Genomic DNA, 288,358 nt, shown 5'->3' on the forward strand with positions numbered 1-288,358 from the left:
AAATTCTAGCCGGCTTGCCTCAACCGCGACCCGGCCTGACTTCGTGGTTCGTCCCGGTAAAGAAAAACATCCAAAAAAGAGACTAAGTCCGAACGTAAAAAGTTGACCGGGACCTCCCAGCCATCGTATCCGAGAAGGGCTCCATGGACGTCGGATCAAGATCCAGGTTTACCCCGGTCGAAGGATTTTCATCTCGAAAAAACGACTAAGTCCGAAGGTAAAAATCACCACCGAGGAAACCGACTTCGCGTATCCGGACAAGGGCTCCAGGAGGTCGGATTCAACTGGCAGGTTCGTCCCGGGGAAGAAAAACATCAAAAAAGAGACTAAGTCAGAAGGTAACTTTTTAACCGAGGCCTCACGCGACTTGTAGCCGAGCAGGGCTCCATCGCGGTCGGCCTGAAAGTTTGACTTTGCCCCGGTCCTGGTGCAACCAGATGACCCGATTGGCGCTTTTTGTTTCTAAGCGCTAGAAAATAATAATACTTTAAAAATTCATATCTCCGGTTCCCCTGAACCGATTTTAATCGTTTTTGTGTCATTTTAAAGATAAAAATATAAGCTATTTTTATAAATTGGTTTTGGATTTTTAAACTGTTTCCTGTGTTTTATTTAATTACTGTTTTGTGATATTTGAATGCTTTACACTTTGTCTCCTAAGTTAAGCCTTGACGCTCAATGCCAAGCTACCAAGGGTAGAGCTGGGATTAATTTACTGAGACCTAACTGTACCTATGTGGAGGTTAGTGGCTTTTTGCTAGGTGTAGGTACCTACCTGCCCTACCAATAACCCATTTTCCAACATAATTGGAAGCAGCAACGGGATCCTGTACTTGTGTTCAATATCACGTTACAGTTTTAGGTAAAACAAATTAAAAATCCTTTAAATTGTCCTAGTGCAAAAATTGTTTTTAATTTTTAATTTTAATTTTTTTTTTTAATTTGGATTAATTTCAATTATTGAATTTTTGTAATTTTTCTAAATTCTTGTTTCCAATTTTTGCAAAAAGTTTTTGTTGACACAAAACTAGGGAACCATGGAGCTTGATCTGGCTAGCCTACCCACACTGACAGTAGTCCAGCTTAGGGGGTTGTGTATTGAAAGAGGGTTGACTGCAACCACTGATCTCAGGAAGCAAATCCTGATCACATCCCTGACAGCATGGGCTGAGGCCCAAGAGGTAGAGTCAGAAGAAGCTCCAGAAGAGGGAGAAAGAAGGGAGGATGCAAGCTCTAACCACTCAGGGGAGGGAAGGCATCTGAGCCTAAGTGAGGATGAGGAAGAACGGTCCTCAGTAAATACAGTCACTAGGGGCAGATCCAAAGCTAGTGGTGGGAAGGGGGTCCTTTCAGGAGGAGAGAACCCATCCATCAGAGAAAGAGAGCTGGAGGCCCAGCTAGCATACATAGCTTTGGAAGCAGAGAAGCTGGCCCTAGAAAAGAAAAAGTGGGCATACAAAGAGAAAAGAGATGGAAGCAGCAATAAAGAAGCTGAGGTGTCCATGGGTGGGGAAGTTTGCCCCAGATTACCCAAGGGGGTAGTTCCTGCTTATGTAGAGGGGGATGACATAGATAAGTGGCTGGGGGCCTTTGAGAGGGCACTCCAAATGAGAAGGGTTAGGCCTCAATACTGGGGTTCCCTTTTGTGGGAGTTGGTCCCCAACTCAGGGAGGGATAGGCTTCTGACCTTAAGGGGGGAGGAGGCAGATTCATACCCTAGTATGAAGAGGTGCTTAGCCAAGAAGTTTGGTCTGACCCCAGAGCAATATAGAATGAAGTTCAGGGACACCCAGAAGGTCAGTACCCAGTCTTGGGTTGACTTTGTGGACTTTTCACTAAAGGCACTAGAGGGCTGGATTATTGGTAACAAAGTAGATACTTATGAGGGGTTATACAATCTGATCATGAGAGAGCACATCTTGACCAATTGTATCCAAGAAAGGTTACGCCAGCAACTAGTGGACTCTAAGCAGACCAGCCCTAGAGAGCTAGGGGAGGCAGCTGATGAGTGGTTGAGAACCAGGGTGGTTGTCAAGTCCCAGGGGGGAGACTCCAAGAAGGGGGGGACAGGTCCCCAAAAACCTAAGGAGGGAGGTGGTAAGCCCACCACAGAGACTCCCTCTGTACCCCAGAACCCTAAGAAGGAGGAGAGTAAATCCCACTCCCACTCTGACAAGCAGAGACAGGGAGACCCAGGGTTAAAAAAACTCTTGGACAGTAGGGCTTGCTTTGACTGTCAGCAGACAGGTCACTTCAGAGGAGATGCAGCCTGTCCAAGGAAGGTGGTTAGCACTGGGCTGTCCAGTGTAGCCATAGAGGAGGATTCCTCAGATGATGAAGTCCTCCTAGCATTGTGCTGGGAGACAGGACCAGATGGTAAGCTGGTGATCCCTGAGGGTGGGAGTAGGCACTTCCACCACATTCAAGTGAATGGGATCCCTACCACTGGCCTGAGAGACACCTGTGCCAGTCACACTATAGTGAGTGACCGGTTAGTGACCCCAGACATGTATGTCCCAGGAAAGACAAAGAAAGTCAGGATAGCCACAGGGGAGGTCACCTCCAAACCTGTAGCCATAGTGCCCCTAGAGAGGGAGGGTATCCTTGACTGGATTAGGGTGGTAGTCAGTGCTGACCTTCCCCTAGATTGTATCCTGGGCAATGACCTCCCAGAGGTGAGTCTGGTCACAGATGGGGTGGTCGCCCAGGGCGCCCCCCCAACCCAAAGTCCTGGGGAGTCAGTCCCTACAGTTAGGAGACAGGGGTACCCAAGAAAAGGAAAGAAGAAAAGGAAGGGTAGGCCACTCTTAAAGAGAGTTCCAGGGAGCCAAAGGCCTTCTGCCCCAGTAGGGGGGGAGCCCAGAGTTGGCACTGGTGAGGCCTCACCTGACCCCAAGGAAGTCCTGAGTAGTCAGGCAGCTGTCCAGATGCAAGGTGTTGCCCCTGCACTGACAGAAGGGAGAGTGGAAGAAGGGTGTCTGCCACAGGAAGTGGTAGCCCCCCACTCTAGACAGCAAGAGGGGTGTCAGGACCCCAAAATTGCCCCTAAAGCAGCTCAGCCACCTGTCAATGGAGAGCTTAGGGTGTGGTTCTGGGTACTGACAGCTGTCAGTAGCCTCTGCTGGGTGCTAGCCTTCCTGGCAGCACTGTACTTGGCCTGGGAGGCAGACCCCAGGGCCAATAGCAAAGTAGGCCCCCTGACCCTATTGGTCATGGTGGGGTTGCTCAAGTGTTGGGTGACCTCTTTGGGTAAGCTAGGTGTTGCCCTAGCAAAGTTAGGAGTAGGGGAGGTGGGCACCTCACTACCCAAGTTGGCAGAGAGAGAGGAGGAAGACCCCCCTAGAGGGAAGTTTCAGTTTGAGTTGGGTCCTTTTACTGTTGGGATGGCTTCACTACCCAGAGGGAGTGACCCTGACAGGAGGATGTAAGGCAGAGTAGGCCCTGCAAAGGGACAGCCAGTTTTCTTCACTGTCTTCCTCGCCTAACAAGCCAGGAAGACTCTCCCAGGGTTGGGCTGAGTCTCCTGGGCGTGTGGGCTGGGGGGGGGTTGTGTGAGAAAACAGGGCTGATTGCAGAGGCCCCATAACTTTTTGCCCCCATTTTCCACTTTTTGCTGGTGTTTTCCTGACTCTGATGGTGCCCTGGGTACTGCTAAACAGTCCCAGGGCCTGTGCTCTGTGTAAAATGGATATGCAAATTAGGCTAATTATAATTGGCTAAGTTAACCTACCTATAAGTCCCTAGTATATGGTAGGGCATGTAGGTTTAGGGACCACAGCATAGGTGGTGCACACCTAGGTGCACTGCTGAGGTGCCCAGTGTCATTTTAAAAGCAAGCCTGCCTTGCTGGCTGCTTTTAAATTAAAGTTATATGCAAATTCGACTTTGGAATTAAAGGTACTTCCAAAGTCTTAAACTACCTTATTTTTACATATAAGTCACCCCTAAGGTGTGCCCTATGTGCCCCTAGGGCTGGGTGCCATGTAACTATAAGCAGGGACTTTATAAAAATAGATTTATAAGCCCTGGTGAGGTAAAAACAGCCAAATTCGTTTTTCCCTCATTGAAGTAAATGGCCTTCATAGGCTAGAATGGGCAGACTTTATTTTAAATTTTAAAGTCTCCTTAAATGTTGCATACCAAGAATTTGGTATCAAATTAATTGTTGAAATAAATCCTACAACTTCCAGTTGTTGGATTTAATATAACTAGTTCAGGTAAAAAGTTTAGACTTTACCTAAAAAGTTGCCAATTTCAGCTCTGCATTGTTTTTGCTGCTGTGCTCTGATTGGCCAGCCTGCAGCAGCTTCTGCCAGGCTGCCTTGATGAGGTGTGAAGTGGCCTGACTTCACACAAAGGAATGTGCTTGGGGGAGAGAATCTCCCCTCAGCAGATGGTGAGGCAGGAAGGGGGAGGGCTGCCAAACTGGTCTTCAAAGGCAGAGAAGGACATTTGCAGCACCCAGCAACACCCCCACATCCTGCAACCCCAGACAATTAGGTGCCCCCTTGATTAGATTAGGAGAGGGCAGGAGAGGGGTGTGTTTATGATTTTTAGCCACACCAGTGGGTGGGCTCAGCCAGATGTAACCTCCAAAAATCAGATTCAGCCATGTTGGATTTTTAGAGACTGTTGCCTTTTGGGATGGATTTTTGCCACACTTCCCAGGAAGTGGTCATCACAGGGGGACGACCCTGTACCTGATTGGAGAACCAGGGCCCCCCTGCTTTTCACCCAGGAGCAAGAATAAAACTGGCAGACCTGCCCCCACACCTCAGATCCCCTCCAGAATTCAACAAGAAAGGAACTAAAGAAGAAGAAGGACTGCCCTGCTGGACCCCTGGCCTGCACCTGGAACCTGCACTCAGAAGGACTGCACCAGCTGCACACTTGGGCTTCACCACAAGAAGGACTTTGCCTGGCTTCAACTGGTTCAAGGAGGGACTCCCTGTTTGCTACAGGTGAAAAATTGCTATCCAGAGTCCCCTGCACCAACTCCTGAAAAAGTGACCAGCTGACCACTGTCCAGTGGCCAAAAAGGAGTTTGCGCCAGGTGTATTCTGGGAGTTGAAGTCCACACTTCCCAAGGACCATCACAGAACTTCTGGACCCTTGGGGTGAGCTGTGGACCCCAAAAGAACCTTGAAAGAACATCTGGGTGAAGCCCCAGAAGTTTGGAAAAGATTGGAGAATTTTTGAAAAAAAGCTCCATAAAGTGACCGACCCGACACGGAAATTCTAGCCGGCTTGCCTCAACCGCGACCCGGCCTGACTTCGTGGTTCGTCCCGGTAAAGAAAAACATCCAAAAAAGAGACTAAGTCCGAACGTAAAAAGTTGACCGGGACCTCCCAGCCATCGTATCCGAGAAGGGCTCCATGGACATCGGATCAAGATCCAGGTTTACCCCGGTCGAAGGATTTTCATCTAGAAAAAACGACTAAGTCCGAAGGTAAAAATCACCACCGAGGAAACCGACTTCGCGTATCCGGACAAGGGCTCCAGGAGGTCGGATTCAACTGGCAGGTTCGTCCCGGGGAAGAAAAACATCAAAAAAGAGACTAAGAGGGTCATTCTGACCCTGGCGGCCGGTGGCCGCCAGGGCCACCGACCACGGGAGCACCGCCAACAGGCTGGCGGTGCTCCAATGAGCATTCTGACCGCGGCGGTTCAGCCGCGGTCAGAAGCGGAAAGTCAGCGGTCTCCCGCTGACTTTCCGCTGCTCTTTGGAATCCTCCATGGCTGCGGAGCGCGCTCCGCAGCCATGAGGATTCCGACCCCCCCTACCGCCATCCAGTTCATGGCGGGAAAGCCGCCATGAACAGGATGGCGGTAGGGGGGGTCGCGGGGCCCCTGGGGGCCCCTGCCGTGCCCATGCCAATGGCATGGGCACGGCAGGGGCCCCCGTAAGAGGGCCCCGAAAAGTATTTCAGTGTCTGCCTTGCAGACACTGAAATACGCGACGGGTGCCACTGCACCCGTCGCACCTTCCCACTCCGCCGGCTCGATTACGAGCCGGCATCCTCGTGGGAAGGTCGTTTTCCCCTGGGCTGGCGGGCGGTTTTACTGGAACCGCCCGCCAGCCCAGGGGAAAACTCGTAATACCCGCCGCGGTCTTTTGACCGCGGCGCGGTAATTTGGAGGGCGGGATCCTGAGGCCCTAAGTCAGAAGGTAACTTTTTAACCGAGGCCTCCCGCGACTTGTAGCCGAGCAGGGCTCCATCGCGGTCGGCCTGAAAGTTTGACTTTGCCCCGGTCCTGGTGCAACCAGATGACCCGATTGGCGCTTTTTGTTTCTAAGCGCTAGAAAATAATAATACTTTAAAAATTCATATCTCCGGTTCCCCTGAACCGATTTTAATCGTTTTTGTGTCATTTTAAAGATAAAAATATAAGCTATTTTTATAAATTGGTTTTGGATTTTTAAACTGTTTCCTGTGTTTTATTTAATTACTGGTTTGTGATATTTGAATGCTTTACACTTTGTCTCCTAAGTTAAGCCTTGACGCTCAATGCCAAGCTACCAAGGGTAGAGCTGGGATTAATTTACTGAGACCTAACTGTACCTATGTGGAGGTTAGTGGCTTGTTGCTAGGTGTAGGTACCTACCTGCCCTACCAATAACCCATTTTCCAACAGGCCGGCAATCATTACCGGCCCATTATGACATTGGCGGTTTGGCATTTGTCAAACCGCCAATGTCCTGCACCGTCCGTCACGGCGGTAACCACCTCCAGGCTGGAGACAGCGGTCTCCAGCCCGGCGGCCATCACTAGACCACCGGCGGTACCAGGACCCCGCATACCGCCATGGATTTTGTGGGGTTTTGAACTGCCACGAAATCCATGGCTGTATGTACCATCAGTGCCAGGGAATTCGTTCCCTGGCAGTGATTGGGGTCTCCCCTCCACCTTCCCCCTCCGGAGTCCTCCCCCAACACCCACAACCCCCCTACCATCCCCCAAAGGTGGTAGGACCTCCTACCCATCCCCATGGAAACCCACACACATACCCCCACACCTCCCTACACACACGCACGCTCACAGCACACACATACATACACGTGCACATATATGCACACATGATCACATACATACATGTTATATTTCCCATACACACATTACACCCCTTCATGCATACATGCACTCACACAACCCCTCTACACACTCACACGCACACCCCCATGCACGCACACAACACACAACACATCCACCCCCCCTCCCCTAACGGACGATCACCTTACCTGTTACGGTGATCCTCCGGGAGGGAACGGGATCCATGGGGGCTGCTCCGCCGCCAGCACCCCATCACCAGTACACCGCCACATCGAATACTGGGTTGTATTACGGTGGGCAGTGTTCTGATGATGTGGCGGTGACGGTGGAGCAGCCTCCACTTCACCGCCGACCGCCAGTATGGTTGCTGGCGGCTCTCCATCCAAAAAAGGGCAGAGGGCTGCCAGCAGTCATAATATGGTTGGTGGTCTTCGGTCTGGCGGAACCTGGGTGGTCTTGTGAAAAGACCACCGAGGTTGAAATGAGGGTCTTTGTCCTGATCTATATCGGTGTGGATAACACTGTGCTGACCTTATGCTTAAAAACTTTGCTAGATAAACAGATATTTGAGGTGAGCAAATCTAGAGTGTCGCAGGTGTTGCAGAGTGCTCCCTACTGGAGCTGCTCACCACCTATACTTGGGAACTACCCAGAGTTCTTTGTTCTTTTTTGCATAAATTATGCCTCACTCTTACCATAAAAGCTTTGTTTTAATATATATATATATATGTTACCTGCTGGTGATAGTTATAGTTAGGAGCTAGGGCCTGATTACCAGTTTGGCGGTACGTGCACCACCATGGCAGAGGCAGCGGCCTGACTGCCATTGACTTCGCAGACGGACCATCATATTATGATGATGCCGGTCCCATAGAGCAAAGACCACCATGGTCACCCTGACCGTGGCGGTCCACCCACCATGTCCCAGCAAGCTGAAACAGAGAGTATAAAGGGAGCAAATCACCTGCAGGCTGCATTACATGTCCTGGGCTGCCATGGAGCTCATCACACACGTACAGTCGCTGCTGCTAATCGATAGAGCCCAAACTCCACAGCGCTGTGGATGCAACCGACGGTAAGGACACACACTTACCTGTGTCATTGAGCTCAACAACCGATGGTTGCTGTGTCATCCACATGATATAGGGCTCATGCTGAGGGAACCAAGTACGCATGTCATTGTGTCCACAGTCTGAGTCATTCACAAAGAATGACACATTCACAGCCATTAAACGCCCCCTTTGGGCAAGTCACTGACACTGCACCACCACACTCCACAAAAACACGTTTGCTCTTCTAAGTCACAGGGACAGTGAAGTGCACAGAACATTGTGTCACTCAACAGCAACACCACAGCAACATCACACATAATTCAAATGACACCCTCACATTGCACACATGCTATGGACTATCGTCAGTTGGAAGACACATATGTATGGATGTGTCATGAAAGACAGATACCCCTCCCATGAAACAGCCCTGCAATGGACCCACATATCACCCACATTGCAACACAATGGAAGGTTAATAGGATGCACAATAGTTTGTATGACAAATATCCAAAGCTCACAATACAAACAATACCTGCACAATAGGGTTGGGGGCATCAGGAACACTCAGGGAAGGATGCTGCCCATGGACACATTACACTTTGCACATGCCTCTAAACCAACATTTGCACAGTAACAGGCCCTTCCTGTATCTCAGGGACAAACAATAATAGAGCCAAATGACATGCCTATCTGCATAATGTGAAAGTGCAAGTCAAGTCAAGAAAGCACATACAACAGCAACAGAATGGCCGTACATCTAGATGAAATAGCTGCAAGGTACACACATCAAAATGGACACGTGCAAAGGAAGCTAGCACATTTGAACAACCGCCATGTGTAGACAAACACAATTTGAGCTTCCACACATGACACAAATGTACAATCCATATCAGGGGGGGCAAGTCTAACACTATACATGCTGACATTGGCCAATACAAGATGAAATACTTACCATACCAAACATAGCACAATGCAATGACACCCCATTTGGATTACCACCCACATATCCGTACAGTGAACATCAACCTTTGTCTTTGTTGATACCAGCACAGCCCACAAAGTCAGATATTGCAAATAACAGCAAATGGAGTAGCAATCAAGTGAAACACACACAACTATAGGAATACAAACCCAAGTTACTCAGGAACAACATAAAGGTAGAAAAGTAATTGCAGGACAATTGTGTACCCATCAAAACAACAACTTGGGTGTATTTAATCCAAATAATTTAGATCAAAGGCCATTGGCCAGTCCACATTAGTTCATGCACATTACTGTGCCCACACTTGACTCCAATCACTGCCAGGGAACCTCCACAGGTTAGGGCATCAAGTAGGCAGGCAGGCATCTCAAGAATCATCCTTGAGTCAGGTGGGGTGGGTTCAGACTTGGGATGGGTGGGTTTGGCTTTGGGAGGTCTTTTTCTTTGGTGGTGCAGGCTTCTTCTTTGGGGAGAGGTATGGGTGCTTGCAGGGGGGCAGGTGTGTCAGGGGAGGACTTGGATTTGGAATAGATGGGTTGGGAGGTGGGTGGGGGCCTCTTGGGTTTGGGGGGGGTTTAGTAACAGGGAAAATGGCAAGCTCAAAAAGAAAACTCTTTGGAAAAACAGGTAGGGTTATCAGAAGGGGTTTTGGATTTGGAGGTTGAGGGAATGGATATCTTGTGTGTGCGTGTGTGAGGTATGCTTGTGTTTGGGTAGTGTCTTGTGTGTGTGTGTGTGTGTGTGTGAGTGTGGGAATTTCCGTGTCTTGGGCTGGCAGGTGGAAGCGCTGGGTGATATGGGAGTGGGAGATGTGTGTTTGTGTCTGTTGGGGTGGTGTCTGTGGGTATGTGTGGATGGTGTGGATGTGTCTGTATGTATTGGAGTGGTGTCTGTGGGCAGGTGAAAGTGGTGGATGTGTCTGTGTGTGTTGGGGTGGTGTGTGTGGGTATGGCTGATGTTGTGGATGTCTCTTTTAAGTGTTGTGCTGGTGTCTGGGGGTATGGTGTCTGAGGTGTTTGGGTCTGTGGGGTGTGAGCTGTAGTCTGGATGTATGGTGGGTGTGGTGGATGTGTCACTGGCCATTGTGGTGGTGTCTGTGGGTATGCTGGTTGTAGTGTGTGGGTTGATGGGTGTAGTGGGGGTGTCTGTTGAAGTGGTGGCTGACGTGGTGTCTGTGGGTGAATGTTGAGTGCCTGCACTCCAGTGTGTCTTGTGGCGTTTGTGTCGATCTATGCTTCATGGGTGTGTTGAGGTGGATGCATGTGGATGTGTCAGTGTGAGTGGGACAGGTAGTGAAAAAGGGGATTTAGATTGGGAATAGAGAGGTGGAAGGGAGAGTAATGTGAGGGTTGACTGGCTGCCGTCACTGAGGAGGCCAGAGCCTGAAAAGATCTTTGTAGGTCAGACATGGACCTATGAAGGCCTTCCAGGAAAGCATTGGTCTGCTGAAGTTGGCTGGCCAGCCCTTGGATGACACTCACAATGGCACTCTTACCACAGAGAGCCTTCTCACTCAGGGCAGCAGGCGTAACCGGGGCTGGGGCTGAGATGCCTGTGGCAAAAGAGATGGAGACGCCACCCTCTTGGGTGAACGGGTAAGGCCAACTGGGTGGGGCGCAACAGGGAGGGTGGCGATAGAACTGGGGGTGGCAGACACGGATGGTACAGGAGCAGGTCCTGATGGGTCCGCCACCACTAGGGAGTGGCCTCTGGAGGTATAATCCGATGATGACAAGTTGAATCCTGTGTCCTCCGTGGCACTCCCCTCACCCCTCCGGGCCACTGTGTCCCTCTGTGTTAGTGGCGTCATGACTGAGGTACCATGGCCCGATGCTTCCTCATTTGGTTGTGCCATCTCCTTCTCTGGCCTGAGATGATGCAAATACAAAGAGAAAAAGGGTCAGCACATGTTCCTGAACAACAGCTGTGATTAGCAAACATTACCATGACTTCAAGTAGGTCCCAGCAACAAACTACATCAAAGTAGCTCCTACGTGTACCATATCATGTGCAAGCATGCCATCTGAACTGTCAACAATTGCCCACCGGAAAATCAGGATCCCAGACAACTCCAATTGCATGGCTCAAGTTGTGCAATCACAGTAACCATTAAACAAGTATGAGACTACATCACCTTTAATGAGTTACCTCTTGTCATACAATAATAGGCCAATGCCAAGTTCAATCCCACAGATCTCACACAAGGGCATGCAGACATCTATTTGCCACATACACAATATCTCAACAATAAGAAATGGCGCTCCAAAAACCTGACATATTGCTGACAGCAGTACAGTAGCCTGAAGAAGGAGACATGGAAATATTCATGTCACACTAGACAACAATGCACACTTCACCATGTGTAATTTGTCCTAATGGAGTCAAAGAGGTAGTACTAATGTTGATCAGACATGCTACACATTTGGCACAGAAATATGCACTGTCAACAAAATGTGCAAATTGTCAGGGAGATATGTTTCTAAAATCCACAACATAATGAATCAGCAAGCCCCAAGGAAATCACCACTTCTGCATGGCACCCCTTACAATGACATACTCTGATTGCATCAGTGGAAGCCATTAGTCTGTTGTATGTTGGAGAGGCCTAGAGATTTGCAAGTACTTTGTAGAAGGCCCTCAGCATGCTGCCCAATCGGAAGCTTCATCACTGTCTCAATTTTGGTTCTGCAATCCCAAATGTCTGTAGATGAATGGTTGTACCCAACCACATATAATTCCAACATAACTGAAAGTCACTCCATTATTCCTGCTAACAGTCAGGTAACAAACTTTCCCCATAACACATGTGCAGTGCACATTTCCACATGACGCCACATCAATGGCATGGAAATGCACACTGTGTGTAAAAACTCTAGTCCTACATATCATGTACCTCATTGCTACTGCATTTGTACCTGCCAAATGACATTCAATGGCAGGTGAGGGTATGTGTGAGCCAACAATCAATGGTGCACACGCCTGTCTGTGGCACCACATGAAATGCAACCCCATTGAATATGTCCAATTTCAAACACAGGTTGGCATGCACACATATGTGAGGGAATACAGAAATCATCCCATGAACACAGGTAGACCACGCATGAAGCAGCAGTGCACACATTTTGCCAAAAGAGAAAGGGACACATGCTAACACGTATGCACATTGAATTTTGGCAGTAGTGATGGCACATAAATCATTTCAATGGACAGTCCCCACTTACCAGGGGAAGGTTTTGATCTGTAGCTGCAGCCAAAGAACAATGGCCCATATTTATGAAAAGTTAGCGCTGCCTTAGCGTAATTTTTTTACGCTAAAGCATCGCTAACTTAACTCCATATTTATATTTTGCCGCTAGATCTATCTAGCGTCAAAATATATGAATTAGGGTCATTTTTAGGAAGCGCCAACCCACCTTGTGTCGAATAGCGACAATGATATGCGAGGTAGGCCTTCCCTTCCTAAAAATGACACTAGCCCCCCAGTGCCATATTTACCTCCCAACGCTAAAACGACATACACGTAGGAGGTGGACCTAAAAAATACTCTAAGGCTGATTAGGAACATTTCCTTAGTGAAAAACCATGGAGTCCACCATGGTGTCACTGTTTTGGGCACATAGATGCCCCACCCCCACCCCCAGCATCACCACCACCTACACCATAGGGACACTACAGGTGGAGGGAACCAATCCCAGTTAAGTTGACATGCTGAACTGTTGTGTGCCATGGAGTCCCCTTACATGGGGTCCCCTGGCTGGCACTGGTTCTGTTGGGGTTGTCCTGGGGACCCTGTGGTGGACATTGTGGTTTGGGTAATGTCTCCTGTCCATACTTGGACAGGTGCCATTGTTTGCCTTCTTGTGTAACCAAAAATGACTCTAGGCTGATTAGACTATCAGTAGATTTTATGCCGCTTATCTAATATCATTTCTGACCCACTAGCTTCATTCTTCCTAATGCCTAGGACGCTATGACACTAACCAATCCTTAGCGCCAATAAGCATCGTTTTTTTAAATATGGCTCACGGATAGCCCTAAGGAATGGTGCCAGCTCGCGTTAATATTTTTTAGCACAACTGTGCTAGCGCAGTTTTGCGTCATTTTTCTTAGATATGGGCCACTGTTTGCTTTGTCACATGTATGATGGCCACCTTCACATGAAAGACAGTGGTGGGGCACAAGCATTTGTCACACACTAAAGACAAGTGGCCCCTCGGGGGCAGATGCCAATTTACTCACTTGAGCAGACACATGGCTGAGGACAGTGATCCATCACTTCTTTTTCTTTGGCCTGTAACACTGAGGAGTCGTGTTCTGTAGTGTAGAATTTACACCCACTACAAGAACAAACATTACTTGATTGATCAACGTACACAGACATGTGTTGTCTCTGAGAGCAAATTGTTTGTTGATTGTATCCAGTTGTGTCCCCGGTCCCTGGGCTAATAGGCAAGGCACATCAGTATGCACCACATTACATATCTATACAAACAGCTACTCATCTAGTGTGTCACACATGACCCATCCCCATTTGTGAGGGGGAGATGTCAGAAGCTAACACATTAGCTTGACTATGTGACAGGCAGAAATATGCCCTGTACTCACCCCTTGTGGCTGCTGTGCTCCCCTCAAACACCCATCAAGGTCTACGTATGTCACCACCAGAATGGGGGTCATCTGGGGGGTCATAGTCTGAAGTGCGCCTCGCCCACTTTGGGAGGACAGCCTCAGCTGGACCTCCGTGATCTTTCAAGCCCATCGTCTCAGGTCTTCCCACCTCTTGCGACATTTGGTGCTCCTTCGGCTTTGGACACCCAGGGTCTGCACCTTCTGGGTGATGGCTCTCCAAATCTCCTTCTTCTGATGGACATTTACCTGTATGGATGCAAGAGACAAATCGAGTGATCACAACCACAAGTTTTTGCCCAAATGGTTGTGTCACACATTTCAGAAACACCCAGCCAAAAATGGTCACTTTTTCAACACACCACAAGTGTAAAGCACACATGCCAATAAGTACAGGGACATGACTACACACTTTTGTATTCACCTGCAGACTAACCCACTATCCTGCTCTTGGCCTACAATGACTAAGCAAGCCAACTGACATCAGGTACCTCATGCTCTGGTAATATGTACTGTGATGTGAGCCACAATGAAACACTGCACACCAATGTGGCTTCTGGAGGGTAAACTCCTTGGGCCTGACTGGACCAATACATCTACACTCTGCAAGATTGACTCACTGCATACATTCCCTACAGGCAACTACCATAGTACAGACTTCACCCTTACACTTGAGCGACAATGAAGGGGCTGGCAAGGTGGGTACGGAAAGTGTCTTCCCTGTGCATATGTGGACAAGTGGCCTGCCAAATGCAGACTCATGCAACTTCAGGGTGGGTTTCTGTGGTATGAACCTGTACCACAGAACACTCCTTTGGACATATGTGTCTAAACTACAGAGATGACATCCAACATATTAAGGTATGCATTGTAAACTTTCTGCTATGTAACCACGCTACTGAGTCACATGTCATGGCCTCCCGGAATATAAACACTGTCTGCACTGTGGGTCGGTCATTTGTGCAATAAGCTTGTACAGGACAAATATGACTTCTGTGAAGGTGACAACAGAGCTGTGGGAGTAAGGGACCTGTCATGAGTCAAAGACTCAGATTGACAGTGATGCAAAATGCACATATGGACTAGTTCTGGGATTTACCTCAGTACCTATTCCTAATCTAGTCAATGGACTGAGGTATTCAGCACAAGTGTTGCAACTAGAGCCTCATATTGGCCACATGACAGGATCACAGGTCTACAGAGAGTGGGCACAGTGCCACAGTTGCATAGCCACTCCCCCATAACCTGAACTATGCCTCATACTGGGAGATACATTTGGCAGGCCCTGGTCTCTGCAGGCTGAGCATACAGAGCCTAAATGACACTCACATTTCCATCACTTCCATGCATGACAGAACATCATGTGGCCATCAGCAATGTGGCTTGTGGCTTGTGTAGCAACCTGAACCAGGTTGAGCCATGATATGCCTTCCAGACAACAGTTTGGCAAGGTGAGATGTGGGGTAAAAGATATGTGGCACAATACACATTGCTTACAAGATCCTCAAATGACTCAAGCAAGATGCATACACAGCTCATGCTGTGATGCACATACATGTTGTCTAACAGTTACAACCATCATAACAAAGAAATGGAATTGGATGGCAGTAAAACCTCCTTGCCCAGTTATGTGCACCCCATACCAGAAGCATATAGAACCCCAACAAAATCACATAACAAAATGTGAGTGAACACAACATATAGTACCGGTCACCAAGACCTGCACTATGTACCTCCCATTGTTACCACACAGACTGCAACAGCAGACACACAAGCAGTCTAACTGGCACACAGTGGCACATTATAGCTTGTCAAGAGGGAAAGGATGGGGTTGAACGGAGTCAAATATGCCAATGAGGTACTTACCTGCTCCTCTGATGAGCCATAGAGCGGTCCATAAAAGGAAAGGACCTCACACACAAGCCTCTTCAGCTCCTCTTGTGTGATGTCAGGAGCCTTTTCACCTGCTGGTGCATGATTGCTCCCAGAGGTGGCACACAGCAGCTGAAGTGGTGGAGGTGTTGCTGGCAGCAGTGTCAGCAGTCAAGTGACTGATTTAGCACAATGTTGCATACACTTACGCCTCTTATGTGGTCATCACCGCTGGTGGACACAGCAATTGGGCCACAACTGCTACTGGTAATAACGTTAGCCTATGGCTCCGTCTACCGTGGTTGGAACCGCCTAGCCTGTGGATGACTTCTGCCAGCAGATGCGTGCGTTTCCTGATGTCCAGTGGAGTAGGTCGAGCATTCACCATTTTGGCGGCTTGAAATGCTCTACTTGGCCCTGTAAAATGCATCACAACAACAATATAACTTTATTAGCATCACAAACATCCTCAATCTGGTTTGTTGTGTAGGTCCGAATACATAACCACCAGTGTAGTGTGTTGCAGGGCACAGATGGCATATGACGGTGGTGCACGGTCCACCACCGCTGACGGTATTTTTGGAGTGAAAAGTACATTTCGAGGGGCAATTGTGTAGTAGATAGTTGAGTGTCACCCAAATCCATGTTGTGGACACATGTTGACAACCACGGGGGTCACATTTGATCCTTGTGTAGTTGCCAGCTGTGATGTGTACTGGGTGTCATTATTATCTAGTCAGAAATGCCTTGCCACATGGTATTGTTGGCATGCATCATGTATATTGTTGTGGACACAGTGACTAATGTTCCAAATCGTGCCTTTTCACACATAGGTACCTTGGGAGAGAGAGGATGCAACAACCTCCTGTCTGCCATCCATTGCCCGACCTTCAGGCCATGGAGGAACACCACGTCATCCAGTTGTACCGTCTGAATATGCAAAAAATAGTGAATTTATTCCGTCAGCTGGAGCAAGGTCTGATGCCAGCTAACAGTAATCTATACTACATACCACTCATTGTACAGGTCATGTCAGTATTGGATCCCTGGCCACAGGGTTCTTCCAACATACAATGGCCTATCTGGTAGTATGTCCCAATCTATTTTCAGTGTGATGTTGAAGGATTTCCTCTCAGCAATGTTGAAACACATTGACAGCTATATCAGGTCCCCCGATGTGAGGATTTAGCCAATGTGAAGGCTGACTTCTATGGTTTTGCCTGCCTCACACATGTGGTGGGGGACCTTGATGACACACATGTTGGCTTGGTGCCATCACAGGCCACTGAACAAGTCTATAGCAACAGAACAAAACTTACATTCCATCAACGTGCAAGCTTTGTGTTTGGCGGATCTCTACATCTCAAATGTGTGTGCCCGTAATCCAGAATCAGCACATGATTCCTTCATAATGCGGAACAGCACCATACCCCAGCTGATGTCACAACTGCAACCAGAGAGAGCCTGGCTGGGTGGTAAGTAACGTCTGTCCTGATTGTGTGTGAGCAATGTCAGGTGCTACAATCATGAAGTGAGTGATTCATTATTGCACTGAAGTCCCATTCCTTAACAGGAGAATTGTCATATCCAAACCAACCTTGGTTATTGATGCTGCTGATGTATCCAACTACGCCAGGAGAAGTCTGCTTCATTGAGGCCCATGGAAGAACAAGACTGGCAGTAGAGCAGGCTTTTGAGCTCCTGAAGGCCAGATTTTGCTGCCTGGACAGGACTGGTGGAGCCCTCCTCTACTCACCCGGGAAAGTGTGTCAGATCACTGTGGCATGCTGCATGCTCCAGAGCTTTGCCCTGCAGAGGAATATTCCATACATCTGAGAGGAGGAGGAGCCTGCAGTACCACTGGGTGAGAATCATGAAATGCCAACTGAAGATGGCAGTGGTGAAAAGAAAGGAGCTGACTTGCAAAAAGATCTCATCCACAGCTACTTCTCATGAGTGTATGTCATGTGATGGCATGACTGTGATTGTACAATGAACTGTAGTTGTGAGAATGTGTGGAGTTTAGTATTTTCCAAACAGCTAGGGAGCTGATACACTGCAAAAATCAGCCCAAGGCTGATTAATACGATAGCTTTTGACACTTCCCCACCTTGATGATATTGCTTTGTTTATGGCAGAATTATAGCAATGTGCTTTGTTTTCAAGATGCTTGCTATGTGACTTGTGCCATATGAATGGTTTGAAGCCTATACTCCTTGTTTTGTTTGTTGTACATTTACCTTCACTATGACATCTCCATGTGCACATTTCAGAGTTGTGACATTTGCAGGTATGTGATGCTCTTCTGACATACGAAGTGGACAGAAATTGTTGCAAGAGATGTAGGTTGCATAGTTTATGAGTATGAGACCTGTGCCAAGACAGATTGCACAGTGTTTGGATGGAAGTTCAGAAGTGCCCATTGGACTGGATTTGTGTTCTGTGGTGGGCCTGATGCATCATGTGTGTCATCATGTGGTCATAAAATATGTAGTCCTAGCTGATTACCAAGACATTTTGCATCCACATTGGCTAAACACTCTTTTTGAATGACCTGTATACACATGTAGATGTGTTTCAGCATTGTAGGCCACAGTACATGTGCCAAAACACTGACATATGTTTGTGTCATAACACCTGATGCATGAGCATTTAGATTATAAGGGCTCTGTGATCAGAAACTGTTGCATTGCCATCTGTCTGAATCTTGGATAGTGTGGTGTTGGATTACTTTGGTGTGGTATGTGATAAGGCTCAAACAGATGACATCAGCCACTTCAATGTTTGCCTATTCTACAGGACGTGTGACAAATCCCTTCCTTCCGTGGTCTGAAGTTCTGTACCTGTCAATATTTTCATTTACTCAGAATGAGACAATCATTTGAGTTTCCAATAGTTCAGACATATTGACAGCCTATGTGTTGAAGACTGTGATACATATTTCAGTTTGACCAGACACTTGCATGTATGTGTTTCTGTCGGATGGTTATAATCCTGAGCTGGAAACTGTGTAGATGCAACATATCCCATCTTGAACAAGTACCTTAGATCAACATTGTATGGTTCACATGGTCTGACATATCTACATGGCTTAATATGAAAGCAAAATCAGCAGACAATGAATCAGTGAATGGCGATTTTATTGCAAAGCTACGAATAACAGAACATATATGTGTCATGAATCAACCAAAATAAATATGTGAAGGGGTTGGTCATGGTGAATGAACTCATTGGAGTAGATGCCACACCATTAGAAGTCCAAAGTCCAGAGAACTCCTCCCATTGGAATAAGAATGTGGTTCAAAATCAGCCCACAGAGTGAATGTGTGACTCACAAAGGAAGACATTAAGGAGGAGGGTTATTGCTGGCACTGGTGAGTGTTGCAATCTGCACCTCCTGGATTCCTTGCTGGACGTCCCCGCTCGTGGGGATCAGCTGCTACAGAGACAGAGATGTCTGTGGCTGGTTCTTCCTCCAGCAAGGCTTCCCTTCCTGTGGCTGGCGCCAATGTTGATGGGCCTTCTGTTGATGAGCCGAAGGAAGGGGTAGACTGGTTTGGAAAAGCCGTGCTCAGGGTTTTATGTATGTCCCTCAACACCCCTGCTAGGGAGGCCATGTTGGAATTGTGGGCTTCTATCTGTTCACATATGTCCCTCTGTAGCTGCTTGATTTACCGGAGTACGGTCAACACCTGCACCATCACACCATAGGACTCCTAATAGACCCTCAAGACGTGGCTGATGGTGTCCTGCCCTAGAGCTACCCCAGTGATCTCACAACACTGGCCCACAGCATCCCACCCACGCACCCTACCCCTATGGGCCTGTGCTGCTGCCACAGGGTGCCCTCTCCAACTTGTTCCTGGACCCTCATTTTCCAAAGTGTTGCGCAGCACCTCATGATCCTGGACTGGGAGACATCAGATGGTGGACACTGTGCTAGGGACACAGGTTGTTGGGCAAATGGTTTCCTGTGATGTTGATGGAAGAGGGCTTGGAGGTGACGTTGTGGCGACAGTGAGACTCACCTGACCAGGTTGCCCAGATGGGCCAGAACTGCCCTCCATGTCCAGAAGTCCAGGAGTGTTGCCGTCACTGAGAGCTTTATCCAGGAATGTAGTGGTAGTATGTTCTGTGGCCTCCATGTGCCCAGCGGCAGCTCGACTTGTTGATGAAAAATGTACGTTGTTACTGGTTGAATTGTGACATCTACCTCCAAAGGTTTTGTGTTACAGTAAGCAGGGACCTTGGACAAAGTTAAGTTGTAGGTAATCCAATTGTGCCAAATAACCATGGTATAGGGTGTTTTGGCATGACACGTGTGAAGCATGCCAACCCAATTTGACTCAAGCAGCTGCTGAGATGTGCAGATCAGTTGCACTTTGGGAGATGGCCTAAAAATGACATTTTACCACCAGTGCAGGCAACTCAGTGGAAAGGCAAGATATTGCTCTGACCATGTGGAGGCTTAGTTGAGTGGGATGCAGGCAAACCCAGGACTGTGTGGTATATGTGACTAGAGTCATCATATACACAGTGTTGTGTTAATGTGTATGCTGTTGATACAAATATGTTGATGCATCTAGAGGTCTTGGGAATAATGGTTGTATACACTAGGTAAGGTGTCATTCCTAGTCTCAATAGTTCCATCTTGGGTTAGCACGTCAAGATGGAGCTAGGTAGACACGTCTCTAAGTTGACATGATCTGTATCTTGATCACTCCCGGGTGAGTACACTTCAATTGAGAGTTGACAGACAGGGGTATTTGGGCAAGTGAACACTGGCCTGGCGGTTGGAGTTACAGAAACAGGGCCTCCTGGGATTTGTGGTCATGTCACTCCCTCTACTTCACACGCTTGACAAATAGTATCCTCACAGGTGAGTAAACAGCATTTGAGAGTTAACAAGCAGGTGTCTTTGGGCAAGTGACCACTGGGTTGGTGTTTGGAGTTACATACACAAGGCCTCCTGAGAGTTGCAGTCATGTCACTCTCTACTACACACACTATATGCATGGTATCCTCCCAAGTGAGTACACTTCAACTGAGAGTTGAGGAACAGGAGTATTTGGACAAGTGAACACTGGACTGGTGCTTGGAGTTACAGACACAAGGCCTCCTAGGAGTTGCTGTTATGTCACTCCCTCTATTACACACACTATGCACATGGTATCCTCCCAGGTGAGTACACTTCAAATGAGAGTTGAGGAACAGGAGTATTTGAAAAAGTGAACACTAAGCTGGTGTTTGGAGTTAGTGAAACAGTGCCTCCTGGGAGTTGCAGTCATTTCACTTCCTCTGCTACACACACTATACACATGGTATCCTCCCAGATGAGAACACTTAAATTGAGAGATTACAAAAAGGGTATTTTGGCAAGTGACCACTGTGCTGGTGGTTGGAGTTGGAGAAACAGGGCCTCCTGGGAGTTGCAGTCAGGTAATTCTCTTTACTAAACACACTAGACACATTTTGGGCATTACATATCTGTATGCAGGCTGCATTTAGGTTTGGGCATATTTTTACATGTTGAGACATACCATGAGCCCTGGGATGATTTGTTGATACTGTAAGACTTACAGGCACCATTTGGACAGAAGGCATGTGATGGGCCTTGGTAGCTGTGATGTTGGGTCCAGCAATATATACTGACAGTGTTAACACTCAGATACTCTGGGTATTGAACATTGGTGAAGTACATGAACAAGACAGTGGCAAAAGCTGAGCTGTGAGCATGTAGAACATTACATTTGTGAGACAGTTTTTGTGTTGTGACTTACCAGACTCCACTCTCCCAGGTATTTCTGTCAAGCCCTCAGGATGCAGGATGGCCAAGACCTTCTCCTCCCAGGGAAAGAGTGTTAATGGGGCACTGGGAGGGCCGCAGACAGTCTTCTTGGCCTGCAACTGGTGCATGGAGACCAGGGAATGCACCTTGCCTCTGAGGTTGTTCCACCTCTTCCTGATGTCCTCTTTTGTGTGCAAGGTGGTGCCTACAGCATTCGCTCTGTCAACTATCCTGTCCCACATTTCTATTTTCCTACTGAGAGTAATGTGCTGGACTCGGGTTCCAAACAATTGTGGCTCTACTCTAATGATTCCATCCATTACTCTCAACTCATCCTCTGAAAAACATGGATTTTTGGACCGTGGCATGCCAGACCAATAAAGGGGGTGACAGTGACTAACTAAACAAGACAAGTGAATATTGGGAAAAAATGGACAATGTGTGTGAAGGGTGTAAAATGAGATGGTGGGGAAAAAGGGCTGCTTTATAATGAAAAATGGATGACAAGATGTGTAGACTGTCTTGCAGTGGAAATTCAAAGAATTGTGGTCTGTGGAAGGGTGTGTTTTATAGTGTGCTTTGCAGGTGTGCCCATTTGGTTAATGTGTGTAAGCTGTGTTGTTTTTTAATTCATCCAATGTGCACTTGTCTGTTACTTTGGTCGACAGAGACTGTGGCGTTCGCCTGCCATTGGCTGACTGCCGAGAGGAGACTGCCCGGTCAACTGTATGTTTGTGATAGGCTCGCTGGTTGTAATAGAATAGGTGGTTGTCCGTGGCACTGACGGCACTGAAGGGCTGCTGGCATGCTGCCTTTTTTGCTTGGCAGATGGCGGTCCTGCCTATATAACTTGTAATGCAGCAGTCTTGGGACTGCTGGGGTGATGGTATTTTTAGGACTAACACATGGCGGTCTGGCATTTCGACCGCAAAAAATCGTAATCAGGTCCCTAGGTTCCATAGAAAAGCATTTTATTTTTGCCAATAACTTTGGTGCTGCTTGACAAACCTTCAGGAAATTTTAAAAAGTTATACGTCAGTGGGTTCAGCTGCTGTCTTGCAAGGTTCGGGGTGATTCATCAAGTGGGAGCCGAGAAAAAGGGGTGTCCCAAAACAAATTTTCGTCATGCATTTTCCCACTGGGATTTTGAACATGACTACAAACTAAACTCTGAATGGAATTACACCAAGGGCCTGATTTATGAAAAGTTAGCACTGCCTTTGCGTTATTTTTTTACGCAAAAGTGGAGCAAACTTGCAAAATCTAATTATATTTTGTACGTTTACGCCACTTTTGCGACAAAAAAAATGACGCACAGGGGCGCTAACTTTTCATAAATCAGGCCCCAAATTTGTCAGAAAGTTAGCTTTTGGTCCAGAAAGCTGCTTTTTAGGTCAAGCATAGCGTATGACGTGTTGTATACTTTTAAGTAAACTTACAATATGGGTTTAAGCAAATTCAAGCGATTTCATTTGTTAGTTCCAGTGTCCCTCAAAAATCCTTGCTTGCTAGTGGTCAGTTCTGCTTCTTTGTCCTGCCTTTTTCACTTTGGGAGCAGCACCAATTACTCTTTAATTACGCTATGTCCTGTTTATCTCTTCTGTAGGGGACTTTTTTTCTTTAGAATTTGCCTGTTGGTCTTACACTGTGGGTGTGTATTCAGTCCCTCCTCCCCACCAGCTCCCTCTGCAAACAAAACCAAGGCTTTTCTAGTCCCCCTCCTTCATCTTAGCTCCTACCTTTGGCTTGGAATGGAGAGCTTTAATTTTCTTGTTGCCTCTGACACAGCCATCAAAAAACAGCTGCTGTGCTCGGATTGGAGCTGCTTCAAGGGTGTGCCCTGCTGATTAGTAACTGAAAGCACGATGTTTGTATGAGTATGAACCCATATGCCTGCATTTAAATACAGCAAAAATGCAACTTACAATTTACTTACGCAAACTAAATACATTGTGAAAAATGAGAAACAAGCAAAAAAAAATACAGAAAACACTGCAAGGGCAACTCTGGGCCCCACAAGACTATAACTGGCATTGCCTCTTTAAGGCATCCCTTGAAGCCGCCCTCGCTCTCGTGTTGTCCTTCCTGCCCTCCCTTCCGAAGTTGGACGCTTTGCATTGACCCTGTCCCCGTTACAGAGTAAGACTCTGTACGGAATGGAGCCGGCTCTATCATGGCCCCCCGAAAGTCTGGGGCCCTGGGGCAGCGCCCACTTTGCCTATGCCTTCTCTAGGGGTGCTGCATGGAATTCCCCTCCCCATCAAAGACGTTGTGTATTAATGGCCCGTTAGGCTCCACTTGTGAAAGGGGGCCTTCTCAAGGATGGGCCCTGAAGTCCGGGCTTTCATCTGAACCACCCAGAAAAGCTTTTCTTTCACAGGTTTAAATTGGAGCCTTTAAACGTGAGAAGAGACTGGTGAAAGTAGCCCAGGTCACAGGTTAGCAGTGTTCCCTCATCCAGGGTGACAGCCTCCTTTTTCTGGCTGTGTTATGTCCAAGGCTTTGGGGGCGGGGTGGGCAGTGCTAGTCAGCAGCCCCTCATTGCCCCAAACACATTGCAGAAAAACGTTTTGTCATGTTAATTTCACACATAAGATGAAATCACGTTCTGGGACCACACTGCGCACCGCGTCACGGCCCAGGTTATATGCACAAGTACCCTCTGAAGTTAAACAGAAGAGCTGTGCTCTGCTGTTCTTTAACTCTGTGTTTAAACAAGAGTTACAGCCTCCTGTGAAGTGACCGCATTCAAGGGATTGTCAAAGCTTGGCTGGATAGACTCTTTGTAAGGCATTAGGGGCGGGGTGTGCCGTGCTTTCCAGCAGCACTTTGATACTCCTAGACAGAAGCCACCTACTGACACCACAAAAGCGTTTTATCTCATAAATGTATCACTCAAAGTGAAATTATGCATCTTCGTACCAATGTTTATAATTAAAATCCAGAACAAGTATCTGCAAGTCTTTGTAGTGTCTGGCATCTAGCAGAGAGGCTTCCAGCAGATAAGCCTGCACTGGAAAAGCGTTCTGGAAACAGGGTAGGGATGTATCCCAAGGTCAGCCTACCAGACATCTAGGAGAAGGCCCCATGAAATACAGCTTATCGGAGTTAAAATTCTAAAGCAATCAGCATGATTGTGGCTCATCTCTCATGCCCTTCACTGAATGTTCAGTTTTCAGATTCGGAAAAGACGTGGATATCGCAAATTCACGCAAACCATCCACTCAGTTGTTAGGCAATATTTGCATTCATTTTTTAATGTATAAATTAGGAAATTAGGAGCCCATGTATGAAAAACGAATGACAATTTATATACATTTCAACAAATCGGCAAGGATTGTAGCGCCACACAAAGGAAGCGTTAGTTGGCACAAACTAAACTAACAAGATACCTGTAAGTAAGCCACAAGCAAGCTCTCATCCACACGAGGCTCCTGCGTGGCAGCTTTAGTCCACGTACAGCTAGCGCCCACAGTGAAGGGACCGCTCACACAGGAGAAAGGCTTTTCCTCATGTTTAATTAAGCGCACTAAATGAATTGACGTTTATCAGTGGCAATGTTTTTAGCTGAAACCGAAAACACAACCATGCGAGTCGTTTCGCAGTGTGTTTAAATTTAAAGTGAACGAGAACGTCCTGTCCCTAACTCAAAGCGGGTGCAGTTCACCTACCCATGCTTCTATTTTTCCTGCCCTGCAGCCTGTCGCCCGGGGCTCACCCTTGCGGGGCAGGAAAAGCAGTTTAGGATCATAGTAATATCTGAAATAACAGCAGCCTTCCTGCACGTCCCGCCGGCATTCGTTGCACAGCCACAGCTCTGCCTGCACCCTCACGGAACTGCAGCTCAATGCACCACCTTCTCGCAATCCCCGGGTGTCCCCTGCACATGCAGGAACTCACTGAAAACACCAGAGGCTCTGTGTGGATGAAGGGCACTCGCCCTGTATACCAGTAGACTGCAGAGTTGCAGTTCTACTGCCTTGACTGATGGAATCGTGGGCTCGGTCATGTGAAACTTCTACTATTCAGCTTATGTGGCAAGAAAAGTCCGGTTAGTTATGTGAAACTGTCTTACTTTCATTTTCAATTTGGGCTGAATATGAAATTTATGCGGGGGGCCTGCATAGCACCCTGCAGCCCCGGGGACCACTCCCTCCCTGGACCAATTTATTGCAATTAGGTGGGGGGGCAGCAGTCCCAGGGATTGCTACCTTCCCAGGGCTAAAATAACATGATGAAGGGGGTCCGTGGACCCTTACCTCCCCTAGGCTAAATTAAAGGTTGTAGGAGGGCCGCATGGCCCCCCTCATGGAGCCAATAATGGCCCTGAGGACCGCAACCCCCAGGGCCGGCTCCTGCTGCGTCCCTGTGTGCCCACCTCTGGGACATAGCTGTTTGCTAAGTGCTCTCGGACGCTGGAAGCAGATGTTTCATCTCTTTCCCTGCCCACACAGATGGCAGGAAAAGAGATTAAACTACAAAACTATTGCTCTTGCACAGAGGGAGCAGTTTGATTAGCAGCTCCCTGTGTGCAAAAGCAATGCCAACTCCCACAGGAGGGCCATGCGGTATTCAGGCTCCCCTGCAGCCCCATTGCACGCTGGGTGCCCTCTATTAAGTGAAGGCTGGGCCCCGGGGATGGGGTCCCTTGGGGCACATTCGTCCTTGGGAGTGGGGAGCATGGCCCTAAATCTCCAATTATTTTTGACTGGACCCCAGGGGATGGGGTCCCTGTGGCTGAAATTGGCCCGGGCAGAGGGGCCATGCAGCTCCCTTCCCTAATTAATGAAGGCCGGGCCCCTGGGGATGGGGTGCCCGTGGCTAAATTCGGCCCAGGGAGAGGGGGCTGCATGCCCCCCTCCTACATTTATTTATGGCTGGGCCCTGGAGGATGGAGTCCCCGGGGCTAAAATGTGGTAGGGGGTGGGACGTGTTGCCCCCTTCCCGTAGAGTCCATGGGTCTCCCCTTAAATTGCATCAAGTATTCAAATGTGCAAATCACCTGAAAGCTCCGCCTGCATGGCCCCGCACTGTCCACTTTAGTAATATGCAAAGGTCTTTCTAGCTTTTACACGGATGATGTAGAGCATGGGTACTCACAAACTTTTTCTCGGGGGCCAAAATTGCAGTATGGTTTGCGGCCGAGGGCCGCACTGAAGTGACAGCGGGGGGCGGGGCTTAGAGGGGGCGGGGCTTAGAGGGGGAACAACCACCCCACCCCCTTTTTCAAAACAATGCCCCTACCCCAGTAACACACACAGCGCGCACACATACAGCGCCATCTGCTCTCACCCCTACCCCAGTAACACACACAGCGCGCACACACACAGCGCCATCTGCTCTCACCCCTACCCCAGTAACACACACACACAGCGCAATCTGCACTCACGCCTACCCCAGTAACACACACTACATTAAAAACAAATAAATAAATAACCAAAGAGCCTTACCTGACTCAAAGCACTGTAAAGATGCCACAAATGTGGAACAGCAGGCAGGCAGGCGGGCAGCAGACGTGGAGCCGGTGACAGGAAGCAGACGACCAAAGCCCCATAAAAGTTAGCTGCAAGCGCTGACTTTTATGGGGCTTTGGCTTCCAGGATCGTCAGGGCAACGCCATAAACAATGGCCGCCGTATGTAAACATAGAGGAGGGCCGCGGGAGCATGCTCCCGCGGCCCTCTTCTATGTTTACATACTGCTGCCATTATGATGTGGCGTTTGGTGTGCGTCTCGCGGGCCGCCAAGCTAGGTCCGTGGGGCCGCTGGCGGCCCGCGGGCCGTACTTTGAGTACCGTTGATGTAGAGCTTACCAAGAGCCCCCCCAGTGTGTTTCCCTGCCGATTTTGGTGCCATGTTCTTGATGCCAAGGAATATGAGGACTTCTCCACAAAAAAAAGAAGCTCTTACGTCAGATAGATAAGAGGAAGGACCCTGGTGTGGTGGAGATTTAAATCTTTGTAGTCTTGTTGGCCTCTCTATAGCAGGAGTCATGTTATCACAGAATTCTGGAGAAAGACACAGGAGGAACAATCATATTGCTAAATGCACACAAGATTGCCTGGAGACATTTCCTCATGGACAATTCTGTAGCTCTACTGTAGAATACACACTGGACATTTACCTAACAAGGTAGCACTTACTAATTGACCAGTAGAAAGTACTTCAGTTGGGTAGACATTTTGTGCAAAATTGTGGACTCTTGTTGGATACAAAAGCAGGTGCGGTTCCTTTGTGGCCGAGTCACTCACGCAGCTACTGACACCCACACAGACATTCACAGACCCACTCAGACTCATGTACCCACTCACTGACCCACTCAGAGATTCTTGCACTCACTCACAGACCCACTCAGAAACGCATACACTCACAGACTCACGCAGACTTATGCACTCACTCACAGACCCACTCAAACTCATGCACTTGCTCACAGATGCACTCAGCGACTCATGTACCCACCCTTCAACCTACTCAGACACTCACACACCCACTCACAGACCCACTTAGATACTCATGCACCCACTCATAGACCAACTGAGAGACTCATGCACCCACTCACAGACCCACTCAAAGACTCACACCCAGAGAGTCCCTCTCACACCCAGGCACTCTCACACCCACATAGGTTACAGGGACGTTATAGTTAGGTTCTGAATTTACTTGTGCAAAACCTTAAAAATTCAGTAGTTATAGTTATTTCAAGTAACTATAACTCACACCCTCGCCATGCACTTCTAATTACCCCAGATATTACAGCACTCATGTCAACTTCTCTAACGTTATTAAATATATAAATAAAGCATTAGCAGTCAAATTAATGAACAAAAAACTGTGCATGACAGGGGTGTGAGATATAATTCCGGGTGCAAGTTCTAGTGGGGATAGTTATAGGGAGTTGGCCGCAGGTGCGAGTTATCTCTTACAGAGCATAACACTACTGCTCCCAATATTCAATTACTTATAAAGAAGGGGTCAGAGTGCTTTAAGTCAACGATGTTCTGATCCTCTTTTTTAAAATCTTCCCTTTTTTTAAATCATTTTTGTTTCTTTATATAGGTAACCATGTTGCTAATTCCTTTTGTTGTAGTTATGTGGTGTTAGGCATTCATTGTACTGTCCTGATGATGATCCTGATATTTCATGTGGATCGAAAAATCGTCGACTTAAAGCACTCTGATCCCTTCTTTGTATTTAATTGAAAACTGGGTGCTGTAGTGTTATGCTCTATAAGAGATTTGTGACTACATTGTGTTGACTCGCCACTTTTCTTTTGCCTGTATGTTATGAACCTGTACAAAGAAAGTGTCCACGTAAGGGTATCACCCTTACTGTTAATCTTTTGTATCAGTAAATTGATGGTTGATTTTTATATATAATTGATTGAATGTTTAATTGGTCAAATTGTTTCCCCCATTGCATTGGTTGATATCTTCCTTTTGCTTAAGGACCCTTCTTCCATAAAGCATAATATTACCCTTGGTCCCTAATCATCCTTGTATTTCCCTTGTCTTTTTAGGAAAGTGTGTCCATAATACAGCACTGAGGCAAAGGGTTTCTCTCATTTTCATGGGAGACACTCCCATGCAAATGAGGAAATTCCCTATTATAATAGCGCTGACACTGTATGTGTGCAAGTACTGTCTGTATTACAGAAGAGACCACACAAGTATTTGCAGCCCCTTCCGCGCTCAGGTGCAAAAAATGGGTGCACATGGTTGTTGTACCCCTAGGGCTCTTCATCTCATACGGCCATGTAAATCACAGTCTTGGTCTATTAATGTTGGACCATGTAGAGATGTCTACTGTCTGTGTAATTTGACCTTGTTTTCCCAATTTCTATAGTGTATACTCTAGCTCTAAGGCACTCATACACCTGGTTCATGCTATATGACACTTCAGAATAAATATATATACTTCCTCTTGATGTGAACAGCATAACCTTGTAGGATACATCGATACCTTACACTCCAACATTTTAGATCTCCAGTCAAAGAGATTGGGAGCACTTTTTGTGAGGGATTGGAAAATGCAACAAGAGACTGTTTAAAGGTGCAAATGTTCTTGAATATGTGACAAACAAAAGCAAAAATGCACATTATGAATTTTTAATGCAGTTGAGTAAACAATTAGATGCTTAGGAATAGAATTAAAGAAACATATGTCTTTGGCTGGAAGATCAGTGCAATCTTCAAATAAAGATAATACATGGAAGGAAATTTCCTTAAGAAGATATTTCGGGTTGTACTGGGCAATAAACATACATAGTCAACAAGGGCGTTAAACAGTCTGAACAGATTGTGGTGGCAATGGAAAATCCCACAACGTTTGGAAGGAAATAGCAAATCTGGAGGAGAATCCACTGGGTGGGATTCTGTTCATCAAAACGGCTGAAAATAAGTCATCCAATTTGCTTCAAATCAAACAGACAAAATGTCTAGGCTAAACAACAAAACAGTAAAATTTACACAACAATTGACTCAAAATACAGCCCCAGCACCTGAAGAATGTAAAACAAACTGCTTTGAGGCTAGGGTGAAGTAGCTTTGTGACAACAAAAGACAGACCTCTGCAAACTGTATAGCGTTTTCCTCCCCTCTCTCTCAGGGCCTCTAACTGTGTGACCTTTATGTGGCTTTCATATAGTATCATATGTTAAGAATTCCGATTTTGTCATTGTGCAGATGCGCATTGAGCACAGAAACATCTTTTTGGCTTTCGCTCTCCTGTTCAGGGATGAAGTGTCTTGTATTCTCGGCCGGCTGCACACTTCTCCACGTCAGTCTTCATGAGGTTTATCGTCTCCTGCAGGTGGTCCACTGCCTTCTTCACCTGAATCACCCACTGTAGGGTCTCGGGGTCATTTTTTGGAACGGGCTCAACTGGGGCCTGGATTTCCTCCTCCTCCTTTCCTTGGCCAGACTCTAAGGGGTGAAAGGGAACAAATAACAAGAATGAGGTACTGTGAACATGAGGCCAATCCATCTTCCCATATGTCGTGAAGTGAGAGGCTCACTAGTGCCCTGAAGCACAGGAACCGCTGGGCCCTGCAATGAGGACACTGAACACCATTTCCTGCCCCAAGAGAGGGACAGGAGTTTAGGCAGTAAAGAGGTAGAGTACAGGAAGGCATCATGGAGGCAGGCAGTTTCCTGCAGAAAGAGATACCACGTATCAGAGATCGAATTCTAAACAAACAGAAGTTTGGAACAAATTACTGGTCTTTCTTATTTTCTGATCCTTCAAAATCACACTTCCCTATATGAACTGTTTTTAATACTGACGTTTTTTACTGCAGTAAACCAATCCGCCTTGTTGATTACAGCCACTTCTATACTTTTCTGCCCTGTTTCTCTTAGAGAGGTCTCCATAAAGCATCCAGAGTCTGAGCGAAAGGAGGCATATGTCGAACTGACATTCAGGGCTGCAGACACCCACCATCTTTTAATCCGTGATGCCATCAGTGGGTTGGTCCCTTCTTGCTTCCGCAGATAGACACTTTTGCTACAAGCTCCTGGCATGGCTGCATTTTAGATTAAATGCAGTGAGGACTCCTAACCTAGAATGTTGAGGGTACTTTTGTTTGCTGCAGCTTGCAACGCTTAGGACTGCTTTGGACAATTTGCCTGAGAAACATTTGTGGTACCTAAATACTTTGAATTACTTTTTGTACTTTTCTAATACATAACACTTTGGGCCTCAATTACGAGGCCCCTGCGCGACAGGAGCATCACTTTTAGCAACACTTCGGTGGTGCTGTGCACTGCTACATATTTACAAGGCAGTGTTAAGCCATTATTTTGGCATAACGCCGTCTTGTAAATATGGGCCGCCCTACGCAGTTTTCTGAGGCAAAGGGGCATGCAATGGGTGTTGCAACATCCATTGCTTTTTGATGCTGCCCCAAATTTATGAGAAATCGTAAACCTGAGGCAATGCCTTCCCAGATGTGGCATTAGAGAGACGCAATGAGGAGACATACTTTTATTTCTCCTCTTTGCTCTATGAATGTGTGCTGCATTCTGCAGCCGACATAGGAGGAGCAAATCGCCATTAATGATTGTTTATATGTAGGAAGGTGTCCCTTCCTGCACATAAAAAATCACCCCCACAACGCAGACATCCTTGCAGCATGGCGCAAGAGTGCCTGCATTGGCACTAGGCAGGTGATTATGCGCCGGAGCAGGGGTAAACACAGGGATGCGCAGTATTCTTGAAAATACAGTGCATTCCTGCGTTTTGGAAATGACGCAGCTCGGCACAGCAATATTGCTTGCGGCACCGTGTTGTGCCATTTCCTAATAAATGAGGTCTTTGTAGTTTAAGAAAGTGCTACATATCTCCTCACTTGTTATAGTTGTGTCCCACTTCCGTCTGTTCACATCATGCTTCAGTGTATCCTCAGTTTCATACTTATTCCATTATTTTTTTTTTTGTGTGAACAAATCTACCTTTCTAACATTTTTTATTATTGAATTGCATTATGCTTATTATTGGTCTTTCGACAGATTTTGCATCAGCCACTCACCAGAAAATAATTAGCTTGGTGACATTAAGGGCCATATTTATACTTTTTACGCAAAACTGCGCTAACGCAGTTTTGCATCAAAAAAATTAGCGCCGGCTAACGCCATTCTGAAACGCCATGCGGGCGCCGTATTTAATCAATGACGTTAGCCGGCGTTAGCCACCGGCGCTGCCTGGTGTGCGTGGAAAAAAACGACGTACAGTGCCGGCGTAGGGGGATATGGGGCTTGGGCGTCAAGAAATGGGGCAAGTCAGGTTGAGGCAATTTTTTCGCCTCAACCCGATTTGCGCCATTTTTTTTCACTCCCAACCCCCATAGAAATGACTCCTGTCTTAGCAAAGACAGGAGTCATGCCCCCTTGCCCAATGGCCATGCCCAGGGGACTTCTGTCCCCTGGGCATGGTCATTGGGCATAGTGGCATGTAGGGGGGCACAAATCAGGCCCCCCTATGCCACAAAAAAAAAAAAAAAAACCACTTACCTGAACTTACCTTAATGTCCCTGGGATGGGTCCCTCCAGCCTTGGGTGTCCTCCTGGGGTGGGCAAGGGTGACAGGGGGTGTCCCTGGGGGCATGGGAGGGCGCCTCTGGGCTCCTTCAGAGCCCACAGGTCCCTTAACGTCTGCCTTTTGCAGGCGCTAAAAAACGGCACAAAAGCGGCCGTACGTCATTTTTTTTGACCCGCCCACTCCCGGGCGTGAATTTTGCCCGGGAGTATAAATCCGACGCACATGCCTCGGAGTCGATTTTTTAGACGTGAACGCCTACCTTGCATCTCATTAACGCAAAGTAAGTGTCCACGCTAAAAAATGACGCAAACTCCATGGACTTTGGCGCTAGACGCGTCTAACGCCAAAGTATAAATATGGAGTTAGTTTTGCGTCGAAATTGCGTACAAAAAAAACAACGCAATTCCGGCGCAAACGGAGTATAAATATGCCCCCTAAGATGTTTTATCTAGCCAGCACACGTGTGACCCTGACATTGGGTGTGAAATTGGTTGAAGAAGACTTTGTAATCCATTTTGTGTCTCAAGTGCGTGCAGAGAGAAGAACATGTCATTGTGATTGTGAGTGCCCTTCTATGGGTGTATGAGACAGATGAACCAGGTTTTAAGGATAATTCAGAGGAAGACTAATTCTCGTTTCCTAGAGAGCCGTAGATAAAAGTGGCACCAACACACCTTAGAATTTATAACCTGATATTTAATGGGTTCTTCACTGCAAGTCCAATGCGATTATGAAAGTAACACCGTAAACAAACATTTGGGGCCGTATTTATACTCTGGTTGCGCCGAATTTGCGTCGTTTTTTTCGACGCAAATTCGACGCTAAACTAACGCCAACTATCGCCATATTTATACTATGGCGTTAGACGCTTCGGGCGCCAAAGTGCCCGGAGTGTGCGTCATTTTTTAGCGTGAACCCCTTCCTTGCGTTAATGATATGCAAGGGAGGCGTTCCCGTCTTAAAAAATGACTCCCAGGCCTTTACGTGGTATTTATACTCCCGGGCAAAAATGACGCCCGGGAGTGGGCGTGGCCAAAAACGGCGCATTTGCGCCGCTTTTTAACGCCTGGGTCAGGCATGGCGTTAAGGGACAAGTGGGCTCAAAATGAGCCCAGAGTGCCCTCCCCTGCCCCCAGGGACCCCCCCTGCCACCCTTGCCCACCCCAGGAGGACACCCAAGGACGGAGGGACCCATCCCATGGACATTAAGGTAAGTTCAGGTAAGTTTTTTTTTTTTTTTTTTTTTGTGGCATAGGGGGGCCTGATTTGTGCCCCCCTACATGCCACTATGCCCAATGACCATGCCCAGGGGACAGAAGTCCCCTGGGCATGGCCATTGGGCAAGGGGGCATGACTCCTATCTTTACAATGATAGGAGTCATGTTGATGGGGGATGGGCGTCGTTAAAAAATGGCGCAAGTCGGGTTAAGACGATTTTTTCGACGCAACCTGACTTGCCCCATTTTAAGACGCCCATACGCCATTTTCCCCCTACGCCGGCGCTGTCTGGTGTACGTGTTTTTTTTCCACGCACACCAGGCAGCGCCGGTCTGGTAGCGCCGGCTAACGCCATTCAATAAATACGGCGCCCGCATGGCGCTTCAGAATGGCGTTAGACGGCGCTAAATTTTTTGACGCTAAACTGCGTTAGCGCAGTTTTGCGTCAAAAAGTATAAATATGGCCCTTGATGTGGTACTCATGTCAGCAATTGATTTTAGCCTCAGACCTGCAGGTCTTTGTACTTTACTTTTTTTAAATCGTCCTATACGGGTGTAACTATGGTAACATGTACTTACTTTACTTTAATTGCTTCCTCCTCATGCAGGTATGAGCAGGTTTTGATTTGCTAGAAAATAATGCTTTATTTAAGCATATTTCAGTTAGCATAACTAGACGGCACCAGGTTTCACTTAAAATTATTCATGATATGTGGCAGAAACATTTATGTTTATTTCAGGTGTATGAGCTTTCTGTGTGTATATCTCAGAAAATCAATGAAAATACAGCCTCAACCATGGTCTCTGTGTTGAACAAATGTATAATATTTGTTCCTTCGTCCAGAGGGAAGGATGCTCAGGACTGTTATAATTTTCAGAGCTGCTTAGCCGAGGTTTGTTGGTGGTTGGACAAGCTATTGTGTTCCTGTGTTTCATAAAGTATGATTTCATCTCCTTAACAGTGTACAGTTTTAACCAATGTGATGTAGTAGGAAGTAGGAGCTTCTGAGGGTGTCTTGCAAACTTCAAAATTGATTGGTGGTCATCAATGAAACATTTCTAATCTAACCATTCTACATAATGCTATGCTATGAATGTGTGTATCTTCTGTTCCTAAACATTAAAACATTATAAAAGAATGTGCTGTTTGGAGATGGGCCAGAAGACCTATGCCTTGAGACTTATTGCTCTGCCAAACCTTTACCCATAAAATGTGTTTGGACTTTTCTTTGGGGACATAACGTATGTCAATCTGTTTGCTAATTCACTTAATTTATTAACTAACTACTTTCGCTTTCTTAGAATATTTGATTAAATCCACAAGGTTATTAACTTTAGGACGTTGTCATGCAGGTTTCATTATGAGCTTTAGACTAAGTCTATGAGAGACTCAGATAGTCCCATTCCTCCCTAATGACCCTTTAATTTCTTAACAGTTAAGTTAATTAACAGTTTTGGTGACCCATACAGAAAATTGTATTATTAACCAATTAGGCTAATTTGTGGAAATGTTTGGTTGGGAAAGAGTTGGAGAATCCTGAAGATTTTTGAAGCATTGCCAGAGTATATGTAGATGTTGCCCAGAAGTTCATGAGTTTTGGTTGGGTCTTGCCAAGTGTGTTTTGGGACATGTGTTGTATTTTGCGTATTGTGTCATGTGCAGTATATGTTATATGGTCTGTTGATCACATGCATTATTAAAAATTGGTGATATTTAATTTGTTTTGACATGTATTCTGTGTGAAGATTTTGGAGAACTTGAGTTAGATAGAAGTGTCCGTGTAAGATTTAGAGGAAATGAGAACGTTTAAGAATAAATTTAGCTTTATGATTTTAAATTGTAATTGTAGATTCTAATATCGTCTTGAACATAGGATAGACATTCCTGAGGTTATATAACCTTCTGTAAGGTTATGTCACAAATTCCAATCTCAGATAAGATACAATATAAAAGGGCTGTCACCTGACCACTTTTCAGGAGAGGTCGTTCGTCCCAGATTATTGTGCAAGATACTGCCAGAGAAGATCTTAACTGCCAGAGATTCTGCCTCATCATGCTTTATACCGATACTGAGCCAAATCCGGGAGGATGTTGATGGGCACATGTACCAAATGAGGCACACTGTGCAAGAGCACCAAAGGCAAGCCCGTCTTTGGCCATTAGCATACCAGAAGCGGCTAGTGCCAGCCCTGCTGCCTGTAGTCCCCAGAAGGTAACTATGTAAACAAGATGGTAGAGATTTTCTCTGGAGTCCCACCCCTGGGAAGAAATGAGATGTTGTACTGCCTTTGGGCCCTGATCAATGGTTGCTCTTTGCAAAAACATGCAGACAACGTTTACGACCTTCTGAGCAAGGACACGCTTGACAAACCTGATTTACTATTTTTGACAGACACCTGGCTCTCAGAGTCCTCTAAACCCTCCATTGCGATGGCTATTACTAATTATTTTTAATTATATAAGAAGGATCGCCAGTCCGGTAGGGGTGGCAGAATAGCCATAATTCTCAGGGATTACTTAGACTGCCAGATGTTCCAGATTGAGAGCCTGGTTGGTGCAGAAGCAATTGGTGCCTGGTTCTCCTTGTCTTATCAGCATTCTGTGGTGTTAATTTACATACCTCCTGGGCCAGCTAGTCCATTTCTGATATTGCTAGAGACTGCAATAGCACATTTGGCACTGAAATATGCACAGTGTATACTTTTAGGGGACTTTAATCTCTGCATGGTTAAGGTGGAGCGTAATGAGGTAACAGAATCAAAGGAACTGATTACTTCCTTAGACCGCACTCAACATATATTTAGTCCTACCCACCAAGCAGGTCATGTGATTGACCAGGTATTTTCAAATATGCCTTTGCATACAGGAGACCCTGTACCTCAGGTTTGGTCAGATCATTTTCTGATCAGATTTTCCTGATCAGCCCCTATTAAAACACATCTCCCTTCATCGGGCCCTCTGTGTATTATGAGAGCATTTCATAAAATCCAGCCGGTGGAATTAATTCACACTTTGGAAGGTAGTTCCTCTTCTCTGGCTAGCCAGGTGGAGGCAGAAGTTTTGCTGTTAATTAAATGGATCCGAGACTCAACAGAGAAATTAGCACCGCCTCTCACTCACAGATCGAATAGAACAAAGCCTACCAGTCCCAGGTGCTCTGACAGTCTCAAGAAAGAGAATAAAAAGTGCTAAGTCTTAAAAAGAGAATGGAGAAAAAGCTGTGATCTGAAAGATAAAGATATAAACTGACACTCAAGAAATACAATGCCGAAATCAAAACTGCAAAACTAGAGCTTTTTGAGGTTAAAACTGCTGGAGCAGGGAATAAAACCATGGAACTTTTTCTAATAGTTAAAAATATTTTGGCGCAAGCAACCTGCACTAGATCCCTTCACCCCTTGATAGATTGGTATGAGCAGTTACCAACTGATTTTCAGGCTAATATTTTGACTATCCAGGCCAGTCTTTCCTCCGGCTCTAAGACGAATGAGGAGGTACTGGACATGATGCAGACAAACATGATCTATGGTTCTAATGCCTCGCTCTCTAATTTTGAGCCTTTTTTGATGGAAGGTTCTTTGACAGTCTAAAGGAATCTAAAATCTGGCTCTACATCGGACCTTTGCCCGCCTAACTTGTTTGAATTAGGGGCTCACATAGTTAACCCTTTAGTAAATAAGGTGCTTACATGCCACTTGTAACAGCTAGCGTACCAAGTTATTGGAAGCAGGCTAAAATTCTGAAGAATCCATCCGCAGATCCAGGGGTACAGTCTACTTATAGACCTATATACCTGCTCCCAGCATGCTCTGAGATTTTGAAGAAGCAAGTGAATCATCAGCTCTCCCTATATCTGGAATCCAATACCCTGCTCCATTCTAGTCAGTCAGGGTTCAGACCCCACTTTAGTACAGAAACAGTACTTATGGAGGTTAATGAAGGCACTTTAGATGTGGGGAAAAGGTAGTGCTGATTATGGTGGACCTATCAGCAGCCTTTGATATGGCCTTCCACTCCCGGATTGTCTGCAATCAATTGGAATAGTGAGTCAAGTCCTGAACTGACTTTCTTCCTGTTTGGAAGGAAGAAGTCAACAGGTATGGATTCCTCCCTTCTCCTCGTAGCCTTGTGAGTTGACAGTGGGAGTGCCCCAGGGCTCCGCTTTGAGGCCCACATTATTTAATGTATATCTCACTCCTCTTGCACAGTTAACAGGGTCTGTAGCTGCAAATATCATTTCTTATGCTGATGATACTCAGCTGATTCCTCAAGTTGCAAGGGAGAAGAGTTTCTAGGGAGTTTTAGTAAAACCTGCATGATGGCTGTCTTTCATTGAATGGCTATACTCCAGCTTAAATGTAATGCGGAAAAGACAGAGATCCTCTTTTTTGGCAATACTCCTTCAGATATTAGGCAGACTTTTTGGCCTGAAAATGCCCTGGCTCCAGGTCCTCAGGAAGGCATTGTTAAGAACTTAGGGGTCAAATTTGATGGCTGCCTGGTATGCAGTGTGTTGATTCTCACTAAGAAACTGTAGATATAAATTATGCTACTTCATCCTCTCCTAGAATAGCACATTGAAGTAGGTTTTAGAGAGTTGTTTTGGTATATGACTTTTAACTGAGGTAGAAATGTCCATTTTATTCTTGTTGTTCGTAACATGCATTTGTGCTGTTTTAATTATATTCTATGTGACTATTTTTGATGTGCTGAGCATCAGGATGAGACTTTTTCTTCCTGCAGTTTGTGTGTGTGTGTTATTATAGAAATTAAATTGGGTGTTTCAGATTACCATAGCGTCCTTGGATCTCTGCTTAGGTACTGTTAGTAATCCAAAAGCATTGATGTCACGTCGGCTATGTGCTGGGTGGATTTCTGCAGGGCTATAATAACCTTTCACATTCAATTATTTGTGCATTGAATTAAGTTCACTTGAAGCACCTGTGGGTGTGAAAACAAATCTTGTAGAGCTAAGCCAAAGTCTTAGTTTATGCAACAAGACAATCTTCTTATAATAAGGATCAAGTTTCAGTTAAAAAAATGAGTTGAATGAATCAAGAAAAAAGGAATATGATTCAAAGGCAGGTGAATCATTAAAAAGCGAGACAAAGGTTGTGAAAAATAATGCTTCCAAAAACATATTAGACTCAGAAGAATTTGTACGTGCAGATATTTATCAGCGTAAAATTCAACAAGCATTGGCAAAGCCAATAGGTTTCGCCTATGTAACATCTTTTAGCTTAGTTATTTTTTTATATTATATTTTTATTGCAGTCTAACAGGCCAGATTTGACCACATCATATTGTTTTTTATTTACTTTGAGCCATGTTCCACAGCAGCTCAACTGCTGTGCAACATGTGAAAAAAATTGACAAAGCTAATAGATTTTGCATGGGTGAAACCTATTGGTTTTGACAATGCTTTTAAGTTTTTATTTTGTTTGATTGCAAGAGATTTCGCAAACACAGAGAAAGCGATGTGCAGACTGTAAGGAAATGCCTCCTTGGCATGGTTACCCCCTGACTTTTTGCCTTTGCTGATGCTATGTTTTGAATTGAAAGTGTGCTGAGGCCTGCTAACCAGGCCCCAGCACCAGTGTTCTTTCCCTAACCTGTACTTTTGATTCCACAATTGGCACACCCTGGCACCCAGATAAGTCCCTTGTAACTGGTTCCTCTGGTACCAAGGGCCCTGATGCCAGGGAAGGTCTCTAAGGGCTGCAGCATGTATTATGCCACCCTAGAGACCCCTCACCCAGCACAGACACACTGCTTACCAGCTTGTGTGTGCTAGTGAGAACAAAATGAGTAAGTCGACATGGCACTCCCCTCAGGGTGCCATGCCAGCCTCTCACTGCCTATGCAGTATAGGTAAGACACCCCTCTAGCAGGCCTTACAGCCCTAAGGCAGGGTGCACTATACCATAGGTGAGGGTACCAGTGCATGAGCACTGTGCCCCTACAGTGTCTAAGCAAAACCTTAGACATTGTAAGTGCAGGGTAGCCATAAGAGTATATGGTCTGGGAGTCTGTTTTACACGAACTCCACAGCACCATAATGGCTACACTGAAAACTGGGAAGTTTAGTATCAAACTTCTCAGCACAATAAATGCACACTGATGCCAGTGTACATTTTATTGTAAAATACACCACAGAGGGCACCTTAGAGGTGCCCCCTGAAACTTAACCGACTATCTGTGTAGGCTGACTGGTTCCAGCAGCCTGCCACACTAGAGACATGTTGCTGGCCCCATGGGGAGAGTGCCTTTGTCACTCTGAGGCCAGTAACAAAGCCTGCACTGGGTGGAGATGCTAACACCTCCCCAAGGCAGGAGCTGTAACACCTGGCGGTGAGCCTCAAAGGCTCACCCCTTTGTCACAGCACCGCAGGACACTCCAGCTAGTGGAGTTGCCCACCCCCTCCGGCCCCGGCCCCCACTTTTGGCGGCAAGGCCGGAGAAAATAATGAGAATAACAAGGAGGAGTCACTGGCCAGTCAGGACAGCCCCTAAGGTGTCCTGAGCTGAGGTGACTCTAACTTTTAGAAATCCTCCATCTTGCAGATGGAGGATTCCCCCAATAGGATTAGGGATGTGACCCCCTCCCCTTGGGAGGAGGCACAAAGAGGGTGTACCCACCCTCAGGGCTAGTAGCCATTGGCTACTAACCCCCCAGACCTAAACACGCCCTTAAATTTAGTATTTAAGGGCTTCCCTGAACCTAAAGATTTAGATTCCTGCAACTACAAGAAGAAGGACTGCCTAGCTGAAAACCCCTGCAGAGGAAGACCAGAAGACAACAACTGCCTTGGCTCCAGAAACTCACCGGCCTGTCTCCTGCCTTCCAAAGAACTCTGCTCCAGCGACGCCTTCCAAAGGGACCAGCGACCTCTGAATCCTCTGAGGACTGCCCTGCTTCGACGACGACAAGAAACTCCCGAGGACAGCGGACCTGCTCCAAAAAGACTGCAACTTTATCCAAAGGAGCAGCTTTAAAGAACCCTGCAAACTCCCCGCAAGAAGCGTGAGACTTGCAACACTGCACCCGGCGACCCCGACTCGGCTGGTGGAGAACCAACACCTCAGGGAGGACCCCCGGACTACTCTACGACTGTGAGTACCAAAACCTGTCCCCCCTGAGCCCCCACAGCGCCGCCTGCAGAGGGAATCCCGAGGCTTCCCCTGACCGCGACTCTCTGAAACCTAAGTCCCGACGCCTGGAAAAGACCCTGCACCCGCAGCCCCCAGGACCTGAAGGACCGGACTTTCACTGCAGAAGTGACCCCCAGGAGTCCCTCTCCCTTGCCCAAGTGGAGGTTTCCCCGAGGAAGCCCCCCCTTGCCTGCCTGCAGCGCTGAAGAGATCCCTTGATCTCTCATTGACTTCCATTGCGAACCCGACGCTTGTTCTAACACTGCACCCGGCCGCCCCCGCGCCGCTGAGGGTGAAATTTCTGTGTGGGCTTGTGTCCCCCCCGGTGCCCTACAAAACCCCCCTGGTCTGCCCTCCGAAGACGCGGGTACTTACCTGCTGGCAGACTGGAACCGGGGCACCCCCTTCTCTCCATTGAAGCCTATGCGTTTTGGGCACCACTTTGAACTCTGCACCTGACCGGCCCTGAGCTGCTGGTGTGATAAGTTTGGGGTTGCTCTGAACCCCCAACGGTGGGCTACCTTGGACCAAGAACTGAACCCTGTAAGTGTCTTACTTACCTGGTAAAACTAACAAAAACTTACCTCCCCCAGGAACTGTGAAAATTGCACTGTGTCCACTTTTAAAATAGCTATTTGTGAATAACTTGAAAAGTATACATGCAAATGAAATGATTCAAAGTTCCTAATGTACTTACCTGCAATACCTTTCAAACAAGATATTACATGTTAAATTTGAACCTGTGGTTCTTAAAATAAACTAAGAAAATATATTTTTCTATAACAAAACCTATTGGCTGGATTTGTCTCTGAGTGTGTGTACCTCATTTATTGTCTATGTGTATGTACAACAAATGCTTAACACTACTCCTTGGATAAGCCTACTGCTCGACCACACTACCACAAAATAGAGCATTAGTATTATCTCTTTTTACCACTATTTTACCTCTAAGGGGAACCCTTGGACTCTGTGCATGCTATTCCTTACTTTGAAATAGCACATACAGAGCCAACTTCCTACATTGGTGGATCAGCGGTGGGGTACAAGACTTTGCATTTGCTGGACTACTCAGCCAATACCTGATCACACGACAAATTCCAAAATTGTCATTAGAAATTGATTTTTGCAATTTGAAAAGTTTTCTAAATTCTTAAAAGTCCTGCTAGGGCCTTGTGTTAGTCCCTGTTAGCATTTTCTTTTAGAGTTTAAAAGTTTGGTAAAAGTTTGAATTAGATTCTGGAACTAGTTTTAGTTTCTTAAAAAGTATTCCAACTTTTAGAAGCATAATGTCTAATACAGATGTGAATGTGGTGGAACTCGACACCACACCTTACCTCCATCTACAGATGAGAGAGCTAAGGTCACTCTGTAAACTAAAGAAAATAGCAATGGGCTCCAGACCTTCCAAACTACAGCTCCAGGAGCTGTTGGCAGAGTTTGAAAGAGCCAACCCCTCTGAGGATGGCAACACAGAGGATGATGATAGTGACTTGGAGGGTGATTCCCCCCCACCAGTCCTATCTAGGGAGAACAGGGCTTCTCAAGCCCTGACTCCACAAATAATAGTCAGAGATGCTGGTTCCCTCACAGGAGGGACCAACAACTCTGAAATCACTGAGGATAACTCCAGTGAAGAGGACATCCAGTTAGCCAGGATGGCCAAAAGATTGGCTTTGGAAAGACAGATCCTAGCCATAGAAAGGGAAAGACAAGAGATGGGCCTAGGACCCATCAATGGTGGCAGCAACATAACTAGGGTCAGAGATTCTCCTGACATGTTGAAAATCCCCAAAGGGATTGTAACTAAATATGAAGATGGTGATGACATCACCAAATGGTTCACAGCTTTTGAGAGGGCTTGTGAAACCAGAAAAGTGAACAAATCTCACTGGGGTGCTCTCCTTTGGGAAATGTTCACAGGAAAGTGTAGGGATAGACTCCTCACACTCTCTAAAAAAGATGCAGAATCTTATGACCTCATGAAGGGTACCCTGATTGAGGGCTTTGGATTCTCCACTGAGGAGTATAGGATTAGATTCAGGGGGGGTCAAAAATCCTCGAGCCAGACCTGGGTTGACTTTGTAGACTACTCAGTAAAAACACTAGATGGTTGGATTCAAGGAAATGGTGTAAATGATTATGATGGGCTGTACAATTTATTTGTGAAAGAACACCTATTAAGTAATTGTTTCAATGATAAACTGCATCAGCATCTGGTGGACCTAGGACCAATTTCTCCCCAAGAATTGGGAAAGAAGGCGGACCATTGGGTCAAGACTAGGGTGTCCAAAACTTCCACAGGGGGTGACCAAAAGAAAGGGGTCACAAAACCTCCCCAGGGGAAAGGTGGTGAGACAGCCAAAAATAAAAATAGTAAAGAGTCTTCTACAGGCCCCCAAAAACCTGCACAGGAGGGTGGGCAGAGAGCCTCTTCACAAAACAATCCTGGGTACAAGGGTAAAAACTTTGATCCCAAAAAGGCCTGGTGTCGAAACTGTAGTCAGTCTGGACACCAAACTGGAGACAAGGCCTGTCCCAAGAAAGATACCACTTCTAACTCCCATCCAGCTAAAACTGGAATGGCCACTCTCCAAGTGGGATCAACAGTGTGCCCAGAGCAAATCAGGTGTCACACTGAAGCTACATTAGTCTCTGAGGGTGGGGTGGATTTAGCCACACTGGCTGCCTGGCCCCCTAACATGCAAAAATACAGGCAGCAGCTCTTAATTAATGGGACAAGTGTAGAAGGCCTGAGGGATACAGGTGCCAGTGTCACTATGGTGACAGAGAAACTGGTTTCCCCTGGCCAATACCTGACTGGACAAACTTATCCAGTCACCAACGCTGACAATCAGACTAAAGTACATCCCATGGCTATGGTAACTTTAGAGTGGGGAGGGGTCAATGGCCTGAAACAGGTGGTGGTCTCCTCAAATATCCCAGTAGACTGTTTGCTTGGAAATGACCTGGAGTCCTCAGCATGGGCTGAGGTAGAACTGAAAACCCATGCAGCCATGCTGGGTATCCCTGAACTGGTGTGTGTCAAGACTAGGGCACAGTGCAAGGCACAGGGTGAAAAAGTAGAGCTGGAGTCTGGAAAAATGGCCCAGCCTACCAAGAGACAAGGAAAGTCAGCTGGGAAACCAGCTGCAACACAACACCAAAAAGAGAACCTCTCTTCTCAGGAAGAAGTTCTGCCCTCTGAGGGAACTGAGCCTATGGAGCTGGAACCTTATCAGGTTGAGCTCTTGGGCCCAGGGGGACCCTCAAGGGAAGAGTTGTGTAAGGGACAAGAAACCTGTCCCTCTCTTGAAGGCCTTAGGCAGCAAGCTGCTGAAGAGTCCAAAGGCAAGAAAAATGGAACACATAGGGTCTATTGGGAAGATGGACTCCTGTACACTGAGGCAAGAGATCCCAAACCTGGTGCCACTAGGAGAGTGGTAGTGCCTCAGGGTTTCAGAGAGTTTATTCTGACCTTAGCCCATGATATTCCCCTTGCTGGGCATTTGGGACAAACCAAGACGTGGGAGAGGTTAGTCAACCACTTCTACTGGCCCAATATGTCCCAGAAGGTTAAGGAGTTTTGCCTCTCCTGCCCCACCTGTCAAGCCAGTGGTAAGACAGGTGGGCATCCAAAGGCCCCCCTCATTCCACTTCCAGTGGTGGGGGTCCCCTTTGAAAGAGTGGGTGTGGACATAGTTGGTCCACTAGAACCTCCCACAGCCTCAGGAAATATGTACATCCTAGTAGTAGTGGATCATGCTACTAGGTATCCTGAAGCTATTCCCCTTAGGTCGACTACTGCCCCTGCAGTAGCCAAGGCCCTCATTGGTATCTTTACCAGAGTGGGTTTCCCTAAGGAGGTGGTTTCTGACAGAGGTACCAACTTCATGTCAGCTTACCTAAAACACATGTGGAATGAGTGTGGAGTGACTTATAAATTCACTACACCATATCATCCACAAACTAATGGCCTTGTTGAGAGATTCAACAAGACATTAAAGGGCATGATCATGGGGCTCCCAGAAAAACTCAAAAGGAGATGGGATGTCCTCCTGCCATGTCTGCTTTTCGCTTACAGAGAGGTGCCTCAGAAGGGAGTAGGATTCTCACCCTTTGAACTTCTGTTTGGCCACCCTGTAAGGGGACCACTTGCTCTTGTTAAAGAAGGCTGGGAGAGACCTCTTCATGAGCCTAAACAAGACATAGTGGACTATGTACTTGGCCTTCGCTCCAGGATGGCAGAGTACATGGAAAAGGCAAGTAAAAACCTTGAGGCCAGCCAACAACTCCAGAAGTTGTGGTATGACCAAAAGGCTGCACTGGTTGAATTTCAACCAGGGCAGAAAGTCTGGGTTCTGGAGCCTGTGGCTCCCAGGGCACTCCAGGACAAATGGAGTGGCCCTTACCCAGTACTAGAAAGGAAGAGTCAGGTCACCTACCTGGTGGACCTGGGCACAAGCAGGAGCCCCAAGAGGGTGATCCATGTGAACCGCCTTAAGCTCTTCCATGACAGGGCTGATGTAAATCTGTTGATGGTAACAGATGAGGACCAGGAAGCTGAGAGTGAACCTCTCCCTGATCTCCTCTCATCAGACCCTAAAGATGGCTCAGTAGATGGAGTGATCTACTCAGACACCCTCTCTAGCCAACAGCAGTCTGACTGCAGGAAGGTCCTGCAGCAGTTTGCTGAACTCTTTTCCCTAACCCCTGGTCAGACACACCTGTGTACCCATGATGTGGACACAGGAGACAGCATGCCTGTCAAAAACAAAATATTTAGACAGTCTGACCAAGTTAAGGAAAGCATCAAGGTGGAAGTCCACAAGATGCTGGAATTGGGAGTAATTGAGTACTCTGACAGCCCCTGGGCTAGCCCAGTGGTCTTAGTCCCCAAACCTCACACCAAAGAAGGAAAGAGAGAGATGAGGTTTTGTGTGGACTACAGAGGTCTCAACTCTGTCACCAAGACAGATGCTCATCCCATTCCTAGAGCTTATGAGCTAATAGACAAATTAGGGGCTGCCAACTTCTTAAGTACCTTTGACTTAACAGCAGGGTACTGGCAAATCAAAATGGCCCCTGGAGCAAAAGAAAAGACAGCATTCTCCACACCTGATGGGCATTATCAGTTCACTGTTATGCCCTTTGGTTTAAAGAATGCCCCTGCCACCTTCCAAAGGTTGGTGAATCAAGTTCTTGCTGGGCTGGAATCCTTTAGTGCAGCTTATCTTGATGATATTGCTGTCTTCAGCTCCACCTGGCAGGATCACCTGGTCCACCTGAAGAAGGTTTTGAAGGCTCTGCAATCTGCAGGCCTCTCTATCAAGGCATCCAAATGCCAGATAGGGCAGGGAACTGTGGTTTACTTGGGACACCTTGTAGGTGGAGGCCAAGTTCAGCCACTCCAGCCTAAGATCCAGACTATGCTGGACTGGGCAGCTCCAAAAACCCAGACTCAAGTCAGGGCATTCCTTGGCTTGACTGGGTACTACAGGAGGTTTGTGAAGGGATATGGATCCATTGTGACAGCCCTCACAGAACTCACCTCCAAGAAAATGCCCAAGAAAGTAAACTGGACTGTAGAATGCCAACAGGCCTTTGACACCCTGAAACAAGCTATGTGCACAGCACCAGTTCTAAAAGCTCCAGATTACTCCAAGCAGTTCATTGTGCAAACAGATGCCTCTGAACATGGGATAGGGGCTGTTTTGTCCCAAACAAATGATGATGGCCTTGACCAGCCTGTTGCTTTCATTAGCAGGAGGTTACTCCCCAGGGAGCAGCGTTGGAGTGCCATTGAGAGGGAGGCCTTTGCTGTGGTTTGGTCCCTGAAGAAGCTGAGACCCTACCTCTTTGGTACTCACTTCCTAGTTCAGACTGACCACAGACCTCTCAGATGGCTGATGCAAATGAAAGGTGAAAATCCAAAACTGTTGAGGTGGTCCATCTCCCTACAGGGAATGGACTTTGTAGTGGAACACAGACCTGGGACTGCCCATGCCAATGCAGATGGCCTTTCCAGGTTCTTCCACTTAGAAAATGAAGACTCTCTAGGGAAAGGTTAGTCTCATCCTCTTTCGTTTGGGGGGGGGGTTGTGTAAGGAAATGCCTCCTTGGCATGGTTACCCCCTGACTTTTTGCCTTTGCTGATGCTATGTTTTGAATTGAAAGTGTGCTGAGGCCTGCTAACCAGGCCCCAGCACCAGTGTTCTTTCCCTAACCTGTACTTTTGATTCCACAATTGGCACACCCTGGCACCCAGATAAGTCCCTTGTAACTGGTACCTCTGGTACCAAGGGCCCTGATGCCAGGGAAGGTCTCTAAAGGCTGCAGCATGTATTTTGCCACCCTAGAGACCCCTCACCCAGCACAGACACACTGCTTACCAGCTTGTGTGTGCTAGTGAGAACAAAATGAGTAAGTCGACATGGCACTCCCCTCAGGGTGCCATGCCAGCCTCTCACTGCCTATGCAGTATAGGTAAGACACCCCTCTAGCAGGCCTTACAGCCCTAAGGCAGGGTGCACTATACCATAGGTGAGGGTACCAGTGCATGAGCACTGTGCCCCTACAGTGTCTAAGCAAAACCTTAGACATTGTAAGTGCAGGGTAGCCATAAGAGTATATGGTCTGGGAGTCTGTTTTACACGAACTCCACAGCACCATAATGGCTACACTGAAAACTGGGAAGTTTAGTATCAAACTTCTCAGCACAAAAAATGCACACTGATGCCAGTGTACATTTTATTGTAAAATACACCACAGAGGGCACCTTAGAGGTGCCCCCTGAAACTTAACCGACTATCTGTGTAGGCTGACTGGTTCCAGCAGCCTGCCACACTAGAGACATGTTGCTGGCCCCATGGGGAGAGTGCCTTTGTCACTCTGAGGCCAGTAACAAAGCCTGCACTGGGTGGAGATGCTAACACCTCCCCCAGGCAGGAGCTGTAACACCTGGCGGTGAGCCTCAAAGGCTCACCCCTTTGTCACAGCACCGCAGGACACTCCAGCTAGTGGAGTTACCCACCCCCTCCGGCCCCGGCCCCCACTTTTGGCGGCAAGGCCGGAGAAAATAATGAGAATAACAAGGAGGAGTCACTGGCCAGTCAGGACAGCCCCTAAGGTGTCCTGAGCTGAGGTGACTAACTTTTAGAAATCCTCCATCTTGCAGATGGAGGATTCCCCCAATAGGATTAGGGATGTGACCCCCTCCCCTTGGGAGGAGGCACAAAGAGGGTGTACCCACCCTCAGGGCTAGTAGCCATTGGCTACTAACCCCCCAGACCTAAACACGCCCTTAAATTTAGTATTTAAGGGCTTCCCTGAACCTAAAGATTTAGATTCCTGCAACTACAAGAAGAAGGACTGCCTAGCTGAAAACCCCTGCAGAGGAAGACCAGAAGACAACAACTGCCTTGGCTCCAGAAACTCACCGGCCTGTCTCCTGCCTTCCAAAGAACTCTGCTCCAGCGACGCCTTCCAAAGGGACCAGCGACCTCTGAATCCTCTGAGGACTGCCCTGCTTCGACGACGACAAGAAACTCCCGAGGACAGCGGACCTGCTCCAAAAAGACTGCAACTTTATCCAAAGGAGCAGCTTTAAAGAACCCTGCAAACTCCCCGCAAGAAGCGTGAGACTTGCAACACTGCACCCGGCGACCCCGACTCGGCTGGTGGAGAACTAACACCTCAGGGAGGACCCCCGGACTACTCTACGACTGTGAGTACCAAAACCTGTCCCCCCTGAGCCCCCACAGCGCCGCCTGCAGAGGGAATCCCGAGGCTTCCCCTGATCGCGACTCTCTGAAACCTAGGTCCCGACGCCTGGAAAAGACCCCAGGACCTGAAGGACCGGACTTTCACTGCAGAAGTGACCCCCAGGAGTCCCTCTCCCTTGCCCAAGTGGAGGTTTCCCCGAGGAAGCCCCCCCTTGCCTGCCTGCAGCGCTGAAGAGATCCCTTGATCTCTCATTGACTTCCATTGCGAACCCGACGCTTGTTCTAACACTGCACCCGGCCGCCCCCGCGCCGCTGAGGGTGAAATTTCTGTGTGGGCTTGTGTCCCCCCCGGTGCCCTACAAAACCCCCCTGGTCTGCCCTCCGAAGACGCGGGTACTTACCTGCTGGCAGACTGGAACCGGGGCACCCCCTTCTCTCCATTGAAGCCTATAGGTTTTGGGCACCACTTTGAACTCTGCACCTGACCGGCCCTGAGCTGCTGGTGTGGTAACTTTGGGGTTGCTCTGAACCCCCAACGGTGGGCTACCTTGGACCAAGAACTGAACCCTGTAAGTGTCTTACTTACCTGGTAAAACTAACAAAAACTTACCTCCCCCAGGAACTGTGAAAATTGCACTGTGTCCACTTTTAAAATAGCTATTTGTGAATAACTTGAAAAGTATACATGCAATTGAAATGATTCAAAGTTCCTAATGTACTTACCTGCAATACCTTTCAAACAAGATATTACATGTTAAATTTGAACCTGTGGTTCTTAAAATAAACTAAGAAAAGATATTTTTCTATAACAAAACCTATTGGCTGGATTTGTCTCTGAGTGTGTGTACCTCATTTATTGTCTATGTGTATGTACAACAAATGCTTAACACTACTCCTTGGATAAGCCTACTGCTCGACCACACTACCACAAAATAGAGCATTAGTATTATCTCTTTTTACCACTATTTTACCTCTAAGGGGAACCCTTGGACTCTGTGCATGCTATTCCTTACTTTGAAATAGCACATACAGAGCCAACTTCCTACACAGACGAAACCCAAAATTGAATCTGGTGCCCATTGAAAGAGCTCCAAAGCCCTCGGGATGAGTTTGTGCTACATAAAGCTACAAGAAAATCAGATATTCATTTCATCCAGCTTCTTCCAACCTGAACAGCAAGCGCCTTTAAATATCGTTGTTTTCCTGCTGGAGTGCATGAGTTATCCGAGACACCAGAGTTTTCTTTCTACAATGATGGCATGCTAACCCCTCACAATATTAGCATGCAATAGTTAAAACTATTGGCTTTGTCAGTTCTCGCATTCCTAATGCTAGAGTGAGGCTGCTGTGATTTGCCATAACTATCTTTTTAGCCTCGAATGTTAACCCAGTGTCACAGAAATTAATGGTAATGTTAAGGGTGTGCGTGATCCCACCTTTTGGGACCCCTCAGATTCTTGCTGTTGTGCAAATGATATCTAATCGCCGTGACGATCCTCGTTGGTGTTAGAAAGACCAAGTCACGCCGCCATAGTGGGGGAGACCTCCTTAGGGGCCACGTGTTCAATTTACAGCTAGTATGGCATTTTACATTTACCAACATGTGAAGACATGCTTGCAGGAAAAACCTAGTAATTGCATTTTCACAGCCGGTTTTCAAACAGCAGCACGTTATCAGAACAAGGTTAACATGTTCCGTGTCAAAGCATAAGAAAGTGGCCATTTTTATAACAACCTTGATCAGAGGGGCAACGTGATGCTTTGAAGTGAAGAGATAGTAATTACCACTACATGACAGTTTGCGCAGCCATCAACCGATTTACATTTGCGAGTAACTCAAGACGGAGGTACGCAAATTGTGGAGCGCAAAAATGATTATGCAAAAGATTGGTGTTTGCACCATGAACAATGAGGCAACCCCTCCCTCCCGCCACCGGAACACATACAGACCCTATTCTTCAAACCAGGTACAGGTCTCGGTGGGACAACATCCTGCGATTGTGGGCAAATCACTCAATCTCTCCGTGTCTAAAAATTAATGCGTCCATGTGTAATGTAACTGGCTCCTCGTGTAAAGCGCTCTGACACCTTTGAATCAGGTTCGCGCTACATTAAAGTGCAAAAAATAAATAAATAATTAAGTGCAATAAATGTATTTGTTTATTTTTAGTGCTTAACACCTCTGGTTTTGTGAACCATCCACGCAATATGAAGTGCTTGTTCCGTATTGACAAAACAAAATCTCTACAACAGTTGCCTAGTACTTTAAAGCCTTACAGAGCATGCTCATGTAAAGCACTGCAAAACCTTCAGTTGAATTTCCATTACATATTGCGCCTAAAGCAAGCTCGAGCTTCCATCTAAAGTGCTTGTTATGTATTTATGATGAAAAGACTCAACAGCAGCTTGCACTCTCATATTTCAGTTTATATGGTATCACTAATCTTCCCTGATGATGTAAAGTGCTGCAATACCTTCGGTTGCGTTGGTGCTACGTAATGCACCTACTAAGAACACATGCTTTCATCAGCAGTGCCTCTTCTGTATTGAAGAAAAAATCGTGACGACGGTTGTCTGGTGCTGCATTATTTAACACAAACTGTCACAACAATTAAAGTAGATAAAATCATCCCTTTAACGCCCCAGGGAGCATGCTAGTGTAAAGGTGACAGCACAAACAATGGTCAGTGTCAACGGTAAAGCAGCACATGGATGTCGGAGAAGGATGTCCATGAAATTACATTTTTTTTAAAGTACCTCGAAGCGTGCGGCTAGGGGAAGGAAACTGACTGCCAGCCACTTATCGCCAACCGGAAAGAGTACTTCGTCCAAGCTCCAGGGAACAGCCAAAGTCGACTGAAAGAAGAGAGGAAGTGCAGCCTGATGACGTCAGAAGCTGCTGCTGACCAATAACAATTAAGAAAAGGAGAGTGATTGATGAAAACTACCAATGGTAAGTAACAGGAAGACTGTGGGTGGGCTGAAAGGTCCTTTCAAGATTTTTTTTTCAAATACAAAAGATTTCGCCACAGCGCAAGCGCTGTGCAGGCGAAACCTAAAAAGTGACTATTGATGAATTGATGTTTTTGAATTTGGAAGTAGGGAAATATGATTGTTGTGCATATGAAAAACTTCAAAGAATGGCTGAAAAACTGGGTGTGACTATGGCTAAAAAGATAATTTGCGAATCTTATAAAAATTACAAAAACAGAATCCTATTTACAAGAAGAAAATACTGTACAATGAAGAGCAAATGTCAGAGAAATTATAGATTTAACTAGAGAATGTGAAAAAACATAAAGATGACTGGACTGAAAAGCCACAGAAACTTAAAGTGAAAAAAGTTATGAGTGGTTCAGAATGTGAAGTTGTTAAAAGAGAATTTTCACTGAGAAAAATTCCAGGAGGAGCTTATGTACACGTCCCTTCGAGTTGGCAAGATCTTTGGGCTTCTACAAAGGGTTTTCCGAGACGTAGAAAGCAGCTGGAAAAGTGTACACAGCCAAGAACAGGATTGTGACAATTTTAAAGTGCTTTACGGAGATATGGATGCACGATTTTCAAATTTTCTGCTCAATGATTTCTTGAGAGAGTGTAAAAATAGTGTAAAGTAGCCAAAGGAAACCACGTATATGTGGTCTTAGTTACAAGCCCTCACCAACTATCATGCAGACATAAGCTCGAGTAACAGATTAATTGGTCAAAATGTATGTAATCAACATAAAATGCAGACTAGTCAGTTCATGAATATTATGGGAGATTAATGCACATTTACAGGGAATACAGAGAAATGGTGAATAATGAAAGGAAGGAGAGTTGCTATTTGTTTCAGCTTTTGTGTTGGGTTTGCATCTAGAACTGAATGTACGGATTCAACAGAGTGTGATAAGTTGGCTAGCAAAATTGCTGGATGAGACATACTATTGTAGTGATTATTGTGAGGTAAAAAAAAAACTACTAAAGAGAATTTGGTGAAAACGCAGACACTATTTTCCCAGAAAGGTCACCAGAGTGTATTTCAAGCTCATGGTGAGCAGATTTGGTGTCCCCAGGGAGGTGGAAAAATGGTTCTTAAGGTAGAGGTAGAGGTTTTAATGACAATGCCAACAATTGCTGAAATCTGGAGCTTGTCACATTTGTGGTATAAATAGCCATTCATGTAAAACAATTTGTAACTAAAACGCAAACACTGCCTTAAATCAAATGTTTTCAACAAAATGTGACTCCAGTGGCACAGAACGAAATGACACAGTCAAAGGTCCTAGTACTAGTGGCACCTATGCAAAACTCGCAGAATACAAGGCAGTTCAATGAAATTATGCCTTTAGGTCCAGTTTTACAAACCCAAATGCACAATAATGTCATTGTAATTCCACAAGATTTAAAATTTCAGCAAAATGTAGCTCAACCTCCAAAGAAAACAATCAGTAATTAGTGCCACTTTTCCACATTTTGCAGCTACACTCTGAGTTCTTTATGGACCGAGGTAGAGACAATAACAGAGCCTGAGGAGGGAGGAGAACTGTATGCCTGTTGCAGTCCTAGAGGTAGACCAGAATGGCCCATTTATAGAAGGAATGTGAATGGCCATCCTGTCTCATTTATGGTTGATACAGGTGAGAGAGCGTAGCTTATATAATCTATATTAACATGAACGTTATGAATTAATGTGTGATAATGGCGCTTAAAAACTGTAATAGTGATTCTGCTTAAACGTGCACATGAAATGTGACCACGGGGAGTGGCCGCCAATGTATATGTGGACTAATAATGATGACTAAAATGTTTATGTATTATTATATTGAATAAGTTTATACTAACTATTAATAATTGTATTATTGAATTGTGCTGAAATCCTTGTAGGCCTTAAGTTAGCATGAGCCGAAGCATAGCTGCTTGGCTCTCATATTAAATGTATTTTCCTATCTTGCAGAGTGCTGACTCACAAAAGGACACGACCTTTTATTTTTCTTCAAACTAGAAGACGAATGTAACCATGCTAGATCAGTTCCTATGGATTTTTTCATTGCCTGTAGGATGATATTAAAACAAAATGAAACAGTGTAGATTAATGTAATGTACAAGGTCATTCAAACCGGTGAAGACAATGAAGCTACTGACCAAAAGATGTGCAAAGAATTACAGAAAGATTAAATCATACCGGACGTGCCACCTCTGAAGACATCGAATAGGAGAACCAATCAAAGACTTGTAAAATAATAAAGGGTGAAAAGATGGGTGACCTAATGCGTTTTCTGATAGGTTAAAGATAGTAGGGTATAACAAATGTCCAATAGAATATTGGGGGAATGTACAACGAAAAAGTGAAAAAAACCCATGACACGGAGAGCCATTTAGAATTAGGTAGGGAATGCTATTGATTTTATCCAGAAACTTTGTCACTGTGTTTGGTGACTTGTTGGTTCGCTTAGAACCATCCTTAGATTTGGCCATTTTACACTTTGCCTCCTTATGAGGGAAGTGCCCCTTTTTGCCCGGAGCTGAGTTCTGACAGATGGCAATTTGACTGATGTCTTGAAGACGAAGACTGAACCTGTGCCCTGACCTAAACTTTGGAGGGTAACTATGACAATGAAACTGTAATTTGTCTGTTTGCTTTTCCTTTCTAGGTACCAACTGCTTACTTTGACAGAGACCATAGTTAGATGTTTTCCAAATTGGTGTTCAAAATCGTTTTGCATGAAGCCCAACATGCTAATGCTAATCAGCGGTTAGGACAGGTGTTCACTAAACTGATGCAAATAGACAAACAACCAAAACTATGCTTTGTTGAAGTGACGCGTTATTGACACTCTGCTAAATTGATCTATGTTCTCGCCGTGTTATGTTCTGATGTTTGTGATTTTCATATTAATGAAATCCTACCAAAGTTGCCATATCATGACTATGCTATTATGTTTCTTGGTTTTGAAATTGACGCATCTGCTTATAGAATTGTAATCAATAGGGAATAAAACTCATAAAATTCTACTAAACTGGTGTGGTTATTCATGACTGTAAGGTCATGGGAGCGTTTTGAAATTGATTAATGACTTTGACTAAAGTGAAATGTATTGTTGTGATAAATATTGATGACATTATTGACGTATTGATTGACATATTGATTAGTTATCTCGTCCTAAGGTGTCTCTCAACTGGGTCAAAAGATTCATTGGCCTAAAATGAGTCCTGATGTGTAGTAAATTATTATAAAGGGACGCGTTAACAGTTCTGGTAGCAGAGCGATGGTTAGGCCCTTTGGGGCCCTAGGACGGAGAATTATTGTTTAAATTGTTTTTCTGAGATAATGAAAATTGGGGGTATGATGTGTTTCTAAATTCACCATGACTTTCCTGGGATCTCGGAGCCTGCCTAAGTGTGTTGGGGATGTTCTCGGCGTTCTAGTATGTGTGGTGTAGGTTTTGCGCTTGCTCAGCTTATGCATTTTGCAGGTGATTTGTGAAGTTTGTGTGTATTTAGGTCAGGTAAATGTTTTTTTAGTAGCAGTGGGCTTACTCCACAGTATGAGAGTAGGGAAGTCGGCGTACTTCATATGAGTGTGGCGCTTTGTGCTCAAAATTATCCACGTGGTTGGTTGTTCATGTACGGACCCATCGTGGTCTAAGACTCCAGAGTATATCGACAAGTGTAGGAGACACTTGGATTTATGTTGAAATTTGTGCGGTTTAATTAGGTCAATCGGGCGTGGTTGAATGGTCGAATTTGAGTCAAATTGTATGTGTGAAACCTTCGATGGAGATTTGGCAAGTTCTAAAGTGCACTAGGACAAATCATTGACAAGTCGAGAGTAGGATTTGCGGGTCGAATTCTGCTTGCGTATGCGGGAACTGAGAAGGAGAGTGTAGCGGCCGAGGCTTCGAGTGAAATCTCTGTAAAGTTCTGAAGCGAATGTGTACCTTTCCTGCAGTAAACCGGAAAATTTGTGTTGTTGTTGTTGTTAAGGTGCTCGCATTAATTTTGCATTACTTTGGTGTGAATCCAGTGAGGGGCAGACGAGCCGCAAGAATTTGTCAGCTGCAGTGTGTGAGTGTGATGTCAGTGGTGCCGCGCTGAGATAGGTCAGTTGTCGAGAGGGGTCGCACACTGATTGGCTGCCGTCCGTGAAAGGTAATAGATTGAGAAAGGTGGGTGAAGAGTGTCCTGGGAATTAAAGTCACTTCTTGATTGAATACAAACAAAAGAAAAGACGCAAAGATGAACTTTGTCAAAGCTTTTAAGAGTGCTCTAAAAGGAGACACATTCATTATGGCGAGTGAATGGGAGCCTACACCGCCTGAGGGTACTCCAGCTTATATAGTTATGGAGGAAAAAGGGGTTGCGCCTTGTTTATGGATGAAACAGTGGCACACATTGACGGTAAAAGAGGGATGTTTGGTGTTTCCGGAACAGGGGACGTTCAATACGAGAGTTCTAGAGAATTTAAGGTGGATGTTAAGTGTACAAAAGCCACCTCCGAGGCCAGCTCAGTATGAGGCTTTAGCAATTTGGGATTTAATGGCTATTAAACAGAGACAAGAGAAGTTCCAAAGAAGAATGAAAAGGGCAGAAAAGACTCTAGCGGAAGCTAGGTGGGATAATGAGAGCAAAATGTGGGGATGGGGAATAGATGACGGACTATAATTGTTCCCAGCAATAACACAGGGAGATGAGACGCAGGGGAAGAAAGCCACATGTAAAACAGACAAGGACTCTAGTAAGCCTAAAGAGACTAAGAGATCTTGGTAAGAAGAAGATGATTCAGATAACAAAGAATTTCTAAATCAGTTATTGCATGATCGCCCGCACCCTTATGCGGTAAGCAACAATGTCCCGAGCACTAGTGCGGGTCCTGGGAACCAGACGCAGGAGAAGGGAGTTACTGATACAGCATAGACTAGTGATACAGGTTTGATACAGAATGGTGTCAGTGTACCCACTGCGCCAGACATGCAGATACAGTTGCAACCTCCACCGCAGATACAGAGAATCTGTCCAGACGTCCCAGTACTAGAGACTACTACAAATCTGATAGTGCCACCAGACCCGATATATACAAAATCGAGGTTAGTGCAGATTGAGCCAACTCCACAATTGCTGCCCCAGCCGCAGCCACAACTGATACCGGGGTATAATCCAGCAGCAGGACCTCCATTAATACCTGCCCCGGCTTCAGAGAATCAGACCTTTGGAGTCGCTGCTCCACGGGGTTTGGGTCCAGGTCAGACATCAGCTGCCATATCATTGCCAATTACTGTTGGTCCGCCGGTGCCATTGTATGCAGAAGGTAAGCCTGGTATATGTGATCAGGGGTTAATGACACAAGAGATAATAAGAGGAGGGTCCATAGGAACTCCCCAGTTAATGGCCCCAGGAGAGCAAGCGGTCGAAAGACCAAGGTCTTTACTAGACCTTAACCCGGCTGAAGCACCGTTGGAGGCAATGAGACAAGCAGGGCTAGGAGTGCTAACCCCACAGACAATAAGTATGAATGCTTCACAGTCGCCAATGATGCATGCAGGGAATATTTCACTGCAAGGTTTTACTTTACAACAGCTAAAGGAGTGGTTAGAGAAAACCTATGCTTCACAAAAGACTACAGTAGCTGCAGTGGAACCGGAAAGGTTGGGGAGAGATGAGTACTTGAACTTTGTGAGACTGGGTGTGGAGGCTGCTGAATTAGTGGAAGGAACAATGGGTGTAAATAGATTAGAGTCATACACAGAAGCAGAAGTGAGATATCTGTGCCCTAAAATCACTAAAGAAGTAGGTAAGGTACATCAGAAACTAGCAAACCCGGCAGACAAATACAATATTGATACTGAGAATACTAAACACTTGAAACGAAACTACAGGTTAGATTTTGATTCAAAAGACTTCGAACATATGAGGTCTGCCGGAATGAAAGTGCATCTAAAGGAAATATTGCAAAGTGCTCCGATCTGGGGAGCTTTAGAAAAGTGGGAAGGCAGATGGGCCAAGAAAAGAGATAAGGAGAAAAGTGACAGTCCGGGATCAAGTAAAGCTAAAGCTTCACCAGATACGGAATCAGTAAAAATGTTACCCATGACAGAAACAGCTGGTGGGTTCTAATCCATGTACTGTGGTCCAGGGGAGACATCCTATCTTTCACAAATGATTATCCCAGGTTGAGGGAGAAGCAGCTCGAGTGGTATCAGCAAACAGATAGGTTTGTGAAGCTTGCAAAGTTTCTCTGGGAAGGTTTGAATACCTTGTTCGAGATCATTGTTCCGCCCGACTTATGGCTTGAGTGCAAGAGAGGGGTAGACTGGCTGACACAGGAGCCGGCAAGGGATAAGGTGACTGGAGCGCCATCCGAGGAGGTGATGAAGTACTATCATAAAGTGATTGAGTTTTTGAAACAGAAAGTATCGCCAAATGTGTCTGACTGGCAGAAAATCGACTGGACCTCACAGGAGGTTAAGGAATCGATACATGCTTACTATGAGAGGTTGTTGAAGGCATTCAAACATTACAGTGGTACTGAGAGCATTGAACCGAAAGACATGAACCATCTTGTGTTCAGATTTGTTGAAGGGCTGAGACCAGAGGTTAGCCAGATGATTAAGAATCATTTGATCTGTTGGCAAGCGAAGCCGATTGATGAGGTGTTGCAGTACGCGAAATACTGTAGTGACGAGATTGAGTTAAAGCAGAGAAAACTGAAGGAGAAAGTGATGGTGATGCAGATAAGGGCAGCACAGGCAGGTATCCAGGGAAATGGAATTCAGCAGATGATACAGCAGCAGCCGCAAGGGAATGGCGTGTTTCAGGCACAACCGAGAGGTTGAGGTTTTGTGAATCAAGGTCCAGACTTGAACACTGTTGTAGTTCAAAATGACGTACAAGGGATGAAAAAGATGTCTCCGTGTCACGCATGCGGGGGCGTGGGACATTGGAAGCGGGAATGCCCAAATGTGGTGCAGGATGGTGTCGTTCAATAAATCACTAATGTTGGTACATTACAAAATGTGAGAGGTCCAAAATTGAGAAGTCAAAATCCGAACTTCCAAAAAATCATGGTTCAGATGCAAGGGCTACAGCCCATGCAGCAAATGCAAATGCCGCTTGTTCAACCAGCGCAAATGCAGCAGGTACAACAGCAGGTTCCCATGGTACCTAGACAGCAAATGCAATTACCATTAGCTCCAAAGGGACAGCAACAGGTGATGCTTCCTCAGCAGCTCACAGGTCAAGTGATGTGCCAAAATAATACCGTGCAGCAATTCCCATTGCGTGGTGAAGATGGAATGAATGAGGAATGGTTGGATGACAGTTCAGACAGTGAAGGGTGCAGGCTTGCAGCATCCCTAGAAGTAGATCAAAGGGGACCCTATGTAGAAGGAAAGGTAATGGGTCACAAGGTCTCATTCTTGGTTGATACCGGAGCTACATGCTCTGCAGTCAGAAGTACAGAGGTACCAAAACTGCCCCTTTCAGGACGTACGATAAGAGTGGTAGGAGTAGCAAACCAGTACTTGACAAATACGATTACAGATCCGGTGCAAGTTGAGATTGGGAACTTCTAGGGACTGTATAAGTTTGTAGTCTGTGATTCAAGTCCTGTGTCCCTACTGGGAAGAGACTTACTGTGCAAAACGAAATGCTCGATTACTTGTTCCAATGATGGAATTGAGGTGAAGACAAATAGTGATGATGAAGGGGATGATGGTCAGTTTTCAGAGTTAGAGACAGAAACCGCAAATGAAGATTACCCTTTGATAACATTATTCCCGATGCTTACAGTGACTGACTTGCCAGCCGAGTTACAGAGAACGGTGACGGAGAAAGTGTGGGATTAGACAGGAAAGGAAGTGGGACTGATAAAAGGAGTGGAACCAGTTAAAGTACCAGTAAAGCCAAATGCAATGTTTCCCCAGGTGCTGCAGTACAACATGGCACAAGATGTCCTTAATCAGGTGTCGCTAATAATTGCGGATTCCTGAAGGAGGTATTGAGCAGCCCATGTAATTCACCAATAATGGGTCTGAAAAAGCCTTGTGGGAAGGTTCGAATTGTGCAGGATTTGAGGAAAATAAATGAGATTGTGGTAAACTGCTGCCCCATAGTGCCAAACCCAGCAGTGATCATGTTTCAGGTTCCGTGTGATGCTGAATGGTTCACTGTTGTAGATTTGTCACAAGCTTTCTTCTCGGTGCCTCTTCATGAGGACAGCCAGTTTTTATTCAGTTTCAAATTCCTGGACAAGGTGTACAGTTGGTGCAGAATTCCTCAAGGGTTTTCTGAGTCACCGTCCATCTTCAATCAGATATTGAAAAAGGACTTAGAGTCCTTAGTACTGCCTTTCAGTTCGACTCTAGTACAGTACATTGACGACTTGCTGATTGCGTCCAGGACAAAAGATGACTGTAAATATGACACAATTGCCTTGCTGAATCATTTGGGGAAGAACGGACATAAGGTGTCGCCAAAGAAGCTGCAGTACTGTCAGAAAGAGGTGAAATACTTAGGACACTTGATTGAGAAAGGGTCCAGGAGAATATCATAGGAAAGGGTGACAACTATTTTGCAGATGAACCCCCCCGACAACAAAGAGGGATGTCAGGATGTTTTTGGGAATGGTGGGCTACTGTCGCCAGTGGATACCCAACTTCTCAATTATCTCTAAACCAATGATAAAGCTGACAGGCAAAGAGATTAAGGATGAACCATATACCATAAACCTATCCAAAGAAGAGCTTGAATCATTCATGGAATTGAGAGAGTGCATGTGCAGGGCACCAGCTTTGGGTATGCCTGATTACAGGAAACCTTTTTTACTGTTTTGTCATGAACGTGATGCTTGTTCTTTGTCTGTCTTGGCACAGGTCCATGGAGGTGCAAACCGCCCTGTAGCATATTTTTCAGCTACCTTGGACCCCGTCGCAGCAGGCTTACCGGGTTGTTTGCGCGCAGTTGCAGCAGTTGGTCAAAGCCTCACACAGTGTGAAGGCATAGTGATGGGACATCCCTTGACAGTAATGGTTCCACATTAAGTTGAAATTCTGTTGACTCTAACCAAAACCCAGCACATGACAAATGCCCGACTTACACGATATGAGACAATTATTTTGGGGTCGCCTAATGTCTCACTAAAGCGATGTACTGTATTAAATCCAGCAACTTTACTTCCTGTTGAAAGTATTGAGATCAATAATGAAGAGGAAGTGGAGCATGATTGTCGTGAGGTAACAGAACTATGTACCAAGCCCCGACCTGACATTCAAGATATGCATTTAAAGGAAAAAGACTGCATTATGTTTGTTGATGGATCCTGTTTGAGCGACTCAGTCGGAATGCTGAGAGCTGGTTATGCTGTGTGTACCATAGCTGGTATTATTGAGGCTTCTTGGTTTGAGAGAGTGTATTCCGCACAAGTGGCAGCATTAATTGCCCTTACTAAGGCATGCCATGCAGCTGAAAATCTGAGAGTCACTATCTATATTGACAGCAGATACAGATTTGGAATTGTACATGATTTTGGCCAGTTGTGGTCATAGAGAGGTTTCATGACCTCTTCTGGTTCTCCAGTGAAAAATGGCGAACACATAAAGGATTTGTTACATGTGATTCAGTTACCTCTTGAAATTGCCGTGGTGAAATGCAGTGCTCATGTTAAGTCACAAGACTTTGGCGGTCATTCTGACCCTGGCGGTCAAAGACCGCCAGGGCGGAGGACCGCGGGAGCACCGCCGACAGGCCGGCGGTGCTCCAATGGGGATTCCGACCGCGGCGGTAAAGCCGCGGTCGGACCGGCACCACTGGCGGGCTCCCGCCAGTGTACCGCCGCCCCATTGAATGCCGAGGGGATTCCGACCCCCCCTACCGCCATCCAGATCCCGGCGGTCCGACCGCCGGGATCCGGATGGCGGTAGGGGGGGTCGCGGGGCCCCTGGGGGCCCCTGCAGTGCCCATGCCACTGGCATGGGCATTGCAGGGGCCCCCGTAAGAGGGCCCCTAAATGTATTTCACTGTCTGCTGCGCAGACAGTGAAATACGCGACGGGTGCAACTGCACCCGTCGCACAGCTTCCACTCCGCCGGCTCGATTCCGAGCCGGCTTCATCGTGGAAGCCTCTTTCCCGCTGGGCTGGCGGGCGGCCTGAAGCCGACCGCCCGCCAGCCCAGCGGGAAAGTCAGAATTACCGCCGCGGTCTTTCGACCGCGGAACGGTAAGCTGACGGCGGGACTTTGGCGGGCGGCCTCCGCCGCCCGCCAAGGTCAGAATGAGGGCCTTTGTGTCTATGAGAAATGGGTATGCAGATCAAGTTGCAAGGTTTTGTGCATTGAACTGCATATTGTTCAAGGATCAGTGGGAATTGTAACCGCAAACTGAAAATGACACATGTTTGAACCTTGCATTAAGGGTGGTTGATACACTAGATGAGCTAAAAACACTACAGGGTCATGCTAGCAGAGAGGAGAAACTTTCCTGGCAGAGAATGCAACGTGTACAAAAAGCTGATGACTTATGGGTCTCAGAGGAGAGGAAACTGGTTTTGCCAAACAGTCTTTTGTCACAATTTGCAAGGCTTTATCATGGACAGGCACAACTTGGGAGGGATGCAATGATCAGGTCATTCAAGAATGACTGGTTTAACCCAAAATTCAGACAAGCCGCAGAGGTTACCTGCCACAGATGCATCATCTGTCAACAAATAAATGCCGGAAAAGGGACTGTGGTAACTTTGAGCCACATAGGGAGAGCTGGTGGTCCATTTAGCAAGATGCAAATGGATTTCATTGAGATGCCTGTTTGTGGAGGATTGAAATACGTGTTGGTGATTATGTGTGTTTTCAGCCACTGGATTGAAGCTTACCCCACACGTAGAAATGACAGTCTCACAGTTGCAAAGCTGCTGCTTAGGGAGCTAATACCCAGGTTCGGGTTTCCGGTCTCTATAGAGTCAGATAGGGGCAGACACTTCGACAATGAGGTGATTAAGCTCTTGTGTGCTGCTTTAGACATCGAACAGAAGCTGCATTGTAGCTACCGCCCTGAAGCATCAGGATTAGTGGAACAGATGAATGGTACCCTGAAGTCGAGAATGGCAAAAATGTGCGCAGCTACCAATATGAAATGGCCAGATGCATTGCCCTTAGTGCAGATGCCGATGAGGAACACCCCTGATAAGAAGACAGGACTATCACCCAATGAGATCCTTGTGGGTAGAGCTATGAGACTGCCCGCGGTACCTGCAAATGCTCTTGTGAATATCACGGATGATATGGTGTTGGATTACTGCAAAGGTTTGGCTGATGTGGTTCGCTCTTTTTCCCATCAGGTGGAGGCCAACACATTGCCACCGATCAGTGATCCAGGTCACAACCTGCAAGCCGGTGACTGGGTGGTTGTCAAGAAGCATGTAAGAAAGTTGTGTTTGGAACCGCGCTGGAAGGGGCCATATCAAGTAATACTGACAACAACCACTGCTGTGAAATGTGCAGGCGTTCCAAACTGGATACATGCCAGTCACACAAATAAGGTAACGTGTCCGACGGATGAGGAACTTGAAGTTTCCGACTCAGCAGTTCCAGAGAAGGAAGTCTCAGGGCCTGAAAATAGCCAAGGGGAAACTGAGACTTGAGAAAAGCTCGCTGAGAACAGCCTAGTCCCTCAAACAGTAAACAAGTTTGAGAGAGGTGACAATGTGCCTATCTCAGTAGAGGCAGTAGGAGAACTAAATCAAGGAGAGGTTCTCCCAGAAGTAGACAGATACGGGTTAGAGCTTGAACCTGTTACAGATCCAGAAGAAGAAGAAGGGGAAATAGTAGAGAGAGATCAAAGCACACCGGCGTCCCCTGAGCCAGATGCAGGTCTATCAAGAGAAAACACCATAGCACAAGAGGAGGGTGCTGTTCAGCGTCCTGAAAGGACAAACAGGAAGAAAACGCATAAGGGAGATAACTGTCCAGAGAAGCAGGCTGCGAAAGAAAAGATCGTACAAGGTGAAACAATAACAGAAGAAACTGATACATCCTGGATAGAGGATCTAAGTGAAGGAGAATTGCAAGGCGAACGCAGATTGAAAAGAAAAAGAACTGCAAATAGAAGGTACGCAGGTCCTGAATGGGCATATGCAACGACATCTGAATGGCAAAAGAATTCTTAGCATTCCGTTTTGATCGAGAAGTACCAGGCCAATACTACGGTAACTGAAATCAATCAAAGAAAGAGACTTTGTTAAAACTAAAAATTAAAATTGAAAGCTGAAAAGCTGAGAAAGCGACTTATAAACTACTGGATGTGACACTGATAACCTGAATTGACTTTGAAAACCCGATTATGACAAGCTGCTAACCTGATTTGACAAAAGGGGCCTGGAGTGAGTGGAACGCTGTAAATACACGCAGAGAGAGAGAGACTTTTGCATCAAGAAGAAAAGAAAAAAAAAGAGAGTTTTATATCGTCCTCAAGTTGATTGTTGTTCTGCTATCTGATTCTTTATAGACATGGCTTATAATAGAGGTAGTAGCAAAAGGGGTAAAGTATGTGGTTGGTTAAGTCTTATATTAGGTATTGTGTGTGCAATAATAATTGTGGGTGTGATTGTGGGAATGCCGTAGCTGGATAAGAAAGCAACTAACAATGCTTCAAAACCTGAGACTACAAAACTAACACCGTGGGAAAAGTTTGAGCAGGATACAAAACACTTGCATGAGGGAACTAGCTCAAAAGGGGAACTCTCCACTAATGTCTTCTATTGCCTGCTGAATGAGTCTGTTGAAACCATGGATACAAAAACTGTTATGTGTGCACAAAGATTCCTTCATCGGTGCAAGAAGGGGTCACCTACCATAGCTTGCCATTAACTTATGGGATAAGTTGTAGTTTGCTACTAACCAGATTCTATAATCAAGAGCATGTGCAATATTTTTATTCAAATTTAGATGTGGTGTTCTCTTTTGTGTCTGTGATTGAGTTTCTGAACAAATTAGCTAAGGAGGACAGTATAAAATTAGTTAGAGGTTTCTTTGAACCAACGCTTATATTTAGGACAGCTTATGCACACCGCAATAATCTGACTTGCTTATTGACACCTGTAGAGAAAAGCTTTTTAGATCACACTGATGATAGACGCAAAGCATTAAAGGAAAGAGTAGAAAAGGGGCTAGAGAAACACACATATGCAAATGATTATGCTTACACTGCAATAAAGAGGCAAGGCAAATTAGCTATGGATGCATTACTTGTAGGAAGGCTTTATATATATAGGCCAAAATCTGAACATTACACTTTATTTGTGGGAACGAGTGAATGCAGGCATGTGTTTTTGTTTCAGAGTAAAGGGACATTCATGTTAAATGGACAGGATCCAGCGATCCCTGGGATCTATTATATCTGTGGACTTAATGCTTATTACCGTCTCCCTAAGGGATGGTATGGGACATGTTATTTGGGAATAGTTTTCCCAAAGATTTACCAGATTGATGACTTAAAGCAGATACCTAAAACGTCTGAATTACAACATGCTAGACAAAAACGAGAGACAGCGGCTGTTGTCGTTGGTGACATATTTGGAGCCATAATTCCTTCAGTAGGGGTTATCTTAAACTCCATAAAGATTTAAAAGTTGTCTACTATTGTGGATAACATGTTGACAAATTTTACAAGGGCTATACTCCTGATGGATACTGAACTTTCTGCGGAAAGAGCTATGACTCTTCAAAATCGGCTTGCTTTAGACATTCTTTTAGCAAACAGCGGCGGAGTCTGCAAGATGCTCAACTAGCGTCATTGTTGCTCATATATACCTGATAATAGTAAAAAGATTAAGCTTACTAACCTAAGAAAGTGGGAAAAGGAATTGCCAGAGTAGGGAGCTGGTTTACCAATATTTGGAATGGGGTACTTGCAAAAATATTAGGGGGTCTATTAATTGTTCTGGCCTGTTTATTAGGTTTATGGGGAGCATGCAAAATTAATGATAACATTAAAAGAAATTAGACAAAGAGGAATAAGAAGAATGAGGAAAGTGAAAGGGAGAAAATGTTTAATGAAATTTGGGAGAGTTCACACAAAGGACAAGATGTTGAAATGCGCATTATGCGCAAGGTGAAAAATTAAAAGAAAGGTCAAAGGGGAAGGTTTGTGTGATGACGAATGTCATCAGAGGAGGGACTGAGAGAGCATAGCTTATATAATCTATATTATCATGAATGTTATGAATTAATGTGTGATAATGCCGCTTAAAAACTGTAATAGTAATTCTGCTTAAACGTGCACGTGAAATGTGACCACGGGGAGTGACCGCCAATGTAAACGAGGACTAATAATGATGACTAAAATGTTTATGTATTATCATATTGAATAAGTTTATACTAACTATTAATAATTGTATTATTGAATTGTGCTGAAATCCTTGTAGGCCTTAAGTTAGCATGAGCCGAAGCTTAGCTGCTTGGCTCTCATATTAAATGTATTTTCCTATCTTGCAGAATGCTGACTCACAAAAGGACACGACCTTTTATTTATCTTCAAACTAGAAGACGAATGTAACCATGCTAGATCCGTTCCCATGGATTTTTTCATTGCCTGTAGGATGATATTAAAACAAAATGAAACAGTGTAGATTAATGTAATGTACAAGGTCATTCAAACCGGTGAAGACAATGGAGCTACTGACCAAAAGATGTGCAAAGAATTACAAAAAGATGAAATCATACCGGACGTGCCACCTCTGAAGACATTGAGTAGGAGAACCAATCAAAGACTTGTAAAATAATATGGGGTGAAAAGAAGGGTGACCTAATGTGTTTTCTGATAGGTTAAAGATTGTGGGGTATAACAAATGTCCAATAGAATATTTGGGGAATGTACAATGAAAAAGGGATGAAAACCCATGACACGGAGAGCCATTTAGAATTAGGTAGGGAATGCTATTGATTTTATCCAGAAACTTTGTCACTGTGTTTGGTGACTTGTTGGTTCGCTTAGAACCATCCTTAGATTTGCCCATTTTACACTTTGCCTCCTTATGAGGGAAGTGCCCCTTTTTGCCCGGAGCTGAGTTCTGACAGATGGCAATTTGACTGATGTCCTGAAGACGAAGACTGAACCTGTGCCCTGACCTAAACTTTGGAGGGTAACTATGACAATTAAACTGTAATTTGTCTGTTTGCTTTTCCTTTCTAGGTACCAACTGCTTACTTTGACAGAGACCATAGTTAGATGTTTTCCAAATTGGTGTTCAAAATCGTTTTGCATGAAGCCCAACATGCTAATGCTAATCAGCGGTTAGCACAGGTGTTCACTAAACTGACGCAAATAGACAAACGACCGAAACTATGCTTTGTTGAAGTGACGCGTTATTAACACTGTGCATAATTGATCTATGTTCACGGCATGTTATGTTCTGATGTTTGTGATTTTCGCCTTAATGAAATCCTACCAAAGTTGCCATATCGTGACTATGCTATTATGTTTCTTGGTTTTGAGATTGACGCATCTGCTTATAGAATTGTAATCAATAGGGAATAAAACTCATAAAATTCTACTAAACTGGTGTGGTTATTCATGACTGTAAGGTCATGGGAGCGTTTTGAAATTGATTATTGACTTTGACTAAAGTGAAATGTATTGTGATAAATATTGATTACATTATTGACACATTGATTGACATATTGATTAGTTATCTCGTCCTAAGGTGTCTCTCAACTGGGTCAAAAGATTCATTGGCCTAAAACGAGTCCTGATGTGTAATAAATTATTATAAAAGGATGCGTTAACACAGGTGCTACAGGTTTCACAGCTAAACCAGGGGACGTTCCAAAGCTTCCAAAGCTACCCCCTCTGAAAAGGAAGTCCAAGTAGTAGGCATTTTAAATAAATGCCTAATTTATAAGTTGTCAGCAAATGTTTCTGTAAAGGCAGGCACAGCTATAAACAAGCATGAATTCATAATTAGTAAAACAACAGCAGTAAATCTATCAGATCATGATCTGTTACGTAAGTTGAGTTGTGTTATTTATTGCACATCGGATGGTGTTTGCATTCCAACAAATGAACATGATGTTGATTTCAAAATGAATTCAACAGTAAAAAAAAAATATGTTTCCACAGATGAGACTGTGCCTACAGATGTAAGACATACAGTGATAAGAGAAGTTTGGGAGTTTACAGGAAAAGTTTGGGCTGATTAAAAGTGCACAATGTGTGCAAATTATAGCAAATTCAGATGCAGTTTTTCAACACATTCTCCAGTATAGACTTGCTCGTGAAGTTAGGGAAGGGATTACACCTGTGACTGAAACAATGGTGTAGCAAGGCAGTTTAAAAAGAGGTTTTGGGGAGTCTATCTAACTCACATATAATGGGCTTGTGCACATTGAATGTGAAATAGAAGGTGGTTCTAGATTTCCAGAAGATAAATGTCACAGTAGATTCCTTTAGCCAATGATACTGAATCTAGCAGTAATTTTCATTTCTAATTCCAGTACATGCAGAATGGTTCACAGTGAGGGATTTGTTCTCAGCACTTTTCTCCATTCCTCTTCATGAGGATAGCCAGTATGTTTGTGTGTTTAAATTTCAGACTAGAGGTCTGGTTTGGGCTAAAATTCCACTAGAGTATACAGAAGGTCCTTCACTTTTATCCCAGATACTCCAAAAACATTTCAAATCTTTAACATTGCCTTGTGGCTCAGTGTTAGTGCAATATTTTGATGATTTGACGAGTGCAGCAAAAACAATAGAGGGCCTTAAGTGAGATACCATTGCAATATTGAATCAATTGGCTAAAGATTTCCCCACAAAGATGCAATATTTTTAAAAACAATCTATTATTTGGGACATCAGAATCAGAAGAGAATGAGTAAGGTGTCTAAGGGCCAGATGTAGGAAAGCATTTGCGAGTCGCAAACGGCAAAAATTGCCGTTTGCGACTCGCAAATCGCATTTTCCTATTCAGAAATGCATATTGCGAGTCGGGACCGACTCGCAAAATGCATTTCAGAATCGCAAATAGGAAGGGGTGTTCCCTTCCTATTTGCGATTTGGAGTGGTATGCAATACCATTTGCGACTGCATATGCGGTCGCAAATGGTGTCGCAGTTACCATCCACTTGAAGTGGATGGTAACCCACTCGCAAATTGGAAGGGGTCCCCATGGGACCCCTTCCCCTTTGTGAATGGACCCAAAACTATTTTTTCAGAAACTAAAGGTTTCGGTTTTTTCTTTTAAGTGCAGCTCATTTTCCTTTAAGGAAAACGGGCTACACTTAAAAAAAATAAAAACTGCTTTATTTAAAAGCAGTCACGAACATGGAGGTCTGCTGACTACAGCAGGCCTCCATGTTTGCGAGTGCCTATAGTCGGTATGAGGCCGCAATTTGCGAACCACCTCATTAATATTAGTGAGGTGGGTCTCTGCGACCCCATACCTACTCGCAGACGGTGTCTGAGACACCGTTCTGCATTGCAAATTGCAAGTCGCAATTTGCAATTTTCCTACATAAGGCCCTAAGTGCATTTCTGCAATTTTGAAAATGAGCCCACCAATAACACTGAGAAAAGTGAGAATATTTCGGTGAATGTTTGGAAACTGTTGCCAGTGGATATCAAACAATCCTTGATTGCGAAGCCCCTACAGAGAGCCATGCATGGTGACATCTCCGATCTGGTGTCTCGGGATGAAGAATGAGTACAAGACTTCCTGGAAGGAATTCCTCATTATGAATTTTTTTTTTTTATTTTGTCATGAAATACAAGGGTGTTTATGTTCTGTTTTAACACAACAGCACGGCAAAGCAAAGAGATCAACTGTATATTTTCTTGCCATATTAGATCTAGTTGCAGTAGCTCTGCCTGGATATATGACTAACATTTCTAGGCCATACTAAATTATAATGTGAAACAAGAGCCATGGGTTACACGCATATAGTCTTAGTACCTCATTAAGTGATGCTCTGTTACCTCAATCAGAACATGGCATTTAACCGCTAGCTGATTGTCTAAGTATGACCTAGTTATCCTGGCTACTGAAAATATTTCCATTAAAAGGTGTGAGATTTTGAATCCTGCTACACACTTCCCATTGCTGATAGCCGAAACTGATGAATAAATAAATGGGAATAAATGAGTTTGAGCATGACAGAATTGATGTAACAGAACTGTGCACTAAATGATGTCTAGATATTTAAGTTGTACCACTCAAGTTGGCTGACCTGATTTTATTTGTGGACAGATCATGTTTGAGGGATGTTTACGGTAGTTATAGAGCAGCACATTAAATCTGCACTTTAATATACATTGTGGAGCCATTGTACCTATGTAATATACCTTCAGCACAATTAGCTGAATTAGTTGCCATTATCAGAGCTTGCTTTATAACCAATGGCATGGATGTTAAAATCTATATTGAAAGTCAATATTATTTTGGAGTACTGCATAATTTTAGCCAATTGTGGTAATAATGAGGTTTCATGACTTCTGCAGGGACTTCAGTTCGCAATGCACCAGGTATTCTTGATTTATTAAATACATTGAAATTACCAAAGAAAATAGCTGTTGCCAAATGTGCTGCCCATTAACCTAGAACTGAGATGACTACATTGGGTAATAATTTCTCTGCTCAGTTTGCTAAATATTGCGCACTAAAGTTAGCAACATTGATAGAACAAACAAATGATAATTTGAAGAAAAAAATGTATAATGTAAATCATTTCCTTTTAATGTCCATTGATACAAAACAGAGACATGCAGAGACATGCAGAATGAAATTGTCAGTTGCAGAAAAGAAAAAGTGGGATGCAAGAAAGATAAAAATCAACCATGGAGATTTACTGATGGGTGGTATAGCTTGCCACATTCATTGCTACTGCAGATGGCATGAAAGTACTGGTTTAATCTTCACTTTCAAAATGTTGCGGAAACTTGTGCCAAAGATGCATACTGTATAATGTCAACATAACAACATAGGTAAAAAGACTGATGTGAAGATGTGTTATGTAGGGAAAACAACAGGTCCTTTCATAAGATTGCAGGTCAATTCTGTAGAGATACCATAATGGGTTGAAATACATATTAGTGATATGCATATTTTAAAAATCAATTGAGGCATATCCAACAAGAATATGTGGTGCACTGGCACCTGCCAAATTTCTAGTGAGGGAGTTGATCCTGAGATTGCCAATTTCAAATGAAATAGACAAAAGTACACATTTTAAGAATGAAATCGTGAAGATGTGCAATGCTTTGAACATTGAGTAAAAGTTTCATAGTAGTTGTCTTTCGGCAGCATCCCGTATAGTGGAGCATGTTAATGGCATCATGAAGTGAAAAGTAGCCAACTAGGGTGCTTCCACATCTCTGAAATGGCCAATGCTCTTCTGTTTGTTTTGCTTAGCATGAGAAGGACATAAAGTAAAAGAATTGGTATGAGTACCCATGAGATAATCGTGGGAAGGACCATGAGCATTCTTTATACACCATCAGCTGCTTCTGTAAATATTACAGATGAGTTTGTCTTAGACTACTATGAAGGTCTAGCTGATACAGTTTGCTCCATCACCTGGTGAAGCTTGCTGCATGTTCTGGAAATACTGGCATTTCTCATAACTTCAAACCTGGAGCCTGAGTTTTTGTGAAGAAGCATAAATAAGGTGTTCCTTGGAGCCACACCGGAGTGGACCACATCAGATGATAGTGGTGACAAACACAGCTGAGATGTATGGAGGTTTGGTGTTTGAAATCCACGTATCTCACACAAAAGGAGTGTATGCTGGCGATGAAGAAACAGTGACACAAAGCGGTGACTCACAAAGCAATACTCAAGTTCACTGAATGGACCCAGAGTGGTTAGAGCAAACAATTCAAGAAAAAGGAAAAAAGAACTCTGAAAATCCAAAGAGTGGCAATTGCAAATTATGCAAAACAAGTAATTGATGAAACTCGAGCAGATCAAGCAAATGAAAACAAGACTGATGTTTGATTCAAGCTGTTTGCCTGGGGGAGTGAGAGAAAGAAGCAGACCATTGCAAAAAGGACTAAACAAAAGAAGTGAAAAATCAACTGAAGGAGTAAAAAGAAGTGCTGACAAACGGAATGACAAACGGAATGAATTCTCATTTGAGAAGTCAACTATAGAGTAAGAGTACCAAACAAGATATACATAGATCCTGCATGGGCATATTTGACAAAAATTGGGCCTGACAAAATTGATGTGAGAGATTTAAAATGTTTGCATGAAGGGCCACTCCCCCCCTCCAAAACGACAAGTGAGCTATAAAATGTCAAGTGAACTATAAAGTGACTAATGCTGATTGACTTTCCAGCTGAAGAACTGAACTGTTGCTCTGAATATAGAAAGACTGTATATTCTTCTAATATTTGCTTTTGGTAGACTATCTTCAGACTACCCATGATTACCAAGATTACTTTCAGCTTAATGTTTGTACTTTGCCATTTTTACTTCAAAAACACATTTAATTTGAATTAAAACTATGAAAGACCTGAAGAAGATTTCTTAATGAAAAGAGAGCCTTAGTGCCTCATTATGAATGTGGAGTTCTGATGACTGCCACACTCAAGGTGACGGTTGGACTGCCACACTCCAGGTGGTCAGACCGCCACATTACAACCCTGGCCAGCGGACCCACCAAGAGACCGCCATCCCTGCCAGGAACATTGTTCACAACAGGCTGACAGCAGTCTGATTTTCACTCAGCCATGCTGGTGCTGAACTTAGCGTGACAGTGCTGATTACAACTCAGCTTTCCACCAGTCTTTCCAGGGCAGGGACCCCGCCATGGAAAGGAGGTGGAAAGCCAGTGCCGGAGGCCACAGTGGGGTCCCTGCACTGTCTATGCCCACATAATGGGCAGTGCATGGGCTCCCCTGCCCAGCACCATCACAGACAGTGCGCATTCCGATGGTGCTGTTGTGCTACGGTATTGGCTTTGGCTCCCTTAAAGGATCTTTAAAGGAGCCAATATTGTAGCACTGTTTCCGCCGGTCAGCCTGGTGGGAATGCGTAATACAATGTTCCCGCTGGTCAGCCCAGCAGGAACATTGTAATATGCCTGGGGGAACACAACCGGTATGAGGTGGCATCCTCGAGCCGACCGCCAGACTCATAATGAGGCCCTAAGTTTAGCTTTCTAAATACTTGTTATACATTTTATTCAACTGCACTGTGTTGGTGTATCTATATGCTTCTGCTTAGTATCTGTCAATCCTACGTAATAGCTCAATAGTTTGTAATGATGCTGATAATAAAAATGATAGTTTATACCATAAAGATAGTTATAGTGACGACCTTGGATAAGTTTACTTTACAGATTTACTAAGGAATTATAGAGACTTCATGAATTTGTCTGATTATTATGTCTGTCATGTTGCTACTTCTGTTTCTGAAGGTGTTACTTATGTGCAATTACTCTTGCGATATGTGGCCTCATTACGAGTTCGAAGGTCCCACCGCGGGACCACCAAACTCAATGGGAGGACGCCACCCCCATGGCGGTGACATCCCCACCGTGTGTATCAGAATGTTCCCACAAGGCAGACCGGTGGGAACATTGTAATACGCGTTCCTGCCAGTCAGTCCAGTGGGTACTGTGCTGCGATATAGGACTCGGGTTCCTTAAGGGACCCGAGTGCTATATAGTAGCACAGAGGGGGCCAATTAGCACACTGCCTGCAAAGCTATGCTTTCTGACAGTGCTGGGCAGGAGGGCCCCTGAACTATCCATGCCATGGATGTTGGCAGTGCAGGGGCACTCCTGTGGCCCCAAGCACTGGCTTTCCACCAGCTTGTTCATGGTGGGGTCCCTGCCATTAAAATGCTGGCTGAAAGTGGGGTTGTAATAAGCCAGGTGGCACTGAGTTCAGCACCACCATGGCTGATTACAAGCCTGACTGCTGTCACCCCCTCGGAATCTGTGATACTGATGGGGACTGCAGTCTTTAAGCAGGTCTGCCAGCCTAAGTCAGAAATGGGAGGTCAGACTGCCCGGAGTGCAGCGGTCCGACCATCAATGCAAGTGTAGCGGTCCTTGGACCACCACACTCGTAATAAGGCCCTTAGTCTTTCATGCTCAGTTTGAATTATCTAGAAGAAGAAAAGATGGGTTATGATTGCCTATAGACATTTTACATCCTTTGATGAGACTTGAAATGTCTGAATTCTTTAAGTCTCATTTAAAGTTGCATGGCACTAACCAGGGGTGGCTCCTTCGCAATGGCAAAGGAGCGTCGCCCCCCTCCCTAAGAGCCAGGAGCTGTAAAATAAAACAATATTTAATTATAGTTTTATTTTACAGCTGCAGGCTCAGCCAGCAGAAAATGCAGGGAGGGGTGGGCTGAGCCACGAGGGGGAGAGGGAAGGGGGAGGGGGAGGAGGAGAGAGTGCTCCTAAGTGTGTATGTGTGTTTGGCAGGCCGTCTTTGGCTGGCCAAACACACATGCACACTTAGGTTTCTCCAACAAGGCTGTGTTGAACAGCCAGGCTGGAGAAACTGCACAGACCCCAGGGTTGTGTCTGAGCAGCAGTCCAAGCCACTCACACCAATCCTGATGCTGCTTTCATGCAAGGTGTAGCATGAAATCAGCACCAGGATTGCTGAGGAGCCTGTGCTGGTGTCCCAGTGAATGCCACTGGGACACAAGAAGAGAAGAGGAGCGTGAGGCGGCTGGCAGCGTCCATGAAGGTACTTTTTTAAAAATATATTATTATGATTTTATCTCACCCCCTATCCCCTCCCGCCCTTTCAATTTTACGGCGGCCGTTACTGGTACTAACACCAAAAATCCTAACTTAAAGAGTGTTTGAAAACTGACTGATGTTGACCATATTAGAGAATATAACAGCGAGAGATAAATTAAAGAAAAGGTTGAAAACATCAGGAGAAATGAGATTTGTTTTGAGAAAAGAGACAGTAATAAGGAATTCACAAGTACATTATAGTCTTAAATTGTGGAAGGAGAAAGAAGTACGTATGTAATGAGAATGAAACAGAGAAAGTGTGACAAGTCATTTGTAATAGGGAATAGTGAACATACTAATAAGTATAGTTTAGGTAAGTTCTACATGTTAGGCAGTATAAATATTATGTTTAAAGGCATTTAGTACATTTAAAATAAGACTGCCTATTTTACACTTCCACAAGGTTGGCCAGGTTCTTGTTACTTAGCTTTTGTGTTTCCCTGGAGTTACCCAAGTGAATGGTTCAGTAAGTGAAATGCATCATGGAAGAGTGAAAAGAGAATGTGCAAGTCAACATGTTCTAGATGTGTTTGGTGTTTTGACTCATCTTATAGAAATAGCATTAAAATACAAAAAGGGCTACTTCTCGAGGCCGATTAGCAAATAACATAGCAGGTGCCTTAACTAAGATTAATGAAGAGATGTTTGTGATATTGTAGGAAAGTACCATCTTGCCTGGAATGTTACCCCCATATTTCACGGTATATATGTTTTTTTGGTCTATGTGTCACTGGGACCCTGCCAGGCAGGGCCCCAGTGCTCATAAGTATGTGCCCTGTATGTGTTCCCTGTGTGATGCCTAACTGTCTCACTGTGGCTCTGCTAACCAGAACCTCAGTGGTTTTGCTCTCTCTCAGCTTTCCAAATTTGTCACTAACAGGCTAGTGACTAAATTTATCAATTCACATTGGCATACTGGTACACCCCTATAATTCCCTAGTATATGGTACTGAGGTACCCAGGGTATTGGGGTTCCAGGAGATCCCTATGGGCTGCAGCATTTCTTTTGCCACCCATAGGGAGCTCGACAATTCTTACACAGGCCTGCCAGTGCAGCCTGAGTGAAATAATGTACACGTTATTTCACAGCCATTTACCACTGCACTTAAGTAACTTATAAGTCACCTATATGTCTAACCTTCACCTGGTGAAGGTTGGGTGCAAAGTTACTTAGTGTGTGGGCACCCTGGCACTAGTCAACGTGCCCCCACATCGTTCAGGGCAAAGTCCCCGGACTTTGTGAGTGCGGGGACACCATTACACGTGTGCACTATACATAGGTCACTACCTATGTATAGCGTCACAATGGTAACTCCGAACATGGCCATGTAACATGTCTAAGATCATGGAATTGTCCCCCCAATGCCACTCTGGCATTGGGGGGACAATTCCATGATCCCCCGGGTCTCTAGCACAGTACCCGGGTACTGCCAAACTGCCTTTCTGGGGTCTCCACTGCAGCTGCTGCTGCTGCCAACCCCTCAGACAGGTTTCTGCCCTCCTGGGGCATAGGCAGCACTGGCCCAGTAAGGCAGAACAAAGGATTTCCTCTGAGAGAGGGTGTTACACCCTCTCCCTTTGGAAATAGGTGTGAAGGCTGGGGAGGAGTAGCCTCCCCCAGCCCCTGGCAATGCTTTGATGGGCACAGATGGTGCCCATCTCTGCATAAGCCAGTCTACACCGGTTCAGGGATCCCCCAGCCCCGCTCTGGTGCGAAACTGGACAAAGGAAAGGGGAGTGACCACTCTCCTCCAGTGTGTCCCAGACCTCTGCTATCCTGGATTTAGAGGTGCTGGGGGCACACTGGACTGCTCTGAGTGGCCAGTGCCAGCAGGTGACGTCAGAGACTCCTTCTGATAGGCTCTTATCTGTCTTGGTAGCCAATCCTCCTTTGTTGGTAGCCAAACCACCTTTTCTGGCTACTTAGGGACTCTGCTTTGGGGGAATTCTTTAGATGACAAATGCAAGAGCTCACCAGAGTTCCTCTCCATCTCCCTCTTCACCTTCTACCAAAGGATCGACCGCTGACTGCTCAGGACGCCTGCAAAACTGCAACAAAGTAGAAAGACGACTACTAGCAACCTTATATTGCCTCATCCTGGCGGCTTTCTCAACTGTTTCCAGCTGGTGCATGCTCTGGGGGTAGCCTGCCTTCACCCTGTACCAGGAGCACTGAAGAAATCTCCTGTGGGTCAACGGAACTGCAACACTGGTACACTGGGTCCCCTCTCATCCTGACGAGCGTGGTCCCTGAAACTCAGCAACTCTGTCCAAGTGACTCCCACAGTCCAGTGACTCTTCAGTCCAAGTTTGGTGGAGGTAAGTCCTTGCCTCCCCACGCTAGACTGCACTGCTGGGTACCGCGTGATTTGCAGCTGCTCCGGCTCCTGTGCACTCTTCCAGGATTTCCTTCGAGCACAGCCAAACCTGGGTCCCCGCCACTCTATCCTGCAGTGCACAACCTTCTGAGTTGTCCTCCGGCGTCGTGGGACTCCCTTTTGTGACTTCGCGTGGACTCCGGTTCACTTTTCTTCCAAGTGCCTGTTCAGGTACTTTTGCGTGTGCCGCCTGCTTCTGTGAGGGCTCCCTGAGTTGCTGGGCACCCCCTCTGTCTTGTCCTCCAAGTGGCGACATCCTGGTCCCTCCTGGGCCACAGCAGCACCCAAAAACCTCTACCGTGACCCTTGCAGCTAGCAAGGCTTGTTTGCGGTCTTTCTGCGTGGGAACACCTCTGCAAGCTTCATCGCGACGTGGGACATCCATCTTCTAGAGAAGTCCCTAGCTCTCTTCTTTCTTGCAGAACACCAAGCTTCTTCCATCCAGTGGCAGCTTTCTTGCACCCTCAGCCGGCATTTCCTGGGCTCCTGCCCACTCTCGACACTGTCGCGACTATTGGACTTGGTCCCCTTGCCTTACAGGTACTCAGGTCCGGAAATCCACTGTTGTTGCATTGCTGGTGTTTGTTCTTTCTGCAGAATCCCTCTATCACGACTTCTGTGCTCTCTGGGGGTAGTAGGTGCACTTTTCACCTACCTTTCAGGGTCTTGGGGTGGGCCCTCACTGTTTTCTTACAGTCCAAGCGACCATCTACAAGCTCACATAGGTTTGGGGTACATTCGTGGTTCGCATTCCACTTTTGGAGTATATGGTTTGTGTTGCCCCTATACCTATGTGCTCCTATTGCAATCTATTGTAATTCTACACTGTTTGCATTACTTTTCTTGCTATTACTTACCTTTGGTTTGTGTACATATATCTTGTGTATATAACTTATCCTCATACTGAGGGTACTCACTGAGATACTTTTTGCATATTGACGCGCTGTTTCTGTGGGACCGGAGGAGGCGGGCAGCAGCTGTGAGCTGCCTCGGCAATCAGGGCAGGAGCCCTTTAAACTCAAGTTAGCGCTCCCGCTCCGCGGGACGCGCTGTTTCTGTGGGACCGGAGGAGGCGGGCAGCAGCTGTGAGCTGCCTCGGCAATCAGGGCAGGAGCCCTTTAAACTCAAGTTAGCGCTCCCGCTCCACGGGACGCGCTGTTTCTGTGGGACCGGAGGAGGCGGGCAGCAGCTGTGAGCTGCCTCGGCAATCAGGGCAGGAGCCCTTTAAACTCAAGTTAGCGCTCCCGCTCCGCGGGACGCGCTGTTTCTGTGGGACCGGAGGAGGCGGGCAGCAGCTGTGAGCTGCCTCGGCAATCAGGGCAGGAGCCCTTTAAACTCAAGTTAGCGCTCCCGCTCCACGGGACGCGCTGTTTCTGTGGGACCGGAGGAGGCGGGCAGCAGCTGTGAGCTGCCTCGGCAATCAGGGCAGGAGCCCTTTAAACTCAAGTTAGCGCTCCCGCTCCGCGGGACGCGCGCGGGCGGCGCCCGGGCGAAGCCCGGGCCAAGGGCGGGCCCGTCCTTGCCCGTCATTGCCAGGAAGAGGCAGGGCAGGGCCACACCTCTGACATCTACTTCAAATTGTGGTCTCAGATAACCACCTTGCATTTGACTGCCCGAAGGACAATCTCAAGCTTATTTTTACTGTGTAGGGGCAGCTTTCCCTCAAAGCTCCAGGCCTCCACTAAGCTAGTGGACAATTACCAATTCTAACCAGCTTTTTGCTCGCCCCGCTGTGTTCCTAGTTGAATCTCCCTTTAATCCACCATATATTTTCTTACTGAAATCCGTCTTTTGGTGGGTGGAACGAGGTGCAGGGGTTGGAGCCTACCATTTATTTCCCGCCCTGTGCTTGCCTGCACACGGAAAGTGGTTGGGCCAAACTATATATATATATATATATGCATTTGGGTCCTTGATTGCAGTTTTGTCCTTGAGATTTGCAAATAGCAGGGTTTGAGAAGTCTACCTAGCGTTTTGCTGGGGCAGAAGTCGGGTTCCAAAGGCCTAAGTACTACTATTAACCGGGAGCTTACTATAGGCCCCTGGTTTTAGTAAATATGGGCCGACGACGTGGGGGGGGGGGGGTCAGATGGGAAACAGCACTCTAACAAAACCCTAGACGGTTTTTTACAAAAGGCCGTTGGGGAACTTGAAAGAGAAATAGAATTAGTGCAACGACGTCTTGCTGCCCCTCCTTCTTCAACTATTAGTCTAGCCCATGATAGCCCAGTCCCACAGCCCCACCCGCAATTAGAGCCTCAGTCTGCACCGATTTTCCCTTTCCCTTCTCCGCCCAAAATTCCTCAAGAGACCCAAGATGTTACCCCAATTGTAACTGCCATTTGTGCAGCACCAATTTTGTTGGCCCAGTGTCCCTCAATAGAAGGTTCCCTTATTTTAACAGAATCTAATACTAAAGGGAAAAGGAAGCGAAGGGAACCTGTCCCCAAAAATAAACGATCTAGGATCTTGAGTCCCTCTAACTTGGCCCAACCTTCCATAGAGGATATGGCAGCAATTTCCTCACACAATACCAATAACTCCCATGCAAACTAATTTATTAAGGATCTCATAAGAGATGAGCTTTCAAAACTACTTCTTCCTATCTCCAACCGTCTCCAAATAATTGAGGACAAACTTGAAAGTCTTATGATTAGGCAACTACCAACAATCCCTCTACCTGTAGAAACTCAACCCAATCAGGATTCTATTATTGCCAGTAGACACACAGGCCAAATACCGAAAAATTTTCCTCCCATTTCTAATCACGACTGGCCCAGTCCTGCTAAAACTCCCAGTATCTTGACAAACAAACCTCATATGGCCCTAGCCCCCCTATCAAAAGGAACCGTCTCATGGAATAATCCTGCAACTAATCCGGGAGCCGGCATCCCTATTAAGGAACTTCCACATCCAGTATACCAGAAGAAGGATAAGAGCAGGGACTCCCGTGAACCAAAAGTGCTCCATTTGCCACCAGAATCATGCCCCTATGTCCTCATCATATCAAATGTTCCTGAACTCAAACCTCACTTTACCGAATCTTTTATCGATCTTAAAAATAAGGTTATCCACTGGTTGCATGCGAATGCGGGGTTCGCTTTTTCCATGTCATCTTCAATATTGATGGTGAGAAGGGTAGGGTGGGTGGCCCCCTAGTGAAGATCGGCTCAGGGGACTGCATTGTTATTAACCTTAATTCCCCCGATCTTGTCCAACGACTTTCTTCAAATGCCAATAGACCTTATCCTACAACTGGCAAAACTTCTCTTTGTAGGTTACAAGTGTTTTATCCACCTTTTATGTCGTCTTGGAGTACTCAATCGCCACCGTTACACGGGGCTGGTTCGGCTACTCACACACTGCCTACTCCTGTACTTGGTTCTAGACGCCCTCTATCCCCTTTCTCTGAGGCAGATTGACTAGGAGATGCCTTTCCGGACGTGGTATTGTCTAATTGTGAAGCTGAGACCATTTGCCCTAGTGCTCTTAACACCCTTAATCCTCCTGCCCCCCTTATTTTGGCAGATTTTGTTGCCCCGGGACCACCTAATAGTATAACATATCAAGCAACTGAGGAATGCATTTTTAATTTGTTAAATGCTCCCTATACCTTGGGGCTTACCCGTATGGTCAATTCACCAAATCCAAATGTTGTTGGGGTTACATCCAGCGAGGTTCTAAAAACACAGAGTGAGAAATCTATTGGTCCTAATCCACCCGAGGGAAGTATTATGGTCTTTAACAGTTCCCTCCCTAGTACGACATATTCCCAGAACAAAGTTGGGTCCTCATGCTCAGAGGATCTCGATAAGGTACTCAGCTGGAACATAGCTGGTCTGGAAAGCAAATTACAAAGCCCAGGCTGGGGTAACCTTATTGATGATCACTTGATCTGTCTCTTTCAAGAAACATGGGCATTAGAACCCAAATATAGACTCAGTTTCAAAAGCTATTGGGTTCCGGCCCGTAAGTCATCTTCTGGGAGACCTTCGGGAGGGTTGCTTGTGTGGCTAAATACTTCTCTCAGGTGCAAGATAGAAGAAATAGATACAGGTTGCCCGGACCTGCAAGCACTATCACTAATGATTTTTGAAGGAAAACCCCTCCTCTTAATATCTATAACAGGAATGTGAGCCCCCACTCCGAGTCTGACGTTCTATCGAATTTGGACTATCTTCTTAAAAGTAATCCCTCCTTTTTTGTCCTAATTGGAGGAGATTTCAACGTTACTTTTGAACCTAATCCTCTAGTCCAAGGAATTTGTAAAGAAGAGGATGCCCATTGGGGCATCCCCCAGCTAGTCTCCAACAAAAAACCAAGATTAAACAAAGCTGCGCGCTTATTGGCTGACATTGCACTAGCCCATGGCCTCCGAGCCTGTAATGGCCGCTCACACTCGGATGCTATTTTGCGACCCACTTTTAGGCGTGGAGTACATAGCAGTCGCATTGACTACATATTTCTTGATATTCGTCTTTGGCGTTACATGGTAGATATGAGGGTAGATGAGCAGTCCGTGAGTGACCACGACCCTCTGATTTTATCAACCAGAGGTCTTTTCCCTTCGTTCATAGCGCTTCACTTTAGGTCTAATGCTTCCCAATTGGCCCTAACTAATAATAGATGCAATCTCAAATGGGAATCTGTTATCTCCTCCCCTAATCACCTGGCATCTATTTACAGCTTGCTTGCAAATCAAATGGAGTGTATGATCCAGTTTAATGAGTCTGAGGTGGGCGACAGCCTTCTTACAGCCCACACTGATCTGTTTCAATCCTTAAAACAACTTTTCACAAAAGAGACTCTTAACAACTCCAATAAAAAGTACAATGCCCCTTGGTTCGATAAATCTTGCAGGAAAGCACAACTAGCTCTCCTGGATGCAATTAAAGAAGGCCATGCTGTGACGTTGAGAACAGCCAGGGGGACTTATAAGAAGGAATGTTTAAAGGCACGCAGAAGCTGGGAGGAGGCCAGATGGGTCACTATTCTGGATTCTGCCTTATCCAATAACACATCCAGGTTTTGGAAACTAATAGCCGATAACGACTGTGATTTCCCTGCTGCGCCTGGCTCCACAATTCTCTCAGCAACTTGGGTAGAGCATTTTGGGCAACTTTATGGAGGACCACCTGAAGTTTCTCAGTGGCCCCCCAATGATTCAATAAGCCAAGAGATCATTCCAATTTCATTTTCCCTATCCGAAACTAGAGCAGCAATAGACTCCCTGAAATGGGGGAAGGCACCTGGTCCAGACAAGATCCCAGGTGATCTATTTAAATCTAGACCTGACATATGGGCTCCTTACCTCAATTCTATCTGCAATGCAATTGCAGCGGGAGCACCAGTTCCATCTACTTGGAAAGGGGCTGAAATTGTACCGATCTTTAAAAAAGGAAATCCAAACACTCCGGCTAACTATCGACCAATCAGTCTCCTTGATAACTTCAAAAAAATTTATGCGAAACATCTTCTGTCCCATCTTGAGGAATGGATTATTGAGTCTGAAGCTCTCTCTGATTTACAAGCGGGTTTCAGACCCGCAGTGAGCACAGTTGACCAAGCCCTAAGATTTATGTCAATAAAATGGAAGAACGTAGACCTGGGGAGGGGGAATCTTTATGTGGTTTTCATAGATCTAAGAGCCTCATTTGACCTGATCCCCAGGAATCGGCTGTGGTCAACATTATCAAATATGGGAGTCCCTTTTGGCCTCCTGAAACTCATAGCTCAATTGCACCATAATACCTTTGCCCAAATCAGGTGTGGACAGGGGGGCGAGCTGACTGACCCCGTAGCTATTAAAAAAGGAGTTAGACAAGGTTGTGTTCTGGCACCTACTCTTTTTCTGCTCTACATTAATAACTGCATCCACTACCTAGAGAACTGCATAAATGATTCTCCGAAACTGGGTGAGAAAAAAATCCCTTGTCTGCTATATGCAGATGACACGATTCTACTATCAAAATCGCCAATGGGAATTCAACACCTGATCAACCAGTTCTGTGCTTACTGTAGCGACTATGGCCTAGATGTAAACATTAAGAAAACCAAACTTATGATATTCACTACCTCCAAAAAACGATTGCGTGTTAATATTGAGATGAATTCGATCCCATTGGAGAAAGTAGAAGAGCTTGATTATTTGGGCTTCAGATTATCTACATCAGGCAAATGGAAGGCAGCTATTGACAAAGGGGCTCTGATCATAAGCCAAAGAGGTGGGGCCCTAGTCCGTAGATCTAGAAAGGCTCCGAGCCCCCCTCTGAACATTCTTGCGGAGATTTATAATGTTCAAATTAGAGCAGCGGCCTTATATGGAGCGGAACTTTGGGGGTCCTATAAAAACCTGGACATTTTGCAAACCAAGGAAAATATTTTCCTTAGGCAGGTGTCCAGGCTGGGTATGGGTACATCAATGACCCCTCTAAGGCTTGACCTTGGTATAAATAGTATCAAAACCATAGCGGCCCTAAGACCCCTTTCCTATTGGATTCGCTTATGGAAATCTGCTGAACTTGAACCATATAGGCTGGCTATAAGAGAGTTGATAGCTGCCCCCAAGGCATTGGAGAAAATCCCTTGGCTGAAAGAGATGAAAATTGCCTGGGACAAATTGGGTCTTCCCCATTATTGGAAGTACCCGGATCAAATTCCTGACAAGGCTAGGAGATTTGTTACAAGCAGATATTGGGAGAAAGTTAACGAAGATTCTTTGCATCAAAAGGGGGTGGGCAGGCTAAGAATGGATTTTCTACAAATTAAGCACGAACCCTGGGCTGAGAATTTCCTGAACCTCCCTATCCCTCCGTATGCCCGTGCTCTATACCTGCAGTTAAGATATGGCACATTGCCTACCAATGGTTTCACGGCCCACTGGTCATCTAATATCATTTCAAATGATAGGTGTATTTTCTGCCAACACTGTAAAGAAACAACAGAGCACGTATTATTTTTCTGCCCTTTGTACAAGATACCCAGAAAGAGGTGGATTATTCCCCTTTGCAAAAATATGTCACTTCAGTACAGAGTGACTGCCACTAGAATCTGCACGCATGATTCCTCTCCTATGGTAGCTATTCCAGTCACCAAATATTTATCGGAGGCTTGGTACATCCGTCGCAAGTTCATTATACCCAAAGGCTCCTGAGTTACCTTTATATTAATGTTTAGAAGGATTTTAATCTGTTCTTTTTATCTTCTTTGTATTATTTTTAGCAGGAATCTCCATTAGGAATTTGTTGCCTTTTATATGTTTACCAGAGACTGCATTAGCTTATAGAGCTTTTCCTTATAGCTTTTTTTGTTGATCTTTGATTGGTATTCAGATATCGTTTCTTTTACTCAAATGGGAATTCTATTTTTGTTTTTTTGCCTTCTGGTTGTGTACACTGGCCTTCTAGACAAAAGCTTTATATTCTAGCTTTTATCTTTTTCTCTTTTTTACTATACCTATTTATGTTCTATTTATTGTATTTATATTTATGATTAATTGCTTTGCCCTGCTGTTTTTATTGTTATAATGCTCTGACGATTACTTGTCTTATATTGTCACCATGTTTTTATCACATTCTTTTTTTGTCATGTATGATTGTTGTTATTACCTCAAATGGTCTAGACTTTTAGACCGAATGAATTCAAATAAATTTGCATATTGTTTTAAAAACAAAGTACCTTTATTTTTAGTAACTCTGTGTATTGTGTTTTCTTATGATATTGTGCATATGACACCAGTGGTATAGTAGGAGCTTTACATGTCTCCTAGTTCAGCCTAAGCTGCTTTGCCATAGCTACCTTTTATCAGCATAAGCTGCTAGAAACACCTCTTCTACACTAATAAGGGATAACTGGACCTGGCACAAGGTGTAAGTACCTCTGGTACCCACTACAAGCCAGGCCAGCCTCCTACAGATATGATCTAAGGTTGTCCAAAATCATCTTGTTTTAGATATGCTTTTGGCTAATGAGGGTGGTGTCTGTCATGTGTTAGAGAGTCAGTTTCACATATATGCCAGATACTAGTGATAATATTAACAGATACATTAATAACATAACTAAAAATGTGAGGGAGATTTTCCCAGTGAGAGAATCTGGAGTATGGAAAAGATAGGTTCATGATTTGGTAAAACTGGTAAAAATATGCTAATGAAAATAATCATTGTTCTAATAGTAATAATCCTGGGTGTAATGAGAGTTGGCCTAATGTTCAAGCTCTAGATGCAGTTAGCATTAGAGGTTTTAGTTATATTTGCAGAGATAAAAAGAAGAAACCAACGAGAAGGATGAGTAAAGAAGATATCTTGATGAGATCAAAGCCAGGATGTATGATGACCTCAAAACTTTGAAGAAAAAAAAACTGACAAAACTAAGAATGGTTAAGTAAATGTTGTAGTACTGTAGGTTGATAATTGGCTATTCAGTCATATTCGTTATTTAGTTTTGCAAATAAAACCATAAAAGACAACAGCATAAACAAGCATTTGCAATGCAATCAGTCTCGAATTTGCGAGAGTTAGAGCTATTGGTGTTGTAAATGACAATGGGCCTCATTTTGACCTCTTGACAAGACCGCTGAGGTACTGCCGTGCTGAAGACCACCAGTGCAGGCGGTTTTCCGCACAGCGTATTATGACTGCTGGCAGCACTCCGCCCTTTTTCGGATGGAAAGCCGCCAGCAGCCATACTGGCGGTCGGCGGTGAAGTGGAGGCTGCTCCACCTACACCGCCACGTCATCAGAACAACGTCCCATGATTCGGTGTGGCGGTGTTCTGGTGACGAGGAGCTGGCGGTGGAGCAGCCCCCATGGATCCCGTTCCCTCCCGGAGGATCACCGGACAAGGTAAGGTGATCGTCCATTAGGGAGGGGGGTGGAGGGGCGGGGGTGTTGTGTGCGTGCATGGGGGTGTGCGTGTGAGTATGTAGACGGGGTGTGTGAGTGCATGTATGCAGGCAGGGGAGTGTTGTGTGTATGGAAAATGTCTGTGTGTATGTATGTGTGATTGTGTGCATGTATGTTGAGGTGTTGTGTGAGTGTGCATGTAGGGGTGTGTGTTTGTCAATCTAGGGGTGTAGGGAGGGGGTTCCTACCACCTTTGGGGGGGTAGGGGGGTAGTGGGCTTGGGGGGAGGACTCTGGGGAGGGGGAGGAGGGTGGGGAAGACCCCAATCAGTGCCAGGGAATGTATTCCCTGGCACTGATAGTGCCTACCGTCATGGATTGCGTGGCGGTACAGAACCCCACCAAATCCATGGCGGTATGCGGGGTTGTGATAGCACCGGCGGTGTAGTGACGGCCGCCGGACTGGAGATCGAAGTCTCCTGCCTAGTGGTCTTTACCTCCCTGGCGGTCGAAGTGGAGAAGTGCCGGATTTGCATGGCGGTCACCGCCATGCTTCTAATTCCAATGTTTTTACCGCCGGTCTGTTTACGGTATTACCGCCACTTCTCCACCGACCGCCAGGGTTGTAATGAGGGCCAATGTATTTTACCCATGTGTTTTGGTTTGGAGTGGGGTGGATGTATATGGTGTGGAAAGGAATTATGTGGGTTGGATTGGAATTGTTAGCTGTGGAATTGTGTGGTGTGTAGTGTATTTGTGTAGTGGAATTATGTAGTATGGTGAATAAATAGGGGTGAGAGCTGCACAGAATAGGTAAAAAGGAAGATAGAGAGGGGTAGGTAGTGTGTGCACAAAGTGGTAAATTAACTTCATACACAGATGCAGAGAGAGTGTGTGAAAAAGAGAGAGAGAAGGGGAGAGCAGGCCACAGATGCATAAAGAGGGAGTGCCTGTGTACGCAGAAGACACCCCAAGAAGAGGAGGTGAGCCTGGGTTTGAGGGACGGAGGCCTTGAAAAGGCACATGATTGAAACTGTCCTCGAAGACCTGAAGTCAACCACATGAGAGAGGTGGGAAGAGAGCGTGAGAGAGCAAGAGAGAGGGGTGAGAGAAAGTACAAGAGAGAGAAAGGGATAAGTGAGTGGGACACCAAGAGGTGGGGTGGAGGCAAGAGGTGGACCAGTGCACAGCATGAGGCGGTACAGGAGGGTAGCAAGTGTGAGCATGCAGTATGGAAAGGAAACAGGGAGTGTGAGGGAAGGATGAGATGGGACAGTGTGTGCGTGGGGGAGAGATGACAGGGTTGGTGGAAGTGCGAGGGAGAGATAAGTTGTATTGAAATTATTTGTGGTGGAATTGTGTGGCATGGAATTCTGTGGTGTGCGTTTGTGTAGTGGAAATATGTGGCATGGTGTTCTGTGGAATTTTGTGGCTAGTAATTAAATGGCATTAAGTGTTCTGGAATTATGCAGGGTGAGAGTGTGTTTTATGGAGTTAATTATGTGGAATAGTATTGTGTGTTGTGGGTTGGCATGTTGTGGAGTTGAATTATGTGGTGTGCTGTTAAGTTGTGTGGCGTGATGTGGAAATCTGTGGTGTGGATTGGAGGTATTTTGTGTGTTGTGGAATTGTTTTGTGTGTTTGAAATGTGTTCGCAAATGTGTTCGCAATGCAATGACACAAATAAGGAGGGTGCAATACACAACAAAATGCAACAGTAGCAATGAAGTCCAGAACATCTATGTCACTGAAGCTATTCTGATAGGGCTAGCGATAAAACAATCCCCTAGTAGAATGGTGAAAGAAAATCATGCAGACACATACGAGTACAAGTGTATAATGTTTTAATTGTAATGTACATAAGCCAAATGTGTGCACAGAAGTAACCCTTTATAACCCAAATAAATAACAATGAAGAAATTATCGAAACACATCCTAGAAATATAACATTGTGGACTAAGGACTAGCACTATTCACACCAGCCCCTCCTTGCAGTTCACAAGGATGCCCAATGTAATGAGCAATCACCTAAAAGACAAAAAAGTAAAAAAAGATCTTGTTTTTTCCGAAATGAGGATTTTGCTGGTTTCAGTATACAACACTGTTTTGTATCAGCAAATAGAAATCTTATCACTAACAATGTTAAGCATTTCAGCTCATGCAAGAAGTACAACTAGATAGCGTCAGCAACATTGCTGGTGCGAAACCTGCGAGCCTCATGCACGGAACCAAAACAAACTACTCACGCGCCACAACTTAAACACTCTCCTTTCCCAGCCCAACAAACTAAGAAATTCTGAATTGCCCTTCCAAGGGCAAAAAGTGCTTTGAGGCCTCAGTAGGGTTTTCAGTGTGCTGCTACATGCGCTACAATACAATAAAACATCAACTATAATAGTTGGTGAAGGCTTGCTGGGATTTGTAGTCTTACTGTACCTCAACTGTAGTGCCAATTGCAAGGGACTATACAATTAAAGCCTGTGAATGAAACATGGTATCCCAAGCCATGTAGCGCCATTAAAGTTGTACTGCCTACTCCCCCACCCCCTCCCGAGCACAGTTTCTGTTTACCTGCAGCTTGTCACAATGTTGCTCCAAAGATTCATTCCACACAGCTTCTACAGAGGTTTTTTACCAGTATAGTAACCTAAGAAGGGATTGATCTCAGCTGAATACAATGAGGTGATCGCAGGGCCAGAGGAAGAGAGCTCAGGAAATTTCTATTCTGGAATGCATTATGTTAATTACAGAGGAGTGAGATGTAAATGCCTGCCATTTTAACCACAACATAAAGCCAATTTAATAAAAATAATTTAGTGTCTCAGAAAGTGCCTTACTCCACCCACATCAATCATGGAATGAAAAGTTCAACGGTCTGGCTTTCAAACTCAGCGACCGGCTGATGGGCTCAATGTGGCACTGGTCAGTCTAAATCACTGGTGGAAGTACAGGAAAACCGAGCGTAACAAATGAGGCAGTACTTCCAGAAAGCCCACTTTTGGTGTCACACTATTAGAACAGTAATTAAACCAAGACAAGCATTTGCAATGCAATGGGTCTCGCATTTGTTTGATATAGAGCTATTAGTATTATAAAGTCCTAAGCTGACATTTCTTGCCACATAAATTGAAAATGAAAAGTAATACAGTTTTACATAAGCGAAGTGGCACGCCATGAGCATGAGCGTGAAGGAGCACACAAAAGGAAACAGAAGTTCGCTCGCAATTAAATGTGTCAGCTTTTATGCAATTATCCATGTAACTGGGTTGATGTCATGCAGAGCGCTCGACTACTGTGCAGCAAGATCGCGCTGCTTAGGAAATAAAAATAAAAAGTAGTCCAGAAATCATGCGGAAAAAATGAGGCCTTATATGTTTCAATAGTTTACCAGTGCTCTTGATGAAGGCTAAAAACCGGAAAAGGCATGCCTTTCACAAATGAAATCAAGCAAATTATAAAAGGCAAGCCCACAAACCAACCAAAGTGACGTGTGTGACATGGGCGTGGTTAAAATCCCACAGAGAGATTACACCAGGGTCCAGACGTTTGTGCGCTCGACCTTAAAAATACAATAGCCTTCCAGGCCCATGAAAGTGTGTGTTTGCCAGGCGGTAGTAAAGGTGGGCGGTGGGGAGACTTGACGAAAGGAGGAGCAGGGTGGAGAGCAGATCGAAGGACCCCCTTGATGAAAGGAAAATCTGGTGCATAAGAAGGCAGACTTGAAACATGTGCTGAAAAGGGAGCATAGGAGAGACACTGAGCACGTAATGAAAGAAGGAGATGAAGAAAAGATGCAATCTGTAATGAAACAAGACACGGGAGGAGAAGAGGGACAGAGCTGTAAGTGAAATAAAAGCATAGAGAGAAACGGAGGGAAAAAAGGGGAGAACTGGATCTTGTGATGAAAGGAGGAGCAGGTGGAAAACAGACAACACAGGGAGCCTAAAAAAAGACCAAAAGAGAAAGGATGACGTCAGCGAAGAAGCCTGTAATGAAAGGAGGAGCAGGGAAGAGGATAGACCCATGGACTCCCCTTGATGAAAATAAAAGCTGGTGGATGAGAGGGAAGGCTGGACCCATGTGCTGAAAGGGGAGATGTGAGAGACAGGAAGCACATGATGAAATAAGGAGAAGAAGAGTTCTAGGGAATCTGTAATGAAAGAAGATGCAGAGGAGGAGATGACAGGCAGTTGTGATGGAAATAAAAGCATGGAGACAAAATGAGGGAAAAAGGAGTGAAATGGATCTTGTGATGAAAGTCAGAGCAGGTGGAGGGCAGCCGATACACAGAGCCTGTTGAGAAAAGACAAGCAGCATAAGTGGTGATCAGACAGAGAGCATGTAATAAAAGGAGTGGCTAAAGGGCAGTTGAAAAGGAGGGCCAGCGATGAAAAGTCGAGGAGCAATAGGGGGCCGGTGACAAAACCAGGGGGGCCAAGGCGGAGAGGAAGTGATAACCAGAGTGAATATAGTGAAAGTGGGGAAAGAAGGGAGAGGATGAGGCATTTGTTCAGTGTGCTGGTTTGTTTGGGCAGAGTACATGAAATCAATCAGGGACATCTGCTGTGTCAGTATCTAGGAAACTGCTCACCACTCTCAGAATATGATGTCATGTTTTATCTTATGTTCTATGTGATGTGGTGTTTTACTATGCGGCTCCATGAAATGTTATATATTTTACTGTGTTACTTTAGTTTGTATGACACAAGAATTTGTGCTGTCTGTTTTATGGTATGTAGTGTGCTTTGTGTAGTCTTATGCTGTGTTTCGTTGTGTTGTATAACCTCTATATATATTGTGCTTTCTTGACTCTGGTGCAGTGTTGTTCCTGTTGGGCTACTCTGTATGGCATGCCGTCTTACGTTGTGTCTTGTTTTGTGCCACATTGTTTAATATAATGTGTTATGGTGTACAGTGCGGCTAGGGATTTGTTGCTTTAAAGAGTTATGCCTTGCTCGTGAGTGCTGTGTTATTGGGGATTGCTGGATAGGAAGAGAACCCTAACTGAGGATGTTCCACAAACATAAAAGCAGGACTACACTCAAATCGACAGAGGGTCACAGAATGACTCGATTAACAGTACTGTCTAACGAAGAAAACACATACAACGTGTGACTAACAGAAATTAAATGCAAATATTTCAAACAATTTTCTGTGCTAAATAAAATATGTTTTGCTTGTGACTGTTGACAAATACTGCGCTGGAACAAATAAAGTTTTCACTCTACTAGCTATTCACTTTGTCAATGCATTTTAGGCATGTTGTACAGCAGCGTTGCTGTGCAGCATGGCTAAAATTGAAGTTATAAAAAAAGCAGTATGACACAGCCAGCGATGGCGCCGCATCATAGCGCTTTTTATTTTCGGGTGAAAGAGCAGGACGGGCAAGCATGGATGGACTGGGGCAGGGGGCTGGTATATGTAAGCAGGAACAGAAGGGTGGGGGCGAAGGGAAAAGCTACATGGAGAAGTGGTGGAAGCGGAAAGCAGCAAATATTTCAAACACTCTTCTGTGCTAAATAAAATATTTTTTGCTTGTGACTGTTGACAAATACTGTGCTGGAACAAATAAAGTCTTGCCTCTGCTAGCTATTTACTTTGTCAATGCATTTCAGTCATGTTGTACAGCAGCGTGGCTGTGCAGCATGGCTAAATTAGCTGATTTCCCTGGTGGTCCAGCAATCGGGCACAAGTAAAAAGTTGAACCATATCAAAAACCTCACCATTAGCAATGCCAATATTGAAAATCCTGTGCCATCACACTCGGGCACAAAGCCCCTTGCGATTAATAATTCCTCACAGTCACCTGAGACAGACACAAGCACATCCTTGGGCCAGCATACGGCAACCGCTTTCTTGTAGGACAACAGGCAACAAACAGCCACAATGACCTACTCTGACAAGTGTGACTCGTTTAACTAACAATGGAGATACTGCCCCACCCGTCAGCAACAAACTACAAGAGTCCACTTCGAGAATGACTCGAACAATCACTAAAGAGGCAGCCACAAACTTTTAAAATATCTCTTAAGATACATTGGATGCGCATACCAACGCAACCCAGCAGAACTGCCATAAGCCCATAATCAAATTGGTCCCACCACCAACCCTCCGACCAACTACACAAAAATGGGTCACTTAAAACTTGGCTCGTCTGAACTGCAGTCAGCTAACACGACGCGTGATGATAAACTAGCAACTGCAAAGCTAATGTTTAGTCCAACAAATACATCACATGGTCAGAATGGAATCTTGAACAGGGGCAACATTCCACGCCTTTAGCAACATGTACCGACTCTGGCTAATCTCCAATCAAATGTCATCCTCAGTGTCGAATGCTGTCTTACGTTGTGTCTTGTTTTGTGCCACATTAAAGTTATCAAAAAAGAGCTATGACACAGCCAGCGGAGGCGCCGCGTCATAGCGCTTTTTATTTTCGGGTGAAGGAGCAGGACAGGCAAGCATAGATGGACTAGGGGAGGGGTCTGATAAAAGTAAGCAAGAACAGAAGGGTGGGGACGAAGGGGACAGCTACATGGAGAAGTGGTGGAAGGGGAAAGCAGCAAAATGTGTAAAACAAATAGCACAATTAAGGCACGATCAGTGAACGGACACCAATTAAATGTGATCAATCTGTGCTTGTTCCCTGCGCCGGAGAAAGGAACAGAAGTAACGCATGGCCTTTGCTGGCTATTTAGGATGCAGCAAAGCAGAGTGACATAGGCCCTCATTACAACCGTGGCGGTAAATGCCACCTACCGCCATGCTGACGGCTGCCAACATACCGTGACCGCGGTGGTATTCCGCTACGGGTATTATGGCCCAAACTGAGAATTCCGCCACTATACAGACACCCACACAAGTCTGCCAGGCCAATGGTCAGTGATAAACTAGCGATAGCAAAACCCACACCGTTATGCCAACAAGAATACGCCCACTGTATCATGACCCACAAATCACCATGGCCGTCTTTAAAATGCGGTAAACCATTGGCGGTACACACCGCCGCGCTCAAAATACACATTTACAAAATACCACCACATTGGACAATTCAAACTGCACACACCTGACACACATACACACACCACACACACACACTCACACAACTATAAAACACAAACCCATATTACAAACAACACTTCCTACAAAAAAAATATAGCAAACAGAGAGAGAGACAAGCCAGGGGCACCCACTCAATCAGAGGCACAGAACACCATCACACATACACCATCCACGCACATCACAACATACACCCCAACACATCAGCCCACACATCACCCCACACATCCTCACACATATCACTCACACCACATCCATGGCACCCCAAAAACACCCCAGGTTTTCAGAGGAGGAGCTAAGGGTCATGGTGGAGGAAATCATCCGGGTAGAGCCACAGCTATTCGGATCACAGGTGCAGCAGACGTCCATTGCAAAGAAGATGGAGCTATAGTGGCGAATAGTGGACAGGGTCAATGCCGTGGGACAGCACCCCAGAACAAGGGATGACATCAGGAAGAGGTGGAAGGACCTACGGGGGAAGGTGCGTTCCGTGGTTGCAAGACACCAGGTAGCAGTACAGAGGACTGGCGGCAGACCCCCACCTCCTCCCCCACAACTAACAACATGGGAGGAGCAAGTCTTGGCAATAATGCATCCTGAGGGCCTCGCAGGAGTAGCAGGAGGACTGGAGTCTGGTAAGTCAAATCTTTACTACTATATCCCCCACCCTACCTGCATTCCATCATAAACTTCTACCCCTACCCTCACCCCCATCACCCCACAACCTCAAATATACTCCACAATCAACCTACCCATCCCAATACCATGCCCTGCATGTAACACCAATGCATGGATCCCCAACACAGACCTGCAAGGACACCATCACCACAGCATGCCCAGTAGAGAGACTCACCCAGCCCACAAATTCACCACTCACACAAGGCCAAGCTGACAGGGAAATCACACCCATGCACAAGATGGCACACAGAGACACAATAACACTGCATTTGCATCCCCACAGGACCCATACTCAACATCACCGGAGAGGAGGTGCCAGCTACATCCAGTCCCCCCCCCCCCCGAAGAGGCCCACAGTGATCACAGCAGCTCTGCACGCCTGGATCATGATGACCAACCTGGCCCATCGGGACCTCTGGACAGTCGGTTCCCCAGCCACAGTCCCAACCCACCACAGACCCTCCCCCTCAGGAAACACCACCACAGTATCCACCCAGCGGGCCCATGCCACTGTACCCAGGACACGTCAATCAGCAGTGTGTCCACCACTACATGGACCCCAGGCAACCCCACAAACCCAGGACGATCAGGGACCTGGGGTCAGAGGCAATGGGCACACAGTTCAGGGGACAGAGGCACAGGACAACAGGGAAGCTGGGAGGACTGCTGTGTGATGGGGGATGACAGGCCCAGGGAACCCACTCTCCACGAGACACTCTCCAACATCCTGGGAGCATACCACCATTCCCAGGAGATGATGGGCCAGATACTGGCCCAGTTGCAGGAGACCTAGCGGCTGCAGGAGGGACAGTACCTGGGAATCAGGGAAGACCTCAAAAACATCTACACCATCCTGGTCACCATTGCAGGGTGCTGGCTGACATGGGCAACACCATGAGGGAGGCAGTGGCACAACAACGGGTCCCTGACACTAGCCACACCAAAGAACAGCCCTCCACCTCCACCGGCGCTAGTGGACAGGAGGCCCCGCCACAGGAACAACAGGCCACCCGCACCCCACCCCCTGCAGAAGGAGAACCACCCCGCAAATGGTCCCTGCGATCCAGGCAGAAGCCAGAGAACATTGCCAAGATCCCCCCCCCCCAGGAAATAGGACTCTCCTGATTGTCACCCTTGTGTCCCACTCTGTCACCCTGTCCACCTTGAACTGCCATTACCCCCCTTCCTATGCCCCATTGGACAATGCACCTGTGATACCAAGAGACTAGACTCTACCCTGGACTTTCCCCCACCATCAGCCCAGCCCATTGCACATCCCCATATACTTCTAAGCACTGAAATAAACACCCTTTGAACAAATACTAATCTGGAGTCTGTCAAATGATTCACATATGTATTATTACAACATAACCAAAGCATTGCAACTCAAATGTACAGTGAAATATACTTTGGAATGACCTTTGGTGGGCAGCAGTACACATAGCAGGAGCCAGAGTGGGGCACAGAGATCTGAAATTAGAGATGCCAAAGGGTATAGTCAGTGGCCATTGACATAGGGAAACAGGCTGCCATGTACAATGTCCAACAGAAAACTGAAATGTAAAGTGAAGTTATAGTCTCTTACCTGTGTGTCACTGTAAGTACTGCTGAATTATATTGCTTCTGTTGTCAACATCTTCTTCCTCTGCTTCCTCTTCCTCACTGTCCACAGGCTCCACCGCTGCCACAAGATCATCTCAAGGCACATCCACCTGCAGAAAAGGCACCTGGCGTCTCAAGGCCAGGTTGTGCAACATGCAACATGCAACAATAGCACACCTTCTTGGGTGAGTAGTATAGAGAGTCACACACCATCTGCACATTCAGAGAATGATAGCTTTTTCTACTCCTGAAAACTTGTTCATTTCTTCCGGGGGGGGGGGGGAGGACAAATGCCACATTTGTACCATCAATGGCACCAATGATGTTGGGGATATGTCCCAGGGCATAAAAGTCAGCTTTCACTGTGGCCAAATCCTCCACCTGTGGGAACACGATGTAGCTGCGAATGTGTTTAAGCAGGGCAGACAACACCCTGCTCAACACGTTTGAGAACATTGGCTGAGAAATCCCTGATGCCATGGCCACTGTTGTTTGGAAGGAACCACTTGTCAGGAAATGAAGCACTGACAGGACCTGCACTAGAGGGGGGATACCTGTGGGCTGGCAGATAGCTGACATCAGGTCTGGCTCCAATTGGGCACACAGTTCTTGGATTGTGGCCCGATCAAGTCTGTATGTTATGATAATGTGCCTGTCCTCCATTGCCGCCATGTCCACCAGGGGTCTGTACACCGGAGGATGCCGCCATCTAATATTCAGCCTCAGCGGTTGAAGCCTATGGAAGAAAATGGTGAGCAGAGGGTCACATTCACACATCTATTGCACTAATGATGATTTGTTTACTTTACAGAAACAAGATGTGAATCCGACAATCACTTGCTGTGCCCGTGTCTGCTGTGACGCAGTTAGGTGCCATGCCCTGTGCCCCCCTGAGATGGTGGCTGCCTGACCTCTGAGGAGGGACAAGTGGAAATGAGGTAATTGTGCTGGCGTTGTGCACCGTCGCGGTAGGCGGTGGAAGACCACCGCGCAACTTTGCATTGGTTATCATTGGGCCCTATGGGTTCCAGGAGCCAATGGCAATGTGTGCCGGCGGTGATGGTATGCACTGCTGCGGACGTCACCACCATTTTCTATCTGTTCACTCACTTGCTACCTGACCTTCAACAGGAGAGGACCTACACTGCAAGTGCTGCTGTGACCTGTGCCTGGAAGGGACAATGGCTCATGTGTCTGGGGAAAGGGCCCCTGCCTTCACTTGGGAGGAGTTTGAGAAACTGGTGGATGGGGTTCTACCCCAGTACACGTTACTCTACGATCCTCCAGACAAACAGGTGGGTACACTGTAAGCATGATGCGTGAGCCATAAATGTATGGAGTGCTGTGAATGTAAGCCACATGTGGGGTGGGGAGAGAGGCGTCCTGGCCAGAGTGATGTATGTAAGGTGGTCAATATATGTGCGTCAGGGGATGGGAGGGATATGGTGGGCCATTACTGTGACGGTCCGGACGGTTGAATAATTCCCTTTTCTGCTGTTTTTTCCATGCAGGTCAGCACCCACCAGAAAATGGGGATTTGGCATGCCATCGCCAAGGAGGTGCGGACCCTGGGGGGCTTTGAAAGGCCGAGCACCCACTGACGCAAGAGGTGGGAGGACCTGCGCCGCTGGGCAAAGAAGACGGCAGAGGCCCAGCTGGGGCTGGCCTCCCAACGAGTAAGGGGTGCCTGTCGCACCATGACCCCCCTTATTTTCCGCATCCTGGTGGTGGCCTATCTGGAGTTGGATGGGCACTTGAAGGTATCACAGCAGCCACAAGGGGGTGAGTACAGATTCTGAATCCTGACTTTGCGCGCGTTAAGACGTACCTGGGTGGGGGATGTGGGCTATGGGTGCCACTAGGCCAGGGCGAAGATAGCATGGTAGGTCCCTTGTTGGGCAGGCTCTAAAGCACTCCTACCCCAATAGTGTTGGTGGCCATCTACTACTTGGCAGGGTCCTGTGGGTTTCAGGTGTGCAGCTAATGGCATTAGGCATTTTACCCCATGGGCTGGTGACTACCTTAGTAAATGGTTGGGCATGGCCTAGTGCATAGGGCTGCTCCCTGTGTGTTGTGTACGCCAACGGTAGTGGTGTTGCTGGTACTGACCAAGTGTATCCTCTGTCTCCCCCCCCCCCTTTTTGTTTTGTCACCCTGTCTTTGTGTGAATTAGCATCATCTGGCGGAGGAGCAGAGGCACCAGCGGCGGAGGGAGCTGCATCCCACATGGGACTGGAGGCCGAATCCACCGAGGGCGAGGGCACCAGTAGATGGAGGGTGAGGGAAGCACCACCACGGGGAAAGGAGGGGAGACCACAGACAGCGACTCCTCCTCCAATGGAAGCTCCCTGGCGGTGGCGGACACCACTGTGCCCACCCCAACAATAGGTTCAGCTGCCACCCCCCCCACCAGCACCCTCCTCCCTGCACCCCCTCAGCGTGTTTCCTGTGCCCGCTCACCCAGGAGGATGGGCATCTCCTTCGCCCCACGAACCTCAGGCCCTGCCCCAGTCAGCCCTGCTGACCTCCTGAGATCCCTCACTGTTGGGCAGTCAACCATTCTGAATGCCATCCAGGGTGTCGAGAGGCATTTTCAGCAAACAAATGCATACTTGGAAGGCATTCACTCTGGCGTGGCGGCCCAACAGCGAGCATTTCAGGCTCTGGCCTCCGCACTGACGACAGCCATTGTCCCTGTCTCTAGCCTCCCTCCTCCAACTTCCTCTGCCCAGTCCCAATCCATTTAACCCCAGCCTATCCTAAGCACACCTTCAGACCAGCATTCACCAAAATCAACACACAGAAGTGGCTCAGGCAAACAAAAGCACCACACATCATTCTACAGGCACTCACACAAGCACCATCCCCATGCAGACACACCAACAACCACTGCCTCCACTGCGTCCCCCTCTTCCTCGTCGTCCACCTCCCTCACAGTAGCGTCTCCACTCACACTTGCTTGCACTACATCGTCATTCACTACCTCCATCACCAGCATGCCCATCACTACTCACCCCTCACTGGCAGTCACCACCCCAACATCCATGCACATGTCCCCTGTGTCCTCTCCCAGTGTGTCTGTGACCCCTCCTCCCAAAGTACACAAACGCAAGCTCCCACCCACCCAACAGCCATCCACCTCACAACAGCATCTAGCCCATGCACCTTCACTCAAACTCAGCAGACAGACACCTCCTACAACCACTCCCTCTTCCCGCCTCAGTGTGTCTAAAAATCTTTTCCTGGCAAACATTGACCTCTTCCCTACCCCTCCACCCCCCCCGTCCTTCCCCTCGGGCCAGGGTGTCCAGAACCCAGGCCAGCACCTCAGCTACCAAGTCGGTGTCCGCTGTGGCACAAAGGGGACACCAGTCAGCCGAGCCAGTGTGCCACAAACCCCTGCAAAGGACAAAACCATTCCGCCACTTGCCAAGGTGAAGAAGGGGACAGCATGCAGCTGGGCAAGGAGCACGACCCACCCAGCAAGGCCTCCTCCAAAACTCCAGCTGCCAGGGCCAAGGTCACAACAGCATCTGCCAAGGTGAGAAAGGGGCAGAAAGCCCAAGGCAAGGCACTTCAACTGTTGGAGGCTGCAGGTGAAGGCCTGGTGCCCACCAGCACAACCGCCACCTGCACCGCGGGCAGCACCGCCAGCAGCCCCGCCGCAAGCACTGCTGCCTGCACCGCCACTAGCACCACTACTGTCAGCAGCAGCATCCTCAGTGGGCAGCCGTCTGAGGCTGCAGAAGAAGGGTTTAAGCCTCCCTCCACCACTGGCAGCACCTGCACCACGGCCAGCACCGCCAGCAGCACCGCTGCAAGCACCGCCACCTGCACCGCTGACAGTAGGACCACTACCAGCAGCCCCAGTGGGCAGCCGTCCGAGGCTGCAGGAGACGGCCTGGAGCCTCCCACCACCACTGGCAGCACCCGCACCAGTCCCGGGACCACCACCAGTTTGCAGCCTTAGCCGCAGCAGGATGGAACCTAGCCCTGCCTCCATGGACTATCATGCAACCTGCTCCTTGCAAATCTCGTGCCTCAGACACCCAGGTGAGGGAATGTGAACTGCCACACCCCCAGTGCTGCATCACTGGGCACAAGGCCCCTTCCAGAACCAGTGGAGATATGCATCCACACACCCCCTCCTTGGCAGGATGAAGCACACTAGGCACAAGGCCCCCTCCAGAACCAGTGTAGATATGCATCCACTCACCCCCTCCTTGGCAAGATGAAGCACAATGGGCACAAGCCCCCCTCCAGAACCAGTGGAAGAAGGCACCCACTCACCCTATCCTTGGCAGGATGAAGCACACTGGGCACAAAACCCCCTCAAGAACCAGTGGAGATATGCATCCACTCAGCCCCTCCTTGGCAGGATGAAGCACACTGGGCACAAGTCCCTCCTCCCAGAACCAGTGGAAGAAGGCATCCACTCACCCTATCCTTGGCAGGATGAAGCACACTGGGCACAAGGCCCACTCCAGAACCAGTGGAAGAAATCATCCACTTACCCTATCCTTGGCAGGATGAAGCACAATGGGCACAAGGCTCCCTCCAGAACCAGTGGGCAAACCACCCCATTGAGAGACTGTGGCTTTACACACCCCAGGACCAAGCAGGGGGGGGAGCACCCACTTGAGAGTCTGGGGCTTTGCACTCCCCAGGAGCAAGCAATGGGCAAACCACCCACTTGAGAGACTGTGGCTTTGCACTCCCCAGGACTAAGCAGTGGGCAAACCACCCACTTGAGAGACTGTAGCCTTGCACTCCCCAGGACATCCCTGTGGGCATGTATCTCCCTCCAGGAGCAGTGGCGTTGTCCCATCTTCCGGATGAGGTGCCCCCCCTTCCCCGTCCCCCTTTGGTGCCTGTGTTTTTTCGACCTGATGCCCCTGCAGTGTTCTCTCCGTATTGAGGCAGGAGTCAAGTGTGGGCTTGGCCCATGATTTTTGGCCCAGTGGCCCACGAACATTTGGAAAGGACAATGTATGGCTTTATGTACATATTGTATATTTTTGTAAATACTGTTTTTCTATTCTTTACGTATAGCTGCCTATTTCTAATATATCACTGATTTCACTCAATTCCTTTTGTCCTTGCGTTCTTCCAGGGGGTAAAGGGGTGTAAATGTAATGTTGTTGCATGTGTTTGTGTGTGTGGTGTTGTAGGTGAGGGTGGGGGCGGGGGTCTTGCGTGTTGTGTGTGTGTTTCACTCTCTTTTTCCTCCCCTGTGTACTAGGTGCAGTACTCACCGTGGTAGTTGCCGCCGCCTTTGGTATTCCTGGTAGATGAGGAGGTAGACCAGCATGGGCAGGACCTGTAACTCGGGCTCCATGGCGTTCTGGTTCTTCGTTGAGTTTCGAGAGGTGAGTGGTTTCCCTTCAGTGTTCTGTTTCCGCCGTGCTTTTGATGGCGTTGGTTCTGCCCTGGAAAAGCTGGCGGATTGGCAGGTTGTGATGGGGTGGGCGGTACATTGTCTTCCGCCTTTCTGTTGGCGGTGACCGCCTCAGTGTTTGTTGCTACCGCCGTGGCGGTCGGAGTATTAAAGTGGCTGTCTGTGTTGGCGGTTTCCGCCGTGGTCATGTTCCCATTTTTTTTTACTGTCGGCCTGTTGGTGATATTACCACTGCTTTAACACCGACCGCCACAGTTGTAATGAGGGCCATAGACTCTTAATAAATGGTAAGCAGCGTGCCGATTACAAGCCCTATATTGTATACAATAGTTTCACTAGCGAAAGCGCATATTTATGCGCTGTCACAGGCTCGACCCTAAAAAACGGTAAGGCAGCTGGCGGTAAGCAGAGTACTCCCGAGAGATGTGTGTGTTCAGAGAGCCTGTTCAAGCAGTGAGGGCGTTTGGGAGGAGACAGAGCTCATTAAAGTACGAGGTGAAAAAAGAATAACATTTGCAGGCCTATCTACAATCATTTGTGCGTTCGAAATCTAAAGGCAGGCGAAGCAGCTGTGAAAATGGAGAGCCTTCCCACGCTGCTGGAGACACCACGCAACAACACTACAAAGGAAGGACCAAAGCCATCTGATGAGCATGTTCAAATCAGAATACAACACATTTTACATGACTGCCAAACAAAACACATAAACGAAAAAAGAAACCAGAAACAAAGGATATTACAATACCACATTAAAAAAAAGTAAAGAGCTCCCATCAACTGAGTGTGTTTTATGAAGAAAGCAACGAAAAAAAGTTTAACAAAAGCTACAAACTGGAAGGTGTCCTAATACAAAGCAGGGCGAACATTAAGATTTACTGTATGTGTTTTCACAAAAGTTTATTTTACGTGACAAAGTGGCCTTTTACTTTCAATAACACACCGAAATCAAATGCAAGCATCAAAAGCTTTACACGCAGACTTAATAAACAAAATGTATTATAATTCCGAATTAAAAAAAAACAAAAAGCATCATTTGAGCATGCAAAAAAGAATGCAACAACTAAATTTACCGTATCACCAAAAAAACATGTAACAGAGCCAACGATAATTCAGGCGGAGTAAGTAAAATCTACAAGTTGACATGTTAATGCAAATCCCTTGCATGCATTCGTTTACGAGAACTCGTTACCGGATATACAAGAAAACAATGTCTTTCCAAGAGTATCTTAGTTCCCATATACTACGCTCAGTTAATTACAACATACTGTTTCATAACCGTGTGCTAGGACTGATACATGTTTACCTGAAGACCCTTTTCAAGCACAACAGTTGGGAAAGAAAGATCAGCTTATCTGACTACAATGAAGCCCGGATTTTATTAGATCCATGCTCATCTGCTGGGCATAAAGAAGGACTGTGCCTAGTGAAAACAGATTCAGGTTGGAGCCTGAAGTTATCATTCCGAATTTAAAAAGCAAAACCCGTGGGATGAGCATGTTTCAATCACAATACAACAACATTTAACTTATTGCAAAAAAATATATAAAAGGTTTACTTTACTGCAAAAAAACACACAAACAACACATGAAAAATTAAAGGAAGCTTCACAAACGGTAGCTTCCTGAAACATGGATCGAAAGCAATGTTGTGCTCCACCGCGGTTTCTGCTAACAGCTTGTAACATCACATGGGCTTGCAATGTAGCCTCAGGGTGCTTACGACCCTTGTTCACGATGGCCGAGTCCTCTTTATTTGTAAAAATGGCACTAACACCCGTACTTGTCACGCTCCAGAGCTGGCATTATGGAACAACATTTATGCATTTACGTTACTTATGACATACCGGCATGCATGAACCCAGACGTTGACAATGTTTTAATTGTGGATAAATTGGCCGCTTTATTAATGTGGACAAGCTTGTGACTGCCCGCGAATAAGTATATTGAGCATGAGACTCAATCACTGCCAATAAAATTCGTACTTATGATAATTAAAACATTCAGCTTATTCACTTAATAAATTCTAAATTTTTACAATTTGCAGTGACTGATGGGCCTTCAGCTCCTGGCCTCTATTTGTCATGTCTCCTTTTGCCCTTCGGTTTCTAGGCAGTCCCACATTTCGCTTTTTTGGAGGGGGCTCACTCCAATAGAGTTTGTTTTACCACGTTGTTGCAGGGGGTAGCTTCAAGTTCTTTGGATTAGGCCCAACTCGCTACCTGGCGTGTACCTATGCCCTGCCACCTGATCTGGCGGGTCTGGGCTGCGAGTGCCGTGTTCCGCTTACTCCCCTTAGTTGGCCACCTTACACCCTGCCGTAAGGCATCCCCAGGTGTGTGGCTTTTGTTCGCACACCCCATTACTAGGTGTGTTTATGATCAATTATTTGGTAAAACCTCGTTTACTTTCCGCCACGCTGCCAGAGAGGCTTACGTCTCCTGCCAGCTCCCCCCACTGAAAATATATATATATTTTTTTTGTGCAGTCAGTCCATTCCTGCTGCCAAGTTGGACCAGAAGATGCCCATCCCTGTACGCCATCCGCCGCACAGAGTTCTGGTCGACTGGGGTGGATCAAACCATGGTGGATGCTCTCCAAGCCGTTAACTTTGCAATATTTGGCGACCGCGATGTTCAGTTTCCTCCTGGAGTTATCTACTGCTTTGCATGATGTTGCCTCCGGCCATGTGATTCTGGGTATTATCCAGATGATGGTGGTGTTCCCGCAAAGCCTAGTAAGGGTCCATAGTGGCTGCCTGATCTCACTCAGAAGTACCTTTCTCCCCACTGTAGTCAGATCATTCCCCTCCAGGTGCATGATTATCGTACCGGGGTGTCTTTGTGGGGTCTCTAACAGATTGTGTAAGGTCTGCTGGAGCTGGGACCATTTCATGCCCGGAAAACCCCACCATCTGATCGTTTTTGTTGGTCCGTCTCTCCTGTTGAAATTGATGTTTTGCTTCCACCATGCTTGTAATCTGGATATGAATGAATGCCCGATTACCCATATGGGCTTGGGAGATGCACCTGCCAATGCAATGACACAATACCATCACAACAGATGTGGACAAACGTAACTTTTGTAAGCTTTTGACCGCCATTTGCTGACCGCTTTGATGGCGTTTGCATCTAAGCATAAACCGGCTGCCGTAGTGTCGGCCCTGATGCGAAAAGAGTGCGAATTAAACTCTGATGGGGGCAGGCCTCCCTTCTCCAGCGTTTTCCGCATGACGACGGTAAACTGGAATCTGCTCAGGTAATCCCCGTTGGAATGCTTAAACAAAGGGCCTGGTCCACCGGGGCGTATATCTAAATAATCCCTTAGGCTGCAAACCGGGCAATACTTTGTTTGATGTATGTATTGTAGCTCAATACGGGTACCCCTGCCATTCTGGTCAGTTTTTGACTGTCTCAGTATTAAGCACACCTTGTCTGATTCTAAATGGCAATCATCTGTTTTCAGGCAACTGTTGCCTCCTGATTTTTTTGCTGATGCCACCAACCCGCCCACTCTGAATGCCTCGAAGAAGGCTGTAGCGAAAGCTGCTCTGAAAACTAACAGCTCATACCGGTTTTCTGCTATCGTTTGTAGTGAATCTATTAAAAGGGTCAGTTTGCTAAAATCAATGGGGTGTCTGGTGTCTTTTTTATTCCCCTCAAGACGTTTCCAGCCTTTCATCGCAGTATTGATGTAATGCGAGGCGGTGGGGTCGGTGCCCGTTTGTAGCTTTGAGTAGTGGGCCACCACCGCCAAGTGTGCTTGGGCCCAGGACTTTGTTTTCCCATGTTTGAAAGCCCACATGATGAATTGTTCCGCTGCGGATCTGGTTGCTGCTGGGTCTGTCAGCGATTCTAAGCCCCCGATTTCCATGAGGACCTTGGTGTATTTGTTGTACCTTCTGTGTGTCTCTGGTTTGAATGCATTCTGCACTAATATAGACAGGTCTGTTCCGCCAGTTCCCACAGTTCTGCCGGAAAAGGTGTCATCCTACGGCTTGCTTCCAGGGCGAGCTTCCTGAATCCGTCCATCTGGGAACGAGAAAGGGCGTCCGCTTGTGAGTTTTTTATGCCCTGGACATGTCTTGCCCTGACATTCAGGTTGCCTTTGAGCTGGATGTGCACTAGACGCCTCAACAGCCTCAGCGTGTTGGGGCATGAGGCGGACCCCTTGTTTATTGCCATGACTACGCCTAGGTTGTCGGACCACAGAGTTATTTTCATGTTTTGCAACAGTTTTTTCCAGATTGTCATGGCTACCACGATGGGGAATAGTTCCAAGAATGTGATGTTTCTGTTGATCCCTAGCTCGTACCATCTGGCTGGCCACTTGCCTGCGCACCATTCCCTGCCTAGGACGGTTCCGAAACCACAACCCCCTGCGACGTCTGTGAATAGTGAAATCTCTCTAGCTGATATCCAGCCATCTCTCCAGATGAGCCGGCCGTTAAATTCCTCCAAAAAGGAGTCCCACATGGCGAGGTTGCTTTTAACCCCTGCTCCCAGTCTCACGTGGTGATGCTTTTTGCGCAGGCCTGATGTCAGTCTGCTTAGCCGCTGTGCGAAAACCCAGCCTGCTGAGATCACCCTGGTTGCGAAGTTGAGTTTGCCGGCCATCCTCTGCAATTCCCCTAGGGTTGCTTTCTGTTTCCCTAGCAGGGACTTGATCTCTGCCCTCAGATCAGCCACTTTCTCCTCTGGTAGCCTGGATGTTCTGGCGGCTGAGTCTAATTCTATGCCCAGGAACACTAGTGATGTTGTTGGGCCTACCGTCTTATCTGCTGCTAAGGGGACGCCCATCTCCTCAGATAGAGACTGAAAAGCCTTCAGTAAGCTGGCACATGTCCCTGTGTCGCCCGCCCTACTCAATAAGAAATCATCCAAGTAATGCGTTTTTCCCCCTGTCGGGTGTTTCATGTGTAATGCCCATTCCAGGAATGTACTAAATTGTTCAAAGTATACGCATGCGATGGAGCAACCCATTGGCTTGGCCTTGTCAATATACACTAGGCCTTTGTGTTGGAAACCTAACAGGTGATAACTGTCCGGGTGTATTGGCAATAACCTGAATGCTGACTCAATGTCCGCTTTTGCTAATAGTGCCCCTTTGCCTGCTGCTTTGATCATGTCAATTGCATCATCCACTGTGGCATAACCTACAGAGATAGCTTCCTCTGGAATGCTGTCATTGACTTATGTGCCTTCAGGGAATGATAGGTGATGTATTAGTCTGAACTGACCAGCTTCCTTCTTGGGTACCACCCCTAATGGTGAGATGATTAGGTCTTTGGGGAGGGGGGTGGTCAAGGAACCCTCAATGCGCCAAAGCCTTAATTCCTTTTCAATTGTTTGCTGGATTACCTGTGGGTGTTCTTTGGCAGATTTCAGGTTCCTGGGATTCCCTCCAGCTATCTGCCCTTTTACCGGGATAATGAAACCTTCCTCAAAGCCTTTCACTAGTGTAATCGCATCTTTTCTGTTATAGTATTCATTGGCTAGTTTTCTCAAGAGTTGTGTATTGATTGGGGACTTGGCTAGTTTCAACTTCATCTGGTTGGCTTTAAGATTGGCTGGTGGATAGGCGCTAATGTCTCTTTTTCTTATCCTTTTTGTCAGACTTGTGCCTGTGTTTTTTACATGCTACCGCTGGGTGTTCCCCCGCAAGATGAGCAGTTGTGTCTAAACTTGCAGTTCTGCCCCCAGGTGCATTCGTCTGTCTCAAATTTCCAGCAGACGGCCTGCAGTCCCTTGTCGCCCTGCCAGGATTTGTGTCTATATGGTGCTTTGTATTTGTCATGCCTCCCTTTGTGTTGGGTGTTCCGAAAGGAATGGTCCCCCTTACTGGCCCAGGAGCTAACCTCCTTGGCCACCATCATCTTGTGGATGTAGCTGGAGACATCCTCTTGGTTCCACTCCATCTCTGGGTGGGCCTGCATTTTTAACCTAAAACTCTTGTCATATTCTAACCAGGCGTCCCCCGGGAATTGGCGGTGTGCATCATGTATTTTGGACCCGTACAACCAGAGATCAGCCGCGCAGCGTGGGAATTTTTCTACTATAACGCAGGCCATTATTCTGAAAGCGTCTAACCAGTTCTCAAAATTCCTCTCCTTCCTAGCTCTCTTCCTTTCCCTCCTGTCTTCTTCCTTTTTATCACATACGGTAAGATCTAAACCTTCTAGTTGGATTTCCAACAGGGAAAAAATGTATATAAACTCCTTTCTGCATATTCTTTCTTTTACTGCTAGCTGGATGGCCGTTGCCAGGCCTGCAGCTCTTGATGTCTTAGCTGGGGGTCCCAGGGATGGTCTTGCGTATGACTCGGGTGGGTTTCCCATACCTATTGGCGTATCTATTACATTCCTAGTCGCGCTCCATGCTGTCAGGGGGTCCCCTGGGGTAAGACGCTCTTTGCTAACTGCTTGGGTGCCTGACTGCCTGCCTATGGGAGCAAGCCCCTCTGTGCCTGGCCCCGCCCCATTCCCTCGCAATAGCAATGGCGCCAATGATTTCAAACATAATTATCGCGCTTATATGCTCACCCTCTGCCGGTACCCGTGATATGCTGGACACTGATGTCGACGTTGTATGCTCCTTGGTAGTCTGGACCATGCCCCTTGCTTTTTTTTGGAAACACTATTGGGGGGTTTGAACGACTCCAAACTCCCCCATTGGTCACTTTATTTTCTCACCTTTCCTCCCTTCGCCAACAATGGAGGGGCGCTGCCACTAAGTTGGCACGCACCTTCCCCAAAACGGTTTGACCGGTCCCTTCCGGGCCAAGGGAGCTGTTACGGCACCGGCCCTTTATGCCCCCGTTGGGGGTGGCCTTTGCACAAGATTGGGTTGTCTTTAGATCACGTCCTGCTCACAATAAACCCTTCCCTAGATTAAAAAGGTTGGGACGAGAGGCGCTTTTGCTTTTAAGATTGTTAAATAACACTAGCGACAAAGAAATGCTTTAACACCAAGCAAGAGGTCAATAAAAAATAAGCTATGCCTGGGAACTAAGATCAAAAAATCCTAACTAGACTTTTCTTGCCACACAAACTACAAATAAAAAAGTAAAACAGTTGACATAAGCGAGCTGATTCAAAGCGCCGCCATGAGCGGGAATAGAGTGACCTAAAACATAATAAAAGCATCAAAATTGAGATAACATTTTCCATAATTGAACAGCACCAGATAAAAAACAAGCCAAATAAAAACATGTGCACATCAACTAACAACATCAAATAAAACATACCAGGTCGAACTTGGGTAAAGTTCTTATCAACTAGCAAAAAGACAATAAAGGATTTAGAAAGTTTTTATAAAAAGGGCAGAACATTATAAAGTGCAAAGCGTCCTGAGTGGAAATGCTGTTGCAACTGCATGGAATAAAAATAGAATCAATAAACTACCATAGAGGATAGCCAACAGATGATGAATGGAGTTTAATCTAAAAAGTATCAAGAGAAAGCAATGATGTTTCAACATATCGAAAGTTACAAAAGGCTTTATGGTGAAAGTGGTTGGAAGTGGATATTACGCCCTGACAGAAGATTAATTCTATTTTATTTTCAAGGCCATGAAAGCCATCTTAGTCTAAGCCAGTGGTCTTCAAACTGGGGGGCGGCTCCCCCTAGGGGCCTCAAGTGATCCTTGGGGGGGACCGCCAGGCTCTGGCCAAAAGAAGCATTACACAGTGTTTTGTTTTAAGCAGAAACACGTTACTGCACTTTTAAATAGGTAACAGTACTTAACTGCAATGTTTAAATATGTCTAGACTTATTTAAACATTAGCATCTTTATAAAATAATTGTGACAAATTCTGGGGGGGGGGCAATGTTTTTTATTTTTCAACTGGAGAGGTGCGGCATAAAAAAGTTTGGAGACCACTGGTCTAAGCAACATCACCTGTGGTTATTGTGTCTGGATTGTTAAAAAGTTCTGTCCGGCCCAGCTTGGTATAACAATCTTTTACATAATTTAAGCAAGCTATGCTGGACACATAATCAGGGACCAAACAGTCTTTTAATACAAGGTGATTAAAAAATGTTTACGGTGTGACTAGACTGATAACCAAAGAAGTAGGGAACACATCTGTAGTCAGCCAAACACCCCTAGTCAAAGTTCCTCATGCATGATATAAAAAGAGGAGCTTTGAGGGAGGCTTTAGAGCATTCTTAAAAATGTATTCTATGCACCATTTAATGCTGACAAGTTAGCAATTCCCCAAATATCACTGTCGTAATGATGGGAAAGTACTTTGATTTATAGATACCTCAAAAAATCAAAATGAAAACAGAAGCAATCCTCTTAGTGAGCATATGGCATTTGGCAGATACCAAAGGAGACCAGGTCATAGATGAATCAAATAGAACTTCTAAATAGGGAAAAGTAGTGACATGGCTAATGATATTGCCTTTAATCTGGAGAGTTCTAGAATTAGTGAACCAGAGGCTGATCACCATGACGTGATTTATTAAAATTAGTACTCAGGTCAAGGCTATCTATAAAGTGCACTTAAAAATTAAGCAGACGTTCCAACCCCAAGCTGTTCTGGAAATAAGGACTCCATCGTCAGCAACAAGCAGTACGGGGAGCGAACCCTGTCTGGTCTAAGGCATTTCTGAGCTACCCTCAATAAGAGCCTTCTCTAGATTAATTTCTATATAGGTTTAATAGAAACTGAGTTAATATGCAACCTTGGTGAACCCCCCCAATTCTTTTTAAGGAGCTCAGTGCATTCACTCAAGGGCCCAAATTGAACTGAAACAGCTATATTAAAATGGAGATCACACAGAAGAGAAACTGATTTTGTTTCCACACCAAGACACAGCATAATATCCCATAATTTTCCAGCCATCACTATCAAATGTGGTACTCAGGTCCATGAAAGCCAGATGTAAAGCCCCTTACTTAGCAACTGTGTATTTATTAATAATAAGGTAAAGATTAAGACACTGGTTGACCATACCCAAACCAGGTCAGAAGCCTTTTTGAATATCAGGTAAAGTGTTATGATCAAGAGCCTAACTCAGCAACTTATTCAAAACTAACCAGCAGGATAACTTACCTACAGAGCTGATAAAAGAAATGGGGAGATAATATTGAGGGTCAGCTGAGTTTCCCTTCTTAAAGACGGGTAATGTCACGGAGACAGACCAAAACTTTGGTATAGACTGTTTGGCAACCACTTTAAAGTTTAAGTTAATCAAAGGGGCCCAAAGTGTTAAGTTAAATTTAAAGACATCTAAAGGGGATTGCATTGAGGCCAAGGGCCTTTTTCGACAGGAGCACTTATATGGCATTGCAAACCTCCTCATGGGAAAAATTAATGGAAACATTGGGGGCACGAGTCACTGGAGGATCACAAGGACCGGAAATAGAGTTGGCCTCATCATGAATGGACTCAAAATGTCTTACCCAAAGCTTAGGTGGAATTGTAGAAAGTACAGCAGGTTCCACTGCATGTGTTAGGATAGGGTGATATAATGATTTTCCCAAATTTAGAGCTATCCCAGAGCCTGCTAGTGCACTGCAACTGTTCCCACGCCTCCTCACATATGGACTTTTTGTACTCCTTTAGAATTCTCTTATATGAAGTGCGACAGATGCCGATCTGTCGGAGTAGCCTTCACTGCCTCCAGCAAACCACGATGTGCGCTAGAACAATTGGCCTCCACCCATTTTTAGGGCTTAGAGCCCATAGAAATAGGATTGCTGGTCATCAGAGATTCGAATTTGCCTCAAATGTGGCAAATGAGTTCAAAATCAGTGTCAGGGGAATAAATGTCCAAACAGATATCAAACTCAGAATAACAAAATCTGAATAGAAAATGTCAGGGAGGACTCTGTTCCATCTGAGGGCTGTCCCTGAGAATGAGATCTGGCATTAAGCGCAGCAAAGCACACAGGTGGAAACTTTTTTTGGAGTCACAAATAACGCTGTTAAAGGGTTGTGGTCACTCAGAGGACACCAGACCACCTCAAGTTAAAAAAAAGTGAATCATAATGAGGAAATAAAGATGTAATCAATCGCACTGGCAGCACCTCTGCCAACAAAAGTGGGTACTTTCCCTTCAGGTTGAGTCTCAATCAAAGAAGGACTGATAGAAACTAAATTAAACTCAACAATGATCACGTTCATTGGATTCCTGTAAGAAATAGGGGTTTCTAGTTTGCAGTCGGTTTGCACCCTGTCCAGGCAGAGACCCTCACTCTAGTCAGGACAAGGGAGATATCCAGCTCAGCTATCTCCTGCTCACCCCCTTGGTAGCTTGGCACGAGCAGTCAGGCTTATCTCAAAAGCAATGTGTAAAGCATTTGCACATAACACACAGTAATACAGTGAAAACACTACCAAAGGGCACCACACCAGTTTTAGAAAAATAGCCAATATTTATATATGCAAAACAAGACCAAAGCAAGAAAATCCGACATACAGTAATAAAGATATGAAATTTGCAAGAAATAACTTAAAAATACAGTTCCTTGAGGTTGATAGCTCTGTCTGGGGCTATCACAGCATCGTGAACAATAAATCCAACGGATCAGCATTGCGGGCCAGCTACCGTGTCGGGAAGACCCACAAACAGTACCTTGGAAATGCAGGACGTCGTGATCCTCGTGATAAGATCCAGAGTGCGCCATTGCTGGCATTGGTTCCAGTGGTCGTTGTGGGGGTCGCCAGGCCCTTGAAGTTACAAGCATTACAGATCGAACTCCCGGCTGATGACGAAGTCAGGAGCCCTGGCGTGTATAGCGTAAGGGCTGTGGTGCGAAGTGGGACGATTGCGACATGCGGTGCCCACAGCTATTGGTGCAGGCAGCGGCTCGGTGACGGCGTCCTGTGGCATTGGTGAGCCCAGGGGTGGTGCGATATGCGGTGTCTCCAGGTCATGGTGCAGGCAGAGTCATCATCGTTGCTGAAGTGCTGTCATTGGTAGGCTCAAGGCGGTGGTGTGGTGCGGGACAGGATGTGTACGGTGCCCACGGGTTGCGGTGCAGACAGGGGCATCTGTTGACGACACTGGAATCAATGGTGCTGGCGTCGGTGGACCGGGGCTGCGGTGCGGGCAGAACGGTACTTCATGTACCTCACGAGCAGTGTCCACAGACCACGGTGCAGGCAGCGGCGTCAGTGTAAGCATGGAGCGGCGGTGCTGGGGATGCCAAGACTACGGTGTGGGCAAGGCGATGCGGAGTGTGGGGCTCACAGGACACGTTGCAAACAGCGGCTTGGTGATGGCGTCAGGTGGCGTCGTTGGTAAGACCAGGGTTGCAGTGCGAAGTGGGGCATGGCTCCATGTAGTGTCGTGAGGTCATGGTGCAGTCAGCGGCGTAGTTGACGACGTCGTGGTGGTTTTCCTTCTGTTGCAGCACAAAACACCCAGTTCCCAGTGCAGTAGGCAGACAAAGCTGAAGTCTTATATATCCCTGAGACTTACAACAGGAGCCAAGCTCTACTCCAAGGCCTTGGAGAAATTTCACAAGCAGGATACACAGCAAAGTCCAGTCTTTGCCCTCTTTAAGGCAGAAGCAGCAACTGCAGGCCAACCCAGCAAAGCACATACAGCAAAGGGGAAGTATTCCTCCTCCAGCTCTTCTCCTTGGCAAGGGTTCCTCTTGATCCAGAAGTATTCCAAAAGTCTGGGGTTCTGGGTCCACTACTGTAGGAAGTTGGCTCTGTATCTACTATTTCAAAGTAAGAAATAGCATGCACAGAGTCCAAGGGTTCCCCTTAGAGGTAAGATAGTGGCAAAAAGAGATAATTCTAATTCTCTATTTTGTGGTAGAGTGGTCGAGCAGTAGGCTTATCAGAGGGTAGTGTTAAGCATTTGTTGTACACACACAGGCAATAAATGAGGAACACACACTCAAAGACAATTCCAGGCCAATAGGTTTTTGTATAGAAAAATATATTTTCTTAGTTTATTTTAAGAACCACAGGTTCACGATTTACAAACAATACTTTAAATGAAAGGTATTTCACTCAGGTATCTTAGGAACTTTGAATCATCACAATAGCATGTACAATTTTGACAAAAATGGCAATAAGCTTTTTTTAAATTGGACAGTTCCTGGGGGAGGTAAGTATTTGTTAGTTTCACAGGAAAGTAAAGCACTTACAGGGTTCAAAGTTGGGTCCGAGGTAGCCCACCGTTGGGGGTTCAGGGCAACCCCAAAGTTACCAAACCAGCAGCTCAGGGCCGGTCAGGTGCTGAGGTCAAAGTGGTGCTTAAAACGCGTAGGCTTCAATGGAAATAGGGGTGCCCCGGTTCCAGTCTGCAAGCAAGTAAGTACCCGTGACTTCGGAGGGCAGACCAGGGAGGTTTTGTAGGGCACCGGGGGGGACACAAGTCAGCACAGAAAGTACACCCTCAGCGGCCCTGGGGGCGGCTGGGTGCAGGGTGCAAACAGGTGTAGGGTTCGCAATAGGTTTCAAAGGGGGACCCAGGGGTCTCTTCAGCGATGCAGGCAGGCAAGGGGGGGGGGCTCCTCGGGGTAGCCACCACCTGGGCTAGGGAGAGGGTCTCGTGGGGGTCACTCCTGCACTGGAAGTTGGATCCTTCAGGTCCTGGGGGCTGCGGGTGCAGTGTGTTTACCAGGTGTCGGGTTCTTTAAAGCAGGCAGTCGTGGTCCGGGGGAGCCTCTGGATTCCCTCTGCAGGCGTCGCTGTGGGAGCTCAGGGGGGTCAACTCTGGCTACTCACAGGCTCGCAGTCACCGGGGAGTCCTCCCTGTAGTGTTAGTTTTCTGCAGGTCGATCCGGGGGCGTCGGGTGCAGAGTGGAAAGTCTCACGCTTCCGGTGGGAAAAGTGTTGTCTTTAAAAGTTGCTTCTTTGTTGCAAAGTTGCAGTTTCTTTGGAACAGGGCCGCTGTCCTCGGGAGTTCTTGGTCCTTTTAGATGCAGGGTAGTTCTTTGATGCTTCAGAGGTCACTGGACCCTGGGGGACGCGTCGCTGTTGAAGTTTTTCTCGAAGTGGGGAGACAGGCCGGTAGGGCTGGGGCCAAAGCAGTTGGTGTTTCGGTCTTCTCTGCAGGGCTTCAGGTCAGCAGTCCTTCTTCGTCTTCAGGTTGCAGGAATCTATCTTGCTAGGTTCTGGGGGCCCCTAAATACTCAATTTAGGGGTGTGTTTAGGTCTGGGAGGGCAGTAGCCAATGGCTACTGTCCTTGAGGGTGGCTACACCCTCTTTGTGCCTCCTCCCTGGGGGGAGGGGGGCACATCCCTATTCCTATTGGGGGAATCCTCCAAAATCAAGATGGAGGATTTCTAAAGGCAGGGGTCACCTCAGCTCAGGACACCTTAGGGGCTGTCCTGACTGGTGGGTGACTCCTCCTTGTTTTTCTCATTATCTCCTCCGGTCTTGCCGCCAAAAGTGGGGCCGTGGCCGGAGGGGGCGGGCATCTCCACTAGCTGGGATGCCCTGTGGGGCTGTAACAAAGGGGGTGATCCTTTGAGGCTCACCACCAGGTGTTACAGTTCCTGCAGGGGGAGGTGAGAAGCACCTCCACACAGTACAGGCTTTGTTACTAGCCACAGAGTGACAAAGGCACTCTCCCTGTGAGGCCAGCAACATGTCTGGTGTGTGGCAGTCTGGCAAAACTAGTCAGCCCACACTGGAAGTCGGGTATGTTTTCAGGGGGCATCTCTAAGATGCCCTCTGGGTGTATTTCACAATAAAATGTACACTGGCATCAGTGTGCATTTATTGTACTGAGAAGTTTGATACCATACTTCCCAGTTTTCAGTGTAGCCATTATGGTGCTGTGGAGTCCGTGTATGACAGACTCCCAGGCCATATACTCTTATGGCTACCCTGCACTTACAAAGTCTAAGGTTTTGCTTAGACACTGTAGGGGCATAGGGCTCATGCACCTATGCCCTCACCTGTGGTATGGTGCACCCTGCCTTAGGGCTGTAAGGCCTGCTAGAGGGGTGACTTATCTATGCCATAGGCAGTGTGAGGTTGGCATGGCACCCTGAGGGGAGTGCCATGTGGACTTAGTCATTTTCTCCCCACCAGCACATACAAGCTGGCAATCAGTGTGTGTGTGCTGAGTGAGGGGTCCCCAGGGTGGCATAAGACATGCTACAGCCCTTAGAGACCTTCCCTAGCATCAGGGCCCTTGGTACCAGGGGTACCAGTTACAAGGGACTTACCTGGATGCCAGGGTGTGCGAATTGTGGAGACAAAAGTAGCGTTTAGGGAAAGAACACTGGTGCTGGGGCCTGGTTAGCAGGCCTCAGCACACTTTCAAATCATAACTTGGCATCGGCAAAGGCAAAAAGTCAGGGGGTAACCATGCCAAGGAGGCATTTCCTTACAACTACTTATATCCCTTTCTGCCTTTGAAGTAGGCAAACTTCAAAGGAAAGTCTCTGTTGTTGACAAGATCCTGCCTTGCCCAGGACTGGGCACAAACACACAGCAGGGTGTTGGAGACTGTATTGTGTGAGGACAGGCACAGCCCTTTCAGGTGCAAGTGTTAGCTCCTCCCTCCCCACTCTAGCCCAGGAGACTCATCAGGATATAGAGGCTATACCCCAGCTCCCTTTGTGTCACTGTCTAGAGGGAATTCACAACAGCCCAACTGTCAGTCTGACCCAGATGTGGAATACACAAGGAAGAAGAAGCACAGAATGGTTTAAGCAAGAAAATGCTCACTTTCTAAAAGTGGCATTTTCAAACAGACAATTTAAAAACCAACTTTACAAAAGATGTATTTTTAAATTGTGAGTTCAGAGACCCCAAACTCCAAATCTACATCTGCTCACAAAGGGAAACTACACTTAAAAGTTATTTTAAGGCAGACCCCATGTTAACCTATGAGACAGATAGGCCTTGCAACAGTGAAAAACGAATTTGGCAGTATTTCATTGTTTGGAAATGTAAAACACAGCAGTACATGTTCCACCTTTAACATATACTGCACCCTGCCCATGAGATACCTAGGGCCTTCCGTAGGGGTGCCTTACATGTACAAAAAGGGAAAGGTTGCACCTGGCAAGTGGACACACTTGCCAGGTCGAATTGGCAGTTTAAAACTGCACACACAGACACTGCAGTGGCAGGTCTGAGACTTGTTCACAGGGCTACTCATGTGGGTGGCACAATCAGTGCTGCAGGACCACTAGTAGCATTTGATTTACATACACTGGGCACTTCTGGTGCACTTTACTAGGGACTTAACAGTAAATCAAATGTGCCAATCATGGATAAACCAATCACCAATACAATTTACATAGGGAGCACTTGCACTTTAGCACTGATCAGCAGTGGTAAAGTGTGCAGAGGCAATAAATCAGCAAAAAAAGAGTGCATCATACCATACAAACAGGATGTCAGGAGACAAAAGGACAGGGGAAACACGGCAAAAGATGCAAGGTTTAACAATTCCCCTGGGATAAATGCATGGTCTCACAAGGAGAATGGTTCACATCATCATCCTGAACAAAGCACCCAAGTTGAAATCACCAGCTAAAATAACAAAGCTGTTCTCTGTGGTAGGTTTTAGCAAGCTGTCCAGAACATTTTAAGAACCCAAGCTTGACCTGGGCATCCAGACACAAAAAGAGTTATAAAAATTCACTAAAAGTAAACTAGGATAGTTATGAAATGTCAACAGGACTACAGCCAGGTTTGGTGAACTTGTGTGAATCTCTTTGGCTTTACAGCCTAAGGTGAGTGAAAGCAAAATAGGAAGACCACCTCTTGCCCTCCCATGAGATGAAGAGGTAGCTGGAATAGCGCCGGAAAGAAAACCAGAAAAATGAAAATTAGAATTAATATCCCAGGTTTCTTGTAGGCACACAATTTTGATTTTCAACAACAGAGTATAGAAAGCCTCATTGCCTATTTTGTTACCAAGACCAACAACATACCAGCTAAGGATCGTAAGGATGTCCAAAGTCCCCGAGCGCAGTGAGAGATCACTCAGACTAGGACACAATCTCTCATCTTGAATGATAGGTTGCCAATCATTATCACACTGAGAACGCAAAGGAGTAAATCTATTGGAAGTGGATATACTGCCTTCAGACAAGGGCCGGGAATTGGGAAATGGTTGAATAGTAGGGTTAACATGCACAGCAAGAGAGAGAGGGCTTATAGAAATAGCCTGAAGGAAGGGGAATTATATCAGTAGAGGACTCAATGTCTAGTGGTAAAAGAGATATTAGAAAACAAGCAGTGTGGGTATTGTCAAAATTAACTACAACACAATCATTGTCAAAAGACTATGGGGATATATATGAGGATTTTGCGCCATGCTTGTGCCATGCAACGTGGTACATGCGTGGTGCAAACCACTTAGTCATATTTTTGAAGCCACTCAAAGCCACTTTTTTTGTGGCTTTGAATGGCTTAAAAAATATGGTGTAAGGCCACGCAGCGCAAATCCCTGTGATGCCTTACTCTGCACAAGGAAGGTGTTCCATGGGCATTGTGTGAGTGTTCCCACGCAACTCCCATGTTTTTTGATGCACTGACGGATTTACCAACCCTGGTAAACCTGGGAATGTGCCAACGTCCTACGCGTCCCCAGGTGAGGCGTAAAGAGCAAAAATATATTTATTTCTCCTTGTTTTTTCCTCTTTGTGTGTGCTGCTTTCTGGAGCACACATAGAAAAAGGAAAAAGCCTTTCAGGGTGGTTGTTGTGCAGGAAGGTGCCCCTTCCTGCACAAAAACAATCCTAGATGCAGAGGCAGGTAGAAAGGAAAGGAATGCATTGTATTGGATAAATACAGCACATTTCAGCCTTTTCCCTGTGACACAGGGCAGTGCAGGAAGGTGACATGCTGCACTGCCCTGCACCACAAAGCCCATAAATCTGGGCTTTAGGATGAGAATCTACTCAGGGACCCTCCTGACCATAATAACGGTCTTGAACTGTTTATTTAACCAATGAACCACTTGATCTTTTTAACTGGGCATAGTTTTCTACTGCATTCCGAGCAAATGGTGGAACTTTCAATAGAATGATTCTAGGTGTCACCGCTAGTGGCAGACCTAAATTGTGGGACATAGAACCAGATGCCAAAGAGTGGGGTACATCGTACCTAAGAGGCTTGGTTGGGTCACGACTACGGGCAAAGGGTGGAACCAGGCCAGGACCTCCACATGAAAGTTGTGGAGTAGAGTTAACCAACAACAAAGTAAGCTGTGATCCCACCGCAAGATTTGGTCTCTGACTATCTGTATTGATAGACCGTCTACATGCCAATGGACAGGGATCAGTACAAAAGGACATCCTAGCATGAAGCAATGTACAGACGACCTGGCCCACTACCGCAGGGTCAACAGGTCCAACACTCTGCAGGGATGATATTCAGACTAGTGGCTCCACCCTCACAGTTCCACTGGTCAAAAAAGCCTTAAGCTGAGCAGTAAGGCCCAGATTTATAGTTGCTTTGTGCCAAATTTGCATTATTTTCTTTACGCAAATATGGCGCAAACCTCACGACAAATTTACACTTTGGTGCTAGACCTGTTTAGTGTCAAAGTTTTGGAGTTAAATTAATTTTTTACTAGCGGGAAACTACCTTGCGTCAATGGGATGCAAGGTAGGCATTCCGGGGCAAAAATGACGATATGCCATAGCGCCATTTCCTTCCCACCTGGATAAAATCAAGAACGGGGGAAGGGGGCCTTAAATAATGGCGCTAAGCTTGCTTAGCACTATTATTTAACGCCTCGGTCAGGGCAGGCGTTAGGGGACCTATGAGCCTATTTCCATGGTCAGAGACCATGGAATGGGCCCAAAGGTGCCCTTCCCCAGCCCCATGGACACCTCCACCCACACCAGAGGGACGCTAGAGGATGGAGGGACCCCATCCTCTGGTGAGTAAGGTAAGTACAGGTAAATATTTTTAATTTTAGTAAAAAGTGCCATGGGGGGCCTAACTTGGGCGCCCCTACACGGCACAGGGCCCAAAGACCATGCCCAGGGGACATATGTCCCCTGGAAATGGCCATTGGGGTGGTGGGCATGACTCCTGTCTTTACTAAGACAGAAGTCATGTCCATGGGGGTTGTGCGTCAAAGGATGACGCTAGTCTGGTTAGAGGCAGTTTTATACCTCTGCCCATAACAGTGTCATCCTTTGACTCACAACCTCCTGTTCCCTCTACGCCTCCCCCACCTGCCTAGCGACCTTTTTCATGATGGTAGCCGGGCCTTACCACTGGCTTCTGACATTCCTTAAATATGACGCTCGGCGTCTTGGAATGGTGCTAGCCGGCGGTATACTTTTTCACGCAAAACTGTGTTAGAGCAGTTTTGCGTGAAAAAGTATAAATATGCCCCTTTATTCTTTAACAGCGTCTTTAAACTTAGCAAGTATCTTTTCACAAGATGAAAATGTGGAGGCATCCAAGTACTCAAGTCTTGTGACCAGTCTTTCCATGAGTCTATCAAGAAGCATATCACTACAGTCATTGATCGGTGGGTGGGCCAAGGCATTACAAGAAGAGGACTCGCCAGTTGTTTTAGACAAGGGACCCCTAGCAGATCATTTTTTTTTGGGTGATAAGAGAAGGGGCAGCTGCAGGACCATATAATGTAATGCCCCATTCAGTAGCACTAGGTGAAGTAGGAATACCAGGAGTATAGAAATCCGGAGAGCGAAGAGAAGAAGGACCTGCTGGGACAAGCAAATTAACAGTGTCTTGCATACCAGTACTGGTGAGTACCTTGTCCTGGGTGGAGGCCTGGGCACCTAACCCAAGCTCAGCCTCGATAGTGCTATTTACTTCAGTGATAGCCCCCGCTTCAGCTGTAAGGAGTGTCATTATGTTTGAGCCACTGCGAGGATGCTTAACTTCCCGAGCCGAAATTGAGTTTTAGTGTGAAGCACAGTAGGGTAGTAAGGGTGAAAGGCGCCGCACAATCTAGGCAGTAAAACAGTAATTGCAGACAAGTGACAAGATCATAGATGAGTCTGGTGCAACCTGGCCCAGTGCCTTACTACCCTGTAGGCACCAAGAATGGGTATCACAGTACCCAAAGACAAAATTGAACAATAATGGCCACAGCACACAGGAAGTATAGTCCAAACAGTATGGCAGGAATAGTTGCCCCTGGTAGTATGATGTTGAAGTACACAATTGCAAGAAGTCTCAAGTCTTATGTGTAGATGGTATCTTTAATTAACAGATACTGGTCATCAAAGTGTCATCAGCGCAATACAGCCAACACGTGTTTCGTCACGACAGTGACTTTATCAAGGCGGGGCCGTCCGGCCAGGAGGGTACGTTGCGCAGGTAAGTTATGAGGGAGAACCCTATACAGTTGTATGGGCTGAGGAACGTCAAAAGTATCTTCTTGTAGTAGAATTGTCAATGATGAAAATGAGTGAGTGGTTAGGAAAAGTATTTGAATGCAAGGTAGGCAGGCCCTGATAAGCCTGTGACCGGAACCTGGAAAGGTCGTCAAGACGCGCGGCAACAAGTTGGTGTTGAGAGTAACGGTGAACCAGGGCCTGCCCACCTTGCATTCAAATACTTTTCCTAACCACTCACTCATTTTCATCATTGACAATTCTACTACAAGAAGATACTTTTGACGTTCCTCAGCCCATACAACTGTATAGGGTTCTCCCTCATAACTTACCTGCGCAACGTACCCTCCTGGCCGGACGGCCCCGCCTTGATAAAGTCACTGTCGTGACGAAACACGTGTTGGCTGTATTGCGCTGATGACACTTTGATGACCAGTATCTGTTAATTAAAGATACCATCTACACATAAGACTTGAGACTTCTTGCAATTGTGTACTTCAACATCATACTACCAGGGGCAACTATCCCTGCCATACTGTTTGGACTATACTTCCTGTGTGCTGTGGCCATTATTGTTCAATTGAGTTTTAGTGTGGTTGAAGAGTCGGAGCACAGTCAGCAAAACAAAACTCCAAGAGGAAGGACTGGTCTGCTCTCAGCTGGTCATGGACGGATGCAGACAGGCCTGTTCTTTGCCCGGTCTATGCCTTGACACAAGCCTGGTCTATGCCTGGGCATGTCCAGTGCCGCTGGTCTCTCTAGGCACATAAGAGTGCGAACGTCTGCTGGAGCTCCTATTTCTGACTCTAGGCCCAAAGGTTGTTGCTGGGAGATCTAGCCTCCCCCAGCAGCAGTGTGGCAAAGAAAACACTCTGCACCGCAGATCTCACTAGGTGCTTAAGAGTGTGAAAGTCTGCTGGAGCCACTTCTCCTGACAAGGAAAGCATTTAAGGGGAAAATGTCAGTGAGTTTTAATTTGCTAGAAAAGAATGATTAATTTAGGCATGCTTCCATTAGCATAAATAGTTTGCACTATGCTGCATTGACAATCATTCACGAAAATCTGCAGAAAAGTGCATGTTTATTTTAGGCTTACAAGCTGTATATATGAATGTGCTTTTCTATATTTAAAAAAAATAAAGAAAATAAATTAAACTGTGCTTCACTCATTGTCTCTGTGTTAAGCATATATATAATATTTGCTCTTCCCTCTGGTTGGAAGAATGCTCAGGGCTTTACAATTTTCAATACTACTTAGCCAAGCTCTGCTGATAATTAGACAGGCTATTGTCAGTCAGTCAAAGAACTTTATTCGGCAATTGCCATAAAAGGCTATTGTATTTGCTGTCTTTTATAAAGTAAGATTTAGGGCCTGATTCTGACCCCGGCGGTCACGGACCGCCGGGGCCAGGGTCGGCGGGAGCACCGCCAACAGGCTGGCGGTGCTCCTCAGAACATTCTGACCGCGGCGGTTCAGCCACGGTCAGAACAGGAAAACCGGCGGTCTCCCGCCGGTTTTCCGCTGTCCTGCAGAATCCTCTGCGCCGCCCGCCAGGAACAGGATGGCGGTATGGGGTGTCGTGGGGCCCCTGGGGGCCCCTGCAGTGCCCATGCCAATGGCATGGGCACTGCAGGGGCCCCCGTAAGAGGGCCCCACAAAGAATTTCAGTGTCTGCTGAGCAGACACTGAAATTCGGGACGGGTGCAACTGCACCCGTCGCACATCCTCCACTCCGCCGGCTCCATTCGGAGCCGGCATCCTCATGGAGGGGTGTTTCCCACTGGGCTGGCGGGCGGCCTTTTGGCGGTCGCCCGCCAGCCCAATGGGAAACCCAGAATCACCGCAGCGGTCTTATGACCGCGGAGCAGTGTTCTGGAGGGGGGAACTCTGGCGGGCAGCCTCCGCCGCCCGTCAGAGTTAGAATGACCCCCTTAATCTCCTTATTTAACTATGTATGGGTGTAATCAATATGATGCTGTAGTAAGTAGGAGTTTATGAAGGTGTCTTGCAAGCTAATAGATTGGCTGTCTTAAATGAAAACATTTCTCATCTAACACTTCTACTTAGGGCCTGATATAGATCTTGGCGTGATTCCTGTTGTCCCTCTGTGGCGGCATTTACAAGTACTTCATCAAGCAGACAAATTTCCACCCGCCGTATTTAGATGTGTGCCAGCTGAACCTTCGTCCGCGTTGATAGAGTGTTTTCCGCCATGTAAGCGACTCACCGCTGACGACACAGCAGACTCCTCTGCTGGCTAACATTAATCCATCGCTGTTAGGGTGGCGGGATTACGCCAATCATATTTAGATTTCACAGTTGTGCTGGTGGTTGTCCTAGTGGAAGATTTGTGATGGTGGGATTCCGTCTTGGGGCACGGTTAACATTGTACTATGCCTGTGATTTTTGGATGGATGCTAGCATCACACAGCTGATGAGCTTTGGCTAATTGTTTTCACCTGCATACCACACTATAAAACACACTCCGTTTCAGTCCATGATCCTTTACCATTCTGCCACAGCACAACATTTTCCTGGAGAGGTTTTGTCAGGGAATCCAGGGTTTGTTTTTGCTCTCTCTGTTTTTTATTCATTTATTTTTCTTTTTTTCCATCTACTTGTGGGTGAACAAATCCATTTAAGTACATTATAATGACAGGGAGGAGAAATCCCCGTTTCACTGAGGGAGAATTGTCAGTCATGGTGGATGAAATTATTAGAGTAGAGCCACAATTGTTTGGAGCCCAAGTGCAAAATATAACTATTGAACTGAAAAGGCAAGCATGGGCCAGAACAGTTGATAGGGTGAATGCTGTAGCAAACAACCTGCACACACAGAAGGAATGTAGGAAGAGGTGGAACGACCTGCTGGGGAGAGTGTGTTCTCTGTCCTCCAAGCGTCGCCTGGGGGCCCAGAGAACTGGTGGAGGTTCCCCCAGCCCCCCATACAGCTATATTTCTGGGAGGAGAAGGTCTTGTAGACCCCACATCCTGAAGGCTTGACAGGAATACCTGCTGGAGTGGAGACTGGTGAGTCATAGTTCTGAATGTGTCACTAAACCTAAATATCATTTTTCTTTTTAATTTAGCTGTTCCTGATGTGTTTTCCACCTATTTCACACATATAAACCTATTAATAATTTTTTTGTAGTTGTAGCATCATTGTTGATTCTCTCGTATAACTAATAGCTAAAACAAATTGTCAACATGGGATTTTTTCCTCCATGTTTCACATTTCTTTTCCCCTTCTTTGTCTCTATGAATGTATTCTGTTGAAGTTAAGGTTGCAGGTTTCAAGCTCCATCAAATTGTTCATTATGTTATGGTGCATGCAAACGTTTCTACACCTAATAACAATATTCTCATAAGTGTTCCATGTTGTAAATGTCAGTTTATTTCAATTGCAAATTTTCACTAGGTATGTTTCACATACAATTTTGCAAGTGTTGTTAAACTTTAATTTAAATGACTACAACTACCATGATGCCTTATTTTAGTACTGTTTAAATATTTTTACAATGTTATTGTGATCAATCTCTCTTATCTTACATATTTCACATAGGTTAAAGTGTCACATATTTATTAATCACTGTTTTATCCTATGTTTTGAAATGTGCAATTGTTTAATTTTGTAGGTTCTCATTTTCTTGTAATTTCATTGATTTGATGGTATCTGTCTAACAGATCAAACTGTTAACTTAAAATTGTTGATGTATGTCATGTTGTATGGTGAAAATAAGTTACTTTCTTAAATAAATGTACTTTAGAATGTTTACATTATGACAAACGCTAATTATCCTCCAAAGTTGTTTATTACCCTGCTAGGCCCTTGAATGTTTTTTTTAAATATTTCTCCTCTCTATTGCACAGTGTTGAAAGTTTGCTAGATTTCATGTACACTTCATAACTTTTGTTTACATTTCAGAACATCATTTTACATGCTTTTTGAACTAGTGTTGTGACTAATTTAAACTCTTTAAGGCCATTTATTAAAAAGAACGGAAAGGTATAATAATGATATTGATTTTCTTTTACCTTTTAGCTTGCTTCATTTTTTGCATCAAATTCATTTGATGTATAATCCAGACTATAAATACTTTTTGTTGTAATTACTCATAGGTCCAACACCCAAAGTATGTGGACCACCATCTGCTACAACACCTGAGGAAACCTCCACTCCAGACCTAGAACAAGTCTTCAGTGAGGATTTCACTCCTGCGAGTCTGGATGAGGAGGAGAAGCGTGGTCCATCTGGTCTGCCTGGGAAAACAGCTACAGTGAGTCTCACTCAGCCCACACCTACACATCCCACCCAAGCTGTTATAATACCTCAGTCCGTCCCTGGATACCTCCACTTCCTGTGTCCAAACAAACCTCACCCCAATCTTCCGGCCCCATTCCTTACTGCTGTTGATCTAACACCACCAGTACCACCACCACCTCTAGTTCAACCAGAACCCGGTGGATTGGGGCACACTGTGTCAAAGGCACAGGATAATGGGGGTAGAGTCCATGGGAGGGAATCTGTGGGCCAGCAAAATGAGATCTCTTGATTCACTGCTACCCAGGCCACCATCAACCAATTTTTGGGAGCTATTAATCAGTCCCAAGACATGATGGGCCAGGTCCTCACGGAGCTCTGGGAGATGAAGCAGTTGCAGAAGTGGCCTAATTTCCAGATGGAAAATGTAAGATCAAATTTGGGTTCCCTGACTGGGGTGCTGCAGGATTGTTTTAACCATATGTGCATGGCTTTTCCAGCAACATCTTCCCCTGTCTGTGGTCCAACAACATCTGGGCCAACTACATCTGCCTCAGCCACAGACAGGAAGACCCTGTCACAAGAGGAAACACCTGCACCCACCTCAGTCATTGCAACTGTGGATCCAAAAGCCCCCTCAGGAGGGGATGTTGATCTGGACCAGCAGGAAAGGAAGGCAATACCTTCACCTCCACCAGAAAGAGAAGCAGAACCTTATTTCCTCCAGTATGTGACATCCATTCACTCTGTGGATTTTGATGCCAGTTACATTTTGTACATTGGACTTCAAACAATTGTGGCTCTTCAATAATAGTTTCATCCTTCATGATTGATTTTAAAAATGTGTTTGCTTTGTTTTGTTTCAAAGGTTTTTCTTATTTTATATTGTTTTGTTTATTAAAAGCAAAGCATTACACATTCAGAGACTGGTGTTTTATATATTTTTTAAATTTGTAACATTTGCATGTTTCGTCATACAATTTAAATAAGTACAATGAAATACCTTGCCCCCATGGAAGAACGGGACATAATCAAACAACTTATAATAAATCGGCAAACTATTATTGAGTTATGTCATTAGCTGGAGCCAGATCTTCTGCCTCACAATAGGAATTGCACATTATTAATATCAATAGTGAAAATAATGGCAGTACTCACTTTTGTGGCCTGAAAATCATTCAAATACACTGTTGCTGTCTCTGGTGGAATGTCACAACCTAATTTCAGTGGTGTGCGTTTTCTTCTTTTGGACATTTCACCCACAAGCACCAGAACCATCACCACACCCACAACCATAACAAGCACCACAAGCACCACCACATCGACAAACACCACCACACCCACAAGCACCACAACCACACCAACCACCACAACAATGTATTCATCAAAACAAACACACTCACACAAAAGCACACCTACACACATAACAACACCAACCAAACGCAAACACATACAATCACCAGAATATCACACACAGCCAAAAAAATATAACTACAAGACCCACATGCACCTGTCACACATATAGACACAACCACATCACCCACACCAGCTCCCTCTACCTCCACACCCCAATCCTCTACCACCCATACCCTTGCTCCTCTTTTCAGTTTCTTCTCTTACCTTGCCTTGACCCCTACCAAACCTAAGCCCACCCCTCCTTTGAAAAAGCCTTGAGGTGCCTGCTCTGTGCCCAATAGATGTCCGTTCTTAAAGCGGTTACCCTTGGACGATGCATAGGAGGCAAGGTATGGGCAAGACACAAACCAGGAAACAGTCGAGAAAGCCGGCAGGATTAGGCGCTACAATGTCGCTGGTAGTCTTCTTGCTACTTTGTTGCAGTTTTGCAGATGTCCTGGAGCAGTCAGAGGTCGATCCTTGGCAGCAGTCGAAGAGAGAGGTGCAGAGGAACTCTGGTGAATTCTTGCAAATCATTATCTGAGGAAAAGCCCACTGGAGAGACCCTAAATAGCCCTCAGAGGAGGATTGGCCACCTAGTCAGGTAAGCACCTATCAGGAGGGGTCTCTGACGTCACCTGCTGGCCACTGGCCACTAAAATAAAGTACCTTTATTTTTAGTAACTCTGAGTACTGTGTTTTCTTATGATATAAGTGGTATAGTAGGAGCTTTGCATGTCTCCTAGTTCAGCCTAAGCTGCTCTGCTTTAGCTACCTCTATCAGCCTAGCCTGCTACAACACTACTAATCTACTAATAAGGGATAACTGGACCTGGCACAAGGTGTAAGTACCATCAGGTACCCACTATTATCCAGGCCAGCCTCCTACAATTACTGAAATGAAAATGTAATACAATACAGTAATTACATAAGACAGGAGGATATAATATATAAATAACTTACAGTTATGATTTGAGTTTAGGACTAACATTGTTTTTACATTTATTTGGAAAAGGTTATACCTTGTCTAGTGCTCTTACTGAGTTATATTAGGATTAAAAATATTTTCGAAGATGTGTAATGCATATGTTCCCAATTTGTTAGCTTATGATAAATAAGTTAACACACCTTTATGAACAAAATATGTAATTAAATGTATGTCATATTTTGAGTAGATGTGCATTATCCTGCCTGAAGTCTGTCCCAATGGAAAAAAAATGTTAATGCAGGAGTGTTTCGATTATTTCTTAAACAACAGCATTACACACATATGCATTACACATTTAAGCAAAATTACTAGTAAGACATTTTTGAAAATGAACCAGTCTAGAGCAAATGTCAACTGACAATTCACATAACAACAACTGAAAAACAAACCTTAGCTTCAATTCCGTAATGGGGTTAATTTACTTTTTTGGTAAAGTAGCAGCAGCAAAGGAAGAACCTAGACAATCAAGATCATGATGGAAACAGAAGTTGAAAAAAGAAAAAAAAAGGTAAATTTCTACCTTATATACCTCTGAAACTGCCAACTCAGGTGTGGCGGTTTACCTGCCACAGTTACATCGACGGTAGGCACATCATGATTGGGGCGGCAGAAATATTGCCTGTACTCCCTCCAACAGTTGACTTTGCCTATTATGCCGTGAAAGTGGGTGGAAATGTCTGGCAGAGATAGCGGGACGCGGACGGACCATCGTCTGTAGACCCACCAGCATATAAATTAAGCGAGTGGCCTCCTAGTAGGCAGGCGGATTTACTGACGAAAAATTATAATGGGACCAGATCTGCCAAGATCTAAATCAGGCCCTAAATATCATGCTATGAATGTGTGTGCCTTCTTTTTCCAAACATTTTAGAAGAACATGCTATTTGAAACGAGCCAGAAGACCTCTGTTTGAACATTTTTGCTCTACCTTAGAAAATTTAATAATTTGAGAATTATTGCTCTGCCAAATATTTGCTCTGAAAGCACTTTGAGCTTTTCTTAGGAGACGGATCTTTTGTCAATCTGTTTGCTAATTCACTTGATTTATTAACCAACTACTTTTGCTTACTATGAACTTAATATTTTTGAATCAACTCACAAGATCATTAACTTTAGAATCTTGTAATGTGCAGGTTTTATTTCTAACCCTGGACTAACTCTATGAGAGGCTCAAGTTGTCACATTTCTGCCTAAATGCCTTTTAATTTCTTATAGAAATGTCAACACATGTATAGTGCAGAGGCCTTGCACCTGCTTCCTGCTATCAATACACACACCCTAGTAGTATGTGGGTTTCCCTCTAGATATTTTTTATGAAACAAAGGAAGGCCAGTTGCCTAATGACAAGGGAGGCGTGGAACAGAGACAAAATGTGTGTAATGTGTGGTGTAGGTGGTTTTGAAACACTGCTTTCCTAGCAACTATTTCAATTGTGTACCCTCCTGATTTAGTGCTGCCCTGGGAGTGAGGTAGTTGAGGTAGTATAACCGATCCCCATGGTTTATTGTTGTAAAGTGAAACAGTTTCTCAACATCATAAAGTTTGTGCGATTGTCGATCTTGAGGAGGTTTTTCTCAGAATGAGTAAGAATCAACCCCGTCAGAAGTTGAGATGTGACTGTTTGTTTTTGGACTTGGCTCTCTCTGCAGGGTCACCCCCAAACCTTTTGCCTTCATTCACTTTCTTTGTGAAGCCGGTTTTTGTTGGGTTTTAGGACTCTGTACCTTGTACTACTGCTAACCAGTGCTAAAGTCCTTGTGCTTTCTCCCTAAAACATTATAAAATTGTCTTACACCTGATTGATATATTTAATTTACCTATAAGTCCCTACTATATGGTACTACATGTACCCAGGCCCTGTAAATTGAATGCTACTAGTGGGCAGTAGGACACATTGCTTTGCAAAACCAGTTTACGTTGGCTCTTAGGACTGTGCACTGTACTACTGCTAAACAGTGCTAAAGTGTTTTGCTTTCTCCCTAAAGCATGGTAAAATTGGTTTACACCTGATTGGTATATTTATTGTACTTATAAGTCCCTAGTATATGGTACTATGTGTACCCACCCCAGACTTCTTGGAGCCTTGAGAAGGCAAGGGAAGAACTTTCCAGAACCAGATGTGGGTGTTGGACAGACTGTCCCGAGCACACACCAGGGATAGATATTGGACCATCAGAATAACTCTTCAGAAAACTCCTGGACATTGCAGAAGAAGGAATGCCTGGCCACCAGAGAACTGCGATCCTGCTTCCAGCGGACTGCCCTGCTGCTTGAGGGCTGCTTTGCTACCTGTAAAGAAAGGCTGGACCTGCTCCCTTCTTACCAGACTAACTTGAGTTTCAGTTGGCTGACCGCTTGTCTGAGTTACAGGGATATAACAAGCTCTCAAGCTCTGCCTGCAAATGCCCAGCTGAGCTACTGCCTGTGCCATGCTGGTCTCTGCAAAGGGTTGCCTTCCCAGGTCCTGGTCCCTTGGCCAGCATCAGCTGAGCTCCTCCTGTGAAAAAATGAGAAATCCTGACATTTGGCACTCTTCGACACTCTGAACGATCTCTGCTGAGTGCCATGACCGCCAACACAAAGCTCCAGAGAATCTAAATTTTCACGCTAAAGCAGCCACCAGTGATGACTGGCAACACAAGATCATCATTTCGTGCTACAGCAATTACAGCCTGCGGTGACCGTCAATGTAAAGCTCCAGCAATGACCATCTGCGACACCTGACCGAATCTTCATGCTACATCGATGACCACCTGCGATGCCAGTCCTGCTCTTCATGCTACAGAATTGACCATCACAACTCTTTTTCTGCTCGTCTCGGCCTCCTCCACATTGAACAGAACTCTCTGTGCCAGACGTTAGAAAAGTAAATTTTTAAACTAGACCAACCTGGTTTCTGTATCTGGTCCTTGCTCCATTGCGGTCAGCCTGGACTTGTGACTTTTCCCATTGTGCTTTTAGGTGTTACATCTTCCTAAACATTTGAAACTGCATATCTCCAGTTCTTTTGGCTGGATTTTTGTCATTCTGGTATCATTTTATTTACAAAAATGTACTCTTTTTATTAAATTGATTTGTGGCTTTTCTTGAATGTTTCACTCTATTACTGTTTGTGTGCTGCATAAATGCTTTACACTTTGTCTCTAGTTTAAGTCTGAATGCTTTGCTCCAAGCTTCCAGTGGATGAAGCATAGGTTAATCAGCCTTTTTAGGTCTGGTCGAGACAGCTTTAAACCTCTGCTAGAGCTCATGTCATCAACACCATAGATACACAGAAAGGAGCTTTTGGCAGCCCCCTTCCGCCACTAGTCCTTTGGGTCACTCAACTTAAAGCATGGTTTTAAGAAGTGTTGTTAACTTTTTGGATTAGGCAGAGGAGTATTTGGTTCTCAACATTAGCCTTAGGGTATTATCTGTGTTATTTTCCATACCTCAAGGGTGCGTTCACTTTTGCGGATGGACAGACCGTGTATATGGAATGGATAAAGGGATGTGACCCAAAGTTTGCACTTTGTGTGCTTGTGTGTGCTGCAGACATGATATATGGCAGACTACATATGATATAATTAGAAAGCATAGCGGCTCTCCTGCTGCTGTCCCCTGGCTGCTTATTTAACATCTAGACTGCCTGGTGGTGTCTATCCTTCTGCTCCCAGTCCTTTCATTTATTACCCAGAGTTGCCTTTCTTTGAACTGTTCTCTAGATAGGAAACACAAGAGTAAAACGTTTCTCCTATTGTGATCAGCGAAAGCAGAAGCACCAGAGCTAAAGGTTCTGAATTTAAAAATTACTGTTATGGTAACTATACTCTCAAATCTACAACATCACCTATGGAATGGACAAAGGAGGCTTACTAATGAGCGATTGGTCGTGACTCTATTGAATATCCTTACCTTCACAAAAAGTTGGATTACCCTGGACTCAAGGGATAGGGAATTATTCCCATGGTAGCAATTAGAAACATAGTAAAGGGGGAAATCACAGTAAAGCAGAAAATCTCACCCGTAGTACCCAGACCTCCAACAAAAGCTATCAAACTCCAGACAGAATCCATGACTGCAGTGAAGAGGTTACCACAAAGGAAGTCTCACCATATTTCATTTCAACCACCCTTAGGTTACCAGCGACATCTGATGAAACGTCCATCTCACAGCTTAAATACTTCTCTGATCCCAGCCTCTTGTAGTCACCTATCATAAGAACTGACATCCTAGTGCAACTTTCTCTCCCAAAATCACTGATCCTGTTACTCTTAATATCATATTGTTTCCTCCCTCAGCCTTTCCTCTTTCCAGTAATAAGCCTCCACCATCATCCATACCTCTTTTTCCCCTCTCTCCTATCACTCCATACTACCTCATCCCTTATATTATACTTACCCTATATTATACTGCTGTTAAATTCTCTGTATTTACACCTTCTTCCTCTATTACCTTCTGCTCACTATTTACACAACAAATCTCAGAAAATTATTTTTCAACTCTGCCTCTAATACATACTTCACGCCATTGTACATGTCAGACAATTCATGGACGAATCTGTGACAAACCCACCTTACTATTACCTTCTGAACAACTAACAGCGTCAAAACATCATATCCTAGTATTCACACCTTCACTCACCCACATCCTGCTATACGGCTTAACCATCATAACTTTCCCATCCCTATAATTGTTCCAAACCTCACAAAAATCTTTCTTCTTGAGCATTCCCCACCCTAAATCCAATCAAACCATGACTTCATCTTCTAGATGAGTTTGACTCACTATATACCGAAAGAGCTTGCCATAAATGCCAGAACAAGCACAGGAACAAGCTAAATATGAAGGATCACCCAGCATGTACCATGGTATAAATGAACACTTAAGAGCGGCTAATTGTGATTGACGGTGCCTAGAACACAATTGGAGACACAGAAAATGAACATAATTCAGAAAAACTCATATCAGGAGTAGCTGAGTAAATATAAAACTGTTATTAACACTACTTTTATTTTCTACTACAAAAATTTGAAAATGCCAAAAACCCCTAACAAAAAGCATTTTCTGTGAGAGGCATGACAAAGATGGCGGCCGCAGCATTATCCAGCTACATCTGGCCCATCCAGTCGCTACACAGAGAAATATGCTTCTTAGTCGCATGAAGCACACAGGGCATATATGAAATCTGCTTTTTATGCCTGGTTGGGTCGAGAAACCAGGGCTGATTGAAAACGCTCTGACGGCCTTGAGGCACGGCCTAATGGGGGTTTGGGGGGAGCTGGGCTTGCCCGGTCTCCCCCTGGGTTGATCGGGCTGTTGGAGCAGACCGCAGAGGGATCGGGTTTTTATTGGCTGTATGCCAGGAAGGGGTGGGTTTTTTGGGTTGGGTATATAAGGGGAGGACTGGGTGTGGGCGGTCTCTTTGGCTGTGGTTCACACCCAGGAGGCAGTACTCGTTCTTGTTTGGGCATTTTTTAGGCCAGAGAATTGTGTTTTTTACAGAGCGCTAGTTTTGCTGTTATTGGTTACTATGGAGGCAAATAGGGTAATTCAGGCTTTGAAGGTTTTACAAGAAGCTGGGAGGGAGGATTTAATTAGAGAGGGCGTGTTGGAACAGGCGTGGGTGGGGCTGAAGAGACCGAAGAGGTCTTCGGCCGAAAGGGTTTCTGCAGCTGTTTTGGCTTGCAAGTCTTCCGATGCAAGCCCAAAAAAATGATTTTTTTTTAAATCTAAGAGTATTGCTGGAAGGAAGGTTTCATTTTCCCCTGAGCGCCAGCGTGTCGAGGTTGAGGAGTATGGTACTGTAGGCTTACCTGCGGTTTCGTTGGTGCGAAGAAGCGGCGCACACTTTCCCCGTAGGTCTGGGGCATCCCTGAGGCAGCGGGCGGCGGCGGCTGGAAGAGGGGCCGTTGGGGACATTGCCAGTCAGGCAGGGGGACGGCAGACGATGCGCGTCGCTCGAGCGTGCACAAACGTTTTCATTAGGGCCCCTCAGGTCGCGGTGAGCTATAGTGGCCGGATGAGGGCGTTTGAGGTGCGCACGCGGTAATGCGCGTGCGTGCGCACAAGAGAGTCGCGCAGCAAGCCCCACACGCTTTAGAGAGCGGTGGGGAGTGCTGCGAGCCTCATTTAGAGGAAAGTTCATTAGGAGGGGCAGCCAATATGGCCGCGCCTCTAAGTGACTTGTTGCAGGCATTGTAGGTGGCAATAGGTCACCGTTTGAGCAAAGGCAGGGGGATTTTGAATTGCAGGGTGTCCAGGATGTCATTGTATTAGATTCTGAGGAGGAAGGGGAGCTGGTTGAGGTGTCTGGTGGGGTGGGTGGGGGCAGCAATAAGAATGTAGTGGCAGGGTCAGGGGTAAGAAGTGGTCGTTTTTTTGCAGTGGATACCGTGGATAGTTAGCCCTATGGTGCATCGAGTACAGGAGTGGGGGGTTGCCAACCAGTCTGTTTTTAGGGCTGGGGAGCAAGTGGAGTTTATGGATGAGCAGGGCTCTGTGTTGCGGGGCACCATTTGTGGTGTGTCCCATGAGGATGGTAGTGCGGGCTCAGCGCAGATGAGACTAGATTTTTGGCAACAGGATCCGAGGGCCTACTGACCTGGGTGTGAGGTTGCTCATGTTTCTGGTGGACATGGGGCGACATCGGCGCATCAGCGGTTTGGGCGGCCGGCTGGTGGTCAAGTACAGGTGGTGGTCAGGACACCCCCAGGACACCGCATGGAAGAGAGGGCGCAATCCGGAGCGGTTCGCCTGACTGCGAGGGAATCAGCATTTCAGGACAGAAGATCCTTGGATCCTATCCTCAGTGTCCATGAGACGTTTCAGGATAGCCGGAGCGCTGTTTCTGGTTTAGTCGCTGAGGAGTTGGATTATGAAGAAGACATTACGGTGTCTGGTGAACAGGCGGTAGCAGTCCAACAGGCTACAACGAGTGGGCAGGTGGTCCAGGGCGATCGTCTGTCTGGGCGTCGAGATGTTGCTGCTAATTTATAGAGGTGAGGAATCCCCAGGAAATATGATGGGGGTTTGGTAAGTGGTGGTGATAGCAGGACGGTTGTGCGACCGATAGGGAATGTGGATGTGGCCATTCAGGCGGGTGATGGGGCGAAGGAGAGCAAGTCGGAAAGTGCTATGGGCACGGCTCATGAAGTTGCAGGTAAGTCGGGGGTACATCAGGTGAGTACGGGACAGGATGGTTCGGGTAGTTAGGGGGGTGCTAAGGGAAATAAATTGCCATATATGGGAGAGTTGATGCCTTTGGGGTTGCATCTCACTCAAAGCTTAAAAGAAAAAATATGGAAGGGTGAGATTGTGGATGTTTTTAAGCTACTCCATAGAGAAGTGCAGGCAAAGGAGGGATCTAAGGAAGAGGAGTGGGAGTTAGCTCGCAGACCAAAGGTGCCTACCACGATTGAGAATTGGACTTCTGCATTTTTGATTTATGCAAGTGTTCTGTGCGAGCGTTTTCCGGATTGTTGTGTGGCACTTTTTAAGTATATGGATGTGGTGAGAAGGGCTCAGATGGATTATAGAGGGTTCGGCTGGTTCCGTTATGATGAAGAATTTCGAGCCCGGAAAGCTGTTTATCCGGAGAAAGTTTGGGGGGAGATTGATAATGAATTATGGATGCAGTGGTTGAGAACTGCTAGAAACGCCCCTACAACGCACACGGCTAGTGGTTTACCAGTTCAATATAAGCCCTTTCAGGGGCATCCCACCCAATTTGGGGTGGGATTTGGACAAAGAGGTCAGTTCCCGTATAATGGGGCCTGCTGGTCATTTAACAGTGGGCTGTGTACTAGGCAACAATGCAAATTTAGGCATGACTGCTCCAACTGCGGGGGCAGGCATCCTGCTTACCAATGTTTTGGGGGATTAAATTGGGCTAGGCAAGGGGTGCAGGGCAGAGGTACAGATAGGGGGAGAGTGCATGGGCAGCAGTTGGCAGGTAAAGGGCCCTACTCCTATTAAACTTGAAGTGGTAACTTATTGGCTGCAATTTTATCCGCAGTTGGATAATGCAAAGATATTGATTCGGGGTTTTCGGGAAGGTTTTAAGTTATGTTACCAAGGTCCAAGATTGAGGAGATGGGCTAATAATTTGAGGTCAGCAAGCCAGTTCCCGGATGGGGTCAGGGCTAAGCTCTAGAAGGAAGTGGATTTGGGTAGGATTGTGGGTCCCTTCTACAGTTGGCCATTACCGATTTTGATGATTTCCCCTCTGGGGGTGGTACCCAAAAAGCAACCGGGGGAGTTTCGCCTTATTCATCATCTGTCCTGGCCGGCTGGTGCTTCAGTAAATGATTTCATTGCCCCTGAGGATTCCGTGGTTCATTATGCATCAGTGGATTATGCGATTTCTTTAGTAAGGAAATGTGGACAAGGTGCTGAAATGGCCAAGTCAGATATTCAGTCGGCTTTCCGGCTGTTGCCCGTGCACCCTGAGGATTTTTCATTGTTGGGTATGCAATTTGAGGATGCCATTCATGTGGACAGGATGTTACAAATGGGTTGTTCTGTTTCTTGTTCTCTCTTTGAGATGTTTAGCACGTTTTTACAATGGTTTATTCAACATCAGTGTGGAGCAAAGTTTGTTACTCATTACCTGGATGATTTTTTATTCGTTGGCAGGCCCCAGTCTGGCGAGTGTGGCAGTGTGTTGGAGATTTTTGAGAGGTCGATGGCAGAGTTTGGAGTTCCATTGGCTTGGGAAAAAACAGAAGGGCCGTCTACTTGCTTGAGTTTTTTGGGAATTGAGTTCGACTCAGGTAAAATGGAAGTTCGGTTGCCACGAGACAAGGTACAGCAATTGGAGTTGCGGCAGGCTCAGAGCATCCTGGGTCATTTGATTTTTACTTGTAAGGTTATTCGGGTGGGCAGAGCTTTTTGTAGCCGATTAGGCTTTGCAATGAGGGGTGCAACGTTACTGCACCATCATATTTGGCTTCGGGCAAGTGTCAAGGATGATTTGAGGATGTAGAGGGGTTTTCTGCAGCAGTTTAATGGGGTCAGCATGTTGGTGGACGATTCTGACTGGCTTTGGCAGATTCAAATTTTTTCAGATGCAGCTGGAGCACATGGCTTCGGGCTATTCTGGGATGGCCACTGGGCTGCCGAAAGTTGGCCTTTGAGTTGGAGGAAGGCAAAACATAGCATTGCATTTTTTGAATTTGTTCCATTGGTTGTCGCTTTGGCAGTTTGGGGTTCAAATTTTGCGAATAGGAATGTGATTTTTAATGTGGATAATAAGTCAATTTAGTGAATTCACAAAGGGCAAAGGATGAGAAGGTGCTGAAGCTTCGGATGGTCTTTTTGCTAAAATGTTTACAATGGAATGTGATGTTCAAGGTAAAATATGTTCCTGGAGTCAATAATGATGTTGCTGACGCGTTGTCTCGTTTCCAGTGGCAGAGATTTCCGTGGGCTTGCACCGGGAGCGGACGTACAGAAGACTGAGGATGTTGCACCTGGTTCAGCAATCCATAGCTCCGTCCACTCAGAAGAGTTATACGCAGGCCTGGTTGGACTTTTTAAGGTCAGGTGCTGTAAAACGGGAGGGGGGGTGTGGAAGCTTGTGAGAAGCGGAGGGAAGATGCGGTTCAATTTATTATGCAGCAAATAGAAATGGGTTTGTCGGCGGTTACTATAACAGGTAAGCTGTCAGGGATTTATTTTTACGGTAAGTATTTTTGGGGATATGACCCGGTGGAGGGTGAACTTTGCAGCCGTTTGATTGTGGGTTGGGCTAGGGAGGGTGGGGCGAGAAGGGATCGCCGGCGGCCTATTACATCAAACCTATTACAAGATCTGATGGGAGTCTTGGGTGACGTTTGTTTTTCGGATTGGGAGTTTAAATTGTTGGCGCTCTGTATGTCTTGGCTTTTTCATTGAGCTTTTAGGGTTTCAGAACTTTTAGGTGTTAAGGGACTGGAGGGCATTTTGCGGTCAGATGTGCAGGTAAGGAAAGGGGCTGTGGTGGTTTGGTTGCGAGCATCAAAGACAGATCAATTGGGGCAGGGCCAGGAGGTAGTTCTGAGGGGTAGTGGGTCTTCCGTCTGCATAGGTTGGGTTGTGGTGGTCCTTCGTGGGAGTTTTACCAGAGTCATCAAGGTTTGTATTCATTCATGAGGATGGTTCTCTATTGATGGCCCATCAATTGCTTGTTGTTTTGAGACGGTCTTTGGGCCTGTTGGGTTTAGATTATCGTTGTTATGGGACACATTCTTTTAGAATTGGAGCTGCCACGGAGGCCAAATGTTTAGGTAAATCTGATGGTTCAATAATGGGATTGGGGAGGTAGAAATCTCAATGCTTTAAGCATTACGTTCGTCAATTTCAATGATGTCTTTGACCTGGAATGTGGGGTGGGTATGGGTGTTTTTTTTTTTTGTTTTATATACAGGTTGCTCGTGATTTTGCACTTCTTTTTCATTCTTTCTGGCTTTGCTGTTTTGCCTCCTTTTCTGTTGCTTTATTTTGTTGTGTAATTATTAAGTAAGTATTTTATGCCTTTTTCGTTGTTCTCTTGTAGGTTGTGTTGGGGGTCCTGATGGAGGCTGTATCGTTTGGATTGTTGGGGACTCCTTTGTTCGGAGGGCGGAAAAACAAGCAGCATACAGGCATTTTGGGAAGCAATTGGGTTTAGATGAAGCAAGAATTAGAATTAGTTGGGTTGGAAAGAGCAGTATGAGGTGGGGTGAGCTTTTGTCAGTTTTGTCTAGGAGGATGGAGAGGGGAATTTGCCCAGATCTTCTTGTTATTCATCTTGGAGAGAACGATTTGGTTTCTTTATCGGGTATAGGTCTTTTAAAGACAATGAAGATGGATTTGTTGAAGATTAAGGAGCGTTGGGCTGGCACGCACATTGTGTGGACAGGTTTGGTCCCTCGTAGGGTTTGGAGAGAAGCGTATTCTATATCGGGTATAGAGAGGCAGAGGAGGAAGGTAAACAGGGAAATTAAAAATGTTTGTCAAGAAAAAGGGTTTTCCTTTTTGCGGCATGAGAATCTAGTGATTTCGGAGGTTGGTTTGTTTCGACAGGATGGAGTGCACTTGACCTTCATGGGTAATGAGCTGTATTTATTGGAACTTAGAATTCTGATTGCTGATTTGCTGGGGGAGAGATTGTGGGATTGTTAGAGTTTTTGAGGGGGAGGAGTGGCGGGTTTTCCTGCATGGTGGGGGATTTGCACGTAAAGCCTTTGGGGGGGAAGGGGATGATGCGGAAAGATTTGATGCCAGGGAGGTTGCAGCAAGGGTCGCAAGGGATGAAAGGCAAGGGAAACTACAGAAGGTGGGCAGCAAGACAGATGGGGAAGGGATTGATTAAGGGCTATTGGGGAGGGGCACTTTTAGAGGGTGGGGGAGGGGCTAGGAGGAAACTTTGTTTAGTGAGGTGTTATAGTTTTGTGAGGCTAATAGCCAAGGTTATTGTTTATTCCGGACCTGTTCAATTAAAGCGGCCTTTTACCCCTTAAGACAATTTGGTGTGGTCTGTTCCTCCTTTTAGCCCGATGGGGGTTTGGGGGGAGCCGGGCTTGCCCGGTCTTCCCCAGGGCTGATCGGGCTGTTGGAGCAGACCACAGAGGGATCGGGGTTTTTATTGGCTGTTTGCCAGGAAGGGGCGGGTTTTTTGGGGTTGGTATATAAGGGGAGGGCTGGGTGTGGGCGGCCTCTTTGGCTGTGGTTCACACCCAGGAGGCGGTACTCGTTCTTGTCCCACCCAACCTCCCTTTTTAATTCGTTTTTGTTTGTTTTAAGGGTGTTTTTTTATGTTGCCAGTAGGGGTTTTGTAACTGAGGTTACAGTTTTTTGCTATTTTTTGGCTTAAGTAGGCTATAATAGGACAGGTAGGTGTTCCTGATTTTTGGTAGTGTTATGGTGTATTTGATTTGCTTTGTTATGCCGCTGGTAGGCAGATCTGGTTGGGGCGGGGGATTTGCACATAAAGCCTTTGGGGGGAAGGGGATGATGCGGAAAGATTTGAGGCCAGGGAGTTTGTTGCAAGGGTCGCAAGGGATAAAAGGCAAGGGAAACTACAGAAGGTGGGCAGCAAGACTGATGGGGAACGGATTGATTAAGGGCTATTGGGGAGGGGCAATTTTAGAGGGTGGGGGAGTGGTTAGGAGGAAACTTTGTTTAGTGAGGTGTTACAGTTTTGTGAGGCTAATAGCCAAGGTTATTGTTTATACCGCACCTGTTCTATTAAAGCGGCCTTTTACCCCTTAAGACGACTTTGTGTGCTCCGTTCCTCCTTTTAGCCCGATTCACCTCGCTGCACATGCATCCAGCCTGCGGCCTCCACAGCCTCTGCTACTCCCTACTCGTTGCCTGTGCTGACCAGAGGGTGCAGACCCCAACAACACTGCACCAGAGCTGCGTGCGTCCCGAAGCGGAACCAGAGGGATCAACATTCAGCCAACTCCAGGCACGGCCTGTGCCGCACTGTGAAGCAGCCTTGGGGCGCAATTGCCCTTCAGACGTCCATGGCGTGTTTAACCCGGTGAGTCCTGCATACCCATTTACGGATTGTCCCGGACCTTCCCACACATATACCTCCTGCTCTGGCCTCTGAGGATTGCAGCTGCTGTGTAAACCGCCATTATCTGGTAGGGAGTTGCCGCAAGAACTGCACAAGTGAACAGGCGACCTGGAGCCTTTTCACGTAGGAGTGCCCCATAACTGATCCTCCATCGCCATAATAACAACACTGAGTGTGGGGCCTGGAGGAGCACGTGGTAACATGTGAACCATAGCTTGCTGGACTTCAGTGCCACTTGATCTCTGGCGGAGCTCACAGGCCACATATCACAACAGCTGTCAGCATTCAACATAGATTACCCGCACATTCCCGTTTGAAGGCACTCCCCCCCATTACCTAGTCATGCCGATACCTGCATAACCCAAGTAGGGGAAATGCTGTTCTGCGCTACAGCACAAGAAGGGACTTTAAGTTAGGGACTACCTTTGACATGAGAACGCCCCACATTAATAAAGGCTCACTTGCTCAACAGCAAGACCCTTCAAGCAGCTGACCAGTGGAATCGTGAGGCATAGAAGATACTCCTGAATGTTTGTCTCCCTTCCTTCTGGCAGTACTATGTTGTGGGGCACATTTATGGGGGTCGAGCACTGATAATGACTTCCCTGTGATGTCACAATGATTGCCAGTCGCGGCACTCCACTGTCACTCGAAAATGCATCCTTAGTATGCTTCCTACCCTACCTGCTTTATGCACAATACCTACAAGGGCTCCAACAACCTCCACACTCCCGCTCTTTCGGGACACCAGTAACAATCTGCATCTCCTGCAACAGTACCATGACGCATCACAGCATGATGGTGAAACATAAAATCACCAATCCTTCATTGCAGGAACGTCCGGACCCATCTCCTTCCTCGCTTACCACCGATAACACCTCATCAGCCCTGCATCAACTGAAAACTAAAAACTACTCTTCAAACTCAGTCCACTTACTTCGAAAAGATCCTGCAGGCTATCCTAGACACTAAAACATCATTGGAAACCAAGATTGACTCGGTCTCTTAAGATGTCAGCCTCCTCTATGTTGACCACGTTAACTGACCGTCAGAGTGGAGGAAGCAGAATCCTCTGTCAGTACCATGAGACCCACCGTTCAAGAGATGCAGACCAGATTAAACTACTGAATGCAGAAGTGGTGACCCTACAATGCAGGTCAGAAGATGCAGAGGGGCACTCCAGATGAACCAACTATTTGTTTCATGGGTTTCCCTGAACGAGTGGAGGATCAATACACAAGAACCTTTGATTTAAACATGGCTGATGGACAATGTATTAACTGGAAAAGTAAAACAAATCTTTTTGATTGAAAGGGCACAAAGAATTCCCAGCAGACCACCTCCACCAGGAACGTCACCACTCCTGCTGTTTGCCTATCTCCTTATTTATTGCGATCAAGACCTGATCTTGCAGTGGTTTGGAGCCCAGAGACCGTGGCAATTCGAAGATGCTTCTATCACAGCATACCCAGACTTCACAGCAGAGGTGCAGCAGCTACAGGGCTCCTACACCAATGTTATACATTGCCTCCATGACCAGAACATTAATTATGCCTTGATGTTCCCTGCGTAGCTCTGGCAAGTAGACGGCGAGACGACCCTTACATGGATGCATGCCAAAGGAATTGCCCAGCCCTTGACGTGGGAGCCCGCGTCTGACAACTGGCTACTTCTTGCACTTGTCTCTGCCGATGCAATCAATCACAAGCTAAACCTACCAAATCCCAGGCAGAGCAGGTACGAGCCAAGGTGCTACAGAAATTCCTTCACAATACTTAAAGAAAAACACCCTTCAGACTCTGGCTCAGATGCAGGAAGCTCCCGTACATCCTAATAAGATATGACTAAAGGCCTGGATGTCACCCCTTGCACAACTGATGATCTCAGCAATATTGAGCATTGCACTGATCGTGGTGGTTCCACACACCTACTGATTGTGCACATCAGGAGGGCAAAACTTCTCGGCTTTCTGAGGAGTGCTATAAGGTTTGCCCTTGCTTCTCTACTCATATCATCGCTACATGTCGAAGTTACACCTTCTAGTCGCTGTCTCCATCCCCCCTTGTCACACTGGATGACCCGCGGATATGTGGCTGTGAAGCCCCAAGCTGCAACATTGATACGCCCACTCATGAGCGAAATGCTTTCGTTTTCTAAAGGGGACTGGCTGTGGACCCATTTGTTAGGTGCCAAAGCTCCAAGATAAGACGCTTTCTGGCCTACCATGCCCCAACCAGAGACCTCCACATGGACAGGTTTACTCTCAAATGTTGTTCCTACAGCATAATTTGTGGGATTGGAGTATATGGTGGTAGGCCAGTGTGTCACCTGCCTTGGGGGGGTTTTGTAAGTATTGTTATGTTTGTTAACTACAATTTGTTTTCTCAGAGCTGGAGGGGCTGGATGGCATGGAGGAGGGAGGTCCCACTACAGGGAGATACTTGCCTTACATACATGCAAAGTACAAGTAATGGAGGGTGGAGACTGTCATGGTCATGTAGCCTATATTGCATATATATTCATAGTTTTGTGTTACAATGAGTGCACATACTGGTAATGTGGGCCACACCACACTGTACTGACATGGAATGTGAGTGGCATGGTTACACCAACTAAGCTCTAGTGAATTCATGCATATCTCAAGTGCCACTGCATGCACTTCACTATTTTACAGGGGACCCACCTTATGGACAGGGAGCTCAGGAATCTCAAATCCAAATGACGCAGGCAGGTATATGGCACATCCTCATCGGCATTTGACCGAGAAATGCTAGTATGGACGGCGCTGGGGTTCTCTTACACCACAAAGCATTACAAGGCAGATGCTGGGGGTCAATATGTTGTTCTGGACAGACTTTTGGATGGGGCACCCTCAACGATGGTGGGAGTGTATGCACCCAATCATACACATGGAGAATTGCCCAATATGCACACACCTGCACTTTTTCATACGTTGGACCCTTGTCTATGGGGGCAGGGAGACTTTAATTGTGTACTAGATGTAGCCCTTGACCGTTCTGTGTCCCCCCCTACTACATGGGCACCAAGCAGAAGAGCATTCAACTGTTTTGGTTCTTGGCTCAAGGACGGGGCTCCATGACCTATGGTGTATCAGTCACCCCTTAGATCATGAGTACTCCTTCTACTTCCTGGTCCATGACCTCCACTCTAGGATCGATCTGATACTAGGCACCGTCTACCTGGGACAGATGACTGCATGTTCAGACTACCTAGCCCGTACTCTCTCCAACCACTGCTCAATGCTATTGGAATTGCAATGGGGCATGCCACACCCCAATATGCTCATTAATCAGTAGTTAGGGGTCACTGCCTATCAGCTACATGGGGAGTGAGACACACACTGCACACAGAATTTATGTCATTAGAGAGGGAGCTGCATCTCTTGGAGACAGAGGTTGTGGCCCAGATGGCTAAACCTGCCCATCTCCGGGATCTCCAAAAGTCACATAGTGAGCCAGAAACAAGCTTGCGCAGACATGACTATAAATATAATAATTTGACTAAACTATACGCTGAGGGTGACCTCTCGGGGAGACTGCTAGCATGGTTCATGCATGAAGAACATCAGCACACCCCAATTGGAGCTATTAAACTACATGACAGCTCCTTGCCCACAATATAAACCGCCATTATTGACACCATTCAGTGACTATTATTGCACATCATACATCGTAAAACCAGCTACCACTCCCAAGCAAATGGAAACGTTCCTGGGAGATATCCCTCTGACTCAGCTCTCACCTCTACAGACAACTAACCTCGATGAACCCATTTGACTCGAAGAACTATGAGCAACCATTTCTCAAATAGCCCAGAACAAAGCCCCAGGCACAGATGGCCTGCTGATTGAGTACTATACCACATACTCTGCGCTTCTTACCCAACTCCTGCTGCAAGTGTTTAACGAGGCATGGGTGCAGGGGGAGCTCCTGGAATCACAGCGCAAGGCATTACTTGTAGTCTTACCTAAACTAGGGCACGATCCAATGGCTGTGCGCTCATACAGACCGCTATCCCTCCTCAACCTTGACTGTAAAATACTGGGTGAGATCCTTGCGAACAGGCTTCTTCCCCTGATCAAGACACTAGTCCATGAAGATCAGTCCTGATTCATTCCGGGTCGCAGTGCATTTCTTAACATTAGACGTCTCCTGTGTATAATCCATGAGTTGCATATGACCAGGTTGCAGTATCACTTCGGCCAGGAATTCTTAAAGTGGATTGGCACTTTATACACTAATCCAACAACCAGAGTAAAAACAGGTCAACTGATATCTGACAATTTTCTGATCTCCAGAGGTAGTAGGCAGGGTTGTCTGTTTTCACGTTACTCTTTGTGATTGCTATGGAGCCTCTAATCTGCCGCCTGTGCTTCCACACTCAGCGATGGGGCATCCAAGAACTGGATACTTGTAATATTGTATCACTTTATGGTGACGATGCACTGATACACTAAAGAAACTGCAAGACCTCCCTACAAGATTTGATAGCTCTCCTGGACATCTTTATGGGAAAATCTCAGGTCTCCAGGTGAATTGGTCAAAGTCTTGCATGTTTCCCCTTGCCCAGATACCTGTGCTTCTCAGAGCCACAGAGCCACACCTCCGGCCTATGGCTTGCCACGAGTCCTTTAAGTATTTAGGCGTACAAATCTATCACTCCATGGATGCTCTCAAAAATGACAACCAAGGACGTGCTCTTCGTTCTATTGGTGGGTCTCTCCCCTTCTGGTGTTCCCTACCTCTGTGTCCGCTAAGACAAGTGGCAATAGCTAAGATGCTGATACTTCCTAGGTTGTACTTGTTTGCAGCTTTCTCAATAGTGATTCCCAAGAGCTTCTTTTGGGAACTAAATGGCTTACTGTTAGAAATGATGTGAGGGAAAGACCGATGTCAAGTAGCACTGGCTACCACACAATGCCTGCTCCTAGAAGGAGGTCTAGGCACACCCAACTTCAAGCTTTAATATGCCGCAGCACAGATACAGTGGCCCCTACGCTGGATCAATTAATCCTCCAGTGCATAAAAGGAGATAGTATGTGCGAGATTAGGCATGGCCAGTGTGTACACCTGGCTGTCTGACCGCATGTATCCTCTGCTTAAAAGAACTAACTAGATGTTGACAGCCCAAATAAGCTGGGGCCGATTTGTACAGGGCAAATCGCGCTTTCCCCCATATTCTCCCATGATTCCCATATCCCAAATTCTGGGTAAACCCACTTTGGCTGTGAGTCATGACAGAGGTGGGGATGGTGACAATAGATCCTTTATGTCCTATCAGGACATTATGGACATTTCTTCCTTGGGTCCAGGACATTTTCTAACATATCATGCCATTCATCGATTCATGCTGGACACTTGGGGTACCAGCAATACGGAACCACCACAATTACCCCTCCTCCATGCACTCAGGCATCGGCCAGAAAAGGGCCATCTCACTAATATGTAAGGCCTTAACAGTGAGCACTAATGCAACTATGGAGTGATCGGTTGACAGATAGAATGTTGTCCTCCTGCAACTGTTAACTCTGAAAACACGGACAAGAGCTCTCCAATAGGTGAAGGTGCTTTCCCGTAATCCTAAATTCTATTTCACCCGGTTCTGCTACATATATCAAGCATAACTACCCCCCCACAGCGCATTAAACAAATGTTCCCTACATCTGTGCCTGAATGTCCAAGATGGAAACTGGTTGAGACAGAGTTTTACCACATAGTGTGGGACTGCCCCCTCTGCATCACACATGGCACACAATTACTGCTCATACTTCTGAAATGACAGAACATTTACTGATCCCTACCCCTGAATCATGTCTCTTAGGAATCTGCTCCAAGGCCAAAAGGGACAAATATCTCCACAGCTTAATTGACTTAGCATTTATTTTGTTTAAAAGGCAAATAGCAATGCAGTGGAAAGCACCCACAGCGCCGGATACCTCCAAATGGTTTCAAATGGTACTACAGTGGGCAAGGGTGGAAACAAGTGTACTGCAATCCCTGTGTGGCAGGAGCCTGCTGCACATGAGGAGCAAAAGCTGGGATATCTTTGTAGTTGATGCTGAGGCCAAAAACTACATTTACCCACAATGAGGGGGTACTTAATACTATAGAGATACCATCCCACCACTGCACAATTACATATAACATAGACAATGTGATGCCCCCACCAGCTGTAGCAAACTTGCTTTGTCTGCGTCCCGAGGAGAGAGGTGACTTGTGGGGTGGTACCTCTCCACTCACGTCCATAGGTGTTCACCCTTAACCAGGAAAAGCATTACACTCTCCCGCTCCCGAATAGCTGACTCAATCATAACCCCATAATCCAACACACCTGGTGCTCTTCCCTCCCACTTTCCTCAACATAAATCCCACCTAACTTAAGTGTATGTATTGGAATATGAATACTGTAATATCTGCCTCATCTTTGATCTCCCCCCACTCCCGTCCTGGCTTCATCCCTGAATCGGCAATTGTTACTGCTGTTGTAATATAAAATTATAAAAACAGATTTGAAAAAAACATTTTCTATTGGTAATGATCTCCTAAATCCATCTGTCTGTGCCAATGAAGTCCATCCCACACAACAACCTTGGAATGACTTGGCCAATTGGACTCAGATTAAATCTCAACTATTTATCTTAATTTCTCTATGATCATACCCATTGACCTGCCTACTATTTTCTCTTTATGTACAACGTTGACCAATGGTGTACCTCTCACACAATTTGTACCTTCTAATTCAGAACAAGTTAAAACCATCCTGTCTTCAATTAGTTCAGTCTTGCCAAAGACCTGTCGTCCAATAATCCTGTTCATTGCTAAGAAAAATATAATTTCAAGTAAATACTAGTCAGAGTAGGTAGCCATAACAGCACCATCTGCTAAGAAGTTAGACAAGTACTGCCACATACGGAATATTGCAAATGGTCATCTTTCTCTCTTTCTACGAATGTTATAAATGCATGTTCATTTGTAACAACAACTATATCTCTGCTGTGTCTGATGACAACATTAATGTCCCGAAGAAGCAGATAAGTCACACCTATGTTTCTCTCTCTCTCCCTCTCTCTTTTTCTCTCTCCCTTTCTTCTTTTCTCCTCAGTCTCTCTGATTGGTGTCTGAATCTACAACGTAACAACAGAGATTGAGTGGCACAATTGGTATTTTTGACAACATCATAGCCCTTCCCTTTGCGCTTTACTGTTGATGACTAGCTGTTGTTCACAAAATCATTCTAGAAACCAATATGATCAAAAACAGCACAACCGCAGAATGAGACTGCTTATTTATTTGTTGCTAACCATTTCCAAACTTCTCCATCTCCTTTCCTCTATTTACTAAACATATCCACCACACAAAGCAATAATTGTCAACACCTTCTTGGACTTTATATCAGATATCTCAGTTGATCATTTTCAGCTATTTTTTTAATAAGATTTAATTAAAACCTGGCTTCCAGAACTCAAAGCACTAAACTACCACTAGCTTGCCACTGGCGCTACACATGATGCAGGTCATACCACTGATGTCATATTTTCTACAAAGGACATTATCACAGTTGAAGAAAACCAGCCAACCACTTGGAGTGAACATATTATATTTCAACATAAACCTGCCACTTCGCCCGGATCACCACAACCACCTAACATTCAGCAGAAACATTTTAACATCAGTGAATTCTTGGTGATATTACTGCTTAATCCATTGCTGACTGGAAATCAATTCCTTCAGTGACTCACTGAGGTTTTCATCTTAGTGACCCCCCCTTAAAACCTCTAAGCATGAACAACCAAAGCATAAGGAAAGCTCGTCAAATTCAAATATAATTGTTTAAAAATTAAAAATCAGAATGCTTGAACAAGGGAAAAACACATGACCATTAAAATAAAAAACTGGGTACAAATGCAATACATATGGTACAAATGCAATACATAGTCTACAAGGTTATCATTAAAAATACTAAGAAAGCTCACTGCTCCTAATGCATTATGAATACCACCAATCTGTACAGAGAACTATTCAAAATATTGTTGAATACTGGTGATTAGATTGCCACAGACCTCATCAACAACTCTAAAGAACTTTCCAAGTCTCTTGCAAAACAATTAACTGTAAAAGCCAAAGATTTCAAGACCTACTTCCAAACAAAGCCTGTCAGCAACAATATCAGACTGTCAACTGGACGGAACTATGACTAAAATAACACACACTCTAAACTCTGCTTGTGTAACCCTTTGTATGCGTTGGACGGCCGGGAGCCATAGTGCTTGTGTGCGTCGGTAACACAAAAGGATGATGGACGGAGTGAGGACAATGCAAACACTCACCCCCAGTCACAGATCTGGGTTTAATCCATTGTTCTTTTGCTCACCATGCCACCCCAGGTCAGACCCAGCCATATGCAAATCAGTCTTGACCCTGTTCCTCATGGGAACAGTCCAGCCCGAACTGCCAGGCCAGGTCCTACCTGGACCGGAAACAAGCATCCAGGGACCGGTTTCAGGGTATCACCCTTCTTCAGCCAGGCTAGCTTGATTACAGTGGCACAGTGAGCAAGGGATCGACGTCTGGGCATACCCTTCCACCTAGGGCAACATTAGTAACACAAAAGGATGATGGACGGTGTGCTGACAATGCAAACACTCACCCCCAGTCACAGATCTGGGTTTAATCCATCGTTCTTTTGCTCACCATGCCACCCCAGGTCAGACCCAGCCATATACAAATCAGTCTTGACCCTGTTCCTCATGGGAACAGTCCAGCCCGAACTGCCAGGCCAGGTCCTCCCTGGACCGGAAACACGCATCCAGGGACCGGTTTCAGGGTATCACCCTTCTTCAGCCAGGCTAGCTTGATTCCAGTGGCACAGTGAGCAAGGGACCCACGTCTGGGCATACCCTTCCCACTTGTGTGCGTCGGACAGCTTACAGTCATCCAACATACATAGCACTGGAAATCCCTCTGGTTCCGGCACCAGAGGGATTTATTTTGCAAAGAAACAGCCTTGGGAGCTGGGGACGAGCTTCCCACTTCCTGACGCTGTTTCTGTGCTTTCAGGGAAATTACTTCAGCGTGCGCAGCGCTGATGTAATTTCCCCGAAAGCAAAAGTGAAATCAGCAACAGCTCATTTCACCTTCTCTGCATCTGTGCTCTTCAGGCTATCTCAGCCCCTGAGCACTGATCGCGATGGGAGCAGTATCATTGGAAAAGGTAGAATCTCCCCTTTCCAAAGGTAACCTATCATAGTGGATCCCTGCTTGGGGATGGCCCAAGGAGGGCAATTCCCAAGCAAGGATCCACTCCAATAGACCCCAGGGAGGGGTAGTGGCCCCTTGGGCAGGGGGCTTACCCCCCCTGTTTTTTTCAAATTTCAGTCTTTCTGCCCCCTCAGGGGGGCAGATGGGGACAACAGCCCCTGATCTGCCCTGCTGGGGGGCAGAAAGCCCACTAGGACACCAGGGATTTTAAAATGGAATTAGCATAGTGGTGGGGGCGGGCCATGATGACCATCAATGCCCCACCCCCAAATAAAATGGGCACAGTCTTTCTTCCCACTAGAAGGGGGAGATGGAGTAATAGCTCCCGATATGCCTTCCCAAAGGGACAGAAAGTCCACTAGCACACCAGGGAATATTTGTGTATTATTAGTGTATGGGGTTGAGGCTGGCCATGATGGCCCTGTCAATGCCCCCACCCAAACAAAAATGGTTACAGTCTTTATGCCCCAAGTTCACTGATCTGCCAACACTGGGTGGAGGCAGAAAGCCCATTAGGCACCAGGGATTAATAATTTTTATTAGTATATAGTATAGTATACAGTGCTCCCCCTACAAAAATGGGCACAGTCTTTCTGCCCTCCCTACTGGCTAAAGCATCTCGTCCCAATGGCAAGGAAAAGGAGATTTGACTCTTTTGGGTGTTGATTCCACATGTGGGTCAGCAGATCTTGGCTAACTCCCAGTATTGTCCCACTTGCAGTGGTGAGCAGCTGCACTTTTTAGGCGTAGGTAGGCTGCTACCCAGAAAACCTACCTGGCCCAGTCACTTCTGAAAAGTAGACATCTGAGACAGTCCAGGGTGGTGTTCTTCAAATGCACCCCCCCACCATTTTCTTACCCAAAATGTCCTACCAAACTTCAACTTTGCCTGAAGTCACGCATTTTCCCTACATTTCTTTAATGGAAACTTCTGAAATCTGCATGAATACACAAAAATTCCTACCACCCAGCATTGCCGCACCTGTGCTCATAAAAACTCTGCCTCACTTATGTGGCTGGTCTAAGTGCCAGCAACAGGAACGATCCAACTGAGGTCAATAGGAGTCTCCACCCAACAGCTCCCATTATCCTTGGTTTGATCTGTTCCTGTCATGGCACTAGGCCCAACCACACAGGTGTAGCAGCCTCTTTTTTGGTACAGGTGGGGCAATGCTGGGTGGTAGGAATTTTGTGGATTCCAGCAAATTCCTGAAGTTTCCATCACAAAAATGCAAGCAAAATGGGTGGTTTCAGGAAAGGTATGAGGTTTGCAGGGCATTGCGGGTAATAAACCCTAATGGGATCCATGTAAGTCACACCATCCTGGATTCCCCTAGGTGTCTAGCTTTCAAATTGCACAGGTTGGCTATGGTTCCCCGGGTGCCGGCTGACCCAGGATCCAAAATCTAGAGCTATCCACGTCTGAAAAAGAGGGTCAGTTTTCTGTGGAAAAATGCGCTGCATACATGTTGTGTTTTGGGCCATTTCCTATTGCATGCACTAGGTCTAACCACACAAATGTGGTACCATTTTTATCAGGAGACTTGGGGGAATACTGGGTGGAGGAAAGTTTGTGGCTTCCAACAGTTTCCAGAACTTTCCATCACAGAAATGTGAGGAAAATGTGATTTGTTTCTCACAGTTTGATGTTTGCTAGGAATTCTGGGTAAAACAAAATGTGGGGAGAGGCACACAAGTCAGCAAGCCTGGATACCCCAGGTGTCTAGTTTTCAAAAATATACAGGTTGGCTCGGTTTCCCTAGGTGCTGGCTGAGCTAGGGTCCAAAATTTAAAGCTACCCACATGAGGATCAAGTTTAGGTGGAAACATATGCTGCAAACATGTTGTGTTTTGGCCCATTTCCTTTCAGGAGCACTAGGTCTTCTTACACAGTTGAGGTACTATTTGTATCAGGAGAATTGGGGGAATGCTGGGTGGAAGGAAGTTTGTGGCTCCCCACACTTTCCAGAACTTTCTATCACAGAAATATGAGGAAAATGTATTTTCTCTCCCAGTTGAAGGTTTGCAAGGGATACTGGGTGAGAAAACTTGGGGAGAGCCATGCAAGTCAGCCCACCCTGGATAGCCCTACTTGTCTAGTTTTAAAAAATGTTCAGGATGGCTAGGTTTTCATAGGTGCCGGCTGAGTCTGGGTACAAGCTCTAGAGCTACCCACATCAGTAAAAGAGGGTCCATTTTTGGTGGAAAAATGCTCTGCATACATGTTGTGTTTTGGGCTGTTTCCTGTCCCAGGCACTAGGTCTACCTACACAAGTGAGGTACCATTTTTATCAGGAGACATGAGGGAATGCTGGGTAGAAAAAAGTTTGTGGCTTCCCATAGTTTCTAGAACTGTCCATCACAGAAATATGAGGTGAATGTGTTTTTATAGACAGATTTTGAGTTTTGCAAGAGATTCTGGGTAACATAACCTGATGAGAGCCACACAAGTCACCCCAACTGAATTTCTGTAGGTATCTAGTTAAAAAAATGTACAGGTTTTCTAGGTTTCCCTAGGTGCCAGCTGAGCTATAGGATTAAATCCACAGTTAGGCACATTGCAAAGAAAGGCTCAGTTTTTAGTGGGAAACTGGCTGTGTCCACGTTGCATTTTGGGCCGTTTCCTGTCACGGACACTAGGCCTATCCACTCAAGTGAGGTACCATTTTTATCGGGAAACATAGGGAAACACAGAATAGTAGAACAAGTGTTATTACCAATTGTCTTTCTCTGCATTTGCTCATTTCAAATGTAAGACAGTGTGTGAAAAATACGGCATTTTGAGAAATGCCCTCTAATTCATATACTAGTATGGGTATCCACACATTCAGAGATGTGCAAAAACCCACTGCTAAACTCCATATCGTGTGCGCATTTCAGAAATACATAGGTTTCCTTGATACCTATTTTTCATATTTTACCAAATGAATTACTGTAAAAAAAATATTGCAAGGGGCAGCTTTGTTATTGGCTCTGGGTACCTAGGGCTCTTGGTGAACCAACAAGCCCTATATAGCCCTGCAACCAGGAGGGTCCAGCAGATGTAACAGTATATCTCTTTTGAAAATCTGCCATCGTTAGAAAAAGTTACACATGAAAACAGAGACACAAATTGCTGTTTTTTCAACTCAATTTCAATATTTCTTCATTTCAACTGTTACTTTCAACAGGAAAACCTTGAAGGATCTACACTAATGACCCCGTGCTGTGAGGTACCATTTTTATCGGGAAACATAGGGAAACACAGAATAGTAGAACAAGTGTTATTACCAATTGTCTTTCTCTGCATTTGCTCATTTCAAATGTAAGACAGTGTGTGAAAAATAAGGCATTTTGAGAAATGCCCTCTAATTCATATACTAGTATGGGTATCCACACATTCAGATATGTACAAATACCCACTGCTTCTAAACTCCATATCTTGTGCGCACTTCAGAAATATGTAAGTTTCCTTGATACCTATTTTTCATATTTAACCAAATGAATTACTGTAAAAAAAAATATTGCAAGGTGCAGCTTAGTTATTGGCTCTGGGTACCTAGGGTTCTTGGTGAACCAAAAAGCCCTATATAGCCCTGCAACCAGAAGGGTCCAGCAGATGTAACAGTATATCTCTTTTGAAAATCTGCCATAGTTAGAAAAAGTTACAGATGAAAACAGAGACACAAATTACTGTTTTTTCAACACAATTTCAAAATTTCTTTATTTCAACTGTTACTTTCAACAGGAAAACCTTGAAGGATCTACACAAATGACCCCTTGCTGAATTAAGAATATTGCCTACTTTTCAGAAAATGTATAGCTTTCCAGGATCCATCACTGGTTTTACACCCATTCCTACCGCTAACTGGAAGGAGGTTGAATGCACACAAAACAGGAGAATTGTTTTTCTGATTCAAACCTGCCTGTACCTGAGAGCTGGATTGTAGCACTGCAAGCCCTTTGTTGATGCTATTTGCAGGGAAAAAACAGGTGCTTTCTTCTGCAGCACTTTTAAATATACCAAAATAAATGTAGATGTATGTTAACTAATTTCTCTGTCCCCTTCAGGGGAATCCACAAATCCTGGGTACCTTTAGAATTCCCAGGATGTTGGAAAACAAGATGCAAATTTGGGTGTGGGTAGCTTATTTGGACAAAAAAGCTATGGATGCCTAAGCGTGAACTATCTCAAATAACCAAAAAAGGGCTCAGCATTTTGGGGGGGGGGGGATCGTGGATGAGCAGCAAAAGGGTAACCCACAGTACATAAAACAAACACATGAGCTATGAACAACAGTAAGCAAGACAGGATCACCTGCTGACACACGCCCCCGAAACAGAGTGAAGAACATCTTTGAAGCTATTAGTGCAGGCATCCCATCCAGAACAGTAATTATCAAATTACAATAATTCAGACAACTTGCTATTGAACTAAGACCCTGCTTCATACTCTTTGACACAAACCTGCATCAGCGCAGGCTTGGGTCAAAAAGTTTACCGCTGGCTAGAGCTATTCCTGAACATTCAGTTCTCAAAATTCCTAGTTCTCTCTGACCAACAAACAGGCTTTCAACCAAATAGAGGCACTGAAGCAGAATTAATTGCAAACTGGGATGGCCACAAGAACACAGTAGATCTCTAAGGAGTGGCTTCTCACTCAGACTGAACCACTCAGCAGCGTTTAATACTTTGGACTGCCAAATGTTACTCAAAAGGCTAAACAATATAAGAACACAATGTATGGCACTAAAATGTATTCAGTCCTACCTCACAGACAGAATACCAGTAGCATCTCTACCCTTTTACCTTTCAGCAGCATTCCCTCAAGAAATAGGTGTCCTGCAAGGCTAATCAATTTTCCCGTCTCTTATTCACCATGTACCTGACCCCACTCTCTCAGATTATAAACTTCTTTTACCTTATCTTTTATGCAGAAAATTTCCAGATAATCCACAAAAGGGAAAAAACAGTCTGAGACATCTAGACTTACCAAATGCTTAGAGAAAGTTAACCACAGAATGCTGCTGAACTACCTAAAGATAAAGCCAACAAAAACAAAGATCCTAACTTGTGGGATGTGGAATCTTTTGACTCAAATACAACGTGTTTCCATATTATCAAGAAGAGTGACCTTACTTTAGCTTTTCAGATTTTTTTGGTTCCCGGTTACAGCCTATCAAGGGAAGTCCCTAATATTCTTTAAAAGGACTCTCACCCAGCAGGTTTACCAGTGGCTTGCTTCATCATTCAGTTGTAGGAGGCTGGCCTGGTGTGTGGTGGGTACCTATGGTACTTACACCTTATACCAGGTCCAGGTATCCCTTATTAGTGTAGGGAAGTCAGGGTTTCTAGAGGTAGCTGTGGATGAACAGCCAAGGCTGATCTAGGGGACTTGCAAAGCGTATGCAATACCACTGTAGTCACACTTACGCACATGAAAGCAAACATTCAGTGTTACAAAAATAAAGGTACTTTATTTTGGTGACACAAATACCAAAAATACTATAGAGACTATCCTCCTTTGGGAGGTAAGTAATACACCAATGAGATACACTAGTATAAGGAATAGGCATAACAACAGTTAGAAAACAGTGCAATTAGTGAAAATCACAATAGGAAGAAATGGGCCTGGGGGGAGCACAAACCATATACTACGAAAGTGGAATGCAAAAGTCGTTCCCCCACCTAGGTAAGTGTAATGTGTAGAGAGGAGTTGGGAGTACTAGAAAAGCCCAAAGGTAAGTACCACAACTCACCCCAGCAACCAGGAAAACAGGATTAAATCACAGTAAGTGTCCCAGAACACCCACAGAGAAGTAATGAAGAATATTGCAAAACCCAGAAAAGACTGCAAGTCACCAACAGTGGATTCCTGGACTAGAGGACCTGTGGAAAAAGGGGACCAAGTCCAAGAAGCACAGAAGAGTCCAGGAAGGGCAGGAGCCCCTACCCACCAGGATGAAGGTGCAAGAAGTGAACCACCGGTGAGGAAGAAGAGTCAGCACTGCACCCAAGAAGTCGAAGTCGGGTTCCTGGAGGGTGCAGGTGATGTCCCACGCAGGATGGAGGATTGCAGTCGGGTTTGCGTCTGCCAACAAGACTTGGCACACGCAAAGCTTGCGGTTAGCGGAAAATGGTGCTGCAGTGGACCAGAAAGGACCAGGTGGACTCTACCCAGGAGAGGGAGTCAGATGGGGCCCTCAGAAACACAGAGAGCCCACAGAAGACCAGGCAGCGCCCACAGGAGTCCCACAGGACGATGACAGGAGAGTCGCAGAAAAGTCCCATGAAGCACTACAAAAAAGGCTCCCACGCCACCGTAGAACTCCTCAGGGAGCTGTGCGTCACAGGAAGGAGTGCTGGGAGCTGGAGCTTCAAGAAGCCTGAAGATCTTGGAGGAAGGATGCCAACTAGCCTTGGCAGCTGCAAAGGACGCAGTACACTTCGGTATTGTCCTGCGTGGGCAGGCAGTGGCTTACCTTCACCCAAGTTGGACAGTTGGAAGAGAGGACCACTGGGACCCCTTCAGTCTCCCACCAGTGATGCAGGATCCACACAACTCAGCAGGAGAGGGGATCAACGCAGCCAATTGTCTTTGCAGTTGGTGCCTGCAGAATCAGGGGAGTGACTCCTTCACTCCAAGGGAGATTCCTTCTTTCTTTGGATGCAGGTTGAAGACGGACTGTCCTCAGAGGATGCATGTCTGGTTGTAGTTGCTGGAAGGAGCCGGAGATGCAATGTTGCAGAAGGCGTCTTACTTCTTTGTTGCAGCTTGTAGGGTCCTGAAGGGTCCAGATGCAGTTTCTTCAGTCAGAAGTCTAATTGCAGGGTGCAGAGGATTCCTGCTGGAGTCTTGCAATCCGAATCTGAGGAACCACCCAAGAGAGAGACCCTAAAAAGCCCTGAAAGGGGGATTGGTCACTTAGCTGGGTGACCACCTATCAGGAGGGGGCTCTGACGTCACCTGCTGGCACCAGCCACTCAGATGCTTCCAAAGTTCTGTGCCAACCTTGAATCCAAGATGGCAAAACCCAGGGACCCTCTGGAGGAGCTCTGAGCACCACCCCTGGGGTGTTGATGGACAGGGGAGTGGTCACTTCCCTTTCCTTTGTCCAGTTTCTCACCAGAACAGGGACTGGGGTCCTTGAACTGGTGTAGACTGGTTTATGCAAGGAGGGTACTAGATGTGCCCTTCAAAGCATTTCCAGTGGCTTGGGAAGGCTACCCCTCCCAAGCCTGTAACACATATTTGCAAATGGAGATGGTGTAACACCCCTTTCCAAAGGAAATCCTTTGTTCTCCCTTCCTGGGCTCGAGCTTCTCAAGCAACAGGAAGGAGGAAACCTGTCTGGGAGGTGGCAGCAGCTTGGACTGATAGGAAACCCTCAGAAGGCTGTAATGGCAATCCTGGGGGTCCTCTAAGGAACACCCAGAGCGCATGGTATCATACAACCAATGCTTGATTAAGCCGTGGGGTATGATTCCAACATGTTTGATACCAAACATGCCTATGTTCATAGATACCATTATGTAACTGGACATAGGTATTGACCTATGCCCAATACACGCATAAAATTGCGTCCCCACACTCACGAAGTCTGAGAAAATGGGCCTGGAGTTCTTGGAGGCACCTCTGCTAGTGCAGGGGTGCCCTCACACAAAGGTACTTTGCATCCTACCCTCTGGGCTTCAAGGCCTGCCTTAGGGGTGTCTTATAAGTCACCTGGTGTAGTGAAAGATGGCAGTGAAAGGGTGCTTGCACCTTTTCACGCGGGCTGCAATGGGAGTCCAGCAGAAGCCTTTGCTTGGGCTCCCTATGGGTGGCAAAATATATTCTGCAGCCCATAGGGATCCCCTGGAACCCCAATGCCCTGGGTACTTAGGTACCATATACTAGGGACTTATAATGGGGCACCAGTGTGCCAATTGTGGGTGAAATACAGAGTTTTGGGAGAGACAGCATAATCACTGGGGTCCTGATTAGCAGGATCCCAGTAAACACGGTCAAACACACTGACATCAGGCAGAAAAAGGGGAAACCATGCAAAGAAAGAGGGCACTTTCCTACACCAGTCCTCACTCAAATACAGTTCTGGGTGGGCCAAACCTTAAGGTCAAGGTAGCTCTTACTGTGTTATTGTGGGGGGGATCTAAATATAAAATTGCCTAAAGGCATCCATAAGTCTTTAGAGTTTATTTTGGGAAAACTTTGGCAGGATTAAAGAACAGGGGTGATGTTGTGGAGTATGCAAAGTAATCAAACTCCATGGGGCTGGTGGGCCGACGGTCGGCCCACAAACCTCGTAATGAGGTCCTGAGTTTGAGATCCATAAGATGATCCCCAATCTGGGTGGCTATATTTGAGAACGCCACATACTCCACATTTGCTATATTTCACTCATTCAGCCACCCTCATTACAGCATTCCATTCATACCAACTGTACTGAGAACTTTTCCTCAGTCTTGTATCTGTAAGTCAAACAAAGCTCTTATGGCATGTGTCACAAGTAGTGACAGACCTCGGTGTGCACTCCGTGCATATACTTTTTGTGTGAACACTCCAGTATGCATGCAATTCCCTTCCCTTCTTAGCAGATCTTATTGCTGGTATCCAGAGGCTATGGTGAAGCCTTGTGACTTAGCATTGTTTTGTATCTGTGCTGAATTTATCAGCTATGGTCTCTCCAAAACACCCAGTCCATGCTCATTCTATAGTTTTATCCAGTCATAGTTCTAATAACGGGAGGCTATTAAGGAGCTTTGTGACTTAACAATACTATCTATCCGAACTGAATTCATCATGCATACCTTCTCATTGAGTAATACTAATTACATAGTTTTGAAGTGTACCTTAGGACTTTATAGGTTGGTGGACCTTGTAGTCATACTCTAGAGATCAAGATGGAGTAATTGAGTAGATAGCAGTTATGCCTTGGTATGGGCAAATGAGAGAAACTCAAGAAAAAGTAAAAAATGCTCACTTTTCCCTGTGAGTCACTTCTTCAAAGGTTTGCATCCACGAAGAACCTTATCGGCTCCTCTATTCTTTTAATCCTGTTGGTATCTGCCGGCAACATGCTATTTCTGTGCTGTCCATGTCACATGGAATGCATCCTTATGTGTTGTGTCATGTTACACATTATGGCAGGACGAATATGTAATATGACCGATTATGCAATCGGTCATATTACTATCACTGCCAGCTAGGTGATAATTGTAAGGTCTCTTTAAAGATAATTTATCCTCAAACTATATTTTATTTCAGAAAAGGATAAACGGAAAATGTCAAAAATGGATCTCAGCCCTTGATTGATTATACAAGGTTTGATTAGATTCATTGGAAAAATGGTGGTTACTGTGAATGAATCACTTCGTCAGAGAAATATCAGTATTTCAATATTAGAAAATCATGATCCTCGTATTTAGTTCCAACAGTCATATTAATCCCCAGATTTATTCTATATGATATGTAGTGTCTAATGCTGTTCTCAACAGTCATACTAGTCCCCAAATGATATTCATTAAAGTGTATGGTACCAGGACACATAACTAATCCTTTTTTAATGAGGACATGGGGGAGAACTGCATCATGTCAAGTATTTAATATCTGTTCATGCACAAAATGAGATGTTGTCATTCATTCCTTTTTTGTGTATCGCCAGTCTGTAAATCCAGCTTTGCTACTTATCAACAGTATTTGTGCGGATTTCCTAAAGTAATTGTCAAGTTTCTCAATAACCACCTATTTTATGTCCTCTATTGTATGGTCCTTTGTTATGTAAAGTGTGGAAATTTTGATGTGTTATGTTTGCATTAGATGTTGCCATGGTGCTCGCTAATGTGGTTAGTTACTTTCCTAGAGGCCATCCAGAGCACGGGCAGGGTAACAGGTAAAGTACTTTAGAAGAATTACAGTTTGTGTGCCTTTTTAGAGTCCATCGTGTCTTGAGGCTCACTTTCAATGATTTACTAGTATTTTTTGAATGGTAGACACTATAGTGACAAAATAGGTAATGGTGTATCACTTTAGGCCACCCACCAGAAGTTAGTGGTGGACACCATGCTGTCTTTAGGGGTTCTGTCTCTGGTATGTATATCTTATGCTCCTATCCCTTTTCTGTGAAACATGTTTTTCCATGACAAAGATACTCAGTTTACTATCCGCCAAAGTTTGTTGGTGATCTTCTTTACTAGGTTGAGGCGATGTTGTATATAGTTTCACAAATTAATCCTTGTCTCAAGTGTTCCCATGTTTTGTTTCCCACAGTTCTTTCGTGTTCTGGTTTCTAGCTGTCTTCCTGGGTTTTTGATTTAGTGTCTCAAGATAGTCTCTTTCCCATACTTTTTGAGAGAGATTCAGCTTGTTAAATCAGTAATATTGCTGGAGTTCCTTCTCAGCCGTAGGAATTGTCCATACACTTGATTCTCTCTCAATGATCCCTCTTAATGATCTAGAGTGAAAACTGTTGAATTTTAGTACATTTTTGTTATCTGTTAGTTTGTGGTACGTGTCTTTCTGCAGAATTCCTGCTTCTGAAAAATTTCTCACATCAAGAAATGTTTCGTCTCATTACTGAGGTTATGAGTAAATTTCAACTGAAGTGTACATCGCAGTTAATTAGTCTCCTTAAAAGCAGCTAAGTCATGTAGCTGCTCCCAATATTGACAGAATGCTTATAAGATACGAGACAGTGCTATACCCCTGTTAGTGTGGATGCCATGTTTGCAGTTCCGGCTTGTGAAATGTGCCTGGTGCGACTTTTCATATGAGCTGGCTCTGTCACCATGTAATATTACAGTGCAAGGAAATAATTTGCCATACTGAATTATAATTGGGCACCTGGTGCTTTTCACGGATGACACAGGTGAGTAGAGATGACTTTCTCTTACAATGTTGTCAGTTAACTTATGGGACCAAGGCACGTTGTAGCTCAGGCAGAGACACTCCCAGACCGCCTCTAATTACTTTACAGTGGTCGAAGTTGTGGAGTATATATTCCAAGAAAACATTAACAGTTATAGAGAAAAATGGATAAACAAAGGATTTGGGTATTACGCACATAAATTATTAATAATGGAAGTGTTCGCAGGAATGGCACATACGTGCTGTGTTGATACATCAAAAACGTGCAGTTTCTTTTAGTTCGTCAGATGATGTAGATTTCCCCATCATGTCTCTGAATGTATTTACTTCAAATGCATAGCATGTTTGATAAGTACTGTACAACAAAAAGCACTGGATGTATTGATTCTGATTTTCCCCCTCCTCACTACAGACATCACCGCACTGTCTGGTAACATTTCTGTTTCTTCTGGGCTTGGGCAACCTCTATGCAGTGCCACAGGCCCCGCTATCACAAGCAGCAGATCCTGCTGGCATGCGTAGATAGGGCCCTGCTAAAACGCTGGAACAGAGATCTAAGAGTAGAAAGAAAAGAATTGGAACTGCAAAATATTCAAAGTTGTGGGGTCTGTGAGGGTGATGACAATGAGAATGAGGTCAGCATTAACAGGAAAAGACACGAGCCTGATTATTCACCGACCAACAGTTATAATATAAAAACAAAAACTACAGGTTGCAGAATGCAAATTGCATTTAGCAAAACAATAAACAAACCTGGATTAAGATGTGACACATGACGTAAGGCATTCTAGCAGCTTACATTGATTTTGTTTGGGAAACAGGCAGGAAGAAATCAAAGGTGAGTAGTCGGGGAAATGCAGCATGCTAATGGCCACATATTTACACTCACCTGGAACAAAGAGGCTTACTAACAAGCAATTGCCTAGCACAATGGCAGACCTCAGAGGTCTTGGCTTTATGTTAAGAATGCAGCTCATGGCTTCCCCCAAATCCCCTCTGTCCTCGATACCGTCTGCAACATAAGCAGAGTGTGTATGAAAAGTCATCATTCTCTGCCCTGGCAGGACCTGTAGGAGATACAGTTCAAGAACGCTAATTCTTCTTTATGAAGAGTTTAGGAATAGATTTTCATTGATCAAATGTATTGGCATGCCAGGCCCATAAGTCCCCGCCCACTCCAACCACTGCACAGGAGAAAATGTTGATATGTAGAGAATGTGTCGGTGACAGGCAAGAGGAGCGACCAGTTGACATTCAAGGAGGGGATGACACTCACAGGGAGTTGAATGCTGACATGAAGGATAGGGACTTGCTCAAATGAAGATTGGTTACTGACATGGAGAATGTATGATGACATGCAAGGCATGGAACCTGTTGATATGTTGGACTCTGGTCTACCTTTATGAAGCAGTACAGGATGGCTGACATTCCACAAGTGGAGCCTAATTCCTGGAGAACTAGAAAACTAAAATCTGGATAACTTGTGATGCAGACTCTTATACCACACGTGTTGGTGGGGGTGAGGAGGGTGTTTCGGTACTTTGTGCATTCATTGAAGCCTTTAAGCTGCAGCCAAGTACTAAAGTAACCTGATCCTACCCTAGCACTCGTTTGACGATGTTCCCGTATCATTGGTCACACTAACTCTCTATGGAAAGTTCTATGGGAACTAATGAGACTATGCTGGCGGAGTAACCTGGTGAAGGGGTTGTGAGTTGGGAAAACTGAACAATTAGTCAATTTGTTTACCTTGCACAGCCAGGACAATCTGTTTCATTCTGAATGCGGACTGGTAGTACACATAGCAGCGGTAATTGCCAGAATCCTCAACTTTGGTGCTGGAAATGAGAAGGGAGACATTGCCTTTCATGAGCTCATCGACAGAAAGGCTAACTCCTGGCTTGTCAATGGTGATAGTGTTGTCGAACTCTGCAATCTGCTTCCCACGATGGAACCACTGCACCATCAATTGTTTCAAGTCAATGTAATCAGTGTCCACTTTCAAGAAACAGTTCAAAAGCACATCCTCTCCAGGTTTCACAGTCACAGAGGAGGGTACTGTGGTCACCTCAATCTTGGCATCTGGAAGAGAAACTCAAGGTGTTAATTTAACATCCACAGTGTCAAAAGAAGACCTACAAAAACCCAACATAACACTTGGAACTCAAACAAGAGGGATTCAAGGTAGTACGGAAACAATCTGGGAGCAGAGTTTTAACAAAAGATAAAGGCAAAAAAGTGTACTGTATTTTAATTGCACTTTTATAGCACTTACTACGCCTGACGAGGTCCTGGAGCACTTTACAATGGGCAGCACCTGCTCCGGACCCCTGGGGTTTCTCCAGTGGTAATTGTTTGTTCTTGGGATTCGTTTTGTGCTTTTAAGGAAACATTCCATGTACTTAATCCAGTTTCTATCTGGTAGATCACATTAATAAGAGTTATGTTTTACCTTTAGAGGAAGTGGAGTTTTTAATTTCATGTAAATAGTTGATCCAATTATTGGGAGAGTTATAGAAGATTAGGTATTTTTAGGTGACGGGGTATCACTTTTAAAAGAGAAGTTCCGATCTTTGACATGAGGTGTGGAAATAAAAAAATAGAATAGGGATTCAGACAAATCGGTATGTGTTTGAGAGTAGGCTGTGCTACAAGAGAAAAGGCATGCAGAGGATAGAAACTAAATACAGGGTCATTTGAAAGGACAGTAGAGGACGTTTTAAGTCAGGGAAAAGGTCAATTTTCAAAAGAATACAGAGGAGGTTTTCTTTAGCTTGCATGCTATTTGGAGAAGCATAAGTTGAGAAATAACCGTGCAGGAGGGAAAGTGGTCCTCTACACCCTTTTTCCTATCTGCCAAGAGACACGATTTACATTTCATAATCCCTCTAGACCTAGACTGTACTACTGCCTGGGAGATCGAAATACTGCTTGCTTCTGTGGACATCCAGACCATCAAACATGCATGTATCTATGCACAGGACCATCTCTAGGGCCATCTCTAGGCAGTGCAGCCGGTGCAGCCGCACGTGACACCAGCGCTAAAGCGGCCCTGCCTATGAACTCAGACTAAAATGTATAACGTTAATGCACATACAGAGACTCACACACAAAACACAGAGACACACATACAGTCCTAAACAACACACTTGCAGCCAGACAGCAAGGAAGGACACTAAGCATTTACGGATGGACATAGAGATATGACTGACAGAGAAGTGAATTCAGGCATCATATACATCTCTCTTTCTTGTAGAGGAAATCACATTTGGGCTAGAGAAGGGAGTGGCTAGTCAGCACCCGTTCAGTCCTTGGATGTTCCTCGGATTACGGCCTACAATAAACGAGTAGATAGCAAGCATCCATTCAATCTTTCGCTGCTCCTTAGATTATGTTTGAAAGATGACTTCGGTCTGAGTTGCGACAGGAGAGTATACCCTATTTTTTTAGAAAGTTCAGTATTGTGACAAGTCCTTTGTGTCTGTGTCGCAGGAAGTGAGGCCTACATGCCCACATGTATAAAGTTCCACTATTATGTGTATGTCCAATGACTAAAGCTGTATATAGAGACAGGGTGTCCTGATATAGAGAGGAACCTTGTTTTTTACAATTATAAAACAACAATGGTCACCCATAAGCAACTCCTAAACGAAGGCCACACATTATATAAATCATAAACGAAGAATAAACAAAATAGTTATATGAATATATATTTATATCAAGAAAAAGTTCTGATACCGATACATTACTTAGCACGGTCAAAAAGTGTTGTGTAACATATTTAACATAAGAGTAGACAAAAACACGTTTGCCCAATTGATACGCATTCAGTAAGCGGCAGCAACATGAATCAGGTCAGGAACCCGTAAATGATTACAATAAAAGGCCAGTAATAATTCAAAAGTCACTTATGAAATGTCAACATTTTGACCGCTGTTTGTTAGTCAGAGGGTCATCCTCAGTGCCATACATAACAACACAAGCAGGAATAAGAATTATATTGAACATTAAAAAAGGAAATTTGTGCTTAAAGGGAAAATTTTATAGTACAAAATCAAGATACCAAATGAACATTAAGGGAAGACTCTATGTATTAGCAAAAAAGCATTACAACAGGCCCATATGGAATAAGACAGTCTCTTCATGTTAAAAAAACCCTCTCAATTTGACAGGGTGCTCAAAATAGGGGCAACCAGTGTTATATCACAACAGTAGCCGGATATAAAGAAGAGCAAATGTATAACCTAAAGAGAGGCCAATCTGGGGGAGGCTAGCTTTCTACAAAAGCTGACATACCAAAATGTCATGTGAGGATGATGTAAAATCTGACCAAAACCAGATATCTGTGTCTAATGTGTTCCATAGGTGTAAAAACCCATGCATATAGAGTTCACATAGCGGGGTCACTAGCACTCTTCATGGATAGAGTATGCACAAGTAAAACTAAAAGTGAGATCAAAAAGTACTAAATGAGATCAAAACATTTATATCAACCCATACCAGTAACAAAATAATGAACAAACATGTTTATATTATGTTATATATTTCCATGTATATGTAAATAAGATGTTCATTTAGTTCAAGGAAGATAGTTGCGAACTAATGATATTGTGAAACTCCTCCATATTAATTATTCCATCGTTGATAGGGTTAAATTTATAGATCCAAAGCAGTCTTTCTGTTATGGATTGCCATCATCACCTCTGTCAGTTCTGGTAGCAGCCTCAATATTTTCCCGGATCAGGGCATTTTCATTGTGGCTCATCTGTAGAAACCTTCAACCATGGGTGCAGTCACTGTTTTTCATCTAATCCTGCTCCAATATTGGTAGCTACGGAGGCACGCCTTCCCTGTGGTGTGTTCAACTTAAATGAAGCAGCATGGGTACCATATACAATAAATTACAGTGGTGGTATTACAGGTAGAGTAGAAATCAAGATAAAAAAAACCTTATTATGGTGGGCTAATACCCGTGTATTCATTGTAAAGTGGAAAAGAGCAGTTCCCACATCTGTAATGGCCCATCACTGCTGAAAAACATGCAGACTTGTGATTGTAAATCGAGGCAATTTAGGTCTGTGAACATGGACTAAATGATCCCTCAAATTTTGACTCATCTTAAAGACAAATACTGTCAAATGTCCTCCCATAACCCCTGCCGACAATATTGACCAGTGTTTTTTATACAGGTAGTCAAGTTGTTAGAAACTGGATTGAACGTAGAGCAAACATTAAGTGATTGGGAAATACGATATTTGTGTTCACAAAGGACATCCCTGGGTCAATACCAATCCCATCTGATAAGTTTGATCAGGCAACGGACGTAACCCCTGTTATGTAATTTCTTGTCAAACACCTTAGCCTTGGAGAAGTAATCATGGTGTTCGTGCAAATCCTCAGGAACTGTCCGTAAGGGGGATTGGTAACTTTGTTATAAAAGAAGTGGTGAGTGGGCTTCTTATGTAAACTCGTTATGAGTTTACCCTCCAAACCTAATGGTTTAGTCCAAGTAATTCACTGTGTCACGCAGAACAGAACTGGTAAAGAACAAATCAGTACTGCAGTTATTACTCCAGTTCAAAAAGGAGTCAAGGTTTGATTTGGAACTGTCTTGATGAAGAACGCATTATCAGTGCACCAAAGCCAGCATTTGATGTTGTTATTGTGGGGATTGTGATTATGCGAGATGAATCCACACTCAAACCGATCAACAAAGAATATCACTAGATTTCAAAGACAGTAACCATCACAGTCCCTTTAATATGCAGATGAAAATTCCCATCCAAGGTAAAGAATTCAGCTCAATGCCAGATTAGTGAGTGTCACAGTGGCGTAACAATAGCCCCCGCAGCCCCTCAGTATTGGGGGGCTCCTGAGCTCCAGGGGGAATCTTCCGGTGCGGTGTACGGGTAGTGGGCATATGGCCTGAGAGCACCTGACTTGGTCTGGAGCATGGGGGAGGCCCATCCATGTATGCTTTGTAGGGGGGGGGGCCCTCAAGTTTTGTTACGCCACTGGAGTGCCATGATGAATAATCTGGGTACTGGGTGGGCGTGTTGCAAGCAATCAAAAATGAGGCTTAGTGTTTGCTGTTGTACAATATTTGTACACATCTGTTCAATATGAATGGTAACTAGATGTTCCTGACCCGGATCAGTATGAAGGGTGTGTATCAAAGAAATGATATGGGCACGATCTCCAACATTTGACTTGGTGGATGGTAGTATTTCCTTCAGAAAGAAATCCACATATTTACAAAGTGGTTCTGGTGCTTGGTGTGTTTGCCAAGCGCCTGAGCATGTGCAGTGGGGATAAAATATTTCTAGTGATAAACTGTATGAATGACTGAGCATGAGTAATGGAGACCAGTGGGATCTATTTCAGATGCCACTGGCATGGCATACCACAAGATGGAAAGTGAGAACTGTTCTCCCAGACTGTGGAAGGGTTTTTCCTGTAATCTTCCAGGTAAAGAGTGGGGAGCACCAGACACTGAAGGGAAAAGGATGCAGTCAGGGCTACCTTTAGAAATTCAATGAGACCTTTTGGTAGCAAAGAGTGCCCGTTAGTCTTCCTGGGTACTGCCATTTAGTGGATGATAGGTGACCAGGGCTCACACCACAGTCAATCAACAACCCAATGTCTCATATTGGTGTTGAGCAGTGGGATTAGGACTTGTGTTTCTACAGCACCACACAGTGATTTATGTTACATAAACACCCCAGATAAATAATTTGACATCAGAGTGACCCTTTTTTTATTCTTCCTTTTCTCAATTGTCTGTTTTTGCCCCCTTTTCTAAATTTAAGTGACTTACTTTTTGTACCATCGAGATGGATGCTTTTAACTTTGACAACCTCATTAAGGCTGAGCTGCTAAACCTCTGCAAAAGGAAGGAGTCATCTAGAGACATCCAAAATAATTCTCAAGGGAAAGGGTCTCAATCCCACTGCTGTCATCAATGTGAGAAATTGGGATGCTGGTTGACTGGGGTTTGAGCCCTGGCCAAGCAACAGTCAAAATGACTTGCAGGGTGAACCACAAAAAGTAACTAAATTAATCTGGACTTTATCCTGGGTAACTTGGCACAAAAAGTAGTCAGGCTTAACCTAGAGGCAGTGTGTAAAGTATTTAGGCAGCACACAAACAGTAATACAGTGAAAAGACAACACAAGGAAAATCCCAACCCAATTTTTACATATAGAGTACATTTTAATAAATTATTTGACACCAAAATGACAAAAACCCAATCAGTAGGACCAGAGTTTTGAATTTTTAAATTCAAAATAGTACCTAAAAGGAAAAAGCGTCAACTGCGGACAGGTGGTCATGCTAGACCAGGGCAAAGTCAAGAGTTAAAACCAACCATGTTGGAGTGCTGTTCAGATACACAAAGTGTACTGGGCCTGGTCATCGCTTACTTTTGGACTTAAAAGATTTTTGAAGAAAAGGTATCTGAGAAGGCAGAAGTTCCGTGGGGCAAGGCTGCAGAAGTGTCAGAGGAGGCAGCGTCGTCGTCGGATAGCCATGGTTCGAAGCTGTGATAAAGAAATGGAAGCCAAAAATCTCTAGGTCGGATACCCCTTTGGCGAAGTGCCACTGAAACTGATTTGCTACTGTGAAGAAGAATGTATCAGGAGAAGTCACAAAGTCAGTCTGATTGACAATGCACCTCAGGCAGATAGGCAAACAGGTTGGTCCCAGTCTCTCCCTTTATACTGAATCCTCAGTTTTGGGAAATGGGCATCTGGACACCTCTAGCACCACATCTAAGGGTCTAGGAATGGATGGAGATCTCTTGGGGGTTCAAGACTCACTCAGTCTGGGTCCAGGTGTGGGTTCAAGATGGTAGGAGCCCGTTATGTCCTTATGGCTGTGAACATGAGGCCAGTAAACTAGTCCCTGGAGTCACTTCTAGACGTTCTGGGTGCTGGTGAAGATTCAGGGCTCAACAGTTGAGCTGGCCTCTGAGGGTTCAAGGCTAGCTCCAGGCAGCAAAGCAGTCCTTCCAGGTACAGCAGCAGTCTGGCAGAGTGCACAGCAGGTCACAGCAGCAGGCAGTCCTTTGAGAGTCCTTCTGGCAGTCCGGTAGTGAACCAAAGAGTGGATCTGACACCTGTTTTTTTAAACCCCGGTGCCCTGTTCCTAGAAGGTGGGAGATGTTTCTGGAAAAGTTATTTGAAGTTCTGGAAGTTTCCTGCCTCCTTTGGCTCAAAGCTGGCTGCACTGGCAATACAGGGTTGTTAAGCCTATTGTGAGTAGACAGGACACAGACAGTTCAAGTGCAACTGGGTACGTGCTCAGCTCTGCCCCGCCCCCCCATCCTGCCAGTTGATGGGCCATTCAGGCTCTACTAATCCCACCATTGTATGACTGTCTGGGTGGAATTCACAAAGTCTAACTGTCAGCTACACCCAGTCATGTGACCAGAGAAGTCTGCAGGCACAAAGGGCTAAACGCAGTAAAATACTGACTTTGTAAAAGTGGAATTTTCAAAATTGCAATGATAAATTTGACTCTAGGATTATAGAGAGTTTTTCATTACAAGCTTATAGGTACAAACAAGATATATCTACCTCCTCACATTTAGGAATTACAGCTTATTAAATGTAATAAGGAATCCCCAGTGATATCCTACGGAGGAGTAGGCCTCACAGTAGTGATAAACAAATTTGGGAGTTTTTCACTACCAGGACATTTCAAAACTTGTAAGTACATGTGCTACCTTTATATTACACAGCTCCTTGCCCTATGGACTACCTAGGGGCTACCATAGGGGTGACTTACATGTAATAAAAGGGGAGTTTAAGGCTTGGCAAGAGGTTTTAAATGTCAAGTCGATATGGCAGTGGGACACTGTATTCAAGCTACAATGGCAAGACTAGGACATGTTTTGAAGATCTATGTTATGTGCTGCAGGCATTTAATTTACAGGCTCTGGGTATATGGTGCACAGGGACTGATAAGTAAATTAAATGTGCCAATCATGTAGATGTCAATCAATCCATCCAGGAAGAGTGGAGGCAAGCATGCAAACAGTTTGGGGGAGGACCACCCTAAGGCTGACAGGTCTAGCAGTGGGTGTTAGGGGTGGAACTGCAGTCTATTTTGTGTGAGGTGAGGAAGTTTCTAGATGCCTATCCTTTAGTGTGTACTTAGTTATTCTTTCAGTTAGGCTGACGAGAGCCACAAGCAGAAGCCTTACACATCTGCATGTTTGTGTTGTCTGTGCTCTAGGTTGGATTCAGCCTCAGTGCTAACTGCGGTGAGAAGCATCACTCTACACAAACGCTGTGGCCAGAAAGCAACCTGGGTAGAACATGTGAAAGAAAAGCCAAATCTGCAGTTTGAAACAGTAATTCCACATCCCCTTTCTAGAAGTTATGTATAAAAGTGGAACTCACCAACTCCACTTTGTTCCAGTTTCAAGTAGTTAATGACCAAAGAAGTAAGTGCTGCACAATTTAATCTAAGGACTGATGTGCAACCAGGGTTGGTGTCTGCCTGACAGGCATTCTTCCAGAGGTAAGAGGAAGTCTGCACTATGTGCTGGGAGAGCTGTGGATCTGCCAAAAGCACCTAGAAGCCTATCTGCCAACTGAATGAAGGAGCACAGCAGGAGTAGAGACTATCTAGTAGGAAGGAGAGACCTAAACTGTTTCCAGTGGCAGAGAGACACCCACGGACAACAGAATGTCCAAGAGCGAGCTAGGAGGGACTCGTATTACAGGGTCTTTCACCCCGGTTCCAGACAAAAACCTGTGAAACTGTCTGATCTTAAGCCAGTATCATCCTGCAACTGCAGTAAGCATTGTACAGCCACACATGGGCTGCAACTGCCAAGATTATTGTAGCCCTGGACCAGTGACATAATGTCTGTAATCACTGTAGGTCCAGACAGGAACTGCAACTTCTGTGATCATCGTAGGCCGAGGTGGGTGGTGAACTCTGCTCCGTTCACGGAGTTTGCAGAGTTTTTCCCACTCTGCGCTCCGCGTAGAGCACAGAGTTCTGAAAAACTCCGCACTGTGGAGATTTTCCTTGTTCGCGCTCACCAGCGTGGTAAGCGTGGGAAAATCACCACCTCCCAGCGTGATTTCTCAACGCAGGCGGTCGCGGATGGTCGCTACCGCCTGTGTTGAGAAATCTTGCATTCCGTTGAGGAAGTTGCCACTCGGGTAGAAAGTATACTCGAGCGGCAGAAAAGAAGCAGCGCTCTCTTGCGCTGCACCTGATGCTGTTCTCGCTGATTTTTCATTGCAGGACAAACACCCGGTGCTAAAAATCAGTGCAAATGGCAAGACCTAACACATTCCACCACTTGCGGGAGTTCCGCATAGCAGAACTCCGCGAACCCAGGCCTCATCATAGGACTCGTTTGGGCTACATCTACCTCCAGCCCAATCAGGGCTGCAAATGTGATGCACACTGTCTGCCTGAGTTGGACTGAAACTGTCATCAGCCCAGGCAGGGCCACATCTCTGCAACTGCCAGAGACCGCTGCCACCGGGGTTTGCACCTGCTCCGGTGCATCAGCTTTGAAATGCTGAAGCAGAGCAGATGCCTAATCAGATGCAGTCTGCACCTTGCTTCCCCACAACTCTGTGAACGTCATGCTTACCAAGGCAACAAGACGTGCAGACAACCAACTTGAGCCACAAAACATTAGCAAAAGAATCGATTGTTGCCTACCCAATTCACTATAGGGGAAAAACCTGAAGTGAACACACATTTGACTGAGAGGGAACAAAAAGGCTGCACCATGGCTTGCTTCAAATTCTACCTGATTCAAAAAGGAGGACCCAGCAAATAGAGGGCCACCTGGGAGGGCCTGTGAAGTGGAGTCATTGCGGGAATAATGACAAAGAAGAATTGCACCCATGTACACTTGTATAACAAATTGGGTTGTGTAGTACTTAGTTTAACTGCGTGATTAAAAGTACTTTATTTTTCCAAAAGACAAGCGCTGCACTAGACACTGCGATTATTGTGTTTCTATACTGATTGTTAAGCTCGAGCAACCCACATTATCTTACAGAGGAGTCTGATAATGTTTAACCACACCACCCAGAGAGTGAGGTGCAGGAAGTGCTGTAATTGGCCTACTTTGCACAGCCATAGTAGGGCAGGGTCTGTGACATCAGTGGCAAACAACCTTAACAAGCATGGCCGAGGCACAGCAGCCACTGTCCATGTGCCTTGCTAAACAGGGTCCAATAGACTCTATATCCATCAATTGATGAAAGTACAGAAAAAAAGAAATTGTGGCTCTGTGAACAAAACAATTAACAGGGATCCAACAGGGTGTGATGCTGCCAGCCTGGCCATTAATCGCATCAGACATTTGAGGACTAGTCAGTGGTGGGTGGCAGAGGGCAGCTCTTACTAGGCTTTGCTGAGTGAAGTGGCACACATCGGGGCAAGTACTGATGATAATTACTGAATGCTTCCTACAGTGAAGGAAAATGCATTTCTAATGAAATTGCATTCCTAGAGGACACAATTAGTAGAGTGAAGGTTCAGGAGCAACACTGGAACAATGCAACTTGCTTTCATAGAAGGTCACCTGAATGTAGAGGTCCACGAAGTCCTTTTTTGAACCAATGGTAAGCAGAACCAAAATGGTAAAATGCTGCCTGTTTTCTTTTTTTTTCTTTTTTTTGCACCTGCATGCCCTGTTGTTCAGCACTGTCGGGGGTCGGACAATGTAATTACCTTAATGGTAATTCCACTAAGTTAATGACACTGTCCAGCCCCTAACAATGCAACAAAGCAAGTTCCCCAGCAGTGGTGCCAGTGTGTGGCACCTGCCATGTAGTGCTCCGGGTGACCCTCCTCTCAGGCTCTGTAGACAGGGTTTCCTGCTGGGAAGGTTGCTTTGAAGAGCACTCACAGGGGCCTGGGCAGTTACTGTTAAGTTAATTACATTACCAGGCCCCACAACTTTCACCTATTGAAAGCTATTTACACTTTTATTCTGCCTATGGCACAGCTGAGCCACCTAGTTTAAATGTGTTATTTAGGCTCTCCCAGCAGGAGTGGCAGAACAACTTCAAATTGTAATGATTTCTAAAAAAAATATAAAGGTCTGTATAAAAACACACACACTTGTTTTTTTAGAAAGCCTAGGTAAAGCTTGAGAGTACAGGGCCAATTTATGAGACACTTAGTGTGGCTGTTGCACCACACAACATGGTGCAAGAGCGAAGCAAACCTTACATATGATTTATGAAGCCACACAAGGCCACTCTGCATGGCCCTGAGTGGCTCCAAAAATCTGCAGGAAGGCAATGCAGCACAAAAGGCATTCTATGGGCATTGCCTGGGTGTTTCCATGCAACTTCCATGGCTTTTGACGCTTTACCAGATTTACCAGAGCTGATAGACCTGGGAATGTGGCATAAAGATACGCCTTCTCAGGTGAGGATAACTAGGAGAAATATCTTTCTTTCTCCTCGTTACTCTCTCTTTCTATCTGTGCTGCATTCTGGTCCCTTCCTGCACAATAACAATCCTGCATTTAACGCAGGGACCCTTGCACCATGGTGCAAGGGTTCTTGCATTGGTGCTAGGATGGCAAAGGGCGCCAGTGGAGGGGAAAACTCAGGGATACACTGCATTGGCTTAAAAACTGCATTCCTGCCCTTTCGTTGTCACGCAGTGCAGTGCAGCAAGGTGACTTGTTACACTGCCTTAGGTGACATCCCCATAAGTATGCCCACAAGTTAGGCACGCTGGAGCAAGAAACATGAAATGGGCAAACTAGCTTGGATGACTAGCCTTTAAAACCATTTGCTTAAAGCAATCCTTTCATGCTACACTAGCGAACAACAGTTGTAAGAAAGCAAAAGGAAGGTCAAGATCATGAAGGGCATATAGTTCATGAACACGCAGGAGATGTCACATTTTATATTTTGGATAAATAATTCCTCACTCCTTAAGGTACTGGAAGAGGTGTCTTTTAATCTATCACCAACCACTGCTGTTACGCTTGCACTAGAAAATATAAGGATGGTTACTAGATGAACAGACAAATTGATGGTTAATTGGTGCGGGGGAGTGTCAGACTTTATCTCCACTTGAATCCTATTATTTAGGCTCCATGCAGATAAAATACCATTTGGGGTGGAAGAAAGTGTTGAAGTGCCAGCACCCATTCAATGTTTGCTTTATAACAAATCACTTCTACTGGGTGAGGTAAGACGATACTATCCAGGACCGCTCCAATTCTTTCACGGTTATACAGGAACATTAGGGAGGCCGCTGTTTTATAGCGTAGCATTATACTCCCTAGGACTCAAGAGAATAATAAAGAACAGTGGAGGGAAAACTCAGGAGTTTTAGAGAACTCGTTTTTATGTAAAGGGTCGTAAATGTATGTTGCAGTCTACCAGCAGGATTGGTAGAAAATACCTGTACAAAGAAACATGAGACTTATATGTATGGGTTTTTTGCAGTTTGTTTATAGTACAAACTTGGGCCAACAGCATTAGCGCACTTTATATGAGCACTAGATTACATTATACAAGGTTAGACACAGGGAGATTAAGTGATTTGCCCAGAATCGTAGGATGTTAAGCCAGTGCCTGGAAATGAGCCTGGTTCCCCACAGTCAAAATCAGCAGCTGTAGCATTTAGGCTACTCCTTTGTAATGGCGAAGGAGTGTTGTCCCACTGGCTAAGAGCCAGCAGCTGAAAAATAAAACAATATTTCATTATTGTTTTATTTTTGAGCTGCTGGCTCAGTCAGCATGTGCAGGGAGAGGTGAGGCTGGGCCGTGGGAGGAGAGAGAAGGGAGGGGGAGTGGATTGCACCTAAGCTCTCATGTTTGTTTGGCCGGCTGTCTCAGACCCCCTATAGATTTGCAGTGGCCGCCGCTGATCTCTACCCAATGTATAATGTAACAGTAGAAAGAGACTGTTAATCTCACCTAGTTTCCCCATTACTTAGATGTGTGTGACACTGTGGCATCTAGTGTCAACCGATCTGCCCATTTCCTGTCTGTTCAAGAATCCCACCCACCAGGTGCGTAAAGCAAAATGAAGCCCCCCTCCCCTTAAAGGGGTGCTGAGAGGCCCTGGAGTCTCCAATATCTCACAGATTTTCATAGACTGAGGCTGAATGGGAACCCTATGAAACTTGGGGGCACTGAACAGTTGTCCCCCCATCCATCCGTGCACCTCTGCCATACACTACATGGTCCCGAACTGTACATTTGTGTTCTCATAGCTACTCGTCTGATGTTCAACATTCTTAACTTGTACATCACACTGCCACATATCTGTGGTAACCTGATGCCAGTAACTGGAAACAGATAATAGGGACTCTTCAAATAAATAATCCTTAGAATGTAAATTTCCCATTAAGTTACACTAGAGTGAAATAGCTTTAAACGAGAGAGTTTACAAAAGCATAATTTTGTTTTAAAAATCCAGGATTTTCCTGCCCAATTGGTGCGCGTCAGCATGTGTAGGTGATTGACAGACTATGACACCACGTTTGGAACCAGACTGTAAAATCACTCTCGCGCCTAGAGTCAAATATCCCATCAGACAGAAAGCTGGCAGCAGACACTGGAACGGCTTACCCAGCCTAGCTTCAGATGAAAATAAGAATCTGGAACCTGAGTCCAGATTGCTGCATCCCTTGCCAGGCTGTGGTGTCACTTTAGGGAACCTGCGACCAGACGGTGATGTAAATACTAGAAAATGACTTCAGACTATGGCATAACTCTTCCATTTTACAACTGGATACAGCATCACTAGGGTAACGCATCGCCAGACATTTCAGGAGCCCGAACTTAAGAAGGTTAAGTCATAAGAGGAACATGACATCACGCCAGGCGTGACATCTCTGCATGTTCTCGAACACGATGCTGCCATAATGAAAGCTACGTGTTAATTACGCAAGTCTCTGAAGAATGGAAAACAATTTGATCAAACGGACTAAAACATTGTGCTTAACAGAAACCAAAGAAACATATAAACGCACATTGAAACAGACAACAGTAAAGGAAGAGGAAAGAAACGAGCAGGAGACAGTTCTAAACGAACACGAAGCTATATGTGATTTCCGATAGTTCAAGAAGAAGCCGCTGAAAAACTTACAGGCCGTGCCAATGGTCAGGAGCAGTAAGACAGTGTGCTCTGTGAATGGCATTCTTCCCGCACGATTTAGCGTCTCTCGCTCTGTCTCTTGCTGTCTGTCTCCGATGAGGTGCTCCTTCCCTTAGCCCTGCTGTAGGAAACTTGGAAGCCGTCAGGCCTTCATCTATAAATATGCTCCCTGAACTCACGTGCCCCACATACCGACCTCCGGGAATATCTGTCAGTGAGATATGAGTGTGATTTCCCGACCACCCGAACAATGTACTCAGATAAACCATATCCGGTGGAGGAAAACTGAGAGTGCGAACGAACTGTAAACAACTGTCTTGAAGCCCTTCAAATTTATCCAAGCTGTGGGGTCTTTCTGGGTGATATGAAAAGAGTTTGGTTGGTGTGTCGAGCACTTCAGCCCTGGAAAAACGTGTCACTTGTACGTTTTAGGCTCCAGTAGAGCTGAGATAAGTTTGTGGGTTAATGCACTTGCTTCAGAGACGTGTGTGTGTGTTTTATTTATTTGTTTATTATTTTAATTTTGCATTTGGCATAGTGTAGTTTCAATCTAACTCAGATGTAAGAAGCAGAACAATGCCATTTTTATGTCAGCATGTGTATTTCAATCTTGCTGTTCTTGAGATGGAGTACTATTTTGTGTGCGCATGTTTACAAAAACAGATTCTGATCATGGAGTGGGGGACTGCAATATATTGTGGAGACACTAGTAGTAAGTACACTGTACAGTTTATGTTTACATTACAACTATTTTTATATACATACAATAATGTATATATCAAAACTGTTTGGAGCTGGAGAATTTCCATGTCCAATATGAAGCATTAACCAGTAAACCAGAATGCACACATCATCAAAAGAGAATAGTTCAAAGAGCTAAAAAAAGAAACACAATAACCTAGGAACCCCTGTTAGAGAACAGTGAAAGAAGTGCACTTAAAATATGTGTCACAACAATAGGCCATGAATGAAATCAACTTAAGCAAATGATTAATAAGAGTAGGTGGTTTGTAAACATTAACATTATAGTTAAGGAGAATACTTTACTTTCATTTAACGGAGGTGGAATGAACAGTCAACAGGTGATCCTCACCCAACCTAAGGGTTCCAACTGAAAGACAGCTGACAATGCTTTATGATCCTAATTTTTCCAGACTATTCTCGTGAACTCCAATCAAAAAGATGTTCTTATGATCAAGTGAAACAGAAACTGAAAGCTTTGCAATTAAAATACATGCTTCTTTTTCCTTCTCGCCTTAAGGTCCTACATGCGGGAAAGGCCCACTTCTTTGATAACGCCTGAATCAGCATGGGAATGGGCAACTGAGGAACGGCTGCTCTGCTCATGTCCGGGGAGGATGCGTCCCCCAGGCTGGTCCTCAGCTCCTGGACTTGGGGTGACTACAAGAGAGGATGTTTGCCTCAAACGCTCCCACACTCGATCCAACCGCTTGGGGCAGAAATCATTGCCTCTGTCTAAATCACCAGGCCCCGGCTCACCGGATCCACACTGTGCTGAAACGCCTCGTAGCCTGACCTGGCTGACCCAGTCCCCTCCGCTTGAGGGGGAAAGACTAAGCCAACCACCATTAATTTGAATGACTTTGGGGGCTCGAGATAACGACTGCTGGGGTCAGCAGACAGAACAGCCATAAAGATCTGGCTTCCTGGAGGGGTCCACCACTCCATACCACTCGAGATTTGCTTTTCCTTTTTGAGATTTTAGCAATTATCGAAGTGTGACAGATGCTTCTCCGGTTCGGGAGGGAAGTGTGGGGCGGGTGGACTGTTAGGGGATGCACAATTAAATATCTTTTGTTTATTATGTTGTTGTCATGTGGTACCAAACATTCACACACACACAGGATCCAGGCACAAGCTCATACTTATACTACAGGTCCCATCACTAGGCCCCGGGGACTCTTCACTTGAGGGCTCACCTGAGCTTTACTCTTCTATTCCCCAGTCCCATGGCTCCACACACTATAATATCATGGAATGTCAATGGGCTTCTCGATAAAATCAAAAGGGCTGCTATCCTACAATACTCCCAATGTCTACTCCTTCGATTCTACTCCTTCAAGAAACCCACCTAATGGGGACCATCTGTCCATTTCTTGCCCGGTACAGCTTTGACAGGGTTCATCATGTGGGCTTCGCACGTGGAGCCAGGGGAGTCGTGATACTCCTCCATCGCAGATACCCGATGGTGGTACACCGAACATGGCCGGATCGCCGGGGGTGGTTTATCACCCTAATGGGAAAGCAGGAGGGGCAGCCCATCAACCTTCTTAGTATATACGCCCCTCCTACGGGGTTGGAAACATTCCTCACCACACTAAAGGACATAGTCATCCAGATGCCCATATGCCCCACCATGAATGCTGTTCTTGACCTAGATCTGGACATTAGGGCCCCCCCTCACAATCCAAACATAGTCATCCCACTCTTCTCAACAAATGCTTACGTAACCTGGGTCTATGTGACGTTTGGCGCACCTGGCATCCCCGCTATCAACAGTATACACATACCTCAGAGGTCCATCACACACATGCATGCATAGACATTATGCGGCCACTGACTTTCATTTGCTCACCCAGGTGCAGATACTCGCGCAGGGCATCTTGGACCATGCACCGATGCTTCTGACCACAGGCTTCCCAGATGCCACTCAGACACCGATATGGCACCTTAATGCCTGGGTTCTACAGGACGCAACTTACTCAGCCGCTCACTGTGTTGAAATTGAACATTACTTTCGAGAGAACATGGGTAGAGTCCACTCCCAGGTAACGTTATGGGCAGTGGATAAAGCGGCGTACTGGCGCTCTCCTGCGCTGGGTAGAAAACGAGAAACAAGCACGCATAACGGAGCTTGAAGCCCCGTCATTGCTGCTGGAACGAGAGCTGAACCAGGGTGGTGGGATGGACCAGGGGCGGGCCCTGGAGCTTGTGAGGGAGGAACTTAGGACCCGCTCCCTTGAGGAGGCGAAGCTGCTCTGGCGTGCCTCACAAGCAGCACATATGGCTGGGGGATAAAAATAGCATACTATTGTATCAATTAGCCTGTGAACTGTTAGGAGGGCGAGTGGTCCCAGAAATAGGTGATGTGGCCGGATCAATCCACAACAATCCCAAAGACATCGCCTTCATCTTTGCCCAATACTACACTACTCTGTACAAACCTGTCCCCAGACTGGCCATTGAACGGGATGCCCCACTTCTACATGAATTCTCTCTCCCCTGCCTGTCATCAGTGCTCAGTCACATGTTAGATGAGCCTATATCACAGGAGAAGATCAGTGAGGCTATCTCAACACTGAAACAGGGTAAAAACCCCTGGTCCTGATGGCTACCCTGCCGAATATTATTCAAAATTTAGAGACATATTGCTGCCTCACCTTCACGACCTCTACAGTGAAGCCCTGCATAGGGGGCACTTGCCCGAGGAACTAGACCAGGCGACTATAGTAATCCTCCCAAAATCCAATACCCCTTCCAGGTCATGCGCCACATACCGGACCATTTCTCTTATAAATGGCTAAATAAAAATATTCGCTGCTATCTTAGCCAGTCGCCTTAAGACGGTCATATGCCATTTGGGTCACCCTGATCAGTGTGACTTCATAAGCACTTTAGAGACTCAACACTGCCTAAGGAGACTACACGTTGCTTTGGTGCACCAATGGAGTATTGGTTCCCCACTGACTCTACTATTGATAGACTTTGACAAGGTGTTTGATTCTGTAGACTGGGGATACCTTGACTCTGTCCTTGTGAAAATGGGTCTGGGAGGCACCTTCCGTCCTATTGTGCAACTTCTTTATCAGAGAACAACTGCCAGGGGCCTTGTCAATGGAGTACTATCAGAGTCCTTCCCCGTGGGGAGGGGGACGTGGCAAGGTTGTACCCTGTCCCCTCTCCTCTTTGCCCTTGCCACAGAACCCCTCGCACATCTGATTTGTCAAGACGCCTTCCACACGGGATGTAGGTGGACCGGGGGTGAGGAGGACCGCATCACCATTTATGCCGACGATGTCCTCCTATACTTATTGTATCTGTCAGTGAGTGGTCCCAGAAGCCTCTACCTACTTAGAGTTTTCAAAGAAGCCTCGGGTTACCGAGTGAACTACCACAAATCCCTTCTGATCCCACTTACTAACTCCAGAGACACCATAGACTGGCAATCCCACAGTTCAATACAACACCTTAGCTTCACATACCTGGGTATTAAAGTTGCTCTTGAGCAGCCCATGACTTGGTCCCTGAACATCACCCCATTGTCAAAAGAGTGAAAGCCGATCTCAGTGGATGGCAAGTGTTACCTCTGAATATAATGGGGCGCATAGCCCTATGCAAAATGCTAGTTTTACCATGATTTCTGTACATCCTCCAAAATCTCCCCATTCAGCTCCCTTGCCACTGGTTCCAGGAGAGGGATGCGGTAGCCCACGCATTCATTTGGCACAATGGCATGTCCTGTCTCTCCTGGGAGGTATGTCAGCAGGATCCATATGAAGGAAGTTAGGCATGACAAATCTATACCTGTACTACTTGGCCATGCACATGTTGGTCATTAACAACTGGCTTAACGGGGGGTGGGACGACCCAGCCAATCGCCTAGAACTTTCTATCATTGAGTTCTCCGGTATCATGGATATGCTGTATGGGAAACCCATCCCTCGGCCAACTCTGGAGGTCACGAGCCAGGTCTTCCAGGGATGGCGCTGTGCATAGAAACACACAGGATGGTGGAACCGAATCACCCAATGCACACCGTTGTGCAGGGGACAATGCTTCAGGAGGTGGTGGGCCTGGAGGGATTCTCCAAATGGAACAATATTGGCATTACAGTGATTGGTGACATCTGGGACCGCAATCATTTGAGGTCCTTCCAGGAACTTCAACAGAGCTATGCTCTCGCTAAGATACAATTCCACAAATATTTGCAGTTGAGACATGCACTGGCCGTCCACATTACCGGGGACACCTTCATCCCAGAATTCAGTCCAATGGAGGCAAAAATAATGATGGGGTCTTAGGCGCTGAGGGGATGTCCAGCATCTATCGATCCCTGGTGTTGAACGCTTCTGTCTCTCCTCAACCCCTGCGTTCTCCCTGGGAGACATGGATTGGGCCGATGAATGATGAGGATTGGAGGGACGCCTTAATTGCGTCTCATACCCTTACAGTGTCTGCTAGACTATGCTTAATTCAAACATATTACCTACATCAAGCATACCTAACACCTACCAGGCTCCACCGAGTAGGGTTGCAAGCCAGTTCCGAATGCAACAGGTGCGTACACTCACCCCCGGACTTCTTTCACATAGCCTGGTTGTGCCCTATCATTGCACGCTACTGGTCGCAAATCTTAGGGGAGCTCTCTGGAGTGTTGGGGCTTGCCCTCAAACCCTCCCCGTTAATGATTCTCCTGGGCGTGATGGAGGGAGCCGATGGCACATGAGCACAAAAATCATTCCTAGGCATAGCACTGCTTATAGCCAAGAGAAACATTGCTATACACTGGGCACGGAGCACTCCCCCGTCCCTGACACAAAGGGACTGCACTGGTGCACCACAATGGAATGATCAGTTTACTTGGCAAGGGGCTGCCCGAAGAAATTTGACAAAATCTGGTCTCAATGGCTGGGGAGGACTGCAAAGTAAAATGTATGATGTATAATGAACAATGTACAAGGTATGAGATATAAGTTAAGAAAAGTAAAAGATCTTATCTTGTTTATTTAAAAATGTAACTACGGCAAAATGAGACCATAATGGGCTTCAGCCCTTCTTACAAAAGTACCATAATGCACTGATCTACACTTGTGTGCAGAACTTTTGCATAAAGCAACTGCTTGGCATGTTTAATGTGCTTGTACCACTTTATGTGTTCTCATCCAAAATAATAAAGTTGGTTATACAAAAAAAAATGTAGTCCACCACTAATTTTTATTATGCATGTAATCTGGTCAACAAGACCAGTGGTTTGCAGTGGCACTGGGTGATGGCATTTTCAGTTGCGGCTCGCATGAGAGAAAAGGGGTGGGGTGACGTGGGGGACACGAAAAAATAATAATAGAAAAAACGTATCTTTTCACTGCGCTGTTCAGATCCGCTCCGGTCCTCCGCTGCAGGCACCCAGCCTACCCTGGGTCCAATCCTAACATTGCTTTCATGCTGCGAGCAGCATGAAAACAGTGTTAGGACTGGAGGGAGCGCCCTCTGAAGCAGTGTGAGCCTCTCTGCCTGCTGTCTCAACAGTGTTAGGACTGGACGGAGCGCCCTCTGAAGCAGTGTGAGAGTCTCTGCCTGCTGTCTCCAACCTGGAAACACAGTACTGGGTTGAAGAGAGCCTAGTGCCCATGTATGTTTGGCCGGCATGAGACAGCTAGCCAAACGTACATGCGCACTCCCCTTCTGTCCCTGTCCTGCCTGTGGCTCAGCCCCTTTTACAGTAAAATCATAATAAACACAGGCCCTGATTTGAGGGCAGAGCGCCACTTTAGCACCGTCTTAGGGTAATTCTTTTTATGCTAAGGTGGCCTTTTCCATGCATTGCGCCACTTTATAACCCTTTGAGCTAGATTATGCCTGGGCCAGGCATAATGTATGCAGAGAGGGCGTTCCTCTATTAGGGGGACTGAAAAAATGGCGCAAAGAAATCAAAGAGATTTCTTAGCCTTTTTTTCTCGGGTACTTTTAACGCCTACTGAGAGCAGGCATTAAAAGTTGGCACACCATTGCTTACAATGGGCCTCAATGGGCTTTGCAGAATTGATGCTAATCCTGCAAAGCTCCAAACTAGCGTAATAAATCTTGATGTTAGTTCCCTAACTACCACTAAGGTGCGCCATATCTTAGATACAGCGCACACATGGTGGGGTTAGGGGGGCACCAAGGGGCACAAGAAAAGTGGCACTGCATTGGGTGCAGCGCCACTTTTCTTAAATCTGGACAGTAGTTTATTATGGTTTTACTGTAAACGTTTTGCAGCTGCTGCTTCTGGCAGAGGGGCAATGCTCCTCTGCCATAGCGGAGCAGCCCCCCCTGGGCATTTCTTTAGACAAATTCTGCCCATTTAACAGTTCACCATGGAAAAACTTTATGATTTTGCTATTAAAGAGGGCAGTAGCGGTCCCCTCCTGTCATAATAGCATCAATATGTTTGAGTAATGCACACGCCATTTTGTTTTTAATTTTCTCCATACAAGTTAAGGCACTGTTTAAGTCACACCGAAACTGTAGGTAACATATTGTGCACTTCCTAAACTCTAAAACCTATGGGAAACTCGTTAGGTGAAACATTACATTTAGGGCCTCAGGCCAGATAAAAGCCTAAAGACCTGTAGAATGAGTCAGTATAGGCAGAAACATGTTGACTATCTGGCAAAGGAGTCAAAATCACAAAACTCTTTCTTGATTTTAATATTTTGTCAATAGGGGTACTAATAAGGAGTTTTCAACCCACCAGTACAGAATTTTAGGTTTTTCAGACCCACTTATAAAAAATACAGAACCACTCCTTAAAGCAGCAGTGCGGCAGCCAACAGAGGAGCTTTAAAATGGCCCATCATTGACTTGTGTCCAAGATGAGGAGTAAATCTAAGACGAAGCATGTCACCTTGCAGGAATGAGGGTTTGCATCCTTTCAAACCAATATATTATAGGCCCGGTACTACGTTGGTGGTGTAGCATTGGAAACACTCCCACACTCCCTCTTGGTTAAGTGCTTTGGTGTTTACATAATCCTCTCAAATATTTGTTACTCTCTATTCCCGTGTTGTGGTGTAACATTTTTCCACATCACACATAAATGTAAGGTACAGGGAAAGTGACTTGCCCAAAATCACACGATGTTCTATTCACAAATACTAACCAGGCTAAAAACTTCGGATTGCGTTTGTTAAAACCGCTACACTTGAATATGGTAATAGAAAAAGCTGCTAGGAGATCAATTGAAGGGACACATGGGTAGTTGCCATGCTGTCTTCCCACTGCTCCATTCTCCACCAATACATTTGCTAAATACAGCTCTGAAAAGTTTGTGTTGTCTTGCTAAAAGAGTGATAGCTCGGAAGAATATACAGTGCTGCAGAGGGTTCTATGCCCATTCTGTTTTTCCCTCTATGAGAACATAAAAAAATCATCTGAAATGTTCGAGCAACCAATGCACTGGCAATCTTTGGTCGAACCCAGCATAGAGAGTGGCATATCTGATTCAGAGACCCTAGATCTGACAACCAGCCAGAGAATGCAAGAATACATGTGTGGTTAGTTGGGGGGGGGGGGGGGTATTACATCCGAACATACACCACTGATCAAGGACTTTTTGTCGCCTCCTGTCCCTGGAACTTCCTCCCATAGACACAACTTTCCTGGATAAATCCTACTTGGATGAGCACTGTGTATGCTTAGTGGGAGACTCTTATAGGGTTTCTATGACAAGGCTATCTGTGCGGTCAATGGGAAGAAGGGGTCATGCAAACAAAAGAACATGCGTCACTTGGGCCTCCGATGTCGTATCACAACAGATAATAAGCTATAACTGCTGCTGGAAAGTAGTCCTATTCGTGTCCATACTTCCTAATTTTTATAATGTAAATATGGCAAAGTGTGCACAAGTGTGCAGAATCCTAGTGTTACCTATGGGCCCATTTCAGAGTTTGGAGTGCAGGTACTTCACTGGGGAAGAGGGGGACATTACTGGCACTGAAACAAGTATTGTGTGGAAAATTCAGCTTTATTGGAGAACGTGCACTTACAACTCAAAAACCCTCAGCCTTTGCCTTACGAAAGTAGTTACCTCACTATACAGCCAATTACCTATAAAACTCACCCCCCTCCTCTACCCTCCCCTCCCCCGCCCCTTAACTTGGCCTTGCCATATTGTACTCCTTAACCCCTTCGCTGCCAGGCCTTTTCTCCCTTCTGTGCCAAGCCTTTTTTTGTCTATTTGGGATAGTTCGGGCTTAGGCCCTCGTAACTTTTTGTTCATACAAGCTATCAAGTCAAATTTGCACCTTTTCCCTAGGGATTCAAAAGGTACCCAGAGTTTGTGGGTTCCCCTGCAGGAGACCAAGAAATTAGCCAAAATACAGCTAAAATCTTGGTATTTGTTGGAAAAATTGGAAAAAAGGTCTGCAGAAGAAAGCATGTGGTTTTTCCCCCACAAATGGCATCAACAAAGGGTTTGTGGTGCTTAAATCACCCTCTTCCCAGCTTTCAGGAACAGGCAGACTTGAACCAGAAAATAAAAAATTTCAACACAATTTTGGCATTTTACTGGGACTTACCACATTTTTACTATTTTTGGTGCTTTCAGCCTCCTTCCAGTTAGAGACAGAATTGGGTGTATATCTAATGCTGGATCCTGAACAGCTAAACATTTCTAAAAAGTAGACAAAATTCTGAGTTCAGCAAAGGGTCATTTGTGTAGATTCTGCAAGGTTTTCCTACAGAAAATACCAGCTGAATTAAAACAAAAACTGAAATTGAGGTTAAAAACAGCCATTATGTCCACGTTTTACTCTGTAACTTTTTCCTGCTATGTCAGATTTTCAAAAGCAATATACAGTTACATCTGCTGGACACTTCTGGTTGTGGGGATATATAGCTTGTAGATTCATCAAGAACCCTAGGTATCCAGAGACAATAAATGAGCCGTACCTTGCAGTGGATTTTCATTGTTTACCGGGTATACAGCAATTCAATTGCTAAAATACAAAGAGGCAAAAATAGGTATTAAGGAAAACTTTGTATTCCCAAAATCTTCCGAGATGAGGTGTTGAGAAGCAGTGGTTATTTGCACATCTCTGAATTCGGGGGTCACGATACTAGCATGAGCATTAAAGGGCATTTCTCAAATACGTCTTCCTTACATACTGCCTTACATTTGGAACGAAAAAATGTAGAGAAAGACAAGGGACAATAACACTTATTCCTCTATTATGTGTTTCCCCAAGTCTCCTGATAAAAATGGTATCTCACTTGTGTGGGTGGGCCATGGGCCCGCGACAGGAAATGCCCCAAAACATAACATGGACACATCACATTTTTACATTGAAATCTGACATGTTTTTTGGAAGGTGCCTAGCTGTGGCTTTTGGCCTCTAGGTCAGCCGGCACCTTAGGAAACCTAGTAAACCTATACATTTTGGAAAACTAGACACCTAGGGGAATCCAGAATGGAGTGACTAATGGGGCTCTCTCTAGGTTCTGGCACACAGAATCCTTTGCAAACCTCAAAATAGGGCAAAAAAACACCTTTTCCTCACATTTCGGTGCTGCAAAGTGTTGGAATCTGAGAGGAGCCACAAACCTCCTTCCACCTAGCATTCCCCAAAGTCTCCTGATAAAAATGCTACCTCACTTGTATGGGTAGGCCTAGTGCCCGCAACAGGAAATGCCCCAAAACACAACATGGACACATCACATTTTCCCCCAAAAAACTGACCTGTTTTTTGCAAAGTGCCTAGCTGTGGATTTTGGCCTCTAGCTCAGCCGGCACCAAGGGCAACCTAGCAAACCTATTCATTTTATAAAACTAGACACCTAGGAAAATCTAGAATGGGATGACTTGTGAGGCTCTCACCAGGTTCTGGTACCCTGAATCCTTTGCAAACGTCAAAATGTGGCAAAAAACACTTTTTCCTCAAATTTCGGAGCTGGAAAGTGCTGGATTCTGAGGGGAGCCACAAACTTCCTTCCACCCAGCATTCCCCTATGTCTCTTGATAAAAATGGTACTCCACTTGTGCGGGTAGGCCAAGTGCCCGCAACAGGAAATGCCCCAAAACACAATGTGGACACATCACATTTTCCCAAAGAAAACTGACCTGTTTTTTGCAAAGTGTTTAGCTGTGGATTTTGGCCTCTAGCTCATCCGGCACCTAGGGAAACCTAGCAAACCTATCCATTTTTGAAAATGAGACACCTAGGGAAATCCAGAACAGGGTGACTTGTGGGGCTCTCACCAGGTTCTGGCACCCAGAATCCTTTGCAAACATCAACATTTGGCAAAAAAACACCTTTTCCTCACATTTCGGTGCTGCAAAGTGCTGGAATCTGAGGGGAGCCACAAACTTCTTTCCACGCATCTTTCCCCCGAATCTCCTAATAAAAATGATCCCTCACTATTGTGGATAGGCCTATGCTAAAAAACAACATGGACACAACAAAATGATCTATTACAAAACTACCTGTTTTTGCTTTCCCCGAATCTCCTAATAAAAATTATACCTCACTTGTGTGGATGATCTATAACAAAACTACCTGTTTTTGCTAGGAGGGCACCTGCGTTTTTGGTCTTGGGCTGGGCAGCCATTTAGGCAAACCTATCAAACCCAGACATTTGTGAAAACTAGACTCCCGGTAGAGTACAGGGAGGTGTGGCTTGTGTGGATCCCCCAACTTTTTCTTACCCAGAATCCATTGCAAACCTTGAATTTAGCTAAAAAAAAATCACATTTTCCTCACTTTTCTTAGTAGGATCACCGCGCCGGCACAAATTTCCTACCATCCAATTTCACACACAATCCAGCATTTAGAACACCATTTACAAAAATGTAATTCATGCATGGCAACAATACTCATTTGGAGTAAATTGTTTTTTTCTTACACAGAACATGCAACTATGCAGACTGCAGGTCAATCACTGGCAAAACCGCAAGGAGTCACAGGAATAACAGCAAAAGCTTTGAACTAGAACAAAACAGAGAAATAAACCGTTATAATCACAAATGCAAATACTTTGTCAGTTGATAAACACCCCACCACCTGACATTTAGAAATTTCCCTAGGTGTCTAGTGGTTTCTGTCCTCGGGCAGATGAGCCTAAAACCCTGGCTTCTTTGTGGCTTTTGCCCTGGGCCTAAAAATAATAGGCAGAACTGCCCCCAAGGGGGGCAGAAATGGCCACCAGTCCTGTGTCCCCTTTGGGGGGGGGGTGACCTTTGGCCAAGGGACAAAAAAAAGAAACAAAAACAATCCCTGGTGCCTTAGTGGGGTCTGCCCTCTTCAGGCCGATCTGCCCCCAAAGGGGGCAGAAATGGCTGACAGTTGTGTGTCCCCTTTGGAGAGCAACCTATGTCGAAGGGGTTGCCCCCTACACCAAAAAAAAAAAACTCTGACGTCTTTGTATTTTCTGCCCCCTTTGGGGCTGATGCACCTAAAAATAATAGTCCGATCTGCCAGAAACAGCCAACAGTCATGTGCCCCCTTTGGGGGGCAACCCTTGCCCAAGGGGTCACTCCCCAAAATAAAGAAAAATAACATGGTGTCTAGTGGATGGATTCCTGCACCACGCCCGCTATCCATTCAAAGCAAGCACGGGGGAAAGGAAAAACTCTTTCCTTTCACCCTGTGTCAGTTTCCCACCCCCAAAAACACCCCCAGGAGGAAGACTCACCAGTTTGCGTCCTCTCCACTCGCTGTGCTGGAAGACAATGGCTTCCAGTTTGTCCCTAGCTGCACCTGATGACGTTGGTGCGCTGTGAGCATGCCAACAATCAGACCACAGAGGGGAGGTCAGGGGTGGCAGGGGAAGCGCTTCCCCTGCCATCCCTGACCGGGGGTGTAGGTGGGTGGCCCACGGGCAGAGCGCTAGCACTCGCCCTGTGGGACAAGTGCAGGACGAGCTGGTCTGATTACGAGACCAGCTCATCCACGGCACCGAAGGGGTTAAACTGTTCAAACTGTTTACTATCTTTAACTGCCTTCTGATGCAATATAGCGATGAACTTGCAACTAGCATAACTCCTAAGGCAACGTTTTAATTTCTGGCTTGTCCAGGCCTGCTGTTCTCCACCCCCCTTTCTTTCTCAATGTGGACTGCCAGGTTCGCAATTCATACATTTTTGTATGCCATGTGAACTGACCATGCCTCAACCTGCACCTGTTCCAAGCGACAAAACCATTATAACCTAACATCGCCCTTGTGCACCCATCACCCAACTAACCCAGCCTCCTGCTATGAGACCCCTTTCTATCCATGCACATCCCACTCACTGAGAACTGGATGGGTGGGAAGGGGAGAAATTGCCAATCTCCTAATTGGTCACCAGCCACTGTGTCACCTGTTGCGAAATGGTGACTGCCCTACAAAATAACTCCATATATATACCTTGGGCTATCTCATAGCCTAAATAATGCCCAACATAGCCCAACGCAGTCTCGGACTGCACCACCTTCCCCAGTCCTCCCAGGGGGGATTCCTCCCCTCGGTTGGCAATCCCCCCCAAAACCCCAATATGGAAGAGGGGGGCATTATCAACACTGACACAAGTATTGTGTGGAAAAGGCTGCTTTATTGGAAAACAGGTGCACTTACAACTCAAAAACCCTCAACCTTCTCCTTACAAAACTAGTGACATCACTAAACAGCCAATTACCTACAAAACGCACCCCCTCCCCTGCCTTCCTCCCATGCCTTAACCTTGGCCTTGCCATATTGTACTCCTTAAAGTGTTCAAACTGTATACCCCCTACCCCTTAACCTTGGTCTTGCCACATTGTGCTCCTTAAACTGTTCAAACTGCTTACTACCATTAACTTCCTTCTGATGCAATATAACAATGAACTTGCAGCTAGCATAACTCCTAAGGCAATGTTTTACTTCCTGGCTTGTCCAGGCCTGCCGTTCTCCACCCCCCTTTTCGTTCTCAATGTGGACTGCCAGGTTCGCTAGTCCTACATTTTTGAATGCCATGTGAACTCACCATGCATCCGCCACCAGAAAAAGGTGACCTTGCGTGACTTTTTCTGCCCCTTAACACTCAACACTCATTCAAAGCAGACACAACCTATCGCGCATATGTAATAAGTACAGCTCCATGCCCATAAAGGACAGGTGCACACCATCATGCGAAAAAACTAGACATCCTCATAACACAGATCCATGTGCTCCAAATAACGAATTCCCTTATCCCTGCAAAACATGTGCATTTCTTTATTAATCTTTTGGCGTGTCCGCTCGATGGCTCCCTTTTTTTTCACTCTCCTCCAACACCTACACAGGACAAACGGCATCCAAATCACATGGCAACCACTCTACTGCTTCTGAATCTCCAGCAAAGTATTTTTCAATGCCTTCAGCACATTCAAACCTTTCTACACTACTAAGTGGTTCTCTCCCTGGTGGATTAACAGCAGGTCCCGACATTGGCCTCTGGACTTAAACCTATCTAAACACAACAACAGTTCCTGCCATCTCATCCCTCCTTTTCCTTCCCAACGCACTCAATACCACTCCTGATCCAATCCCAAGTTCCTTCCGTAGCTGCTAGCTCTCACCTGCCGTGGAGCCCATTCTGTAAAAGAATGCCCCACTAACCAAATCAAAATAAATCCTGCGTCGGGGCCTGTAACGACACCTGCAAAACAAAGAAAAACATTAGGCACTCCCCCCAAGACACACCTGCTGTGTGCATAACATTGATAACAGTCGGACCTCCATCTCCCTGCGCACATAATTGCCATCCTGCTCCATCCCTACCTGCTCGTCTCTGGAGCCATCCCTAATCTAAATCAATGCCCCCTAAAAAACTTTCCGTCCAACTCCAAGGCCTTTAGACAGTTTTGCAGGACTACCAGCAACCGAAAAGACGTGACCTTCTGACCATCTCTATGCCGCAACACCCCTCTTGATGATTCCCCGCCCGAGCATTCAGCTGTTTTCCCATATTCAAAGGACATAAACCCACCACCAAATACGCCTTCATGAATACTGACATGCCCGCCATGGCTTGAACTGTTTTTGAACAGTGCAAATGCACGCTGACTCCCCTCTGACTGATGTAAAGATCTTCCCAAGAGACCCCCCCCATGAGTGCCAACCCCTCAAGAGCTCTGAAACCCAAAAAGCCACAAAGAACATCCAGGACATTAGGGTATGGAACAGACCTCTTCGCCTTCTCCGGTACAGATGCTAGGAAGCGCAACTACTATCTGCTCAAGCGGATCCAATGAAACCGGTCTCCTAGGTGTCCCAAAATGACCTACCGCCCTAGTCCAACCTTCTAACATCCTCTGACCCAGCTCCCCCGCCTATGGCACATAGCCCCATAACAGTTTCCCCATAAAGGCAATTACTGCTAGCTTACCTGCTACAGTGACCTTGGACTGACCCCTCTCAATCAAACCCAATGTGAACTGTACAACATCTTCCACCAGCTGCCAGGCCATCCCCCGTTTCTTTGCCCCAAGTGCAAACATTCCTGTCATGCCAGTGCATAAGCTTCCACGTAGAAGGCGCCAAGAGTTCACCACCAAGAGAAGCATCCTCTGTTGCCTACGCTCCTCAATGCTGAAGGCATCACCATCCTGACCAGATCCACATCTGTGACCAGCCCATGGAACCTCTCTCACTGTGAACGAGATGAAGCATTCGCAATGTCATTGTCCACTCCTGGCACATGTCTTGCCCCGAATGAAATGTCATGGCGCAAGCAACCCAGCACAAATGCCCTCAGCAATTGCAGTACCTGTGGGTCCCTTGCAGACTGCCTGTTCAGTACCTCCATTACTTCCAAATTATCACTCCAGAAGACAACCTTCTTGTGCTCCAGATGAGGACCCCATAGAAAAACTACTACTACCAAGGGGAACAGCTCCAAAAACACTATGCTCCTCCTCCCCTGCTTCCATTCGAGGGGCCACTCCTCCGCACAACACTTCCCTTGCCAGTAAATGCTAAAACCTGTTGTGTGTGCCGCATCTGAAAACAGTTGTGCATCCCACTCACATTCTTGCCATGCTCTCTTCCCTGCTAATGCCAATGCTAACCACCTACTAAACGTCCTGACAGCCTGCACCACCCGGCAAGCAAAGTTGAGATGCCCCAGCATAATCTGTATCTCCCCTCTGCTTAACACCTCCTTCACTAAGGCCATCATGGCTGCACTTTTTTTCCTCAGGTAACCAGGCTGTCATTGTCCTCGAATCAAGCTCAGCCCCTAAAAAGGTTAACTCTGTGCTCGGTCCGACTGTCTTCTCTGGGGCCAGGTGCACACCCAGGTCCCCCATCAGACACTGGAACTGATCCAATAGCTCCTCCCCAAAAGTGGGTCACCCTAGAGTGGCCTGTAGCCCTTGTGAGTAACCATTGCAAAAATGTGCTAAAGATTTGAAAAGGGAGCAAGAAATGGAGCGTCCAATTGGTAACGTTTTATCCACGTACCAAGACCCATCGAACTGGATGCAAAGTAGCTCAAAATCATCAGGGTGTACCCGTAACAGCCAAAAAGCAGACTGAATGTTGCTTTATGCCATTAATGCCCCCTGACCAACCTCCTACAGCATGGCAATCACTACGTCTACTGAGGTATATGACACTTTTGTTAAGCCACCAAGAATGAAGTAGTTTACTGAGATGCCCTCCGGCCATGAAAAATGCTGAAGCAGACTGAACTGCCCCACCTCTTTTTGAGCACCACTCCAATGGGAGAGACAATGGCCCGTATTTATACTTTTTGACGCTAAACTGCGCTAACGCAGTTTAGCGTCAAAAATTTTTGCGCCGGCTAACGCCATTCTGAAGCACCATGCGGGCGCCGTATTTATTGAATGGCGTTAGCCGGCGCTAGCAGACCGGCGCTGCCTGGTGTGCGTGGAAAAAAACCACGTACACCAGGCAGCGCCGGCGTTGGGAAAAATGGCGCTAGGGCGTCTTAAAAATGGTGCAAGTCAGGTTGACGCAAAAAATCGCCTCCACCCGATTTGCGCCATTTTTAACGACGCCCAGACGCCATTTACATGACTCCTGTCTTAGTAAAGACAGGAGTCATGCCCCCTTGCCCAATGGCCATGCCCAGGGGACTTATGTCCCCTGGGCATGGTCATTGGGCATTGTGGCATGTAGGGGGGCACAAATCAGGCCCCCCTATGCCAAAAAATAAAATAAAAAAATAAAAAAATTATACTTACCTGAACTTACCTGAATGTCCCTGGGGTGGGTCCCTCCAGCCTTGGGTGTCCTCCTGGGGTGGGCAAGGGTGGCAGGGGGGGTCCCTGGGGGCATGGGAGGGCAGCTGTGGGCTCATTTTGAGCCCACAGGTCCCTTAACGCCTGCCCTGACCCAGGCGCTAAAATCCGGCGCAAATGCGGGTTTTTTTGCCCCGCCCACTCCCGGGCGTCATTTTTGCCCGGGAGTATAAATACGACGCATTTGCGTCGCAGTCATTTTTTTAGGCGGGAACGCCTACCTTGCATCTCATTAACGCAAGGAAGGCGTTCACGCAAAAAAATGACGCTCTTTACTCATAGTTTGGCGCTAGACGCGTCTAACGCCAAAGTATAAATATGGCGTTAGTTTTGCGCCGAATTTGCGTCTGAAAAAATGACGCAAATTCGGCGCAAACGGAGTATAAATATGCCCCAATGAGGTTCTGCTTCGGCCATTCTGAGAAAGGGCTTTCCATGCAACCTTCACACACCTCCTTGTCAAGTTTATTCCTCACCACCTTCTCGTGCCCCCTTACCAATCTCAGTTTCTTCGCCCATCTACGCTCCTTCAGTTCCGTTTACCCTGAACCAAAAACCCTGGGTGAACTTGTCCAGCAACAATTCCACATCCTTCTCCTGATCAGACTGTGCCAGCCAAAAACATAACCTCTCCAGATTAACTGGAGTAGGAGCCTTTTTCTCCAGGACCTTTAGCCCCTTGCTCCCTAGGAGCTGGCTGCCAATTCTGCTGTGGACCTCCACTGTACTGCACCTGCCCTTGTCCTGTGGTCCCTGGTGATGAGCTACTGCTCCCATGGCAATGGACCAATGCATGCCGGCCTGAGCACTTTGAGCACTTGTGCCGGAATTTGCAGTACTCCCGAGTGCATATGCCTTTATTAAAGTCCCAGCACGCCCTGAGTTGTGATGATCCCACCCCTTGTGTTCCTGACTCACCCTTGCCTGCTGACCCCACCCCTCCCCGGGTGGAACGCTCCCGAAAGAGGCAATACATGACAGGGAGCCCACAGGTAATGAAAATAGTCTTACCAAATTTTGTCTGCCCCAAGTTATGCTGCCAAAGGTCTGAGTCAATTTCTCCCACTGCACCTCGGGATCTGCCGTCATACGCGCCCGAAATTCTTTGTCGTTTTGCACCCATGCATAACCCCCATTGTTAAGTTGCGCCTTCTGTATAATATCCATGTATTTGAACAATGCAACTAACCTCTCGGGGTACCGCTTGAAATAAACACTTGCAAAAATTAGGAACGCCACCGTCCAGTTCTCGATGGTGACGGGCCCCGGAGGGCACTTTGCTAAATCATACTCCTCCTCTTTTGATCCCTCTTTTGACCTTAGTTCCCCGTGGAGGAGCTTTAGCATCTCCACATACTCCCCTTACCATATTTTTAATTTGGTCGCCAACATCAGGACGTCCCCTCCTGCCCAGACCCAAGTAGCTGCCTGTCCTCTGCTGGCTGGTGCAGAGGGGCCGCATTGAGCCCTCTATGCCACTCTGATGTACCAGGATGTTGCTTCTTCACTACTGCGACGCCTGACGACGACATCCGGCTGGCCGCTTGTGGCCCTGCCTTCTCTTTAGCCCGGGATCGGCAAGCCAATTTCATGCCCCACCAGAGATGACGCCTCCTACAAATGAGAAAAAAGGTCTGGTGTGCTGGTGCTACCCCTGTCTTGCCCTGCATGTGGCCTTGTGCCCCCCAGCCCCCCACTGTATGCTACTCTTCTCTCCGCTCTCCCCTATCGCTGCACCACCCCACTCCCCTAACCCCTCCACCCTTGCACCTGACGCACACTCTCCCTCAGCACTCCCCGCCCCAGAGCGCGATCTGTCTATTGCCATCCAGCCATATACCTAGCTGGTGGACTTGACCAGCAGTGGACGCTCCCACATCCGAGCCCCAAAGTCCCTGCCTGTTTCTGGCACCCTACTTCCTCTTCCTCCTCATTGTCACTCCACACTAACATAGTGGGCCAACGTGCTGACTCTGGCCTATCCCACTCCATCCCCACAACCTTTGACCCTGCTCCTCTATCCCAATCTTCATCTACTCCCCCTCCCTTCCCTACCCTTCAGGCCCTCACTTGCCCTCTGTCCTTCCCCCAGTGAGCCCAGGTACCCTCCCTACTCCTGCTCATCCTCCTGTTCTTCCGAAATATCTATAATTTCTGCTTTGCCGTCCATCCCTCCCTTGACCACACTTCCCCCTCCCACACAGCCTAAACCCACTCCTCACCCTTATCCCTCTCTTCCTCACTCTGTCAACTTGACCTGTGCAGATGCCTGAGGTGCCCCACCCCTCCCTTTCAGCACTGCCAAATGAGTGTTATCTAAGGCCCTGCCACCCCCCTTGGGGTGTGAGGCCTCACTGTGACACTGTGCTCCTTCCTCCCACCCTACAAAAGCCCTGCCCAGGCTCTTCACATGAACAAACCTTCCTCGCTGGCATGGCATCCCTGGGGAGTGGTGAGAGAGAACACCCTCCCTGACTCTCCACCCTCATTCCGGAGGCTGCCCGACGCGATTGCCGGCGGCCCCCAACCTTTACCTGCGCACTCATGCTCCTGGCACGATGAGGTGGTGAACAGACCAAAAGGGCCGCCCCCATACCACTCGTCACTCTGCACTCAGGCCGAAGGTCCGTATGCGCGCCGTCCCCCACCAGCTTATGTGGCCCGCCTCCCTCAAAAGGCAGAGGGCCTTCTCAATTTTTCCCTCGATGGGCATTGTACAGCACCTCAGCAGATGAATTAACTCCTTGCGGTAAGTTGCCGCTGTAGACACTTTTACTGCCACGCTATACACACTCCTTACTGGATGAAATTAACAAATTGCAAAACTGAGAAATTGCCAATCTCCTAACTGTTCACCAGCCACTGTGTCACCGGTCGCAAAATGGTGACTGCCCTACAAAATGGCTCTATATATATATACCTTGGGCTATCTCATAGCCCAAATAAAGCCAACCATAGCCCAACGCAGTCTCAGACTGCACCACTTTCCCCAATCCTCCAGGGGGGGACTGCCCTTCGGTCGGCAACCCCCCTCCCACAACCCCATTGCAACAGTAATACCTGGTCACTAAACTATTATTCCGGCCACTCAACTTTGAGTCGGCTAGACGCCAGCATTAAGGTGACACAGTAAAATTGACTCCATTAATGTAAACCCCCTTTTGATGCTCCAAGGGAGTAAAAGCCATTGGTGAAAAAGCCGTCTGATGTTATGCTCTATTTAGAGTGAGTGGTCGGACAGCTTTTTATTTTTATTTTTTACTATTCTTCATTGCCAGGAATATCTAATGGATGAGAGACAGTAAAAATAAAAAACTCCCACCCCACACACAATGGAAGTTTTCTCCCATGGCCTGGAGCTACTAGTGTTTTCTTTAAAAAAAACAAATGCATGTTTTGGGAATTTGTTTTTGGAAAAGTCTAAAACTTTAAAAAGCCTGCTATTAGCATTGTCACCAATGAAGGACCCACACCTAACTTTTCAATGGCTTTGGATGAACCTCTGTAATGTCTTATCAGGGCCGGCAGTAAAATTAAAATTTGGTGGGGGAGGGCAGTAAAGGCAGAGTGGGGGACGTAAAGTCCTTCATCACCCTGTCTGCCTTTAATCCATCAACCACTTGACAGCAGTGAGACAATACTTGTTAAAAATTGACTATTGCACATAGAACTACTCAAACCAGCTGCTACAGCAAGCTCATTGAGTTGCCAAGTGCCTTCAGTTTAGGCTCTAACGATTAAAAGTCAAAAGGTTAAGGCTTACTCTTGGAAAAAGGTTTTGGCAGAACTGCAACTGTAGGTAGGCTAGTGATAACACACCATGATTGCAATATTCAGTCAATATTTTTTTTTCAAAGATATAACTTTTATTCCTGTTGCATAGTTATAGTGTTTTCTAAAATTACAGTGATCCATGGGAAACGCTCTGGTTGCATGTAATAGAGGTAGCTTGTCTTTCATGGTCTTGGAGTCAGGTGCGGCAGCAGCAGTGTCTCCAATCTTGTACTGCTTGGCTTAAAAAGGCAGGTTCTCAACATGCCAGCCAGTCTACCTCTTTTTCTTTTAGGTCACAGTGACTGCTGGTCTTTTCTTTAGCTGTCAAATATGTTTCCTACACCTTCAGGGGAGATGGCCCAGCTTTCTGTCTCTTCTGTCGTCCTTCCTCCTCTCTTAGCGCTCAGAGTTCCCTTAAGTAAAATCGTTCATTCAAAACTGACTTCACAGGATCAGCTTTTGTTCAGATGCAATAATTGCTGAGCCAAATTATCTGACAATTTAAATTCAATCAATCAGATGTTTTAGAGTGCACAACTCATTCATAGGGTCTCAAGGCGCTGTGGGGTATGTCCTCGGGGTTCAGTCAAAGAGCCAGGTCTTGAGGTCCTTCCTGAACTGAGATAGCAATGGCAACTGTCTCAGGTGGAGAGGTAAGGTGCTCCAACCTTTCACTCTCACAATTTCACTCAAACTTTTGATGAATCAAATCAGTACTAATGAAATGCATCTTATTATCAGAGTAATTCAGCTGCATTGACATCAGCTTTTCAAAACGGGCAAAGTCATTTTGTGTCCTTGGAGATGACAGTCTTCATAACCTCCACTGGCTATGTGTAAGACTTCACCATCTGTCTTATCCAGGTGACTGGTTGACACTTGTTCAGTATAAGTCAATAAGGGCTCTCAATGAAGGACCACACGCCAATTATAAATACAATTTAGCTTTATTAGAATTTCAGGTAAAGGTAGGCATTTAGCACATTAACAATAGTAGAATAAGAATAGCAATGAAAAGCATCTATTTATATATAAGTACACTACAAAGAGCATCTATGCATATATATAAGCAAAGAGTTAATTGACAGATATAAGTTTTGATTAACTGTATACCAAAATGCATGTCTCAATTACTGCAGCAGGCTCACACTACGATGTTCAGGAAGCAAAATATAAATGAGCTGAATACTTGAGATAAGCTTTGATTTACTGCACACCAAAATGCATGTTTCAGTTACTTCAGCAGGCTCACACTACGATGTTTAGAAAGCAAAATATAAACGAGCTGAATACTTCAGGTAAGCTTTGATTTACTGCACACCAAAATGCATGTTTCAGTTACTGCAGCAGGCTCACACTAAGATGTTTAGAAAGCAAAATATAAACGAGCTGAATACTTCAGGTTATAAACACAGTACAAGCATACATAATCGATCATAATAATAGAGCAGAGAAACAAAGGCCTTTCATCCCTGTGTGGAACTTAACTTAGTCCACGAAATGCTGGGAAGCCCTCTACCGCCTGCTTGGACCTCTCTCCCCCTCAAGCATCACGGTCAGCAAAACAGGGAGGCAGCGCTGGGCCATGGCAGCTTTCACAACTCCATCTGCGAGCTTCAAGTCCCTCACCCACACTTCAGTGCTTAAATAACTCAAAGCTTGGATTCTATCTCTTTCTGGCATTTTCTAGCTATGTTATCAGCACTTGGCTGCTCTGCCCTTCCCCAGCCTTTGTTTTCATTCCATCTTCTCCCTGTACTCTTGTTCTCAAGGTTGAGACGGAGTCTTCTACACAAACAAGCTTGAAAATAATATCATGAACTTTTCCACGTTGATCGGGGGGTTTCAGCAGGCATCACGCTCATCTACACTGCTCAAGCTAATTAACCCTTGGCGTCACAATGTCTTCCGCACCTTTCCCTATACTGATCACCATCATCCAGCGAGTACGTTTTGAGAAAGCATAACTTGGCTGTGCCATTATGTGTTCCAGAAGTGACAACAAAATTGTAATTATAACAGTTTATAACGTGTGTTTAAATGCATTCATGTAAACGTGGTGCACTGAAATGCCATATATTCAAAATGCACTTATAAGTAGAAAAGTCATATGTATGAAAGTTTATTCAAATATATTGGTATGATGATTATTTAGTTAAAATATATTTTCATAGTTATTCTTCATTTCTTGTATTTATGAGAAATGCATGTGTAAGCATGTATTCAAATGTGCATTGAATTCTATGCTAAGTTGACTGGAGTTAAGGCCTGAAATGTTTTTCTGTGTTTAACCCTTGACGTAGAGTTTGCTCTCATTGCATATTTCTTTATTTGAGGTGTGTCTGTAAAAGTCTTGAGTTAATGAAGAGCTTATTGTTAGTCTTAGATAAGAGGTATGGGAAGATGGGTGGCCAAGGATGAGGAGTGCTAACGAAGAGTCAAAACGAAGAATTCCCCTCCAGATTCCTTGAAACGGGAGGGATCCAAGGTTGTCCTGATGCTTGGTCCGAGAGATGAAATGCTAATGACAGTTGCAAATTTTAAAGTGTGTATGGACAGTGGAAAGTTACTGATGATGATGTCAGCTACTGAAAGTTCTGCAAAGATGAAAGTGGTGTTTAGTTAGTCAAAAAGGCAGATTCCCTTTTACTATTTGACTAGAGCAGACCCTTAGAGACTTAGGGGGTCATTACGTGTTTGGTGGTACCAGGAGTTCCATGTTGGCGGTGGCAGTTCTACCACCAATGGGCCTGCAGAGAAGACTGCCAAATTATGACGATGGCTGTCTTCTCAGCAGAAGACAGCCAAACCACCGCCAGTTCCGCCAGTGTGATCATGCCGCCATGGATGGCAGTAGCCACCTTCAGGCCGGCAGACACCGTGTTCCCACCGGACATATTATGAGGTTGCACACAGCCAAGGTTTCTGTGGTTCTAAAAATTCTGGACCCATGTAATTTACTTTGCCACAGCAGTACGATTTTAGTATCAAAAGACCAATAATGACTAGTACACTAAGCATGAGCATTTTCGCTCAATTCCAGCAGCGTTTTCACCTCGAAATCGCCATTTTCGTCCTGCACTCGTGGCTCCCATTTTATACACGGCAGCCATTTTAAAAGTTGCCCTCACATACGCTTATAATACAGTCAGATTTGATTCCAAGGACACGTACACCTTGATTGACTTTTCTCTGACCTGGGCAAGCTGGAACAATTGCCTCAGGCCAAACCTGTTTGGTCAGTCCCTCTCCCAGTGGCCGAATCAGATAGCATCAAGGCACACCATGCCATAAAACCCTTATTATCGCTCACACACCCTGCCTAATCTTGCTCACACCTGCACCTGCTCTTTTCTTCTTCTTACTTTACGAGGGGGAGGTGCCCGTTTTTATTGGGGGTCCACACTTATCTGATGTAAAATACTAGGCCTTGCCGGGTAATTTATTATGGGTTGGATGACATGAAATATGAGGTTTCATATTTCACTGTTTTTTCCTTTGTAGTGAAAACATGTGAATGACCAACCAAAATGTCAAGAATGTTTGCCTGAAGCTTAAAAAACTGTATATAAGGAAACCTGACTTTGCATTGAAACACAGTCTCCTGAGAACATACAAACCGTGCTGTTGTACTTCTAGGACGCTTGTTACTTGGTTGCAGCCAATAAATTCGATCTTTGACTTCACCTAGAAGACTCTGAGTTTCTGTGGTCTGAATCAGGAAAGTACCCGAGGTCTTTGGGTGTACCCTGGCACCGCTGGGTTACCGGATCAGTACCGGTTCTGAAAAACCCAGTACCTCAGTTGGCGCCCATCGTGTGGCGATACCAGCGGTACCGGTCCAAGCCTGAGGTCCGTGAGGAGCTTCGTGTGAAAATTCTGGAGGAAGGCCGCCACTTCATCGACCCATGCATGTCGACGTGGTCTGAAAGTCTTTGCTGCGAGGTTCCCCGCTTCACGGCGGCTACGAAGGACTGCTGCCCTGGCTATCGCCCTGATTTGGACCCTTGATGTTTGGTAGAGCGAAACGATAAGACGAGTCTTCTGGTGACGTCATCGATATTTTCAGTTAAGTATAAGTGGAGCGTCTCCCAGTCCTTAGTTGGACACTTGGGGCCTGATTCTGACCCTGGCGGCCGGTGACCGCCAGGGTCACCGGCCACGGGAGCACCGCCGACAGACCGGCGGTGCTCCGAAGGGCATTCTGACCGCGGCGGTTCAGCCGCGGTCAGAAAGGGTAAACCGCTGGTTTACTGCTGCCCTTCTGAATCCTCCATGGCGGCGGAGCGCGCTCCGCCGCCATGGGGATTCAGACACCCCCTACCGCCATCCTGTTCATGGCGGGAAACCCGCCATGAACAGGATGGCGGTAGGGGGTGCCGCGGGGCCCCCGTAAGAGGGCCCCGCAAAGTATTTCAGTGTCTGCTATGCAGACACTGAAATACGCGACGGGTGCCACTGCACCCGTCGCACCTTCCCACTACGCCGGCTCAATTCTGAGCCGGCGTCCTCGTGGGAAGGTTGATTTGCCCTGGGCTGGCGGGCGGCCTTTTGGCGGCCGCCCGCCAGCCCAGGGCAAATCTCAGAATCACCGCAGCGGTCTTTCGACCGCGGTGCGGTGTTCTGCGCCCGCCAAAGTAAGAATGACCCCCTTGGTTTGGTCCTTAGTTGGACAATTGGTTTGGTATCCCTTCGGGATCACTTTGATTTGGAACTTGCAAGTACCAAAGCCGAAGGACTCGTGTATTCACGAGACTATCGTAAACGATAATCCTTTGAAGTTTGAAGCTAGACTAGTGAGCGAAGATGCCTGGTCTTAGCAGACTTGGAAATTTGTTTTGTCTTGGTTGTAAAAGGGACTCCCGGTTGGAGGACTCATGTCCGGTTCCTCCGATTGGAACTCCAACCTATGAACTATATGTGAAGCACGGAGTAGGCCCCATCACATATAATGAAGTATGGATCCGTTACACCAGAAAAGATGGTGTTTTAAAATGGCCCCAAAATGGTAGCTTTGACACAGAAATTTTAGATAACCTCGAAGTTAGACTTTTTAAGAAGAAAGCCCAGCCGGCAATGTTTGATTCTTTCCGCTTATGGCGTAAGGAAGCCAAGCAAAAGGAAATTAAATTAGCTAAGAAAAATAAGAGAGAAAAAGGTATTTTGATTATGCAAGCTGCTATACAGTTTAAAGATAACGAAGTAGAACAGTTGAATGAGCAGTTGCATAGGCGACATAAAATGACAGTAGATAAATGCTATCCAGTTTTGCCGCCTCTTCAGCAAGATGCAGCAAAAGACTCTGAAAAAGATCCCCTAATGTTGCATTTGCTAAGTTCGCCACCACCCTATGCGCAGAATGCCACGGCACCTCCGCAACCTCTGGTTGCACAACCAGTGGTTGCATTGCCTCCTGCTCCTCCACAGCACCCACCAGCTATTTTTCAGTTGGTTCCTATTCCTCCGGTGCAGCCTCCTCAAGGGCCACCGGCTTTGACATCTGCTCTGCCTTTACTTCCTACAACTTTGACTACTATAGCGACTACCACTCCTGGTATTGTTTCTGACACTGCTTCTGTCTCTGCCTTGTCTCATTCTGTTTTTCCTCCTGTTCATTTGTCAACCGCTCCCTCTGTCCGTCAGAGAATGACAAACACTGTGACTAGTCTTTTATCCCCTCTCTTTGGGTCATTAGCTACGACCCCAGTTTCAGAGCATAAACAATTGCGTAGCCAATTGCCTGATGGTAGGGAGAAAGAGACACTGAATTATTTGGCGCATAAATGGGTTACTGAACCAGCGAGATATGAACTAGAGTCTGTTATGGATGTCTTCCATCAGTGGGAAGAACCGAAACAGAGATACGTTTTTGAGAAAATGTGTACTTTTCTTTCTGAGGATTTAGAGGAAAATGGTTTGGTGTTACGACTCGGTCGTCCCATTTCCAGGGGGCGCTGTAAGGGGACTGTCAGAAGCCTGGGAATCGCCTTGAGCACCTATCTAGAGTCCCTGGCTGACTCCTGTTTGTTTCTCTTTTCTCCATGTTACGCTTGTGTGGGACTGCATTTGCTTCTTGGGACTGCAGGTCCCATGGTGCATAGCTTGGTAGTCAGGGAGACCCGGATTCTGTTTCCCATTGTTTTCAATGGGAGAAGTCCAGTTGCTCCTTTTCACTGGATCCTCTCCTCCAGGACTTGCGGGTGTCCGGGACCGCGCACGCCTGGAACCTCTCCTGTGCAGCCCAGCTTGGAACTGCTTGTGGGCAGCCATTTCCTCGGGCTCCCCGTCGTGCATCGGACTTCAATTCCTTTGTGTTACAGACCCCTTGTCGGATGGTGTTCCAGTTTTGTTCCTGTTCTGTCCCAGCCTGATCCTGTTTCCTGTTTCTTGTTTCTCTGCCCTGCTCCTGATTGTTCCAGCCAGAGTCTGCTCCCTGCTTCTTAGCCTTGTACCTGTTTGTTTCTTCCAAAGCCTGCTCCCTGTTTCTCTGCCCTGCTCCTGCCTTGTTTCAGCCTGAACCTTCTCTCTGTTTCCCAGTCCTGTTTACTGCTCATTTCCTACTCCCTGTATTCCAGTCCTGTCCTTGCCTGTTCCAGCCAGAGCCTGTTCTCAGTTTCCCAGTCCTGTCTCTGTCTGTCCCAGCCAGAAGTTTGCGCCCTGTTTTCAAGTCCTAGTCCCGCCTTTGCTTCAGCCTGAGCCTGTTCCTAGTTCTTGCCTCTGCCTCTTTGTTTGTTTCCTTCTGTTTCTGTTTCTTCTTGGTTCTTTGTGTCTGGTAAGTGTTCTATCAGTCTTCACCAGTGTATACGTGTCCTCCTGTGTACTGGGGTTGGCTCCTGGTTTCCAGGAGGCAATTCCAGCCCCCATCCTTGTCCAGTGTTATACGTTGTATTTCGTGCCTAACAGTGACAGTGTGCTATTGCTCTTTTCTCAGGAATCGCCACTGTGTTTCCAGCTGGACCCACAAGAGCGTGTCCTGTGTATGTAAGTACTATCCTTGTTTGTGCTCTAGGGTCCAGAGACAGAATCACTTCTGCTGCCTCCTTTCTATGAGGCTGGCAGGGTGACTATCTGTAAGAGCAAACTGCACAGAGGCATTGAGATTCCCTGTCACCTTGGGGAGGTTCTGCGCCTTACTCTGTGTACAACCCCAGCGTGTTTGTCCACTGATAATCCGTTTCCTGTTTGTTCACACAAGGGTTGCTCTGCTTTTACTTTCCTGTTTCCTGTGCCTATCCATAGCTGTCCTTTCCGTGTATGCCTTTAGCTGCTCTTCTGCCCCAGTACACTACCTCCGTAGGATATTCGGTGACCTCAAGGGGTGTCCCAACCAAAGTCCTGATCAGTCCTGCCCGAAACCGTGACATTTGGAGCCCAATCCGCCTAAATTGTGTCGTGTACGGTTCGATTTTGCGACAGGTTTGATTGTGGGTTCAGATGTCGAGAAAGCAGTTGCAATGTTATTGTTGTTTAGGACTGAAGGTGTTTCCAGGTTATTGTTTAAATATTATTCTTCTGCTAAAAAGAAAGGGAAACAGTACCCCATGAGAGAAGTTCCCCCACAATGGAGGGAAGGGGACCCAAATGCTAATCCACCTGTCCTGCCTCATTTCCAGCGTGTATGGGTACACGTTCCATGGAAGCGAGCTGATGTTTTAGCCCTTAAGCAGACATTGCCTGATCCCCGTAAGAATCCCACAGGGTATTACAAGGAATTGTCACAGACTGCGGGGTCTTGCATTATGAATTTAGCTGACATAGACATGTTGTTTGGGAATGTTGTTCCACAGCCTTTATGGGGAAAGATTCGCCATACAGACCATGCTCAAGAGTTAGGTGACACATGGGCTAACATTGCTGCTGCAGACGCCCGACAAATTGGTGGTGCTAAACCTGAGCCTTTAGTGACAGAGCTTCCTGGTAGGATTATTGATTACATGAAAACTATAATGCCTGCAATGCGTGTAAACTGGGATAAATTGTCTGCATGTAAGCAAAAGAAAGAAGAAACGGTATCAGATTTCTTCACCGGGTTTGAAGAAACGTTTGTGGACCACAGTGGTCAAGATATGAGCACGGAAGGTGGTCAACGTTTGTTCGTCGATAAATTTGTGCATAATCTGCTTCCTGAGTTGTGTAAAAAGTTAAAAGATTCAGAAAGTTCTTGGGCAGTTTCCTCTTCAGCGCAGATATTGGCTACTGCACAATACTACGAAAATAGAGATAAAGATGAGAGAGATAGAGTAGCGAATAAAACTAAAGAATTGAAAACGAAGGTTCTGTTACAACAAGCGTACCCGCCACGTGGTGGTCAAAATAGTGGTGCACAGAACAACTATCAGAATAACTATCAGCCCCAACCGTTTCAGAGAAACTCGCAAAGAGCCGAGTATGCTCAACCACGTATCCCAGTAGGTCCCAATCAGTGTTCATACTGCAAGGAGGAGGGTCATTTCAAGTATAGCTGCCCTGCTTTGCTACAGCGCGCAAATGGTACTTCTGGTTTAAGAGGTCGAGGTGTTCCACAAGCACCTAGAGGAAGAGGACGTGGATATGTTCCCCAGAGCGCGCGCCCATTCCCCCCTCAAAACTCAATGAACAGATTTGATCAGCAGGTTAATGCATCTGGTAGGACGGCTCAGTACTATACTGATGATTACTATACAGAGGATGAGCATTTGGACAGTAATGATTGCTAGGACAGCCATAGACAAAGAGAGGGAGTTGTTTCAGTTCCAGTAGATCAGAGTGGGCCTTATGTTAAGGTGATTGCATCAGGTGTGTCAGAACCTTTTCTGTTGGATACTGGTGCTACCAAGAGTTCTATTATGCACTCAAAACTCCCTGGCGCACCTTTGTCTGGCGAAACAAATGTATCAGTAGGGTTTTCCGGTGCCCCAGTTAGAAATCCGATTTCTAACCCTATATCTCTTTCTGTTGGACCTTGTAAATTTGAAACACCCCTTATTTTGACGACAGGTTGTGGCGAGAACTTGTTAGGATTAGATCTGTTAAAGAGATTGTATGCGACATTGTATTGCTCTCCTTCTGGAGTGCAACTCACATTGGGTAAGAAAGTGGTTTCACCAATGTATTTGTCAAAGGACAGATTTCCACCAGAATTTTCGTCTCTTCCTAATACTCTTTGGGCTACTGGACCTAATGATGTAGGTCTTTTGGAAATTCAGCCATATGTGATAACATTAAAAGCCAATGTTAAAATGCCACATATTCCCCAATACAAGATCTCTAGTGAAGGGGAAAAAGCGTTGTTAGCAATTATTTGTGATCTGATTGAGAAGGATGCAACTGAAGAGACAAGAGGCAACGTTTGCAATAGTCCTGTTTTGCCTGTCTTGAAGCGTACTGACCCTACTCAGCCACCTGTTTATAGGTTTGTAATTGATCTTAGAGAGGTGAACAAAATAGTTGTGCCACAGTTTCCAGTCGTCCCCGATATCACTGCATTGTTGACAATGATTCCAGCTTCAGCCACTTGGTTTTCAGTGATAGACCTGAAAAATGCTTTCTTCAGCATCCCTATTGCCGAAGAGAGCAGGGACATTTTTGGCTTCAATTTGGGAGGACGAAGCTTCAGATTTAAGAGAGCTCCTCAAGGCTATTGTGAAAGTCCATCTATCTATAGTCAGGCTTTGAAAGCACAACTTGACACTCTTATGTTACCTGATGGCGCCACTCTCATTCAATATGTCGATGATTTGCTAGTTGCTGCAGATACTAAGGAGATCTGCAAAGAAGCAACATTGTCATTATTGCGTCATTTGTCTGATTTACACCACAAAGTGTCCCTTTCAAAGTTACAGTATTGTCAAAAAGAAGTAACCTATTTAGGTCATCTCTTTTCGAAGGAGGGAAGGCAACTGACCCCAGAGAGAATCAGGGCTGTTGCAGCAATGAATGTGCCAAGAACACAGAGAGAAGTGCGTGCTTTCTTGGTATTACATCATATTGCAGACAATGGACACCTAATTTTTCGTTAATAGCCAAACCCTTGGTGGCATTAACTTGTAAAGATACACCAAATCCCGTCCCATGGTCTGAAGATTGTCAGAAAAGTTTTGTCTAATTACGTGATGCATTATGTTCAGCTCCTGTGTTGGGTACCCCCAACTACAGCAAGCCTTTTACATTGTATGTCCATGAGAAAGAAGGTTGTGCATTAGCAGTTTTGACACAACAGTTTGGAGACAGGGAGCGTCCATGCGCCTATTTCTCTTCAACCTTAGACCCAGTAGCTAAGGCACTACCGAGCTGCTTAAGAGCGGCAGCGGCAGCTGCTGTTTCTATCCGACAGTCTGCTGGTTTAGTGATGAACAACACATTAATCGTAATGGTTCCCCATGCAGTGGACACGCTGTTAAACAGAACCAAGACACAGCATTTAACTAGTGCTCGATTGTCAGGTTACGAGTTGACATTGTTAGCAAGCCATGTACATATAAAAAGATGCACTACACTTAACCCAGCTACGTTATTGCCAATTGTGACGGAGTTAGATACTTCTGAACAACATGATTGTCTCCATAGAACAGAAGAAGAAACGAAAGGGAGAATAGACCTTCTGGACACTCCCCTTGCAAAGAGTGATGGTACTTTGTGGGTGGATGGTTCATGCTTTAAGCTCACGAATGGTGACACGACTGCGGTGTATGCTGTGACAACTTTGTGTACGATTGTTGAAGCTGCACGTATCCCACACAATTCAGCCCAAGCAGCTGAGTTAATAGCCCTAACAAGAGCATGTACAGTATCAAAAGGAATGAAAGTGACTATCTATACCGATAGCCAATATGCGTTTGGTGTGGCCCATAGTTTTGGGCGTTTGTGGAAGGAACGTGGGTTCCTGACCTCGCATGGAACTAAAATACAGCATGGTCAGTTGGTAAATGAGCTCCTTGATTCACTTACTTTACCGTTGCAAGTTGCGATTGTGAAGTGTAGCGCACATAAAAAGGTGACTGATGATGTTGGTCGTGGGAATGCATTTGCTGACGAGGTCGCAAAAGAGACGGCAAGGAATATGATGAGCCGAATGTATGTTGCGGGCCCTGCAAGATGGATTGGTGATGTTGGAATGTGTGAAGACACGATAGAAAGCATGAAATCGATTCAAGCTGAAGCCACAGAGAGAGAATTGAGTGTGTGGAGAGAAAGTACGGGTAAATTGGATGCGAATGGTTGTTGGGTCGAGTTGTCAGAACATCAAAGATGGTTGCTACCCGATGCGTATGTGCTTGCAGTAGTTACAATGGCTCATGGAATGGCTCACATCAGTGTGAAAGGGATTTGTAAGTTGTTGGCCCCAGTATGGCAAAATGCAGGAATTCCCAAGTGCGCAGAAAATGTGGTTAAAAATTGCATGGTATGCCTGAAACACAACCCTGGTAGAGGAACCCCAACTCCAGCTGGTCATTTTGCACCTCCTATGTATCCGTTTGAGGTTTTGCAGCTAGATTTCATCCACATGGAGAGGTGCAACAACTTAAAATACGTACTCGTTGTTGTTTGTGCCTTTTCAAGATGGGTGGAAGCCTATCCCCTAAAAGACAATACTGCGCTATCGACAGCCAAAGCCCTTGTGAAAGAGTTCTTCCCTAGATTCGGAATGCCGAGAATGATCTGGAGTGACCATGGAAGTGAATTTGTGGGTCAAGTGATGAAGAAAGTATGCGAAGGGCTAGGCATAAACCAAAAGTTTCACGCTGCAAATCACCCCCAATCAGCTGGATTAGTGGAGTGCTATAATGGCACTCTAAAGCTAAAATTGGCCAAGATACAAGCGAGCTCTGGTCTTAAATGGCCTGACGCTCTACCCTTAGCAATCCTATCAACCAGAATGACTGTGCATTCACGAGTGAAACTTAGTCCTTATGAAATAGTCTTTGGCCGCCCGGCCAATATATGGGGAGTGCCCAGGCCCAAGAAGTTTAGCGAGATAGAGCATCCTGTTTTGCTCGACTATCTGTATGAATTGACGGCTAAATTGCGTGTTTTACATCAACAGGTCCACGACACCCTGCCTCCGGTCTCTGAATCTCCAGGTCATCCCATTGAGCCTGGATCCTGGGTTTTAATAAAGAACTTTCAGCGAACCAAAAACGAGCAGCCCAGGTGGACCGGACCGCACCTCGTTCTTCTCTCCACAAGATCAGCTGTTCGAGTAGAAGGGAAAAAACACTGGATCCATGGGACCCATTGCAAAAGGGTACCCCTACCTCTGCCATATGACCGGTGGATCCAGGAAGGTGTCGCCGACTCAGAGACTGAAACTGTGCCACGTTTTCTGCCTTTCAGCGATGCACGAATAAAAGGAACACTCACTGAGAAAGAAAGTGATGACATTTTACAATCAGCAGTATCACAGTCAGTTCGATTGGACACTACAGAACCTGAACTCCTTTTTCAGGACCACACGATACCTGGCACTAACCGTTATAATCTACGACCAAGAATAAAGGACAAATAAAACAGTTTACTTTTCTTCCCTTTAGCAAAGTTCTCCAATATGGAAAATTATTTTTGAATGACTTTTTGTTTTTGTGTTTTTCGAACCTCCATCCGGGTTCAGCTGTAGGATCGTGGCTGAAAAGACTTAGGGGGGTAGCCTGTGGACACAAGGTCTACAGGTCTGGTTTGTTCTAGGGTGGCCTGGAACATTCAGAACACTCCTAAGTGAAGTAAACCAACCGCCACGAACGGCAACGGTTAGAGGATGGAATCTTTCCAAAATGGAGAACATGTTGAAAGACTGAGTTTCAAGAAGAGAATATGTGAAACGATAACCAGGAAACGGTTTTTGCTGCTGTGCATTTTTATGTTATTTAGTATACTTATGTTTTTTATAGGATATGTTTTATTCTGTTTTAACGTGATATTGGCACCCACTACCTCGTCTACACCTCCTCCTTCCACTGTTTCCCCACATTCTTTTCAACTCCTCCCTAAACATGAATCTGCTAGGAGACTAGAGTTCATTAATAACTCCTTCATCCAGTTTTTGCACCAACACCAACTAGTGATAAATACAACTAACTGTTGGGTGTGTGGCCTTATGCCTCACACAGCAGATAAAGGTATCCCTTATCTGATCCTGCCTTTCAGCCACAATGGTTCCGTGTGGGCATTCAGAACGATATTCATCTATGCACACTACCCCCTACGTTTTGCGGAAGACAACCCTAAGAAAAATGCTTTAGTTAAAGGTATCATAGACATGATGAAGGACAATATCTTCTACGAGACTATTCCCAGAGATGAGACAATAGCATATATAGGATGGAACATGACCAGATATGAAGCCACAATGAGTGAGAAACAGCAAGCTAAGATATCTTCCCTGATTTGGGTTGTACCCCATCAGGGTCACCTGTGTCTGCAAGGTACTGGCAAGAATCCCAGAGCTCAGCTAGGGGAAAGCGTCTGCACTGAGACATATGTCTTCGCATCTCAGACCTCCCCTCCGCTCTTGGCAGCTAAGGGTACCTATTTCATCTGCCATGATAGAGCCTTTACATGGTTGCCCCCTGACTTTTCGGGCACATGCTTCGTTTCGTTCCTGTTGCCCCCTACCTACACAGCAGCGGCAGATTACCACAAGACGAGGATAGTTAGAGGCGTCTTCAGTGAAGAAGACACTGCAGGACAAGAATTTGGGGACTTCATAAAGGGTTTTCTGCCTTTCTGGGGACAAATAAGTAACAGCAGGAGCATAAGGCAATTGATAAGAGTGGTTGAATCCATCGTGGCTGAAACCGCTGGTGCCCTTGGTAACTTGACTGCTGAGCTCCAGTCGGATCGTCTTATGACCCTTCAGAACAGGGTCGCATTAGATGTCATACTTGCAGACCGGGGTGGAGTATGTTCATTGATCCAATCGAGTTGCTGTGTTTTTGTCCCAGATAACGCTCCAACAGTATACCAGGCCATCTCCAAACTGCATAGAATTTCCGAATCTATTCATTTAGATACAGGAGATTGGTCATTAATGGGATGGTTCTGGGAACTGATATCAGCATGGGGATGGAAGATTCTGATGGTCATTGGGATGATCTTGGCCATTCTTTTCCTGTTCTGTCTATGCGTGCAGTGTGCTCCTGCGATATGTGGCCTCTGTGTTACATCATGCATAAGGAAACCTGCACCAAGAGACGAGCTAAATACTAGGATGATGTTACAGCAACATCTCAACGACTTTAGAAACATAGACCTGGACTCAGATTAGCATGAGAATAGGTTTATTGCCTATGTAAGGGCAAAAGGAGGGTTTGTGGTTCTAAAAATGCTGGACCCATGTAATTTACTTTGCCACAGCAGTACGATTTTAGTATCAAAAGACCGATAATGACTAGTACACTAAGCATGAGCATTTTCGCTCAATTCCAGCAGCGTTTTCACCTCGAAATCGCCATTTTCGTCCTTCACTCGTGGCTCCCATTTTATACACGGCAGCCATTATAAAGTTGCCCTCACATAGGCTTATAATACAGTCAGATTTGATTCCAAGGACACGTACACCTTGATTGACTTTTCTCTGACCTGAGCAAGCTGGAACCATTGCCTCAGGCCAAACCTGTTTGGTCAGTCCCTCTCCCAGTGGCCGAATCAGATAGCATCAAGGCACACCATGCCATAAAACCCTTATTATCGCTCACACACCCTGCCTAATCTTGCTCACACCTGCACCTGCTCTTTTCTTCTTCTTACTTTACGAGGGGGAGGTGCCCGTTTTTATTGGGGGTCCACACTTATCTGATGTAAAATACTAGGCCTTGCCGGGTAATTTATTATGGGTTGGATGACATGAAATATGAGGTTTCATATTTCACAGTTTTTTCCTTTGTAGTGAAAACATGTGAATGACCAACCAAAATGTCAAGAATGCTTGCCTGAAGCTTAAAAAACTGTATATAAGGAAACCTGACTTTGCATTGAAATACAGTCTCCTGAGAACATACAAACCGTGCTGTTGTACTTCTAGGACACTTGTTACTTGGTTGCAGCCAATAAATTCGAACTTTGACTTCACCTAGAAGATTCTGAGTTTCTGTGGTCTGAATCAGGAAAGTACCCGAGGTCTTTGGGTGTACCCTGGCACCGCTGGGTTACCGGATCAGTACCGGTTCTGAAAAACCCAGTACCTCATTTCCGCCGCAGTCACACCACCACGGAAACCCTGGCGGAAACCAACTCTATAAAAGGAGACACTCACCTTCTGGAACACATACCTGTCTGGAGCCGCCCTAGAACCTGAACTGCACGTGCTCCTGCTCGCACAACGACTCCGGAACAAGCGATGACAACAACAACCGTGAGTACACACACCTACCTGACACTGTAGGGAAAACCCAAAGTACATATGCACACACAACATACACATCTGGAATGGCTGGTGACGGCGACACACACGTAACCACACACTCATATGCACACAAACAACCCCCCCACATACGCACATGCACACCTACATACACACATGCCACCCACATACACACGCGCCGACCCATACTACACACCACAGCCAACACACACGTGTTATGCACAGACCAACCCGCAGACACACAGCACCGGCACAGTCCAACACAACAATACATAACACAACCAATTCACACAATGACACCACAACAACAACAACAGAAACGCTTCAGCAAGCAAACGCCACACCTCGACACAACACTACATACATACAACACATACCAACACCTGACAACCAATATACACAATCACACAGCCGTACAACGAAGCATACGTCATACCATGTTAACACAACACACAACCCTTGTGACATACCCATCACCACACACATGCACGCACCCACAACAACCACACAAGGGCATCCATCACCACCATTAAGCATGTCAACACAAACAATGCACAATTTATCAACATACATGCATGTACCAAACACAAACATATCCTACACACAATACACAGCCATCACAGTGGGACAAACTGCAAGGCCACACCCACACATGCTGCACAGACACAACAGCAAGCACCACCAACACACACATACACATGTCACACACACACAAACCAAAGCCACCAAAAACAAACCAGCTATGTAGAAAGAAAGGCAGGACAAGATGTTACCATCGAACCAACAACTGGTTGGCCCAGATATATTAAATATATAAATATGGCAATAAATAAATAACTGTATACAAAGAGAAGGCCATTGGCCAGTCCAAAGTTCAAAGTGCTAAAGGCACAGGGTCAGGGCATCAAGGGGACAGACAGGCACCTCAGGGATTGAGGGGGGTGGAGGGTGTGAGAAGGTAGCCTCTTTCTAGCCTTGTTACCCCCACTTTTGGCCTGTTTGTGAGTGTATGTCAGGGTGTTTGTCACTGTTTTCACTGTCTCACTGGGATCCTGATAGCCAGGCCTCAGTGCTCATAGTGAAAACACTATGTTTTCAGTATGGTTGTTATGTGTCACTGGGATCCTGCTGGTCAGGACCCCAGTGCTCATAGGTTTGTGGCCTATATGTATGTGTCACTGGGACCCTGTCACACAGGGCCCCAGTGCTCATAGGTGTGCATGTATATGTTCCCTGTGTGGTGCCTAACTGTCTCACTGAGGCTCTGCTAACCAGAACCTCAGTGGTTATGCTCTCTCATTACTTTCAAATTGTCACTAACAGGCTAGTGACCAATTTTACCAATTTACATTGGCTTACTGGAACTCCCTTATAATTCCCTAGTATATGGTACTGAGGTACCCAGGGTATTGGGGTTCCAGGAGATCCCTATGGGCTGCAGCATTTCTTTTGCCACCCATAGGGAGCTCTGACAATTCTTACACAGGCCTGCCACTGCAGCCTGAGTGAAAGAACGTCCACGTTATTTCACAGCCATTTTACACTGCACTTAAGTAACTTATAAGTCACCTATATGTCTAACCTTTACCTGGTAAAGGTTAGGTGCAAAGTTACTTAGTGTGAGGGCACCCTGGCACTAGCCAAGGTGCCCCCACATTGTTCAGAGCCAATTCCCTGAACTTTGTGAGTGCGGGGACACCATTTCACGCGTGCACTACATATAGGTCACTACCTATATGTAGCTTCACAATGGTAACTCCGAATATGGCCATGTAACATGTCTATGATCATGGAATTGCCCCCTCTATGCCATCCTGGCATAGTTGGCACAATCCCATGATCCCAGTGGTCTGTAGCACAGACCCTGGTACTGCCAAACTGCCCTTCCTGGGGTTTCACTGCAGCTGTTGCTGCTGCCAACCCCTCAGACAGGCATCTGCCCTCCTGGGGTCCAGCCAGGCCTGGCCCAGGATGGCAGAACAAAGAACTTCCTCTGAGAGAGGGTGTGACACCCTCTCCCTTTGGAAAATGGTGTGAAGGCAGGGGAGGAGTAGCCTCCCCCAGCCTCTGGAAATGCTTTGTTGGGCACAGATGTGCCCAATTCTGCATAAGCCAGTCTACACCGGTTCAGGGACCCCTTAGCCCCTGCTCTGGCGCGAAACTGGACAAAGGAAAGGGGAGTGACCACTCCCCTGACCTGCACCTCCCCTGGGAGGTGTCCAGAGCTCCTCCAGTGTGCTCCAGACCTCTGCCATCTTGGAAACAGAGGTGCTGCTGGCACACTGGACTGCTCTGAGTGGCCAGTGCCACCAGGTGACGTCAGAGACTCCTGCTGATAGGCTCCTTCAGGTGTTAGTAGCCTTTCCTCTCTCCTAGGTAGCCAAACCCTCTTTTCTGGCTATTTAGGGTCTCTGTCTCTGGGGAAACTTTAGATAACGAATGCATGAGCTCAGCCGAGTTCCTCTGCATCTCTCTCTTCACCTTCTGATAAGGAATCGACCGCTGACCGCGCTGGAAGCCTGCAAACCTGCAACATAGTAGCAAAGACGACTACTGCAACTCTGTAACGCTGATCCTGCCGCCTTCTCGACTGTTTTCCTGCTTGTGCATGCTGTGGGGGTAGCCTGCCTCCTCTCTGCACCAGAAGCTCCGAAGAAATCTCCCGTGGGTCGACGGAATCTTCCCCCTGCAACCGCAGGCACCAAAAAGCTGCATTACCGGTCCCTTGGGTCTCCTCTCAGCACGACGAGCGAGGTCCCTCGAATCCAGCGACGCTGTCCAAGTGACCCCCACAGTCCAGTGACTCTTCAGCCCAAGTTTGGTGGAGGTAAGTCCTTGCCTCACCTCGCTGGGCTGCATTGCTGGGAACCGCGACTTTGCAAGCTACTCCGGCCCCTGTGCACTTCCGGCGGAAATCCTTCGTGCACAGCCAAGCCTGGGTCCACGGCACTCTAACCTGCATTGCACGACTTTCTAAGTTGGTCTCCGGCGACGTGGGACTCCTTTGTGCAACTTCGGCGAGCACCGTTTCACGCATCCTCGTAGTGCCTGTTTCTGGCACTTTTCTGGGAGCTACCTGCTTCAGTGAGGGCTCTTTGTCTTGCTCGACGTCCCTTCTCTCTGCAGGTCCAATTTGCGACCTCCTGGTCCCTCCTGGGCCCCAGCAGCGTCCAAAAACGCCAAATGCACGATTTGCGTGTAGCAAGGCTTGTTGGCGTCCTTCCGGCGGGAAAACACTTCTGCACAACTCTCCGAGGCGAGAGGGATCCGTCCACCAAAGGGGAAGTCTCTACCCCTTTTCGTTCCTGCAGAAACCTCAGCTTCTTCTGTCCAGTCGAAGCTTCTTTGCACCCGCAGCTGGCATTTCCTGGGCATCTGCCCATCTCCGACTTGCTTGTGACTTTTGGACTTGGTCCCCTTGTTCCACAGGTACCCTAGATTGGAAATCCACAGTTGTTGCATTGCTGGTTTGTGTCTTTCCTGCATTATTCCTCTAACACGACTATTTTGTCCTTAGGGGAACTTTAGTGCACTTTGCACTCACTTTTCAGGGTCTTGGGGAGGGTTATTTTGCTAACTCTCACTATTGTCTAATAGTCCCAGCGACCCTCTACAAGGTCACATAGGTTTGGGGTCCATTCGTGGTTCGCATTCCACTTTTGGAGTATATGGTTTGTGTTGCCCATATCCCTATGTTTCCCCATTGCATCCTATTGTAACTATACATTGTTTGCACTGTTTTCTAAGACTATACTGCATATTTTTGCTATTGTGTATATATATCTTGTGTATATTTCCTATCCTCTCACTGAGGGTACACTCTAAGATACTTTGGCATATTGTCATAAAAATAAAGTACCTTTATTTTTTAGTATAACTGTGTATTGTGTTTTCTTATGATATTGTGCATATGACACTAAGTGGTACTGTAGTAGCTTCACACGTCTCCTAGTTCAGCCTAAGCTGCTCTGCTAAGCTACCATTATCTATCAGCCTAAGCTGCTAGACACCCTATACACTAATAAGGGATAACTGGGCCTGGTGCAAGGTGTAAATACCCCTTGGTACTCACTACAAGCCAGTCCAGCCTCCTACATTGGTTGTGCAGTGGTGGGATAAGTGTTTGAGACTACTTACCACTCTTGTCATTGTACTTTTCATAAGAGAAAAATATACAAAACAAGGTCAGTGTATATACACATAGCCAAAAAGTTTTGCATTTCCTCTTTTCACTCTTTTCTAAGTGCTGAAAAGTACTTCTAAACTTTCAAAAAGTTCTTAAAAGTTTAAAAAGTTTTTTCTGTCTTTCCAAAAAGTTCTGAAAACTTTTTTCTCTTTTTCTATCACTTTAACTCTCTCTGAAAATGTCTGGCACAGGAAAAAATGTTGAACTGTCCAAACTTGCATATGATCACCTTAGCTGGAAAGGAGCAAGGAGTCTCTGCATAGAGAGAGGTTTGAGTGTAGGGAAGAATCCTTCCTTAGAACTGTTAATTAACATGCTTAGAGTACAGGATAAGGCCATAAGTGCCCAATCTGGTGAAAAAGTAGCTAATGGTTCTCAATCTGATCCAGGGACTCCCCCAGGAAAAGGTTCAGGAAAGAAACTTCTCAGCCTGCCCATTACTAGACAGTTTAGCATAGTTGGTACAGAGGTTGAATCACACCATACTGATGGTGTGCTCTCACATTATACTGGTGGCCAAGCTGTTAGGGTGCCCTCTGTAAGGGACAGGTCTCCTTCTGTTCATTCCCATCATACCTCTGTATCTAGAAATGTCCCTCCCACCCACCCTGATGACAGATTGTTAGAAAGGGAGCTCAATAGATTGAGAGTGGAACAAACCAGACTGAAGCTCAAGAAGCAACAGCTGGATTTGGATAGACAGTCTTTAGAATTAGAGAAGGAAAGACAGAAGTTGGGTTTAGATACCCATGGTGGCAGCAGCACTATTCCCCATAGTCATCCTGCAAAAGAGCATGATTCCAGGAATCTGCACAAGATAGTTCCCCCTTATAAGGAGGGGGATGACATTAACAAGTGGTTTGCTGCACTTGAGAGGGCCTGTGTTGTACAGGATGTCCCTCAAAGGCAGTGGGCTGCTATCCTATGGCTATCATTTAGTGGAAAGGGTAGGGATAGACTCCTTACTGTGAAAGAAAATGATGCCAATAATTTTACAGTTCTTAAGAATGCACTCCTGGATGGTTATGGCTTAACCACTGAACAGTACAGGATAAAGTTCAGAGAGACCAAAAAGGAGTCTTCACAAGACTGGGTTGATTTCATTGACCATTCAGTGAAGGCCTTGGAGGGGTGGTTACATGGCAGTAAAGTTACTGATTATGAAAGCCTGTATAACACAATCCTGAGAGAGCATATACTTAATAATTGTGTGTCTGATTTGTTGCACCAGTACCTGGTAGACTCTGATCTGACCTCTCCCCAAGAATTGGGAAAGAAGGCAGACAAATGGGTCAGAACAAGGGTGAACAGAAAAGTTCATACAGGGGGTGACAAAGATGGCAATAAGAAGAAAGATGGTGAAAAATCTCAAGATAAGCATGGGGATAAGGGTAAAACCAAAGATCCCACTTCAAATCTTAAACACTCTTCAGAGGGTGGGGATAAAACAAATTCTTCCTCTTCTTCCCAACCTGCACACATTAAAAAGCCTTGGTGCTTTGTGTGTAAAAACAGAGGCCATAGGCCAGGGGATAAGTCCTGTCCAGGTAAACCCCCTGAGCCTACCACCACTAATACATCAAGCTCTAGTGCCCCTAGCAGTAGTGGTACTAGTGGTGGGACTGCTGGCAACAGTCAAGCAAAGGTTGTAGTTGGGTTCACTTATGGGTCCATAGTGGAAACTGATGTCATCAGTCCCAAGACAGTTTCTGTCACACCTAGTGGCACTGGCCTTGCCACACTGGCTGCTTGTCCCCTTACAATGGATAAGTACAAGCAGACAGTTACAATAAATGGTGTTGAGGCCTTGGCCTACAGGGACACAGGTGCCAGTTTCACTTTGGTGACTGAAAACCTAGTGCACCCTGATCAACACATCATTGGACAACAGTATAAGATTATTGATGTCCATAACTCCACTAAGTTTCTTCCCTTAGCTATAATTCAGTTTAGTTGGGGTGGAGTTACTGGCCCTAAGCAGGTGGTGGTATCACCTAGCTTACCTGTAGACTGTCTCTTAGGTAATGACCTAGAGGCCTCAGGTTGGGCTGATGTAGAGTTTTATGCCCATGCAGCCATGCTGGGCATCCCTGAGGAATTGCTCCCTCTCATTTCTACTGAAATGAAAAAGCAAAGGAGAGAAGGCCTGAAAACTCAGGAACCCTCTCCATCAACAGGTAAAAAGGGTATCACAGTATCCCCTAACCACCCTACCATTCAGGATACCATTCCTGTGGTGGGAGAAACCTCTCCTGAGGTGGCACCTGTTCCAAGGGAATCATCAGTTGGCAAAACTGTACTCCCTGAGGTGGAAGTACCTCTCTGTGGGATAACTAACATTGGTGAGAAAAAGAGCACCATTTTAGTTAACATGGAGCATCCCTCCAACCCTCCCAGAGAAACTTTAGTGCAGAAACTCTGCACTGCCTCACAACACTTAGGACAGCATCCCTGCCCTAGTGTGGAGCTGATAGGACAGCATCCCTGCCCTGCTCCAACCCAAGAGAAACAGCATCCCTGTTCTCTCTTCCAGCCATACGGACAAAGTTTTTGCCCAGCTATGGCTTTTCTGAGACAGCATCCCTGTCTGGCATTTCCATCACTACAAATAGGTTCAGTGGACAATTCCCACTGCTCTAAACTAAAACTTACTGATAGAAACTCTGAAAATACATCTTCACATTGTTGCTTAGCTAAAAAACTTCAAACAGGGTGGTTTACATCCTCACAGGGAAGTAACCATATAGTGGATGATAAAGGGAGTAACCAGTCTATTGCAGAGCTACTCTCTACTTATCACCACTTAGACAATAAAGTCTCAACTGGCCAAGGTTAGCCTTATTGTCCTTCGTTTGGGGGGGGGTTGTGTGAGAAGGTAGCCTCTTTCTAGCCTTGTTACCCCCACTTTTGGCCTGTTTGTGAGTGTATGTCAGGGTGTTTGTCACTGTTTTCACTGTCTCACTGGGATCCTGATAGCCAGGCCTCAGTGCTCATAGTGAAAACACTATGTTTTCAGTATGGTTGTTATGTGTCACTGGGATCCTGCTGGTCAGGACCCCAGTGCTCATAGGTTTGTGGCCTATATGTATGTGTCACTGGGACCCTGTCACACAGGGCCCCAGTGCTCATAGGTGTGCATGTATATGTTCCCTGTGTGGTGCCTAACTGTCTCACTGAGGCTCTGCTAACCAGAACCTCAGTGGTTATGCTCTCTCATTACTTTCAAATTGTCACTAACAGGCTAGTGACCAATTTTACCAATTTACATTGGCTTACTGGAACTCCCTTATAATTCCCTAGTATATGGTACTGAGGTACCCAGGGTATTGGGGTTCCAGGAGATCCCTATGGGCTGCAGCATTTCTTTTGCCACCCATAGGGAGCTCTGACAATTCTTACACAGGCCTGCCACTGCAGCCTGAGTGAAATAACGTCCACGTTATTTCACAGCCATTTTACACTGCACTTAAGTAACTTATAAGTCACCTATATGTCTAACCTTTACCTGGTAAAGGTTAGGTGCAAAGTTACTTAGTGTGAGGGCACCCTGGCACTAGCCAAGGTGCCCCCACATTGTTCAGAGCCAATTCCCTGAACTTTGTGAGTGCGGGGACACCATTTCACGCGTGCACTACATATAGGTCACTACCTATATGTAGCTTCACAATGGTAACTCCGAATATGGCCATGTAACATGTCTATGATCATGGAATTGCCCCCTCTATGCCATCCTGGCATAGTTGGCACAATCCCATGATCCCAGTGGTCTGTAGCACAGACCCTGGTACTGCCAAACTGCCCTTCCTGGGGTTTCACTGCAGCTGCTGCTGCTGCCAACCCCTCAGACAGGCATCTGCCCTCCTGGGGTCCAGCCAGGCCTGGCCCAGGATGGCAGAACAAAGAACTTCCTCTGAGAGAGGGTGTGACACCCTCTCCCTTTGGAAAATGGTGTGAAGGCAGGGGAGGAGTAGCCTCCCCCAGCCTCTGGAAATGCTTTGTTGGGCACAGATGTGCCCAATTCTGCATAAGCCAGTCTACACCGGTTCAGGGACCCCTTAGCCCCTGCTCTGGCGCGAAACTGGACAAAGGAAAGGGGAGTGACCACTCCCCTGACCTGCACCTCCCCTGGGAGGTGTCCAGAGCTCCTCCAGTGTGCTCCAGACCTCTGCCATCTTGGAAACAGAGGTGCTGCTGGCACACTGGACTGCTCTGAGTGGCCAGTGCCACCAGGTGACGTCAGAGACTCCTGCTGATAGGCTCCTTCAGGTGTTAGTAGCCTTTCCTCTCTCCTAGGTAGCCAAACCCTCTTTTCTGGCTATTTAGGGTCTCTGTCTCTGGGGAAACTTTAGATAACGAATGCATGAGCTCAGCCGAGTTCCTCTGCATCTCTCTCTTCACCTTCTGATAAGGAATCGACCGCTGACCGCGCTGGAAGCCTGCAAACCTGCAACATAGTAGCAAAGACGACTACTGCAACTCTGTAACGCTGATCCTGCCGCCTTCTCGACTGTTTTCCTGCTTGTGCATGCTGTGGGGGTAGCCTGCCTCCTCTCTGCACCAGAAGCTCCGAAGAAATCTCCCGTGGGTCGACGGAATCTTCCCCCTGCAACCGCAGGCACCAAAAAGCTGCATTACCGGTCCCTTGGGTCTCCTCTCAGCACGACGAGCGAGGTCCCTCGAATCCAGCGACGCTGTCCAAGTGACCCCCACAGTCCAGTGACTCTTCAGCCCAAGTTTGGTGGAGGTAAGTCCTTGCCTCACCTCGCTGGGCTGCATTGCTGGGAACCGCGACTTTGCAAGCTACTCCGGCCCCTGTGCACTTCCGGCGGAAATCCTTCGTGCACAGCCAAGCCTGGGTCCACGGCACTCTAACCTGCATTGCACGACTTTCTAAGTTGGTCTCCGGCGACGTGGGACTCCTTTGTGCAACTTCGGCGAGCACCGTTTCATGCATCCTCGTAGTGCCTGTTTCTGGCACTTTTCCGGGTGCTACCTGCTTCAGTGAGGGCTCTTTGTCTTGCTCGACGTCCCTTCTCTCTGTAGGTCCAATTTGCGACCTCCTGGTCCCTCCTGGGCCCCAGCAGCGTCCAAAAACGCCAAATGCACGATTTGTGTGTAGCAAGGCTTGTTGGCGTCCTTCCGGCGGGAAAACACTTCTGCACGACTCTCCAAGGCGAGAGGGATCCGTCCACCAAAGAGGAAGTCTCTACCCCTTTTCGTTCTTGCAGAAACCTCAGCTTCTTCTGTCCAGTCGAAGCTTCTTTGCACCCGCAGCTGGCATTTCCTGGGCATCTGCCCATCTCCGACTTGCTTGTGACTTTTGGACTTGGTCCCCTTGTTCCACAGGTACCCTAGATTGGAAATCCACAGTTGTTGCATTGCTGGTTTGTGTCTTTCCTGCATTATTCCTCTAACACGACTATTTTGTCCTTAGGGGAACTTTAGTGCACTTTGCACTCACTTTTCAGGGTCTTGGGGAGGGTTATTTTGCTAACTCTCACTATTGTCTAATAGTCCCAGCGACCCTCTACAAGGTCACATAGGTTTGGGGTCCATTCGTGGTTCGCATTCCACTTTTGGAGTATATGGTTTGTGTTGCCCCTATCCCTATGTTTCCCCATTGCATCCTATTGTAACTATACATTGTTTGCACTGTTTTCTAAGACTATACTGCATATTTTTGCTATTGTGTATATATATCTTGTGTATATTTCCTATCCTCTCACTGAGGGTACACTCTAAGATACTTTGGCATATTGTCATAAAAATAAAGTACCTTTATTTTTAGTATAACTGTGTATTGTGTTTTCTTATGATATTGTGCATATGACACTAAGTGGTACTGTAGTAGCTTCACACGTCTCCTAGTTCAGCCTAAGCTGCTCTGCTAAGCTACCATTATCTATCAGCCTAAGCTGCTAGACACCCTATACACTAATAAGGGATAACTGGGCCTGGTGCAAGGTGTAAGTACCCCTTGGTACTCACTACAAGCCAGTCCAGCCTCCTACAGAGGGGGTGTTTAGGCTTGGGTTTGGGATGGGGGTCTTTGGCTTGGAAGGGGGGCTCTGGACGTGCTTTAGGGAAGGGCTGGGAACACTTGGGAGGGGTCGAATTCTTGGCAAGGGGAGGGGCATGGGTACTAGCAGGGAGGACGGGGAGGACTTGAAGGTGGAAGGGCTGGACTTGGGGAGGGACACAGACCGTTTGGGGGTATCTCGGGGTGAAACAGGAGAAGGAAACAGGGAAAACCCGAGAGGAAATTCTTCTTAGACACATGGGGCAGTTATGGCAATAAGGTTTGGGAGTGGAGATAGAAGGAGTGTTTGTAGGAGATGTCCTGGTGGATGTCTTGGGTGCATGTGCATGCTGTGCGAGGAATGCTTGTGGGTGCTGGGTGTCTGTTGGGTGAGCGAGTGTGGGCGTTTATGTGTCTTGGGAGGAGGGGGGAGGAAGTGCTGGGAGATTCCATGCTGGATGGGTGACTGTCTGTTGGGGTGGTGTCTGGAGGTGTGGAAGATGTGCTGCATGTGGGTGGGTGTGTCTGTGGTTGTGGTGGCTGCGGATTAATTGACTGGGGTTGGTGTCTGAGGGTCTGATATTGTGCTGACTGTGGGTAAGATATGAATTGTGGCTGGATCAGTGAATGTTGATGTGGTGGCTGCTGCTTTGTCTGTGAAGGAGGGGGTGGTGGGGGAGTCTGTGCAGGTAGTGGATGTTGGTGTGTCTGCGGGTGGGTGTTGTTTTTATGCATGCCGGTGGTGGGTCTTGTGGTGCTTGTGTTTGTCTGCCCTACCCTTGGAGGTTGAGGTGGATGCATGCTTGTATGTCTGTGTGCTTTGGCTGGGTTTGGGAACATGGGTTTGAGAGTGGGAAGAGGCAGGTGAATGGGAGACGGTAGACAAAGGGTGACTGGCTGCCATCAGTGTGGAGGCCAGAGCCTGAAAGGGTCTCTGTAGGCCAGCCAGTGCACCGTGAATGCCCTCCAGAAATGCATTGCTCTGCTGGACTTTAGCTGCCAGTCCCTGGATGGCATTCACAGTGGTCGACTGAGCCACAGAGATTGACCTAAGGAAATCAATAGCCTCCTCACTGAGGGCAGCAGCGCTGACTGGGGCAGGAGTAGTGGTGCCTGCGGCGAAGGAGATGCTCATCCTCTTGGGTGAGCGGGGATGGGCAACTGGGTGAGGAGCTACAGTCAGGGCGATGGTAGTAAGGGGGATAGAGGACTCAGATGGTGCTGGGGAGGCCCCAGAAGAGTCTGCCACCCCAGGAGTGTCCACTGGAGGAGGATTCCGAAGATGATGTGGAAGATCCAGTCTCCCCTGTGGCACTAGCCTCCTCACTGAGGATAGCAGGGCTGACAGGGGCCAGTGCAGAGGTGCCTGCAGCGAAGGAGACGCCCACTTTCCTGGGTGAGCAGGCACAGACAACTGGGTGGGGAGTTACAGGGAGGGCGGTGGTAGCAAGTGGGTGGCGGACAAAGATGGTGCTGGGGTGGTCCCAGAAGGGTCCACCACCACCAGGGAGTGTCCAATGAAGGAGGACTCTGAAGATGATGATGTGGATCCTGTCTCCCCCATGGCACTCCCCTCGCCCTCTGTGCCACTGGGTCCCTCGCTGTCGCTAGTAGCAGCACTCTGGGTCCAGTGGCCAGCAGCATCCTCACTCCCCTCTGCCCCTTCTCCTTCACCTGCTGATGGACACAAATAGAGAGAGAGAGAGGGAGGGGGAGAGAGAGAGATATGGAGAGAGAGGGTTAACATATACCTCACATACACACATGTAAACATGCACATCTGTGAGAATACATATCCTGGCTAGGCTATCTCAGGTGCCAATATACATTTCCTACATCATGTCACAACATGTCACTACTACCCACCCCTGTATGCCAACCCTCACACCTACATCTAAATCCAATTGTCAGCACGACTGGAGTCATCCACGTGATCACCACCAAAGCCATGTCTGCATACACATCATGCCCTGGATGAAGTACACATGACTCCCTGATTTCACATCAGACCTATACATACTCCTATCACCTATTGAAAGTGCAGCTGACTGAACAATACACATCAGGCCTGTACAGTTACAACAGCTGATCAGTCCATGTCCTTTGTTAAAAATCCATGACAGTGAAGACTATTCCACTCACACACCACACAGCATCTGCCTGTCACATTACATGGCTGACCTAACACTCTGTACAGGAATGCCAAGATAGGTCTAAAAAATTATTTAGCCACTACAGGTTAGACACACACACAGGTAACATCTGATGTGTACAATACAAATCTGGGGTACAGGCATGTGATTAGTTTGACCCAATCATGCAGACACCAAACGCATACATATCACAACTATTCATACTTCTAAGTGCATCTGCAATGGCCCATATTGCACATATTACACATCCATGTTCAATCAATGAGTGCAGTGTCACAACTGATGAACTTCAGGAACACACATATGGCATCACGGTCCACATACAACACCACCACACATGCAGTTTCACGAGTAGGACTTCACACATGATAACACCACCTTCACTCACACCATTCCAGAATAATGAATACCTGTACCTAAGTCCAAACAACACACATCTCATAAGGTAAATACATGTAAGCATTATGCACACAAGGACCAACACCACTGCTTTTGCACTGACAACACATCCCACTATTACATAGGGCAGTCTCAGGAGACGAAATACAACATTCATTTCACATCAACATCTCATTAGACATACAATACCAAATCCTGTCCTAATCATTCACTTCAGCTAGGCCAAGGGTAGCAGAAAGTGTCCCACTCCATCAGATGTGCCCCCAAGTAACCATTGAGACATGATGTAGGCAGTAGCTAAACTATGTTGCATTGTAATTGCTAGGACATTGGCATACATTGCATTTCCATTACATATTGACAATAACGAGGTCTGCCTAGGCACTTACCACCTCTAGTGCTATCCCAGTGGGTTCAAGGTTTGATCCCCACAAGTCTAGCACTTAGAAATGCATGATGATTGCAATCAGACCAAATCAAACATACATTCTATTTATCCTACTTTATCAACCTTCAAATACCCTATAGATAGCAGATTACCATTATATGGTAATAAAAGTATCAAGCTATTAGTCAAGTCCTATACAGGCTATATCTGTGGTGGAAATGTAATGGCTGCCTCACACGGAGTCAACACCATTACCAGTACTTGATATATATAGTCCCTGTGATAAAATGAGAGTCACACAGTTGCGTGTACATGTGTGCTATACAGATGGGAGTGGACTGACACCTTAGAGCCACAAATGCTTAAAGGCAGATGGATGGAGCAGGTAAGTCTCAATGGGTAGGGTGATACACAAGCTCACATCCATAGAAAAAGCAGGATGGAGTCACACAGTTGCCAATGCCATTAGATCATCTCGACAATGCAATCATGGAGATGTCTTGATATGGGAGATGTACATCCACAGCAAACCATCAAAACACATCTACAAATTATACTCAGGCTGGGTGGTTACTACCCATTCCCACTAGTCTACATACATGTCGCATTGAGTACATTGTCACATAAACTACAGTGAGGCAGCTAATCCCATACAACCCAAGCCAAGTCCCGGGATATAGTCAGTACTCACCCCTTTGTGGCTGGTGTGTTGCCCTCAAACGTCCATCAACCTTATGGTAGGGCACCACCAAAATACAGGCCATTAGGGAGGTCAGGGTCCAGCGAGCACCCCTTCCTCATTGGCAGGATATTCCCAACTGGGCCTCTGCAGTCTTCCAGGCCCAGTGTCTCAGATCCTCCCTACGCTTGCGACAATGGGTGCTCTGCCAGCTGTGGACACCCAGGGCCCGCTCTTGCTTGGCATGCCAGATCCCTTTCTTCCGATGTGTGTTCACCTGCATTGGCCCAAGTCTGCCATAGGCAGAAATGTTAACCAATGACAAGTAGCACAGCGGTTGCGACCGCTTACCGCCATGATGACAAACGCTGGGGGACTTAGGTCACTTCCAACTGTCCAGTGCAGGAGGACAGGCGGCTGCCACATTGTGCCCAAATAGTGCATTGATATGCCAAAATAAGTGAGGCATACATATATTTGCCCAAATGGCTGAGTAAGCCTATGTTTTCCTACCATGATAGTGCAAAGAAATGTGACATGCATGACACAGTGACGTGATGTGGCAGTATATCTGATGATGGGCATGTTTAGCACTCGGAGGCACATAGGCGATGGCACTATGGGGGTCATTCCGACCCTGGCGGTCCATGACCGCCAGGGCGGAGGGCAGCGGAAGCACCGCCAACAGGCTGGCGGTGCTTCCTGGGCGATTCTGACCGCAGCGGTAAAGCCGCGGTCAGAAAAGGGGAGCCGGCGGTTTCCCGCCGGTTTCCCGCTGGCCCAGGGAATCCACCATGGCGGCGCTGCTTGCAGCACCGCCATGGGGATTCCGACCCCCTTCCCGCCAGCCTGTTTCTGGCGGTGTCCACCGCCAGAACCAGGATGGTGGGAACGGGTGCCGTGGGGCCCCTGGGGGCCCCTGCACTGCCCATGCCACTGGCATGGGCAGTGCAGGGGCCCCCTAACAGGGCCCCACAAAGATTTTCACTGTCTGCTTTGCAGACAGTGAAAATCGCGACGGGTGCCACTGCACCCGTCGCACACCTTCAACTCCGCCGGCTCCATTCGGAGCCGGCTTCATTGTTGAAGGGGCTTTCCCGCTGGGCCGGCCGGCGGTCTTATGGCGGTCGCCCGCCGGCCCAGCGGGAAAGCCGGAATGGCCGCCGCGGTCTTTCGGCGGGAACCGCTTGGCGGGCGGCGACCGCCGACCGCCGCGGTCAGAATGACCACCTATATTGGTATATTCCATAACTATTCTTTTGATCAGTGCAGGACAGCTCAGTCTGCCATATATCGTACATTACACATGTGTTATGTCTCCTATATGACTAATGTGTACAGCAAAGTGCTGCAAGGATGGTGTCCAAAGTGCTTCAGCATGGCCGTAATAATATATGTCAGCAGTGCTACGCATGTCCTACAGTTTTAGGTGTGTGCTATTTTGATATGTTCTGCTTACATGTGTCAAATGCTTTTCTCAATGTACATTTTCTCCTCTCTACCTAGATATCCTGCCATGAGGAGATTGAGACAACCACCAGTGTAACGTCCACTAGTTGACCTTGCAACCATAGAGGACAGGCATGTCATCCAGACCTATCATCTGAATGGTCAGACCGTCATGGATCTATGTACACAGTTGGAGCTTGATCTTTTGCCAGTCATACGCAATCCCTATTGCATCCCTCTCAAAGTACAAGTCCTGTCAGTGCTACACTTTCTTGCCACAGGCTCCTTTCAGCATACAGTCGACATGACAGCAGGGATGTCTCAGCCCATGTTCAGTCTTGTGTTGAAGGATGTACTGTGTGCATTGTTGAAACACATGGCTAGCTACATCAGGTTCCCCCAATGTGCGGATTTGGCCCATGTGAAGACAGACTTCCATGATATAGGACACATCCCTCATGTGATAGAGGCCCTTGATGGCACCCATATAGCTGTGGTCCCTCCCAGTGCCAATGAACAGGTGTATAGAGGCAAGAAGAATTACCACTCCATTAATGTTCAGGTGGTGTGTCTGGCAGACCTGTACTTCTCACAAGTCACAGACAAGTTGCCAGGATCTGCGCATGACTCTTACATTTTGAAGAACAGCAATGTCCTACACATGATGGCATGACTACCCTCAGAGAGGGCCTGGCTCCTTGGTATGTATGCTTATAAAGGTATTTCACTGTTATGGCACCGCTCATCAGATTCTTTTCAGTTTCTGTAATTTCACTGGTCCTACATTTTTGAAACAGGTGAATCTCACTATCCTAACCTTCCCTGGCTGTTGAAACCAGTGAGGTACCTTGCCACGGAAGGGGAACTCCGTTTCAATGAGGCCCACCGGAGGACAAGGCGTGTAATAGAAAGAACATTTAGCATCCTGAAGGCCAGATTCAGGTGCATGGACCTCTCTGGAGTTGCCTTCCTCTACTCGCTCCAAAAGGTATGCCAGATAGTAGTAGCCTGCTGCATGCTCCGCAATCTAGCCCTGAGACATCAGATATCATTGCTAGCTGATGAGGGTGAGGAAGCTGGACCAGTGGCTGGTAATGCTGACATGGCAAATGATGAAGAGGCAAAGGAGGAAGGCGCATCTGACTCTAGGACTGAGCTCATCAATCAGTACTTCCAGTGACTTACAGCTATGTTGAGTGTGGGTTTGCAAGTATTGTATATCCACATGAATTGCTGACAATAGTCCTTCTGAGTTGACTCATCAGTGGAGGTGTAATGTGATTCTATCCCTATGTTTGTGTTGAGGGAGCTGACTCTAACAAGTGTACTCACTGCAGTTTCCTACATTCACATCTCCAGTGCACAGACCAGTATTGTGCTATTTTTGCTGCACTCTCCTGTTCTCATGTCGTTCACCCACTGACTGTGGTATTTAAAAATGTGCCTCAGCTAACTATGGCTTGAGGCATTCATAGTTATTAGCCATTGGTAAATGATTACAGAATTGAGGATTGTACATGACAGATAGCAGCTAAAGTGACTTGTGCAGAATAATCTGTGACTAGTGATGTACAGGTAATATCTGGGGGTCCCTGCTTAGGAGGTATTCTACACTGGGCACGACATCTATGAGCTGCATATGTGCTTTGTGTGGCTCCATGCCTTCCATCCTGATGGTACTCTCTGTCATTGTCTTTTTGCGGGTTGGAATACTGACTATACTCTTGTGTGGCCCTGGACTTTTGACTCTGACATCTGTCCTGGGACATATCTGTGGTACTGTGTCTCCTGCTGAGGATGCCGCCCTCTGCTGTCCATTACACTTCCTGTTGGATGTAGGGGGGGCATAATGAGATCACATTTAGCAATTATGACATTTTTTGATGTTTTAATCAATACACATATACAGTAGTTGTGTTCCATGGTGTTTATTGTGCATATAATGAAATTGTGATAAAAAAATGCATGGTGCATACATTGTCCAAGAGGTGATGAGTGAGGTCATGGTAGATGGAATCATCAGAGTAGGTGGTACAGCTGTTGCTTGCACAGGTCCAGTGTCCATGTGCCAGTGGGAAGATGGGGTCATGTCATTGACAGTCAACAGGGTGTCTCAGTGGCACACAAGGGAGATAAATCAGGTCAGGTTCACTTCCTGGCAATGGGTTGGGTCTTGGCATCTGCTCCAGCTCGATGTCTGGATGGACATCCACGTTTGGGGCGGGGGGTTCTTCAGCTACAGATGGAGGGGTGTCTGAAGGCTGTTGTTCCCCTGGCAGGGCCTCCATTCCACAAGCTGCTGCTGATGTGGATGGCTCAGATGTTATGTTGCTATCAGAAGGGGCCTACTAGTGGGTGGAGGAAGCACGCAGGGTGGTGTTGATGCCTCTGCAATGGAGGCCATGGTAGCATTGTGGGCGTGCCACTGCTGCATGACCTCCTGGTGGTATTCCCTCTGTAGCCTTTGGTTTTCCCCCAACATGGTGATGATCTGGCCCATCCTGTCCTGGGATTGTTGGTATGCTCCCAGGACTTGGGAGATAGTTTCCCAGTCAGTAGAGCCACTTGGGGGCCCCATCCCCTGGTCCATAGCATCCCTCTGACGCCCCCTGCCCCCATGTGCCTGTGCCTGTGGCAGGGTGTGTCCACTCCCAGTGTTTGCAGGACCTTCATTGTCTGGGGTGTGAGGGGTTGACTCAGATCCCTGTAATGTGGGCCACACAAAAGTTTGAACAGTCCTTGGGACACAGGTTTGAGGATGAAGGGTTGGCTGTGATGTAGAAGCCACAGGGTTGGGGGGATTGATGTGGGCAGGGTAAGGCAGGGAGTCTTAGACTGACCAGGTGTCTCAGATGTGCCAGGTAGGTCGTCAGTGTCCAGACATCCAGGCGTGTTGCCCTCACTGGGGCCTCATCCTGAAGGGGACTGGCAGTCTCTGGTATCTTCTCCATGGTGCACAGGCCAGAGCACCTGTGGATGGAGTGAGAGACAGATTTAAATATTGAATGTGTGTTTGGTTATCTGTTTATCAAATGCATACAGTGGCTTGACATGATTCCCAACAATAACAATCACAGATGCTGCACAGCATACCATTGGTGGTACGTAGTGGTCTATGACATGTGTACCATATTCCATTTCAGTTGGTGTCATTCAGGTTTAGTAACTTTGGCTCTGTGGATGGATTCTGGTACTGTCTGATAGTTCACATGACTGTTCTGCACTGTTAACTAGTGACTATTCAGGTTTGCTAGTTGTGAGAGGTAATGGCTGGACATTGCAGAATGGTGTCCCAGTGAGAGGAGGGTGTGTGAGTATGCAAGGTTAATTGTCCTGTCTGTGCATTTTGTGCATGTGCACGGAGTCTGCCATCTTACATTCCATACCACGGTGGGTCAATTTCTGGGATGTGGATTCTGATTACTGGCCAATTGGGTTAGTCACAGTACTGTAGCTGTGTTTAGCCTTATTTGCCATTGTTGTGTGCCATTTCATTGCTGTCATTGCCACGTAGTGGCCCTCAGTCGTACCATCTAGTTGGAATAACTAGTCCAATAGTCATACATGCAAAAGATGTGATGTGATGGGCACATTCCTGGTTTTCATGTAGATGGGCTAGTATTAGTCAATGCTATCTGTGCCTTTGCCAAGGGCTGTATGGGCAGTTGGGCTCGGTGGAGGTCTGGCGTGCAGGAGAGGGGCATTAGGTTTATAGACCTGAGGTGTAGTGAGACATACAATGAATTGGGAAGTATTTGGGTGGTGAGGAAGCATGCATGACACAGCAATTGTGTGACATGGAAGTTTTGGGTACTTACCAGAGTCCAGTCCCCTAGGTACTCCAGTGAGACCCTCTGGATACAGAATGACTAAGACCTTCTCCTCCCAAGATGTGAACTGTGGGGGAGTAGGTGGGGTCCCACCGCCAGTCTTGTGTATGGCGATCTGTAGGTCGTTCCACCTCTTCCTGATGTCCTCCCTTATGCGTGGATGGTTGCCTACTGAGTTGATTCTGTCGACTATTCCCTGCCACAACTCCATTTTTCTGGCTATCGAGGTTTGCTGGACATGTGCTCCAAACAGTTGTGGGTGTACCCTAACGATTTCATCCACCATGACCCTCAATTCCTCGTCTGTGAGCCGTGGGTGCTTTTTTGGGGACAAGTAAGTGGTTGTATTGAAGGGATGGGTGTTGTGTGTGTAAGGGTGCTGTGTAGGGTGATTGATGGGGTGTGGGTGGTGCATTGTGAGTGATGGACGCTTGTGGTGTGTGTATGTGCTTGCTATATGTGTTTTGTGTTGGTAGTGCAGTTGAGTTGTGTGTGCTGAGTCAGATGTGCATGTGTGCCTATGGTGTAATGGTTCTATATCAGTATATTTGCCTGCGGTGTATGTGAAAATCGATTTTGTTGAGAAGGATTGTTGGTTATGTGGGGTGTGTTATATAGTGCTGTGAGCAGGTGTGTCTGGTGTGTATATGTGTGTCAGGTTTCGGATATTCAAACTGTCTAGTGTTCTGAGCACGGCGGTTCGCACTGCCAATGGTTTTCTGGCAGTAAAGAACCGCTGTGGTGATTTGTAGCTCGTAATCTGGTGGGTGGAATTGTGTCAGGCTGGCGGTGCTGGTGGTGGAACTGCCTTTTTCCCGCCCTCCTTTGTCCTGGCAGTGTTGGATTTGTGGCTGTTTTCTGGCGATCTTTATCATTTTTCTCTTAATACCGCAGTTGGATCACCACCAACATGGTGTCTTTTGGCAGCAGCCACTGCTGCGGTCTTCCAAAAAGACAACCAAAGTTGTAGTGAGGCCCTTAGACAGATACAGACCTTTATTCCCCTGCTTGGCTGATGTAGCTTTATGCCATGCACATCTCTTTTCTGCAGAACTACTGAGGTGTCTGTGATGCTGACAATTTTGATTAATTTCCTATTTCCATAAATTGGAGAATCTTTAGGTTTCTTTTAACATATCAGAATAGTTAGATTATTTAGATTAAATGGTTAGGCAGGAAAATCAAAGCTTGGACACTGATCATCAGGTGTTGTTTTTAATCTTTTGTATTGCTGTAACAGAGATTTTGGCAAACTTTATGCTTGTATGATTTAATCTGATTCAATGCTGTAAATCACCTTTGGTGATTCTGTACCAATATAGTATATTTTTGATATTAATTTGGTTTTCAATTTGTAATAAATCTTTGAACTTCAATTCTGCCTCCCAGATTCAGTGTGGGGCCAAAAGGGTTACACTGTAAATTGATTAAAATGTATGAATGCTCTCTCCTTGCCCCTGGGAACTCTTAAAAAGATTCATCAGACCAAGATAATTAGTGAATGGGTCAGACTCTTGATCAGTTGTTTGATCTATTATGCTTTTCATGCCAGAACTTTACAGAGGCTGTGGGAGAAGGGAGGATGGTCATCACCACTGTGAAGCTTTTGGGCACGAATCTTGAGTTCTGCTAATTAGGTCACAGGCTGACCTGCTGCAACTGACAAAAACAGATGAGAAGGACACACAGGAAAGAAACATCCTACTCCATTGAAGGGGATGTGTATTCCAAATCGGACAATTACCCCTATCTACACTGGCTGATTCAGACGCGGGAGGAGGAGGGACAGCAGCACAGCTAGACATGCAAGAAAGTGAAGACAGTATACTAACCAGCTTCCACTCTTTCCTGATCGCTCCCTACAGCATAACTGGGCCGAGTAATGGAAATCCCAGTTTGGAATATCAAGATGCCAGAATATTACAGCCAAAACATCAAGGAGCACAATATTGACAGGTAGGTATATAAAAGTACGTATCGGTTTGCCATACTTAACGTCACATATACTTACCTTGAAGATCTTCAAGGTACATGGATGTGGAGTTACGAATAGTAACTCTATACTTACTTATATATATTTACCTCATCGATATTTTGGTTCTCGCTATTTTGGCTATGATTTTCTGGTATACTGATATTTCCAACTTGACATTCTAGACTATAACCTGTCAGGCTATATACATACATAAGGACCCCTACTAGAGTAGCCCACACCTCATGTATCCAATCACTAATCACACACCTTTCAAAAACAGGGGAACCTGAGAAAGCCCTGTCAAGACAAGCAACACAGAATTTATGAGGGGAAGCCAGAGGTCAGTCTTTCTTCTTAGGGATGCACTTCAAACAAGCATTGGCAAGGTCAATCAGATGGGTGTAGGCTGCCAATCTCTTTTCACTGCTTGTTTTGCCTTGTGTTTAATAAAACATTATTGTTGTGGCAGCTGTTAGAACCATCATCAATATTAAAAGAAATTGCAAAAAAGCAAAAATATTTTTTTTCTCAAAAGGACACATTGCCATAGTAATGCCCAGCACTGAAGGGACCTAATTTGTGTGTGGATGTGTTCCTTATGAAAGAGCAGAATCCATCAATCACAGTGAAATTAGCCAATAGCTGAAGTGGGCAGACCCATTGCCCGATGCTGAATGCTGTAGTGGGTGGAAGAACAAAACTTAAAGGGTATACTAATAGATCAATGAATGAAGAGAGCTGGCTGTAAGCCCCCACAGGTAAGTATATATAATCTTACTAAAACCAAAAGATCTTGGTTAACGCCACAGCTAAAAATGCATGTATGTCACAGCTGTAGCTCAAATACCACCAGCTGTTTGTGGTGTCATGTTCTGGCCATGGTTACAGTAGTCACCACTTTAAAAGACCTATTGAGGCACTCTTGACATGGTGCACTGGTACAGGAAAACATATTGGGCCATGGACTTTCGAGCCTATACCTTACTTCAGTCTCCTTGAAGTTGTTACTTTTGCTTAAAGTTAGCTTGCCATTTGAGTCAGTAAAATACAATCTGATTAAGAGGCCAATGCAGTGGCAAAAATGGATGCAATTGTATCCTCCTTTGTCACATCTGCGTTGACTGCAGTAAACTGGATTAGGCACAAATACTCAGAGGATACCTACCACAGATTTAATTTCTGTTTTGGTTGCATCGTCTAAATTATGTATATGTGTGTGTCTGTGTGTGTGTGTGTGTGTGTGTGTATATCATATATTGAGGGGAGAGAAGTTTCTGAGCATTAAGTTATTTCATGTAAGATTATGGCAATAGGACAGGCAATATTTGTTGGAAATGGGTAGCAAAAGAACATCTGTAAATTCCCGGAAAGACAGTGCCCCTGGACCTTAGCAGGCTATAATATGAAACGGAGATATCTGATGCTTCATTTCTATTCTATAACCATTTGATGTTGTTATGTGCCGTTTTGGATTGAGTTACGGAGAAAATGAGATATTGATTTGAAATGTGAAAGATATCGAGTGATAATTGTAGAATTTATGTTTTTTTCAATAACTGCTCTGCATAGTTATGCAGTAATGATTGTTTTATGTTGAACTTTAAATGTTTCTCACACAAATGGTGTGGGTGGAGTCTCGTGCTAAGTTTAAAAGGGAAAACAAAATGGTGAAATGCAGGTTGAGAAAGGCATAAGTTGCCAAAATGCATTCTGCTCCTGTATGAATTTAGTGGATTAAAGTAAGCACCCACTCACAGACCCACTCAGACTCACACCCTTACTCATAGACCCACTTAGACATTCACTCACCCACTCACAGACTCACTCAAACTCTCACACATGCCTTCACAGACCCACACAGACACACACACACCCACTCACAGAGACACTATCACATCCACTGTCACACCCAGAGACACCTTCTTACACCTACTCTCACACCCAGACACTCACACCCTCTCTTACATCCATATAGAACCTCTCACACCCAGACAGACACTTTCACACCCACTCTTATGCCCAGAGGCACCTTCTCATACCTATCCTCACATACAGAGAGTCAGGCCCTGCGGCCAACTCCCACTGCATATGGCCAAAGGCTGTGCGCAGCACAGGGTTGGGTGGTTAGAGGGGTGTGCAGTAAGTCCTGGCCATGCACGGAGGTGGTGGTAGGATTAACTTTTAGAAAAGAACATCTGTTTACATTTTAAAAAAACATAGAAATGAACTGAAAAAACAAAGGTTACAGGGACATTATAGTTAGGAAATAGAGGCCTCCCCATTACAATTTAAAATGTTGCCCCAGGGAGGTGGCAGTCCCTTGGGTTGTGGGGGGGACCATGCAGGCCCCCCCTACATAAATTTCACATTCAGCCTGGGGAGGTGGCAGTCCCCTGGTCTATGGGGAGGCTTTACGGGCCTCCCCTATTATAAAGTGCTGTTTTGCCCTAGGGAAGTGGTGGTCCCTGTGTCTTGGGGGCTGGGTAGTCCCCCGCATACCTGAATTTTATCGCCCCAGGCAGGTGGTGGTCCCCGAGGCTAACACAAGCTTTAGGAGGGGGCCATGTGCATTCTCTCCTTTTTGAAGCCCTCAATGCCCCGAGACCTTGCCCACATGGGGGCAAAATTAAAGAAAAGAGCGGGAGACCACCCTTTTTTAAAACACATCTCAGAAAAATCTGCTAACCCAGATTTGCAGATTTTTCTGAGATTTGTTTTAATAAAATGCTATTTAGCCCTGGCACGGTCTGTGAGGGACCCCTAGACCAAGGCTAGAGGCTCAGTGTGACCCTACACTGGCCCCTTTATTCACTTTCAACTTTTTCTGTGGGACTTGGCTGAAGCCAAGTCCCAAAATGGTTCCTAACACTTGCCTGTTGAAGTGTTAGCAGCCAATCAGATATCAGCACTGGGACAGTTGTGGCATTGGAGGGTCCGCATACCTAGATATCTATATTTTTTAAATTTTAATGTCTCAAAAACTACTGAACGGATGTACACCAAATCCCAAAAATTACACTAACTTTCTGTCAAATTTGATGTAATTCTGCACAGCAGTTCGGGCTGTAGTTGTGTTCAAACTCCCTATGGAAAAATGTGTGAGGAAAATGTGTGTTTGGGACATCCTCTTTTCCTCGAACTTGACGGATGACCCTGAAACTTTCAAGGCAGCAGCTGAACTGGGCGAAGTACTTTGAAAAGTTTGTGCAGATTCGTCAAGCGGGTCCAAAGTTATTGGCAGAACAAAAAATGCTATTCCTATGGAAACTAGGTCCAAACTATAACTATCTACTGGCGACGGCCAGTAAGTAATATATATCTATATATATATATCTATATGTATATAGATCTCTCTCTCTCTCTCTCTCTCTCTCTCTATATATATATATATATATATATATGTATAGATAGATAGGTAGATAGATAGATAGATATAGCCATAATGACTTTGCAAATAGCAGAAACCAAAGGAGATGGGCACTCTAGTGTAGCCCGATATCTATGGGCCTTTTCAAATGCGCTGATGAGAGGCCTGTAAAGAAACTATGAAAACCCGTGAGTACTTGTCATCTAGGAGACAAAAGAGACTAATTACCCAGTTTCTAACATGTTCATCTGACTATGGCGTGTTTCTGTTGAGGTGCCCCTGCAATCTTATTTACATAGAGAGTATCCCATTTCCACTTAGGAAATGCATCATTGAGCATCAGATAGCGATTAAGACTGTGGACACCACTCATCCTGTAGCAAAACACCTTTTCTTGGCTCATCAGTGTGATGTATCACAGCTAATGTTCTTTGCTATTGATACGATAAATCAAAATGTACATGGGGCAATAGATCCAGACAGCTTAGACACCTGGAATCAAGGTAAATCCATGACTTACAGAAACAATATCCCCAGGTCTTAACAAGGATGAGGAGCGAATGGTACACATTGGCAAATTCTCTGTCTAAAAATATGTGTTAATGACAAATTATGCTCTGGAAAGAAATGTTACCCAAGGTTATCCCTTGTAGGATTGACTGTCTGATTGATGTATGATGATAGCATTCTTCGTTCATTGAACGTAATGTGTTTATACTTATGGAATTTATGTTTCACCATTTTTCTATTAATTCAAAATATGGTTTGTTACAGAGTGCCTTTTTAAGTTGCATATATAATTATGTGTATAGCGGTGGAATTAACTCAATTCACTTGAATATGATGTTATCTGATATAGAGCACTTTAGTAGGCTATATGTGCCCCTTTTTCACTATGAATTACTTTTGCAACTTAAACACTGCCAATTGGGGCATAATCGCATATAGCAAATTCTCCACACGCACCATGATTGGTGTTGCTTATGTATTGCCCATTGGGTCGAAACTGCAGATCTTACCATCAGTCTGATTATCAGTATATTGGATTCTGATTTATTGTTTTTATTTCACACAATGCTTCTTGTGTGTACTGTGTACTATGCATGAAGTATATGTAATTAGTTGCTTTGAGTTGCTTTCGAACTCCGCATTGTGTGGAATTTATTCTTGAGCAAATGAACTGATTTGTGGTATTCATGAACAATAGTATTTTTTCTATGCGTAGGTGTGTCTCCATTGGTATTTTTCTTTTATTTGTTTTTCTTTATATATTTTGAAAATAATGCTGGATATTTTACTGTCATGAATTTTTATTCTAATTTTCTATTGTGATGTAAATTAGTTGAAATGCATTGTATAATGGTTGACATGTGACAGATTACTTCTGTGTCTATAATGTGTTGTTTATTTTTTTTCTAATGATGGTGGGGATCGTCACTGGCTCCTTTGAGCTAAAACATGTTGGATGTCTCTCTGTGGCTGAAAATAAAAGCATTGATATCGTACTAACTTGAAGTGCCCATCTTCTTTAGTTTCTGACATTTCCAATGCCATTGTGAATATTTTGGCCAGGATTCGAACCTGCAAAGGAGCACCTGCATGCCTGGTGGATGGAACCTTGTCTCAGCAAAAAATCAGCATATATATATATATATATATATATATATATATATATATAATAAACCTAGTGGCAGTCGACGTACCTATATCTGTCAAGCAGGCCCCGCTGGCAGAAAGCAGAGCTTTTATCGCTGCTGCGTGCAGGGAACAGCGATGAAAGGTTTGCTTCTGCAACCATGGAGCTTCTGTTAAGAGCAGCTCCTTGGTTACTGAAGCAATGGGATCGCGGGGGAGGCCTTGAGGCTTCCCCTGTCGTTCCAGATAGCCCATAAAAGGCAGAGGGTAAATTAAAAAAAATGTAAATAAAAAAATATGTAGGGACTGGTTCCATATAACCTATAAAGGGCTAAAAAAAAAACAAGGATGGAAAAAAAGGAATAGCTCAGTGTGAGGGTCACGGACCTTTGCATTGAGGGTTCGAGTTCAGCCATATAGTACAAATGTTTAAAAGTCAAATAAAAGGTGAATTTATTTCTTTAAAATAACAAATACATTTTTCTTTTTAAGTTGTACGGAAATATCTCATTCTAGGTATATCATACATCAAAGCCTAAACTATTAATTATCTCTCTCACTCTCTGTCTCTGTCTCTCTCTCTCTCTCTCTCTCTCTCTCTCTCTCTTTCAATCTCTTTCTCCCACTCACACACCCACTCAGACACTTACGCACCCACTCAGAAACCCACTCAGGCACTCACACACCCACTAACAGACCCACTCAGACACTCTTGCATCCACTCAGAACCCCAGTCAGACCCTCAGGCTCCTACTCACAGACCTACTCAGACAGCTACACACCCACTCACATACCCACTCAGACTCTCACACACCCACTCACAGACCCACTGACACCCTCCTGCACCGACTCACAGACCCCCACACACACTGATACACCCACTAAAACACTGATGTATGCACTCTCACACCCAGACACTCTCACCGCCACTCTCATACCCAGATACACCTTCTCACACCTATTCTGACACCCAGAGAGGCCTTCGCCAACTTCCACTGGCCAAAGGGCCCTGCACAGCTTGGGTTTGGGTGTTTATGGGTGTTGGCCACAGAGACTGGCTGCAGGCCAGCCCTTGTGAGCAACCCCTACTGCGCACGGGCGAAGTCTATGCACATTGCAAGGTTGGGTGCTTATAGGGGGTTGGCCTCAGGGCCTGGCCGTTCAGCCATGCGTGGCAGTAGTTGGATTAACGTATAGTAATGAAAATTACTATACTTAAAAAAAACATAGAAATGTACTCAAAAAAACAAAGGTTACAGGGTCATTATAGTTAAGCTCACATTTTAAACGTACAAAACCATAGAAATTCTTCAGTTATAGTTAGAGTGACCTCAAGTAACTATAACTCATGCCCTAAGGTACCTATAACTCACACCATGGCCATGCACTGCTAATTACCCCACAAATTACGGCACTCGTGACATTTTTGATAATATAATTGAAAATATCAATGTAATATTTGCAGTAAAAAGTTTGACCAAATAACTGCATGGCGGGGGCACAATTTATAGTTACCTTAGGGCACAAATTATGGTTACTTGAGGTAACTCTAACTATAACTGGTGAAATTCCATGTTTTTGTATGTTTAAAATGTGAGCCTGTGAGTTGTAGGTACAGAAGTGTCTGGTTTAGTGGGGCTACACCCCAATATTTATACACCCAAAAGTGACTTTGAAGTGGCGGAAACTTTAAAGAGTGATTTTGAAGTGCACAAGGCCCCCTTTAAACCGAGCCCTGTCTACCAGGATCACTGTGGGGGGTTATCAGTCCTTTGTGGGGGGGCAGGCTATGGCCCTTTGAAGTGTAAGAGAGAGACCCTCCACCCTTCCTGCCCAGGAAAATCCATGTGTATGCAGATGATTACAGATGCGGCTGAGTGTCCTGTGTTTATAGCTATTGCGGTGGAATGCACAAGTGTATCTGTCAACCAGCACAGACCAGATGTGGATTGAAGACAGGCTGTAAGGCACAGATGGAAGTAAGTGGAGGGAAATGCCTACTTTCTAAAAGTTACATTTCTGAAACAGTAATGTAAAATCCAATGTCGCCAGCAAATAGGATTTCTTACTACCATTCCAACCATACCAAAATGACAGGCCTATTCCTCTCACATCAGAAATTACCACTTAAAAGCAAATAAGGGAATCTCTAATGCTGGCCTATGAGAGGAGCAGGCGTCACTGTAGTGAAAACGATTTTGGGACTTTTTCACTACCAGGGCATGCAAAACTTACATGTGCTGCATTATACTTACATAGCACCCTGCCCTATAGGTTACCTGGGGCCTACCTTAGGGGTGACCTATATAGAGGAAAAGGAGACTTTAAGGCTTGGCAAGTAGTTTTAAAAGCCAAGTCGAAGCAGCAGTGAAACTGCACACACAGGCCTAGCAATGGCAGATCTGAGACATGTTTAAGGGGCTACTTATGTGGATGGCACATTTAGTGCTGCAGGCCCACTAGTAGCATTTAATGTACATGCCCTGGATACATCTAGTGCACTTTACTAGGGACTTACAGGTAAATTAAATATGCCAATTGGGTATGAGCCAATGTTGCCATGTTTAAAGGAGCGAGCACAAGCACTCTAACACTGGTCAGATGTGGTAAAGAGTGCAGAGTCCTAAAACAAGCAAAAAGGAGATCAGAAAAATGGAAGGAGGCAGGCAAACAGTTGGGGAAGACCATGCTAAGGCTGTCAGGTCTAACATATATATATATATATATATATATATATATATATATATATATATATATATATATAGAGAGAGAGAGAGAGAGAGTGTAAAATCAAAAATGCTAAAGGAGTTCAACCTCATGGCACAGGAAAACCCGCAACCATACAGAGGTGCACAGTGGTAAAGAGGTTGCAGATGATAAAGCAGAGGAGGCAACAAAGGAAAAGGAAAGAGGCAAGAAAACACAGAAATCTCCATGTGAATTCGTACAAGAGGACAAATAATGGATATAAAACTGTAGTGAATTTGCCTAATCTTGCCATTACAAAATCTCAGAACAAAGTTGTTAGAAATGGGGTCCTGACTTCAGGTGGCTTACCCTTTGATCCACCACTACACGCGTATAAGAGATCAAGTAATATACGTGATATGGTGGTCCATACCAGACCAAAGGAGAAACGGCGACCCGCACAGACCACACTCTGGCAATTGGCCCCCCCTGCTGGTCACCACCCATGCGGCAACTGCAGTGTTTACCCCTTTACCCAAAAATCCACCACCATCAACCTCAACCTTAGAACCCCTTGGGTGCAAAAATCATTTACCAATTGTAACAGCAAAAACGTAATCTACTTAATCAAATGCCCTTGCCCACTTCAGTACGTGGGGATGACCACAAGAAAAGTTAGCATCAGAATCTGTGAGCACAGGAGCACGATCAGGTGCAAACGAGATGCTACTAAACTTACCAGCCATTTCTTACAAAAAAATCATTCCCCAGACGACATGTCATGGACAGTCCTGGAACAATTTTCCCCCTCGACCACCAACATGTCTGATAAACTTTTTAGGGCTGAGCAACGTTGGATTTGGAGGTTGCACACAGACACGGTTGGATTAAATGATGAGATACCGTGGTTCTCTCTGTAACCCTAGAACCCACTTGAAGAACTTTTTCTGCCCAGAATTTTCTGCCCACGGACTCTCTCTTCTCTTCTCTCTTCTTTCTCTCTTTATCTTTCTCATCTCTTGGTTGTTCCTTTCTCCTCCCCTTTTTCTGTTCCCTCCCCCATCCTTTCTTCTTCTGTTCCCCACCCCCCTCCCCTTCTTATTTTCAGTTACATCTTTGTTATGTTATTTTATTATATGTATGAAAAAAAATTTTTTTTATATATATATTTGCTTTTTATCCCTTTATTTTTATTTTTATTTTCATCTTTAATCTTTCCTTTTTTCAGCTCCATCCTCTTCCCCCCCTGCCCTTGGTCTTTCCCCGTTCCCCCTCCCCTTCCTCCCTTCCACTTCCCCTTTCTTTCTTTTCTTTTTCCCCCCCCCCACCCCTTTCCGCTTTTTTTCCCCCTACCCCCCTTTTTCTTTTCTTTTTTCCCCTCCCCTTTTCCCCCCCCCCTGTTTTCAGTTTGCGCTCTCTGAGCGCACTAGGCCGCCCGAAGACTCTGTTTTCCGGCGGCCTGCTCAGCTGGCATTCCGCGTGTGCTGTTGGGAAACTACATTTCCCTACAGCACTCGCGGGGCGAGCGTCGCCGCCGACAGCGGAGTTCAGGCTGACGCGCCCTCATCCCGGCCTTTCCTCTTACGGAGACAAGGTTTCTTTTCCCCCCGGCGCACGTCCTAGGGGATTTTCATGGGTTCCGGCCCCCGGCACTCTAATAGCCATTAAGGGCTACTTCGGGCTTGACCATATTTGGAGGGATAACTCCGGACTTGCGGCCCAGCCCCCCTGGGCCGCGACGGTGATTCACATCAGCTGCCTCTTGTCCTAATTAAGGCCACTATATCTACCCCTCTCCACCAGACCATTGTATCCAAGCGGTCCTGAATGAGAGGTCGGTATAGGCGCACAGAGAGCGCCCGCCTTTGATGCAGTGAGTCAGACAGCGTGGGAGACACAGAGAAGACATCTCTGTTCCCTTGTATTTATTTTATTTTTTAATTTTTAAATTATTTTTCTTATTTGATCTTCCCACTTCCCTTTCCCTTCCCTTTTTTCTCTCCGCCTTTTTCCTATCTTCCTTTTTTCCTTTTCTTCTTTTTCTTCGTTCTTCTTTCTTTTTTCTTCTTTCTTCTTTTTTTTTTTTTTTTTTTTTTTCTTGTTCTTTCTCCTTTTTATCTCCTCCTCTCCATCTTGATCCACAATCTTTGCCTCTAATTTCCTTTTTTTCCCTCTTAGCCTCTGTCCTTGGATCCCCTCTCTTTTTACTCCTTCCCCCCCCTTTTTTTCCCTTGTTTTCCTTTCTCCTCACTCTCCTCTTCTCTTCCCCTCCCCTGCATTCCTTTAATTACCTTTATGATTATCGGTTTTCTCTCCTGTTCCTTCTCCCTTTTTCCCCTGGAACCTTAGAGTCTTACTATAAGGGGACGCTCCCTCTCCAGGATACCAGAGGCCAGTAGCCTCAACTGTGAGGGTAAGAAATTGTCTTCCCACCCAACACGTACCGTGCATTACCTACCTCGATGCTATTGCGATTTAAAATTTTGCAACCAGCACTTCTGCGGCGTGCATGAATTTTGACACGTATGGATTGGTGTGCTGTGTTTTATTATTCACTATGTTTTGGTCTGTTTTCATCCCTTTTTCTTTAGGTCCTCCCCAGATATTTTCTTGGTTAAGGTAGGCCCTCCCTTCCATATGTGATTATTTTCGCAGTGTTCAAGTAGGAATCACTACAGGGATCCAATGCCCTGATGAATGCCCAGAGACTCTCCATAGCTTAACCATAAGGGCAGAAACATGTCGGCTACCCCATTTTAGACAGGTGACCTTGTGAGTCATTGCTCTCACACTGGTTCCCCATCCTTTTTAACCACACCACACAGGACCCCCATTAAAGTCACCCGGGTACCTGAGTAGGTGTTTTTATTTCCCTAGTATAGCTGGATCCCTATTTCCAGGAATAAGATTAATTTACGCACTCCCTCCTGTTCTTTTAACAGTGAGGTTGAGTCCGCCCAGGTGGCACTGTCCTACCTGGGTGGGGCTAGGTGGTCATATGATGAAGCATGACACTATATAGTGTGTGAGACCACCTAGTCCGTAAAGGAAACTTTCCTTTCCTTGTTTTTTTCCCCAGCTCCTCTCCTTCCCCCTAGACCGAACATCACTACACAGCCCACCCAATTTTCACCTCTAGTTGAGGACTACGAGTGGTCTAGCGTCACAATTAGTACACTACTGACCCCCCCACTTTATATACAACCCCGTACTCCCCTTTTTTTGTGATTGTGTTCTTGTGGGAGCCGAGTACGGTTTGGTTTTTTCCCCCTGCTCCCATCCGCTCTCCCTTGTGTAATGTGATAGTAGAGCAGCCGCCCGGCTGCGAGAGCTTTCTTATCCTTATCTCTCGATTGTGAGAGTCATAGCTTGCTGTCTCTCAGTGAGCACCCCTATCTCGTCTGCGTCCCTTAGAACTTCGGTTCCCGCGTCTGTCTTCTACATTCAGATCCTTTTTTCCCTCCTCCTTTTCTTCTTTTCCCCCCACCCACACCATGGCAGATGGTCTCTCCTTCAATGACGAGGAAGTATCAGCTATCCTCGCAGCCCCTTCACTTCTTGGGGACACGGCTCTGTCAAAGAGTTTGTCCCAACTGGGGGACTGGGACACCCTAGTGGAATTAAAACGCTCCCAAGTTAAGACTATACTACATGGAGCCGTTCTCACGGAATACCTCCGTAGTAACTCTGCACCAAACGGACTACTCGTTACTAATGAGCCCCGCATATTCCTTGACGACTTTGAGTTTCGAAAAGATTGGTCACTTATAGCATGGAAATGCACTCGAGATTGGCTGATATTAATTATAAAAACAGCCACTAGGCTTTCTGAAACCCTACTGGTCCAGATAAAAACCAGTGAGAACAACCTGAAGTCAGGTGTGAGTATTCTCTCCTTCAAAAAGAAACTGGAGGAGGTAAACAAAAACATGAATGAATATAAAGAATACCTAACTCAGCAAAAAATAGCCAAATTCCAAAAAGATCTGAATCGTTTTTCCCTGGAAAGGATATATCCCTACACTAAACCTGATTATGTAGCAAAGAATTCCACCAACACTTCTGACACCTCATCCGGGGGCAATATCAGCTCAGACAGTGACAGTAACTCTTCAGGAAATATACGATATCGCCGTGGGCGGCGTGGGCAACGTCGAGGAGGATGGAATTTTCCACCGGCTCCTCCCGTTTACCCTCCTTACTTTAACCAACAATGGGGTTGGCCAAATCAATATGGCCCTCCTCAACAATATCAAGCACCCTACCTGCAACACCCAGCCCAATGGTCCTTTCCCGAACCCCCGCCGCCTTTTTTAGACAGAGGTCACGGGAGGGACAGGGGGAGGAGAAAAGAGGTACATTGGCGCCCAAAAGAGGATGCCTTGGAAAATCCACTACACAGGGATCCCGCCCCAGGGACCAGCAAGACAAAGTGAAACTGGCCCCTGAAAAGACAAACAACATCATCAATCTAAGCAACCGGAGTTTGAGCCAAACCGAAATTCTAGCATTAAACAAAGGTTTGAACTTTGTACCTACCCCGAAGGTTGATTTATTCAGAACTAGAACAGAACTAGCGGGCCTGTTCCGTAAGATCCGCCTAAAGACCTTCTTCCTTGGGAAGGAATATGACACTCCCACACAGAACACGGGACTACGTCCCAAATCTACTTTCTGTCCCCCGGCAGGGCAAATGCCCCCGGAGGTACTGGCCTTCGAAAAATCAGTATCCCTAAGAATCAATGGTCTCACAAAAGCACCCAACAAAATATTCCACAATATGAGCCAAATCGAAATAGAGTCACTGAAGGGCCTCACAGCCGACCCCACCATCATTATAAAACCAGCAGATAAGGGTGGGGCTACAGTGATCCTCCCACAACAAATGTACAGAGACGAGTGTGAGCGACTACTAGGGAACACCAGACACTATAAACGTTTGGCACGCGATCCTACTACCGATGTTCAAGAAGAAATCACTTTCCTAGTATCTAAAGGGAAAGAAAACAACTGGATTACAGATCATGAGGCATCTTTCCTGATACAGACCAATCCGAAAATCCCGTACTTTTATATTTTACCAAAAGTACACAAAGAAAAGATTCCCCCCCCCCCCCGGACGACCCATAGTTTCCGGTCTAGGCTCAGCACTAGAGCCTTTGTCAAAATTCGTGGATTTCTTTCTACAACCACTAGTTAAAAGAATCCCGACCTATTTGAAGGACACCACCCATGTCCTCCTTTTACTGGATTCTATAACCTTTGACAAAACCAAGGAGCTCCTGATTACCCTTGACGTGGAGTCACTATACACCAATATTCCGCAAGAGGCTACCTTGGAAGTGATAAGTGACCTGCTGGAAACTCACATGAATGAATCCCAAACCCCTCCGGGTTTTATCCTGGACTTAGCACATCTCGCTCTCACCAGAAACTACTTTAAATTTGAGGATAGTTTCTTTTTACAGACACAGGGTACATCAATGGGCAGCACTTTCGCCCCTAGTCTAGCATGTCTATACGTTGACCATTTTGAAAGACAAATTGTTTTGAATGAGGAGAACCCCTACCGTGACCAGATAAAACTCTGGAAGCGATACATCGACGATGTACTGCTAATATGGACGGGAAGTAGGGCAGAAGCCCAGGCGTTTGCAGTTTGGCTTAACGGAGCAAACCCTTTCCTCACGTTCACAAAGAACATAGGCGACAACAAGTTACCTTTCTTGGATTTACTTATCTATGAGAATGATGGAGGGTTAGCCACTGAGGTATACTACAAACCAACGGACTGTAATAATCTGTTACAATATCAGAGCTTCCACCCTCGAGCTCTAAGAGATAACCTTCCGGTTGGGCAGTTCCTACGGTTAAGACGAAACTGCTCTTCAGTGATTGACTATCGCAAACATGCAGACAAATTAACTGTGAAGTTACACACCAAAGACTATCCCCCACACCTAGTGAGCAGGGCTTTAAAAAGAGCGCGCAATAACAATAGAGACCAGCTGCTACAGCCCCACGCACCAAAGTCAAATTTGGACAAGATCGTTTGTGTGACCACATTTAATCCTTTATCTAATGAAATTCAAAAGATCATAAAAGACAATTGGAAAATCCTGACTTCAGGTGGCTTACCCTTTGATCCACCACTACACGCGTATAAGAGAGCAAGTAATATACGTGATATGGTGGTCCATACCAGACCAAAGGAGAAACGGCGACCCGCACAGACCACACTCTGGCAATTGGCCCCCCCTGCTGGTCACCACCCATGCGGCAACTGCAGTGTTTGCCCCTTTACCCAAAAATCCACCACCATCAACCTCAACCTTAGAACCCCTTGGGTGCAAAAATCATTTACCAATTGTAACAGCAAAAACGTAATCTACTTAATCAAATGCCCTTGCCCACTTCAGTACGTGGGGATGACCACAAGAAAAGTTAGCATCAGAATCTGTGAGCACAGGAGCACGATCAGGTGCAAACGAGATGCTACTAAACTTACCAGCCATTTCTTACAAAAAAATCATTCCCCAGACGACATGTCATGGACAGTCCTGGAACAATTTTCCCCCTCGACCACCAACATGTCTGATAAACTTTTTAGGGCTGAGCAACGTTGGATTTGGAGGTTGCACACAGACACGGTTGGATTAAATGATGAGATACCGTGGTTCTCTCTGTAACCCTAGAACCCACTTGAAGAACTTTTTCTGCCCAGAATTTTCTGCCCAAGGACTCTCTCTTCTCTTCTCTCTTCTTTCTCTCTTTATCTTTCTCATCTCTTGGTTGTTCCTTTCTCCTCCCCTTTTTCTGTTCCCTCCCCCATCCTTTCTTCTTCTGTTCCCCACCCCCCTCCCCTTCTTATTTTCAGTTACATCTTTGTTATGTTATTTTATTATATGTATGAAAAAAATTTTTTTATGTATATATTTGCTTTTTATCCCTTTATTTTTATTTTTATTTTCATCTTTAATCTTTCCTTTTTTCAGCTCCATCCTCTTCCCCCCCTGCCCTTGGTCTTTCCCCGTTCCCCCTCCCCCTCCTCCCTTCCACTTCCCCTTTCTTTCTTTTCTTTTCCCCCCCCCGCCCCACCCCTTTCCGCTTTTTTTCCCCCTACCCCCCCTTTTTCTTTTCTTTTTTCCCCTCCCCTTTCCCCCGCCCCCCCCCGTTTTCAGTTTGCGCTCTCTGAGCGCACTAGGCCGCCCGAAGGCTCTGTTTTCCGGCGGCCTGCTCAGCTGGCATTCCGCGTGTGCTGTTGGGAAACTACATTTCCCTACAGCACTCGCGGGGCGAGCGTCGCCGCCGACAGCAGAGTTCAGGCTGACGCGCCCTCATCCCGGCCTTTCCTCTTACGGAGACAAGGTTTCTTTTCCCCCCGGCGCACGTCCTAGGGGATTTTCATGGGTTCCGGCCCCCGGCACTCTAATAGCCATTAAGGGCTACTTCGGGCTTGACCATATTTGGAGGGATAACTCCGGACTTCCGGCCCCGCCCCCCTGGGCCGCGACAGTGATTCACATCAGCTGCCTCTTGTCCTAATTAAGGCCACTATATCTACCCCTCTCCACCAGACCATTGTATCCAAGCGGTCCTGAATGAGAGGTCGGTATAGGCGCACAGAGAGCGCCCGCCTTTGATGCAGTGAGTCAGACAGCGTGGGAGACACAGATAAGACATCTCTGTTCCCTTGTATTTATTTTATTTTTTAATTTTTAATTTATTTTTCTTATTTGATCTTCCCACTTCCCTTTCCCTTCCCTTTTTTCTCTCCGCCTTTTTCCTATCTTCCTTTTTTCCTTTTCTTCTTTTTCTTCGTTCTTCTTTCTTTTTTCTTCTTTCTTATTTATTTATTTTTTATTTTTTCTTGTTCTTTCTCCTTTTTATCTCCTCCTCTCCATCTTGATCCACAATCTTTGCCTCTAATTTCCTTTTTTTCCCTCTTAGCCTCTGTCCTTGGATCCCCTCTCTTTTTACTCCTTCCCCCCCCTTTTTTTTCCCTTGTTTTCCTTTCTCCTCACTCTCCTCTTCTCTTCCCCTCCCCTGCATTCCTTTAATTACCTTTATGATTATCGGTTTTCTCTCCTGTTCCTTCTCCCTTTTTCCCCTGGAACCTTAGAGTCTTACTATAAGGGGACGCTCCCTCTCCAGGATACCAGAGGCCAGTAGCCTGAACTGTGAGGGTAAGAAATTGTCTTCCCACCCCAACACATACCGTGCATTACCTACCTCGATGCTATTGCGATTTAAAATTTTGCAACCAGCACTTCTGCGGCGTGCATGAATTTTGACACGTATGGATTGGTGTGCTGTGTTTTATTATTCACTATGTTTTGGTCTGTTTTCATCCCTTTTTCTTTAGGTCCTCCCCAGATATTTTCTTGGTTAAGGTAGGCCCTCCCTTCCATATGTGATTATTTTCGCAGTGTTCAAGTAGGAATCACTACAGGGATCCAATGCCCTGATGAATGCCCAGAGACTCTCCATAGCTCCACCATAAGGGCAGAAACATGTCGGCTACCCCATTTTAGACAGGTGACCTTGTGAGTCATTGCTCTCACACTGGTTCCCCATCCTTTTTAACCACACCACACAGGACCCCCATTAAAGTCACCCGGGTACCTGAGTAGGTGTTTTTATTTCCCTAGTATAGCTGGATCCCTATTTCCAGGAATAAGATTAATTTACGCACTCCCTCCTGTTCTTTTAACAGTGAGGTTGAGTCCGCCCAGGTGGCACTGTCCTACCTGGGTGGGGCTAGGTGGTCATATGATGAAGCATGACACTATATAGTGTGTGAGACCACCTAGTCCGTAAAGGAAACTTTCCTTTCCTTGTTTTTTTCCCCAGCTCCTCTCCTTCCCCCCAGACCGAACATCACTACACAGCCCACCCAATTTTCACCTCTAGTTGAGGACTACGAGTGGTCTAGCGTCACAATTAGTACACTTCTGACCCCCCCACTTTATATACAACCCCGTACTCCCCTTTTTTTGTGATTGTGTCTTTGGTTGGCAGTCAGGTTACCCCCTGTCCAAGCAAGGACCCTCACTCTAGTCAGGGTAAGTCACACACAGTCCAAATTATCCTGTGCCCACCTCTTGGTAGCTTGGCACTGATAAGTCAGGCTTAACTTAGAAGGCAATGTGTAGAGTATTTGTGCAATAAATCATACAATAACAGAATATAGCCCCACAAAAATACACCACACAGTGTTTAGAAAAATAAATGATATTTTTCTGGATGAAGGCAGGTCAAAACGATTAAAGATGAAATAAGCAAATGTAAGAATATCACTGAAAGTGTCTTAGAATTTAAGTATTACTTTAAAAGCAATAAAAAGTCTCATAAGTTCTCCTAGAAACATGTGACTCTTGCAGGTCAAAGTACCTGATTTGCGTTGAAAAGTACCCGCAAGGGACCGCAGAGGAGGAAGTGTGTGGAAAATGGTGGGTGTGCGGCGGTTTCCCCCCTTCGCACACAGACTTGCATCATTATTTTCCACGCGGGGAAGACGTTGCGTCGATTTCCAGCGCGCGGATTTGGATCCTCTTCTGGTTGCGGGGTTTTAGGATGCCCCGGGGACGATGCGTGGAATCCTGGGCTTGCGGAGCGAAGTCACAGGTACTGTGTCGATTCCGGTGGGCGATGTGTGGAATTTTCTTCTGCACAGCAGGCGCTGTGTTGATTCCTCTCAGGAAGTCGGGCTGCGTCATTCTGAGTTGGCTTACGTCGATCCAGTAGGGCTGTGCGTCGAAGTTCCAGTTGCGTCGCTGGCACTGTGTCGATCTTCTGTCGCAAAGTCAGGCTGGTCGTTCCAGTCTCGGCATGCAGTGAATTTTTCACCACGAGCAGGCTGTGCGTCGGTTTTGGCAGGTGGTGTGTCAAATTTTCACCGTACGGGGATTTCAGCTGCAGGAGAGAAGTCTTTTTGGTCCTGAGACTTCAGGGAACAGGAGGCAAGCTCTATCCAAGCCCTTGGAGAGTACTTCTGCAGCACAACAAGAGAGCAGCAAGAAAGCAGGGCAACAGCAAGGAGGCAGTCCTTCTCAGAAAGCTGTCAGGTGACTCTTTTGGGCAGCCAGGCAGTTCTTCTTGTCAGGGTGCAGGTTCTGGTTCAGGTTTCTTCTCCATGAAGGGTCTGAGTTGGTAGGGCAGAGGCCCTGTTTTTTTACCCAAATGTGCCTTTGAAGTGGGGGAGACTTCAAAGAGTTGCTTAGAAGTGCACCAGGTCCCCTTTCAGTTCAATCCTGTCTGCCAGGGCCCCATTAGGGGTGTGGCAGTCCTTTGTGTGAGAGCAGGACCTCCACCCTCCCAGCCCAGGAAGACCCATTCAAAATGCAGATGTATTTAAGTGAGGCTGAGTATCCTGGGTTTGGGGTGTGTCTGAGTGAATGCACAAGGAGATGTCAACTAAACCCAGACAGACATGGATTATAAGGCACAGAAAGATTTAAGTGCAGAGAAATGCTTACTTTCTGAAAGTGGCATTTCTAAAATAGTAATATTAAATCCAACTTCACCAGTCAGCAGGATTTTGTATCACCATTCTGGCCATACTAAATATGACCTTCCTACTCCTTTAAAGATCAGCAGCTACCACTAAAAAATGTATGAGGGCATCCCCAGTGTTAGCCTATGAAGGGAGCAGGCCTCACAGCAGTGTAAAAACAAATGTAGGGGTTTTACACTACCAGGACATGTAAACTACACAGGTACATGTCCTGCCTTTTAACTACAAAGCACCTTGCCCTAGGGGCTACCCAGGGCACACCTTAGGGGTGACTTATATGTAGAAAAAGGGGAGTTTTAGGCTTGGCAAGTACTTTTAAATGCCAGGTCGAATTGGCAGTGAAACTGCACACACAGGCCTTGCAATGGCAGGCCTGAGACAAGGTTAAGGGGCTACTTAAGTGGGTGGCACAATCAGTGCTGCAGGCCCACTAGTAGCTTTTAATCTACAGGCCCTGGGCACATATAGTGCACTCTACTAGGGACTTATAAGTACATTAAATGGCCCAATTGGGTATGATCCAATGTTGCCATGCTTAAAGGGAGAGAGAATATGCACTTTAGCACTGGTTAGCAGTGCTAAAGTGTGCAGAGTCTAAAAACCAGCAAAAACAGTATCTCAAAAGTGGAGGGAGACAGGCAAAAAGTTGGGGTGACCACCCTAAGGCTCTCAGGTCTAACAAAAGTTTCATCTTTAGCTCTTTCTTTATGTCCAGCAACTACACTGACAGTTGGATTGATTTATTTAATTTTACATGAAATTGAAACTGAAATACTGGTATGAGACGAATCCACCTGGAAAAATTACAGAGGAGAGAGGAAGACCTTCCAACCTAATGATAGAGGACATTTATGTTCTCCACACAATGGGGGAACTGACAGGAGATGACGACTGGATAGTGGATGCGGTTCCTTATCTAATGAAGGAGGGCATTGATTTGGACTGGGATTGTGGTGAAATAAGTGGTTTTAAACCTAAATCTGTTTTTTTGCCACAAATTATGAATGACTCAATAGATGTTTTTGAAAAGGAGATGGATAAGGAATTTAAAATAATTGAAAAATTAAAGAGATATATCAAAGGTAACATAGATGGAAAGCATGGAGAGGCCATAAGAGAGTTAAGAGATAATAAACATATAGTTATTAAGAAATCAGACAAAGGAGGGAATGTTGTGATCTGGCCACTTGATACATATTTGCGAGAAGGACAAAGATAGTTCAGGGACATTGACAAATATGAGGTATCCAGTAGATTGGATTATAAGAAGGCTAAAAATAAATACAGAAAGAAGTTGAAAGGATGGAAAGATCTAAATGTGTTTGAATATGAGGAGTATGAGTTCCTTAAATTGTATTTTCCAAAATTACCTGCCCTCTACTTGTTACTAAAATTACATAAAGACCCAGTGAACCACCCCAGGAGACCCATTGTCCATTCTAGAAGAAATATGTTTAAAAAATACCTCCAAATATGTTGACTTTTTCTTAAGACCTTTTGTGCAATCCCTCCCCTCATATTTAAAAGATACTGGAAATTTTGTAAGACAGATTGATGGCATTATGTGGGATGACCAGTACTGGCTATTATGTCTTGATGTGAACAGCATATACACCTGCATTCCTCATGATTTAGGAGTTAAAGTCAGCAGACATGTTTTGAGAGCTTGATCAGTGTCTTATCACACAGAAATGCTGTTGGAAATGATGATTGCATGTCTAATGAATAACTTCTTCATCTTCAATAAGGACATCTGTAGGAAAACCCAGGGGACCGCGATGGGGACCTGTTTCGCCCCAGCTATGCTGGTCTTTACCTAGGCTGGTGGGAGGAACAGGTTGTCTATAACACCCATCAATTTGATGAGCATGTCATCATCTGGGTGCGCTATATTGATGATATTTGTTGTATCTGGAAGGGAGACAAAGATGAGTTTTATGAATTTGTGAATGTATTGAATGACAATTCATTGAATTTGACATTTACCAGTAATATACATCCAACAAAGTCTTCCTTGATTTACATCTAGAGGTCTATGATAGCAAATTGGAGAGTATCCTTTTCCGTAAACAGACAGCAGGGAACAGCCTGCTTCATGCAGATAGCTGTCATCCCCAAAATATAATTGAGAGTATTCCATATAGAGAACTACTGCAAGCCAAAAGAAATTGTAGTTCAGAGATGGCCTTCCAGGAGGAAATGACTATAATGAAATCAAGATTCAGGGACAGGGGTTACTCTTGTAAAACTATAAAACAGTCATGTGACAAGGCCATGAAGGTCAGTAGGGAGAGGTTATTGATCCCAAGCATGATTTTGAAGTCAGAAGAACTTCTTCCTAAATATGTGAGAGATGGACCACAATCACTTTGAGGAGATTATATCTGTGAAAGACACGCTGTGTGAAAGCTTGGTACAACCTAGTACAAGAGGGGAACAATTAAAGGTAGAGGGCTTTATGCTTGTAGTTCATGTAAAGCATGTAAGTACAGTCCCAGATGTAAGTCAATTCAACTGTCAAAAGATAGCCGTATAAAATGAGAAAACACCTTGCATGCAATACAGAATATTGCAGAATATTGCATATATACTTTGGGATGCCCTTGTCAGAAATGGTAGCCAGGCATTTTGAAGCAGAACATGAGATAAATACCAATCTCCTGAAATTTTGTGTATGTGATTGTGTCCCCATGCGTAAGAGAAAGGGTAACAGAGTGCAGGAGTTGAGACGTCTTGAGTCCAAATTCATCATAAATTACAAGACCCTATACCCAGAAGTTTTAAATATGGATGATGAGCTATCAGTCCATTTGGGATGAGGAGTGAAATGAAGATCTGTGTTTCAAATGTACATTTATGGTGTAATAAGCAACAGAAAGCAATTCTTGGTTGTCCAATTCTTCTTTGCAATTGGTCCCTTCTTCAAAGTTGTTTTTAGAATGATAGGTTTGGTTGTTAGTGTTTTTATATAATTATGATTAGTGATTTCGTTTTTGTTTTAAATTTTTACAGGAATGATTTGAGCCAGTGAATGAAAAATATGGAGAAGGAAAGCAAAGGAGCCATTTATATCTGGTCCTCTTGAGCGATGAGCCGGGTTAACATAATTTGATTGTATATGAGATGGTATGGTGCAATTTGTTAATTTGATTACGGCTCAGCAATATACTTAGCCCATTTGGGCTTAATTATGAAATTGTACATTGAGCCCACTCGGGAAGAATTGTTTGTAAAATGGAGTCTAGTTGCCCACTTGGGCCTAATTTGGACTGATGGCATATTAAATTAGTAGGGTAACCTGTGATGATATAAAAAATTTATTGTGTTAGCACCATATCCGTAAAAATTACAGTGCAATAGTGCTTTGCTATATTTATGTTATCTATGTTTTAATGAATGACCAATGTTTAAAAATGGCCGGCACTTTCATAGGTGCTGGATCTGACACTATCTTGTCCTTTTACACTGTTATTGATTTGTGGTAATTAAGAGAGTTATTTATGGCAAACACAAAAAATGGAACAGGACCCATGAACAAGGAGGGAGGGCTCCGAGACGCTTTGAGCTGTATATATTTTTTTGTTGCCTACACATATTGAATGAAATGAAGCTCTGTGTATTCAAACTGTGGCTCGTTTTTCCACTTTGTGAAATTGACATAAAGAGAAATCCCTTTGGTTTTATTATATATATATATATATATATATATATATATATATATATATATATATATATATATATATATATATATATATATATATATATATATATTTATATATATATATATACATATACATATATATTTATATATATATATATATATATATATATACATATATATATATATAGATTGCTAGAGAGAGATGTTGAAGAGGAATTATTGTTTATTTTTTGCTATGTTAAGTTTGTTACATTTAAAAAAAAATCCCAGTTAAAGTTGTTTAGAATTATAACCGAAAAGCCACTGAAATTGCAAGTTATGGTTAAGAACACAATCCATAACTCAATCAATAGCCATGCAAACCATAACTCGCACACCAACTGCAATGCTCATGCCCTCATCCTTAATGCAACAGATGCAATTATACACATTATAAATAAGCATACATATTAAATTACATGTTACATTACACTTACTACTTAGAAAGGGATGACTATGAATGCAGTAATAATTGTTGGTTTAAGATTGGGTTGTTATTTAATTAATTTTCCCGTTTAGGTCAGTGGCGTAAAAAAGGCCCCCACAGCCCCTGCGGAGCAGGGGAGCCCCTGAGCTCCAGGGGCCCCCCTCAGCACACTATACTGTGCACGAGTGGCAAGCGTCTGACTTGGTCCAGGCGGAGGGGGCCCCTCAAGGTACTTTGCAGGGGGGGGCCCTCAAGTTTCATTACTCCATTGATTTAGGTGGAGCTATTTATTTGTATAAATATTGTGAGGTCATGAGAATTGCATTTGATGTGCAAGTTATGGTTTGTAAGGATGTTGTATGAATTATGGATTGCGGTCTTAACCATAAGTTTTAAATCTCACAGGCTTTTCAGTTTTAATTTGATCTTGACAAGGTTCAATCACCACCGTAATTTAATCTTTCAGAGGAAATAGGGATATACTATAAATAAGGAGAGAAAAACACAAGAGTTGCTGCTCATCTATCTCAGGCCTTGTCCTCTCTCACTATCATATATGTTCCTCAGTAATATAGACTAACATTGTGATTTGTCAATGACAAATACACAAGGGAAATCTCTGTGAATATGACCAGTGATCATATATACACCTCAGTTTCCTTCCCCATGAGCAAGTCTTACGTATGCTCCAATGACAAACGCACTTAACAATACCAGGATGTAATAGCAAAACCAACAGGGCTTAAGAGCACCAGGACGCCAAAGTCCGAAGAACTGCCAGGAGTCAGAAGTCAAATAATTCTGTAAACACAATAAGACAGCTGAGGGGGTAGTTTCTGAATTTGTAAAGGAAGGAAGATGCAAGGGAAAATAGGATGGTAAAAAACATGAATGTGCGAGAACCGAACAGTTGACAAACCTAAATCCATTGGAAACCATAAAACCAATAAAGTTGTGCTGCTCCATCGTTCAGGTACTGCCAATTCTAGGATAGTAGGATCCCCATGATCCTATTATCCTGATTGGCCTGATTTTCCCTCTGCCCCTCAAGGCAGTGGTCGTGCACAACTGCAGTCTCCGTAGCCCGGCCTTCACACTTTCCAGGTCCTCAACTACTCCACTGACTTTGAACAAGCCTCATCTTTGGAAACTGTTTCTTCCAACTCTTGTCAATCCTGGCACTGTTGTTGTGCATGGCCTATGGTTGTGTGGAGCTGGGGGTAGTCTTAGGTTCTGTGCTAATTCAGAGAACTACTTAGATAGTGGGAAAAAATATTTCATCCATAGATAGTTAATTGAGAGAAAACTGGATCTCTGCACTTCTCAAGAAACAAAATGAGATCCCATAACTATTTGTGGTTATGGTGTATTCTCCTACTATCTAAGTGTAGGAGGCTGGACTGCTTGTAGTGAGTACCTAGGGGTACTTGCACCTTGCACCAGGCCCAGTTATCCCTTATTAGTGTATAGGGTGTCTAGCAGCATAGGCTGATAGATAATGGTAGCTTAGCAGAGCAGCTTCGGCTGAACTAGGAGACGAGTGAAGCTCCTACAGTACCACTTAGTGTCATATGCACAATATCATAAGAAAACACAATACACAGATATACTAAAAATAAAGGTACTTTATTTTTATGACAATATGCCAAAAGTATCTCAGTGAGTACCCTCAGTATGAGGATAGCAAATATACACAAGATATATGTACACAATACCAAAATATGCAGTAATAGTATTAGAAAACAGTGCAAACAATGTATAGTTACAATAGGATGCAATGGAGACACATAGGGATAGGGGCAACACAAACCATATACTCCAAAAGTGGAATGCGAACCACGAATGGACCCCAAACCTATGTGACCTTGTAGAGGGTCGCTGGGACTATTAGAAAATAGTAAGGGTTAGAAAAATAGCCCACCCCAAGACCCTGAAAAGTGAGTGCAAAGTGCACTAAAGTTCCCCAAAGGACATAGAAGTCGTGATAGGGGAATTCTGCAGGAAAGACACAAACCAACAATGCAACAACAATGGATTTCCAGTCGAGGGTACCTGTGGAACAAGGGGACCAAGTCCAAAAGTCACAAGCAAGTCGGAGATGGGCAGATGCCCAGGAAATGCCAGCTGTGGGTGCAGAGGAGCTGCTACTGGACAGTAGAAGCATAGGTTTCTGCAAGAACGACAAGGGCTAGAGACTTTCCCTTTGGAGGACGGATCCCACACGCCGTGGAGAGTCGTGTAGAAGTGATTTCCCGCCGAAAGACCGCCAACAAGCCTTGCTAGCTGCAAATCGTGCAGTAAGGGTTTTTGGATGCTGCTGTAGCCCAGGAGGGACCAGGATGTCGCACATTACGTCGGGACACAGAGGGGGTGTCGAGCAAGACAAGGAGCCCTCTCAACAGCAGGTAGCACCCGGAGAAGTGCCAGAAACAGGCACTACAAAGATGCGTGAAATGGTGCTCACCCGAAGTCGCACAAAGGAGTCCCACGTCGCCGGAGAACAACTTAGGAGGTCGTGCAATGCAGGTTAGAGTGCCGTGGACCCAGGCTGGACAGTGCACAAAGGATTTCCGCCGGAAGTGCACGGAGGCCGGAGTAGCTGCAAAAGTCATGGTTTCCAACAATGCAGTCTGGCGTGGGGAGGCAAGGACTTACCTCCACCAAACTTGGACTGAAGAGTCACTGGACTGTGGGAGTCACTTGGACAGAGTTGCTGGATTCAAGGGACCTCGCTCGTCATGCTGAGAGGAGACCCAAGGTACGGGTGATGCAGTTCTTTGGTGCCTGCGGTTGCAGGGGGACGATTCCGTCGACCCACGGGAGATTTCTCTGGAGCTTCTAGTGCAGAGAGGAGGCAGACTACCCCCACAGCATGCACCACCAGGAAAACAGTCGAGAAGGCGGCAGGATCAGCGTTACAGAGTTGCAGTAGTCGTCTTTGCTACTATGTTGCAGTTTTGCAGGCTTCCAGCGCGGTCAGCAGTTGATTCCTTGGCAGAAGGTGAAGAGAGAGATGCAGAGGAACTCGGATGAGCTCTTGCATTCGTTATCTAAGGAATCCCAAGAGACAGAGACCCTAAATAGCCAGAAAAGAGGGTTTGGCTACCTAGGAGAGAGGATAGGCTAGCAACACCTAAAGGAGCCTATCAGGAGGAGTCTCTGACGTCACCTGATGGCACTGGCCACTCAGAGCAGTCCAGTGTGCCAGCAGCACCTCTGTTTCCAAGATGGCAGAGGTCTGGAGCACACTGGAGGAGCTCTGGGCACCTCCCAGGGGAGGTACAGGTCAGGGGAGTGGTCACTCCCCTTTCCTTTGTCCAGTTTCGCGCCAGAGCAGGGCTAAGGGGTCCCTGAACCGGTGTAGACTGGCTTATGCAGAAATCGGCACCAAATGTGCCCATGAAAGCATTTCCAGAGGCTGGGGGAGGCTACTCCTCCTCTGCCTTCACACCATTTTCCAAAGGGAGAGGGTGTAACACCCTCTCTCAGAGGAAGTCCTTTGTTCTGCCATCCTGGGCCAGGCATGGCTGGACCCCAGGAGGGCAGATGCCTGTCTGAGGGGTTGGCAGCAGCAGCAGCTGCAGTGAAACCCCGGGAAAGGCAGTTTGGCAGTACCAGGGTCTGTGCTACAGACCACTGGGATCATGGGATTGTGCCAACTATGCCAGGATGGTATAGAGGGGGCAATTCCATGATCATAGACATATTACATGGCCATATTCGGAGTTACCATTGTGAAGCTACATATAGGTAGTGACCTATATGTAGTGCACGCGTGTAATGGTGTCCCCGCACTCACAAAGTCCGGGGAATTGGCCCTGAACAATGTGGGGGCACCTTGGCTAGTGCCAGGGTGCCCACACACTAAGTAACTTAGCACCCAACCTTTACCAGGTAAAGGTTAGACATATAGGTGACTTATAAGTTACTTAAGTGCAGTGTAAAATGGCTGTGAAATAACGTGGATGTTATTTCACTCAGGCTGCAGTGGCAGGCCTGTGTAAGAATTGTCAGTGCTCCCTATGGGTGGCAAAAGAAATGCTGCAGCCCATAGGGATCTCCTGGAACCCCAATACCCTGGGTACCTCAGTACCATATACTAGGGAATTATAAGGGTGTTCCAGCAAGCCAATGTAAATTGGTAAAATTGGTCACTAGCCTCTAAGTGACAATTTGAAAGAAATGAGAGAGCATAACCACTGAGGTTCTGATTAGCAGAGCCTCAGTGAGACAGTTAGTCATAACACAGGTAACACATTCAGGCACACTTATGAGCACTGGGGCCCTGACTAGCAGGGTCCCAGTGACCCATACAACTAAAACAACATATATACAGTGAAAAATGGGGGTAACATGCCAGGCAAGATGGTACTTTCCTACACTAAGTAGCTCTGTGAAGTAATAAGCATAATTTTGTGTTTGTGTATTTCTGATAGGGAGAATGTGCGCAGGCGGGTAACTTCTCTCATTCGCTGCTCAAGTGTGTATATATATATATATATATATATATATATATATACATATATATATATATATATATATATATATATATATATATATATATATATATATACATATATCTCTTTGATTACCCACACATGACCGGTTTAAAATCTGACAGAAATTTAAGTTCTGGGTGTAGGGGGTGGCTAAAAAGTGTTTGTCTTCTAATAATGTGTTGACCTGCTTCAGGCTGCCAATCCTGCTGTGCATGGCTTTCAAAGAAACATAGAGGCATATTTACAAGAAAATGGCGCATCAGTCCCAATGCGCCATTTTTCTTGCATTGCCCCTGCTCCACCAAACAACACCATGGTTGTGCTGTATTTACAATACAGTGCACTATGGCGATCTTTAGGACAATAGTGTCAACATTTATGATGCTATTGTGGCGCTTTGCTACACTAGTATCAAAAACTTTGAGCACAGGGAGGCCAATTGATTAAAATGGGTGCGTCATTTTAAGGCCTGCTCCGAGCAGGCATTAAAAATGATGGAAAAAAATGGTGCAGTGAAATGTTATAAATTTCACTGCACCATTTTTTCTGTCCTCCCTGCATCGGAACGCCCCCTGGTATACATTATGCCTGGTGCAGGCATAATGTGGCACAAGGGTTTATAAAGTGGCGCAATGCAAGCATTGTTCCACTTTGTAAATACAACGCAGAAGAAGAAAGGCCTCCATAATATCCACAGAAAATTATTATGCTAAATAGCTGCCAAGTTTCCTGTGGATTCTTCAAATGCTTCCCTATTTATTAACAAATGAACACATTTTGCCCCCCACCCCTTTTAAAATTGCCTGCCCTTAGACGAACCTTCTAAAATTTCAAAATACAAAGAGTAAGCTAAACTTGCTAAGCATATGCCACATTTCACACAAATTTAAGAACCAGCGCTAAACTCATGGGGAAATTAAAAATACAGCTTTCCAACTGTCAAGATATCTAAAAAATGTAACCTCTTCATGCCCAACTCCGCTTTAAATATTAATTTCTTTAAAATTCTGAACTGATTTACATGAAACAAAAGCACATTTCTTGCGTTTGGTGTAATGTCATGCTGCCATTTTTTCTGTATTGAAGAGCAAGAACCCAATGGGAATTTAAATAAGAAATCACAATTTTGAGATCCCCCAATTTTTCTTGGTCATCACTTGTAGATAGATAGATAGATAGATAGATAGATAGATAGATAGATAGATAGATAGATAGATAGATAGATAGATGTGCATCCATGTGTCTAAGAAAGAGTGATAGAGAGTGTAGGTATAGTATGTGTTAGTAACTTGTGTTGGCTGCCATGGTGACTGCACTAGACTGCGCCCTTTAGCTCATGGAACGTACCTTGCTGAGCACCCAAAGGGCGTTTGTGCTGACATCATCACTGCAACCACACTCCTGAGCAGTCTTTGCGCCTGTTGGCATAAATAATTGGAGTCGGAAATAGCGACTCCTTGCGAATCGCTATTTCCGACTCGCAAAACGAGATGCATGAAAAAATTGTGAAACCAAATTGCGATTCGGTGCGGAGTTGCACCACAATTTGCGAACTTGCAATTTGCGAAATCGCTATTTGCGAGCTCGCAAATTGCACAAGGGTGTGGTCCGGAGTCGCAAATTGCATGCACGTGCAAACAAAATAGTTAAAAACACACTTCCTGGTTCTGAGTGATGACATCAGAACCAGGAAGTACCCCCATGGAACAGGGAGGAGCCTACCCAGCACAAACAGCAGAGTCACACCCAGCTGAGAGGAGTAACTACAGCCATGTCAGCTCAGGACAAGGAGACACCCACTGATGGGAAGAAGAGGAAACTGAAGTTTTCTGAAAAGGAGCTGGAGGTCCTAACAGAGGAGTGCTGCCTGCACCATGATGTCTTGTTTGGTAAGGCATCAATGAGTGTCCCTGACACCCAAAAGAAGAAAATATGGCAGGACATCCTTACTAAGATAAATCCTATTGGAGTCAGACATCGCACAATTGATGAGGTCTGCAAAAGGTGGTACGACCTCAGGTCCAGGAACAAGGAAAGGGTTGCCGAGCGGATGAGGGAGATGCATGGCACTCGAGGAGGACCATCAACAGTACCACCCCCTACATCCATAGAGACCATGGTGGGGACCACTCTGGAGCCAGAGGCTGTAAGAGGAATTGGAGACCTTGACAGTTCTTCTCCAGGAACATCCGAAAGTAAGTACTGAAAATCACTTATTTACACCACTCAATGCACCATGCACACAACCACAGTACACATAAGCATGCATCCTCCAGATTTGCTCCATGTCTGTATTGCAACCTACAGAACAATGCATTATGGGCAATGTAGTACAGTAGTCCAACTTTTGAGAAATATTTATTCTGAGACATCAAACATATGTAAGGCACTGACAGTGTATCCCCTGTGTCCCACAGGTCTCCAACAAGGACCCACCGACAACCCTACTGTGCAGGGAGAAGAACCAGCAGGTCTCCAACAAGGACCCACCGACAACCCTACTGTGCAGGGAGAAGAACCAGCCACCAACACAGCAGACAAGGCAGCCACTGTAACTGCTGGGGAGTGCATGACTACACCACCCGTCCAACATGCACGAGAGAACACAGACGAGACTGATCTGGATCTTCAGGCAGGCAACATGACACCGGGGCCACTGATGAGTGGGAGTCGGCCACATAGGTCAGATGGGTCTGTGTGGAGACAGCAACGCCCAATACAGTCAGCCACTGAGGAGGATGTCACTGGTGAACAATTTCTAGGCTGGAGGCATCCTTACTGTAAAGTCACTGGCTGAAAAATAAACACATGCAGGTTATGAAAAGGAACCTGCCCAGACTGCAGCAGACCCTCTCCTAGGGTTTTGCCAATGTGGACAACCAGTTCACTGCCATGATCAACAACATGGTAAACATCACAAGCTCCATCAATGACTTGGTCAGGGAAATGGTGGCAGATAGGGCACATGCAAGGCACAGAGAGCGCAACACTGCTGCCCGTTTGGACCGACTGAGTCAATCAATTGGGCGCCTTGCAACCACAACTACCTGCCTGTCAAGGCGCACTGTAAAGCTGCAGGTAGAACTTGGCCATTTTGCTAGTAATGTGGCAAGGGGACTAGGGTGCATCAGCCAAGCAGTGGACCTGTTAGAGACCAGCCAGGCAGCAAGGGGCATTGGCAATACCCCTCAGGATAGCGAGGAGATCTCAAGCATTAGCAGTGTATCTGCCCCTGATGCACGGATCCTGCGGAGTAGCAGTGTCCGGCAAGGATCAGGGGACCAACCTGGATTGGGCCATGGTGGCCGTAGTCGCAGGAGGCTGTGAGCTACCTAATCTGTGTTTTGACTGAGGCACATGAACTTAATGTGTCAGACATTACATTTTGCTTTTTTCCTGCAGATGAGTTGACAAAAATGTCTTCATTATATTCCTGAAATTAAAGGGATAATTTGTTGTACTACACAACCTGGCTATGTGTGTCTTACATTTGTGAGTGCTGTCACAGTTGCCACGTACCTGCCAAAGTAGTGGTTTGCAATGTGGTTCCGTCTCTGTCTGCCCTCCATTGCGATGCTACTATCCCCAGGCTGTCGGTGTGGTAGCTCTTGCTCCTCATCCTCCAAATCTGTGTCGTCGCGGGTGAGATATAGCCCACGTCTGGTGGCAATGTTGCGGAGGATGGCACAAGTTGCAACGATCTTGCATGCAGTTTCGGGGGCATACTGGAGTGCCCCTCCACTTTTGTGCAGGCATCGGAAACGTGACTTCAACAAGCCAAAGGTCCTCTCAAAGACAGCTCTGGCCTGCCGATGTCCTATGTTGTATCGCCTCTCATTCTGATTGCCAGGTGTTAGGTATGGGGTGAGCATCCATGGTCTCAGGGCATATGCACTGTCACCTGTGTGACAAAATTAGCAGGGTATCACAGTTACGCAGTGACATGTATTTAAGGCATCAGAGTGTACTCGACAGTACCTAATAAATAACCTTCGCCAAACTCCCCACGTTTTAGGCGTTGGTGTATCCCACTGTGCCTGAATATGTATGCATCATGTGTACTCCCTGGATATTTAGCCACAATGTCAGTAATGACATTATGGCCGTCACATACCATCTGGATGTTTAGTGAGTGGGTACATTTCCTATTGCAGAACGCATATTCCACATTTGCTGGTGGGCAAATTGGTATATGTGTCCCGTACACACACCCTATTACATGGGGGAAGTTGGCAATTCTGTAGAAGTCCAACTTGGTGCTGTTAATTTCTGCCTCATTCCTGGGAAGGTATATATATCTGGATATGTGTGCCAGTATGGCATCTTGGAAACTTCTGAAGAATCGTGAGAGGACACTCTGGGATACCCCACCTGCCACAGCAATCCCCCCCTGATAGCTACCTGAGGCAAAGAGATGCAGTGAGCAGAGCACTTGCATATTGTGTGGGGATGGAGCAGCCGCGCGTTGTCTGGGGTTCTAGCTGAGGTTTCAGCAGTTCAATGATCTCTAGGATAACTGTGTTGCTCAGTCTGTATTTATCATAAATCTCATCCTCAGTTTATTGAAATAGTGCCTGCCTGGTTTGGTATATCCTCTCCTGTCTCTGCCTCCTCCTCCTCTGCTGGGCATCCTGGACTCTCCTCCTCCATGCTATCACGTATAGTGCAGGCATTTTGAGAAACCCAGATGCCTTCTAGGTCTCCTTTTATACTTTGGTTCTGGTTACCACCTGCTCTGAGTCAGTGCTAATCTGGGTGTGCAAAACGAGCTTTTTGTGACTAGTCGCAATTTGCGACTGCCTTGTGCATTCGGTTTGCGACTCGCAATTTGCGACTTCTTAATTGCGACTCGCAATTTCAAGTTGCAATTTTTGCGAGTCGGTAATGGCTTGCATCGCTATTTGGAACTCTGAAATGGCATTGGAACATACCATTTCGGTTTTTGCGAGGTCGCAAATAGCGCTGCGAACCATTTGCGACTCGCAAAACTTTCATACATCTGGCCCTTAATTCTGTGGTCCACTTTGTGCGCTGAAACACAGAAAAAAACGGATAGGTTGTATTGCCACACAGTGTAGGCCCAGTTGCCTATAGCAGTGACCTATTTTTCTCCGTAGTTAATCCTTTAACTGGAGATACCCCCATTACTAGGATGTGTTAACCACACCCAGGACCTGACATTTACTGTGATTCTACTTACTCATACAACCTTTAGCATCACGAAGTGTGTCCACACTTTGGAGGCAATCACCATGCTGCCTGCCATTAATTAAAAATTGTAACTCCTCTTCCTGTCAGTGTGCCTAGACAAAATCAGCTCTGACCAGTTATCTTATCAGCTGTCTACCAAAGCAGCCCAAGACTGTGATTGGAGCTGGGCACACAGTATTACATCAGACTGGGAGGAGGAAGACGGTTCAGAGAAATAGAGTTACCAGTAAGTAATCAAAGCATCGACTTTTTATCACTTCCTCACCTCAGTCCTCATATCATGGGCATCATCGAAAGTAGCCAGGTCCGCCCATTTGGATTGTAAGACAGAAAGTGCTGAGTTCAGGCATAAAGGAGGAGGGCTGAACCCAAAAGGCCAATAAAACCCCAAGTGCTAACCAATGCAGGCCAACAAGCACTGTAAGGCAAAATGCACAACTAGAATGCCCCCCAAAAAAAGGGGACACCCACAAAAGTGGCCCTCAATATGCAACAGGAGAGTAAAGGAATCCATTTAGCCAGAAGTAAATAAAAGGCAGCCGCATGAAGACACTCCAGGAGAGCAGGCACACTCCAGTCTAAGCAAAAATTAGGTCCCATGAGATTGTCAACAATCTTGAGTCCAAGAGAGGTCAGGAATAGAAATGACAATTGAGAATATCTAAATTCAAGATAGGAGACTGAGGCTTCATAAACAAACCCAACCACATATGCTCTTAGGACTGCTGGAGAGGGCCACAAATGGGCACCATGCCAAACATAAATCAGGTATTGTAAGAACACTGGTCCAAGTTAGGTTTAAAAGGCATGCCAAATATTGAGCCAGGATCAAGCCCAGCAGTCACCCACAAGGCAGCAAAACAGTGCCCAACACTCAGAAAAGAAAAAACCCAGACCAGAGGAATGGGTAAGAAAGGGTTCAAACCGCTAGAAGGCCCAAGGGAAAGAATAACCCACATAACTGCCAGGAACCATCATGCTAGGGCTCAGCATGCCACTGAGCAAGTCCATTAGGTGACACACATGTACACCACATACCTAGGCGAGCCTGTCTTCACCAGAGGGTACGATAGATAATTTAAGCACCAGACACTCACTACATCAGCCAGCAGGTCAAAGAAACTTCAGAGAACCTGTAGCAACTAACCATCAGCCTAAGCCATTATCAGGTTTAGCCCCTTCCCGGTGCTCAAACAGGGACACAAGGAAAAGCACATGACCAGGCAACACACCAAAAAATAGAAAGATGAAAAAAACGATTTGGCAACAGGGACTTTTTGGATGGGGCACCTCTTGAATCTGATGAGGGGAATCTATAATTGTGGTAACGTACATATTTCAAGTGTCACATCCTGAACCAAAAAGACAAATAGTATTACATTAATTAAAGAATGTTTGCCTCACACTAACATGCAGTGTAGATAGGTGCTATAGCTAAGCAGCTTGTTTTACACGAGGCTGAAGAATACTAAATGAGAACAATTTCAATAAATCACAGTTCTTTGATTTTGTCATTTAATGTGGGTATTTGCATCTTCCCGAAACTGCCATCACAATTTTCATCCTCAAAACTTTTTCAAGGCTTGATGAAGTTGTGTGGCAAAGGAAGTGAATACATATATATCTCAGAATTAACACAATACACAGCCAACAGGTGCAACAAGAAATAGTGTAGTATCTAAAGTAGCACATCCAAGGTATCCAAAGCCTCAAGCTCGAAATACCAAGCAAGCACCATTTACCAGTACGTAATGAACCATCAAACTAAACACTAACACCATAACCCCAACATACTGTAGTGCAGGAAGGAGCCCTACAAAGAGGATACTTATATGGCCCTGGCAGATCATAAGCACACATTCAGAGCTGCAGGCCCTTTTCAAAAGACCCCCAACACAAAAACAATGGGGAGTCTGTAGAAGCATGAATAAAAAGGCCACACCATGGCTTGCCCATGAACCCGAAACACACAGTAATCAGAGAATGAAGGTGGCATAGCAAAACTAGCCATTGTACCCAAATGGCCAAGCACCCAAACCACAAATGCAGCAGAGAGCAAAGGCACAAAAGATGCCAACATTCAGCATACAAAAGCTACATGCTATAAATCCCAATAACAGACACCCAGCCCAAGGTCCACAGAGAGTAATCAGCTACCCAGGCAAGAACCCAGAGTGGATACTAACATAGCACCAAATAAAGCAGGTAACATCACACAAGTTGACGTCAACACTATTGGTGTGGTCCACTCTATATATGGTCAAGCCTAAACAAGAAACACATGAGGCTCCTCATCACTGACCATGCTTCAAACTAGTCTAATGGGGCAAAACCCACTAAATGAAAGCAGAGACAACACCAAAAGTATAAAACAGCAAACCCTTTTAGGTCTCATCACCCCAACTTCCACAGTACCACAAAAGCTAGAGAACAACTGACCAGTGAGGTAGGAAGCAGCCACAAGGACAACTGGATAGCAATATTAAGCCCCAAATCGAAGAGAAGCAAAACTACAGAAGAACAAGAATACATTAATATACCCAAACAAAAGAGTGTTCAAATGCAAGACTTGAGCAAATGTCCGATCCTCTTCACAGGAACTGCAAAGTGAGGAGGCAGAACAGACCAGTCCCAATAATCAAGTCTACAAAATGTGTGTGTAGGCTAGAAGCCCCGGGAAGATGGCACAACTAATCAGCAAGCAGTGAAGTGGAAGAGGCCAAACCCAAATGGAACCAACAGAGCAGAAGAATACCAGTGTGATAGCCACAATTAACAAAATTACAGGTAATGCTGAAGTCCTTAAAAGAAAGACAGATCACACACCTTGTCACATAAGAACACAAGTGCCCAACCCTCAGGCAAGACTTACCATAGCACAAAGCAAAAAGAATCGAATCGATTCTAAACATTACTAAAAGAAAAAGGAAGGGCAGAAAGGCAAAAAGGGAAGGAAGCAACACCACACAGAGAAGGGGGCACCAAGTTAAAACATCAGTTTGGAGGCCAAAAGATGGAAAACAGCAGGTACAATACACGCAAATGATTCAAGCCAAGCCCTACACAGAGCAAGGTGCCTAGGTCAGTTCACCAACAAAACCCCCCACGCCAAACAAAAAGTTGGCAGGCAGAGCAGGAAACAGAGGTAACGCCCCATGATAAGATCACACCTGGCTAGGCATAATGGACAGCCCCATGACATTTTCTGAACCTTATAAACAGTGAAAATAGGGAGGGAGGCCTTAAATCCAAAGCATGGAAGGATCGGACCCAGGCCCACCAAGACTTACGTGCAGCAAGAGCACAAGGGGAAGACAAAGCCCATCCCACTTCCTTTAAAGGAGTATACACTCAGTCCCAGCCTCAAAATCATCAAGGAGACGTTGACGATCAGGTCAAACATCAGAACCAGCAGAAGCCCAGGAAAGAGCACAGATGTGGAAATGAAAATAAGGCGCTTATTTCACCAGCACCATCTCATGCAAGAATATTAAGACGGAGATCGGTGATTTTAATATTCTTCTTTATTAAATTATTTCGAGGAAGAAACGTTATTGACTTGGGTCCTTGCAGGAGCGATGTCCAGCAATGTACACTCTGGCCGCTGCTCTCCTTCCCAACCGTCAACCCCCGAATTCCTAGTTTAAGGTGGAACGAATGTTATTGATCAACATTCGGTCCACGAGCCATTCACGAGCTCGACCACAAAGAAGCATAAATAAACATGAATTGAGCCCACATACCAGCAACGAAGTGAGGGCACTTACCGGTCCACCAGCAAAAGAGGATCCAGCGGCATACACCGAGCAGGCAAACACCAGTCTAAAGCCCAGCGGGGAGAAAGGGAAGGCCATGCCTAACACTGAAATCAGTAACACACTGCCCCAGAGAGGTAGGGGTGCATACAGCCATGACACAAGTCATAATCCCCACAGCCTGAGCCCAGCAGGGAACACAGTAAGGAGCCCAAATTAATTCTGCTCCTCAAGACAAATCTCCCCATCACTGAAGGGGCGCCATTGATGCATACAGGGCAAGAACACTTCAGCCTAGCAGTGAGCAGATGGTGAGGGGCCCACATTAAGCCCTGTGAGGGCTGTCCATAGACGTCTACTGCAACTTCAGACATAGCAAACCCAACACCTAGCAAGGAGCCTGCAGCCTGTGCATCATAGGAGCCACAAACAGCCTCCAACAAGCCATGCAGGGAGGATGGCGAACAGAAGAGCCACAAGATGCAATGTGTAAGATGCATTGTGATGGGCAAACTGGGAAAGCCTCAAACCCAATAGGGACCAAACTAAGAAGCCCAAGCCCCGTCGTCAGTCCAGGAAAAAAGGCAGGAACTCAAATGTTTTCCAAGGAAGAGACCTCCAGTAACAAAGAGTTATGTTAGATGTGGATTTGGAAGTGGGTGGGAAATAGAGTCAGAGCAGGGTCATCCTAATGTTCAAATCTAGTGCAGGGTTAGCTACGTTTGGTGAGCAATTCAAGAGGTCTTGTATACAGAGTGAAGGTTTTATCCCCCTCGTTGTTGGCTGTAGTAACATTAGCTAGATGAAAGGTGTGCAGAAATGAAATTGCATATATACATACACAAAATGTATTCTTTTTTTCAATGCTGTGGAATTAATTTCTTGATATAGTTTGATAGATTCTCAGTGGTAAAGTCTATTTTGTGTGTTATTACATTAGAAGCAATTCACCTAATGTTATTGCCGCAATGTCTAAGTACTCAATAACATAAGTCTAACGTTATGGGGTCTATGCACAAGATAGGTGATGTGGATGTCCCCGCACTAGGTTTCTGAACAGATTTGTGTAGTATATGACTAGTACTTTTGTAGTAATACTAAAGGTACTACAATGTGAAGTCTGTTGGTAGGCCCCATATCTTTCGTTTGTGAAAGTCAAATTAAGCAATTTGATTTTGGAATTTCATTTAGTGAAAAGGTTTCTTGCAAAACAAAGCATTTCTATGTACTGTGTTGCCTTTCTTCGTCATCATTTTCCCCCACCACACCTCATAAGCAAGGAGGGGCTAACTGTATATGTAACTTATATTCCACTCAACATTGTGTTGGAAAAAAAGTTTTTGATAAAACAAAATAGAAATATTTTTATCATGAGCTCCTTTGATCTGAACAGAAATTATCCCTGAATGCAAAGCACTGAAGCAAACCAACATAATACCACATGTGCAATGGAGGCCGTCCAGACTCTAATAAAGTCTGAGATACGCATGGGCGTAGCTTAGTCTGTGAGATTCAGGGGGTGGGAATCTTACATTTCCCAACTAAAAAAGTAGAAAAACCAACTCAGATGTAGTAGACCCGATCCTGGCCCCCAGAACCAACTACCAAGCCATAAATGCATTTATTTGGGGTGGATGGGGTTACACCCCACCCCCTTGAAGCTACGCCCATGGATACAAACACATATTGCCATTATCTACATAAGCGCCTGAAACTATGCAGAGGTTTCACTCTAATTACCAAGGTTTTGAGACTGGGAGAGGTGTTTTATTTACACATTGAATCTAAATGTCGTCTGCCACTGTCAGTTTAGGACTAATAAATTATACTCAAAGCTGTTTTTCGAGCACCCTTAGATAACAGTATCTGCCCAACTGAAAATGTCCAACGATGTGATTTATTGGGTATGTGCAGTAATCCTGTGCATTAGGCCTCATTTAAACATTGTAATAGTTGGCTTCAGTTTGGGTAAGTGATTGCTGGAGTACATGTGTGTAGGAGGCTGGACTGGCTTGTAGTGAGTACCAAGGGGTACTTGCACCTTGCACCAGGCCCAGTTATCCCTTATTAGTGTATAGGGTGTCTAGCAGCTTAGGCTGATAGATAATGGTAGCTTAGCAAAGCAGCTCAGGCTGAACTAGGAGACGTGTGAAGCTACTACAGTACCACTTAGTGTCATATGCACAATATCATAAGAAAACACAATACACAGTTATACTAAAAATAAAGGTACTTTATTTTTATGACAATATGCCAAAGTATCTTAGAGTGTACCCTCAGTGAGAGGATAGGAAATATACACAAGATATATATACACAATAGCAAAAATATGCAGTATAGTCTTAGAAAACAGTGCAAACAATGTATAGTTACAATAGGATGCAATGGGGAAACATAGGGATAGGGGCAACACAAACCATATACTCCAGAAGTGGAATGCGAACCACGAATGGACCCCAAACCTATGTGACCTTGTAGAGGGTCGCTGGGACTATTAGAAAATAGTGAGAGTTAGCAAAATAACCCACCCCAAGACCCTGAAAAGTGAGTGCAAAGTGCACCAAAGTTCCCCTAAGGACAAAATAGTCGTGTTAGAGGGAGAATGCAAGGAAAACACAAATCAGCAATGCAACAACGATGGATTCCTGTCTGAAGGTACCTGTGGAACAAGGGGACCAAGTCCAAAAGTCACAAGCAGCTCGGAGATGGGCAGATGCCCAAGAAATGCCAGCGGTTGGTGCAAAGAAGCTCTTACTAGGCTGAAGAACTGGGAATACTGCAGGAACGACAAGGGCTAGAGACTTCCCCTTTGGAGGATGGATCCCCCACGCCTTGGAGAGTCGTGCAGAAGTGTTTTCCCGCCGGATGGACGCCAACAAGCCTTGCTACACGCAAATCGTGCGTTTGGCGTTTTTGGACACTGCTGGGGCCCAGGAGGGACCAGAAGGTCGCAAATTGGACCTGCAGAGAGAGGGGACGTCGAGCAAGACAAAGAGCCCTCACTGAAGCAGGTAGCACCCGGAGAAGTGCCAGAAACAGGCACTACGAGGATGCGTGAAACGGTGCTCGCCGAAGTTGCACAAAGGAGTCCCACGTCGCCGGAGACCAACTTAGAAAGTCGTGCAATGCAGGTTAGAGTGCCGTGGACCCAGGCTTGGCTGTGCACGAAGGATTTCCGCCGGAAGTGCACAGGGGCCGGAGAAGCTTGCAAAGTCGCGGTTCCCAGCAATGCAGCCCAGCGAGGTGAGGCAAGGACTTACCTCCACCAAACTTGGGCTGAAGAGTCACTGGACTGTGGGGGTCACTTGGACGGTGTCGCTGGATTCGAGGGACCTCGCTCGTCGTGCTGAGAGGAGACCCAAGGGACCGGAGATGCAGCTTTTTGGTGCCTGCGGTTGCAGGGGGACGATTCCGTCGACCCACGGGAGATTTCTTCGGAGCTTCTGGTGCAGAGAGGAGGCAGGCTACCCCCACAGCATGCACAAGCAGGAAAACAGTCGAGAAGGCGGCAGGATCAGCGTTACAGAGTTGCAGTAGTCGTCTTTGCTACTATGTTGCAGGTTTGCAGGCTTCCAGCGCGGTCAGCGGTCGATTCCTTATCAGAAGGTGAAGAGGGAGATGCAGAGGAACTCGGCTGAGCTCGTGCATTCGTTATCTAAAGTTTCCCCAGAGACAGAGACCCTAAATAGCCAGAAAAGAGGGTTTGGCTACCTAGGAGAGAGGAAAGGCTACTAACACCTGAAGGAGCCTATCACAAGGAGTCTCTGACGTCACCTGGTGGCACTGGCCACTCAGAGCAGTCCAGTGTGCCAGCAGCACCTCTGTTTCCAAGATGGCAGAGGTCTGGAGCACACTGGAGGAGCTCTGGACACCTCCCAGGGGAGGTGCAGGTCAGGGGAGTGGTCACTCCCCTTTCCTTTGTCCAGTTTCGCGCCAGAGCAGGGGCTAAGGGGTCCCTGAACCGGTGTAGACTGGCTTATGCAGAATTGGGCACCTCTGTGCCCAACAAAGCATTTCCAGAGGCTGGGGGAGGCTACTCCTCCCCTGCCTTCACACCATTTTCCAAAGGGAGAGGGTGTCACACCCTCTCTCAGAGGAAGTTCTTTGTTCTGCCATCCTGGGCCAGGCCTGGCTGGACCCCAGGAGGGCAGATGCCTGTCTGAGGGGTTGGCAGCAGCAGCAGCTGCAGTGAAACCCCAGGAAGGGCAGTTTGGCAGTACCAGGGTCTGTGCTACAGACCACTGGGATCATGGGATTGTGCCAACTATGCCAGGATGGCATAGAGGGGGCAATTCCATGATCATAGACATGTTACATGGCCATATTCGGAGTTACCATGGTGAAGCTACATATAGGTAGTGACCTATATGTAGTGCACGCGTGTAATGGTGTCCCCGCACTCACAGAGTTCAGGGAATTGGCTCTGAACAATGTGGGGGCACCTTGGCTAGTGCCAGGGTGCCCTCACACTAAGTAACTTTGCACCCAACCTTTACCAGGTAAAGGTTAGACATATAGGTGACTTATAAGTTACTTAAGTGCAGTGTAAAATGGCTGTGAAATAACGTGGACGTTATTTCACTCAGGCTGCAGTGGCAGGCCTGTGTAAGAATTGTCAGAGCTCCCTATGGGTGGCAAAAGAAATGCTGCAGCCCATAGGGATCTCCTGGAACCCCAATACCCTTGGTACCTCAGTACCATATACTAGGGAATTATAAGGGTGTTCCAGTAAGCCAATGTAAATTGGTAAAAATGGTCACTAGCCTGTTAGTGACAATTTGAAAGTAATGAGAGAGCATAACCACTGAGGTTCTGGTTAGCAGAGCCTCAGTGAGACAGTTAGGCACCACACAGGGAACATATACATGCACACCTATGAGCACTGGGGCCCTGTGTGACAGGGTCCCAGTGACACATACATATAGGCCACAAACCTATGAGCACTGGGGTCCTGACCAGCAGGATCCCAGTGACACATAACAAACATACTGAAACCATAGTGTTTTCACTATGAGCACTGAGGCCTGGCTATCAGGATCCCAGTGAGACAGTGAAAACAGTGACAAACACCCTGACATACACTCACAAACAGGCCAAAAGTGGGGGTAACAAGGCTAGAAAGAGGCTACCTTCTCACACAACCCCCCCCCAAACGAAGGACAATAAGGCTAACCTTGGCCAGTTGAGACTTTATTGTCTAAGTGGTGATAAGTAGAGAGTAGCTCTGCAATAGACTGGTTACTCCCTTTATCATCCACTATATGGTTACTTCCCTGTGGGGATGTAAACCACCCTGTTTGAAGTTTTTTAGCTAAGCAACAATGTGAAGATGTATTTTCAGAGTTTCTATCAGTAAGTTTTAGTTTAGAGCAGTGGGAATTGTCCACTGAACCTATTTGTAGTGATGGAAATGCCAGACAGGGATGCTGTCTCAGAAAAGCCATAGCTGGGCAAAAACTTTGTCCATATGGCTGGAAGAGAGAACAGGGATGCTGTTTCTCTTGGGTTGGAGCAGGGCAGGGATGCTGTCCTATCAGCTCCACACTAGGGCAGGGATGCTGTCCTAAGTGTTGCGAGGCAGTGCAGAGTTTCTGCACTAAAGTTTCTCTGGGAGGGTTGGAGGGATGCTCCATGTTAACTAAAATGGTGCTCTTTTTCTCACCAATGTTAGTTATCCCACAGAGAGGTACTTCCACCTCAGGGAGTCCAGCTTTGCCAGCTGATGATTCCCTTGGAACAGGTGCCACCCCAGGAGAGGTTTCTCCCACCACAGGAATAGTATCCTGAATGGTAGGGTGGTTAGGGGATACTGTGATACCCTTTTTACCTGTTGATGGAGAGGGATCCTGAGTTTTCAGGCCTTCTCTCCTTTGCTTTTTCATTTCACTTGAAATGAGAGGGAACAATTCCTCAGGGATGCCCAGCATGGCTGCATGGGCATAAAACTCTACATCAGCCCAACCTGAGGCCTCTAGGTCATTACCTAAGAGACAGTCTACAGGTAAGCTAGGTGATACCACCACCTGCTTAGGGCCAGTAACTCCACCCCAACTAAACTGAATTATAGCTAAGGGAAGAAACTTAGTGGAGTTATGGACATCAATAATCTTATACTGTTGTCCAATGATGTGTTGTTCAGGAGGCACTAGGTTTTCAGTCACCAAAGTGAAACTGGCACCTGTGTCCCTGTAGGCCAAGGCCTCAACACCATTTATTGAAACTGTCTGCCTGTACTTATCCATTGTAAGGGGACAAGCAGCCAGTGTGGCAAGGCCAATGCCACTAGGTGTGACAGAAACTGTCTTGGGACTGATGACATCAGTTTTCACTATGGACCCATAAGTGAACCCAACTACACCCTTTGCTTGACTGTTGCCAGCAGTCCCACCACTAGTACCACTACTGCTAGGGGCACTAGAGCTTGATGTATTAGTGGTGGTAGGCTCAGGGGGTTTACCTGGACAGGACTTATCCCCTGGCCTATGGCCTCTGTTTTTACACACAAAGCACCAAGGCTTTTTAATGTGTGCAGGTTGGGAAGAAGAGGAAGAATTTGTTTTATCCCCACCCTCTGAAGAGTGTTTAAGATTTGAAGTGGGATCTTTGGTTTTACCCTTATCCCCATGCTTATCTTGAGATTTTTCACCATCTTTCTTCTTATTGCCATCTTTGTCACCCCCTGTATGAACTTTTCTGTTCACCCTTGTTCTGACCCATTTGTCTGCCTTCTTTCCCAATTCTTGGGGAGAGGTCAGATCAGAGTCTACCAGGTACTGGTGCAACAAATCAGACACACAATTATTAAGTATATGCTCTCTCAGGATTGTGTTATACAGGCTTTCATAATCAGTAACTTTACTGCCATGTAACCACCCCTCCAAGGCCTTCACTGAATGGTCAATGAAATCAACCCAGTCTTGTGAAGACTCCTTTTTGGTCTCTCTGAACTTTATCCTGTACTGTTCAGTGGTTAAGCCATAACCATCCAGGAGTGCATTCTTAAGAACTTGGAAATTGTTAGCATCATTTTATTTTACAGTAAGGAGCCTATCCCTACCTTTTCCAGTAAATGATAGCCATAGGATAGCAGCCCACTGCTTTTGAGGGACATCCTGTACAGCACAGGCCCTCTCAAGTGCAGCAAACCACTTGTTAATGTCATCCCCCTCCTTGTAAGGGGGAACTATCTTATGCAGATTCCTGGAATCATGCTCTTTTGCAGGATGACTATGGGGAATACTGCTGCTGCCACCATGGGTATCTAAACCCATTTTCTGTCTTTCCCTCTCTATTTCTAAAGACTGTCTATCCAAATCCAGCTGTTGCTTCTTGAGCTTCAGTCTGGTTTGTTCCACTCTCAATCTATTGAGCTCCCTTTCTAACAATCTGTCATCAGGGTGGGTGGGAGGGACATTTCTAGATACAGAGGTATGATGGGAATGAACAGAAGGAGACCTGTCCCTTACCAAGGGCACCCTAACAGCTTGGCTACCAGCATAATGTGAGAGCACATCATCAGTATGATGTGATTCAACCTCTGTACCAACTATGCTAGACTGTCTAGTAATGGGCAGGCTGAGAAGTTTCTTTCCTGAACCTTTTCCTGGGGGAGTCCCTGGATCAGATTGAGAACCATTAGCTACTTTTTCTACAGATTGGGCACTTATGGCCTTATCCTGTACTCTAAGCATATTAATTAACAGTTCTAAGGAAGGATTCTTCCCTACACTCAAACCTCTCTCTATGCAGAGACTCCTTGCTCCTTTCCAGCTAAGGTGATCATATGCAAGTTTGGACAGTTCAACTTTTTGGCCTGTGCCAGACATTTTTAGAGAGAGTTAAAGTGATAGACAAAGAGAAAAAAGTTTTCAGAACTTTTTGGAAAGACAGAAAAAACTTTTTAAACTTTTAAGAACTTTTTGAAAGTTTAGAAGTACTTTTCAGCACTTAGAAAAGAGTGAAAAGAGGAAATGCAAAACTTTTTGGCTATGTGTATATACACTGACCTTGTTTTGTATATTTTTCTCTTATGAAAAGTACAATGACAAGAGTGGTAAGTAGTCTCAAAGCACTTATCCCACCACTGCACAACCAATGTAGGAGGCTGGACTGGCTTGTAGTGAGTACCAAGGGGTACTTGCACCTTGCACCAGGCCCAGTTATCCCTTATTAGTGTATAGGGTGTCTAGCAGCTTAGGCTGATAGATAATGGTAGCTTAGCAAAGCAGCTCAGGCTGAACTAGGAGACGTGTGAAGCTACTACAGTACCACTTAGTGTCATATGCACAATATCATAAGAAAACACAATACACAGTTATACTAAAAATAAAGGTACTTTATTTTTATGACAATATGCCAAAGTATCTTAGAGTGTACCCTCAGTGAGAGGATAGGAAATATACACAAGATATATATACACAATAGCAAAAATATGCAGTATAGTCTTAGAAAACAGTGCAAACAATGTATAGTTACAATAGGATGCAATGGGGAAACATAGGGATAGGGGCAACACAAACCATATACTCCAGAAGTGGAATGCGAACCACGAATGGACCCCAAACCTATGTGACCTTGTAGAGGGTCGCTGGGACTATTAGAAAATAGTGAGAGTTAGCAAAATAACCCACCCCAAGACCCTGAAAAGTGAGTGCAAAGTGCACCAAAGTTCCCCTAAGGACAAAATAGTCGTGTTAGAGGGAGAATGCAAGGAAAACACAAATCAGCAATGCAACAACGATGGATTCCTGTCTGAAGGTACCTGTGGAACAAGGGGACCAAGTCCAAAAGTCACAAGCAGCTCGGAGATGGGCAGATGCCCAAGAAATGCCAGCGGTTGGTGCAAAGAAGCTCTTACTAGGCTGAAGAACTGGGAATACTGCAGGAACGACAAGGGCTAGAGACTTCTCCTTTGGAGGATGGATCCCCCACGCCTTGGAGAGTCGTGCCGAAGTGTTTTCCCGCCGGATGGACGCCAACAAGCCTTGCTACACGCAAATCGTGCGTTTGGCGTTTTTGGACGCTGCTGGGGCCCAGGAGGGACCAGAAGGTCGCAAATTGGACCTGCAGAGAGAGGGGACGTCGAGCAAGACAAAGAGCCCTCACTGAAGCAGGTAGCACCCGGAGAAGTGCCAGAAACAGGCACTACGAGGATGCGTGAAACGGTGCTTGCCGAAGTTGCACAAAGGAGTCCCACGTCGCCGGAGACCAACTTAGAAAGTCGTGCAATGCAGGTTAGAGTGCCGTGGACCCAGGCTTGGCTGTGCACGAAGGATTTCCGCCGGAAGTGCACAGGGGCCGGAGAAGCTTGCAAAGTCGCGGTTCCCAGCAATGCAGCCCAGCGAGGTGAGGCAAGGACTTACCTCCACCAAACTTGGGCTGAAGAGTCACTGGACTGTGGGGGTCACTTGGACGGTGTCGCTGGATTCGAGGGACCTCGCTCGTCGTGCTGAGAGGAGACCCAAGGGACCGGAGATGCAGCTTTTTGGTGCCTGCGGTTGCAGGGGGACGATTCCGTCGACCCACGGGAGATTTCTTCGGAGCTTCTGGTGCAGAGAGGAGGCAGGCTACCCCCACAGCATGCACAAGCAGGAAAACAGTCGAGAAGGCGGCAGGATCAGCGTTACAGAGTTGCAGTAGTCGTCTTTGCTACTATGTTGCAGGTTTGCAGGCTTCCAGCGCGGTCAGCGGTCGATTTCTTATCAGAAGGTGAAGAGGGAGATGCAGAGGAACTCGGCTGAGCTCGTGCATTCGTTATCTAAAGTTTCCCCAGAGACAGAGACCCTAAATAGCCAGAAAAGAGGGTTTGGCTACCTAGGAGAGAGGAAAGGCTACTAACACCTGAAGGAGCCTATCACAAGGAGTCTCTGACGTCACCTGGTGGCACTGGCCACTCAGAGCAGTCCAGTGTGCCAGCAGCACCTCTGTTTCCAAGATGGCAGAGGTCTGGAGCACACTGGAGGAGCTCTGGACACCTCCCAGGGGAGGTGCAGGTCAGGGGAGTGGTCACTCCCCTTTCCTTTGTCCAGTTTCGCGCCAGAGCAGGGGCTAAGGGGTCCCTGAACCGGTGTAGACTGGCTTATGCAGAATTGGGCACCTCTGTGCCCAACAAAGCATTTCCAGAGGCTGGGGGAGGCTACTCCTCCCCTGCCTTCACACCATTTTCCAAAGGGAGAGGGTGTCACACCCTCTCTCAGAGGAAGTTCTTTGTTCTGCCATCCTGGGCCAGGCCTGGCTGGACCCCAGGAGGGCAGATGCCTGTCTGAGGGGTTGGCAGCAGCAGCAGCTGCAGTGAAACCCCAGGAAGGGCAGTTTGGCAGTACCAGGGTCTGTGCTACAGACCACTGGGATCATGGGATTGTGCCAACTATGCCAGGATGGCATAGAGGGGGCAATTCCATGATCATAGACATGTTACATGGCCATATTCGGAGTTACCATGGTGAAGCTACATATAGGTAGTGACCTATATGTAGTGCACGCGTGTAATGGTGTCCCCGCACTCACAGAGTTCAGGGAATTGGCTCTGAACAATGTGGGGGCACCTTGGCTAGTGCCAGGGTGCCCTCACACTAAGTAACTTTGCACCCAACCTTTACCAGGTAAAGGTTAGACATATAGGTGACTTATAAGTTACTTAAGTGCAGTGTAAAATGGCTGTGAAATAACGTGGACGTTATTTCACTCAGGCTGCAGTGGCAGGCCTGTGTAAGAATTGTCAGAGCTCCCTATGGGTGGCAAAAGAAATGCTGCAGCCCATAGGGATCTCCTGGAACCCCAATACCCTTGGTACCTCAGTACCATATACTAGGGAATTATAAGGGTGTTCCAGTAAGCCAATGTAAATTGGTAAAAATGGTCACTAGCCTGTTAGTGACAATTTGAAAGTAATGAGAGAGCATAACCACTGAGGTTCTGGTTAGCAGAGCCTCAGTGAGACAGTTAGGCACCACACAGGGAACATATACATGCACACCTATGAGCACTGGGGCCCTGTGTGACAGGGTCCCAGTGACACATACATATAGGCCACAAACCTATGAGCACTGGGGTCCTGACCAGCAGGATCCCAGTGACACATAACAAACATACTGAAACCATAGTGTTTTCACTATGAGCACTGAGGCCTGGCTATCAGGATCCCAGTGAGACAGTGAAAACAGTGACAAACACCCTGACATACACTCACAAACAGGCCAAAAGTGGGGGTAACAAGGCTAGAAAGAGGCTACCTTCTCACAATGTGGTAAAGTGCGCTTTTGATTTCCTTGCTGTTAATCTCTGCTAGCAGACTTGATTTTGAGGCAAGGGTTTAATGCCCCTGTCTTTTTGTGTGAGATATAATTATATTTTTATAGCTACACTCTATACTCGGTGTTATTGTGCAGTTTTGATTACAAGTACAAGTCTTGAAGCATGAAGAAAACCATTTTTTTTTTACATGCTGCAGTCCTTATGTGATCGTGAGATATGATTTTAGGAGCAATCATTCCATGCTCCTTGGCTGTTTTTTTAAATTTATTTTTAAACATGAGCTACTGTTTTGGTCTGATTGTAGATATCGTTCACTAAGAGGGTGATTACGAAATGAATCTCGGAAGCCGCATCTACCTCCCTCTGCAATGATTAGAGACCTGTGACTTAAAATAGTCGAACCTTTGATGTGTCCAGTCAGTATTATCGTCTTGGGGTCCCTGTGATGTAGGCCCCTGTTCCTTCCAAGGTTCTGGACCCGCAATTTGCTGATTGGACAAATGTATTGAAAGCTCAAACTCCTGACTTATGGCTATATTTTAGCTGCCCCCTGCCTGAAATTGACTCTGCTTTAATAGTAGACAATTGGGAAATATACGTTCCCTGAGTTTCGAAATTTCTTCCTGTTCTAGAACCCCGTACATTTCCTCTAGACAAACAAATGCTAACTTACTGCACCAAGACCCATTAGCGGGCTGAGCCTTCCATATTCTCGATCCGGAGACGATGCTAGACATTGCAATTGTCACCTTCTTATTCAGGTATTTTTGTTCCTCCCTTCTCTGTGATCGAAAATTAAAATCGGACAAAATGGCACACAACCACAACAAGTAAGGGGTAAAAGGCCGCTTTAATAGAACAGGTCTGGCAAATTTATAAGCAATCTCGGCAACAAGCCTCAAAAATCTAACCCACCTCACTAATACATAATAACCACCTAAACACCTAACCCCTCCCTCTAATGAAGCTTACAACCCAAACATGACCCTTCTGATCCCAAAACTTATACCCAAAATCCAGTACCTCTCTGCCCCTGAGTATCGTAGAAAACACCGCCACACCCGACCAGCTCAGGGGAAGATGGGGCAAGCCCATCTCCCTCCAAACCCCTTGCCGTGGTATGAGGGGCAGAGAATGGAACAGGCCAATTGTGCCCTTAGAAAAGACACCTGAGGGACATTTGTCAGCTCTCAGAGTTTCAGAAGCGACCAATAAACGCACGATTTTGTCCAGAAAAAAAACCCACTTCTTCACCCCAGATGGGAGGATTTTCAGGGGGCCTGTTGGTGGTCTGTTAAGGACAGCATGTACTGTTTGACGGTCACTGTAAGGTATGTTCACAGCATCTGGTCTGGTGAGAGAAAAGGCAGTGCCCACACACTTCCATTTAAGGCTCTGATACCTAAAGTCATTAGAAGGCTTACTTTACAAGAAGAGTAAAGCTGTAGTATATATCATGCGTTTACCCCAACAGGACAGGGCATAAAGAAGTGGTACAAACCTTTCCAAGCACCAGGCAACTGTCTAGAGTACATCAGACAACTGTGTAGTGCATGATAGGAGCTTAAGGTAAACTGGTAAAATATCTACCAGCTGTGCACAGCCACATACAGTCCTGTAACCTGTAGGTTACATATTCCGATCCAAATTAGATAGCTGAGGGTATTGAAAAGCTCAGGGCCCCTGGAAATATGCAGCATGGGAGGATTAAATAATGCGGCAACCTGAGTCATGCCCTGTCCCTCCAAAAAAACTTCTAGTAGCGTCACAGTACATTGTGAGAGATCCTGGATCAGGATAGTTAGTGTATAGCTATTTACTGCACTGCCACATCCCAGTCAATGCACTTAAATGTGTCATTTCTATTTCGTTCTACTCAGGCTAAGCCTGCCTACTTCTGAGTGTTTGCAATTTGAGGATTTCAAACTTGACTGGCTCTCCCAGGGGTTTAGGCTGAATGTTATGCGTGCATATCGCTGTGCCTCTCAGTGAGAAGACACAATTCTAGCACTGTCGAGATTGCTCGAATTAGCAATTCAAATTGTCACTGAGTCCCAGTTGAGGAATCCCGATTTATCCTCATCAGCGTGACTCTTCAGCTCGTAGAAAGTTCCCCCATTTAATCAAGTGTCAGCCTTGTTACAACAGGTTGAAATGTATAATCAGATATGGAACGGCAATTTTATGTATAAACTCTGTCGCTTTAACACGTAAAACCAATTGGACCTGTATTTGGCGCTGTATTTGGGGAATGACTGAGACACGAAGAGGCAGCATCGTCTGCCGGTTTCTCATGGACTGCGAGACCCTGGCGCAGCACTACCGGTCTGACGCGATCTGCAAGTGATGTGTTAGAAGTCTGGCTCTCTCGGTGGAGTCTTGGCACGGTTTTCCTGACCTGTTACAGGAAGTTAACAGACATTGTGCTAGTGCTTTCAGATGTCAAGAACTTGGCTTCTGAGGGGCATATTTATACTCTGTTTGCACCAAATTAGTGTCATTTTTTTTAACTCTAATTCGGTGCAAAACTAACTCCATATTTATACTTTGGTGCTAGACCCCTCTAGCACCAAATTTATGGAGTTAAAGTCATTTTTTGAAAGTGGAGTCCTACTTTGCCTTAATGAGATTCAAGGTAGGCGTTCCCGTGCAAAAAATGACTCTATGGCCTTAACACCATATTTAGGGGCATATTTATACTCTGCGGCGTATTTATACTCTGTTTGCACCGAATTAGTGTCATTTTTTTTAACTCTAATTCGGTGCAAAACTAACTCCATATTTATACTTTGGTGCTAGACCCATCTAGCACCAAGGCCCTTATTTAAACTTTTTTTGCACTGCATTAATGTCATTTTATGACACAAAAGTGGCGCAAACTTACAAAATATTGGCCCTTATTTATACTTTTTGCTGCAAAACTGCACTAACTCAGTTTTGCACCAAAAAGTTGAGCACCAGCTTGCACCATTTCTGTGCACCAGCCGGGCACCATATTTATGGAATGGTGCAAGCCGGTGCAAAGGGTAGGCTAGAGTTGAAAAAAATGACTTTAGTCGGGTGGGGCTGGCAGTATAGAAGAAGAGGGTTTAGCACCAAAAAATGGCTTTAGGCAGGTTAGAGTAAAAATAAATAATTCTAACCAGATTAGCGTCATTTTATGGTGCTAAACCTACCATGCCACATGACTCCTGCCTTAGGAAAGGCAGGAGTCATGCCCACCACCCCAGTGGCCAGCACAGAGGACAGGGGTCCCCTGGGCATGGCCATTGCACCCGGTGCCATATATGGGGGCCCATTTCAGGGCCCCCTATGGCACTTTCAAAAATAAAATGCACTTACCTGTACTTACCTGGGATGGGGTCCCCCATCCTTGCAGTCCCTCTAGTGTGGGTGGGGGTGCCCCTAGGGCCTAGGGAGGGCACCTCTGGGCTTATTCCATGGTGTTCCACCATGGAAATAGGGCCACAGGTCCTCTAAGACCTGCCCTGACCCAGGTCTTAAAAAATGGGGCAAAGCAAGCTTTGCCCCATTTTTTGACCCTTCCTCCCTCCTTTGCACCATTTTTACATGGGAGTATAAATATGGTGTTAAGGCCATAGAGTCATTTTTTTGCACGGGAACGCCTACCTTGCATCTCATTAAGGCAAGGTAGGTTTCCACTTCCAAAAAATGACTTTAACTCCATAAATTTGGTGCTAGACGGGTCTAGCACCAAAGTATAAATATGGAGTTAGTTTTGCACTGAATTAGAGTTAAAAAAAAATGACGCTAATTCATTGCAAACAGAGTATAAATACGCCCCTTAGCATCAAAAAATGATGCTAATCTGCTCAGAATCATTTATTTTGACTCAAAACTGCCTAATGTAATTTTTTTTTTAAGCTAGCCTACCCTTTGCACCGGCTTGCACCATTCCATAAATATGGTGCCCAGCTGGTGCTAAAAAATGGTGCAAGCCGGTGCAAAACTTTTTGGGGCAAAACTGCCTTAGTGCAGTTTTGCACCAAAAAGTATAAATAAGGCCCTTAGTGTTTAACAAAGGGCAATTGGAGAAGATCTACCGGACTTGTGAGAGGGAATCCGTATTTTCTTTAGTCCTGAAACTCCGCGCAGAATGTGGAATGTATCGGGTACCTCGCACAGAGCGCGGAGTTCCCTAAGCAGAGTGTTTTTTTTCTACCCAGGGCTAGTAAACAGCTACTAGCATTTTGCATCATGGATGTGCCAGATGACGCAAAATGTTAGTAAATATGGCTCTTACTGCCAAACAAATACGGGTGGAACTTACGTTAGGCCCACACTATGGCAAAGCACTCCTTCTCAATAGCTGCCTAGTTCTGCTTTCTGGGTAATAATATCCTACTAATAAAGGCCACAGGACACTCACGACCTTTGTCATCCAGTTAAGCCAAAACCGCTGCCACTCCTTTGTCAGATGCATCCACCTGTATAATGAAAGAATGACTAAAGTCATTCTAGGTCACTTCCCGAGCTGCAGGGTTCCTTAGCTGCTGGAGGGCCTACCGGGATGATTTCAGCAAGGCACACGAGGAGAGGCCTACGCTTGTGGGACTTCAGAAGGAAGCCTAGGATCAGGTCAGTGAAGGAGCGGTTGGAAAACATTATGTTGGTTGGAAAGATGCTCTACTATATAGTGAACTAGAAAATCCTGAGGCAGGTACTAGCAAGAGGCTAGTGGTTCCATTAGGGCACCGGAACATCCTGTAGTCACTGGCCCATGAAGCGTCCTTAGCTGGACGTTGAGGGATTAGAAAAACCAAGGATAGGTTGGACCCTCTGTTCTACTGGCCAGGGATGCGCTGAGACACAAAGAGGTTCTATTGAACATGTCCAGTGTGCCAGATGAGTAGCAAGACAGGAGGAAAGACAAAGGCACCGTTAGTGCCTCTACCAATAGTAGGTGTTCCATTTGAGTGGGTGGGAATAGATATTGTTGGCCTATTTGATCCCTCTTCACAGTCAGGCAATGTAGGAGGCTGGCCTGGCTTGTAGTGGGTACCAAGGGGTACTTACACTCTGTACCAGGTCCAGTTATCCCTTATTAGTGTAGAAGAGGTGTTTCTAGCAGCTTAGGCCGATAGAAGGTAGCTATAGCAGAGCAACTTAGGCTGAACTAGGAGACATGCAAAGCTCCTACTATACCACTGGTGTCATATGCACAATATCATAAGAAAACACAATACACAGATATACTAAAAATAAAGGTATATTTTTATGACAATATGCCAAAAGTATCTCAGTGAGTACCCTCAGTATGAGGATGCCAAATATACACAAGATATATGTACACAATACCAAAAATATGCAGTAATAGCAAAAGGAAGTAATGCAAGCAGTGTAAAGTTACAATAGATTGCAATAGGAGCACATAGGTATAGTGGCAACACAAACCATATACTCCAAAAGTGGAATGCGAACCACGAATGGACCCCAAACCTATGTGAGCTTGTAGAGGGTCGCTGGGACTGTAAGAAACCAGTGAGGGTTAGAAAAATAGCCCACCCCAAGACCCTGTAAGGTAGGTGTAAAGTGCACCTACAACCCCCAGAGAGCACAGAAGTCGTGATAGGGGGATTCTGCAAGGAAAACCAACACCAGCAATGCAACAACAGTGGATTTCCAGACCTGAGTATCTGTAAGACAAGGGGACCAAGTCCAAGAGTCGCAACAGTGTCAAGAGTGGCCAGATGCCCAGGAAATGCCAGCTGAGGGTGCAAGGAAGCTTTCACCGGATGGAAGAAGCTTTGTGTTCTGCAAGAACGAAGAGGACTAGGAACTTCCCCTTTGGAGGATGGATGTCCCACATCGTGAAGAAGCTTGCAGAGGTATTCCCATGCAGAAAGACCACAAACAAGCCTTGCTAGCTGCAAGGGTCGCGGTTAGGGTTTTTAGATGCTGCTGTGGCCCAGGAGGGACCAGGATCTCGCCACTTGGATGAGGAGACAGAAGGGGCACCCAGCAAGTCAGGGAGCCCTCACGGAAGCAGGCAGCACCCGCAGAAGTACCGGATCAGGCACTTAGAAGAGGAGTGAACTGGAGTCCACCCGAAGTCAGAAAAGGGAGTCCCACGACGCCGGAGGACAACTCAGAAGGTTGTGCACTGCAGGTTAGAGTGTCAGGGACCCAGGCTTGGCTGTGCCTGAAGGAAATCCTGGAAGAGTGCACAGGAGCCAGAACAGCTGCAAATCACGCAGTAACCAGCAATGCAGTCTAGCGTGGGGAGGGAAGGACTTACCTCCACCAAACTTGGACGGAAGAGTCACTGGACTGTGGGAGTCACTTGGACAGAGTTGCTGAGTTCCAGGGACCACGCTCATCGAGCTGAGAGGGGACCCAGAGGACAGGTGATGCAGTCTTTTGTTGCCTGCGGTTGCAGGGAGAAGATTCCGTCGACCCACGGGAGATTTCTTCAGAGCTCCTGGTGCAAGAAGGAGGCAGGCTACCCCCAGAGCATTCACCATCAGGAAACAATCGAGAAAGCCGGCAGGATGAAACAATACAAGGTTGCAGTAGTCGTCTTTGCTACTTTGTTGCGGTTTTGCAGGCGTCCTGAGCAGTCAGCGGTCGATCCTTTGGCAGAAGGTGAAGAGGGAGATGCAGAGGAACTCTGGTGAGCTCTTGCATTCGGTATCTGAAGAATTCCCCAAAGCAAAGACCCTAAATAGCCAGAAAAGGAGGTTTGGCTACCTAGGAAGGAGGATAGGCTAGTAAGAAAGTTAAGAGCCTATCAGAAGGAGTCTCTGACGTCACCTGATGGCACTGGCCACTCAGAGCAGTCCAGTGTGCCAGCAACACCTCTGTTTCCAAGATGGCAGAGGTCTGGGGCACACTGGAGGAGCTCTGGGCACCTCCCCTGGGAGGTGCAGGTCAGGGGAGTGGTCACTCCCCTTTCCTTTGTCCAGTTTTGCGCCAGAGCAGGGCTGGGGGATCCCTGAAATAGTGTAGACTGGCTTATACAGAGATGGGCAGCATCTGTGCCCATCAAAGCATTCCCAGAGGCTGGGGGAGGCTACTCCTCCTCAGCCATCACACATTTTTCCAAGGGAGAGGGTGTAACACCCTTTCTCTGAGGAAGTCCTTTGTTCTGCTTTCCTGGGCCAGGCCTGGCTGGACCCCAGGAGGGCAGAAACCTGTCTGAGGGGTTGGCAGCAGCAGCAGCTGCAGTGAAACCCCGGGAAAGGCAGTTTGGCAGTGCCCGGGTTCTGTGCTAGAGACCCGGGGGCTCATGGAATTGTCCCCCCAATGCCAGAATGGTATTGCGGTGACAATTCCATGATCTTAGATATGTTACATGGCCATGTTCGGAGTTACCATTGTGACGCTATACATAGGTAGTGACCTATGTAGAGTGCACGCGTGAAATGGTGTCCCCGCACTCACAAAGTCCGGGGAATTTGCCCTGAACGATGTGGGGGCACATTGGCTAGTGCCAGGGTGCCCACACACTAAGTAACTTTGCACCCAACCTTCACCAGGTGAAGGTTAGACATATAGGTGACTTATAAGTTATTTAAGTGCAGTGGCAAATGGCTGTGAAATAACGTGGACGTTATTTCACTCAGGCTGCACTGGCAGGCCTGTGTAAGAATTGTCAGATCTCCCTATGGGTGGCAAAAGAAATGCTGCAGCCCATAGGGATCTCCTGGAACCCCAATACCCTGGGTACCTCAGTACCATATACCGGGGAATTATAAGGGTGTTCCAGTATGCCAATGTGAATTGGTGAAATTGGTCACTAGCCTGTTAGTGACAATTTAGAAAGCAGAGAGAGCATAACCACTGAGGTTCTGATTAGCAGAGCCTCAGTGAGACAGTTAGTCATCACACAGGGAACACATACAGGGCACACTTATGAGCACAGGGGCCCTGGCTGGCAGGGTCCCAGTGACACATACACTAAAACAACATATACACAGTGAAATATGGGGGTAACATGCCAGGCAAGATGGTACTTTCCTACAGGCAACATCTTGGCTGTGGTGGATCATGCCATCATGTGCCCTGAAGCTGTACCTCTGAGAGGCATGACTGCAAAAGTAAAGTGAGAGCTCTCTTAGGGATTTATTCTAGGGTCAGATATCCAAGGACGGTAATTTCTAAACAAAGAACAAACTTCATCTCTTCCTACATGAGAAAGATATAGTAGCAAGCTGGCGTGACATACCACTTCTCTACAGCATACCACCCACAAACCAATGGTTTTGTGGAGTAGTGTAAGAAGACACTTAAGAGCAAGATGGGAACTCTGGTAGAAAACCTCAGGAGAAAGTGGAATCTTCTCCTGCCATGACTCTTGTTTGCCTACCAAGAGATTCTGCAGAAGGGAGTAGAGGTTCAGCCCCTTTGAACTTCTGAATGGACACCCAGTGGGGTATCCACTCTCCTTAGTTAAAGAAGGTTGGAAGGGCACCTCAGAGTCTCTACAGAAGGATGTTTGTGGACTGTGGGATTAGCCTCAGGAAGTTGATGATGCACTACATGAGTCAGGCAAAGGAAGACCTTCAGGCTAGCCAAGCGCTGAGGGAGGAATGGTATGACCAGAAAGCTACGCAGACTGGTTATCCAGAAAGCCCGGATGTGTTGGTGCTATAGCCTGTTTCTCCCTGAGCATTGGAGAACAAATGGTATGGGCCATACAAGTAGTTCAGAAAGTGTCTGAGGTAAACTACTTGGTGGACACGGGTGCCAAAGGAAACCCAAGAGGGTGTTCTATGAGAACAGGCTGAAGCCTTACCTCTGGAGAGACTACACAGTGAGTGAATGTCATGGCTATGGCAAAGGGTTTTAAGGAAGACAGTGAGCCTCCTCCTGACTCACTGCATATTGATATGAAGGACAGCATTGTGGAGGGGTTTCAGCTAGCCCCTGAGTTAACACCTGAGCAGCAGAGAGAGTATATGGAAAGGTGTTGAGAATGGTTTGGTAACCTCTTCTCGCTGACTCCAGGGTTGACACCTGTCTGTGTGCATGACATAGACATATGTGACAGTCTGCCAGTGTAGGGTAGAATGTACAGATTCTCTGACCGGGTTAAGGGGGAAGTTGCCAAGGTGTCGAACTGGAGAGTAATTCAGATCTCTTAGTCCTTGGTCTGGTCCTGTTATTCTAGTACCAAAGCAAGGGTCTACTGACTTGCTTTTCTGTGTGGACTACCGAGCCCTTAATGAAGTAACTAAGACCAGTGCCTTTTCAGTTCCTAGAGCGGATGAGCTTGTGGATCAGTTAGGTGCTGCAAAGTAATTGAGCACCTTCGATCTGGCCAGTGGTTATTGACAGATCGTTTTTGGCACCAAATGCTAAGGAGAAGACTGCATTTTCTATGCCAGCAAGGTTGTATCAATTTAAAGGTATGCCCATTCGGATGAAGGATGCTCTTGTCATAATTCCACATCTGGTGAACCATGTTCTTGCAGAGTTGGAGGAGTTATGTTGTGGCCTACTTGGATAATATTGCGGTGCTCACCAGTTCAGGCAAGGATGACCTGAGGTACCTTTGACAGGTGTTTGGCAAGGATGTAGGAGGCCAAACTGACCATCAAGGCAATTAAGTGTCAGATGGGGTAGTCCTCTGTAGTCAACCTTGGTCATGAGGTGGGTAACTGGAAGATTCGTCCGTTGAATGTCAACATTCATTCTGTGATGGATTGGGAAGTACCTACTACCCAGACTAAAGTGAGGGTCTTCAAAGGACTCACAGGCGTTACTGAATTGTTGTGGCCAACTATGGAAGTATATATGCCCTGCTGACTTCTTTGACCTCTAGGAAGCAGCCCAGGAAGGTAATGTGGACTGCAGAGTGTCAAAGGGCATTGGAGGAACTGAAGAAGGCACTATGCACTGCACCAGTACTGCTTTGGGAGCCTCATCCTACTCTCCTTCTTCTGAAACAGAGGCGAGGACCTCCATGGCTACTGCCTTCCCGGAGTCTACCCTTTCCTGCAAACTACCATGTCATGATCCTTGCAAATCAGAGATGATCCTAGCCTCACTCTGAAAATGATGTGCAGGCTGTGCTTTGGTCAACACAGATGAAGTTTTCCAAGCCATAAAGGCTTCTTGTACTGTCACCAATCCAGGGACAATCAAGCCATTACCCTTAAGACATACATCTCCTTGCTTTTTCCTTACCCCAACATCAGTCATGGCCGCCTTGAATTTCAGCGAACTCTCAAACCTGGCAAGTGAATACTCCATGCCCTCTCCACTGGCTACCTATCCTGTATCCTTGACTCCAGGGTGTATCCTCTCAGACTAAAGGTA

General features: G+C 45.9%; 1 protein-coding gene across 2 annotated transcripts; it reads right to left on the minus strand.

Moving 5' to 3' along the window:
- Window positions 1–29,461: 29,461 nt before the first annotated feature.
- Window positions 29,462–173,997, minus strand: LOC138304158 (programmed cell death 1 ligand 1-like). 2 transcript variants are annotated; one of them, XM_069243973.1, is made up of 3 exons: window positions 173,847–173,997; window positions 160,488–160,820; window positions 29,462–30,293 (listed from the first exon to the last, which is right to left on the minus strand). In XM_069243973.1, exons 1-3 carry the CDS (start codon window positions 173,896–173,898, stop codon window positions 30,100–30,102), a joined length of 579 nt encoding a protein of 192 aa, XP_069100074.1. In that variant the 5' UTR covers window positions 173,899–173,997; the 3' UTR covers window positions 29,462–30,099. The 2 variants fall into 2 exon arrangements, 1 of the variants encoding a protein (XP_069100074.1); XR_011205513.1 differs by lacking the exons at window positions 160,488–160,820; window positions 173,847–173,997 and adding an exon at window positions 51,256–51,370.
- Window positions 173,998–288,358: the final 114,361 nt, after the last annotated feature.

This window comes from Pleurodeles waltl, chromosome 7 (genome assembly GCF_031143425.1).
Source record: "Pleurodeles waltl isolate 20211129_DDA chromosome 7, aPleWal1.hap1.20221129, whole genome shotgun sequence".
In the NCBI taxonomy this organism is placed as follows: domain Eukaryota; kingdom Metazoa; phylum Chordata; class Amphibia; order Caudata; family Salamandridae; genus Pleurodeles; species Pleurodeles waltl.

Coding starts and splice junctions, on each gene's coding strand:
- LOC138304158 (XM_069243973.1), bottom strand. CDS start 173,898: ATGCCATTCACAGAGCACACTGTCTTACTGCTCCTGACCATTGGCACG. Junction 160,821..173,846: donor CCTGACCATTGGCACGGCCT/GTAAGTTTTTCA, acceptor TTTCTCTTCCAG/ATGCCAAGATTGAGGTGACC. Junction 30,294..160,487: donor GATTGTCCTGGCTGTGCAAG/GTAAACAAATTG, acceptor TTCACCCCTTAG/AGTCTGGCCAAGGAAAGGAG.